The following is a 288,358-nucleotide window of genomic DNA, read 5'->3' on the forward strand; positions in this document are numbered from 1 at the left end:
GAGCCCACTCAGTGCCTGCTCAGTGCCTGAACGCACCTGTTCTCCTGTGCTGAAAGCAATTTGCAGGTGGATCTGCTGATGCAAGTGACAATCTCTGACCACGCTGGGCAGAAACATGGTATATGTCAGTTAAGACTATCTTGCTTGCTATCAGCTTGCAGTGCTCTAGCAGCATAAGAACCAGCTGATCTGAACCTGTCCTGGTGGTGTGAATACAAATTCTGCATTACAACACACTGACCAAGCCCTCCAGTCGGCCGAGCTGACCTGGAGCAGGTTCTGCTGCACACGAACGTCCCATTGGCGAGAGGGGAGCAGGTTCACGGCACTGGCAACCGAGCGCGATGCAGACGATGCTCTGGGAAACACTCGGGATGCACCAGGGATGCGGGGAGAACCCGCCGTGGAGTTCTACAGCTGACAAGGTCCATCAGAGCCCGGTGCTGAGATTTACATAACTTTAATGGATGTTTTCCCTCTTCACAACAAGACGTTCGGCAATGGGTGATTTCCCATTCACGTGCTTGAAAAATAGAAAACCCCGGACACTTTAATTTTTTTTCCTAAAGGTTGTTTTATTGTAAAACCATAAATACAACACTGACATGAAAATCCTCAAGCAACGGATGCTCTCTTACAGTTACAGTTTGTCTTCTGCCTTGGCATCAACTCTGAAAAGAATGTTGCAGAAACATGTCTCTAAGATATCTCCAAATAACTGAGCTCTGGCCTGGAGCGCTCAGCTCGTTTGGAAACTAAGTGGAACTATTCCTCCTCTCTTGTGGAATATTTCCATTCAGACAGCAACAGACTTTTAAAAACAGCAACATTTAAACACCTTGATTTTTTTTTTCTTTAATAATCCTTTTCATTTGACGTCAGTCTAAGTTTCAAACAGCACTGAATTTATTTAGCTGTAAAAAAATGAAACAAAACAAAACAAAATCCTAAAAAGAAAATCAGAAGAACTTGAGTTGGCCTCAAGCGTTCATATATCACAATGAAAATCAGCAACTCAACCCCGTGCAATATTGCTCTCTATTGAGTCATTCGATCCACACCAACAATACATGAGACTTCAAACAGGTTTTGTTTTGTTTATTAACACAGCAAGTGTGACATTAGATAACCTTTTAAATACAGTACATGGTACAGCGCGGGGCCAGCTGCCCGCACTTTTCCCCGTTATGAAGACAAAGCCAGCGGTGGCGGTTTATAAAAATATTGTGTTGCTACAAAAGTATAAATTAATGCTACCGGTATTAAGAAATATTAAACACATAAAACTTATAAGGATTAAGAAAAATATTCATTAATACCTGTAGAAAACTCTGGCCTAAAAAAGATATTTTTTGTATATTTTTTGTATATTTTTTTTTGTATTTTTTAAGATGACATGAGATTCTTGCACTCGCAGGTAGAGACACACGCAGGTGCATCTGTGGTATTGCCTAGAACATCTGCATCTACAGAAAGGAAGGAAATGCACACGAGTTACCAAGGGGAGGGAGGGGGAGAAGGGAGAGGAGAACGTTAATTGTTTGCTCGATGAAACAACAACAATCCAGCTCCCAACAGGAGGTTTTGAAAAACGAACATACGAACGAGGAACAGCTTCTCTTTTCAGACTGGCTGCAAACAAGGATTTCCTGACGGTTTGGTTTGTCGGCACGACACGTTCTAGCTACGGCGCGGACCGGAGTCCTCCCGGTCTGGACGCTGTGTGTTCCTCCTGGACTGACAGCCTTGGCTAGTCACCTGTCACCAATGTTTCAGTTCATCCGTTATCAGTTTTCCTTTTAAATAATTACAAAAAAATAAAATTAAAGTCCCAATGAGTTCAAAGGGACTGTGGAAAACAGCTTCTGAGACTGTTGCACCTTCCAGAATACGTCTCCTTCCTTGAGCGGAAAGGTCCTTCTCCACAGATAGCAAGGGGAAAAAAAAAAAATCCCTCCTCCTACCCCCCAGCCCACTGGAAAAAAAAAAAATCCTATCCACAGTCATTGCAGAGACCGCCACAAGAACCCCCCAAAGACTGAAAACAAGCGCTCAAGGCTGATGAGGCTGGGAGTGTCTTTTTAAGGAACTTTGGTTGTAAAAAGCAAGGGTTTGACATGCCTATTCTCATCAACTCACTGCCGAATACTCCTCTCGTTAAGGCTGTGCTGCTCACCCGGGTACCAGACACGCTGACCACTGCCAGGGACGCTCCGATGGTGGGAAGGGAGAGAATCCTTTCAGTCAGTGGTTGCTGTTGTGCATCCATGAGCCATTTGTGTGACTCACTTCAGAAGCTATTCTAAAAAATTCAAACTCAGCTGCCTACAGGTCATTAACCCTAAAGGGTCTACATTGTTGCCTAATGTGAGCAAAACTTTTCTGTCAAGTTATAAAACAAAGGACTCTAACAGGAGTAGTAAAAAAACCCAACTAACCAGCCAAACAGAAACCAAAATTAAACAGAAATCCCCCAAACATTCAATATATAAAATTAAATTTCAGGGCAATACACTCTCATTGGTTCACCATTTCTGGCCTAGCATAAGCACACTATCCCACAGGACTAACGAGGCATTCGACTCGGAGCTGTGCTTGGCTTTACCTCTCCGGATCTTCATTACTGTTCCTTTTGTTCAGTAATGTTTCCAGAGGGCCCAGGGAGGTGACAGCCCGCGGCGCAGGGACAGGCCCCCGCGCTGGGAAACGGGAGTTCTTATTGCTACGGGGCGACATCTTCAAAGTACCTGACACAGCACCCGGAGTCTCAGCCAGTGTTTCGGGGTATTCCCAACAGATCCAAGATCACGGTGTAGCACAGAAAATGCACAGCAGAAGCAGCAAAACGTTGAATACTCTCCCCGACCCCGATTCGTCCACCTTGGCAGTGTAAGGGCTGACAAGATGTTTGCTCCTCAACTGGTGTTTTCTCCTTTGCCCCTTCTGCCCGTCAGCCACCTCCCTCCTTTCTGAAACCTGGCTCATGTACGTCCTGGAGTGCTGGGAGGGGTTTGGTGCCGGTGGCGAGGAAAAGGCAGAGGAAGATGCTCTGTGAACCCTCCTGGACCCATCGGGCAGGACGGGACTCGACACGCAGGAATCATTTCTCAGCCACTTTTTTCTTGGCAAGGTCCAAAGCAGCCTGTGCCCTAAGGAGTGTGCTCCGTGTGGCTGTACGGCCCTGGGCTCAAAAACACTCCCGTAACAGACTCCTCCCAGATTAACGGATTTCTCCTCCCTGTAAAGGTTTCCCAGAATCTGCCTTTAGTGTCTTCTTGTTCATTTTCATCCCATTACTTCTACTTATTCCATAGGGAACAACTCGTCCCCTCCTGCGTGTGCTCCCTCTGAATGCTCACAGGAGCTCCTCTCCTCCTTCAGCCAGAGAGATGCAATTAGAGATCAGTCCTTCCTCAGCACAAAGCAGCGCTCCCAGCCTTTGAATAACTTTTTGGCTACCTTTTCATTGTCTTTTGATTTACCAGTAACTTGGTGCTGCCTAGAAATCCACACAGCGTTCTCCAAGCAGCACGAAGTCTCAGTCACCCTGCTCCTGCGCAACACGTCGCCCTGACGTGGCTACTGCGGGATCCGAAAGGTGGAAATGACCCCTCAGACCAGGTGAGGCGGAGGGGACTCATCCACCAGTGTGAACATACGTGGTAATTTCTTCTCACGCTAAACCTTCCACATTATTGCAAGCAGCTGGTGAAAACCCAACCAGCCAACCTGAGACATCTCAATGCTGTATTAACTCAGATACCGCAATTTAGAGCTCAAGCAACTTTCAGAAGTGTCTCCCCTCTACTTTCAGTGATTCCCGAGCTTTGAGAGTATCTGCCACAACTTCATTTGCAAAATTCATGGAAGGGTCACAACTCCCTGAGCTGCTTCTGGACGTATTCTCTGATCAGCGGGGAGAACACCCAGCAAGCACAGTTAAACCAGTGCAGGTGGTTCATGCTTAAACCAATTTATCTCTAAGTTAAACTGGTTTAACCAGCAATTGACAGACAAATTAGACAAAACCTGAGCCCGTGGTTGGCTTTAGCAGAAAGTTCTCCAGATTCAAACGCAACCAAATCAGTTTTCTTAGAACAGACAGAGAGCTTCGACAAAACGTTTACTTCCATCTGAAACCAACCCAGGTGCAAGATACCAAGCCCCTCTTGCAAGCCAGAGCACAACTACTATCAACTGCTACAGACCTGGCGAGAAGAGACAGAGACGGGAGACAAATCTGGGCTCTGTGTTCTCCACTGACCCTCTGGCTGCCATACTCACTCAAAAACAACCTTCTGTTTTGAAGAGCTCTGCCTTTGTATCACACTTTCTCAATTTTCTAGTAGCAAGGATCTTCAGACAGGACTGGAAGGGCCCTTCATTTCTACAGTTTGTCTTCTGTTGGTGCTTGCTCCCCACCTGAAGATCATAACCTCTCAAAGCAAACTGCGAAGTCAGTAAGAGAAGTCTGCAAGGTCGGCAGAAACAAAGGAATGCCTGGAGGACACATACACCATTTTTTATCCTAACACATTTCTCGAGCGCAAGTAAAGGCAACAAGGCAAATTCCCAACGTGACCTACCAGAGGATGATCCCAGTTCTGAGGAGCTCTCCTCCCAGCTTGAAGGGAGCAGAACCTCATGGCAGCTCTGGCCAAACTCGGAGACCCTCTTCCCGTCCGGTTGTCCACCACAGGCTGGGCAGCGAGCACCAGTGCTGCTCCACACCACCGACGCAATCACGGAACAGAATCACAGAAGAGCTTGGGTTGGACTAACCTGGCAAACTAAAAGCTTCCAAAATTCAGACCTTGGTAAAGTATCCATGCTGCCTAGAATGCAAACCCAAGTCTTGAAGAAGAAGGAAAAACAGGAGCAAAAGCATTTAGGGTAAATATGTGTGCTCCAGATGTGCTTCTCTCCTTTTAAAGCAGCATTAAGTTCATCACACAAAAGTCAGGCAGTGAGCAGACACAGCACGAATAGCCCCTCTGAGCAGAACACCCTGTAACCACGTCTAAGGCTCAGGAAAAGCTGCGGCTCCTTCCACAGACTTGCAAAGGGGGCTGGCCAAGCAGCTCCTCTTCTCACCGACTTTCCAGATTGCGCCATTTTAGTGCTTTGGGATTTACTTTGCTTTTTCAGCTGCTAAGCCGAGTTTTTTAGTCTTTGGGAGAATCTCATCTACCAGACAACGCTGCATGTTTGCTTACCATCCATCATTAGTGCAACTATAACCACAGTTGTCTTGCAGGGGGCAGGTACTTGGATGGGGGACAGGCCAGTCAGTCTATTTGGTTGTCCCAGCAAGAAAGCTCCAGATGTGATGCCAAAACCACACTGGAGACAGGGTCAGGGATTTGGGATGGCTGTGTCCTCCCTGTTCGCATGGCCTGGCTGTGTAGACAGGTCCAGCTCACTGCTGTGCACAGCCTGGCATCAAACGGCTGCACAAATGACCGCAGCTTTACTTCATTCTCAATTCCAGGGCTTTAAACCTGCGCTAACTCTGCTTTACCCTACCCTTAACGCCTTGCGGAGAGACAACACAACAAGCCCGAGTTAGCAAATCCCACAGAAGTTACCAGCCTGTCTCTTAGCAAAGGAGCGTTAGGGTTTGGAGCTTTCTTTTCAAAGGAATGCGAGGGTTCTACATGTCTGGCTGAGCATCAGAGAACCTCTGAGTGTCTGCCGGGGTCTCAGGTAAACCAAGCAAAAAGGGGTAATGTGCCATCAGGAGAAAAAACTACAAATCCTGTCCCCCGTTCTGCCCATCAGCTGAGCTGCACGGTACACGATCTGCAGCCTCAAAAGTTAATCTTGCTTTGGATTCATGGATGCCAAGTTTTCTCGCCGCAGGATACCTTGTGCTTTTCAGTGGGAACAGCAGCACAGCACAAACACTCTGTTATTGGCACACATCTCACTTGGGTTTTTTGTTTGTAGTTTGAGACTTAGTTATTTGTTACTGGTTTCTTTTGCACTAGAAGTGCAAACAGATGGGCCCAACTAGTAGCCAGACAAGCAGGATTTGTATGGGAGGAAACAAAGTCAGGAAGAAGAAAAGCTGGCCCTACAACCAACACCTCCATTTGCCAAAGCCACTGCCAGAGAAATAAGATTCCCAAATGCCTCTGCCTTGGCCACTCATTTTCCAGTGCCCCTGCAGCTGTCAGTGGGGTTGCAGACCGTGTCTACAGGCAAAACTGACATTTAGGAGACAACTGGTTTTGCCCTGATGCCAGTAATGGTGCCGAGAGGTCAACACAAATGCTAGACCAAGGCTAGTAGGTCGTCTCCAGGCTGAAAAGGGTGCACAGAGCCACCCTCAGTAACCTTGACCTAGGGAAGGTCTCCAGCACACAAACTGTTCCCCTGGCTGAGCCCATGGCGGTGAAGCTGTCAGGTAGAGCCTGCCAGGTTCAAGGCATCTGCACACAACGCCTGAGAGATCAGATTTGCCATTTCTCATGTCTTGGGACCTGCAACTTCTACTACAACCACAGATGAACAGGTGGGATCTTGGTTTAACACCTGTTCAACAGCAGCACTTCGACGAGGGCCCTGGTCTCACCACCGCACCGTCAGCAACCAGCAAACACCCAGCGCTGCCGCAGGGCTCCAGCCTGCTCAGAGCCCAGCGAGTCCATCCTCCCGAACCTCCGACGCTGCTGTGGCCCCTGGGACTGCAGCTCTGGAGCACACTACTGGAAGCAGGAGAGACTACTGCAAAAATAAGAATTTGCCTCCAGGACGCAAGTCCCAGTGATGAAAAATTAACAGTATGGCACCAGAAGCTGGGAATTGTCTGAGAGGCATCGAACCTGCCAGCCTGCACAGATCCCGTCCGGCAGCCCCTGAGCTGTGCCCACGGGCACCGGACACAGCAGAGCCCTGGCCGGGGGGCAGCAGAGTGACTGAGATGTTTCTGGGTTACAATGATCTCTAATTGCGTTTGGGGTGAGCCAGTAAGTGTGAACGCTCAAGGGCCCGTGGCCTTCCTAGCCAGAACGACTCGGCAACATAACAAGTAGTGTAATGCACTGTAGGTATTAAAAAGACATTCGTGCTACTAGAGGAACCATTCTAAATAAAATGGGAAGATATTCTTTGCACTCAATCAGGAGCACTTACATTCAGAGGGATTTTTGAGCCCATGCACGTCTTTAAGCTTCCTTCAAACCCCAGTTTGACAAAACTGATCTTTGTTCCCCTGAAAAATCATACACCTTGGTTTGTCCTTGGCCTTGGGAAGGTTATTTTGAGTGCGTGCACTGAGAAACTTTTTTGCAAAAAGTGTAGGTACGAGGGTTCTCAATGGCAGCTGGCAGAGCCCAGCAAGCTTGCTGGTGGCTCAGAGACACCTGTGCTGTCACCACTCGCTTGATTTGCCTGGTTTCTAGCTTTTCCATAAAAGCAAGTGCTGTGGTTCCCAAAAGGATATTATTTAACTGTAAATGCGCTACTCTAGAGCAAGTTTGAGAACCCCTGATGGGCAAAATTCACAGAGAAGCTGATCAACACTGGGAATTCAGAAAAGAAGTTATGCTGTAAAAAAATAAATCCAAGAAACGTAACATTTACAGACATTTTCTGCCATGAACCATTTCTCTTAGTTTTAAATAAAACTTAAAATCACTAGTTAACATGTTGAACTCAAAACTGGGAGTGGAGACAGCAGTGTAACTTCTGTTTTTTGGAAAAAAGTGTAAGAAAAAGTGAAAAATAAAATTTAAAAACCCCTTTAAAGTCTCCCTTCTTGATTTCTAAAGATAACGGTGTGTTGATAAAACACAGCTGCCCTGATAACATGCACCGTATGTCAAGAAGGCTGCAGACAAACGCCCTCAAGGTGTACAGCTCTTCAAAGGAGCAAAGGCCAGTGCAGAACTGGTCTGTTCAATGTAGTCTGATTATCCATGGGAAGATGGCCCAGGGGACAAGAGGAAAGGTGGGGTGGAGGAGAAACAAAAGAAACTTCAAGTCACTTTAGATCTCAGCTGCCTGAAGACTTTAGAACATCAGCCTCCCATTGGTCTGCCCACTTGAAAACATTAGAAAGTCTGTCAAGTCCACACACTATCTATGGAAAGGAGCACGTTCCTGGCAGAGGGCCGTCTCTCTCACGTGCTCAGCTTTCCTTTCAAACTTAATTTTATATATATTTATATTTTTATATATATATAAAAAAGCACTTGGTTTCCAGGGGCATTCATAATGAGGTCCACAGTGTTTAGAACTTAAATTCTTTTTCTTTGTTTGGAACAGTGTTTTAAAGTTTTGTTTTAATTAAAAGACAGTCTTAAAGCATGTTGGACTTCAAAAACATGAGTTTGTTCATGTCTTCTGGACTGAGTAGTCGTCTCCTTTTGATTAAGAGAGCCTGCTCACACATATTTACACATTCGCTTCTGGCACCAACAGCAGGCACTGCTAAGAGCCAAAAGGCTAGCTTGGCTAGTTTTGTATGCTTTTGGGTAACACACGACCAGTACTGAAACAGGTCAGGGGTGGCCTGGAAGAGAGGTTCTTGCAAATAATCATAGACTTCATTTTTCCCGAACCAATCTTCTTCCTGAGCTGCTGTGGCTTCCCCTGCCGCCCGAGGCTTCTTGGTTGAAGGTTCAAATTCTGTTTCTTCTGCCCAGGACTCTTTCACCTCATTGATCAGCTCACAGACCTTGCCGATGATCTCTTCGTGCTGGTACGGTGGGACGGGCCGCAGCTTCTGCTGAGGGTCTAAGATCATGGCTACCTTGTGGGCCGAATGAACTTTGAAGTTCTCCTTCAGCGCCTCCAAGAAGAGGTGGCAGAGTTTGCTGACCACGCCAGCATCGTTAGCTTTGGAAGTGAACAGTTTCTCCAGTTTGACGTAGGTGGGCAAGACCAGCTGCAAGGTGGGCCGGCTCTCGTTGCTCAACTCAATCACCGCCTGCTTGACCGGCGCCAAGATGGCCGCCAGGTTGCTGAGCAGGTGTTTGTTCAGGTTTTGGATGAGGTTCATCTTCTTGGCCCTGCTGTAGAACTCGCAGATCTGCTCGTAGCGCTCGTGGACGAGCAGGAGGGAGTCGGTGACCGAGTTCCAGCAGGGCGGAGGAGAGGTCTCTTCCAGGGAGCCAAAGGTCTCCTTCGAGAGGCCCGTGGATCCCGCCAGATCTTCACAGACATTCAGGAGCTCGATCACTTCGTGCATGTTGCGAGCCTGTAGTGTTCGCTTGTTCAGCACACTCTGCACTACCGAGTTCAAGGCACAGGCCGAACAACGCAAGCACATGCCTGCCTTGGAGAACGCAGAGGAGTTGACTTTGCAGTCTGTGACGTACACCGTCCTGATCTCTGACATCACAAACTCCGACAGCACGTTCTGTACCCAGTGGTGGATAAAATCACCATTATCGCGAATGTCTACGCCCTTAATTCCCAGGACGTAACTCTTGATGTGGTTGCCTTCCACCTGGTAAGCTGTCAAGATGTAGCAAGAATCGGGGCCGATGCTCTGCGAGTGGCAAGTGACACCAATGCCAAGGCAAGCGTTGCTGCCCAGGGCACAGGTGACTTTCACCTTCACTTGGTTGTACATCCGAGGCAAATGCTTCAGAGCCAGCGTGTTGAAATTGCCAAGGATTTCGGTGACAGAGAAGGCACCGTAGCGAGCTCCGCTATCGACCAGGGTCTGCGCTAGCTTGATGAATTCCTTCCCGCTCACCACGCTCAGAGCCCCGAGGTCAGTGCACATCACCCTCAGGAGCCTCTCGGCAATGTTCTGCCGCTCCTTCTCCGGGATCGCGCTGTTCCCTACCGAACCGCTCGTGGACGCTGCAGTGAAATACAAGGAGGGAGAGAAAGCACCATGTGAGCATCGCTCCTCTGCGACAGGAGAGAGGAGGAAGTCACAAAACAGTTCCCAGAGAGACCCAAAGAGGTGGAACATGCCCAGATGATGGAAGAGACATCTCCAACCCTGGATTTCTTCCCCCAAGGGTTTCTGGACAGAGGAACCTCCAGGAACAGGCCTTGCTCTTGCTTAGAGCAGCAAGGAGCTTATCTGCATGCCGTCTCTGGTGTGGGACTGAGACCGAGCACACACTAGCTACTCACAATCTGGTGCCTTCACCGATGGCACCTCTGTGATGTTCACTGAGGAACTGCCCAGACAAGTTATAATCATGAGTGTTGTTCGCTACCCATGTCTACAGGCTGGTGGTCACAACTTAGCCCAGCTGGAAAGCTGGACTTCTTTCTGGTTTTGTGATTTCAGCCTTTTCTTTGAGAGAGTTATTTTAAGAGGAGTTACTTCCTCCACCATCTCAAATAATGCTGAAGCCCAAGTTTCCATTTCTTCCCCTGAACTCCACCATTCCTACTTTTTGTGGCTGATTTTGGGCAGTGTGAATGTCATTTTTGGTCATACCAGAACGCAACAGCACCACATTTTTGTATCACCTTTCTTCCAAGGCTGCTCAGCTCACATGCTTTGCAACTGGTTTCCCACCGGGCTGTATTTTACCTTTTCCCATGGTGAAGCACAAGCCCACAGGATGAGCTGGGGATAAAGCCAGCACAGCGAGTGACAGGTTATGCCTACATCGCACCACAATGACTGGATTAATTTTTTGATCTCAGGCCAGGAGATCTGACCCTGGATCAGAAGTTAACTTCTTCCAGGCACTCTCAAATGCATCTTCCTTACAAATCTTTCCTACCCCCTCCCCAGGGCTCCCAGTACTTCTTGCCTATGAGCACTCCTGTAATGGGAATGGGTGATCTGCTGTGGAGGACGGTACATGAATTACAGATGAAATCAAGTGCAGTCAGGCGAGGAAAAGGTCCCTGTGCGAAGCCCATCACTGCTGCACCCTCTGTGACAGTCACTTGTTCAAAGGAGGGAGGTAAGCCCGGGACAGAAGAGCAAACACCACTACGTACTGTTGTTGGCGTTATTTCTTTGGAGCTGTGGTTTCCACTTTTCTTCAACGACGGCTAGAGGTGATCGGGGCTGGCTAGAGGCAATGTTGTTCTCGTTGTCAGCTGTGGGGAAAGAGACAGGGAGGTGTTAGAAGCATAAGATAATAATGCTTAAAGCACAAAGAAGGGGAAACAGCACCCACCGTTTACTTAGGGTTCCCTTAAATAAGGTGACACCAACCTGCTTCATTCTCTGTAGCTTTTAAGCAGTTTTCAGCGAGATGTGAGATGGCATAGTATGGTCAAAAACTTGCAAAACTGTCTGTGCACTTGCAGCCTATCACCTCCCAAACTGGGGCTGAACTGACAGTAGCTTTTTCTGTGCTTCAGTGACACCGATGCCATTAACACACCTTGAGAAATGTCTCCCAATCCACTGAAGCTGCACACCTGGAGGAACAGATGTTCCTTGTGCAGCCTGACTTGTGCGATTTGCTTGTTTTCAAAATGAAAGCAGGTGTAACAAGCATTTATCCTTCTTTTGCCTTACTGCCTCTTTCTGCACCACAGGTGGCTTCCTTTTACTGCTAAGTACTTTGTTTTTCAAGCTATGCTCAATGCCTCTGTATTTGAGGACTTCATTACAATCTTCATATATGGTTTCCTCCCACTGTAGAAAGGGCCAATCTCCTCTCGGGCTGCTCACTGCTGCCTCAGATTGGAAACAAAAAGAAAAAACCCCAAGTTTCTGGAATGTGTTCAAAGATTGTTCCTCCCTACGGCTCCAAATATACCAACTGCTCTGCAGGTGTCTGTGTTCATGCTCCCATTTCTGTATATGTAACTGAGCTAAACACTTCGGCTGCCAATCGGATGGGGTCTTTCACGGAAATGTAGTCAAGATTGGTAAATTCTGTATTGTATCCACGTTCTTTCCCCTCCGGTGCCCCAAGAACTTCTCCCAAACCTCCAGAGGAAATTTTCTAGTTCTTAGTATGCTTCATAATGAAACTGTGCTCTGAAACAGGGTGTGAAGCAACACTAAAGTGCACAATTAAGAGAGGTGGAAGAGGAAGGAGAAAGATGGAGAGACAGATGACCAAGCTGAACAGAAGGGTGGAATTAGAAACAAAGAAGACAAAACAGGTCCTTTACTCATCGCAGCTGGACTCATCTCACCTAATGTTGGATATCTCAATTAGACATGCCTCTCTTTAAAGTGGCCCCTTGGGGCTCCTTTTACACTCAGTGGTGCAAAACGGGCTCAAGTGTGCAATTCCTTCACCCAGGCAGAACTAAATGCCTCTTGTAGTGTAAGATCCATCATGCTCTGAACTCACCTGGAGTCAATGACTTCTTCTCCACTGATGCTAAAGGGATTCCAAGCTGACCAGCTCAGGTGGCATTATCTACAGCCTAGGCACACCAGTGAAAGGAATGCTGCCCCAGTGCTCCAGACAGCAGAGCATGAACTAGAGAAATGTCTTATTACAGCACACACAGGTTGGTGCGGTGCTGGGCAGAACAAACAGAAGGTAAAGCTGCTCTTCTCCATGTGCAGTAATGACCTGGGAGAGAAGGCAGACCCGCGAGGATCTAGAGACAATGGTGTGATCATATTCCAGTACCCTCTTCCATATGAGCAAGTCCTCTCGAATTTGAGCAGCTCAACTGCTGGGGCATTCACAAACCTGGCTGAGGATGCACAGATCGTACAGTTATTATTAGGTCAGGGCAGTGCACTGACCGCAGGCTGGACCAATACCTGAGAGCAATCCGGGCTATGACAGAACCAGGGCAGACACTGGGAGCATCTCAAGGATGTGTGTACTCAGCGAACTGAGTCCCTGGTCCTGCCTGGTACCCGGGGACCGCAGCCAGAGGTTGGTATGTGCAGGTGTGGAAGAGCCGTGAGGAGCAGGGGGTGCTCCAGTGGATGCCAGTGGTCAGATAAAACACGTCACTCTTCCCCCAGTGTTTGCTTAGACCAATTGCTCTTGAGCCAATATCATCATTGTTCTCAACTCCAAACATCTGTGGGTAGGCAAAGGAAAATGATCGACGTTGGCTACTATCTCTGTTCATGGTTCAGGCCTTCCTTGTTTTGGTGAGGGGTGGGTGGGGGGAGAAACTCTCTATATTTCATCACCCCAACTCTTTTATCTATTTCACAATAATAGGCGATTTATAATGTACAAATACCCACTGACATTCAATATGGCATTAATGAGATTTGTGCGTTTCAGCCTCATCTTACTTATCGAGCAGTCTGCGAACTACATGGATCATGGTTCTTTAATTTCTCTTCATGCCTCCAATCCTTTAATCCAGGTTCAGCCTAGTCGTCCTTTTATTTTTTAGCTCTAGATTGTAGGAAGGGCATTCTATGGTAGCACTCGACCTGAACAAAGTACTCTAAAGGGAGTCAAAGCTGTATATTGTACACTGTAATTACAGAACAAATTCCTTTGCCTGGTGTTCTGCTGTTCTATTTTTGCCTTTCAGCCTCCAATTTACATTCTAATTGCTTCTTCTCATTGTGTAGCTGCTTTATGGAGCTATAATCTCTCCTTATTACCTTCCAGTCTCCAGGCTCAGCCCTCTGAATGACTTAAGAGCCAGTACGTCTCCGCTTTTGCTCCTGCTTTTGCTCCTCCAGGCCAGCAGCATGTTCCCTGCATTCAGTCGCTGCGAGAGGAGCTCAGTGGATGTGTCACATTTAGTTGGAAGAGATCAGCCCTTTGCATCAGACACGATAAGCCAAACTGGACTCCTGAACACATTAACTGAGGGAGTATCTGGCTTCTTGTATCTCTGCATCCCCAGAGTGAGACATTCCTTGACTCAGGCATACGGACCGGTCTAAATGGCTCCTATACCAGTGTCCCCAGTATGTGGATTCTCGGCTGGCTACTGCAAGGTCTTCGCACCCCCAGACCTCAGAGATGTTGTGCCCATGTTGCTTCTTGGATATGGAAATCCCCAAGCTCTGACAGGCTAAAAGGCAACAAACTGCGACCAGAGTCACTGCAAGTCCCGTGTAAGCTCTGCTGCTGCTCTGCATAAGCACAATATCCAGAACTGGCCACCCCCCAAAGCTGCCTGCAGCTCTCACACCTCTTCATTTTGTTCTGCCGTCTGCCCACAGCAGTAAACACGGTGCCGCTTGCCCCCAGCAGCATCCATCTGGAGGAAAGGCTGCTGTTCCCTCCCGAGGAACAGGCACGAGCACAGGACTGGCAAAAGCACCAGGCACAGAGATGGCACAGCACGGGGTGGCTGCTTTCCCAGGGCAGCATCGGTGACACCACTTCAAGGAGACACGGACAAGCTCGCTGCCACTGGACCAGAGGGGGAAGCAGCCAAGCAAAGACGGTGACTTACAAACAGGCAGAGATGAGAAAATCCAGAGTTTAACAGGGATAATCCTGCATTGGATGCTGACATTACATGAGTCGGATCACCAATACCTGCTCCCTCCAGCCATTTCTGTGTCCAGAGTAGCCCAGGTGACCGAGCCCAGAGCTCATGGGTCATTTGTGGAGAACACAGAAGGAAGAAGCTGCAGACAGCACTAGCTTAACATTTTCAACAGCTCACACCTTGCCAGTGAATTGCTCTTCTTCCCTTTGACACCTTGGCCTTGGTCCCCCCTTCGCAGCTCCTCTACTCAGTGTCACCAAGAGCTATAACTCAAAATGCCGTTTTTCAGTACCAGAGACCAGAAGAAGGAAGAGGATGGTCAGGACGCAGTGTGGAAACAAGCAGAAATTGCCATCGACAGACACAAGAACAGACCCCACCACCACGGAGTGACAGCAGCCGCTGCCCCGAGCGGAGTCACACCCAGTCACACCACTCCACATCAACCGGCTCATGCTCTAACAGAAAATAACATCCACAAAACTCACGCCACGTGATAACAAATCACCCAAAGTGTCTATTCGTTACATTACAAAGATGATAAATAAAGTAGCTGCTGAACAACACACCAAGTCTGCACTAAGATTCACCAATGAGAACTGAACTGGGACCAAGGAATCGCATGGGTGAGGAACTCAAGGGACACTCATTAAAATTAGGGCTAAAACTAACACACAGAAGAAGGTAAGAACTTTGATTAGAGTTACTGCTGCAGAATGGACAATGTGCTTTTCCTCAAGCCTCTTGTCCTTCAGGGCTCACCTGTAAAGTGAGGGCAAATGCAAACACCGAACATAAACCTCAACAGAGCTGCTGTCTGTCAGAGAACACAGGTCTGTCAAAGGTGAATTAATTTGTATACCTGTGTTAATTCACTTGAATTTACATTCAAGAGGGGAAAAAAAAAAGAAAAAAATCTGCCAAAATTTTTTAAAAAATCCTATTTCTACTTTTTTGAATATTCTGAATGCTGTCTTTGAAACAGCCTTGGCTTTGAAACTTTAAAATCATCTCTTATGCATTGAAATAAAAACCAAAAAAGGTGGCTTAGAAACAAAGTAGTGCAACTACTCCTCAGAATTTTCTTTTGTAGATAGCTGAGAAAGAAATGAACGCAACTGATGAAACGGCAAATTCTTCTTCTGAGAACACATTTCAGTCCTTTGCAGAATTCTGGGAGACACAAGCACAGAAAAGGACTCCTTCAGGCAAAGGCTCTGCTGCCCTGTGAGCATTTTTGCTCTGTTTGCTTCCATGAGAACTACCCTTTGTGCAGGAAGAGGGATTTAATCTGCTGTAAGAGTCACCCATTAACGCTTACGCAATGAGCACTCCCTTGGAATCGATCCCATTTGGACTGAGGAAATGAGCAGTTTGATGTGCTCTGTGCTAGCAAGGCACTTTTCCTCTCTTCCTATGGAAAGGAGTAATATTTCTGATATACCGTGAGCCTTGCGTTGGTGCAGCCACTGCTATGTGCTCCAGCCTCTGAATATCTTTTTTTTCTGCAGGTAAAATTACTGGGGCTTTGGAAACCGTGAGCAAAGAAAGCTCCATTGACACACAACGGGGTCAAGATCAGGTATCAGCGCCGAATTTAATTCTCCGCTTTAAGCGAGTCAAAGTGCCCAGCTTACCTGCATGGGACTGCATGTGCTCCAGGAGATTGTTATAAAACTGGAACTGGATTCCACAAGCTCCACAGGTGTAAGGCTCTGTTTGGGAGAAATCAGTTCAGAAGAATTACACAGAGTATGGAGGGAATCAGCACACGTGCAGTTTGTACAGTAGCGGAGCAGCGCCTCTGAGCCTGGTCCTTGTCACCTCAGCGCCCGTGTGCACGTCACAGCGGCTCTGGAGAAGCTCGGGCTGTGATTTGGGAGGTGTCAGGGCAGTTCCCTGCGGCCTGGGCTGGGGTCCACGTGCTTCACTTTGCTGCCACGAGAAGGCTGGGAGGGCAGAGGGACAGCTCGAAGCACCTGCCAGCGCGTTTGGGGGGGAACTCGGTGAAGCTGCACAAAGATTTGAGCGACACACTGACCGCAGTTTCCCAGCTCGTGCCTGCTGCAGGCTGCTTTAAGCACACCCTTCTTTTTAAGCCTGAAAGCAAAGCATAGCGAATTAAGTTTACATCCAGACCTGTCAAATTCCAGTCTCTGCCGCCTTTCCTGAGTAAGACAAGGAGCATCGGGTTGTGAAAAATCCTGTTGCTCTGAAGTTGGGGCACGGAGAAGTGCCAGGAGTGAACTCAGCTCGGTTGTTGTGCAGCGAGACTGGGGAATGGCAATGGCACCGGGCTGGGCGGCTGCAAGTCGCAGGGGAAAGCAGAGGTGGGGGAAGGAGCAGGGGGCTGTGCCGGGGCCGAGAGCGGAGCTGTGGGGCCAGAGCCGTGTGGAGGAGCTGGAGCCAGGACAGAGCTGGGAGCAGAGCTCCCGCAGGAGCCAAAAGCCGCGTTCAGTTCTGTTCTAACGAGTGTGTTCAAAGTGTGTTTTTTCCACTGAATTAACCTAACAGCAAATGTTCGAAGCTGCTCATTTAAACAGCATTAGGTGGCAGATGTAATATCAAACGACAGTGGCTGAAATACGTTAACATCGCAGTTTGCCTCTGTGCCTCCAGATACACCAGCATGCTGCCGCCATTTATTCTGCAGCGTTTTGTTCCATAACAGGAGAATGCACGACGCAGGCATTTGGTATATAAACAACTTTGCATATAAATGCCTAGCACACACACAGAAAAAGGTCTATTGCTACAATATACCAGAAATCTGTATCTATATTTAAAGGAAAAAAAATACTCTGCATCAATGAAACTTAAGGAATCTATTGCACATATGCAAAAGCACCAGCATCCACGATGGAAGAACCAAAATACAGGAAAGCACAAGCCTGACTTTGCTATCATCTGTAAGATGTTTATGTCAGGTAACAAAACTCAGAATTCATCAGATGGCTATGGGAAGCTGTGAGGAAAAACATAAATAGACCCATAAATGATTCATATAAGCTATACGTATATGCTGTAAGGTTAAATGCCCTGCTGTGCCTTTCCCTCAGCACCTACAGCCTCTGAAACGACGGAGCCAGCTCAGTGCATTATTTAAATTGCTGTATTTTCTTGTGATGCTGCTCTCGTGTTTTGCTGTAGTGAGGAAGTTTGGAAATACTGCACTTAAGTAACTGTGCTTGTGAAAAAAAGGGAAGACTTTGGCAGCTGAGTGGCACACTTAGGAATTTTGGGATTGGGGGGAATGAACATAAACTGGCTGTTTCTGTTGAAATCATCAGTAGTGAAATAGTTGGCTGTGGTAAAATGCCACAAAAGGCACAAAGTAATCTAATCGTTTACACTCCTTTTATAATTATTAGCAAGAAGATGACCCCACACGGGTGCAAACCATCACTCTTAGATACATATTTCAATGTCGGATGACTTGTGTTACACATACACCTGTTTGCCTCTGCTGCTTATGGAACCTAGACAGTAGGTTGATGCCTTCTTCGAGCATCAAAATTAGCATTTGATTAATCTAATGAAAAAAGTCACCCTTCAAAGAGCCTGCTGAACATTGCCAACAGGTTCCTGGCGGGGTCAGAGAGCCCTGGTGCTGCAGCTCACAAAGCCACCAGTCCTGCTCTTCATCCTGTTGCTTTGCTGGAGCCCCTTCCCCTACCATGAGCTGGGAGAACAGAACATGCTGCTTCAGAAAGTCTGACATTTAGAGATGTCACACCACAGTTCCCCAGGACACTTTCAGGTCTCCACGTGCCATTTAAACATAAGCAGGTATATGCACTCCCCTCTGCCATCTCTGCCTGTAGTACCCTTGGCCAAAGCGGTGGTGAAGCAATCCATCCTTTGCTGCTGCAGTGCAAGGACTCCCCTCTGCTCCCAGACAAGCACACAAACTCCACAATTCCCCTAGAAGCAGGTTTCCAAGTAGCCACCAGAACAACTCTCGCTGAGCTCAGTTAAAGGCACCTCGCTGGGAAGCGAATCGCTCACGTACATCCAGCCCTCTCCACGCAGCGCATCGCTCATTCGTTTTTCTCTTGTGTTTCACCACATCCTCACGTTTCCTTCTCAGCTTATCTTGTTTCAATGAGCTGCTTTACCTTCCTCCTATTATATTCTCAGCATAAAACCGTGATGTCTTTCTTCCGGGTATTCCCCTGCCTGACTCCTCTTCACTCCTAACCAGTCTTTTCTGGGTTCTCCCCATCTCCATCCATCACGTAGTGACCATCAAGGTCTCCACGGTTCTTCAGCTCAAGCTCGTCCCTCTGCCACCACAACGTGCCGTGCACTCTGACTCTGAAAGGTCTCTCATTTGTGACACTTCTCAGAAAAATCATGGTGATTTTCATCCCATTTCCAAAAGCCTCTTCCTCTTTTCTACTACAGAAAGGTCCACTTCTGGAAACAAAACCACTGTCTAGTTTCAAAAACTAATTTCACATTCTGAAAATACTAAAACATTTTCTAAATACTTTTGAGACAGTCATAGAAATCTACAGTTTGCCACCAAAAAAAAGAGTTAAAACTAGGGATAAAATTTAATTTCATCCAACAATTCACAAGTCTTTCCCAGGGAGGAGGGAAGGGATGCCCAAGAGGATGTGCAGAATCCTTGTGGGATTAAATGAACGTGCTTTCCTTCCCAGGGCTTTCTCAACCCTCATACATCTGAGATTTCACCTTCTAAGCCCTTTATGCTCCACAGCGCAAAGAGACTCAGGCTGGCTGGAAGAAGGGTGGGATGCATCCGTGCTAGGAGAGGGATCTGGAAGGTGGAGAGAAGACAGAGGTAAAAAAAAAAAGCCACTGCTGGAAAAGAATTGTTCATCTGGGCTGGTACACACAGAGAGTAAATCCCGCTCCCTTTGACTTCTGCTTGCAATTTAAAGGAAGAAGCTGTCAAAACTGCTCTGGACAGCCCTGTGAGCCATCACTTGTGCCCCTTTCTCCTCCCTGGGAGCGCAGCCCCCTCCACGCCACGGCAGGACCTCTGCTTTTTCTTCTCCAGGAGCAATTCCAGCTCTCTCCCTTGCCTGGACTGTGCACAGCATCCCGAGGGGATCTGTCCTCCATGAAGCAGTTGCCCACAGGCGCTCCCATCACTGCTCCGATCAGCAAACCTCTCCTTTCCCTCTTGGCTTTGCTGGTGATGGCACAAGGAAAGCTGGGACTCTGAGAATACCCGTTCTCCCTAACAGCTCCAGTTGTTTCGGGTGACCAAGACAGGTCTTAAGTACCAGCAAAGCAGAAGAGCAGCTATTCCGTCAGCTCAGAGACTTCCAACCTGGAGCAGGACTGCCCAGCCAGCCCGTCTCACGCTGCTGGAAAACTGCTCCCTCATCTCCTCATACCCTTGATTCCTTCTCAGGAACCAATTCCTCTTGCTGCTCCATGTCTGAGAGGGCTGAGAGTTGTGGCAGGAGCAACACTACCTGATTGCAATGAGAAAAAACCAGACGTTTACCCCACGGGCTCAAACTGGCTCCTGGCTCTCACTGAGGCCTCTCAGCAATGAGGCTGTGAACTCCCCAGCTCTGTTCCCTTGGTGTGGGCTGGGGAGGAGGCTGCTCTGCTTTCTCCAAGCTTTCCCCGTGTACATTCCCCTGGGCAGACGCTGAACGTGCCAGCTGGTCTCTGGCTGGGTACTTGGCTTGCTCAGGCTGCAGGGTGGGACTTGAAGTCACATCATAATCACAGCTCCTGGCACTCAGACAGGTTCCAGTAAAAGTTGGGGAATGACCTGTTGGAGAGCAGTGTAGGGGAAAGGGACCTGGGGGTCCTGGGGACAGCAGGGTGACCATGAGCCAGCACTGGGCCCTTGTGGCCAGGAAGGGCAATGGGACCTGGGGGGGATTAGAAGGGGGGTGGTCAGTAGGTCAGAGAGGTTCTCCTGCCCCTCTGCTCTGCCCTGGTGAGACCGCATCTGGAATATTGTGTCCAGTTCTGGGCCCCTCAGTTCCAGAAGGACAGGGAACTGTTCCAGAAGGACAGGGAATCTTCATGGCTGCGCTGGACTCTCTCCAGCAGTTCCCTGTCCTTCTGGAGAGAGCCCAGCGCAGCCACGAAGATGCTGCAGGGAGTGGAGCATCTCCCGTGTGAGGAAAGGCTGAGGAGCTGGGGCTCTGGAGCTGGAGAAGAGGAGACTGAGGGGTGACTCATTAATGGGGATCAATATGGAAAGGGGGAGTGTCAGGAGGATGGAGCCAGGCTCTTCTCGGTGACAACCAGTGATAGGACAAGGGGCAATGGGTGCAAACTGGAACACAGGAGGTTCCATTTAAATATGAGAAGAAACTTCTTCCCGGTGAGGGTGCCAGAGCCTGGCCCAGGCTGCCCAGGGAGGTTGTGGAGTCTCCTTCTCTGCAGACATTCCAACCCGCCTGGACACCTTCCTGTGTAACCTCATCTGGGTGTTCCTGCTCCGGCGGGGGGATTGGACTGGATGAGCTTTCAAGGTCCCTTCCAACCCCTGACATTCTGGGATCCCGGGCTGGCGCAGGTTGTGGGCCACATCACCCCAACCCCGCCCGGTTCCCAGTGCCATGCTCACATAACCTTTCTTCACAGTGGTATCTCAAGGGAGCGGAGGATAAATTCACCAGTCTGCATGAGAAGCCTTCCCTTCCTCTCCTTGTTTCCACAGCTCACTCCTAGTAATCGCCGCTCAACCGAAATGCTGGGGGATTGGTAGGGAGGGCGTGAAAACCACCCAAAATTCAGTGTCCACAGTCAGGAAAGGTGGAAGGAGATGGGCAGAGAGCTCACCAGGGCTGGCTCCAGAGCGCTCCCCCTTCACAGGCTGAAATCCCGAGCTCTGGTTGCTTTTGCTTTGCTGGCCAGGCTGTGGCCCAGGCACAAGGTCCTGCAGTTTGCACGTAGGAGCCTGTGGCTTCGCTACTACTGACTGCCCCCAGCGCATCCTACCAAAATGTCATGTTAGCAAGTAATTCATCAAAATCCTGCAGTGCTCAACTCTATAAATTTGTAGTGCAGCATTCTCACGCATTGCTAAATAACTCAGAAGATGAAATGCCAGACCGTTACTCCCCTACCCACCTAGAATCATTTTGGTTGGAAGAGACCCTCAGGATCATCCAGTCCAACCATAACGCAACTCTAGCACTAACCTATGTCCCTAAGAGCCTCGTCTAAACACCTTTTAAACCCCTCCAGGGACGGTGACTCCAGCACTGCCCTGGGCAGCCTGTTCCAATGCCCCACAGCCCTTTCCGTGAAGAATTTTTTCCTAATATCCAATCTAAACCTCCCCTGGTGCAACTTGAGGCTGTTTCCTCTCGTCCTATCACTTGCTACTTGGGAGAAGAGACCAACCCCCTCCATGCTACAGCCTCCTTTCCCGGAAAGCAAGATATTCATGCAGCCAAGACCAGAGCTGTGAAGCTGGGGCAGCACAGATGCTGCATCTTCTGCAGGTCTTGGGATACAGCCTGAGTTCTCCCATGGGCTCATGTTCAGCCATGGCTATGACGCACAGAAGCTGGTGAGCCAGTGCAGCAGCATGGAAACGGCTCTGCCTGACCCCGACACAGGCTGCTGGGCCAGGAGCCTTGCAGAAGGCGGCTCTGGGCATCTCCTGTCCTCCATGTCCTGCCTCTTCTCACACACGGCTGACCTGCATGCACAAGACTTTGTTGCAGAAGGGCTGGAAACAGACTCTGAGACTTCACAAAAGATGAACTGGACCCCCAGCGAGTTCAGGCTGCCACGTGAGCCCCGCTGTCTCTTTGGGCCTGTGTTGTTGCTGTAGGTTTAGAAGGTTTCTGCAAGCTTGTAGCCTAAACTTGGCAGCGGAAATATTTGAAAATCTGGAAGGAGAAAGTCACTCTGAACATGTCCTGTCTGCCAGCAGAAGAGGGCTACTCTACAGCCAGCCGATCCCAGAGGAGTCTGGCTCTTGGTCTCGTGTCTTCCCACAACGTGGAAGGGTTCCGTAGTGGAGAGCACAATGAACCCGTGACAGGCGAGCAGCAAACACCCCTCCCAGGGCACTTCCAACAGCCTCTTGTGAGCTGTCTGAAACTCCCGTGTTGCAGCATCCCCAAGCAATGGCATTTCATTCTCCTATCAAGCACCAAAGAGCTTTCCTCCCCAAAAAGAAGAGACGTTTGTGGTGCGCTGGGTGTTCACTGCTGAGCACAAAGCACTCCTTTTCCTCAGAAGCCTTTCCAGAAAAACCCACCTCTTTGTGAGACAGGTCTGGCTCTGCCCTGAACACAACGTGTCAGCCTTACTGGCTGCCCAGGGACTCTCTGAAAACACCTTCACAGAAACCTAAAGCACCAGCAGCCGCTGAAGCCTCTTCAGTCTCTTGACCCACACAGAACTAACACTCACAGTTGGCTGCACAATTTAAAACATCTTTCCCCAGGGCTATTATTAGACACTTTTATTAGTGCTTTATATATACGCAGTGAACAAGGCTCCAGAGTAAGGCTGTATAAGCCAAGAGAGAGAAAAACCAGCATTTGTGCTTAGGTTAAATAAATCACTCTCATTCCATGCTAACTCTCATTGCCACATCTAAGCCAGAGAAAATAGCAGAGCCTGGTTTGAGGCCAGGAGTGAACACGAGTTGAGAGCTTTTAACAGAGAGTTTCAACAGAAAATGCCCTGGGCTGCCTGCGCACGAGCGAAACCCATCAGCCAGCCCAAGAACGGATGAGCCCCAGGCAGCTCTCGCCTCACCAGAAAGGACCCACATTTCAACACTTCTCTCCACATTTTGATGAAAAACAAATGCAGAACTGCAAGGGAAACTTCTCAGTGTTTTCACCCACTGTTTCCATTGGTTTTAGTTTTAATAAGAGCGTGACTGCATCTTCCCATTCCTTTGACACAAACCGATGAAACAATACATGTGGCTCAGCAGCAGCCTCCTAGAAAAACACCATCATGCATCAAATAAGTGGAAGATTCATGAAAACAGGACTTCATTCACTTCCAGCCATCTCAGACAATAAATGAGGCGCTACACAAAGAGGTGCTATGAAGCATGCTTTAAAAAGGGGACTCCTCAATGCAGCATGGTTGTTGAACTTGTTTGCACTAATTTGATTTTTCTTCCAGCGTGAAATCTCATGTTCTGAATAAAGCCCTCACTGCTTCCTCAGATTTGTAAATGGACAAAGACCAACCATCCTCTGTCACCGTGGCCACGTTCAGGGTGCAGCGCGCAGGGCCGCCCCACACTGAGGGACAGCAGCCTTGGGTTACGAGGTTGGTGCAGAAATGATCACCCCTAAAATGCAAACACGAGCCAAGCAGTAACCACACACGCTGCAGGATGGAGAAGCTGCGCAGGGCAGAACCTCGAGCGGAGACCACGCGTGTCTGCCCATCCCAAACCTACCACCCTGCCCCGGGCTCCTATTTCTCACCTATCTCTGCAAAGGAGTTTAGTGAGCTGAGCCATGAAGACAAATCTTCCTGTGCATAAATGTAACTTAAGCATAGGTTCATTTTCAGTCTCTCAGAACATATATTATTGGCATATTTCACAAAACTTAACTCTCCAAAGGCTGAGAGTGAGTCAAAATGGTCTAGCTGTCATGAACTGCACAGAAACAACTTAAAGGAATTCTGTTGTTTTTAAATCCAAAACCAGAGCCACAAAAATGAGGTATTTTGTTCTTTGACACAGGGACTCATAATAAAAAACCATTTATTCATGAAAAATGCTATGCGGGCAGGCCAGCACGGCTGCAGGGTGCAAGTCCCCGCCTTTGCGCACCACAGACATCCATCACACTTACTTTGTAAAAGTGGGAAAGGATTTGAAATCAGGGGACTTGCGGTTTCTGCAAAAAAGAAAGAGATTTAAATATTGAGAACGGCAGAGACCTCGCTGCACGCGACACAGCTCTGCCATCTGCTCTCTGATCCTTATCCTCGCTCTGCACTTCCAGATTTAACTGTGGCAGGACCGGGGTCTCCGTTTACCGCAAATTCCGACATGTCCAGCTGTGAATTTTCTCCCAATGCCTTGCCAAGTTTCTCATGGCTGGGAAACTGCATCTTCCCTTCCCATTTTGAAATGTCCAGAGATTTTAACGTACACCCTATGCTACAGTAATGGGCACAGTCAAGTGGTGAGGGCCAGCAGAAGAAAAGCTATTGGGGTAAGAAGCCTTTTACAAATGCCTTTTTGGGGGACCCCAGATGCAAATTTCCAGGTTCACCATGGAACTTCTTCAAACTGAAGCTGGGGAGGAAGAACAGGGTGTTTTAGCCTCACTGGATGATGCGCCAAAGGAGAGAGTTCCCAAGCAGCGCACGTTACTTCAGGCTGAGAATACACATTTTCTGTGGAGTACACCTTGCAGATTGCCTCTCTTTAACGTGTGACTGAAAGGAATGGAAACTCTGGATGCTCCATGAGCCCTTGGTCAACCAGGGGCCACGTGCATCCCCCGCGGTGCCCGGGAGCAGCAGCAGCGACTCGCAGCGCCTCACACCTTGTGCAGTTTCCTACCGTTTCCAGGTGAGCCCTGGAGTGACAAACCCCTGCAGAGGGGAAGAAACTATCACTGTTAAATATTCAGCCATCAGTTCAGTGCATTTATGGAACAGTCCCAAGTCCAAAGTTCTGAATTGATGCATCGGTGAATGAGGCTCTCGGGGCTGACAGACTTGGACTGGTTCGCTTGGAAGGAAAACTTCATTCATTAACCTCCTAAGTGAAGCACAGTGAAGCTTCGTGATAAATATTTCAACACGATGAGGACCTGTGCTCTTGAAGAGGGCATCAGCTGGCAGGGCCAGCCAGCAAGGAATGAAGATGAAGGCATGGATGCTGCTTGGCAAAGACACGAGCAGACAGTGCCGTGGTGAGCGTGTGGACGGGAGGCACCAGCTGCGTACAGAACGCTGCTGACCACTTCACACGCTTCTGTGACCCGGCATTGTGCTAAGAGCGCTGTTTGCAGATGATGAGGTCTGTATCTGGAGGATCTTCACTGAAACAGGTTCCTCATGTGGTCCTAGTGAGCAGCTGAACAGGGCAGGCTCCTCCAGGTACCATTCTTTCGCTCTTCGTGCTCACTGCCTCTGCTTTGGGAAGCGGTGTACTGATTCAGTGAACGCAAGGATGCTCACCAGACCATCCCACGGCTGCAAGCTTTAAAGGGCTCTTTCAGCACCCCAGGGGCAATAAGCTTGTGAGGGCCAAAACCCGACATTTTACTGTCCCCTCAGAAGTCACCTTGACCTGGAAGAGGCCGCAGCAGTGGCAGAAACCCCATAACGCACTGCGATGAATTCTCAACATACTCTCTGCTGCTTTCCAGCCAGCAGTGCTAAAGCAGCCTCGTCCTTATGCTTGACTTCTATACGCATGAAAACCATTGTCAGTTTGCAACAGGAGTCCAGGCCACTTGCTAAACGCTGCTACTACAGTATTTTAAATGAAGAAAGACTCTTGGGATTTTTCTGGTCTTATTATTATTGACCATTTTGTTATCCACGCACTGTAATGTCCCCGTCTTAGCACAGCCAGTTCCACTAAAGCAAACTAGTCGGAGAACAGTCATGGAAGTGTCATAGTTTGAATGATTAACAATAATTTGGCTCGCTTTAGGGATTTGCTGATCAGGCAAAACTGAAGCAGGAGTTCACCTTTTTCTGCCCATATTCTGGTCTATCAGTGACCCTTTTTGCCATGTCCTGTCCAGCCCCAGCCCAGCACAGCATCTGTGCTTGAAGACTCCAATCCACAGCTCGTATCACTGGCTGGTTGTTCCCAAGTTTGCTGACCGCTCATACTCCTGCCACAACGTCCTTCCCCGTGTCCCAGAGCTCCTGAGCAACCGGCAGGATTTCACCCACAGAGACATGCTGCTGAGTGGTTATTCTAACCCAGATACCTTTCTTCCTGGCTACAAGTTGCCTGTTCAACACAAGTCTGGAACAACTTCAACGAATGTGGCACCAGAAAGAAACCGTTCATTCCTGGCAACCTCAACTCCAAGCAAATGCCCAGTGGACACAGCAACTCTTATCTATGTGATGGAGCAAAATGACACTTTCTTAACTGAAGCCTCGTCCTATGTTACTCTTCTTCTAACGTTGACAACTGCACTCTGATGGTAATCCTTCATCTTTGCACACCTGCTTTGAAAAATGCAGCTCTATGCATAATTGTCTTGCCCCTTGGTCAGTACTGTGTTCTGCACAGCTTAGTTACGACAACGCGGGAGCTCGGAGAGTAACAACTCACCCCTCTTTCCCTCACTCCTCAGACTTGGTGATTAGCAGCTCGCACCTCCCAGCTCCGTGCAAAGGCAGCAGTAGCAGACTCGTACCGCGCACAAACCAACCGATAGATGAGAAGGAGATGTACCAAGAGATGAACCACACAAATGGGAATTGTATTTTGTGCTTCGGTCCAGCTGACATAACTTGTGAGCCAGCCGGGTGCGTCTCAGGAGGCAGGGGCGTAGGGGGCTAGCTGTGCTAACATCAGACTGCAATCAACAATCAAGAATTAACATGCCTCAAGCGTTAAAGCTGTATACACCACCAAAAATACTAGCCTAAAAGTCATGTCCTCCCAGAAGAAATCCTACCAGGTTTGGATGTACTATATCATCATCGGATGAGGGTGATGGCAGGAGAGGATGTACCGCCAACAAGAGAGAAGAGAAGACGCCAGTGTTTGTAACACACCTGGCTGACTCCTCCCGTACGTGCACCACGACCTGCATTTCCAGTGCAAAACAGCTTTTTTGGACTAGCTGGCAGTTCGAGGATCTGAACAACCTTACTCTGTAGCGAGATCATCCATCAACTCAAGTCTTGTGAACACACAGCGATGCTGACAACGGTCTCAGCGTAACGACGCAATTTGCTTCACCGCAGAAGTTTGGGAGGAGCCGCTGGTGGGTGTCCCAGTCTGGGCTCCATCAGGGAGCGCACGGGACGCGGCGCTGGAGGGACAAGAGGAGGGACTGAACCGTTCCTGCGACAGAAGGTGCGCAGGGGCCCCGAGCAGACATCACGTCTGCTCCCATCAGACCCACAGATTTACATCATCGGTTTAGCGCTGATCTGCACTCTGCCTTTTTGCTGCTTTCCATAAAGCTAAAGGTTAGTTCTGCGCAGCTGCTAAGCGAAAAAGACATGGTACCTATTTCTGTCTGAGAGACAACCAGGTTTAACACACGCTAAAAATATTGGGTTTACGTGGCAAGTGGCGAACGAGACATTTCTAATTATCGTTCTGCTTGAAATAGTTCCATGCTACAATTGGATGGGAATTAGGAACCACAATATATTGCAGGATGCTGCTTATGTACATTTTCACTTGCTAAATATAACCATCTTAAGTGTGCTGCATACATATGAAAATTAAGTATACTGCTGAAAAATGTTCTGCACTTAGAACTGATTCACTAAAAAGAAATATAGCATATAAGATCAGGAAATGACCGACTAACAAGTCTGTCATTTCTGAAAATCCCACCAAGTGTGTGTTTAAAATTTGGTCCTATGTCCTTTAAATTTTGAGAACTGACACTTCGCAGTCTTTTAAAAAAATTTTTACTTCTTAATTGAAAGGAGGAAATTAACTTTTGGTCTCAATTTCAGGTCAGCTTGGCGGCATGAACGGATCAAAAAAAAAAGATATTTCCCTTGCCCCCCTACCCACTCTGAAATAAACACTGCTGGAAAGAAAAGCTTCCCTGTGTAAATATGAATGAAAAGCACTGACATTTTAAAAACTGTACATGCTAAAATTTGTTCCACTGGAACTTATGACAGTAATAGTTACCTAATGCAGCAGATGAAATTGAGACACATTTATACAGCTTAAATCAACCTTGAAAGTTAAAAATATTTCCCAATTCCCTACAGAATTTTAAATGTTGTCTCTTTCACATTCAGAACATTTAGCAAGTTTAGACATCAATAAATACTGCCAATTTCAATTATTTTTTTTCTTTTGATGGCTGTATTTTAAGGTATTAAACTAAATAACTTTTTAATTGCCTTTTCGCTTTGATTTTTTTCCTTAACGTCTCACAATTTCCTGCACCCCCCTTGGCCTACAGGTGGTGTTAACAGCAAATTCGTCATTTTACTAAAGTCACCCAGAGCATCCAAACCACCAGATCGAGGCTGGTTTATGCTGGAAACACTCAATTAGAGATGGTCGATGCCAAGGGCTGCAGGTCACACACATGCATTTGCCCCTTTCTGGGACTTTTTCCTTCCCGTGCTCAGGCGGACAACCTCCAGCTTTTGCAAGGAGAGTATTTCACAAGCTCGCCTTCAAATATTTTTTTTTTAATTTAGTACAAAAAAACCCTGCACATGTCAAGACTCAGAAAAATGATGCCCACCAAGGAGGGTTTTCTTGAAAGCGGCTTTACAGAATTGTAGGTGATTACCAGCTTATGCATCGCAATGAGTCAATTCCATCTTTTGGGATCAAGTCAAGTAATTGTTTTCTGGACCTTGCTTATTATCCAGCACTGAATAACCACCAGCTTCGTGAGAGCTGGGAGCTCTGCGGTGGCTGCCTGCGCTCCAGAAGTGGTGCAAAGAAGCAACCTGCACATTTTAGCAGATACTATTTTTAAAGCACTGTGAAATTCCCAGATTTCATGAAAAAAACAAATTTAGGGGGTTATGGAGACTTCTTCCTATTAACACAGAGGACATTCTCCCAATGGTCAGGTGGACAGCAGCTAAACCGTCCTTCTCCATCCGCTCTGCGGCTCCGCCATGCCCTGCTGGGAAAAGGACCTTCTGCTGTTATAGTAGATGGACTCAGACGCAGCCACAGAGCAGCATTTGCCACAGAGAACAGGAACCGTTGTTGTTTTGTGGGCACTAAGACACCACATTACTCGGACAAAGATACCAGGTACCTGCATTCATTATGACAAGGGTTTGGGCTGGATGCAGGGAAGAGACATCGTGAATCCAACATCTTCCCTTCTAGTCGTCTCATTCCCACTCGGGACTCCCCACAGAGTTGCACCCAAGCCTATTTTAGGTGGCTTTCCTTGCTGACATTGCCATTCTGCTCATCCTCCTGCTCACTCCAGACACGAAGTGGGCTGTGCCACTGTGACATGGGGAAAGAGCATAATGTACCCGGCCGGGTGGCCTAAAAAAAACCCACTGCTCTGTTTGTTATCACTATAAGCGAACCTGTGACACAAAACTCACAACCACAAAAAGCAAGTGGTGCAAGGACTCAAGCGTTTAACAAGGGCAGGTCGCACAGCTCTGAGGCTGCTCAACTGGGACATGCATTTACCTCCCAAACCTGGGGACTGTTCTTTACAGCAGCAGGAGTTTGGCGATAAGCAGCAGATGGGAGTGGGGAGGATGTAAGTGTCCGTCCTTCTGTCATCCTCAACCACACAATCTCCATCTGCTTCGCTGCCTGTGTGAGATCTGCTGGCTGGAGCACAAGAGAGGACAAGCCAACAATGCCAGAATTACTCCCGAGAGTTCACACCACACATGTGAATACTGAGCCACGCAGAGTTTGTCCCACCTGCTGAAACACAGCCATGGAAGGAAGGAAAATGGGGAGGTAAGGACATGTCAGGTTTTCAAAAAGGAAGGTACTGAGAGCTCTGCTTGGACTCCCAAGTACGAAGATGCCTGCAGAGCTTTCCATGGCCTCTCTAATCACCAGTGCCACCCACACCATGACATGGTGATGCTCACTGCAGTTCCTATCAATGAGAACATTTAGACTGACTCCTGAGAACGCGAAGAAATAAAAGAGGAGAAATGGCTTGGTGCAAGAGCTGGAAAAGAGCACTGAATAGGACACATAGGAAGCAGAACAAAGATGGAGTCAAGGCGGGGAAACAGGCTGGGAAAGAAAAGAAGGTGCTGGATAGATAAGGGAAGGGGGAAAAGGGAAGAAGTTTATACATCCACATGCACCAGTCCGGCTTTGAGGAGTGTGTCAGCTGCCTAATGCAGAAAAGAACTGCTGCCAGCCAGAGCCCAGCTCCCCTCAAACCAGCCCTGAGCTGCCCACTCGAGTTCCTCAGGTTTCCTGGTGCAAACAGAAGTAGGAGTGAGCACCTTGCAGCCCCCTGCAGCCCGCCAGGCCCTAAGTGAGCCACTAAAATAAACTGCCCATACGTGTGGTGCAGACAGAAGCACTTCTCACAATGAAATAAGACCAGCAAATCCTATAAAACTCACTAGTCATTTTCTAAGAATTCCTGGCTTTGTTTTGATTTTTACTTTGAGCTTTTACTCATGTGCTTTAAATGTAGTAGTTCAGCTAGAAACAGATTCAGGAGGATGAGCGTGATGTGAGCTGGTAGGAGGAGATGGCACGGAGATCTGTGGGATGTATCACAGCAATAATGGGTATTTAGTAGCAGTTCAGACAGAACTAAAGTCTCGGACTATTCAGTACAGCCACTCTTTTGTGTGTGCGTGTGACTCTTGTCAGTGGTTCCTACCCCACACTCCATGATACAGGTTCATTTCCCCTCTTGCAAAACTTAACAAAAGGAATTTTGCAACCAGAAGGTTTTACAGCGCAGCTTTCTTGGGTTTAGGGATGAACTGTTTGATATGAAGGGAGACAATTCTGTCATCCCTGTGTAGGCTATAAAGAGTTTGACAGGAATAAAAAAGGAACAATCTAAGGTTGCTGCTTTCAAAGGTCCCCAGAGGAGTCAGGAACCCAAACGGTATACTGGCATTTAAAGATGTGCACTGAAAAGCTCTGGACAAACCACTCATACTGCCCACAGAAGTCAAGACATGAGGAGCAGACCGGCCAAGCGGCAAGTGGCCACTTTCAGAGCAGCAAGTCAGGCCAGTAACTCTCAGCAGGTAATTTTTTTTTGCGTCATGTCTACACGACTACATACATAGACATGTATCATGTCTACATGACACTGCTACACCATTTAGTGTCATGTCGAACGGGCTGGGCAGGCTGACTGAAGGCAGACGTGGGCAGCCCCCTGCTGCCACCCAAGAGGAACAGGACTAAAGAGTACAAGGGCCTGAAACACAGAGACGAGCTCACCTGATGGATTCTGCTTACATCGCTTTTCTTTAGGTTTTTCTGTCCCCGAATGAACAGCTGTAATTGTGGTGAATGCTTGGATTAGTACAAGATTGTTCCCCAAAACATAATACGCGGTATTTTAGTAACAAACAACTTTCTTCCCGTTTGCTATCACCCACTCTGCTACTGCACGTGGGTTTTCCAACACCACTTCATTCCTTTTCAACATGGTTCTAGAAAGCCCCATATTTGCTTCAGAGGCAGACATAAACCCCCACAACAGACACTGTGGAACCTGCTCCAGGGAGAAATCTCTTCCCTTACCTGTCCATTCCAGCTACCAGCGTTGCAAACACCATGTGTTTTGGTACTCTTGAACGGGGAATGGAGGGAGGCCAGCCTTTTCTGCTGGCACGTTATTTACCTCTGCATTAGGACACCAAAATTACATTTTATCTGGTCTGCCCTTTATGCTCCAATTAGCAAGCGCAAGAGAATGGCACTGTCCCACTTGAAGGCAGGAGGATACATACACAGGATAAGAATATTGTAAAGAAAACTCTATAAATGGTGTACCTAACCAAAATTTTCTAGGCCAGTGGTTATATTTAGTTACCACCACTTGGACTTAAAACTCAAAGCAAACTCCAGAAATGGGGTAAATTTGAATTCCTTCTAGCACATGCATTCTGGTCCCCCATCTGCACATCTGGTATGCGTGACCTCCATATAGCAAATTCACAAGCAGCTGGATTCTGCTTACAGCGACATGTAAATGCCACATTTACCATTGCATTGCTGTAATATCCAAACTGCTGTTCTACTCATAGTGCTCAAACTTCTCTTGCTTGTTACAAATGGCTTCACTTCCCAAGGACTTCACTGATGCACAAAGAACGAGTACTGCTTTATCTCCATCCGTATTCCCCTTTCTCTACATCTTTGCTCCTCATTGAAAAATCTGTGTTAAAGTATGTGGACCTTCGGAGCAGGATCCTCACATCACTATTTTCTACAGGCTCTGGAGATCCAGGAACCTGGGGAGCAGTGAGAAGAAGGTACTACCCCAGGAAGGCTACCTGCCTGCAAGCCTAAAGGAGTTACCCCAAATATACCAACAATCACCAATCACTGCAGAATCCTGTGCTGGAGGGGCATGTATGTGCTAAGCAACAGCAGGAGGGGGTGAACACACTTACCGCTGGAGTTCTGGGAGTTGCTGTTTGTTTCTTCAAAGTTGTTTTGCGCTTTGCCTTCCACTCTCCTGCTGAAAGCACTTTCTGCTGGGTGGAGAACAAAGCAGGGATGGTGACTGGTCAATACTGGACATGGAAACAGACAGACGGCAGGCAAGACAACGTGCTCCTGCGCCACAAACCCTGAATAAAGCAGAAAGGTCAAATACCTCATTTTGGAGGCAAATGGGCCAGACTCATTGGAGGGATAACAGGTAGATATTTTTCTTGAATGCCTTCTGGCTGAGATGGCCTGGATTGGCTCTTAGGGAGCCCATGAACACCAGTCCTGACTGAACCAGAAGGGCCACGGCTTCCTTCCCTGCAAAAAAACCCAACCCTTACCTTCCTCTTCCTTAAGGCAAAGAGCAGCCATTAAAGCCTCTGGCACAGGTGAGCAGGTCTGCAGCCTGAACTCGGGTCCTCACAATGTGTAGTGTCACCTACAGAAGCCCTGTGCCTGCTCTCCCCGTGGCCTGCATTCCCTTCCTAGCCGCCCTCCCTGCAACGTCCAGGTGAAGGACTGATGGGCTCAGCGCCTGCCCACGACGTCTGGAGAAGCTACAGCAGATCCTCCGACCCTCCGTGCTTCCCAACAGTGGCCTCGCTGCCTCAGCCCCGCCACGGCCCAGCAGCCGGCCCGGCTCCTGCTCCTGTGCTCGCGCTGCCGGCCGCTGCCCTCGGCAGATCACCTGCTTCGCACGCTGCAACAACAGCGCAGGGCAATTTACTTCCCAGTAACTGGACTGGGAGGGCTCCTCCAGGAGGCAGAGGTGGTTCCTGACCTGGCAGTAGCTGCAGTGTCCTGAAATGTCACTGTACAGCACAGCTGACGTGCCTCCCACCCTTCTCAAGCTGGTGACCCTTAGCACAAGCTCAACAGCACAAATAGAATCACAGAATCATTTTGGTCGGAAGAGACCCTTAAGATCATCCAGTCCAACCATGGCACTAATGCATGTCGTCTGTCCAACCCCTCCAGGGATGGTGACTCCCCCACTGCCCTGGGCAGCCTGTTCCAATGCCCCACAGCCCTTTGGGGAAGAAATTGTTCCCCAGATCCAACCTCAACCTCCCCTGGTGCAACTTGAGGCCGTTTCCTCTGGTCCTGGCGCTTGTTCCTGGGGAGCAGAGCCCGACCCCCCTGGCTCCAAGCTCCTTTCAGGCAGTTCAGAGATCAGGTCTCCCCTCAGCTCCTGTTCTCCAGCTGAACCCCCAGCTCCCTCAGCCGCTCCCATCACACTTGTGCTCCAGCCCCTCACCAGCTCCGTTCCCTTCTCTCAACTTGCTCCAGCACCTCAAGGGCTTTCTTGGCATGAGAGGCCCAAAACTGACCCCAGGATTCAAGTTTTGGCCTCCCCAGTGTCCAGCACAGTGGGATGATCACTGCCCTGGGCCTGCTGGCCACACTACGTGAGGTCTGATCTCACTTCAACTGGGTTTGCAATATCTGGGCAAATATATTTACCCTAGTGACTCAAAAGGAAACAAAACAAATGAAAGGTGAACTGGCCAAACTGATGTGTATGGTCTATGCTGCACAGACTCATTCACAGAGCCCACTGTCACCCAGTGGCTTCATCTGAACGTGGCTTCGCAAAACTCTGCTGGGCTCAGCAAATTGTACAGGGAGGGAGTGGGGACACAGAAGTCTTTCATTCAGGAGTGACAGGGGCTGTTGAAAATTGATATTAGATCATTATTTCCTTCGGCATTTCTGCAGACCACCGGAGCGGTCAGAACTGCTGTCACGACTCCTAAAGAGGCCCCAGGTCCTGCAGCCTCCCAGCCTCTCTGTGCTGAAATGTGGCTCAGACACACGCGCTCATGTCTGATGTCCTTAGAAAAGACCTGAACTGCATGAAGCTCCCAGCCCAAGAATTTTGGTCCAGCCAATCCTTAGCGGACCCTTCCAAGTGCTGAGCAGGCTTCTCAAATTCTCTACCTACTACATTCCTGACTCTTTCTAAAATGCAGGAGAACAGGAAAACTTGGTAATTAAATCAGTTAAAACAGAACCACATAAAACAGGCTTAAAAAGGAACTGGAGACGTTGTCTAGTCCATCCCCCTTGACAGATAAATAATAGGAATGAGAGGTCTTAAGTAACTAGAACATCAGAGAACACAGTGGGAAAAAGAGACCCAGGTTCAAATCCTGGTGTATGTCACAAGTGAGTTGGAGGTCTCCAAAAACATTGGATAAAATTTGCAGTAGTTTTGTCCCCATCCCCTATATTTTTTTCTGGTTTTTTTTTTTCCCAAGTCTGGCACTAAGAAAAAAGCTGGTTTAATGCAGCTCCTTGGACTTACTATGTCCTTCCCACACAGGACAGCTGACGCTAATTCTCTCTCTCGCTTTCTCTTTTTCTTTCTTTCTTTCTTTCTTTCTTTCTTTCTTTCTTTCTTTCTTTCTCTCTTTCTCTCTTTCTCTCTTTCTTTCTCTTCTTTCTTTCTTTCTTTCTTTCTTTCTCTCTTTCTCTCTTTCTCTCTTTCTCTCTTTCTCTCTTTCTTTCTCTTCTTTCTTTCTTTCTTTCTTCCTTCCTTCCTTTCTTTCTCTCTCTCCTCATACCTGAACCTTTTGCATGCAAAGCAAAATTACCTGTATAGAGAATGTAAGTGCCATGCTGCTGAGCGTCTGTGCAAAGACTGTCAGCGGAGCGGTGCTGCACCGTCTCTGGGATTACCCAGGCCCACGTGGAACACCTCCAAGTGCAACACTGGGAAGGCATCCATCCCTTCTGGAGACTGTCTTCCTGATGGGTGTTATGGTCAATGCTTTTGTACCAGAAATTCAAGCAGCCGCTCAGATTGCTTTTGTACAGGACACCATGGAAATGATGCCACCAGATAGACAGGGTAGGACCCCCTGACTAATATTAGTTTCTTGAAGATCAACCTACCAGGCTCAAGCATCATGTGAGTCTTTCCTCCATACAGGAAGAGAACAGCTCAACGTTTTTACCCAATGTACTGATATACTTTTTGATTAGAGAAGTGCGGGGGAAAAAAGTGCCTTGGCAGAAACCATCTCCCAGTTACTGTTCAGATGAATCTGGTCACTGACCTGGGAAGGCTCCCAGTTTTTCTGCCTTTGTAGGAGATACGAAACTGGAAGAAGTCGTTGCAAGTTTAAGTAACTAACAAAAAAGGTTTCTCAGCTTTAACTCCTAACTTGGTTGGACTGGATGGACCTCAAATTAGTAATAAAATCATATAAATGCTTAAGAGGTGCAATAACAATATGGAATCTCAGGATTCACATGCTGTAAGAAGACAGGTCACTCACGGAAACATCTGGTAGCTGTGGATGTGTGTGTCATTAACAAAAAGCATCCTTGCTCAGCATCCCGTGGCCTGGAGAGCCCCACAGCCACCTCTGCTACTCGGCACCTGCCCATGCCTGACATTTCAGGGGCATTTAAACACCAGCTGATTAACCAGCCCTTCTTCTGCACTGAGATGGAACATGCACCTAGCAAGCCCATAGATGTCAGAGACTGCTTCCTTGCTGTCTGGACATTTGAACATTATGTCTCACATCCTATTTATTAATAGTTATTTTTCAGTGCTCTTTGCCTTCCTTTTTTTTTTTTTTTAATTTTTTTATATATATATATATTTAAGGTTTGACATTGTTTGGAAGGAGGAAATAGGTACTATGGGAGGTTCAGCCTTGAGTCTTAACACCTCTGTAATGGTTCTGAACCATTAATTTTGCTGCTGGAGCCCAGCTTAGCTCTCGGTGGTTCCTGTGGAGAGTGAAGCACTGTGAAAACACCCGTACTCCATTTCACTTCCTCAGGCACAGGAAAATGTCATCTTGAGGGAAACAAACACTAAATGCCAAACAAAGCTGAAAATGAAACAAGCCCCCCATACCTGACAAGCCACTACGCCAGTCCTTGTCAGGAAGCCCTTCTCAGTTTGTGACACCAGGATTTGAAACAGGGTCTTTTGTACCTTGTGGTTAGCGTGATGCTTAAAAACCCACAACTTATCACTGGGAAGAGGTTACAAAGACCTACTGCTGATCTAAACTGTCATTTATAAAGTGCCAAAGGATCTACCCCTCAACTGCTTCTGGGAGTAGCTTTTCTGGGACAGTCATGGATGGAGCAGACTGAGTCCAGGAAGCGTCAAAAGCCAACCCAGGGCAGGACTGGACACTAAGCAGTTCAGAAAGTCGATGGTAGAAAGGCAATTGGTACCTGTGATGGCCTTGCTTCCTGGGGATCCAGAATTTGGAGCGCGGAACATCTGGGATTGGGATGCCGGTGGGACACCGGAGGGGGTGCGGTGCAGGAGGGTAGAACATCGGTTTATTGAAGCCGGTGTTTTTTTGCTGGACTGGCTCGCCTGTGTCTTCACTGCCACGAAGAGTGGAGATCGAGAGAACTCTGGATATGAACACTCAGAACTAGTGCCTGGACAGTCAGTCAGCTCCCAGACCGTGTGCCTTCTGGGAGGGTTGCTTTCTAACAGCCACGCTCACCAATCCCTCGCGTGGGGACCTGCAGCAACTGTGGATCCACCGATCCCATGTAACAAAATCGTTTTCCCCACTCACCCGAGGGGACAGATTCTCGAACCTGGTTAGTTCCCTTCCACACCTTTAACCAACCCTTTCCTCCTCCAGCAGGAATCACCCCATCCATCCATCCATCCATCCATCCATCCATCCAGACACTTTGATTGCCCCTGCATCTCTGTCCTCTATTTCTATGTATATAAGAGTTTGGATTTTGAAAGCAGGTTTCTAATGTGATACTCAGAGCTCTGAATAGGGAGAAGTTTACATCTTTGTTACTTGAGTCTTGCATAAATCTTAGAGATCTCCAGCTATACTCCTAGTCTCATTAACCAAATAAAAAGGGTGCTATTGGTAATGGAAGGGAATTAGGAGGCAGAGTTCTCATCCTGCAAGTCAGGAAAGGCCTTTTGGCCTCCGTCTCCAGACAAGTACTGGTGACATGAGGAGAAATTCTGATTATTACTGGGATATGCTCTTTGAATGTATCTACATTTTGGTCTTTGCAATGCACAGGGAGGTTCACCAGGAATTTTCAATGCCAAAAGTCATACGAAAAACCTTCAGGAGGACAGCCCTCTGTCTAGGCCCCATGGATTAAAAAACAACTACAAAAATGGAGAAACAACCTAACAACCCCCTTCATTCCTCAGTGGCTTCTTCCACGGAAATTTGGATATGATTCCTGAAGCCCAAGTCCCACCCCAACCATTTGCCATGAAGAATCAGTAAGAAACAAGGTTCGTATAACCCACAGCCCAAGCTCACTGCCAGTAATTTCTACAGGGTGATATATTAGGGTGTCGGATACTGGATGGATACCACTAGCACCTGTCCATCCTATACAGTGTAACTCAGAAATCCTCACCCCATTGAGCAGTTCTCCATCACAGGCTGTCACGGCAGCACCACAACCTGCCTCTGAAATGGGTGAGGAGAAATGTCACCCAAGGCTGAGACTGGACGCTCATTTCCAAAATTCCACGGGACACGATACACCTCGAACGCGAAGCGATCTCATCTTTCCCTGTCAGCAGCATTGGAGAGTGAGGACATGCACATTCCCAATGGCTTGAACTCAAAGGAAACAAGTTTTTTGCTTCTTTTGATCTGTGACACAGATCCAAGATGATGTTTCCTGCAAATATTACTGTATTTCTGCAGGAGATTCTGCGCTAGGTTTTCTCACAGTTTAGGTCAAGATACTTTTCCTCTGCTTGGTCTCTGGCCAGCTGAATAGGCAGGAGCCTTGCTTTTGCTTCCTATGCTTCCCTTCGGTCCCCATGGGTAGTCCTCCAGTCGCTGCCAAACTGCCAGCAAAAATGTAGTCAGATATGACAATTCTCTGCTTATGTCTTACATAGTTTCCCACAGGGCCCATTCCCACCAATTGCTGCTTTATTCCCCATCTATACCAAGAGAAGCAGCAATCAGCCAACTATTCAGTGTCAGAAACTATCATGAAACTATCATCATCATGAATCTTCTGCAGTCCAGATACTGCTCTCTGTCAAGAAAAAAGTCTCAATGCTATGAAGACCTCCAAAATTGCTTCTTTCCCCCCCACAACTTAAACAAACCGTAAGTCTCCAAATTCAGGTGCAGAGAGAAGGTTGCTCCCTGAGTTTAGGCAGAGACTTTGAGCCAGTGAGACAAGACAGACAAAAGAATATTAGTTCTGCCTAATAATTAATTGAAAAAAAGGTTTTAGTCTTTAGTTCATCAGATGACAAATTCTCCCTGAAGACTATGTAAAACAAGCAGAGAGGATCACGTAGCTCCTCTGTTCTGCTCTTGAAAAGTCATCTTCACCATGGAACTCATTGCCTCAGGCTGATGAAAAGGCCAAGTTCAAGATATTTTTCAAAAATGAAAATACTGAGTTGCTGAGTGGTTACAAAAATCTCCTGCCTCAAAATCTGCAGCTAAACAGCAAGCCTGGAGACAGCATTGTGGACAGATGATTCCATAACTGCTGCTATGAAGTTTCTAAAAAATTCTTGGAAAGCATCTGAGATATGCTCCAGTTGAGGCTGACGTACTGGAGAAGGCAGGAGAGGAGTAACGTGGAGGGTAAGTCCCACTGGATGATCTCCAGTCGCTCGGTGAACTGAGCGCACTGTGCTACAACGGCACAGAACGGCACACGGTGGAACATGGATGATACATGTGATACTTAACAGATGGGGGACTCCACCTCGGCAGCAGGAACAAGAGCTTGTTCCTGGCCGTGCTCGGTCACAATGGCTGTAGTGAAGCTCCAGGGGCAATGATGGAGTTAAAAAGACCGGAGGTGCTCTGTGGGTTTGCAACCAGGGCACTCTCAAAGGGGACTGGGAGGACAATGTTAACTCGAAGTTCCTTCACTGGACCCAGTGCTGGTGCGTGCCCTTCACGAAGGCGGTTAACAGACCTGAGAATCTTCAGATGAGAAGGCAAGAGGATAAATGAAGAGCAGCATATCTTACAAAAGAAACATCGAGTCACTCCTTTGGCTTAACCAGGAGGCTGGTCACTATGAAGTGACTTGACAGCAGGCTAGAGAAAGGTCTAGCAAGGACAGAAATTTGGGAACTTAGTCCTCCTTCATCTAGCAGAAGAAGTTATAAATAGGATCCACTGTCTCAAAGCTACAGCTAGATATTGTTAGTCTTAATGTAGTAAGGGTAATAATTCATCAAAATAATTACCTTAAGAGGCTGCTGTATTTTCTATCACTCCTAACAGCAAGATTAGGTGTCTCTCTGCAACATGTACATGAGCATCTAATCAAGGCAATCTTACAGCATGCGTTACTGCGGTCAGTCCAGTGATCACAGTGGTCCCTCCTGGTGTTCCTGCCTTTGGTAAGACCTTCACGCTCTGTCAATGGCAAGACAGTGGAGGAGAAAATCTGGCAGAGGTTTCAACATGTCTCCTCAACAGCTACATAAATCCACATACTACTACAATGCAGCACCACCACAGACATCAGATTACCAGTAACTTCACTTTTTCCAGGTAAAAATGCCGGCTAATAATTTGTGTATCACTTTTTTTTCAAGAAGATCTTGTCAGGATGGGTAACGAACATTCGGATGGTTCAGATGGAATTATATCATCACCTCTGGAAGAAAACCTATCTTTAATGAATATCATAGAGTGATTCCTTAACAATGACCTGAAATTCAATATGCTGAGAGGAAACCTCTGCTATTGGAAATAGGTCTCTCCACGGGAAAAACCCTGCGCTCAGATCTATCACATTCTTAATGTGCTTCTTTATACATATAAATATTGCCAGTGGAGCCTGTTGCTAATGCACTATAGGACTGGAGAGGGGGAAAAAGATCTGAACTCACAGATGTCACTCACTGAGATGGAGGAAGCAAAGACACACCATCCAACTGGAATCTGGGTCTGCTTTTTCCTTAGGTAGGCAGGACCTGTGTGGAAACCAGACTAAGATCCCCTTCCCTAAGAGAAAAAGCCACGATGGCAGCTGCCTTTAAGAAACACTGCATTTAACCACTTCAGAGAAACAAATTGTATCCAGTGTCCTTTGTGATTAGGAAGCAGAGGGGCTTGATGAACTTCCTCGAGCATCTCGGGTGTCAGGGTGGATGTAGGTCTGTCTGTCCTCCCAAGCAGGATCACGGGGCTGGCAGGGCAGGGCCCATCCCACAGCCCCCGAGAGAGGCAAGCAAGGCAGGACCAGAGATCACAGCCAGGTTCAGCCAAGAGTCCAGATCACCAGGAAGTTCACGGCAATGAGAGGTCCGTGGTCAAGCTAGAGAGTCAATCCAGAGCCCAGCAACAGGATCAGGTCTGGTGAGGATAACCAGGGTTAGACACAAACCAGCAATTCTCACGGAGGTCCAGAGTGATGAGACAGGGTCGACGGCAAGCTGGGAAGTCAGGCTGTGGGTTGGGTACAGACCAGTGGGATCCACGGCCAGGCATGGACATGTATACAAGTGAGCTGGAGAACAACATCCTACAGTGTAGCTCAGGTCGGGACTGAAGATCCAGAGCTGAGCTGGAAAAGGGAGCTGGAAGGTGCTTGTAGGCCGCACGTGAGGTTGGTCAGGGCCATTAGAACCTATTAGTGCACTCAGGGCTCTGACACCACTTTAGATTTTCATCTTGGAAGCAATGGACATGGATAGCTGTGCAGACTTTAGTGCTCTCACCACTTCCTTCCATGACCAGGGAGTCTGTTGCCTCATCTGCAGTTGCAGAAGAGGATGCAGTGAGTGCGCACTCTGGAGCTGGGACTTACCCAGCTAGAACTCACTCTCGGTGGCTTTATGAGCCAGACCATGTTCCAAACACACCAGGTCTTCTCTGCACTGTAAGCACATCACCTAAGAGCAATCTCAACAGCCCAGTCACCTGCAAATGGGTTAAACCAGTTCCATCTTACAGAGCAGACCGAGGAAGACAGAAAGAAACCTCAGAACCCTCCTCCTCTCCATCTCCATTCAGAGATGTTTCTAAAACTGGGACAATGAATGCACCCACAATCCACTTTTTTTGGAAACAGCCTCTGACACCCTTCTTAGAAAGAGTGAATAGGCTGACAGGAACAGCATAAGAATATGTATTTTAAAAGAGTAATGGCCCAGTTCTAAGCATATTAAAAAGTTCCTACTCCTCACTAAAGAAAGGAACTTTCGAAGGAGACATTTGGCATTAACAATTCCAGGGAACCCCACAGCAGACCTCTTTTCCACACAGCAGGTATCCAGCAGCACTGACCAAAAATTATCCTGCAAGGTCCTATTGACCCTGCAGGATAACAAGTCCTTGTTTTAGCCCATTTTCAATAATTTTTTATCCATTATCACAGAAAACCAGAAAGACAGGCTCCGGAAGGGAAGCTTGCACTCGAACAGAGAGACCCAGAAAGCTGAATTGGAAATGCTGAAGTGTTTTCCTTACCCACTCCCACAATGGCTAATTTTTCAGCATTTGCCTTATAACCACAAGAACAAGACCAGCATAAAGACACAGTGGCAGCTTTACTTGATTGTCGGGGCTGAGAAAAGCCAGTTGTGCTTTTCCAAAGTCATTTTACAGCTGCCTCACAGGACCTTGGTTAGTTGGAAGAGCAGAGTTAGAGCTGTAGAAAGGTGGGAGGATGTACTGGCCAGGCTGTCTTGGGAGCTAATCATGCCCTTTCCTGTATGTTCATCAGGTTTAGTGGTTTGTCACTCTAAATCATGAATCTTACTGATCGTGGGAACTAGGAGAGGGGAAAAGAAAAAAAAGGTTAAATTAAAAAAAAGGAAAAATAAAAGTTTATGGGGAGGGAGTTAAACCTTATGAAAATATTATCCTGATCTGAAGTGTCCTCATAGTTAAAGATATTTGCTGAAATGACTGGGAACGTATCTGCACATCGCAGTGACTGCTGGTCTAGTCCGCAGCAGGGGCAGATGCTTCTGCTTTCACAAAGATTAGTGCAGAAACCATGGCACAAGAATGGCTTCGATCCCAGTGTTCAAAAGAGCGCGCCTCCTCCTCCAAAACTGGCTTCTGCTAGTCAAAATTGGGCATCAGGAGCCTGCAGCTGCCCCCTGCACGGACAGAAGGGCAGCACCTGTGTGGACCTTTCGTACCTGCAGTCAGACCTGCAGGGCCCACTGCGGGAAATGCCTTCTTTTATGCTGGAGAGTCTGGACTGGAACCAGCAGGTGCAGCTGGCTGGGAGGATGGGGAGATATCCATAGTGATAAGTCCCCTTGGAATGGGACGTACTGGAGATTCGATGTGCAGTCCTTACAGCATGCTGCTCCTTCGCTGTCCGTACAGGGGTGGAGCAGACACCAAAGCCTTGGTGTCTGCGGCCTCATCTGTTATTATTAATCTATAATGTATTGGGAGATTGACCTACTGCTGATCACCACCAACATCTGAATTAAGAGGTGGAGTTTGGGGATGCAGGGGTGTTTAGGAATAACTGTTATGTGCGCGATCATAAGCGCTGGGTTATTCCCCTTGGGCAGGTGGGAGGTAAGACTAACTTTGTGGTGATGGTGGTAGAGGTATTTTATGCCCTGCACCTTCCACCATGATCCTGGTCCATTCCATGCTTCAGAGAACCTACATGGGAGTTGTCAAGAGCCACCAAGCCTTGACCCACCTTAAAAGTGACAGTCTGGTGGACTATGTTTCCAATTTATTTCTATATATGTCTGAAATCAAACCTGCTTTATGATAGGAACTAAGAAACCTAAGTGCAGCTGAACCTGGTGCTGAAGGAGCGTTCGCTCCCTCTGCTGGCTGCAAGTGAGCTGATAAAAGAACTCACTGAGCCAATGATAATGCGCTCAGCTTGTCCATCCTCATCAGTCAAAATGCTGGCAGCCGGACAGACATGGGCAAAGAGCAGCCACGCTGGCTCACAGCATTGAAACTGCAATAAAGCACAGGGCAATGCTGTGAAAGAAGCATTAAGTTCAGGTGTAAAGAACTTTTCTGCATACTTTGAAAGCATTCAAAACCGGCATGTAGTAAGAATTTCTCTCAACTATTTTACTAAAATTTTGCACTGAATTACACTTAATTGCTCATTAAAACCTGCCTCTTTGTCTGGGGAGTGCAGATCATAGTGTCTCTCCAGAGTGTGGATCGTAGTGTTGTGTAGTATGCTCAGAACTGCCTTTTCCCAAGCTCCCTGAAATAAATATTTTATTGTCTGTGATTTAGTAGCAAGCTGCCAAGGTAATTTAAGTGATTTTGAAAAGCAGCTTTAACTCACTGTCTCAAGTAATTTCTCAGAAGCTCGTAAGAAAGATGCTTCTTCCCTAGCATGGATGGTCCCTCATTATTTAGGGGAATCCAAAAATTTTGTGCATCACTTCAGTTAAACAACAAAATAAAGTATCAAACCCTCAAGGGACATATGTAGAATTTTGTGGGCCTTGGTAAAAGTTCAGTGGCATTACAGACCTAACAGGAAGTGTCCCTCTGAGAGGAGATTCCAGCTCAGCTTTACAGTGCCCTGGTCAGCACAAGATCTACGTCCTGCCAGCTGCGACCCTCATGTTTAACCACAGTAAATCACAGTCTGTAAGGGACCAAATCTCCAGCAGGATACTCACTGATGGGTGCATGCAGCGCCACGTGTTCTTGGTAGGGAGTGTAGTATTTGTACTGCTTGCCGCAGAATTCACAGGTGTAATTGCCAGTTTCTGTGAAGACAAAACAAAGGCAAAGATCAGAAGGGAGCAGCACCCTCTCACACGATCACTGGCTTCCTGACTTTTTGCACAGAAACTGGCCAGGTGACAAAAACTAGAGCCTGTTCCTCATGCACTTGGAACTTCCCTGCCCTGTAATTCACACATCCTTTTTCCCAACAAATGAAACGGTATCCAGAGGGACGGACCATGCATAAAAAGTCCAGTAGAACTGAACAAGCTACAGGAGATCATCCCGAAACTACAGCACTTAAGTGTACAAAACAAAGGAGAGAATCCATTTCTAAAGTCTATGTGACAGATGACACAGTTTTGTCTTCTGGTTACAGACAGTCTGTGATGTTGTGGACAAGAGGAAACAAGTTGTCAGGTTGAAGTCTTAATTACAGAACTTTTATATTGGGATTGTAGATTTCTCTTGCAGGAGGAGGGACTTTTCTGCAACAACTGTGGTAATTCCTGCTTTGGGGGTACTTGAAATAATGAAATAGCATAACCACATACAGACACCTCCTACTCTTGCCAGTGCTGGGAAGTACAGAACTGACAGCAATGTGCAAGCCAAAGGAAAATCCAGGGTTAATCAATTGTTTCCAAAATGCAGAATTCAGATAAATGTTTTGGCAAAGTCTGGTCCTCCCTTTGTTTCACTCTGTTTGATGAACCCACCACAAAGGTGGTGTGAACGCAATCGTCTGCCATCTGTCAATACACCTGAAGACCCTCCCTAATCACTACCGATTTGTTTTTCTCCTGACACTCCTTCCTCTTCTCTTTGCAGAGCTCCTGAGCAGAAATCATCACAAAGCTGCATTTCTTCAGGCGAGGGCTGTTGGTGTTTGGTGTTCATCTGAACCTAAACACATCTTTCAGCACCCGTAAGGTCCCAACACCTCTGTGTAACACAGTCCTTTCTGGTTTTCCTAGAGGCACCCCAGCTAATGCCAGATTTTAAACCCTCATGCTTTCTCTGTCACATTTTAAGCTGTATAATGTCTCATACTTGGACCAATCTTCTGGAACGGTTCCGGCTCCTCCTCCTTCACTTCATCTGCTGCTATGACAGCCTGGTCATAGGGGTCTGCAAGAGAACAGAACCAGCAAGAGGGATGACACCAGCCTCAGGTTTTCCTTCTACAGCTGCACGGGCACTGAATGCTCCTGCATCTGTAATGACATTTCCATCTGTAACAAGATTTCAAGACAGGAATTACAAACGAAATCACCCCTCTGTCTGACTTGTCCCTCTTCTTCCTCAGGTGCCCCAGGACGACCCCCACTTTCAGCCCAGTAACGTGTTTTGTAGGTATATAATATTTAAAAAAATACAGAGAAATACTGAACAAACACATTGCGAAGCCTGATCCACATTTTCTGATTTTTTTCCAGTGCATCTCCTGTCTAATGATGTCATACTGTCTGAAAGTGGGCACGGTAACGCAGTCTGCAAGCAAGTCAGCTCACAAAATACAGACCAGTGACCTTCTCCCATCTAACGGCACAGCTAGCAACAAATCAGAACCCAACCCTTTTTAGAAAATAATTTAATTTTTGCCTTGAACAATTCACTACATCACCAAGGACATGAAACACCTGCTTCTTTGATTTTCAGAAGCCTGAACAATTGTGTGTACAACAAAAGCCTGGTATCTACTAGGGCTGGGCATCAATCTACTTGCTGTAGACACTGAGGGAGGGAGGATGCTCCCTGTCCCGCTGCAATCAGTGACAAAACTTTACTCTTACAAGTGTAGAATCGGACCTGCTGTGCCTGAACTACTGAATGCTTGAAAAGATTTGTGAAATAAAGCACACGAAGGATCTCGGCTTACCTGCCCGGTTTTCTGGGGCCCCTTCCACACTAAAAACTAACACAGAATAGAAGAAGGAGGGGAAGAAACAAAACAGAAATTAAATCCTCTTAAATGGCCTTGTTTTCCTCCTGCATTTCACGCATGGCTTCATCTTATTTCAGCCCCACAGAACAGACCAGGATTTGTGCCCCAGTCCCTCCTCTTCCCAGCAGCATCCACACAGAACTATTTCAGCGTGCCCAGCCCTAACATACGCAGATTCTCAAGGCCTTTGTTCTGACACTGACACAGCCCCAGGTGAAGCTCAGCCACACAGCTGCCTTACATTTGTGCCTGCTAAAACACGACCAGCCCCTCGGAGGAACGGACACTGAGCGTTCATGCAAGACCCAAGTGGAAGCCACTTCCAAAGCCCTCTCGTAACCCTAGACAGAGCTCCCTGAACCACGGCTATGAGGACACGTTTCTGACAGAAGCAGACAGGTCCATCTCACAGTGACTTTCAGTCCCCGTAATTTAATTCTGGCTCCTCACGGGAGGCAGGGACTTGCCGCGGTGCGCTGCAGGAGCTGTTCTTAGAGCATGTTCAGATGTCCACACGTTTCAGCTGAAACCAGCAACTTTTCTAGACACCACATATTGTGAAAAACCACTTGCTATTTTGAGACAGTTCAGCTATTCAAAACCTTCTGCTTTCCAAGCAGCCTCTTTCTAAAACTCTGCCAGGGCTCCGTCCTTGGCCAAGTGAGGAGCAGTCCCAACAGATCTGGAGCACACACAGCGACAGCCTGGAGTATCTGTGATATCTGAGTCGAGCTTTAGATGCCCAGTAAGGAAGGGGCAAGCCAAAGACAGTGGCTTGTTGCTTCTATTTCCCCCAGTGTAGAAAAAAGAAACACTGTTTCTGGAAGAAGGTGTCTGCTTCTGCTCGAGTGTCACCAGCCTCGGCCACATCTACATTCACAGAGGAGCAATTGGCCTGTGAGGTCCACTGACAACTGCATCAGTTCACTGCCACAATGATTAACAAGAACAAAACATTTCTCAACTCTGAAATGTGGTTTCTCACCAAGGAGCACGTTGGGAACAAACCTGTGAAGTCAGAAACCAAAAGGCAAACGGCTCTTGCCCAGCGAGCAGCCAGACTGACAATTTACCTTCAGATGCTCGGTTCTAGCACACCCATCCTGACCATGAACCTTAATACAGAAGGACTGCAAGTACCACAGGTCCCCGCAGAAGGTATTATTTGGATGCACACAAAGACAATCGAGCACAGCAAATCTCTTCCTGCAGTGCCTGTGGACTGTGGCTCCGCTGCCAGAGCCCAGCGAGCCGTGCTGTGCTGTCCTGGACATCGCGGGCCGCAAGAACCACAGTTTGCCTTCCCCAACACCTTCTCATTCTAGCTTGGGTGTCTGAGTGTCAAAAACAGTACTCACCATCCACGGCATGTAGGTCTCTGTGTTCTTGGAAGCAGCTATAATATTTATATTTTTTCCCACAAATGTCACACGTGTACCTAAAATTGTCTGTAGGAAGAAGAAAACAGGTCACTTTAGAAACTTGGAGGTAAAAGGCAAGCACTGCAGACAACGCTGCTCAATCAGACACCCCACGCAGTTACGCCCACCCCACGTGCTCTGTCAAATCTCTATGGCACGCAGACAACCACTGTGTCACCACGTCCCCTGCGCGCTCCCTGCTCTGCGGCTTGGGGCATGCTCTGATCTGTTATTTCCTCTTCATGCCGCTCTGCTCTCTGGCACAGCCTCCACCAGACCCCAGAGCAATGAAGACACAGAGCAGCAGGCCCTGCTGAAACCTCCTTTGGAAGTACTGGGCAGGATGGGGACAAACCAGTAGAACCAACCCCAGGGTCAAGGATGAGCTGTTAGAACTTAATACGCTGACTACACCCCAGGCTGGATGTGCCTACACGCTGATATACACTGGGTTCTCCCTGCGGCTGCTCAGCGATCACTAACTGCATCCCAGATCCTGTATGGGCATGTTCTAACAAAACCAAAGAGAATCAACAATCCAAAGCACGCAGGACAGTGAGGTGTTCAATGAGCAGAGGACTGACAGGGCCTGGTTTCATACAGAATCATAGAACCATTTCAGTTGGAAGAGACCCTCAGGATCATCGAGTCCGACCATAACCTAACTCTAGCACTGACCCATGTCCCTAAACCTCATCTAAATGCCTTTTAAACCCCTCCAGGGATGGTGACTCCCCCACTGCCCTGGGCAGCCTGTTCCAATGCCCCACAGCCCTTTGGGGAAGAAATTGTTCCCCGGATCCAACCTCAACCTCCCCTGGCGCAACTTGAGGCCGTTTCCTCTGCTCCTGGTGCTTGTTCCTGGGGAGCAGAGCCCGACCCCCCCTGGCTCCAAGCTCCTTTCAGGCAGGTCAGAGATCAGAAGGTCTCCCCTCAGCTCCTGTTCTCCAGCTGAACCCCCAGCTCCCTCAGCCGCTCCCATCACACTTGTGCTCCAGCCCCCCACCAGCTCCGTTCCCTTCTCCCAACTCGCTCCAGCACCTCAAGGGCTTTCTTGGTGTGAGGGGCCCAAAACTGACCCCAGGATTCGAGGTTTGACCTCCCCAGTGCCCAGTAGAGGGAGACAGTCACTGCCCTGGGCCTGCTGGCCGCACCAGTGCTGGTACCAGCCAGGATGCTGGTGGCTTCTTGGCCACCTGGGCACACGCTGGCTCATGTTCAGCCGCTGTCACCAACACCCCCAGGGCCTTTTCTGACAGGCACTTTGCAGCCGCTCTTCCCTGAGCCTGGAGCGCTGCCTGGGGTTGTTGTGACCCAAGTGCAGGACCCGGCACTTGGCCTTGTTGAACCTCATACAATTGGCCTCAGCCCATCCATCCAGCCAGGCCAGATCCCTCCGTATGGCCTTCCCACCCTCCAGCAGATCAACACTCCCACCCAACTTGGTGTCATCTGCACACTCACTGAGCGTGCACTCGATCCCCTCGTCCAGATCATTGATAAAGAGATTAAACAGAACTGGCCCCAATACTGAGCCCTGGGGACACCACTCGTGACCGGTCGCCAACTGGATTTAGCTCCGTTCACCACAACTCTTTGGGCCTGGCCCTCCAGCCAGTTCTTTATCCATCACAGATACACCATCCAGGCCAGGAGCTGCAGCTTCTCCAGGAGATGCTGTGGGATACGGTGTCAAAGGCCTTACTGAAGTCTAAGGACACAACATCCATATGTTTGTACCCTCGATCCCCTCTCTTCATCCCAGCACCAGCCGACCCCGTTACCACAGCTGTGTGGGGGAGACAGATGGAAAAAAGCTCATGATGCTTATGAATTCATTTTGGTCTGACCAGGGACAGTGAATATCTGTGGTTCAGCTGTCACGTCAGGGTAGGAGGAAAATTTCACTTGTCAACTTGGTGGGGTCTTTCTACCCTCCGATGTCTGCCATCCGCCTCGGGGTACAGACTGACACCCAGAAGCAGCCACCCCACTGCAACCTGCAGCGTTGCACTTGTCAGCCGGCCACACAGAATCACAGAATCACAGAATGCCCTGAGCTGGAAGGGACCCACAATGATCATCGAGTCCAACTCCTGTCCCTGCACAGGACAACCCCACAGTTCACACCATGTCGCTGATGGGTTGTGTGCTACCAGCCCACTGCAAAATAAAATGCATCAGCTTGTGTAGCCACAAAGGATCTAGAAACTGATGTGTTTTACCCACCACAGGAGCACACAGGAGTGTACGCAGCAGCTACCGCGGCTCCATGGACAGGCAGCTGCTCAGAACCTCCCCGGGGGTAGCTCAGTGTTTGTATTCATGTATCCATATGATTAGCAAACTTAAAGCCTTATTTATATATAAAGACCTATATATATATATAAAAAAGTATATATATATCTTTAATAGATATATTTATATATAAAGACCTTCTCGCTCTCTATAACTGCCTGAAATGACATTGGAGGCAGGGGGGGTGTTGGTTTCTTCTCCTGAGTAACAAGTGCCAGGACCAGAGGAAACGGCCTCAAGTCGCGCCAGGGGAGGTTGAGGTTGGATCTGGGGAACAATTTCTTCCCCAAAGGGCTGTGGGGCATTGGAACAGGCTGCCCAGGGCAGTGCTGGAGTCACCATCCCTGGAGGGGCTGGACAGACGGAGATGAGGTTCTCAGGGACATGGGGCAGTGCCAGGGGTGGGTTATGGTTGGACTTGATGATCCTGAGGGTCTCTTGCAATCAAAACAATTCTACAGTTCTATGATTTTTACTTCTTCCACACCATGTTCAAACACAGTAGAGTATGCACATTAAGTAAGCTTTTATTTTACTTCCCAAGTATTTTGTTTTTAAAATAAATAAATCTTTTAAGCTAGTATACATTGGTACAGTCTAATTGCTCACTTGGGCTCACTGCTGCAGCCCACCAGCACACAGGGTTTCAACACTAAATGAAGAATCACTTTCCGACCTTTATTCTGCTTAGCAGAATGAAAGTAGAAGCGATGGTGATCCAGAAGAGAAAAAAGCCAAATATAAAAGGTGTTAAACAGCTGGGCACTGGAACTTGACCCCTGCTACCAAAATATATTTGTATCTTAATCAGAACCCAGCAACGCTAAGCTAGATCTAAATGATTTTTAAAAGTCTAGGCTGAACAAGCGAGACAGACCCTGGGCATCTATACCGAGATGAAAAGGGTTCGCTGCTTCAGACAGTGCACTGCTTAAGGAAGAGCAGGAGGAGAAGAAAAACACGTCTGTGAGAAAATTCAAGTGATAAAAGCACTGGTGGGTCACATTTAACTATGTTCATTATATAATGTTTAGAAGTCTACTTCTGCGGTTGTATAACAGCGCTGAGGGTCTCAATCTGCCCTGGACTTTTTGTGACAACAAAGACAATGTAATGATTGTCAGTGAATACCTGGATGTTTCTTGCAAATAAAATCCAGTCAATTATTAGCAGAGAAAATTCATAACGTGTCATCAGTTATCAGTCCCACATTGTTGGGCCTACAAGACAAGAAACCAACCTCCTTTTTGAAGTGTAACGAGCCATGTGGTAGATGAACCAAAGACTAATTCTTCAAAGGAATACCAAGCACCAAGCACTTTCAAGACCTCCATTTGGAGGAAGAAAACTATTATGGCCTTAGTTTGGAAGAAAAGTGCTCAATAAATAAAGTTGTTAGAGCAGAATAAAACTAAATGCTAGAGGCAGACGATTGCACAGACTCAAACAGGCAAGGCTCTCTGTCTGTAACTTAGGAAAGACTGGGGGGATTTTGCTGTCACCAGCAGAGACTTGAGTAGCACATGTTGGGTATGGCCACTGCCTTCCCTAGGCTGTGTGGGGAAAATGAAAACACGATAAAAAGTGTAACAGCACACCCCAAGAGAAGAGGGGTTTGCTTGTTTTGTTAGGGGATTGCTTTCCTTAAGGAAGAATGACCTCCAGATATTATAGCGAAACAAGTTGTTATGAGGAGTAAGAATTTGTCCCAGCTGGCACTGGTACTCATCTCTTCCTTGACTCTTTAAAGGAGGTAACACCCAGAAAACAGTGCCAGGTCTGAGAGACGAGGAGCTTTACAGAGAATTCAGAAAATATCAGGAGGTTGCTGATGTGTAGCGAAGCTTTACCCTTTCTGAACAACCGTCACTCTTCTAGGGCTGTACCCAAGTGCCAGACTTCTTCCTTCTCACCCTATAAAGCTTCTTTGCTGACAGCCGCCCAATATTTCCAGTGCTGCTCCCAGCAGCCACAGCTTTCTTAGCAAGAAACTCGCTCTCCAGCTGGGGCACTATACCCAGTGCATGTATAATAATAACACAGCTTTCACTGGGAAGGGCTACAGGGACCTCCCAGTGCCCGGGTGTACCCGGCAGTGCCCCCTGCTCCCCATCCCCAAACCTCTGCAGAGATGGTACCAGACGCAGCCAAACTAGTGCTGCTTCAGCAAATCTGCTGGGATTCCAGCTCTCTCCCATCACCAGGTAGGCATTAATGCAGTGCAGCTCCACAAAAAGCAAAAAGATACCAACACTGCACTATTAGGACTTCAGGAAAAATACAGGGAAAGCTGCTAATTAGCCTACTAACTAGCACAGGGGGTCGGTGCTGTCTCTTACCACTATTCAGGCAACAGTCCTGCAGAACACATCCTTGCTGCAAGCTGAGCAATCGCCATGTTACGCCGCTGTGAATCTAGAGTTTCAAAATGCTTAAGAGACATCTAGTTCAAAACCAAACTCCAGCAAATAGCATTCCTCGTTCATGCTCATGAGTCTTTCCAAGGGGAGCTGCGACTCCAGAAAGAGGTCTAAGGAGCAATGGCCTTAAAGTCAGACCACATTTAATCTTGTGAATCAAGACACAGCATCACATCTTACTAGAAAAAAAGGCAAGGAACAGCCTGGACACAAGGCAGTTCCTCAGGTATAAAGGATGGACATACTGAGATGGCAAACAGGCAGGTTTTTCAAGCACCCCAAGAAATAATTCCATGGGATCTGAAAGCATTTTTGACCACTCTGCTTGCAAGTGCACATCCAGTAAACGATGGGGAATGTGTCTGGGGCTGCTGCAGCTCCTGTCCTGCGGTCCCTGTTCAGCAACGACTCGTAGCTGCTGAAATACCCTGCCCAAGGGATGACCAGCCAGCACACCTTTCTTCCCAGAAATTAAATATTTTGAGATTTTTTTGTTGTTTTGCTTCAAATATTCGGCAGAGAAGAAAGCACATATTTCATTTTAGCAGGAAAGAGGGAGGGCGGAGAACACATGCCCAACAGCAGCAGGCAGAAGCAGCTTCTTTCCTCAGGCCACTTGGTCCAGGTTCTCAGTGGTTTTTGCTTTAGAAACCCAGGAAGGGAACTATAGCAATCAGAAATGTGTTGAAATGTCAGGACTTGTGTATCACAAGCTAAAAATACAGATCACTTAACCCACCCTTGGAAGTGCAGGAATCCGAGACCACAAAAACTGTGTACAAACCAGTTCCCACCGGGCTCAAAGAGCTCTGCGCAGCATCACAGAAACCCAAACTGGCAACGGTTACGTCCATCATGCAGATGACATCCCTGCAATGCTGACAGAAGGGTACAGAGTGATGGGGTCTCTACACAGTGGGCTGTGGGAGCTTCTTAAGGACTTCTCCAAGGTGAGGAACAGTCTTCCCCTGACCCAGAATGCACACTGACCTTTCAAATGGAAGAAGCCACAAAAGCCACTTGATAGAGGAGCTCTCGCAGCGACTCAGCACTTTGCAAATACTCTTGAATACTAAGCGATCCTATTCTTAGAGAGCATGGCAGAAATAGCTGTCCAGTAGGGACAGCATCCAAATGCGGAAGGGCAAAACTGCTAAATGTAAATAGATTCCAACAGCCTGATGAATTATTTCTAAAATCCAGCAGCGTTCCAGGTCCCACTCAAGAACAAAGCAGCAAAATTTAAAAAATAAGAGGGCAGTCTGGACAGCACTACTTGTCCTGCTCCATGGTCAGCGTGGCACCTTTATACCAGAAGGTTTGAGAATGGTAAAGGAAGAACCAAACTCCAGGAATTCCGCATTCCTGGCTCACCTTGGGAAACAACACTTCCCAATCAGTTCATAAAGCCCAGCAGCATCTCTGAAAGCAGAAGACAGTTGGATTTCTTAAAGGTTAAGTCCGCTGCAATACATTTATCTGTCATCTCTCTATTTCAGGCTGTGATGTTTCTCCCCCCAAACAGGCTTTCAGAGTGAGGCGTATGTGGCAAGGAAGCATCAGCATCTCCTTCCAGCCATGGCAGGTGGATTGCAGGACAGTCCACAAGATGTTCTGATGCTTTCACATTCCTTAACTGTTTCCTGGAAAGCTGCTGGTGGATGCTGGAGTTCTTACCAGTCCTGCTGGTGATAAACACAGAGTGCTGGAGCTGGTGAATGGCATCACCTTTCCTGGGATGTTGACCTCACTGAAAGGAACCATGAGCAGCTCCAACACTCCAGGAAAAGCCAAAGCAAACATGACTAAACCACCCAATACAAAGAAAGAGGAAAGGCTGGCATTTTCTGAGATAGGTGTCACTGGGAAACACCCTTCTGAGCCGTGTTCAGTGCACGGACTACCAGAGCAGCCTCCCCCAGAAAACCAAAGTGCAGCTCCTGCTTCCTTACAACAGAACAGAGGAAAAAAAAACCTGGGACCCTCACTTGCTTCTGTGGCTTCCACCCGGGGCAGCACAAAGACAGCTCTGGAGAGAGGCTTCTTCTCCCTTTCAGCAGCCAGAGGGGCACCTGGAGGGAAAGGAACACACGGATGGTTTCCTAAGCCAGCGGGATATTCCCCACGCAGGTTCACGGACAATTCCTTTGACCTGCCCCTTTGGCATCTTTAGGGGTTTCCTTCTCCATGCTGGACTGGCAGAGGTAGGATGGATGTTTGCAGACAGAGAGTTCACTGCCTGTACAACTCCAGCTACTCCGCGTTCAAACTGTGTTCTTGCAGAAATTACGAGCTTTACAACCACGTTTTACAGCCAAGTAGAGAGTTGCCAGTAAAATCAGTTTCAATCTACATCAGGTGTCTAATGGCAAAATTCCTTGAAAAGGGAGCAGGACTGAGCCCAAAGTCAGCAGCAACTCCTTAAGAGGATTAAAGTATCCAGAGTTACATTAGTAAGGATTAAAGAATAACAAAATCCAGAAATTTGGAAAGGACAGAAACCCTCACACACAAAGGCACAAGCCAGCTCCTAAGTGGGGGTTAGGAAGAAACTGTCCCTGTGGGCAAACTATTCCAGGATCACTCATTTCACGATCATTCGCTTCCTTCCCACAAACCTTTGGCCTCTATCAGGAACACTGGAGACATTTAGGCAGACGCTGCCTTTACCTAGCACGGTGCTTCCCGTGCTGGGCGAAGGAGGCTCCAAGCCAAGAAAAGGCAATCCCAAAGCCTCATACAGAGGGGCCCAATCCCTTGAAATGACCAAAAAATAGCGCAAGACGTTAGCTCACCTTCAAGCTGGCAAGATGCTAAATGACAAGCGAGAAGCACGGAGCCACGGGCTTGTGTCCCGTCTCCCCCTGAAGCATCTCAGAGCTTAGGCCCAGCTCCTAAGAAGAGCTGGATACATCCAGTAGCCACAGGCCTGACTCCTTATAGCATTTTTTAAGCTGCGTTCAAGCAGGTGACCAGTGAATTCTAGGAGTTCTGTGTCACTTTATCCAAACCATATCTCAGCTGAGTGGATCAGCAGGATGGAGACTGAAGCGCAGACCATCCAGGGTTGGAAGGAACCCCTGCAGGTCTGGAAACTTGAGGCCAGGCTGGCAGGAACTTCCATACCAGGGGAATATCCCGAATTAATTTCTGACAGACAGCTCACTTCTTCCTAATACTCTGATGGTCACGTACTGTAATTTGTTTTAAAACGTTTTGGGGAAAAGGTGTTTTGGGTACTACTCACTGGATGCTGGCACAGAAAATACTTCCCAGGTGTTCTCAGAATGTTACAAATCAATGAATTTCTTTCTCCCATAGTTAAAACTATGCTAAAGTTGAATCCAAACAGACAGCAAATATCAGCAATTTAAAGTGAAATTTTTTTTCTGTTTTACGAGAATCCCAAAAATCAGCATAATGAACCAGGACATTCACACTCCATGACCAAATTCAGACAGATCAGACAAAATAATTAAAGCCAGCAGGTCTAGTTTCCTATTTCTTCATTCTGGCGTCATTTCAAGGAAGTGTTGGATTCTTTTTTATTCAACTTGTAACTAAGTGTAAGATTAAAAAAAAGTTGAAAAGAGTGTGTTAAGCTGCTACTACCAGCAATTTGACAATGAAAATCCTCAACCTTACATAATTTTTAAAAAATGCTTTACTGGTATATACTTCACCTGTCAATGCAGGAAGATGCATGTTTTATATCAATAAGGATGCTGAATCTCCATCATAAGTAAAAAACTCAATTCAGCCCATGTGGACTCACACACAACACACAATTAAGGTTATTTCAACTTCCTTTTGGAATCAAAATGGTTTGGCTGGGAATACACACTACTTATCACAACCGTCTAGATTAAATGACGTAGCGCTGAGAGTTTCATAAAGGAAAAGCAAATCTCATCTTGACTTTTTCCTACTCATTCGTCCTTGACTAGAAATTTTGTCCCATTTCCAGATGGGAATTCACAGGACTATCACTGCCTGGTTTCCAAAATGGAAATAAAAAAGTGATAGTTACATGACTGAGTGGCACTGACAAAGAGATCCTGGATCCATAAACCTTTGTAAAGAACAAACTAAAATTAAAATAAATTAGGAAGGATGCAGAACCTTCCCCTCTACAATCAGCCAAGATAAGAACACTAACCATTTTGCTTAGGTTGAAAGGAAGAAATCTTAAGAAGGAAACCCCTGTATTGCTCTGCCTTCCCTGGTTATAAAGATCCTTAGAGGTGAAAAAGCCGAGAAGTGTGGTGAGGCCAGCTGGATTATTCAACTGCCGCATCTTTTTGATCGGTTTCTTGGCTTACAAATGATTGGAATATAGTTTTCAAGAAATAAAAAACCACAACCTAAAATTGTTTTGGTTTTTTATGTGCTATTCAGGTTTATTGTTGAAATGCCAACATGCAGCTCGGTAGACACAGGTTCAGGTTGAAAGAAGAATCTGGAGTAATTAATGCTGTTTGAACACCTTTTCTCTTGCTAAATTCCAACCATGTTGGAAGACGGAAAGTGTATCACATCTCAATGAACAGTGGAGGGATGTATTTCTATCTTCATTAAAGCTCTCCTGGCATCTTCAGGATAAACTGATGGATGACTAGAACAGTTTGAGATTACTACCATTCTTACCCTTTTTTATTTGAATAAATATATCTCTCCATCACTTTCGCTGCCTAGGAACTCTCCGAGAAATCTGTTGCAAAGTATTAACATCCGGCTTTTTATAAACACGGTCCACCTGGTCAGTATTTGCGAAAGGGGCAGAAATTTAACTTTTATGGGTATATTAGCAATTTTCTATATAAGATCATGGAATGGTTGTGGCCTTGAACCCTTCCAGGGATGAGGCATTCACAACTTCTGTGGGCAACCTGTTCCAGTGCCTCGTCACCCTCAAGGGAAGAATTTCTTGCCTATATCTAATCTAAATCTCCTCTCTTCCAGTTTAAAACCATCACCCCTTGTCCTATTGCAACAGGCTCTGCTTAAAAGTCTGTCCCCATCTTTCTTATCGGCCCCTTTTAAGTCTGGAGAGGTTGCACTAAGGTCCTCCCAGAGCTTCTGTTCTCCAGCTGAACACCCCAGCTCTCTCAGCCTGTCCTCCCAGCAGAGCTGTTCCAGCCTCGCATCATTCCTGGGGCTCCTCTGGCCCCTCTCCAGCAGGTCCATGTGTGTCCTGTGCTGGGGACCCAGAGCTGGACCAGCACTGCAGGGGGGTCTCACCAGAGCCGGGCAGAGGGGCAGGATCCCCCCAAACCTGCTGCCCACGGGGCTGGTGCCACAGCCCAGGACACGGGTGGTTTCTGGGCTGCAGGCACACATTGCTGGCTCATGTTGAACTTCTCAGCAACCAACACCCTCAAGCCCTTCTCCTCAGGGCTGCTCTCAACCCATTCTCTGCCCAAGCTGTATTTGTGCTTGGGGGTGCCCCGATCCATGTGCAGGACCTTGCACTCGGCCCTGCTGAGCTCCATGAAGTTCGCACGGGCCCACACCTCGAGCCTGTCGTGGTCTCTCTGGATGGATCCCTTCCCTCCAGCGTGTCGACCGCCCCACACAGCTTGGTGACACCGGCGAACTTGCTACGGGTGCACCCAGTTCCGCTGTACACGTTGCCAACAAAGATGTTAAACAGCACCGGTCCCAGTACCAACCCCCGAGGAAGGCCACTCATCACTGGTCTCCACTTGGACATCGACACATCGACCGCAACTCTCTGAGTGCGACCATCCAGCCAATTCCTCATCCATCCATCCATCCAACCTCTGTCCCTCCAATTTAGAAACAATGTGAAGATAACAGATTTATAGACACCTTGAAAGACTCCTTTTCTAAAACCTTACGTTAAAACTACAGACCGAGCAACCTCTCCAGAGCTGTGGGACCGTAGGACTTGCATGAACGTCAAATCCTCCAGCATGAGTGCCCGTGTGCCGTGGGCCTGAGCGCACCCTACGCGGTCACAGGGCAAGACACCCAACAGGACACCTGAACTGAGAACAGCCGAAAAGAACTCTCAGCGTAATCAGTATGTCAGAAGAGCAACTTCAAATTTACCCTGTTAAAACCAGGTCCAGGAATGGTTACCTGTTTCACCCAGCCTCAAAAAAGACATTGGTGCTGTGATGTGAAGGTACTGGGTCAAAACTAGAAAAAAAGAATAAAAGAAAGGTAAAGGGAAATGGATCTCCTGTGTTACAGAAAACCTGAGAAACTGCAGTGAGAAACTCTCTCCCATTCCAGTCCTGCAATGTGCTCAGAGAAGGAGAATGTAAGAGCAAGACAGGAGTATCCTGTGTTACCTGTGCCAAAAATGTCTTGTTCCATGGGAGAACAAATAACCCTGGCCCTGGAGTTGCAAAGAAATACACTTTTGTGAAAGGCAACAACTGAAGCACTGAAGGAAAAGATCTCAGGCCTTAAGGTCAACGTTTTGTAGCTCCCAGAACTAAGTTCCATATTATTTTCTCAATGTCCTCCTCCTGCACCGAAACTTATCATTCTTGGTCTCAGCCCAGTGGTCATTTAAATTTGAAGATGAACGTATTAATCTACTTGTTCGGCAAATGGGAATCTAAAGGGACTTTACCTACTTAAAATTAGAAAAATAAAATCCATTTTTATAGCTCTCCCCAAGAAGTGGGAGAATTATTAACTAAGAACATTGCAAAAATTAATCACAAAGTTGTAAATGACTAACCGCTCACTTTGACATGTGTACGTGGGTGTGCACACACACGCATGATTTGCGTTAGGCTTTTAATTGTGCAAGACATTAGTAAGTTTTACCAAGCACAACAGTAGAATTTCCCATTTTTTGCTCTGCTACTCCCCCCAAAATAAAAGGAAATCAAAAGCTAAAATTTACTTTAAGGAAACATTAAGGTTGCAAATTTGAATATCGAAAATTAATCAAGAAATGGAGATGGCTAAAGGTTCTTCCTTAACCTTAAATTAACACCAGCAAACCAACTCACACATCTTTCCATTAGAACACAAAAATCACCACATATGCCTAAGGTCTGGGCAATAAAATCTTAATTTTGAATAGATTCATTTCGCGGTTTCAATTCACAACCCTCAGACTGTTCTCGCACACGCAAGGCATCAGCGCTGTGCCTGCGCAGCGAACTGCAAGGCAGATTCCAGCCCACAGCTTCGCTTCTAACCTTTCACTGCATTTTCAACTAAAAGCCCTTTTAGGCTGAACTTTCTCATGCTTAGTCAGAACCCAAAGGGAAAGATGTTTTTAAAATATAAAGCCAATCATTTTTTTATTTATGGGGTTGTGAAATATTTACTGTGTATTCCATTTGGAAAAAAAATGCAATTTTATTTTTTTTTCGCCCTGTAACTAAATGATGTCACACAGTGGGGACACATACTCCTCGAGGATGCTGTCCTGTGCACTGGTGAGGGGTTTGAATGCATTTGGCCAAGAAACTGCAAAGAAAAATATTCAGTTTACAGCCTACAAGACCCAGATGAAAGTCAGTGTGTGTCCCCACACCAAACAGCGTATCTTAGTCCAGCATCCAGGCACAATCTAGCACACAATAAGCAAGTAACATACTACTGTGAATAGGGAAGGAGGAAACCCAGCTCACAGATGACAGCACAGTTAATATTTAATTTTCAAAAATGTGACCCATCATCAGTCTGATAAGAATTCCAGCTATGAGGAGTTGGGATACGATCACGAATTCAAACAGGTCTTGCATTGAGGCATAAACGCTTCACTACATTGAGGTACTTGATAAGAGGGACTGAAGATGTGGCAAAGAGAAATGACTCAGGCATCACATGGCACCCACAAAAAAACTGTGCAGAGTGCGGGAGCTTCAGCACGAGGGGGCTGAGCAGGCTGGGAACGGCCCCGGCTCTGCTGAACCACGACGTGCTGCTCTCTTTGCTATAGAATCATAGAATCATTTCAGTTGGAAGAGACCCTCAGGATCATCGAGTTCAACCATAACCCAACTCTAGCACTAACCCATGTCCCTGCGAGCCTCGTCTAGATGCCTTTTAAACCCCTCCAGGGATGGTGACTCCACCACTGCCCTGGGCAGCCTGTTCCAGTGCCTGCTATGGCAAAACCCAAGCTTTGTGTCAGGCTTTGAGCCAGGGATGGTGATGGCATTGAGCTCATAACAAAAAAAACTGAGAGATACTGTGTTCTCCTGACGGTTTCATCATGTACAGAGCTGGGACTGGAGTTTCTCCTCTGAGGGTCATGTCGATACCGCTTTTATTGTAAGTATATCTATCCTTAAAAGCAGTTACTTTTAGCTCTGTGACTCTGCAGCAGATACTCTGCATCCCTGCCTTCCGTGGTATTTGCTTCTGTGTGACACAGCACAAGGAACACATGTCAACGGGCTTTTCCTTCCCTAGATTGTACTGGTAGAACTGGAGCCTTGGAGTTCAAATGCTTCTCGGCATTTTATATTATAATTGCAGTTTGCAGTATGGTTTGGATCTGTACTATAGCAACCAGTCACTCAAGAGGAGAGGAGTCTGCTGTCCATCCATTTCTCAGTCTATTTTGAGGGACAGTTTTGCGCTGCAGAGGACACTAAAGCCTGGACTGTACCAGAAGAGCTCAGGAACTCTTCATTTCACCAGCTGCGCCCTCTCTTCCCTGGAAGACGTATCTGTGTTTTTGTCGCTGTAGGATACCAGTATCTTTGTAAACCTTGGATTACACAAACTCCGTACCCCAAACACAAGGCCACAACTCACTTCAATAGGCAAAGCCATGTTGTAATACATTAAAAAGTTGCTATAAACTGGGAAGGGTGGTCAAGTGCGGCTATAGAGGGAAATAAAAGACTTCGGTTTAATTGCAGCAAAGAGGAGCTGAGATTTGCTACTGGCAGAAAGTCCCAGCCCGGGCTGGCAGGGAAAGCACTGGGCAAGGCCTCGCGTCTGGGAGGCTGAGGAACAGTCTGCACAGTAAATTCCTGAAGAACACGCTGGAAAAACAACCTTGAGGATATTCTACCCCTGAAGCAATGAAACTTTGTGGAGCCCAAATCCGTTTTTAAAATTCTTGCAAGCTCACAGCTATCAGTGTGAGCTTGCAAACTTTTGTCAGTGACAATCACCAATTTCATCAATTTTTATCCTGGCTTTGTGCAAGGAGAAGGAGTCCTCTTGAGATGACTAGAAGGAAAAGTGCATTTAAATGCTAGTTCAGAGTCACGAACTCTAGTTTGAGGAGCAATCAGCAGCTCCTCCTAATGAACAGACACTCGCTGCCCCCCCAATCTGATGAATGCCAGTAACTGGCAGCCTCTGAGTTTGTCTCGTGCATGGTCCTTCCAACAATTCTCACAGCAGGGTCCCCAACACAGGCGGCTCCTCCAGTAAGACCCATTACTGATCCCAGCACACGCCACGTTCAGTTGATAACAGGGTTGTTCTCCCTCAGGAAAGCGCAGCTGAAACCCACCTCGTCTTGGGGAGACAAGAAGGGTGCTACAGTCTGCTGCTGTGCAGGGCACGGAGTTACCGCTCCGCAGCTCAGCTCTGCCGCTGCCACCGCCTGCTGCCCCGCGGGGCACTCCTGCTGGGGGCTCCAGCCGGGGGGGTATGATACTGTTCCAGGTGCCTCTCACCAGCCCCCACGTGGCTCCGGCCACAGCTTGGGCACAGCTCCTCTCTTATGCGCATTGCTGCTGTTCTCAGCATTGCTTTGGGCAAGCAAGGGCTGCTGCTGTCTGTTCCAGGAAACACAGTCACTTTTTTTACAGTTAGGGTGGTGAGAGCCTGGCCCAGGTTGGCCAGAGAGGTGGTGGATGAACCATCCCTGGAGACATCCCAGGCCAGGCTGGACGGGGCTCTGAGCAACCTGAGCTGGTGCAGATGTCCCTGCTCATGGCAGGGGGGGCACTCGGGGAGCTCTGACAGTCCTTTCCAATCCAAACTATTCTATTAGTCTCTCTCTCCTTCAAAGGGCAATACGGAGAGACTCCTTCCGCCTCCCAGGAGAGATTCAGGCATGACACTCTCTCTGTAGTGCCAGAACTTCCCACCTACCCCAGAAAAACCTCATACCACAATGGTCTGGGAAGAGCTGCTCATCGGTGTCTGTGGAGGTGGTAATAACATTGTCACACAACATGCAAAGACCACTTTTTGCCCCTTCTGCCATCTGGTAACTCAACGAGGCGGTCTGAAATACCCGGTAAATATTGTCACCTGTGAGATGATACTGAAATGATCAACTGAAATGATGCTATGATTCAAAAATTACCTGCAAGCAGGAAAAAAGGGTTCCAACAGAACCGAATAGCCAACGGACACAAAGAAAAAACAGGTTGTGTTACGTGGGATCAATCTCAGGACTTAGTGGCAACTGGCCTAGGAGCTTTCACCCCATGGGGCTGGCCACAGCAAGCACAAATTACCAGGAGAGTTGCTCCCGTTTCCACTAAGGCACGAGTGAAGGAGACTGTGAGGCGCTGCCAAGCAAAGGATGGTCTGGGCTTGCAGACAGGATTTGTGCGCTGGACTCTCAGGTATCTCCCAAATGGTGGAGTCCACTGAAGAGCTGTGCAGGAGGAACCTGCTGCCAGCATGGGCACAGGGAGCTGCTTCTGAGAAACAGCACAAAACCCAGTTTTGCCTCTTAAACAGGACTGCAGGTACACAAAAGCAGGAGAAGGAGATAGAAAGAATGGGATCTACCAAAAAACAACCACTAGTGGTCTTCCAACCTCCAGCAAATGTCATGGAATTGCCATAGTAACAAACTGCAACACCGCTCAGAATGAAAGCCAGTGGAGCATTTGAACTGGGCTGTTTAGTGGAACTGCTTTTTCGTGTTGTTTTCCTGCACCCCACAGAACAACTGGCTGGTGGGATGCAAACAGTCTAACGGAGCAACCTTCACACTCATGGGCACTGCCTGCTCTTAAACTACAACTTGCTCGTCATGATCCTCAAAAAAATTGTAATTAGGGAAAAAAAAAAGAGCAAACCACCTGTCGGCAGCTCCCCTGAACTCAGCCAACCTGGCTGACACACTGGAGATGAATTCAAGGCTCCCAAAATCCCTTCTTCCTGACTCTTCCCCCTTTTAACAGTATTTTATTCAAAGATTCCAGGAATGGTAAGACTCTTCCCCACAATACTAACCAGCATTACTCGTCAGGCTCAGGACCTCTCCCCTGAGGAGCTCACCAGGCATATGTGAAGTTAATACACCAGCTATACTTTAAGGAACCTTCAGCTTTCAGTAAATCTTCTCCTCCCATTTCTCTGCACATTTGCTGTTCTGCTTTCTTTCCCAGGGCACAGAAATGCAAGCAAACAGCATGAGGCTGTGCAGACAGGGACTGGGCTGCATGCCCAGCACCTCGCGCTCTCCTCCTTTGCCACTCGCCTGCTGGTGGCCACTGCCAAGTGACTTTCTCTCCATCCTGCAGAACAGCAAACTCCTCAGTAAAGTCACCCGAGGGCCATCCAGGAAAAGGCTCAGAAGTACTAGGGACTGGTAGAGCTATTTGGTGTATTTGCTAACATCTGGTATTTTGAAAACAGGTATTAAAAGGCCACTGGGAAGTTGTAATTAGGCACGTGCCACCCTGACAGTTGCCAGAGCAACGTTAATTCTGTCCTAGGCTCGTTGAAAAAGGTAGAGACACAATCAGAAAAAGCAATAGTGACATGCGAGTGCTTACGCACTCCCAGATGAATTAAGGCTTCATAGGCTACCATAAAACTCACAGTTTAACTTTGAGCTCTGCAAGCCAATTATGGTTATTTTGGAAATGTTCTCGTACACAAGTTCCTCTTTCCTACAGAAAATAATAATACCAAAATCCAACAGCCTGAATATTACAAACCATAACCTGTAGCAGAGAGACAGATCTGGAACCAGTGAAGGCTGCCACGCTCTGGAGACCACGGCTGTGCTGGTGGAAGTTCATCCTGCCCCTACACCTCCTGGGGATGAGCCCAGAAACAACCTGTCAGCCAGAAGACCACCCGGGGGTTTCTTCCTAACCCAGCGGCAGCTCTCAGGCCATGGGCAGGGCTGCTGACCCAGTGCTGGTGCCAGCCTAGCTCCGAAAACTAGTGTCCCCAAATGGTGACACATGCACTGAACCCAACCTGCTTCATGAGGTTGGAGCATGGAGGGGGTTGGTCTCTTCTCCCGAGTAGCAAGTGATAGGACCAGAGGAAACGGCCTCAAGTTGCGCCAGGGGAGGTTGAGGTTGAGGTTGGATCTGGTGAACAATTTCTTCCCCAAAGGGCTGTGGGGCATTGGAACAGGCTGCCCAGGGCAGTGGTGGAGTCACCATCCCTGGAGGGGTTGGACAGACGGAGATGAGGTTCTCAGGGACATGGGGTAGTACCAGGGGTGGGTTAACGGTTGGACTCAATGATCTTAAGGGCTTCTTCCAACCAAAATGATCCTACAACTCTATGGCCCAGCAGAGTGCAAAGACCTGGTCAGATCTGAGGTGATGCTTCCCAAAGCCATGTCCCTGGCACACTGTCCCCACCAGGTCTGGCCCTGTGGACCCCTGCCTGCCCGTGGTTTTATTTCGCTGTCAGGTTGCCAAGAATTTCCTGTGGTATGCGAGCCGCAGGAGGGAGATTGTTTTTACAAAGGTTGTAACTCTCCTAAACATGACTGGAATTTCCATGGAGAATGACAGCCCAGATCTAGCCCAAATACTTTCTTCCCAAAGACTTCCAAGTCTGGAGCAAACCATAGAGGTGTACGAGCATCTTGGAAAAGCCTGACAGACTCAGGGACCCACATGTCAAACTGGACACCCTTACCTAGGAAAAATATCAAATAGAAAGTTTCTTTCAAATGTCACTTCTCCCTCTTCCTCCCTGCCAGTCAAAGTTGGGAGCAGTTAGACAAGCCTCTTTATTAACACATTAGCACTGTGGGTTGCATTGTTTTCTTCTCTCTACATGTGGGAATTCTGGTCTTGGACTCTAAGCCAAGGCTAGAAAAGTAACTCCCAAAGCCATGCAACTATGTCCCCATGAGCATATCCTCTGCTCAATACCACACATCTGTGGCCCTTCAAGAATGGGTCCAAAAAAAAGGCAGTCCCAAAGACACAATCTATAGACTAAAAACCCCAAAGGATGAAAATAACCAACAAAGTGCAACAGTTTTTCCTCAACGGAGTCTTCAAAGTGCCTTCCCAGCTGGAAAGTCTAAACACCACTGTCTCCTCTTTAAAGCAAGCAGCAAACAAACAACTGGGCTCAGCTGCGTCCCAGCTTGCCCCATGGCTCCTTTCTTCCCAGGAAAAAAGGCCGGGCCAGCGCTTCCTGCAGTCAACCCTTCGGACCTGAAGGCAACACAGCTTCACCCACCACGTCAGCAACTCACCCTCCCGCCAGGCCAAGCCCAACTCGCTCTCAGACCCAAAAAGGTGAGATGAAAACTTTGCCTCCCAGGAACAAACACGACTCGTGGCTCTCAGGATAAGTCTTCGGAGCACAACGCAGGTAACTGTCACCAACGCTTGATTACTCCTGCGACCAAGCCAAGGTGCCCTTGGTGTGCTCTGCAGAGCTGGCACCTGAGGCGTCTCCCTGCTTGACACACAACGTTGCCTTCACCAAAATTCTTCTGGTGCCTGCTGTGGCTGTGAGCTACACCTGCCCCTAACAATTCACCATGGAGAAAACTTGAACAGCTTTTAAAAACCTGCAGTTCTAGTTATCTGAACTAACGCCAAAGACCCATGGCTGGTCAAGGGAGCTCCTCATCCACACCGGTTTGGGATGGACACAACCCTAGAGAGAGACACATGAGGGAAAACAAGATCTTGCTGTATCCCTTAGACACCGAGAAATTTTGGAAGAAAGCAGCAAACCACGTCTGCAGAGCCCATGAATCCAGAGGTTCCCAATGAGACCAAAATAGCAGAGGAAGATTTGAACAATACAGACGTCTGTAATAGAAAGGGTGTAAACAGCCAAATCGGGTCACAGAGGAATAGCAGTGGAGCAGCAGGCAAAACAAAAATAGCAGGAAAGGAAAGATAAATAAAAAATTCCTAAAATATATGAGGAACAAACAGACTGACAAGGAAACAAGAGAGCCATTGAGTGGAAAAAGGAGAAGAGCAATGCAGAGGCAACCAGCGTAGGCCAGGGATTTCATCCAGCCCCAGAGGGGAAGGCATGGGGAGGAAAGAAGACAGCTGAACTATTTCACTGCAGCGGCACGGAGGGGAAGAGGAAGGTGACTTTGTCAGGAAATTACAACCATCTGCACTTAGGAACAGCAGCACCGTTTGCGCAGTTCCACGGTCGCTCTGCGGGACAGGTGACCGGCACAGCCTGTTGTTCCATCGGTGTGGATGGCTGTGACGGATCTGTGTCCCCATCCCCAGCCCATCACTGTTTCCCTTCTCTGGTGCCATGGTCTTGCCTCCAGCTTTCAGGTAGATGAGACTATTTCGGGATAGCAATGAGTGTGGCAGGTAAAAAGGGGGTTCAGCAGTTCCTGCTTTGGGGAGGGGGCCAGTCTCATACAGCCCTGCATGAAGATGCCCCTGCCCCTCTCACTGCTCCCGACTCCATCTCCACCGCGGCAGCTCCTCCGAGCCCGATGCAGAGAGCAGCAGCCTGCCACTGTCCTCTCCCAGAGTCATCTTCTGCCTGTGACCTTCCATTCTCCCCCTCCCCAAGATCCGGCCACCACAGAAGAGCCACTTATACCAACAGAAATCCTTCTATGGCTCGAACAACACAGGGTTTGCCCACGCGGCTGAGGCATGAACCCTCATGGTTTTTTCCCCTCTTACTCTCTATACCTCACCCTGCCCCGTCTTTCTCAGCCAAAACAATTCCAATGACAGGTACGAAGAGGAAAAGCTAACTTACAGAAAGACACATCGCTTTGCACAAGGTGGTTCCCAAGCTCTGGCAAAAAGGATACTATGTCAAATACCAAATAACGAGTCCAGCATGCGCAGAGTCTAGCCAAGAACACAGTAGGGCCCAGGACTATAATTCAGAGCAAGGGGGCCAGGAGATGAGCCTGGAAAGGCTCAGGATGAGCAGAACACCGATGGGCAGCGGAGCAGCTACTGAAAATGAGACAAGAAAGGAGGTGACAGCAGCCTAGAAAGGAGTCTCCCTGCCTGGAGCTGGACACCACATGTCACTGGGTCAATGGAGGGAGAAAGGGCCCAGCTGCAGAGCCCGTCCCCTCCACTGAACACCAGGAGTGGGTACAGACTGTGTGATGGCTGGTTGCTACCAAGATGTTTTGGCTCAGGGCTCAGGATCTTCATCCCCCACCTGCAGCAAAGTCAGTTCTGCTTCTTTCTGCAGACAGAAAGCCCAGACTTCCCTATGCTGACCCCAACTCTCCACCTGTCACAATGTGGGCTGGAAAAAACAGCAGCTCAAAAAATGTGGCATGATTGCACTTTCTAATTATTATTTTTCTTTTATCTAACATTTTTATATCCACCCAGGGTAAGTTGGGTGATCCTGAGCTGCCGTCTGTAACCACCAAGGCTGGTAACTTACCTTTGCAACACAACCTTTGGCTCTAACCTAACATGATCATAGCAAAATCCGCGTTTGCAGAGACCTCAGGAGGTCTCTGGTCCGACCTACTCAAAGCAGGGTCTGCTCTGAGCTCAGACTCGGTTATTTGGCACTTTATCCAGGCTGGTCTTGTAAAACCTCCAAGGAAAGGCTGAGGAGCTGGGGCTCTGGAGCTTTGAGGAGACTGAGGGGTGACCACATTCATGTTGATCAATATGGAAAGGGTGAGTGCCACAAGGATGGAGCCAGGCTCTTCTCAGTGACAACCAATGATAGGACAAGGGGCAATGGGTGCAAACTGGAACACAGGAGGTTCCACTTAAATATGAGAAGAAACTTCTTCATGGTGAGGGTGCCAGAGCCTGGCCCAGGCTGCCCAGGGAGGTTGTGGAGTCTCCTTCTCTGCAGACATTCCAACCCGCCTGGACACCTTCCTGTGTAACCTCATCTGGGTGTTCCTGCTCCAGCGGGGGGATTGGGCTGGATGAGCTTTCGAGGTCCCTTCCAGTTCCTGACCTTCTGCGATGCAGAAGACACAACCTCTCTGGACAACCTGCACCACAGCACTGGCTCCATCTCCCCCATCACGCCCTCACAGGGGCCACCAGGTGCCCCTGATGCCACCACCCCGGCACACAGACCCGCTGCCTCAGCCCCTCCACAGCCCGGCTCTGGTTACCAACATCCCTCCTTGGCGCAGAAAAACACCCCCCACACCTCCAATTTCAGGTTTCAAGTCCAAAAATCCTACAAGACTTGATGACAGCAGCACCCAGCGTCCCCCTGCCAGGGCTGAGGCAGCGGATCGCCAGCTCAGCTCACGGCCGCCGCCGCCACCTCACAGCGCCCGGCTCCCCGGGGCAGCACGCCGAGCCCAGCGCGCTCCGCTCACCAGGGCGGACGCCGCCGCTCCCCCCGCTCCCCGCGCAGGCCGGGCCCGGCGGTTCCCCCCGCTCCCGCCGCAGCTCCGCGGCCGGGCCGCCCTCTGCCGGCCGCACCCCGCGCCGCAGCCGCGGCCCGCGGGGAAGGGCCCGGCCGGCCCCTCGGCCTCCTGTCCCCGCCCGCAGCCCCCGCTCCCCGCCCCGCCACAGCCCGCGGCGCTACGGCCGCAGCAGCGCAGGGGGCGCCGCGGGCAGCAGGTCTGGCCGTGCCCCCCGCGGGAGAGCGCCCGCAACGGGCCCTGCGCACCGCAACAGCCGCAGTGCTCACGCACGCCAAGCCCCGGTCCCCCGTTACGCACCCACATGAGTACTTACTGCCTTGTGAGGCTCCTTCACCTGAGGCAGCTTCAGTGTCTGCAAAGAGAAAGAGCTGCACTTAGATCTGGCGGCCGACTCTGCGCCCCGGCCGAGCTCGCTCTGCTCCAGCCGAGCTCCTCAGCACAGCCCCCGCCATCGGTCTGTGACGCCCAGACGGGAGCAGCTCCGGCAGCAGCGGCCTCCGAAACCGCACGGGCTCTCTGGCAGGGTGGCGGCTGCCGATGGAGCGGGCTGTGAAAGGCCGGCGGCCCTTACCAGAGGTGGGCTGTGGGGCCAAACCGGGCCGGCTCGCAGTCCTTTGGAAGAGGTAAAACATGAGGGTAAAAAAATATGAGGGTAAAAAACGGGGGTGGTGAGAGCCTGGCCCAGGTTGGCCAGAGAGGTGGTGGCTGAACCATCCCTGGAGACATCCCAGGCCAGGCTGGACGGGGCTCTGAGCAACCTGAGCTGGTGCAGATGTCCCTGCTCATGGCAGGGGGGCACTGGGGGAGCTGGGGAGGGCCCTTCAACCCAAACTGTTCTGTAATTCTGTGATAAGAGCCTCCAAACCTGAGGCTCTTGTTGCCCACACTGTCACAGAGGCCTGGATTTGAAATGGGATGGCTAGAAGCGACGCCCCTACCCCAGCCCTGCCCACAGGGAGCCGGCTCTGAGGAGCTGCACGGAGCCCCAGGAAGGTTTTGGAGCCGCCATCCCCCCGCTTCCCCTGCACCCCCTCCCCTCGCCTCGAGCGCCCCGTGCTGCGGCTCCAGGCGGAGGCCCTGGCTGAGGTGCGCACAGACTGGACTGACACATCCCAACAGTCCCACTGTCATCAATGCAGCTCGTGACGATGAGTTCCGTCATGTCTACTGGAGGTTTGTTGAAATTGCTCGTGCGCTTAATCCCTGTGCAAGTGCTGTCAACCCAGGAAAGCGAACAGTGTACAGTGCGCCCAGCTCAGCCCCCGTGGGAGACGGCACAGCCCGCTCCTCTGCCGGGCATCCCTCACAGACAGGGATGGCAAAGCCTCCAAGAGACGGGCACGAGAATCCTCCCAGGGCTGCTCTGCCCTCCTCTTACTGAAGGCACGTCTGAAAAGATGGAGAGAAAGCTCTCTCCGCTGTACCATGCAAGAAGCACCCAGCAAAGATCACATTCAAGCCCTAAATGAACGCAGCGGGCAAAGCTACAAGCTGGAAAACCCAACGTTACAAGTCAAGGATCATAAATGAATCGGATTTCCAAGCCAGTTTGAAGCGTTTAATATTCATCCTGAATTGCATATACTCTGTGTCACATTATCTAATAACATAACTACGTTTCAAAATATTCCGTATGTCTCTTGGAATCATGCTCGCGTTGCTCTGAAAACCACAGCTGCAGAATGTCACAGCATTTTTGAATTTAAAATTTGCAACCTCAAGTAATGAGGAGTGTTTGCATTTCATTTCCTTATTTCTTAAAAATAATAAAAACAAAAGATTGTGGGTTTGTGAATTTGTACATTTCTACTTGATTAACCTGCCTGATTAAATCACTTTTTTCCAGGCGATGATATTAATTTGGCACAACTTCATAAACTGAAGGGCCGGATCAGAAACCCTCAGTATCATATGCAAAACCTCGCCAGTCAAACCCTGCATTTTTCCACAGCTGCTATTTGTTTGAATTACCACCTATCACTCAAGGAAAAAGCTAGCTGTGGCACAATGGAGCGCTGCAAAATGCTGGCCTGGCGTTCCCAGACAACGGCATAAATAAACCAGAAAAGATATGTACTGTGCATGCACCAGGCCATTCCTGTCATTTAAATAGTTTTTAAAAGTACTTTAGTCAAATTTAACGATTACCAAGCAACACACTAAGGTTTGAGGAGTAGCCATTTCTGAACTGTGTTAAGAAATGCTACTCTTAGTCATAAGACAGACTAAAGTCTTCACGAATTAAAAAAAAAAGGCAAGTAAAAATCCCCTAACAGCCCACTCTAAATCACATTTGGGCTGAGACCAAGTAATTACAGCCTTAAAACATAAGACCAATTTCTGAGAAAGTTGCAAAAGTAAATCAGAGTAGGGAGGTCAGCAGGAAGGCTGGAAAACAAGCAAGTTAACTCCTGTGTCTCAAGTAATCTTCCGCATCTGTAAAAATCTGCTGCAGACTGAGAAATGTACCCAGTGAAAAACGGATGCTTGGGATGCAGCACAGAGGGCAAAGGACTCCCCAGAATCCTATGGTTTTTCAGTAGCAGATAATCTACAAATGAAACCCAACTATCTTCAGCTCGCAAACCCCATCTCTCCTCAGCAATGTTTTTTTCGCTATTAATTTTCAACTTCTCACCTCAAGATCATTTCAGTCACAGAACTGCTCCAACTCAGACTCAAAAAATGTGCACTTTGGAGAAACGCCATTTTCCATATTCGCAGTTTGAACGAGTCATCTTCCTTTTCATATTTGTGGAATCCAGCAGAACCCACTCTTGGAAAATATTAATTCGAAACTTTAGAAGCCTTGAGAAGTTTTTGAACAATTGGTTAAACCAGAAACTTTGTGTGAATAAAACAATCCTATTCCAGCTCATTCAGCATCTGTGATGGTAGATGGCACACCCCAGCGGGACGGTACCAAGAGCTGATCGCTCTGCAGCAACTCAATAATCTAAATAAATAATAACAAAAAACAACTCCAGCAAAATCATCATTCAGCCCAGAAAAGCTTATCTGGAAACAGAGAACTTCCACCAATTATGAGAACAGAGGCGATATATCCTGCGAGGGTTAAACTTGAGCCTTGCTATTTTCTTTCATTTGCTTTCGGAAGAATTCTCCTTTGGGTAAAAATCTCCCTTGCTTGGCCTCAGCCCAGAGGTTTTTAAATTTATTTTTTGAAAGACTAATAAAGTAATTCCAGCCATTTTTTTCTTTGAGTTACCTAAAAGTGAAATAATTTTTCAGCCTTTTTTTTCTTTTTTGAGTAATCTAAAAGCGAAATAATTTTCCTGACTCAAAACATGCAGATGTTTTGCTCCTTTTGTTGCTTAAATACAACCCAACTGTACAAAACAAAACTTTCTAGTTGACGAACTCCTGAAGGGCATCTAAACCTTTTAATGACTTGAAAAACCCCACACAGCTCAACAAAAAGCACTGTAAGCAACACAATTTCAAGGCCTGGGTTGCACGTAGGCGAAGCGGGAACGTTTGTCAGCGCCACGGCCGGGACTGAACCTTCTATCGCCAGCAGGAATGTGCAGCTTTTCTGCTCCGGCCGAACCCCGGCAGCTCCGCGGGAGGACGGAGCCGCGATCCCGCGGGGCCACACAACAGCTCACAAAGGAGCCTTTCAGCTCCACAACACCCCTTTTTTGTTGTTGTTGTTGCGTTTCTTTTTCATTTTATTTGTGCGTTTCGGGGAGGCGAAGGGGAAGGAACGCAACCTTTTCATTTCTTCCTTGATAAAATGCAGTGAGTAAATTTCTTAGCTACGTTTCTGTTCCTTTGCAGAACCTTTCGCGCGGGGTTTTGCGTGCCTGCATCTCAGCTTTCAGCGCAAAGCCGAACGGGAGCTTGTCCCTGCGAGCCAGCACGTCCTGAACGAGAGCTGCCCCAGCCCTTTGTGCTTCTGAACCGCCGGGAGATCAGTCGCTCCCTGAAGTTCTCCAGCCAACATTGAGCACCACAGGGAAGATTCAAGGAACTAAGAAAATGCCCCATTTTCCAATAAGAAACCAACTATTCCTGAAGGCAGACGAGAAAAAAAATCAGCCTAAAGAACACAGGTCACCTCCAACACAGCTTCTTTACCATGGAGATCTAGAGAAGAGGCACGTGCAGTTATAAAGAAAACCCAAACAACTAGGAAATTTCTCCCCAAAATGGTCCTTACAAAGAAAAACGTGATGGCACCAGGTGAGAGTCTTAATGTAGAGCTGAACAGCTCAAAGGATGAGAAGAAATTTAAGTTTTGCACAGGGCAACAGAAGGAACTGACAAGTAAGGACCGACCGAGCAGCAAGGGCAGCAGAGCTCCCAGCTCCACACTGCACACCGAGATGTACAAAACCCAGCTTAGAAACAACCCAGTTCCGAGCAAGGAAAACGTGGGACCTCCAAACCTCCCGTCCTGGGGACAGAAGTTGTGTCACCGCATGATGACACTGGGGCTGGCCAGACAGATGGTTGTTTCAGTTGTTCTGCCCCAAAGGTCCAAACCGGATGAACACAGTTACTATCTGCTCTCCCATGGGCTCAATTTTTTGCATCACCAGCTCTGTCCGTCTGCAGGACCAACCCGCAGTGGCCAAGGACCATTAGTGACCCAGGAACCAACAAGAAAGCAAAAACCAGAGGGCTGCTCAAGGGGAAGGGCTGCATCCTTCGGCAAAGCACAAAAAGCAGATATTCCTCCTTGAATGCCCAAAAAGACCTGGAAGAAAGCACCTAAAGAGAAGAAAAAGGGGCCTGAGTTTGCTTAAGCTACTCTGATGCTGAGTTTACCCAGGATCAGTCAAACTTTCAGGGTAAGGCAGACATTACGTGACTGATGGGTGACCCAGACCTCGGGGGAACCACGGCTGATGCTTGGAAAATGAATTGGGCAAAGGGGGAATGCCAGGTCCTGCCACCGTGATACGGCTCCCGCCTCGCCCAGCCAAAGAGAAATGACTAAAAGATTCGGGATCTGAGTTTCTGGCAGCTGGTAATTGCACGTAATAGGCCAAGGGAGCTCAATTTCCAGCTCTCTGAGGAGGAGCAGCCCGAGGGGAGCTGGGTTGCCAGCGCCATGTGGATTTATCCAAGACACGGACCGAAGATACACAGAGAGAACGTGCAATGTGCAGGATCACATCCTCGGTGTACGCGTCACCACCAAGTTACCTCATGTTTGGTACAATGATGCAATACCAGCCACTTCTTTATACGAAACCTTACGCGTGGCAATAAAAGCGTCTTTCGCAAAAATTTCTTTCAGTCTTACACTCTCATGCTATTTCCAGCAGGGTTATTGGTACAGTTCTGCGTACAATTCTCACTGCGTAATATCACATGGGGCTTTCCTCCAAATAATCCTTTTTTTTTCCTAACTATACATGACATGCACGTTCAATGGCAGACAGGTACATTTCCCGGCTGCTTCAACTGCCAGCTCAGGTTCTGTTTCTGGGAGAATCAAATTTACAGAGTTGCACTGAGTTTCAGGTTGATTTCTTGTTGAGGAGCGTACATGAATAAATATCTCATTTTGATTTTTATTGTCTTAAGGCAATTCAAATGCTCTTTAAATGTTACTACTACATGCGTCAGTTTACAGCAATATAAACCAACATTTTCTAAGTTTCACATAAAGAAATTGTGCTTCTCTATCACTGATGTGAAAATTACTAATAAATTTCCACATTTGAAATTTTGAAAATTTCCATCTCCCGTAGCTACACATTAAAAAGGTTTTGGAAGCAAAAGGTAAAGTCATGTCTCCCCTGATTTCATGACAAAACTATGGATTATCAATCGTACATGTATGTGTCAATGCATCCAGACCTTTTAATATATAGCATAGCACGATTTCATGATCAAAATGTAAAAAAATATATAAATACAAATCAATTGTATCACACAGCAGGACGTGACCTTACACTAATACAGCTCTAAAACTCCAGCTGAATTAAGGATTCCATAGTGCTTGGGGTAGAGAAGTAAAATAAAAGCAATCCTTGTCCCAAATCTAAATACTGCAATTATTATTGCAAAAATATTGCAATGCTGTGATGCAACAGTAAAGCATTCCGCATGTCAGCAAATAACTGCTGCTCACTATTGTATGGATTTTTTTTCTTAAACTGCAGAGTGAAGCTACTTTGTAGTTATATTTAAAGGACTTTTAAGAATTGTGTTGGTATTTAGAAGGAATACCAGCCTTGAAAAACAATTCTGCAGGTATCTAAGGGTAAGAAGTGGCTCTGTGATGTTAAACAGCACATGGCAAATATACAGCCGTGCAATTAAAGATTGTGCAAAACTCTGAGAAGTTAAGGATGCACGTTCACTTTTCAGCTGTGCATTTGCTGACTTCTGCGAGTTCACACATTTAAAATTTAATATTGCATTAGCCTCCATTATTCCCAGATTTTCAAACTTTTCACGAGGAGTTTTCTTTGTGCTCTTCAGCCATCCCAGTCAATCATTTTCTTGAAGACCACGAGCACCGACACCGCTGGTTACACCTGAGGAGCTAAAGCAGACGGTCCTGCACATCTGACACGCGGACTTCAGCGTTCAACTTGGGTCAAAGAAAATAAAGCCACTGAGAGGCTCGCGAGCTTGTTTCAAGTCCCTGTTGTTATTTCAGATACGTATTTCTCCAAACTAGACAAGCTACGCTAATTATACAAAACACCAAGGAAAGCTTTCCCATTTCTGCAATTAAGCGACACCAAATTGGCCAGACTTCCAGCAAATTCAAATAAAAGCCGCTCCTGACTAAGCGCTGGATACGTCAGACAAATGGGACATTCGGAAAGCGACCTCAGCTGACACCAGGGGCATGGGGTGAGTTCAAGTATCATTTTGATTTTAACATAAAAATCCAGCGGAGTAGCAATGCTGATATCTGACCTGACATCCTCCCATCCCCTTCTACCAGGGACGGACAAGGAGACCCAGCGGACACCTCGGGCCATGCCCAGCCCTGTGCTAGGGTTATCTGCCACGAGAAACTTTTGGATTTGCAGCTCTCCCAACATACAGCGATGCCCCCAGAGAGCCCGGGCAGTAAATATTGCACCAAACACAACAACAGCTGCTCCCGACCGCAGAAAATACCACTGGAGTAGAGAACCACCAAGCTGAGCCAGCCCCAAAGTCTGTCCTGCGAATGGGCCACCCGAAAAAACAATGAGTGATGAACAGAGAAGCAGTTGAGCAAACATCAGGGTCTTCCTGAAAATATCCCCTGAGCCTGAATGTTACCCCAGGGTCCCCAAAGATTTGAGGAGGAGTGAAATACCTCGATGCGCTCGCACGTGCGTCTGGAAACAGTTGTAATACTTGTATTTCTTCCCACATATTCCACACTCGTAAGACCCTGAAAAACAAGACAGAGAAGTATACATCACCGTATTAAATTGGGAAAAACAACCTCACCACATACTTATCCATAAACTGGGAACAAAAGAATGCCGTTTGCAGCAAAGTAATTTTTGGAAGGTTCATGGAGATAAATGCAGGAAATCACTATCCCAGACTCAATTCTTTTTTCAGCCTTATTTAAGATTCCTTGGCATATTACCCTGAACTTACATTTTCACTACATCTTTATAACTTTGCTAACATGAAAGGGCCACTCTCAAAATAGTCTGACTTATAATTTTATAATAATGACTAATATTTCCTATGGACAGAAATAACCTTGAATTACTTTTCAGTAAGTTCCTAGTATATGGGAAAAAAAGCTCTTCAACTGAAAAAAAGCAGGCCATGTGTTATCTTGAGGCAAGGAGTTTTCAGAATTTCTCAAGAAATGTACAATGTACAAATTTCTCAAGAAACCCACAGAGATTTGGTAAATATCCACCCAGAGGAAACCAAATAGATACAAATAGAACTTTTGACCTTTTTAAGGAAAAGCACATGACCACAGTAGTCTCTCTTCTCAATTTGTGTCTCTAATTCCAGAAAACACACATCCCTAAACAGTCATTTGAAATGAAACCAGAGAAATAGAGCTGGGAGAATCACTAGTAATGATGAAATTATGCAATGAATTTAGCCTCTTCTGTTTATTGGACAGGCAGACAGAAATTTCCTTTGATTTGTTATTTAAGTTGATTCAACCTTTTTTTGCCTCACTCCATCTTGGTGAATGGGCTATAAATTCACCTTTCAAGCTCTCACTTGCAATATGTGCTGCATTTCTTAGCTGTCCATCAGCAGGTAAGTAACTGTGATCCTGTGTGTGCTCTTCATCAGGATGAGAGCAGCACTTACTGAAAGAGGAGGTGAGAGAAAGAAAGGCTGAATATTATTTTGTATGAACGTAGCATTTCCACGGATGCTTCCTCATGCAACCTTGAAACAATCTCCTCCTGACCACGCAAACCAGGAAAACTCAGGGACAAGCCACAAACAAGAACAAAACATTCACACACACATCCAAATAAATATTCCCCAACACCGTTTTATGGCAATACTTACCCAGCACTACTCAAGAGTCAGCTCCTTACAGGAATAAAACCAACTGTGTTTTTTGAATGCGCAATACCCATGTTCTTTTTTCCCTTCCCATTCCCTATTGCTTACAGCTTGGGAAGAAAACAACCTTCCTTCCAGCCCCTAACAGCGCTGAATTCCCCGTCCATCGCTGTTAGCATCACTTGGGACTGGCTTTTGAGCTGGGGAGGCCGCTTGGTCATTGATGCTGAAAGAGGCAATTCGCTACAGTCTGATACACAAGAGTACACACCTGAAAAAATACTCAAAAATAATTATATATTCACTTGACTATGTCTATCTGCTCCATAGCCTTTTAATTATCGTAGCTAGTTGTATTTTATACATAGATACACATATGTGGGACAGCCATCACCCGTGGTCACTCCACGCAGGCTTTTTTAAGCGAAATCCCGGATACCAGCAGGTTGGCAGCATCATTTTCCATGCTCAAGGACTGATTATATTCATCGCCAACCTCCAAAACCCCTTCCTGAAAACTATTCAGCTGGAGCCCCGAGGCAGCAGCGCCAGCAGACGAGCGCACTGACCACCCTCAGGGTCCTACAACCACCGACCCCCTGCGACAGCCCAGGTTGGGCGGTACCAATAGGAAAACGCTCCTGATGCCCATCCGCACCCCAAACCAGCGCTGTGCCCACACGGAGCACTGGGAAAACTGGTAAAGACCCCCCTGCAGTGCTGGTCCAGCTCTGGGTCCTCAGCACAGGACACACACGGACCTGCTGGAGAGGGGCCAGAGGAGCCCCGGGAATGATCCGAGGCTGGACCAGCTCTGCTGGGAGGACAGGCTGAGAGAGCTGGGGGGTTCAGCTGGAGAGGACAAGCTCCGGGGAGACCTTGGTGCGGCCTTTCCGTACTTAAAAGGGGCCGATGAGGAAGATGGGGACAGACTTTTGAGCAGGACCTGTTGTGATAGGACAAGGGGTGATGGTTTTAAACTAAAGGAGGGAGATTCAGGCTGGACATGAGGAAGAAATTGTTGGCCCTGAGGGTGGTGAGAGCCTGGCCCAGGTTGGCCAGAGAGGTGGTGGCTGAACCATCCCTGGAGACATCCCAGGCCAGGCTGGACGGGGCTCTGAGCAACCTGAGCTGGTGCAGATGTCCCTGCTCATGGCAGGGGGGCACTGGGGGAGCTGGGGAGGTTCCAACCCAAACTGCTGATTGTATGAAAAGCTGGAGTCATCTTCCTCAAGGGGGGAACCTCTACCCACCCTGCACAGACTGCAGGTCACTGCTCCGGGTGGGCAGCGGGTTTGCGGGGGAGTGAGTTACAGATCTACAGTTCTGCGGGCAGCAAGACAACTCAACAACCACAACTCTGTACCCAGCACACCAAGATCTGCGGGGCAGAGGCACAGATCCTCATATTAGAGAAGGAAGGGATGACTTGTCACAATAAACATGTTATTAGAGTGAAGGAAAGATGAAGTGGGGAAAAAAAAAAAAGGCATCACTCACTATGTGTTAAGGCCTTACAAAGAACATGCCCTTGTTGCCTTGGACACTGCCACTGTGGTCGTGGTTTATCTTGGACTTCATCCGCATCAGGATGTGTCATGCAGGTTAAAGCTCTTTGTAGTAGGAAGGGAGATGGGGAAGGATTTTGGTTAGTCGGTACATTCCGTTTTGCCAGGCTTTTCCTAAGCCTCGCAGTTGGAATTTGGGCAACACACGCGTCGCATCCAGAGCTTTCCCTTGCTCCCTGATCCCTGGTTAGACTTTCACACCCTTCCATCACATACCGGACGTGTATCTCAATGCATGGTCAAAAATCCAGGTCCCTGAATATCGATTTCGTGTGTATCCAACGGGAGAGCCACGTTCCAATGCTTTTCCATCTAAATCGTGCAAAAAAAAGATTAGAACAGAGCCCTAGAAGTGGATGCATTTCCAAAGAATAATGATGGCTGAAGCCTATTAAAAATTTCCAAGACTCATCTCTCCCTGTGGCTTGGTAACAAGATGTCAGAGGTCACACAGAGTTTCTTAAGACTTCTGCAGCACTATTTTATTTGGTATAACTAGGGAGAACCCAAAGTTCTCATGAATTACATGCTGAGCAGCTCAGCAGCTGAGACATCAGCAACACAGCATGAATCAAATGCGCACGTAAGATTGAGAGTCTCAAAACAGAAGGATTCACTCTTCACTTTGTCTAGAAACATTTCTGATTTAATGCATTACTTGAAAAATCCTCTCCAGAATGTTTCTCGTAAAGCACGGCCCAGATTGAGAGCTTAAATAGTTTTGTATAAAACTTCTGATCAACCCACAGGTAACTCAGTCCTCCAAAACACAAATACGGACCCGATGCTATTCCTAACATCAGAAAATGATCCACGTCAGCCAAAGAGTCTCTGCCCCTTTCTCTTTGATTTACAATGCAAGTGTCATTTTCTTTTCCTCTACTTTTTAGGCAGCTTCATGGTGAACTTCTCTGCCTTTTTTCCTGACACCCCTGCCCTGAGGAATGTTAATGCGTTGGACCTCTTCAAATGACCCTGGCCCAAGGCCAGCACACAAAGCTAGCAAGAAAAAAAGAAGAAGAGGAAATATTGCATCTCTGAGTGGTGCAGGGCAAGAAATGCAGGACCTATGGTGGGGTGGGGATGGAGCAGAAGGTACCAGTCGGCTGCTGACGGCGCCCAGGGCCAGAGCCAACCGCTCCGCTGCCTGTCTTTGCTTGGGATGCCCAAAGGGGAACCCCACGGGGCTTGCAAGACTTCTGTGGAAATGCAAACGAAAGGAAAACAGTCCAAAAGGACAAACACCAGCACCGGCTCTTGGGCTGGGGGACTGCAGCCACTGCCACCGCCCATCCCGCTGTGCTGTATGTGCTGTCACCCAGCGCGGGGTCTGGGCTGCTCCAAACGGATGGGAACAGAGTCTGGAGCGGTGCAAACTGCAGGGAGAAACATGTGGACGTGTAACCAAACAGGAAGCAGCACACACAGGCCTAATTTGACGAAAACGCTACAAGCAAATAGCAGCAACTGAGCTGGGAATCCCTGTTATAAACCGCTCCAAGTAACAACTAAAAATATAAATATAGCAAGCTCCTGCAGGAGACACGTGACTCAGAAAAGAAACATAAATCGTCCAATGCGTATTTCAGCCAAGTCCCGAGGCTGAGCCCCGCGGGATCGCTGTCACTCGGAGCCACGTGTGCCCCGAAGCCACCACCACCGTGTCCCCCTTTAACTGACCGTCCCCAGCGCACCACGAACCGAGACAGCCTGCGGGTCCGCATTTCCACGCGAAGGAGAGGGATTCATTTGCTTCTGATTCAACACTTCATCCTGCACCATGAATCACTATAAAAAATAACCACTTTCGACAACTCCAATCTCAGGTTTTTTCTGATGAAAGCAAATAAAACCCTACCAAACCCTGGCCTTTCTGCACGGCTGAAGTGATTTAGATCGGGGCTAGCAGATCACATCGCGAGAAAGGCTTCGAGAAGAAAAAGGGAGAAAAACTCCTGGCAGCAGCAGCGAGCACAAAGCCTTTGCTCCGGAGGCACCAGCACCTTCAGCTCTTCACAATCTTGGGCTGTCCCAGAGCTGCAGCTGAAATCGCCGGTGAAGCGACAGGCACGGGACGTTTCTTGTGCCGCTCACACAGCCGTCTGCAGTGATGGCAACAGAGCCCGTCGGTGGAACCTGCGGGGGGACGGACGGGGACCAGAAGAATTGACTGGGAGCCAGTTCAAGAAACCACAAGGAACTGATATCTGGGCACCACGGCCGGTCCACACAGAGCACAGTATTTGGTGGCCAAATAGAAAAGTTATTCAGAGCCACCTCCCCAACAAGCAGGAGTTTTGTGGATGGCGGGATGAATGGGGGCACTTACAGGCCTCTCTTCACAAAGGCATCGGCCGCCAGCTGCCCATCACCTCAGGACCAAGTTGCTTTTAAAGAAACCCAGCACGAGGCTATAAAATAACAAATATGATGCACATTTCATTTGAAAAGGCCCTCCCAGATAGAAGTTCTCCAGCTTACTTTCTGTGGCTTTCAACTACCACTTGTTAACTCGTAAATAACTCTCTGTCCCTCTCCCAATGGTGTCTATACGTTGAACTGCGTCCCCCCACACCCCAGCCTGTCCCCAACGCTCTCCATTGGTACGACACGTTGCTGTACACCCAAGCCAGCCAACAGCAAAAGCCCGCTGCCCACTTTGTACAACGATACAGTCAACCAGAGTCAGAAACCACCATTTTCAGGGGACACCATCGGCAGAGCAGCTGCTGCCCAGCCAGAAGCCATGGGGACAATGGGGTCCTACGTGACGGTTCCCATCTGCAGGAACCCTCAAGGGCTGGTGGCCAACAGCTGAAGGAGAAGCTCCTATTGCCAGTGGTCATCTCTCCACCCATCCCACCCAGGGTGTCAGGGACACCTCTGCATTTTAAGGCCACCCATGCAGTGACCAACCTCTCAAAGAGCTGTGGGGACACAAAAGCTCTGAATATACACAGAACACAGAATCCTAGAATCATTTCAGTTGGAAGAGACCCTCAGGATCATCGAGTCCAACCATAAACCAACTCTAGCACTAAACCATGTCCCTAAGAGCCTCATCTAAACGCCTTTTAAACCCCTCCAGGGACGGTGACTCCACCATCATGTCCTCCAAACTGTAAGATCTTTAAGTTGGAGTTAGTTATGGCCTTCCTAGGCTTTCCCTAGATGTTTGGACCCTGCATAAATAGCAGTGACCTCCCACCCTGCCATCCTTAGTGGCTGTTCTACTGGGACAGGCAGGACAATGATGTTCCCAAGGAAGTCACCAGCTGACAACACCTTCCAGGGCTTCTCTCCAACAGCGCAGGCAATGATCAAGCAAAAACCAGGAGAAAATCTAACATCGAAACCTCTTTTCACTCCCAGCTGTAAGACAAACCAAACCCAACAGCAACGATGGGCAGCTCAAATTAACTTTCTCCTGAGTCCCTTGAAGGAAACGCGGTCCAAGTGGTCTTTTGTCTTTGTATCAGGAACTGGCTTTGGCTCTCAGAGTCACTGCTGGGACCTGCTCCATGTTGGAGTCAATGGATGAGTCCCTATAGCATGAGTGGTGCCACCCCAGGATCCCACAGAAAGCCCCTTCCCCAGTGTGGGAGGAGAGGACAGTCTGACGTTCACCGAAAAGAAAAAAAAAGAAAAAGCTTCTTCTCATCACTGCTTGAGGTGGGGTGGGGATACGAAGCACTGTTTTGGAAGTGGCGCACCACAGCCTGCCAAAAGTCAAAATTATTCCCACAATGTTACTAGTGATTGGAAAAACAAACAAACAGAAACCCATAAAACCTCATTTTGAGCTAACTCTAATCATTCATAGAAAGCAGCCACTTTCCTCAAAGCAACTTTCCTCAAAACATTGCAGCTTTTTCTCAGGCTTTCCTCCCGATTGCCTCCTTATCTACGCCCAACACACCTACCACCAGGCCTGGGTTCACCATGAATATTGCACACGACTGATGGGCAAGTATTTAACATATCAAAAGAAGATAATAAGCTTTTTCTTATAGTTACACCGTGGTCTTGGTGGAGCCTTTAGGGGTGAGCAGATACACATGCACAGCAAAAGTTAAAGAAGGTCAATAATCCTGAGCCAGGGCCCTGAGATTACCGACTCAGCCTGGTTGGGTTGCAGGGCCCTCTGCAGATCCCCCAGCACAGCGCTGCTCATGCAGGGTCACAGAGCAGATCACACAGGTCGGGCCAGGCGGGTTTGAATGTCTCCAGAGAAGGAGATTCCACAGCCGCTCTGGGCAGCCTGGTCCAGGCTCTGGCACCTCCCAGCAAAGAAGTTTCTCCTCCTGTTCAGATGGACCCTCCTGTGTTTCAGTCTGTGCCCGTTGCCCCTCACCCTGGCATTGGGCACCACTGAACAGAGTCTGGTCCGTCCTCTGACACCCACCCTGGAGATATTGATCAGCATAAATTATCATTATACGCATAAGATTGATGCACACGTTGGCTCTGGTCCCTCTGACAGAGCTTCCAGGAACTGCTCTCCAGAGCTTCATTCCTGTCCCCAACACCACGGATCAGGGAACCCACTGATGGGTGCGTGACCCCTCAGCTTACCGAGCGTCTGCTGGTTGCGGACCCCACCTATGACCACACAGATCTCCGCGGGAACATCTCCTGGCCCATCTTTTATGTTCTTCTTGGAATCTTTGGTGTCATCCTGCCAGATCACCTCTTCGATGTAGTCATCTGGTACCTCTGTTTTCACCTTCACCTCAGTCATCATTCCAGCCTCTTCACTGGGTGAGGACTGAGATGTCGCCGAATCGGAGCCCTCTGCTTTCGGGCTCCGTGGGCTCCTCTTCAAACACTCCCTGAATGGGGGGAAAAGAGAAGAAAACATGAATTCTCATTGCCAAGTGTTTTTTCATCACTAGTACGTAATTAAAGGTACTTTGGTTTAATGCAGTTTATTTAAAACAAGTATGGGTAGGTATGTGTGTCTGTCATATATGGTAATTAAAATTTAACCAGAAAAAAAGTAATAAAGCCATTTGCTGGTACTGAAAATAACTTTAATCACCACAAACAATAGCAGCAGTCATAAACTGAGCGAACCCCTCAGCAACAGCACAGAATTTCACCACAATTCCAGCAGTCCTGACATCAAATATTAAGTCAAGACTAGTCCATACATGCAGAGGAAAAACCATATGCTCCTGACATTTCAAATCTGGAGTTATCTCCACCCCTGTGCACTTCTCCATGCGTTCATAATGATATGTAGGGAGACTATTATGTTACGGACAGATACAATTATCAAAGACAACAGAGAAAACATAATGGATGAGGAAAGGCAGAGAGAAGAAAGGAGGGGTCCAGTGTATTTAGAAACAGATGAAGGAAATAGTATCTGTCTCATCTTGGAAAGAGAAAGCTAGAAATTCATGGGAGAAAAGAATCTCATAAATCAATATTCAAAATCCCTTAAGGAAAGGAAGGAAACGGGACACCCCAAAGCTGCAGAACAGCATCAACAAGTGCAATAGTGGCACAAGGAAGATGGGTTTTGAGCGCGACAGATAAGGACCAGGCAATAAGTCAGTGTGGCTCCTTTTCCAAATGCACCATCCCACCGACTCATTGTGAGCTCCCTGTTTTTAAGACTGGTTGCTAATAAATTCCAACATGCAAAGCAGAGATAAAATAATCGCTCGTTCAGTCTGCGCAGAAATCAGAACTAAATATATAACAATAGCTTAGATTACCTAGAAACAGAGACTTTACAGACTGTGACATATTTAGAGACATGTAAACACTGCAAACAGCCAAAGGTGCTTGAAAACATTTTAAGCAGAATAAATAGACAAAACTAATTGCAAAAAGGGCTGAAACCACGGTTGAGAGTTATTAGACCACGCAATAGCAAAAGAGAATGAAATCTCATTGGTTGGAACATCATAGAAAGAGCGAGTATGAATTAAGTGTTAGAAAACTAACACTTGCAATGGTTTCTGACGCTGGTTACGGAGCCGACAGACAAATCAAAATGCTGCAACCGCAGGAGAAAGTGCCCAGAAAGATCCCGGGTGATGGAGACGAGAGGAGCAGATGAACGAGGGGAACGATCTTCTGCAACAACTACTGCACAACCTCCTCCTCAGACATGGAGTTGCTGTTTCCAAATGGGTCAGTCACATCATATCGTCAGATATTATTCATGCCTTCATTCTCATTATGGAATTAAACGTGTAATTAACAGCGCCTAAACAGAGAGAATTAGCCTTGACCTGCCTCCCTACTCATTCTCATCCTCCTCACACGTACTCTCCATGTGCTCCCAAAATCATACAGGGCTTTTACAAATGAGAAAGATGAATTAAGACAGAGAAAAATGTGGTTGAAAGCTGGGCGGTCTGTATGGTAATATTATTGGATGGCCAGAAGTCCATCAATCTCAGCCGGCGGCTGAGCACCCGCACTGGGCCAAGGGAGAGGCGGCAGCCACGAGCAAAACCACAAAACATTCAGCAATCAGAAAAGGGTGGGATTAACTGCAAATCAATCGAATCGAGAAGGTGCGAAATGCAAAACACGGAAAGAAGCAGCAAAAGCCATGGGGTGGAGGGAAAAAACATCCCTCCTTCAGCGAGGACAGTGGAGGAAGATCAAAATCAATGCGGCGTGATTCCCACTGGTGGGCAGAAAGGTGAAAGCAGTCAGGGAAAGTCAGCTTTGCACCTCAAACGAAGGCAAAATGCCTCAGCTACAGATACTACAGCAACCTGTACTTGCCAATCCTGGACGAAACAACATGAAAATCAATGCAGGAGCCAAGTGATGTGGAATTAAAAGCTAATACAACTAGCGCTGAGGCTAAAGATACAGCTTTCTGAGGAGATTATAAATGGGGTAAGAATACAAGAGACCTTCTGATGGCACCCGGCTTTGCATCATGTCACATTCGGATATAAAACAAATCAGCAGTACGGGGCATGAAGCGAGCAACGGGCGATGCGCTGCAAAAAACGCTGCCCTCAATGGGCACTGCTCCTGAGAGAGGGAAGAGGCCAACGGTACCTGGGGCGCGTGAGGAAGAGTGTGAGCAGCAGGTTGAGGGAGGTTCATCCTCCCCCTCTGCTCTGCCCTGGTGAGGCCCCATCTGCAGTTCTGTGTCCAGTTCTGGGCTCCCCAGTTGAAGAAGGACAAGGAATTACTGGAGAGAGTCCAGAGGAGGGACACAAAGATGCTGAGGGGTCTGGAGCATCTTTCTGATGAGGAGACACTGAGAGAGCTGGGGCTGTTCAGCTGGAGAAGAGAAGCTGGGAGGGATCTGATCAATGTGATCAATATCTCCAGGGTGGGTGTCAGAGGATGGACCAGACCCTGTTCAGTGGTGCCCAACAACAGGGTGAGGGGCAACGGGCACAGACTGAAACACAGGAGGGTCCATCTGAACATGAGGAGAAACTTCTTTGCTGGGAGGTGCCAGAGCCTGGACCAGGCTGCCCAGAGCGGCTGTGGAGTCTCCTGCTCTGAGACATTCAAACCCGCCTGGACCGACCTGTGTGATCTGCTCTGTGACCCTGCGTGAGCAGGGGCTGGGCTGGGGGATCTACAGAGGTCTCTGCAACCCAACCGGGCTGGGAGTCTGGGATTTCCACAGGGCTCCTGGAATGGTTGCTGTGGGACAGATTCTTTTAATGCTCTGGAATTAAATTTAGAATCAGTGTTGCTAAAAATTCCAGGTAAACCACGGAGGGCTGGAGAGCAATGGCCTTTGAAAGGGCCACCAGCACCAATGGATCCATCACACCATGAGCCACTTGTGCCCGAGCTGAGCAGCCACAGCAAAGTCAGACACGTCCAGGAACGTGGGTGCACCCACAAACAGCACCCTGACACCCACGCGCTGCCCTCAAGGACTAACGCAATTTTCAGATACGCGTGCCTGAGATGGAACAAGCAGGTCATTTTCTCCCCGTACGAAGCTGTAGTGAAGCACACCAGTCCCGGTGTGCTGCAGACAGACCGGGCACCCTCGTTTTTCAAAGGTGATTAGAAAAGCTGGAGAAAGTTCAAAAAAGAGGCACTGAAATGGTTCGAGACTGGGAAAAGATACTTTATGACTTTACGAGACCAAATAACTTCAATCTGTTTCTCATGCCAAAAGGAAGACTGAGAGATGATTTGATTGCAGCATATTATCATCTTCATGGAGAGGAAATACTGTCTGGCCTTAATTTCGCAGAGAGGAGTAGAGTACGAGCTCATTGCTGGAAGCTGGAACCAGCTGAAATGAGGCAGAAAATATGAGCACAGATGGTGGTCCACTGGAACAGCCATCTCCAAAGGATGCGCTCAGGGAGAACAAACCTCTCCAAGTCTTCAGACCTAGAGCATCCGTATCTGGCTGGCCCCGCGTTCCTGGGCTCAGTACACATGTGCACTGGCCAGACCTGCTGTCCTGAAGCTTTAGGAATATATAAATTACTATAATAGACCAGACCAATGGACTCTCAAAACCTTTGCTTTTCATGCACACTGACTTTCTGGACCCATGTCTGCCAAGAAAGTAACTTCCCGGCTGGGCTGTCTGCTCTTAGGTTGGACCTAAACCTGCAGTTACTAACTGAAAGCAATACTGTTCCTTTGATATTGCCCCATATGTTCTAAGCCTGAGCAGATACTCAGTGCACAGAAGCCCTGACAGGAGCCTGCTGATCCTCCTGAAGACAGAATAAGCAAAACCATAAAAAACATAGCACTGCTGGATTTTTACAACAATCTTCCAACAATTTTACAAGAGAGACCTTCTCTGTCTTCGGACACTTTCTAAGAGAGATGAAGGCAGCAGCCAGATGTTCCCAGGTTACAGAATGGATACAGATGTGTGTGTGTTGGGGAGGTGAACCCACAGCACCCCAGTGCCCCAGCACAGAGCCCTGTGCAGACCCACGTACCGCGCAGACCCCGGCGAACGGAGCTCAGGGTGGGGAAAAGGAAATAAATTATAAGCATTAAGATACTTTTCAGACCATATATATTTCTAAGAATATATATATATATGTAGATGTGTTTCTGTATATGCACACACACACATATATGCATGTATACCAATAAGAAGGACTGACGCTCGCATCTCGGCAGCATCCCCTTGTTGCGCCCCGCTCCGACCCCCTTCTGCCACCGCAGCCCCAGGACACACATTCTCTGCTGACACCCTGAGGTGTCGGCGTTTTATTGCACAAGCCAGATCCTATTTCCCAGGACCAGGGGCCCCAGTGTCAGGATTATATGAGCCAAAATGTGGGAACCACCATCCCTGAACGCAGGCTTTGCTGCTGACCTGCACCGGGCTGAAACTGGTCCCACACCTCCTGAGAGCAGTTTTAGTGACCTTCTTCACAGCTTAGTCTTAGCTACCTTCTTCTGTTTTGCTTAAGAAGGAAAAGCTGTGTTTCTCATGTCACTCGTATTATTTCATATCTTGCAGATGTCAGGCTTCAGCCCAACTTCAACTGCTGAATCTCTCCAGCTCTGTGTCCAGGGGAACATTATGGCTTCGCAAAATACCTTAAAATAAGCGGAATCAAACAGCAACACAGCCCCAGCCCTGCTTTCCTCACCTCGGATGTGCTACACAGGGGATAGAGGAGCCAGGATTAGCGCATATGATGCAGGAGAGGAGCATGACCAGCTGCTGAAAACAGCAGGTGAAGGTGATGGACCTCTCCTACCTTCCATGCATCTGGAGAGTATCTTCTTTGTCTCTGTCTTTACAGCCTCCAAAGGACTGATGGACAGACTACACAGGAGAACGTGTCTGAAGACCACACAATAAGATCCTGGCAGGTGATGGGACTGACTCTTACCAGCCTCTTGCCAGCAGTGACAGAGAAAATGGTCCCCAATGGCACGGTGTAGCAGTGAGCATCACTGCCCAGTGACAGTTCCTGGACAATTCACTTGGTGGCTCCGCTGAAGGATACACAGCTTTGGAGGGAGGAGGCGGCAGCAGTGGTGGGAGAGACAGCTCTCCTGGCAAGAGCATAATCCATGGAGGCCGCTTTCTTCAGGAAATCCAGTTAGTGCTCCGGTGACTAGAGCAAAACTAGGATCAGTCCAGGCGTCTTGGATCTGAAGCTCATTTACCCAATTTGCTGAGGTGACGCTGTGCCGACCTGGGTATAATTGTTCCCAGGGTGCAGGAGGGAGCTGGGCTGAAGGAACAAACCTCATGGGACAGCAGAGTTTGAAGCCTCCTGGTCTGACAATGGGAACAGGACCAACACCACAATTCAAAACAGGAAAGAAAAGGAAATTCCCAACCCTGGAAAACTCCAGATGGGACGCAGAGCAGTACGTGCACAGCTGCAGCAGAACCGGGTTTCACTCAGAAGACAGCATTCACCAGAGACTCCAGCAAGCCAGGAGGGAACATGCATGCTGACCCAAAAGATCTGACCCAATGAAGCATCATTTCTTTACCACCCCTTTGGTCCTCAGATGCTGCATCCCTTGCAAGCCCAGAACACCACACTTGCCTGGTGCCATGCTGGATATTGCCTCCCCAGCTTCTGAGCAGCACAAAGAGCTTCCAGTTAGAGATGAGGATAAAGCAGTAGCAGATCCAGAACATATTTGTCTAGAAATTCCCCTTGAGAGCCACGGTGGCAGAGAACACACTGCCTGGTGCAGGGAAGAAATTTGGCCCCGTGTCCAGACCTGGTTCTGCTGTTTCTCCCCTGCCTGCAGCACCACCAGAGCTGATGTGCGACTGCCAGAAAGTGTCAAAACCAGGATGAGTACAAACAAGAGTGAATCTTCAGTTCTGCAGATCCCAAGGCTGGAAGCAAGTCTTACTGGTTTTGGGTGGGGACACGCAGAGAGAAGAGGATTAAGCAGCTTCTGGGTCATCAGCTAAGCCAAATCTCGGTACTTGGTCCTGGAAGCAGAAGCACTCCCCAGCACGAACCATGAGGTGGCCACGAGGCACAGAGCTCCCACTGCGCTAACACAGAGACCAGCCCCATCCTCTGACTCCTGCGGGGCAGGGCTGGGTGACGCACTGGTACCAGTGACGAGGGCAGAGCCTCCGCTGGGTGGAGGCAGCAGCGCACAAGGGAGAACCTACCACGGGTCAGACCCCACTCCTGGGTACCTGCGGCCATCCCTCTCGTGGTGGCTCTGAACGCAGTGCCCAGCCTCATGCCGTCACTCTTCTGGGTGAAAAGATGCAATTTTAGGGTGTTCAAGTGTGACCTTCCAGGGATCAACTGCAGTTTCCTCTGCAGGTCCAACCTGCATTTAACATCCACGGCGTGACGCTTCCTGGGAAGAGGACATTCTTCAAACAAAGCATTGTTTGTACAGGACAAAAACTTCTCAGAGAAATCAGACCAGAGATCAGCAGAGTGCACAGGCACATCTGGCTTAAACCTGACCGCCTTCCCAGGGTGCATCAAACTCCTCCATGTCTTCGAGCTTTCCTGGGGAATATCAAACTCCTGCACTGTTTAATGTCTTGTCTTTATTGAGTTGTGGAGTCCTTGCTGAGGAGACAGAAGCCTTGGGATCACACACAGCTCACACCATCGCTCAACGGCATCCGTGGTTGCTCCTACAGGTGAGGTTCTGTTTCACTTTCCAGAACAGACTCTACAGATTTTGAACATTAAAGAGGCAAACAAATATCGCACTTGCATGTATCACTCCTGTGACTAAGTAGGCCACGTAGCCAATTACTGTATTACCAGCTCTGCCATCTCACAATGCTCATTTCAACGTTGCTGCCGGCTTTGATCATCAGACTTTCATCTTCCGATGATGTTACGGCCACTTTCATGTCAAATACAAGCATGTGAAGGCAGAAGAGATTTAAGGAGGCCTTGATGAAGACTCATTGTGGGGAACTGGAAAGGTAGTGGTAAAAATGGGTTCCTGGACCCACTTAGATACAGCTTCCCTTGGTCCTACAGCCATGACAGCTCAGGACAGTACAGGACACACATGGACCTGCTGGAGAGGGGCCAGAGGAGCCCCGGGAATGACCCGAGGCTGGAACAGCTCTGCTGGGAGGACAGGCTGAGAGAGCTGGGGGGTTCAGCTGGAGAACAGAAGCTCCGGGGACACATTAGTGCAGCCCTTCCGGACTTAAAAGGGGCCCATAAGAAAGATGGAGACAGACTTCTGAGCAGGGCCTGTTGTGACAGGACAAGGGGCGATGGTTTTAAACTAAAGGAGGGAGATTCAGGCTGGACATGAGGAAGAAATCGTTGCCCCTGAGGGTGGTGAGAGCCTGGCCCAGGTTGGCCAGAGAGGTGGTGGCTGAACCATCCCTGGAGACATCCCAGGCCAGGCTGGACGGGGCTCTGAGCAACCTGAGCTGGTGCAGATGTCCCTGCTCGTGGCAGGGGGGCACTGGGGGAGCTGGGGAGGGCCCTTCAACCAAACTGTTCTGTGATTCTAGGACCCAAGGCTCAAGGGTATGATTCAAAGGCTCAAGGCTTTAGCACGGACAGATGATGCAGCACAATGTGGACAAACGACTACACCAGAAGTACAATTTTGGCTTTAAAGCTCAACAGACTGATGACAGCTCACCAGCACCACTGCGAGGAGCAACACAAGGGCAATGCAAGTTGCTCCTCCAGATGGAAGGACAGAAAGGAGACAACTGACTGTTCACACCGATCTTCTCTGCACGGTAACATTTGACCCACGGAGCTCACGGCTCCCCCTTCCCGCCGCTCTCCTGTGGAAGAAGGAAAGGAGGGGAAGGGGGTGCAAACCAAGGAGCTGCAATCTGGTGCCGTTTTCCTCTTTGGCGAGAGTTTCTTTCTGGCTGTGATAAGCGGAACCGGCGATGACTGAAAGCAAACGGGGCCCGTCAGCTGCTGCAGCCAGAAGAAACTCGCGTTTGCAGTTTGCTTTTTCTGATCTGGAGTAGCATTCTCATAAATAATGAAAGTGACTAAAAGCTACTTAAAAAACACACACTCCTCCCTTATGAAAGAATGAGAAAAAAACCCAATTATAAAAGGACATTTCTTCCAGCTAGGAATAATTTGTCATGTAATTCTCTGAAGACAGCAACAGAAACATGCATGCTCTGTGCTCCCTTTTGAGTGATCTGTGATTGCATATGTACTCAGATGGCTTCTAATGAGGCTATTTTTATAGCACACATCCTGCTGAGCTTCTGGGGAGGGGCAAAGTGAGATCAGTGGAGAATCAGTCTTCGACGTCGGCTCCTGTGTATTTTCTCCTCAAAAGGAGAGGAAAAGGAAACAAATGTGGCAGAGGACACACCGCTCTGAATGAACACCTACAAACGAAGCTCTTCTGCCCCACCAGCAAATGCAAAGCATCTTCAGATTTTTCCTGGACACCACTCGAGCTGGAGGAACCAGAGACACGTCACTAATGCCTCGACGATATCAATGATGGTGATACCCAAATTCACATGCTCTGTGCCCATTTACACTCCTGAAACACATTCTGGTTCAGCCCTTGGGGCGCTCTCCTGGTCTGCAGGACCAAAGAGGTTCAGAAGAGCACAGTGATGAGGACCGTGCAGCGGGCACCTGGTGGAACACGCTTTGCAGAGCCCACCAGGACAATATCATCAATATGATGTTACGACTCATCTTCTTGAAACCGATGCGCAGTTGGCTCCCTCCAGGCCAAATCAAAAGGCATCGGTTGTCAAGAAGAAAAGGAAACAAATGATTGGGGAGGCTGAAACTGGGCTCAATTTACAGATGTCTGCCAGGGTTTCAAAAGAACCAGAAGGTTCCTGCCATGATGGGAGCCAAGGGAAGTGGGATGGGCAGAACAGATGTAAATGAACTCGTGTTTTACACAGAGATGATGCAAGCAGAAGAAGAGAGATGTAAATTTCAAATCTGCTTGTCCGATAAATTATTTGTGGTGGCCTTCCTCCCCCTTCCCCAGAGGAGCAGGTCAGCAAGCAGAGGAGCAGCCTGGTGTCCTTCATCAGGGACATCTCCTTTGCAGACCTTACTCAGCCAAAAGATTTTGAAATTCAGGGCTAAAAGACAGAAAAGACAGGAGCTACTTTTTCCAGCGTTACAGCTGAGCACTCCTAGTCTCCGTGCCTCCTGCTTCAGCTTTCAGATGTCCCCTTGCAGACCTGAAAGCCAAAGAGACCAACCAGCTCATCCCCCCCAACCTCCAGGTCACAGCGCAGAGCTGTTCCTTCTCAAAACTACACCTGCAGCTTCAGCCAGTGCCTTTTTTTGAGAGGCTGTCTTGATTTTGATGTGTGAAGAGCTGGAGTAATTATCACATTTCAAGATTCCTCCTCTAAATCATTATTTTCCCAAAGAGGCACCACACTTGCCACGTGGATTGCTGCCTCCAGCCATTGAGCCACAATGCACTTGCTTTGCTGGAAAAGAGATTCTGCCACCAGGAATCACTCTCCATAGCAGGGAACAACCTCTTCTGCCGTCTCTTTAACGAAGCAAAGCGAACGCATTGTCCTAATGTCTACTGCATACAGGCTAAAATGTGCCTTCTAATTCTTGACTCTTTCTATGAGCATTTGGGAACCTGTCCACATTTCAAAGCATGGACACCTGGGCAGGACAAATATGCCCCCAGCACTCTTAATGACACACATGGTGGCAGCACGTGCTGGTGCATGCATCTAAAATTCCAATTTTCTCTTGCTCACAGGGTTGTACAGGGAGTTCATGGTCACTCATGTTCCACCAGGAGATTTCCGTTCTCTTCACAATTATCGTTTTCCAAGATGCCGTTGCATGTTCTCCAAGCATGGGTTTAACCTCTGAAAGCAAACGTTATAGGAAAAACCTGTTCACTCACACTCTGAAGTTATTTTAAGGAACGGGAACTCCTTCCTCCATCAGCAAGTAGGGGAGTGAAGACTTGATTGAACAGAAGAAAAGGAAAAGCTGATCAGAGCTTCAGAGCATCTTCCACATGAAATGTGCTGATGTGAACCTCATGCTTCAAGGACATCCAGGTCACTCCTACGTTCGAGTGTTACTTCAAATCTTGTTTTGTCCATGGTCCACAGGCTGGATCCTTGGTTGACTGGTTGTTTTTCTTCATAAGGCTGGTGGATCCATACAAGACCTTCTTGAACGCACTGATCACTCATAAACCGACCAAAATAAGCTGAAGCTAAGCAGGACAAACGTGCGACTCTCGAAGGCTGTGAGGCCCATGCTCCAAATCAAGTGATTAAATTTGGGGACATCATACTAATTAGGCAGGCAAAGAAAACATCTGAGGCAAGAAAAGCAGCTCAAAACTCTGCCATTGTCTGAGTCATGTTTAAGTTTTCTGCTTTCTCCTCCTAAAACAAATTTAAATCAGAGTATCAGGACACAACCTTCTGCAGACACAAATATAACAATAACTGCCATATAGGTCTTCCTGGAAGAAATTTCCTCAATAAATACCAATATTGTTACGGAGTTCATCAATTCAGAAGGACTTGAAGGCTTTTTAGAAGAGACGTGCCTCAAGTCGGATCAGTACCTGCCTTTAAGGGCAGCCAGGTCTTAAACCCAAAACCAACAGCTTTTAAAAAAGCCCCAAATAACTAATGCAATACTTGCTTGTATGGTGCGGTGTCAGTGCTAAAATCTGGGGAAAACAAACAAACAATGCAGCATAATTTTTCCAGTTATCTTGGTCTACTAAAACCCACAACCTTTCCTGACAACAAACACCGCTTCAGTAAGTGTAAGAGGAATTTAATCGTGCGTGCGTTACTCAAGGGATGCTCGGCAGCTCCAAATCCTTCAAAAAAGGCAAGCTACAGGACCAAATCAGGCTGCCTCTTCTCTAGAAATTAAACATTAAAATACAAACCAGAACAATAGTCAAGAGCTGCAAAGAATTCCTAAGGTATTAGCAAAACAAATTCCCTTCAGTCCTTATTAGGAATATCTTGAGGATGGTTTGAAGAGGAAAGTCTAACCAAATATAAAAAAAAAAAATTGGCTTATCCAACAAAAAAACAAATGCGCGCTGTTTGCCAAAAGCAAAAGAATTCAGTCAGATAAAAAATGCGACATATAAATGATGCAGGTTAAAAACTAAATTTACGATGATAATAGAATAGCTGCTAGCGTCTTTAAATTTTCAAGCGTGGAAATGTCAACAGAGAGAGAGAAATTCAGAGAAAACCAAAGAGAATAGATTAAGTGTTTATTTATATTGGTGAAAGAACTTTATGTTGCTTGATTAAGAAATGACTGAGGGGGTGACAACTGTCTGCAAATGTCCACAGGTCCCCCAAGACGGTCACTGACCTGCCAGCAGAACCAGGGCCTGGCACAAGATGAAGGATATAAAACGAGCAATGGGAAAAGATGGACGGAGGAGGAGACGGGACCTCGGGACTGGGAAACCCCCCCGGCTGGGGCGTGATACAAATGAGGTGGACAACGTCCTGCTGCTGGAGATACATGAGCTATGAGGCTCTGCAGCGTCACCAGAACAACCCCAAGCTGGCCAGGAGAGGACCTGACACAAAGAAAATTATTTCCTGGCAACTCGGCTTTGCTGAAGACATTACAGCTACCGCATCTTGGTACTTTAGGGCTCCAGAAAGGGACGTTTCTCCACCTCACACCATCAAAGGCCTCCAAGGCTCTGGCGTTTGGCAAATTTGCGTGGATTACACGGAAAACACACCGGTCCCATGGGAGCCAGGATGTATCTGGGCGCCGTCGTCTCTTCATACCTGTACATTTGACCTTTTTTTGGGTTTCAAGAAAACCTGCCTGGGTTTCCCACGTCTTCTGTGCTGGCTGCAGTACAGAACTGAACTATCTGCTTTGTTAAATTGGCCAGTGGGGACTTTTTGCAGGGGTTTTGGTTGGTTGGTTTGTTTGTTTCTGAAGATGGCTGGTGAGAGTCCTTCTGAGAGCACCATGGCTTATTAAATACCTCGCCTCATAATTAATAGTTTTCTCTGCTTCTGACACAGGATGAGTCTGAAGCTCTTCAAGTTCTGGGAATGAAAATCCCACAGGTGGCCTTTTAAAGAAGGGGGAAACAATTTAAATGGTTTTGCTTCTGGGAAACACTCAGCCCTTGGCGTGTCCCACCATGGGGTGTGGAGCCCTCTCCCAAGGTTAGGAGGATCTCAATGTCCAGCTTGGGCACGCACAGATGTTGTCCTCCTCGAATGCTGGGGAGCTGGTGAGGACTGGCCAGCTGGGAGACGAGCCTGCAGAAGAGCTGGGGCCATCCCAAGGCAGAGCAGCCCTTGGGTTACAGGAGCTGCTCGGGAGGACATGTCCACAAAGGACAGAGCAAGAACCATGCAGAGGAAAGGGAAAGACGCCACCAGTGAGGCTGGAGAAGGGTGAACTGAGAAGGAGGTAAGTGCAACCACTTCTCTGTACCTTCTCCTCCAGCTGGAAAATCCCACCTTTGAAGGCAGAGGTTGAAATGACCAGACTACCTAAGCACCATGGCTTGGTCTGGCATGTTGACACCTCGATGTCCCAGCCTGAAGCACCCGCTGGACAGCTGTACAGGGCTCTGCCTCCCTCCAGGCCAGCACCGCAGAGCCCTTAGACAAGAAAGACACCACAAGAAAGGCCTTGAGGTGCTGGACCGAGTTCAGAGAGGGGAACGGAGCTGCTGAGGGGCTGGAGCACAAGTGTGATGGGAGCGGCTGAGGGAGCTGGGGGTTCAGCTGAGAACAGGAGCTGAGGGGAGACCTTCTGATCTCTGACCTGCCTGAAAGGAGCTTGGAGCCAGGGGGGGTCGGGCTCTGCTCCCCAGGAACAAGCGCCAGGACCAGAGGAAACGGCCTCAAGTTGCACCAGGGGAGGTTGAGGTTGGATCTGGGGAACAATTTCTTCCCCAAAGGGCTGTGGGGCATTGGAACAGGCTGCCCAGGGCAGTGGTGGAGTCACCATCCCTGGAGGGGTTGGACAGACAGACATGAGGTTCTCAGGGACATGAGTTAGTGCTAGGATTTCGGTTATGGTTGGACTCGATGACAATCAGTGATAGGACAAGGGGCAATGGGTGCAAACTGGAACACAGGAGGTTCCACTTGAATATGAGAAGAAACTTCTTCATGGTGAGGGTGCCAGAGCCTGGCCCAGGCTGCCCAGGGAGGTTGTGGAGTCTCCTTCTCTGCAGACATTCCAACCCGCCTGGACACCTTCTGTGTAACCTCATCTGGGTGTTCCTGCTCCGGCGGGGGGATTGGACTGGATGAGCTTTTGAGGTCCCTTCCAACCCCTGACATTCTGGGATTCCGTGATCTTGAGGGTCTCTTCCAACCAAAATGATTCTATGATTCTACTCTGCTGGACCTCCACCTCCAGAGACCTCCCACACCTTCCACGACCTCTACCACAGTGCTCTTAGCCACTGCAATAAAGATGCAACCCACCCGTGTCCTCACAGCCAGCTCACAAACCCCGAAAGTCTGGGATTTTCCCTCCGTTTCGGGACCAGAACGTGCTTTTTCTGCTCAGCTACATCTGTGCTGCGAGCGGGTTCCCGGCTGGTGACAGCCCGGCTGCAGACGGGGCCTGAGCTTCCAGCTGGCGCCGTTCCCTCCGCAAACAGATGCAGCTCCTATATCAGGGTCTGATTTATTCAGCAGGAGTCTCGCACATTAAGCGCAGTTAAGTCTGAAAACAAATCTAATGACTTTAAAATAAATAGCCAACGGAGGACTTGAAGCTAAAATTCTTCCTTCCTCTGACACCCACCGTATAAACAATAATAATTATATAAAACCGTGTCTAACACATGACTACACAAGGCTCTGGTGACCAAGAAAAGCACACGCTGCTTGTCAGACATAATTGCACATTTGGTTTTTCAATTATTTCTTGTCAAGTTCCAGAGCCCACCATCTGAATGCTGACATTAATTACTGGTAAGTAGTTAGTTTTACGACAGCGTTACGGAGACTCCCAACGATCACCCCGGGGTCTGCAGCTCCCAGCGCTGTCCCCCGCGTCCCTCCCGGACTGTCACACACACTCACACCAGCGCCTCGCATCCGATCTGCTCCACCTCGTGCAGAAGGGCCTTCAGAAGAAGCTTCAAGAAACTTCCCAGCAGACAGCAGCAGCGTGAGGGTCCCCAGACAACGTCCCTCAGCCACAAGTGCCCGTGTCACCTCCTGATGTCACCTTCTGATGTCACCTTCCAGTTGTGCCCCCTCTGAGCCGCCTCGAGCGCCCGACTCAGGGCGATGCGCCAACAGCTGACTGCCCGTCACGCAGGAAAACGCCCTGCCTTTTATCGGCTTTTAATTCGCTGCCTTTTAATTTTCTTGACTGCCTCTTGTTGTCTCGCAAAAGGAAGAGAGAAGTCTCTGATCTACCTTTTCTGGCGTGTTCAAAAACACACGCAGCTTTGTCACGTTGTCACCTTCTCCAAGGCAAACAGCCATCCCTCTTCCAGCTCCCTTAAACGAAGGAGTTTTTTTCTATGCTCCTAATAATTGTCTTCACTTTTTAAAATTTCCCACTAATAAGCATACGGTGAGGTCCAGGAACCACACACGCGTTAATAAAGTAGGAGAACAGCGAGCGCTTTCTGCCACCACTAATTCTGAGCTGCAAACAGCTGCGCGCGCTGAACCGTGTTATTTCAAAGGCAGCAGCCAGGCCCCGTCAGAGCCGCAGGGGTGATAAGATCATAAAGAACATGTGCCTGCAGAGCTTTAAACATTTACTTGAAACAGAATAAAATCAATTCAATACAATAAATAAATAAAAATAGGATCGACCCAATACTACCGTCACCACATCAAGATCAAGCATGCTACAGCAAAAAAAAAGAAAAAAAAGTTGCAGAAAGGTAAAGTTGTCCTGGCAACCTGATTTAGCTTATATTTTTTACTGATATGAATTAATCGTTAAAAGCTTCCTTGATAGTTTGCAATTACTGAGAGTTTCAAGCAGCAACAACTTTGAAAAACATCTACCTTGTATCTCCAGCCATGAACGGCCCCACAGATATCATCAAAGCCAGTTTTCAACCTTCGGTCACTAACAGAGCTTTCTTGAAATATTAAATTTTTATTTCATTTTATTTTTTTCTTAAACAGACTTGGTCATTTCCCCTTTTCTCGCCGTCTTTTGTTCAGTCAGGTAGATGCTGAAGTGGATTTTGTTTCCGCTTTTAGAAAAGAAAAACCGATGGCCATCCTCACACTTCTTCTCTAGTACGTACAAAATAACAGGGATAACGGAAGTTCCGACACCCCGACGGGCGCTCGAGCGCCCGCCTTGGGGACACCACCGCTCAGGCCCAGGAGGACACTCAGGCGCTGGGCCCCAGGGCACCTCAGGAGGCCCAGAGGGGACACGCCAGGGGTCACCCCACATGGAGAACACGCTCACCCACCTCCTCCGCAAAACCCTCTGGTGAGAGCTACAAAATCAAATTAAAAGCCAGAATAAAGAGCTTAGGGGAAGGAAACGATGCCCGGCTCCCTTCCCCTCGCTCCTCGGCCTGCGCCCTTTCAATGTTTCATTCAGGCCAGTTCCCAGGGTCCCAGAACAAGCGCTGCTTGGCCGCACTGATGAGCCATCCCAAAAATGAGAAAGGATAAATTTTACTCTGTGTAAGACACAAAATGCTGGTGCTGCTGCCCACTGGCGAAATCTCCCCACCCACCCCTGCCGAGTCCAACCCAGCAGGCGCCCCAGGAGCGTTCAGTGCCGGGCAGCACCGCTGTACCGAAAAGCTGCCGGTAACGAGGGTATTTCATCCTGATCCGCGAGCGGAGCAGCCGGGGCGCCGGGCAGGGTCTGTGGCTGTTGCGGAGGGAGCACTCGGTGCATCTTCAGCAGCAGGAGCCAGGGGAGGACCCCGCAGTGCAGCATGCTGGAGATCAGAAAGCAGCAGAGTTTTAACGTGGAAGGATGCGCTTCACCCGACGGATAAAACTTCAGCAGCGCCTTCAGGTCTCCAGCGGGAACGGGTGGGTGCTCGGGCACACGGAGAGCGGAGAGACGGTATGGCTGGCAGCGCAAAGGGGAGGATGTGAAATGCTGCTCGAGCTGTGAAGGAGGCAGCGCTGGACGGGAGCGCTGGGGCTCACTGCTTCGCTGCACGACAAAAGCCTCGTGTCTCACCGGGGTCTGCTCCACACAGCGCTGGTGGCCCCGGGCAGGGGAGCGGCACCGAGCCCCGCAGCGGCGACCGGCAAACCTTGTCTGGGTGCAGCGGCGGTGGCCTCGCTCTGCACACACAGATCACGGCGACCGTGGCTTCTCCCCCACCATCACAGCTTCACCACTTGTGCCACTGTGGCATTTGGGGGCTGCCCACACCGCTGTGCCCCCTCACTGAGGAAGATGATGGAGATGATGCCAGGACAGGGTGCAGCCCTCCATACCACGCTGGATTTTTTCCTCAGCTCCCAGCTGCTGTGTGTCATCCCCTGTCCATGCTGATGCAACCCACAAACATGCCTGGGGTGCTCCAGTAGTCCCCTCCGTGAGCTGTGCATCGTTCTGCCACACTGAAGTGCTTCCCTGACTTTCCCACCATCTTCTCCAGCTCTCGTGGATGTTTCCGTGCTCCGCTGCAGCTACTCCCCTTCCTGGGCCATGCGCTCCCCTCCCTGGTGCATCTGACCATTGTCCCGACTTCCAGCCTGGTATCTCTCATCTCCTACATCTCCATCTGTTTTTACCACAAAACCTTTTACACCTGGGAGATGAGTTTTTCACTTTGCTCATGGATGGCTGAGAACCAGGAACCAGCTTTGAGCACACACAGGACCAGGTAAATCCAAGTGTCACCAAAGCCACGCTTTGGTCCTGGCTCCCAAGGAACAAGTGGCAGGATGAGAGGAGATGGCCTCAAGTTGTGCCAGGGAAGGCTCATATCAGATACTGGGAAAAACTTAATCCCAGTAAGGGTTGTCAGGCATTGGAACAGGCTGCCCAGGGCAGCAGTGGAGTCGCCATCCCTGGAGGGGTTTAAAAGGCATTTAGACGAGGTTTAGGGACATGGTTTAGTGCTGGAGTTGGGTTATGGTTGGACTTGATGATCCTGAGGGTCTCTTCCAACCAAAATGATTCTACGAGCACTGCTCTGCAGAGAAAGCCCAGCTAAAAGGAATTAGTGCCTGGCCAAGGAAGGAAAGCTGCCCCTTCTTCCACGCTTTCCCAGCTCTGGACTGACTTCACCAGCTACAGACATTGGACAATGGATGCTGCAGGATACTTTTCAGCAGGTCCCCACGATCACTGGAAGCACCCATGCAAGTATCACCCACATACCACAGACACGCAGCCACCCTGGGCAGGGGGGGAGCCCACCACACGCTCGATGCTTTTGGGTTTTCAGAGCTGCTTCGGTAACCCCAGCACTGGTGCAGCTCAACCACAGCAATGCCAGGGCTGGACACTCCCCATCGCCCACTTGAGCCAGGCTGCTGGCTGCTCTCTGGGCATGGAGAGGGATCAAGAAGCAGCATCTTTGTATCTTCCAGCATGCCCAGCAAGGGAAGATGCCCCACAGCATCAGCAGGAGATGAGAGGCCACAGGGTCTGCAGACCAAGCCCACCACCTCTGCTTTGTGACAGGCTTTCCTATCACTGCTCGTGCCCAGGCTGTGTCCCTCCTGCCGGGACACGCCGGCCAGGGGCTGCCACTCGCCCCGGGCACCGTGCCCATCACCACACACACCAGGGGTGGCAGCGGCCGCGACACCTGGAGCAGAGTCCCCTGGGTGGGACCTGGGACGTCCCGCACCCCATGGGAGCTGTGGAGACATCCCTTAGCAGGACCAGAGAGGGCTGGGGTGGTGGGACACTTCCCTCGCACCCAACCACCATGGCGTGGCCCAAGGTCTCATCCAAGAACCTCATCCCGTGATGGGTCTTCCCACCACGGCGCGGGCCCAGGGCTGCGGGGACTCAGCTGTACCACCTCGCGCTGCATGCAGACCACCTCTCCCCCAAAGCCCAAAATAATCCTTCTTGCATCCATTTTCCTAGCAAAATCCAAACATGGGTGTCTGGATGCTGCACCCAACAGCTCCCAACTCGTCCCTCTCGTGTGGTCGCCCTTCACTGCCCATCTCCCAAATGAAGAGCATCTGAGCAGAGTCACATCCGCCCCCCGCATCCCGCTCCAGCAAAGAAAACCATGCACCTACCTGCTGGACGAGCTCCTCCGCCCACTGCTGTTGCTCTCGTCAGCCTAAGGGGGCAAAAGACATCAAAAAAAAGGGGGTTTTAGGTTAAGAAAGGCAAGTCTGCCCTCCAAACTCTTCCTGAACCCAAAATCCCAGGGTTTTCCACTCTGAGTTCCACACGTGCCCCGTGCTCAGTGTTGGTGGGACACGTTGTGCACGGAAACCCACGCAGAGGTTTGCGGGAGGCGCGGGCGGGATTTCAGACACGGCCCCACCGCAGAGGCGACTTTCTGAGCCGATTCCCTCCGGGTGCTCTCGCGCCATTTTTCTTTGTTGCGCTTTACCAAATTTTAAAGTGATGATCCCTCCTATGCAAAAATAGGCAATTTTGCAGGAGGGAAATAAGGCAGAAGTAGCCAAATTCAACACTGCGCCCAAGGTGAGATGGATCAGAGGGGCAGGTCCATCACACCTCCCTTCGTTAGCAATGAATTGCCTAATCGAACCCCTCCGGGCCGTTAGAAGGGGCTGAGCAGGGAGTAACCAGCGTCTCCTCCTTTCCGCCTCCTTCCCCCGGCTCTCTGATCAGAGGCTTCCTTGGAAAGACAATATTATTCCAAACTCAGAAATTTTATTTCTGAATTTGTACAAATACAAGTTAAAAGATATTAGCTGCATTTCACATTTTGTGCAAATGGCAGAAACAGGCAATTCATGTGCAGCAGGATGGGGGCTAGCCAACGATTTCGATAAAATAAACCCTTTTTTAATTTAAATGCTAATGCACTGAATTAAAATTTAATAACTGAGGAAATTGAAAAGCCGAGCAGGAATATTGGAAATAAATCCAAGCAGAAACAGCTGAAATTAAAAATTCTAGAGAGTGGGAGGATAGCAGCTAAGCTGTCTTATATGATTACATTTTTTTTTTTTAGAACGAAGGGAGGAAGGAAAAAAAAAAAAAATCCTATCTTTGGCTGGCTGTAGGGCAGTAAATCGAGAGTGCTGTGATTTATTGCTCAATTTTCCTGAGGGAAAAAGGCTTTCTTTCATGCTGAAATATTTCATAAATTTCAAGCCAGCATAAATTCTTAATTTAAAAGTTATGGAGGTCACATTTAGTGCACTGGTGCAATTCTGAAATCTTAAAGGAATAGCAACCAAAAATTGCAATTTGATTTTTTTTTTTTTTTTTTTTTTTAAATTCTTCGTGTGAAATTTTGTCAAAGGGATTCTCCGAGTTACGCACAGCAGAAACACGTCCTGGCTTGTGAAGGTTTAAGAAATCCACTGGAAATGAAGAGATAAAAATCTAATTCAATTACGAAAAGGTATTTTTTAGTTATTATTATTATTGTTAGCCACTTGAGGAATTTCTGTTAAAAAATTTCCTCCCTCCTTTGCCTGGGAAAAGCCAGAAGGGAGGAGCTGACAATGTAATTGCTTCTGTTAGATCTCCAATCTTTTGTGAGCACTGATATGTTCATTTGTTATACAGCTGTTCAGCTACAGAAAGGATGTCAGAGCACCCATAATTCAAAGCAATCAATCAAAAATTAATGATTTGTCATGCTTACACAATGGAAAAAAAAAAAAAAAAAAGGCAAGCTTTATGGGTTCCTGCAACTGGTAGATTGCTCAAACCTTCAGGGCATTTTCTAGAGGATTAGATCTGCGTGTACAAAAAAAAAGAAAAAAAGAAAAAAAAAAAGAAAAACAAAGGAAAAAAGGCTGCTCAAAGAATTTTCTGCACAACCCAAACTTGCAGGTCACTCTGTGAGCCACATTCCCAACCGCAGGGACATCGCCCGGGCTCCTGAAATCGTAATTCCACATGAAAAACACCCGCTGAAGAGAAAAGGTCACCTGGACGAGTGGTCGTGAAAGCCACAAAATAGACAAGCCAAAACTAAAAGCACGACCTTCGTGTCATCTGCGGGACCACTCCAGCCGCAGCACCAAGTCCTACCTAAATATTACCAAAAATTACAATATTTCCATTTGGGAAGCACATAGCCAATCTCAACTCTGGAAATCTGTCTGAGATTGCAGAGTTATTCATCGTCCAAGAATTTCTTTAGATATAAGAAGCAAGAATTTCTTTAGATGTAACTTCATCTGGGGAATGCATCGTGCAGGGACCGTGCTGACGGCCCGATGCCGTGTTTGATTCCTGGTAAGGCACGGGCGGTAGCTGGCGCCTCGCTGTGATTCACCGCGGAGCTGACGCAGGTATTACTCTGTGAAGGATCACGCGTGTCAATCATTTTATGTCCCTTTTCATATTTGTGTTTGGAGTTGAGCAGATGAATTGCTGGAAATAAATGACGCGGTGATGGCACTTCCCAACCTTCACTGAGAGACTGCACGGCCCCTTCTGGGGCCAATACACCGTTTTATTATTTACTTCTTTTTTTTGCTTAGCTTCCACATTCTGTGTGTGTCTGCCCTGACCAATTTTCCCCTTCTATTTTTTTTAATTTTAATTTTTCTAATGCCAATTTACTTGCTTTTTTTACCTATTTTCGTAAGCAATTAATGGAGTCCCCTGTCTCAGGATGTAGAACAGCCCAGTGTGAAGGCCAAGATGTCCATGAGGAGCACAGAAAGGGAGGTACGACAGTGCAACCCCACCAGCATTAGGGTCTGTCTTCATTTTAAAAGAAAAAAAAAAGAAGAAAAAAAAAAAAAAAGGAATTGCAAGAAATAAAAGCGCTCAATCTAGATGGTCTCACACCAGAGGAGGCATCTCCTGGGCACCTCCCATGAGGGAAACACTCAGACCCCACCAATGGACATGGGCAGAGCTGGCGCGGTTGGTTGTGGCTGATACAAGCCCATGGCTGACTGCTTAGTCTGGATCCATAGACCTAAACATCAAGCCAAGTCTGAACAAACTCAGATCGAGCTGTCTTAAAGGCTCCTGGCTGCTTCAACAAGCCCATCCTCACCACAGGTGCCACCAGGAGACACCTTCACACACCGCTCTGCTTCCAAAACACACAATTTACTGGCAAATTTTCTGTGCCAGCAATTTGTCAGGGTTGCAAACTCTCCAGGAAGAGCTCTGTTCAGTTGAGCATTTCTGCAGCACCAGGCACAGCAAATCCTGGCCCATCCTAAGGCTGCAAGATGATTTAATCGTAAATCACCGGCACTTGCGCTACTTTGGACCATGGAGTGTCCAGCCGAGACGTGGGAAGATCATTTCCTCTGATGGTACATGGTAAGTGAAGGTGAAAAAGTGTAATAAAGAAGTGCTATGGTGTTCTCCTCAAACTTTGCAAAATAAACACAACTACAAACTTAAAAATAAAAAACAAATTATTGCAGGAAAGCATATATAAATTGACCAATGTGAGCTGTTTGATGTACCTCAGCTCTCCAGGTCCACCGTGGCGCGATGCTCAGAACCTCGTTACGCGGCTCCGACCCTCAGTAATTGTAAAGCAGATCTCCAAATAACCTCGATGCCAAAGACCCGCGGACTCGAACCGGTGGATGTGCATAGGGTGTCCGGCCGGGCGGCAGCACCCGCGGTTCCCCAAGAACCAGCACCAAACCCCGAGCAGCAGGTGCTGCCACCCCAAACACCGCCAGCCCCCCACCCCAAAGGTGACCGCCTCTCCTCCTCCCCACCTTCAGCACAGGGAAAACCAGGAGACGCATACACATGTTTTTTAAAAATCTGGCTGAAAGAAGCTTTTTTCCTTTTATTTTGCAGTAAGCCCATTTGGAATCAAACGTGAAGGGATGATGCCTTTTGCAGATCACGCTATTAATCCACTTAAAATAAAACATTGTGTTTAAATCCTAAAAAGTGATATTTAAAGACTACAAATATCCTAAGCAAGCCAAAGTGGTGAATTCTGGAAATAAACATTTAACCACCGGCAACCAGAATGTGCCAAAATGGGTCAGAGCAGCTTTCGACAAAGTGGCGTCTTTGGGAAGGGCAGAGAGAAATCTCCTGCACACCAGTTTACCCAGGTAATTTAATTCAGGGACTTCTTAATTGATAATTGAGAAAGCAGAGGAGCAGAGTTTGTGTCCTCCCACCAGTCAGCAACCAGGGCAGGACGGACACGGGGCCCCGAAACACAGGCAGGATAATTAGTCACACAATCTCTATTTACAATTCAAAATATGATTCCCTAAAGCTGCTTTTGTACGTATCAGGTATGTTTAAGGTAGTTTTGTTTAACTAGAGCTAATAAATATCTATTAAATTAAAATGCACAAAAGCAGAATGTGGTTTCTGGCCATATGCTCCTCGACTCAAGTTGTAAGCGAAAAGTAAATCATGTGACAAATAAGAAATGTATCAGTCAACATCTTCTAACAGGATAAAGCGTCAAAAATTAGGAGTCCAAGCAGATGTATAACTGACCTGAGAAATGCATGTTTATAGAAAGGGCTACACTATATTAGGAAAAAACCCACAATATTTTAACAGTTACTGCAAAACAACAAAATAACTAAAACCCATGAAAACGTTAAATGAGATTTTGAAGGATTTAAGCACGGGCTTTCCGCCTGATCACTTAAATGATGATTAAAATCGATCATTCAAATCACTTGGATTTGCATCCACGTAGGCCGCGCTCAGACCCACTCCCACAGGCGGGACACCCAGCGCGGGACAGGGGGCCAGGACCCCCCATCTGCCCCTGCCAAAGCCCTCCCCGAGGGGAAAAAGCCTTTAAATCCATTTATTTATTTGTAGACAACCATGATTTGCCTCCGAACTTTACCCCGGCTCCGCCGAGGGGAGATGCCCCTAAACCTGCCCGGGGTTTGCAGGGGGAGCAGAAGCCGCTCACTCCAGCTCCTCTCCCAGAGCAGAAGTCAGATTTAACTCTTCAGATGCTTTGTAAAAGGGCTAAATTATTTGTTTTACCTGAGGAAAACAAAAACCCCACAACCTACTTTTCCCAAAGACAGCTGAATAATTTGGGGTGAAACACCAAAACACGCACGTACAGTTTAGAAAGGAGCCGCCAGCACCCAGCGTGGAAAATTTCACCCCAAATCATTAATATTTGGCAACGGGAGAAGCAACTGAAAACAGGTCTCACAAAGGAATGTGCCATAAAAATAACTGCAGGCCTGCCTACCTGCGCTGTCTGTTATTATTAACTTCAGAGCAAGAGAAAATGCAGGAAGTGCATTTTTTTCCCTCTCCTTTTTTTCTTTTTTTTTAAACAAAGGCCAAGACATTGGCAGTTTCCTATTTAATTTTCATTAAATAGGAAAAAAAAAAAATCCCACATCGCACCAAAACATCTGCAGAGCAATAGGACCCATAAATACACCCGTGTCCCTTTTTCTTCTGGATCTTTGCTTCCTCCTGCCCACACAGCGGATGCCAAGGAAATCCAAACTCCCAACTCGTGTGGCACCACGGTCCCCTATATCACCCCCCGTTGTCCTTCTGACCCCTCAAAGCTCAGCGATGTCCCCCAAAGTTTATAAAGAGCCAAAGGGTGAGCTGAGCAGGACCCGTGTTGGGCGCATCCTGGAGTCTGGGCATCCCCTGCACGAAGGAAAATGATCCTTGGTGCTCCAGGCTGCTGCGGCTGGTCCCGTCCTCACCCTTTGCCTCTGCAGATCCCTCCAAAAGGGATGAATTTTCCACCAGGGAACAAGTTCATTCCTTGGGCCGGAGGAATGCACTGCCTATTTCCTCAGCTGCAGCTTCCCCTCAAGAAACAACAAAAATAAGAATAATAAAAAAGAAATCTGTAGGGAGGAAATATGAGCTCTACCCAAGGCATCTTCTGTGGTCCCAGGGCAGAGCTGAGCCCCAGGAGTAAGGGTCCTTCACCCCGCCATGCCCATGGTGGAGTCTGTAAAACCCCCCATCCCGTGGGGCAACACGGCCAAGATGCACGTTGGGGATGCTGGTAGCAACTTGAAAAAATAGTAGTGTCAAAATTATTCATGAGCATCCAGGGCAATTTCACCCTGTTACTCAGCCATGGGGAAAAAACAGCACGCGGATGGGCTGAGGTCCATGCTTCTTCAGGAAAACCCAACATGAAAAAGAAAAAAACCAAGATTTTGAACCCTTTGAGATGAGAACAGCGGGAGCGTTTTCTACTTGAGGTCATCAGAAGAAAAAGGCAGTGACTCCAGCCCTGGCCACAGACACTCGGCTCCTGCCAAGCCAGGGATGAGCTTTCCAGCAGCGAGAAGGATGATGGAGGCACTGACGATGGGAATAAACCACACCTGCTGGGGACACGCACAGGTGATGCCCAACACCTCCAGTGCTGGAGCAAGGGGACATCGGAGACAAGGTGGTACCAAAAGCCCATGGACCACCCATTGGTGTGAAGAGCAATGATCTCGTTTGGGTTCTAACGCCATGTACGGGAAAGTCTCCAGTGTGAGAGGAAGGTACTCATTGCTCCCAGGCATACGTATTATTTAAACTCAGCTTTAGAAAGACTTGTTTTAACGTTGAGATTTCCCAGGTTCATTCATGGGAAGGTGCCGAGCTGACTGTGACCAACAGGGACATGACCCGAGCTGGACAGACGGAGCATCCCGATGCTTGGTACTTGGGGACACAGGGAGCCCGTCACCCCCCAGGGCTGCTCTAAATCCTGAGTTTGGAGCGTGCTTGAGCAGATCCAAATTCACAAGGTTCACTGAGCAGCCAGCTCACCCACGTGAGCACCTCCACCACATTTACGCATGCAAATAAATGCCTGTTGGAGATGGCTGCCCAGCCACAAAAGAAATCAGACTGGTTTGGGAATACAGCACCGTCTAAGCTTGGCCAGGCCCCTGGCCATGTCCCCATCTTGCTGGTGGCCAAGGAGCACACACGTCAAGGAAGACCTTAAGCCAGCAAAGGCCACCACCGAGGGCAATGGTACTGCAGGATGGCCACGCTCAGCAAGGACACCCAGAACATTGCATCGCAACAGCAGAAGAGATGCTCTTGCTCCTTGCTCCCCGTCCGGCCGTCCCCATTGCAGCAGGGTCTCCTCCGGTCCCACCACAGAGGTGTGTGGTGACCCACCTCTCCCGTTGTCTGTCCCCACGGTACCCGGGATAATTAACAACCGACAAGATTTCTCACTGCTCATCTTCCTGCAACATACCAGTCGCCTCGAAGCCACTAGGTGCCTCCCAAATGCTAATTAGTAACTAACACTAACGACGAAACCAGCCAGGAGGTTGATCAGCCCAACGCAAAGGTCAGGGCTTCGCTGGAAAAGCCGAGGCAGGAGGGATCCTCTCCGCTCCTGGAGTTTCACTTCACCCGGGGGCCCTCTCTACACTGATTTCAATTCTCTTTGTATTGGCAGGAGAATTATTTTTCTTTTAACTTCTTTCCTTTTTTTTTCCCCCCATTTTTTTTTCCACAACATTGCTTCATCTTGCAAATGGCTGGACTGGGTTTGCTCAGACTTCTCCCCAAATCCTTATCTTGGGCAGAGAAAGTTGCAGCACAGAGGTGAACATTCTAAGTAGGCTAATAATAATAAGAAGAAAAAATCACAATTAAAATCTAGAAATTATTCTCATTCAGTTCCATTGTGTTTAGTTCTTGCCTACTGTTTATTATCTTCCCATTTTATAATCATAATTTAATAACTTGGGCGTGTTGCATGCATCTGCCCAATTTCCGAGCTGTCTCAGTAACTCATAATTACAAATTCTTCTAAAAAGTTTGAAACTAAAAAGGTCAAATGCGTGCTGGAAAAAGCACACACGGGGTTTTGCTACGAGGTGCAAACACCAACCCCGGCGAGGCAGTGAAAACTCCCATCACAAAACCAGCCCCAGCCTGGCCGGGTGCTGAACCACGGCAGCGCTTTTCCCCCTTGAAACAGAAAAAACCTGCCTGCGAAGGACCCAAGGTTCTCCTGTCACCAACCGTCCACCGCGGCTCCCGATGCTTCAGAAAGTCGCAGACGTGTTTAAGGGCTGTAAGCAGCTGCCTCTGAATCAAGGGAATTTTCATATGAGTAATTTTATGAACTTGCTAAAAGTACTGGCAGAATCTGTGCTTTGAATTTCAATTTTTCTCTTGTGGCAGCCCAAGGAAATTCGAGTAGCACTTGCCAGCACTTTCCCAAAGAAAGAGAACATAAAATAAATTTTAACTTAAAACTACAAATGTTCAAACAAGTACTTAAAAGCTTCAACCTGACGTACCTTTTCTTTTTCTCCAAAACAGTCATGAAATTAAAATTATGAATTAAATCAATGTAGCAAATTGGTCTGCATTTAAAGAGTTCCTCCTTGATTACAAACAACTGAAAAGTAATCAAAATATTTTTTCCAGCTCCTGTTGCTCAGTGCTCTTCTCACTCCATTCTTTATGAGAAAAATAATCATATTGAGGGTGAAGAGGACAAAAGGCATCACTGATTACTTCTGAACTCTCTTAAGAGCTGGAAAATAAGAGTGACCAGGCAAAACAACAGAATTATCTGCATCAAGCTGTTGTTTACAGATGGTATGAGTTTCCCAGCAGAAGAAACAGCTGGAAATATTTTTAAAGAATAAATGTATATGGAATGAAACCTTAGATAGGGAGGAGGGGATTATTATTTTTTACTTGGGGGGAAGAAGAGGGGAGAAGGAGCCACACGACAGCATTTCAGAAATCCACCCACATTTCCAGGTTTCCAGTTTCACAGGAAACTCTCAGGAAATCAATTTTTTAAAAATCCCATTACAGGCATTTTTCCAACTTGATAAAACAAACATATCTCATCACCTATGAGAGCACACAGGGAGGATAAAAAAAAAAAAAAGGACTTATTTATACATGGAATCCCACATGTTTTACTACAGAAGTGCCACCAGACACCTTTTGTCTGGGCGTTTGTGAGCAGACACATCTCCTGGCTGCGATGCTGGGGCTGCGATCGTGTCCCACTGCAGGTGTCACCTCATGGCAGGACCTACCTGGAGCCACCCGGAGCCACCACCCACCCGCAGAGGTCCAGCCTGTCTGCCCCAGTGTCCAACGTGACGCAGTGAGAAAGACCTGAATGCTGAGTTTAAGATGAACCACCTCGCTGGAGCACGTGCATGGGCTCAGCTGATGGGAGGCAACCTGAGAAATCATTCCACCTCCACTGTACATGGAAGAACTCAGCAGAAGTTGACCGGGAACAGTTTAATCTATCCCAAAATGAGCCTCTGTGCATCCTTCCCCTCTGCTCTGCCCTGGTGAGGCCCCATCTGGAGTTCTGTACCCAGTTCTGGGCTCCCCAGTTTAAGAAGGACAAGGAATTACTGGAGAGAGTCCAGAGGAGGGACACAAAGATGCTGAGGGGTCTGGAGCATCTTTCTGATGAGGAGACACTGAGAGAGCTGGGGCTGTTCAGCTGGAGAAGAGAAGCTCAGAGGGATCTGATCAATGGGATCAATATCTCAGGGTGGGTGTCAGAGGACGGACCAGACTCTGTTCAGTGGTGCCCAACGCCAGGGTGAGGGGCAACGGGCACAGACTGAAACACAGGAGGGTCCATCTGAACATGAGGAGAAACTTCTTTGCTGGGAGGTGCCAGAGCCTGGACCAGGCTGCCCAGAGCGGCTGTGGAGTCTCCTGCTCTGAGACATTCAAACCCGCCTGAACACACTCCTGTGCAGTCTACTCTAGGTGTAACTGCTTTAGAAGGTGGGTCAGACTGGGTGACCTCCAGAGGTCCCTTCCAACCCCAACCAGGCTGAGGTTCTGCGATTCTGTGACAGCAAGCGCAGGGGTCTGCAGTGGTTGGAAACGTGGCGGGGAACACAACCTCCCCAGCAGGTCTGACCTGGAGGTGGTGGTCGGAGCTCGGCATGGTTTGGCCAAAGTGAAGACCAGCCAGGAGACGCCCCAGGCTCTCAGACAGTAGGACATCCAAATCTGAGTGCACCTGCAGGAGCAACACTGCGACACAGACACTCGGAGCATTTCTGTCATCGCCATGGTAAAGCAGGACAAGTACCTGAGAGCAAGATGCCCCACCAGCCACAGGCCCACCTGTATCACCAGCTGTTGTAGATGTTCTAATCCTGCTCTCTGAGCGTCAAAAAAGATGCTGGGAAAGAGGGAGCCAAGCCTGGATCTAGAGCAAAAACCACCTCCAAAGTGGGGACCTCCCATCTGGCCACGAACCCTCCAAGTCCCATCACTGTTCCCAGCGTGAGGACAGTGACTCACATGGACCATCCTGCTGGTCCCTCCACGAAGCCCCAACCCAAGACGTGAGGAAAAATTAAGAACAAAAGCAAAACGGACTCATGTGAAGAACATCCTCGGAGGACCGTGCACGCTAGTGGGACAACCACCGGGCACGGAGTCCTGGGTCTCGGGGCCAGGAAGGAGCCCAGTGATGAGGCACTTCTTGGAAGAAGCTTTCATAAGACTAAAACTTTGCCCTTTAAATCTGCAAAGGCTGTGAAACATGTCCCACAGGAGCTGCTCCAGCTCATGGTTAGGTCATCTGTGTTTCAGTGGGAGTAACGCGATCTCTGGGCAGAATTGTACATTTTGGAGTTGGTTTTACCTCTTTTGTTTGGTAAATTTTGGAGACTGCTTTGGGCGTCTCCATAATTAACAATGCAGTATGGATGCAAGGTACTGACGATGTTCAGCTTAAATCTGAGGTACATTATGAAAAATTAAACATTTGACAAACACGCAATAATCCAAGGCAGAAAATTAGTGTCTAGAATTTTAAAAAATGCAGAATTCGATAAATATCACAGTGAGAGGGTGTTAGGACCATATGGAGGTTCAGCGTTGGCCAAGGGTCCCCTGCAAGGCTGGTACCCAAGACTACAAGACACCCCTTCCCCACAGGGAAGGCCGTCGGTTTGAAAAATAAAAAACATGATTTTTATAAACAAAATCCCTTTTAGCATTTAGAGATGGGCTAAGAGGCCGAAACTAAACAAACATTTACTGTTGAGAGGGTAACTACGGGATGTCGCCTCCTCTCCCAGTTCTGTATGACTGGCTTTTTTAATAGAATGAAATAGCGGTAATTTTACTTTGGAAAGAGAAAAAAAAAAAAAAGTCAAACCACATTGATCTAAAAGTAAGAAGGGGGGAAGGCACGCAAGACTGGATAATTTTTTTTGAACTTAAAAAAGAGCAGTAATTACAGGGGGAAAATTCATTCAGAAAGAGTTTAGCCTGCCTGGCTCCCTCAAAAATGGAAAAAAAAAAAAAAAGCAGGAAAAAAAGAGGAAAAAAAAAAAAAAGAGAAGGGTGAAAATGAAGGAGTTTGGGAAAAAGCAGGCTTAAAGTAGAAATCTTAGAAATTCTGCTTGCAAAATAACTCCCATCAGCCAACCACAAATCCTATAAATATCACCAGATTGACTCCCCGAGCAGATATAAATCAATAAATAAACAAACAATCCTCCAAGATTCAAAAAAGCCCCAAAAGGCCTGGCTGCTCTCGCAAGGGCGGGTGGGTTTGCCATCTTCCCAAGAATTATGGCAATTAGGACACTAAGGGAAGAGGAAAAACAGCTTTTTTCCTGGGTACAAGTAAACCCGCCAAGGCTGCAGGAGGGATCCTGCCGAGACATTGCAAAGATTGTCCCCGGGCAGACGGAACAGTGACCCCACAAACCTCACCAGGAGTCCCCAAGGCGGACCCGGCACTGGGAAGAGTGGGACATCACCCCATGCCATCGACCTTTGCTGCTGTCACTCCCAAATCGATATCTCAGCAATCGGCTGGGCTAAAGAAACCATTTTTTGAACAATTTGCACAGGACAAACATCACCCGGACCCGACCTGCGTGACCTGCAATTCCCTATAGTTCACGGAGCTGAAAAAAACGAGGGTGTGTTGCTGCAGGGAAATTATTTTCAGGCAGAAGTGTAGCTATAGCAAGATCGAACATCACATGGATTAGTGTAATTTTTACTGAACCATTCATACAATAGAATAGGGCTCTCATTTTCAAAAAGTGGAAGTGACACAGTCTGACATTTAAAATTTCCTGATTCATACAGGCTAAATATCTGCCCTATTTATTTCTTAAAGCAAGAACTATAAGATGTGTTCAAAATCTAAACAAAGCACTCGGAAGCCCCAGATTCTGTTCAACTATGCAGCCCAAAATGATACTCTTTATTTTCCGGTCAACAACAAAAATTAAAATCAATATATGTTTCTTTTAGGCTCAACCTGGAAAGGATTTCTTCACTTTGTCAGAGCTTCAAGGAAACCAAAAAATTATTTGCACGGCTCTGACACCAGAGAGATTTGTCAGAGCAGAGCGGGAGAACCACCGCTGGGATGCGAAAAAGGTACAAATGTTCTTACAGGACCCGTTTTGGGGTTGAATTTTGCAGGCAGCATCATTAGTCCTCTGCCAGTCTGCAAGGCAGCAGCTGCTGCAAAGTCTTGTGAAAGGAAAGCCAGGAGGTGTGATCGCCCGCCCAAAATTCAGGCACGACCTTGGGTCAAGTCTAAGAACTAGAGAGAAATCCCCAAGCCCAAGCGTTAAAGCCTGATCTCCAAATTAAGTCCGGGTTTCACTGTAAGACCGGCTGCTGCTGCCAGTGCTGGACGGCACTGGTTTTGTCCCTGAGTTGAGAAAGGAGCAACGAGCCCAGGGAATGCACCTGTGGTCCTTTGCATGGACAAAAAAAATGAAGCCAAGGGCTGTTTCTTCTTCCTGATGTGTCGTCAGAAATCCTCCGACCACCAGCCCGCTCCAGTCCTCTGTGAGCACCAACTGCAGAAGATGCTGGGCTGGGAAAAGCTCACATGTGCCAATTTCTTCCATTAAAAGAGAAAAAATGATGCTGAGCTACACTTGGTGCTGTCACAGCCTCACAATTATTCACCTTGGGTGCGTTGTTTTCCACTCAGATCATACGGAACCTCAGCAGCGGCCATGGATATTTTCTATATGAACTGTTTGTACCCGAGGAACATGGTACACCACAAACTTCAGGGCTGGATTAAAGCACATCATCGCCAATGAATTATTCTACTGGACACCTGGAAAGTTCTTCAGCCCAAGAACTGTTTTCTGCATATAACACTCCAAGTGTGGGATTAAAAGCATGGGAAGCTGCGACAATTCAGGGCATTCACGTAAAGCCCAGTGAATACTGGGGACTGTCCTTGAATCCCCAGACTCCATCCTGGGTGAGGGACCTTTACTTTGATGCACTTTACCCCCACGTTGTCCTAAATACAAAGGATGCTCCTGAGTCTAGGAGAAAGTTGGCTGGAGAGAGACGGGCACATGAGAGACACATTCACCAAGGGCAAGACAGGCTGCGGAGAACCTTTTGGAGACCTTCACCGTTACAAACACTCAAAAGCATCTTCACTCCAGCCTCTTCCTGCTGTGTCAAGCTGGCAACTTCATTGGGGAATCTCCAGTTCTTCAATAATGCCACACGTCCCCTCACCCGTTGAAACACATCCCTGAAAGGGTGAGCAGACACCCCACGTTGGAGCTCCGGACAAAGTTTGCGGGTCAGAGATCTCTGGGACAGCAGACACCGGGCAGTAAGACACGACATCATCTTCTCCATGAAGAGGAAATAAGCAGGTAACTCATGTCCAGGATCAGAATAACAATAAGGTCAAACTACTCCAATGTGTCAGGGCACAGGGTCAAGGGCCCAGTGGGTGTCCCATGGACAAGCTTTACCCAGCCAAGACAAGCTCAAAACCTGCCGGGATGGTGACTGAGCTGGGACTGAAGATAACCTAGGATGTTATACTGGACATAGTCTCTCCTCTCACATTAGCAAACCATGCAATAGATGTTATTCAAACCAGAGGAACACACATCCTTCTATCAAATTCCTTCACTTTTTTATTTAGCATTTATTTTAAAGAGAGAAGGCCAATATCCAGTTAATTACACTGTATTACTTTGCCAACCACAACCTCCAAAAACCCATGCCGAAGGGGCACCATCTCCCTACACACTAGAAAACTTTTAATTCCTACCTTGGTGATTTCAAACCAGACCACCTTACCAAAACCTGAAAATTCTTTATTAACTTATGGCTATTTACCAGTGTAAAGAAAACTGAACTACAAGCTGCCTTCTCCTTCTAACTGCTTCCTAACAGGAGCTCCAGGCCATGAAGTCACAGCTCCAAGAGATGCTCACTGCACTCCTGGCTGTCCAGGGGAATATCTGCTGATTTAATCCAAAACACCTCCTCCAGTGACTGGTGAACATGTGAACAAGTACCTTGCAGGTCTAATTAAAGCTCCTGAAGAAGTGATTGTCCGAATATTTTCTTGTCTAAGCTCCCTGCCCCCAAAAAACAACGTGCCTACATGTCATGGCCAATGTGAGCAGATAGGCAACGTGACCATGCTGGTGTGCACATGGCTCTGCTTAACGATCCCAGCTCCTTTAGTGTCAGGTTATCCCCAGCTTTTTTTCTTCAGAAAAATAAATTTTGGTTTATGTTCACCTGAATGATCCAGAAGAGATGATCAAGCTGATGCTCCTCAGTAGGTCTAGACCATCACTGCTGCTCGCACAGAGATGGGATCATATAGCTCTGAGATCACAGAATCACAGTGTTTGGGGTTGAAGGGACCTCTGGAGATCATCCAGTCCAACCCACCTGCTAAAGCAGTTACATCTAGAGCAGATGCCACAGGAATGTGTGCAGGCGGGTTTGAATGTCTCAGAGCAGGAGACTCCACAGCCGCTCTGGGCAGCCTGGTCCAGGCTCTGGCACCTCCCAGCAAAGAAGTTTCTCCTCACGTTCAGATGGAGCCTCCTGTGTTTCAGTCTGTGCCCGTTGCCCCTCACCCTGGCATTGGGCACCACTGAACAGGGTCTGGTCCATCCTCTGACACCCACCCTGAGATATTGATCACATTGATCAGATCCCTCTCAGCTTCTCTTCTCCAGCTCAACAGCCCCAGCTCTCTCAGTCATTCCATGATCCACAGTCATGGGTCAAACTCCTTGAACAGCATCTCTATGCCCTTACTGGAATTAGTGTGGACGAAGGAGAGTGAAAACGAACCCAGGTTTCTGTAAAGCCCAGCAGTGTCCACAGTGCACTGCGCCATGTCTGACAGTCTCCAGCCAACCTCAGAAACCAGGCCCCAGCCAAGCACTTGGGTCCCCTGGCAAGATCTCAGATGCCGAAGCAGCGTCCCAGCTCCAAGCTCGGAGGGTCTTCATAAAACTTCGTGCCTCGCCAACAGATTTTTGCGGAATTGTGTGCTCTGCAGAAAACCACTGAAGTTATTCTGCTCGTAACCGCGCTGGCACGGCTCCCCGGCGCGTCTGGCCCTGCGCGGGCAGCAAAGGAGCTTCACGTCGGCACAGATTCACCGCGGTAATTCTCCATCAATGTTATTTTGCAGCGCTCTATTTTCTGCTAATATATATGGTGAGGCGGCAGCTTGCAGACTCAGTGTATAGGTCTCTGGTGACTAATTGCTCAGGTAATAAAAAAAAAGAAAAACCTACCAGGCCACAGCTATGCAGCCACTATATTGCAATATGAGGTGGACATACTCTTGAGTCTCCTGGGATTCCCCAAAATTTGCAGTGGGGAGTGGGTTCAGAGAAAGGACATTCAGAAGGTAAAACCCCACGTTACCTGTAAGGCTCTTAAATGTGACCTCCAGGCTCCCCTGCAGTCACTAATGGGCAAACTCCGCACTTCGCACAAATTATCGCAAGTATCAAAAATATCTTTACAATGGAGCTTTTATTTCCACATATTTGAAGCTGCTTTCCCCTTTTGTTTCTTCTCTAAACCAGTTAAAATGAGCATTAAGGGATATAATTATGTTGTTAGCTTAATTGCCTACTTACAGCAGAATCTACAGGGGTTTAATGCAAGACTTGAAAAGGGGGGGGGAAAAGGGAAATTGGGATATTAATGGATACAATTTTAAAAATGAACCTCTTCTGGGGAGAAGAGAGTTTGGGGCACGGGACGGAGCGTGTGGGGGGAGGAGGAGGAATCGGCCCCCATCGCTTTCTGTCAGAAGGTTTTGTCAAAATGCACACTGTTGGCCCATTCTTTCTCCAGCAGTCTAATTTTGGAGAATTTGACCTAATTAATCAGTAACCACCAAAAAAAAAAAAAAAAAAAAAAAGAAGAAAAAAAAAAGTATCCCTCCTTCAGTTTGAAACTGTAATGCTATTATTGGCGTGACACACTTAAGCTGAGGACAGGGGCTGTTATCTGGTACGGGCCCGATGCTGCCAAGACCAGGCCGGCTGGGAAAACTCTCGCTCCCAAATCACCCAGTGGACAAACAACCATTTTCCACAGAGAGAGGATCACAAACAGCACAAGGGGAGAAAAAAAAATGCTACCTGGCCCTTATTCTAATAGCTGCCATCTAAAAAAATGTCAGTAGTGTCAATACGCAAAGGTAGAGGGATGCGCATCGCCCCACGCGCCAACCCATCCTCTCCCACACAAGCTCATGCATGTGCTGTCTTTTGTATTTATTTAGAAAGACCGAACTAAATCTTCAAAGCTTTCTGTGTTTACACTGCCTTGTTTAACTAATTTTATGCCAGAACCAAAAAAAACCGCAGGGCGAAGCCTGCTGATGAGCAGAGCAGAGCTGGAGAGCCAGCTGGGCGCTGCCGATGGTCCCACCACCTCCCGGTGTCACCCGCAGCACCACACGGCTCTGGATGGGGACAGACTGTTCAGGCACCACCAAAAATTGTCAGCCTTTTTTCATTCGTGGTCCTAAAGGCCTCTAATTTCTGCATTTCTCCTCTCACGGAGAGTTGCCGTGGCTGGTGTTATCTCCGGTGTCTCAGCAAACAAGATGCTGCTTCTCGAGCACTTTTGGGCTCCTCTAATTCAACTCTATAGATTCAGTTTCTCCAGCACCAGGTTTTGTCAGACTTGGAATTAAGCTCAGCGCTTCTCCGGGCAGCCTTCCCTTCCCCAGCTTGACTGCTTTATTGAAATTACAGCTCTAACCAGAGCTAAATCCCCCACTCTGAACCTCCACTTTGACTCAGAAACTCGGTTTCTGCAGGTTTTTGATGACCATCCCCCTGTCCAGCGCTCACCACCAATCTGGGCCATGCAGGGGACATGAAATTTAGGGGAAAACCCCACCGCTACCTTCACGAGGTTTCACTGCCCGTATGACCCAGCAAGGGAAAACACTCATGAAAATTCAATAAATACACGTGGGAAACACCGTTCTGCTCCTGCAGGGACAGAGCAAATCTTCATCCACAGCGTTTGCTCAGAAATACATGCCGAGCAAAACCGAGCGCCACCATCTTCTTGTTTTCCCAGAAACAAAATGGTGATTGCAAAAGAGACGCTTTCCACCCAAAACGAGAGCCGCTCCCTCGCCCATGCTGTCCTTCCTCAAAGCTGATTTAAACTAAATGTTGAAATATTTAAGAAAACTTTTTATTGTATTTATTATTCAAATATTCCATGTATTATTTCAAATACTATTATATCTGAGCTCTTTTAAGAAAACTATTTTATGTTTTAAAAATCAGCAGCTGTTCCCCGCCAGCCCTCTGCAGACCCCACAGCGAGACCATCGCTGTGATTTTGGAGACTGATGGCGTTTGATGCGGCTGCTCGGGGGAGCATCGCACTCCTGGATGAATTATTGGTGTACTCAGAAAAAACAAGAGAATTAATGTATTTCAGTGTCTCCTTGGGAACACAGAGGAAACGTGCATTGTTACAAAGTTCAATATTATCAGGAGGAATATGTACAGCGCAAATTACGGACTTCAGAGAAGAAGCCACCTTGGATCGTTTGATTAATATAGTAAGTACTTCCTATACCAACATAAGTGGATTTCAAACAACTTGAACTCAACATAATTAGATGGATTAATAAAGCAGCAGAATTAAGACATTAGGTTGAAAGGAAAAATGTGGAAGAATTTGGAAATTAGAAGATAAAGTGAGAGAAAATAAATAAGGGGATGCATCAACCGCAGGCTCATAAATCCTGGGGAGTCCAACAGTGAGTCCAACCGATCACAGCCACCAAGCAGTATCAAACAGCTTCATCAAAAAAATTGGTCTTTATAAGCTTTTACTGCAAACTTAACACCATGCACAGATTACATTAAAAGCACGTCAAAAAATAACACCATTGCAAAATCAAAAGTCAGAAAATGCCAAAATTTTGGTGGAATGCACCCTGTGCTGTGTGCCGCCAGCCTGCCCCATACTGTGACACAGCCCTGAGTTGCTGAAACCCACGATAGTTCTTCCACATAAACCTCAGCTCTTCCAGTGCTCAGTTTGATTTAATAAAAAAAAAAAAAAAAAAAAAGGTGAAAAAATCAAATTTCTAGAGGCCACACTGGCCTGGCCAGGGCCACTGCTGGATGACCAAGTCATTGATTCTGCAATGTTCACTCATAATAATTTTTTTTAAATTTAGAATTAAATTTTTTAGAATATTTTTCAGCAGCAATTATAGATTTATTTTCACTATTTTTCCCCTGTACCAGGGTTTGGGTAACAGCGGATGAAGATGCAGGAGGGATGCTCTGCACTGCCTGCCACCCCGGCTACTCCTTCAAGGCTCAGCTGAGCATTTGCAGCTCTAGGACATTTCAAGGTTAATAATTCAGCCAGATCATGGTGGTTTTTTCCACAGTGTCACAGGCCTGAAATACAAGAGGTTCTCCCAATTTTCCACTCCATGTCCAACAGTGGTTTTTGCCTCCTGTCCTGGAGCAAAGTGCTCGGTGACTGTGCCAGCCCCGAATTGGCTGCCCGAGCCCAGCGGGACGTTTAACCACGTTTAGGAAGGAAGGTCTCAAAACCCACAGAAATTCCTAAAGATCAACAAAAGACAAAAGACCCCCAGAGGGGCAGGGACCCAGAATCATCCTGGGTCCAGGACAACGCGCTTTCCCCGACACCCACAGCAATTTTTTGGGCTCGGCGTGGGCAAACCCGTCCTCCTCCGAGCCTCATTCATCAGCCAGGGCAGCAGCAGCTTTTGCTGCAGCTCTTCCAAACAAGTTCCCCCCTTAGGCAGACACCTGGCTTGGAAAATTTAGTCGCAAACGCTTAAGAAGTTTTGGCAGAGTTATAAAGAGTCGAACGCAGAGGCTGGTCGGAGTTGGGCAATCTTCACCAGTGGCGGCACTGCCAGCTCCGCCTGCAACGCAGCCACCCGAGGGAAGCGAAGGCCAAAATGAAAAATTAAAAAAAAAAAAAAGAAAAAAAAAGAAAAAAAAGAAAAACAAAAAAGCTGAATGAGTCATTGTTCATCGGAGGAGGGCAGGAATTGGGATTTTTTTCTTGTTTGTTTAGGAGGGAGGTGGCGCATCAGAGATACTGAAAGAAGAAAGGTTGATTTGTTTTGCTTTGGTTTACAGATATATCATGGGAAAAGTCTTGTTTCAAGATTAAGTAGAGCTATTAATGATGAGCAAAATGGCTGCCAGTCACGGCCTATATTCCGCAGGTAATGAAGAAAGTAGCATTTTTATTATACACAAAACAAGATGGGCCCTCCCACCACCAGCCGCCGGGCCGGGGCTCTGCAGCCCCCAGAGCCGGGACAGGCCCTCCCGCACGCTCGGCCTAGGCCCAGCCCAGCCAGGACCTCCTCCTAAGCTTGACTTTAGCCAGAGAAATAAAGGAAAGTCAAAACTGGGCTGCACATGTGAGCAGTTAATTCGAATCGCTTTTACTGTTTGCAGAACTAAGGGCAACGTGAGGATGAAACAACCAGTGGCACAAGACGGCGTGGATGAGGCAAACCAACTCCAAACGGGCCTTTTCAGGGCTTTTAGTATCATTTATTTTCCTTTTTTGACGAAGTGAAGAAGAAACTACACTAATGAATCATGAATACATCACACACCCGCTGACCTTGTGGAGCCACTAGCAACTCCTTCTCATTTATTTTTCAAACAGAACTAGGAAATGAATATAAAAGCGTTGCTAGCCCGTGCCCTTCTCAACGCAGCTGTCAGGAGAACAAAAAGAAAAGATGTTTGGGCAATAAGGAAATAGGGAAGAAGTTAAACAAGCATCCCCAGCGCAAACCCACGCCCCGGCAGGCGCCGGTCCCAGCGGCTCCGCTCCCGGGCAGCCGCCGCGCAGGTGCTTTGCAAATCCCATCCCACACACCAGCGCATTTGAATTTTGGGAAAGCCTTTAATACCTCAAGCTCATAAAGCCTTGCACTCAAAAAAAAAAAAAAAAAATTAAAACACTTAGGGCTTTATATGAGGGGGTTTTTTTGTAGTTCCTATTAAAGTTTTAGCAAATATACTAAAATAAGTGACCGGAAGCTTCATCCCCATGGTACACCCATCTATTGAGCCACCCATAATTTTGATTTATTGGCTGGCACCAGAAACAAAACTGCAAGGCTATTTAGGGGAGAAAGGATGCTCTGCCCAATGGGGAGCGGAGCGATCTCAGTCCCAGTCCCTGTCCCAGCCCAGGCCAGTTTTGGAGCCCCCACACATGCTGACAGCTTTTTACTACAGCTCTTGCTGGCAGCAAGAGAATGTCTATGTCAAGAATTGTGTCCTTCCCATAACGAGAGAAGAATTAAACATTAACGGTGAATTTCTTGACCTACACAAGGAGAATTTCCCATGGCCAACGATGCTGTAAAAAAAGGCAGTGGAGATGGCACACAGAGATAGGTAATATTTTAAATTTCCTGTTGCATTGGCACCAATTACCTAAATTTTAAGGTCAGCTTACAACAGTTTTTGAAATATTTTGAATCAATTTTTTTTCTTTTTCCTTTTTTTTTTAAAAAAAAAAAAGAAAACAAAGAAATGTTTTTGTGGCGCAACATCATGAGTTTGGTTTTGGTTTTGTTTTTCAGTTTTAAAGGAGAACTAATCTATCTTCCGAAGGCAGTAATAGTTAAGCACACGCTAATAAAAGTGCAAATCAAGACCTGGCCAAGCGACATAATTACTTTCCAGACGGGTGAACGTGCCGGCAATGGAGTAGCCCATCTGCTGAGAAAACGAGTGGAACAATTGCTCCAAATTTTTTTTTTTAAGCAAAGGTGCAGCAGCAAACCCACAAAATAGGTTTTGCTTCCAGCAGTCAGCACCTCAGAGTCATTTTTATAATCCTTGTTTTTCTTAGATTATCCCAGTGTGGTTTTTCTCCCATTTCCTTGTTGAGCACTATTTAACCGGCACAAAGTATGCAATCATTAAACCATGCGACACAGAGCCAACTGGTCAGCCAGAAATGGCCAACAGCAGCAGCCAGTCATTTCTGAAATAACCGGTTTGTTGGGAAATCGATAAAAATAAAATTGCCTTTGGTGACTGTAATTTGAAAGCGGCGCTGGGCGCTCCGTGGGTTTGGGTTCAGCCCTGCAACGTGCTGGGTTCTGGCACAGAGGGATGCTAAGCTGCACCGGGTCCCCACCACATGTGTTTGCAGGCAATTATAAGCATCTCTGTAATGATAAACTTTTTTTTTTTTAAATAAATAAAAAAGTCTATTTGGAAGCCCAGCCCCTTTCTCTTGCAAGACGCAGACTTGCAATGAGTAAAGTCTGTATTTAAACTACATATTGCAAGTGAAGGCATACATGCATTTCCCTCTGTCCATTTGCTGATGCACCAGGGACCAAGGTGGCATCACCGGTGCTGCCACCCGAGGCTCCGCTCTGGAAAATGAGTAACATTTCTCCAATTCCTTTCATCTTCAGACTCTGAATCACTGGGGTCTGCTATAGCGATTTTAGAATCATAGAACAAAATCATAGAATCAATTTGGTTGGAAGAGACCCTCAGGATCATTGAGTCCAACCATAACCTAACTCTGGCACTAACCCATGTCCCTGAATCTCAACTAAACGCCTTTTAAACCCCTCCAGGATGGTGACTCCAGCACTGCCCTGGGCAGCCTGTTCCAATGCCCCACAGCCCTTTGGGGAAGAAATTGTTCCCCAGATCCAACCTCAACCTCCCCTGGCGCAACTTGAGGCCGTTTCCTCTGGTCCTGGCGCTTGTTCCTGGGGAGCAGAGCCCGACCCCCCCTGGCTCCCAGCTCCTTTCAGGCAGTTCAGAGATCAGAAGGTCTCCCCTCAGCTCCTGTTCTCCAGGCTGAACCCCCCAGGTCCCTTAACTGCTCCTCATCACACTTGTGTCCTGCTTTTGTTCCTTGATTTTGGAAGGAAGCCAGATAAAACCCAAATGCGCTGGTCCTGCCCAAGTGATGCTCACTGTGCCGGGATGCAAGACGGGCGCCAGGACGTGGTCCCCAGCTCAGGTTTGGCTCCGTGCTCACTCCAGACATTGACTGAGTCAAGTTATGAGCAGTCCCAGGCAATCATTAACCAGGGAGGCCAACAAGTACCGAGTCCACACACCCGCCTTGCTGGAGAAAGTCATGTGAAATAACAGCCTAAGGAACCAGCACTGCTCGCCATTCCGGAGAGGCTCAGATTTAGTGATAAAATGCCTGTTCTCATGGAAAAACCCCATTCAGCTTGTGCGAAACACAAATCTATTGCCTTCTCCTGACTTTAAAAGATGTTCTGGGAGCAAGAAGTGAGCGTTGATGTGACCGAGGTGTCCCGGTCTCAGTGGCTGCTGACGCATCTTGCCCATGGGAAACAGCGCGTTTCCCCACCACGGTTCCCCTTACCCATCCAGACCCTAAGGACGACAAGCTACTTTATTTGGGTTTCATTTAATCAACCTGCCCTTTCCTCCAAGGCTGGAAGTCCCGCAAGTCAGAAAACCCACATCTTTTAATGAAAAAAAAAAAATCTTTTAAAAGCCTGAGCGAGCACCAGGTTTTGGGAGCAGCTGGAGCCCTTCTTTCAACAGCATTTGCCCATTTAGCTGATCTCAATTTTACAAACGCAGCAGTGACCAAGCCCAGGGGTGAAGCGCAGAGCCTGTGCAAATCCTGCCCAAATTACTCTCCATGTGAACACAGGGGGAGCAGGGAAGGTCCAGCCCCCCCTGCTGCCGTGGGGACTCCCCATCTCATCATTTCTAGAGGCACAGGTACATTAATCCTCTCATTTTCAAGTTCCCTAAGTGCACTGCACAAGTTTTTCCTGTTTTCCTTCAAATTAATGGTCACCACTGAGCACGGAGGGAAGAGAGCGCTGGGCGCTTGCAAAAAGCACGGGACGTGGTGCAGCACGGTGGAGCATCTCCTGGGCGTTCGTGACGGGAAATGCAGCAGAAACCGCCCTTTGGGGGCACTGGATGCGAAATTACAACACCTGCACCAGCACCTCCTTCTCCTCTCCATGTGGACACACCAAAGCAACCGGTGGCACCCACCGCTGCCATGTCTCAAGTCCCCACGCCAACGTGGGCAGCTGTGGGAGCCCCGATGTCCCGTCACCCACGGAGAAGTGTCTGTGCTCCCCACAAATTGGTGTCTGCGGTGCCCCAGGGCTGCCCTGCGCAGGAGGTCAGTGCTGTGCCCTGGTAGTGCTGCTGCAGGGAGGAGGAGGAGGAGGAGAAGAGAGGAAGGAGAAAGAGAAAAGGAGAAGGGGAAGGGGAAGGGGAAAGAAGGAAGAAGCAAGAAGAGGGAGGAAGGAAGGAGGAAGGAAGGAGAAAGGAAGGAGGAGGGAGGAGGAGGAGGGAGGAGGAGGAGGGAGGAGGAAGGAGGAAGGAGGAAGGAGGAGGAGGAAGGAGGAGGAGGAAGGAGGAGGAGGAAGGAGGAGGAGGAAGGAGGAGGAGGAAGGAGGAGGAGGAAGGAGGAGGAGGAAGGAGGAGGAGGAAGGAGGAGGAAGGAGGAGGAAGGAGGAGGAAGGAGGAGGAAGGAGGAGGAAGGAGGAAGAGGAGGAAGGAGGAGGAAGGAGGAGGAAGGAGGAGGAGGAAGGAGGAGGAGGAAGGAGGAGGAGGAAGGAGGAGGAGGAAGGAGGAGGAGGAAGGAGGAGGAGGAAGGAGGAGGAGGAAGGAGGAGGAGGAAGGAGGAGGAGGAAGGAGGAGGAAGGAGGAGGAGGAGGGAGGAGGAGGAAGGAGGAGGAAGGAGGAGGAAGGAGGAGGAAGGAGGAGGAGGAAGGAGGAGGAGGAGGAGGAAGGAGGAGGAAGGAGGAGGAAGGAGGAGGAAGGAGGAGGAAGGAGGAGGAGGAAGGAGGAGGAAGGAGGAGGAAGGAGGAGGAGGAGGAAGGAGGAGGAGGAAGGAGGAGGAGGAAGGAGGAGGAGGAAGGAGGAGGAGGAAGGAGGAGGAGGAAGGAGGAGGAGGAAGGAGGAGGAAGGAGGAGGAAGGAGGAGGAAGGAGGAGGAAGGAGGAGGAAGGAGGAGGAAGGAGGAGGAAGGAGGAGGAAGGAGGAGGAAGGAGGAGGAAGGAGGAGGAAGGAAGAGGAGGAGGAGGAAGGAGGAGGAGGAAGGAGGAGGAGGAAGGAGGAGGAGGAAGGAGGAGGAGGAAGGAGGAGGAGGAAGGAGGAGGAGGAAGGAGGAGGAGGAAGGAGGAGGAGGAAGGAGGAGGAGGAGGAGGAGGAGGAGGAGGAGGAGGAAGGAGGAGGAAGGAGGAGGAAGGAGGAGGAAGGAGGAGGAAGGAGGAGGAAGGAGGAGGAGGAAGGAGGAGGAAGGAGGAGGAAGGAGGAGGAAGGAGGAGGAGGAGGAAGGAGGAGGAGGAAGGAGGAGGAGGAAGGAGGAGGAGGAAGGAGGAGGAGGAAGGAGGAGGAGGAAGGAGGAGGAGGAAGGAGGAGGAGGAAGGAGGAGGAGGAGGAGGGAGGAGGAGAAGGGAGGAGGAAGGAGGAGGAGGAAGGAGGAGGAGGAAGGAGGAGGAGGAAGGAGGAGGAGGAAGGAGGAGGAGGAAGGAGGAGGAGGAAGGAGGAGGAGGAAGGAGGAAGGAGGAGGAGGAGGAAGGAGGAGGAAGGAGGAAAAAGAAAAGGAGGAGGAGGCAGTCTGGTCCAGCCCAGCGAGCTGTGCTCAGCCACGTGCACAAGCCTCCTCCTGTTCAAGCAGCGTCACGTTAAAGTGAGAATTACAGCAGCACAGACCCCACTTGCTCCTGCCTCAGGAGTCGCCACCCAGCATGTTCAAGGTCTTCACTAGAAAAGAAACTTCTCCAGGTACCAGTCATTTCCATGCAAAATGCAAAAACGAAGGGAGGAATTCCTGCCCAGCCATTGGCACCACCATCCTCATCCTCCTCCGAACACATCCCAACCGCCCGGAGCTGCGCAGGGAGCGAGTCTGGGACATCAGAGCCGGACGGAGACGAACCCTGTGCCCCAGCTCGTTTAGACCTGGCATAGGGCAAAACGCTAAGGTATCTGATTTTTAGCACTTTTTTGTATCTCTCTGTATGCCTACATGGAAACTAGTTTCAAAATGCGTTAGAAAATACAACTACTATGAAATCACCGATTTTGTTGCTTTGCTTTCAGCGAGAGAAAGCCCAAAATGGAGGCTTTGCAATTTCTCAAATACAGAATTTCAGTTCTCAAGAGACCGTTAATTAAAATGAAAAAAAAAAAAAACAACCAACAAAAAAACCCCACCACAACCAAACAAACAAAAATCCAGCAGAGTTATTTTGTAACAAAACTATTGAATGTCTAAACTAAGTCAAAAGTTAAACACGCCACTGCCAAACTTCTGCAAGGCCCAATCGCTATATTAAGAAAAGAGATCATAAAACAAACAAAACTCCAAACAACCTACAGGCCATGATAGCCAACATCCCACAGCAATACTTCTTTAGCTATGTGTAAATTTCTAATTATAACCACAACAACAAAAAAATCCCTCCAAATCCAATCAGAATCTTTCCCTCCTTGTCCCCAGAGATCAAATTTATCCAATCACAGTTTTAATAATTATTTCCATATGTTAATTATTTCCTGTAAAAGACTAACTCACTTCTCTTTTGTGTTACAGTAAAACCCATGCGAAGGGCTTGAATCCAGCCTCGGCTGAGCACCGAATTACGGAACTTTTCCATGTTTCAGGCCCAAAATAGATGCTTGCAAAGCAAAATGTGAACCGGAGCAAAATTCCCCCCAGCCAGGTCTGTCCTCATCGGCCATGGCACGTATGGGCCGATGTCTGAACATTCCGTTGGGGCGAGGAGGAACATGACATTTTTTATTGATGCCCACCAAGGAGAGCACACGGGAACCGTCCCAGGGAAAGAGCCTTTAATTAAAGTCCAGTCACTCATCTGCGTCGATGAAGATGAAGACCTGGGTGACTGAGACAGTTTCTGGGGATCCTTCTCATCCTCCAGCTCTTCCTTGTCCGTCAGCCCACGCAACCTGCTCTCCACTATCACAAACCCAACGCTCCCTCGAGCCGGTGCCAATCCCGACACGTGTCCTACAGCAGCATGACCAAGCCAGTACCCAGGATGAGCATCTACCCAGCAGGGAGATTTTATTCCTTTTTTTTGCCATTTATCTCATTCCTGAAAGGCCAAAATGGTTCCAAACCCTCCTGACGACCCAGAGAGGACTGGAATGGAGGATTTCTGCTCAGCTGGCTCAGGTCCCATAAACTTAAACTGATCCATAGACTGTTTGCTTTGTCAATACAAAAGTACAGCATAAAGCCTTCAGGCACCAGTTAAATCTTGACATTACTGTATTTATAGTTATGAATAATAAGAGCCTTTCCACAGCACTAGACCAGCAAGGCATAATTCAACAGAAATTCAATTTTTAAAGTATGATGAATTGTGATACACTGAGATTTTTATGCTCCTATGACTATTAAGAAGGCCATGATATTCATTTTAGTAAAGTAAAAATTGAATATGGCGAAGTATTGTGCACGGCTTGGGGAAGAGCACCACTACTGGCATCTGCACAGATCACCATCGTGACAGGGTAGGAGATGGGCAAGTTCCGATGGTTCCTGGGCTGTGTCATCGCTGACATCAGCTGCGAGTTTGGAAAATCACGGAGCATCGGCATCTTCCCGAGCTCCTCCCGCAAGAGGCCACCAGCCCTCTGCTGCCTCACAGCACACCACGCTCATTTGGCAACTCCCCTTTGCTTGAATTCTTTCACATTTCTTTCTCTGATTCATCAAAAAAATACTCAAAGACTGGTCATAAAGCCTTCTTCAGCCCTTCTCCCATCATCTAGCCTATCTCTCTGGCAATGTCACAGAATCCCAGAATGTCAGGGGTTGGAAGGGACCTCGAAAGCTCATCCAGTCCAATCCCCCCGCCGGAGCAGGAACACCCAGATGAGGTTACACAGAAGGTGTCCAGGCGGGTTGGAATGTCTGCAGAGAAGGAGACTCCACAACCTCCCTGGGCAGCCTGGGCCAGGCTCTGGCACCCTCACCATGAAGAAGTTTCTTCTCATATTTAAGTGGAACCTCCCGTGTTCCAGTTTGCACCCATTGCCCCTTGTCCTATCATTGGTTGTCACCCAGAAGAGCCTGGCTCCATCCTCCTGACACTCCCCCTTTCCATATTGATCCCCATGAATGAGTCACCCCTCAGTCTCCTCTTCTCCAGCTCCAGAGCCCCAGCTCCTCAGCCTTTCCTCACACGGGAGATGCTCCACTCCCTTCAGCATCTTTGTGGCTGCGCTGGACTCTCTCCAGCAGTTCCCTGTCCTGCTGGAACTGAGGGGCCCAGAACTGGACACAATATTCCAGATGCGGCCTCACCAGGGCAGAGCAGAGGGGCAGGAGAACCTCTCTGACCTACTGACCACCCCCTTCTAATCCCCCCTACACTGCTCTCCAAGAGGTCCAAAATGTCCCACAGAGCATGACAAGAACTCCTACACAGACTCACACTGCGTTCCATGGACCTGCTGTCCAATCTGCTGGTCCTTTCGAGAATCACGCAAAAGTTTTGCACCATTAGGACTTCGCGTTAGTTCATTCAGGGTGCCTACGGTACCTCTTCTTAAACCAGGCATTGCTTTTGCCTCCGCAGACCCAAACTCCCCTCTTTTGTTCTGTCTCTCTGGCCCACAAGTCAATTATCTCCTCTAAAGCATCACCGGAATTCACCTCTTGAGACGTCCCCTCGGCACAATCCAGCCGTGGGGATGAATCGTGGCAGCAGCGGCGATGCCCTGACTGGCAGTGCCATCCTCGGCTGAAAGGCAGAAAGAGGCGAAGAAATTCTGCAGTGAGCAATTACAGACCAGCTCGTGCATGAGGATGCTTCTGCTTAATTTGATCAGCCGGTGGCTGGCTTTTACCCCAAACTACACAGGGGTTTCTCTCGCTAATAAAAACCTTTTACTTGAGCTGTATTAACTACAGAAGCTTTCAGTATCCAAATGAAGATGTCTCAAAATTCTGACACTCTTACTATCATTTTTTTTTAGCAGCAGGCTCTGTACCTACAGCACTATATGTCATTTTAAAGGGACTGATTCACCACCAGGCTTCATTTTACCCAAAAAGGCAACAAAGCGTTTCAGCCCAATGCATGAAAAACAAATGCTTGTTGACAGACCTTCACACAAACTGCCTTGTGCTTTGGCTTGGCACCTATTGCCAAGCTCCCCGGGGCTGATTCCTGGCACTGTATCGTGTGTTTGCAACACGGGTAGGGTCAGCTGCTCACCGGGGACCCACGAGGACACACACACACCACAGGACCTGGACCTCCGCTCCAGCACGTGAACTCTCACATCTCAGTTGCAAAGACCCAGCAGACCCAAGCTCTCCATCCCTTCCCCAGCTGTGTATTTGCCAAGAGCAGTCACGTAGATAGAACCTGCCCAAAACACCAATGGAGAAACCCCTGAAACAGGTTAAATGCCTGATGCCAGAAGAGGCAGACAGTGTAGATATGGTCCCTCCAGTCTCCAGCTTCTCACCAGCCAAGGGGTCCCACCACCCACAGCCTCCTGCCCCAGACCTCAGGGAAGAACTAAACAAGTCTCATCACCTCCAGCACTCCCATACCCCCAAACCCACGCAGACACACTCTAAAACTCTTCCTCTAAATCTCGTCTCCAGGCTTTTCAGCTTGTTGAATCTTGCGCTTCAGTTCAACGGCCTCTTAATGATGCCCCACAGCACACGCAGCTCTCGTCTAACAAAACCTTTAGTAGGCACCATGCCGGTCCATCAGCAGGACAGCTCAGCCCAAAAGTCTGGTGGTCTGCAGACTCCCGTGGGGGATGTGTGACTCTGCCTGTATGGGCCAGATGTCACCCACCAACACCAACCACATTCTTCCCCAAGACAGCACCACAAGGTCTACCTAGGGAAGTAACTGACTCCTAAAGACCAGTGCTAAAGGAGGAGAAGTCATTGGGGAGGTAGATTTAATGACTTTCATGGCCATTTAACGAAGAGGTAATGCCAGCATGGCTGGAGAGAGGTAACTCATTCGCCGCCAGCAAAACCTCATCACTGAACACCGTGGTCATACCCGGGGGAGGCACAGAGCAGACCCCAAATGCACCATTCCCTCCATGGCAGCAGCATTTTGGGTCAGCTATAAACAGAGGTCTTTAAAACCTGCATCTAGCCAGGAGCTATGGAGACACCTAAAACTTTCCACACCACTTTCAACCCAATCCAAATCATGGAATCACAGACTCCCAGCCTGGTTGGGTTGCAGGGCCTCTGCAGATCCCCCAGCCCAGCCCTGCTCACGCAGGGTCACAGAGCAGATCACACAGGTCGGGCCAGGCGGGTTTGAATGTCTCAGAGCAGGAGACTCCACAGCCGCTCTGGGCAGCCTGGTCCAGGCTCCGGCACCTCCCAGCAAAGAAGTTTCTCCTCATGTTCAGATGGACTCTCCTGTGTTTCAGTCTGTGCCCGTTGCCCCTCACCCTGGCATTGGGCACCACTGAACAGAGTCTGGTCCATCCTCTGACACCCACCCTGAGATGTTGATCACATTGATCAGATCCCTCTCAGCTTCTCTTCTCCAGGCTGAACAGCTCCAGCTCTCTCCATCTCTCTTCATAAGGAAGGTGCTCTAGGCCCCTAATCATCTTCATAGTCTGTTACTGGACCCTCTCCAGTAATTCCTTGTCCTTCTTAAACTGGGGAGCCCAGAACTGGACACACAACTCCAGATGGGGCCTCACCAGGGCAGAGTAGACGGGGAGGATGAACCTCCCTCGCCCTGCCGGTCGCACTCCAGGTACCATTTGCCTTCTTGGCCACAAAGGCACATTGTTGACTCATGGTCAACCTGTTGTCAGCCAGGACTCTCAAGTCCTTCTCTGCAGAGCTGCTTTCCAGCAGGTCCGCCCCTCACCTCTGCTGGTGAAATCAGGAGCGGTAGGTGACCGCTCTGATTGTCCCTGCTGCCAAGAGCCCTGGGGACAGCCATGCCACCCCCATGCCCATGCATTTGATGGACACGAAACCGCTGGGGCGAATCCATTTGTGAAAACATGGCCATACCCAGGAGCAGGTGGACTGTCCCCCTGGACTATTCCCAGGTCCACGTCTTCCTCCTCAGACTCCTTTCAGACTCCTAAACAAGGACCGGGTTGTTGATGGACGTCCCTACCATGTCACACCACACCAAACGTCAACAGGTCAGGTCACAAGGAAGCAATAACATGGACTTTTAACATAAACAGAGCTTCCAAACAGCTCACAGTTCAGTCTGTTTCTATAAGGACCATGTTACATTGTCCTCTGTAAAAAAAAGAGGGAAAAAAAATACAATTATGAAGAAATTTTAGTTACTGTGTGATGCTGCCAAAGACAGAGACTCCCGAATCCATGGCAAATACAATGAACACACCTCAGACAACAAAACACAGGGAAAGGATTCAAAATATTTTTTCTGCAGGTGTGAACACCTTGTGCCAAGCTGGCTGAAAATGTTTTAGCAAGACAATCAGCCTGTATGTCTTCATACGGGAAAGAAGAAAGAAAACCAGCCTTGTCAAGCAGATTTGGCATTAATTCCTGATAAGATTTATGGCTTTGGTTGAGAAAGATAACTATTTTAGCATAAGAGACTTAGATTTTTGCAAGGCTTATTATTGCACAAGATGTTGATTTGGGAAAAAAAAAAAAAAATCAGCCCTAGAACAGAAATCAAAGTAAACACACAGTAAGTGGATTAAAAAATAACTATTTGATAAATTTTGAAAACTAACTGTAATAGGAAAATCCTCATTTCTTCCAAGAGAAAGCAAGCCCTGAAAGGATTCAATATCTATCAATGATTTACAAGCAGCTAGAAAATCATTCCCAGTCCTGTTTGCAGAGAATATAAAATTAAAAATTAGCGGCACATAATTAAAGAGGACAGGTCACTAATACAATGCCATCTGGATCGATGGGCGTGCTGGACTCATTTAAACAAGACGCATTTTTATGCAGCCAAACACAAGATTGTACAACTAGGAAAAAAAAAAAATGGAGCAGATGGACGGTGTCCTGGAAGAATGGATGGAAACCGCTTAGCTGTGGTGGTGGAGACCAAAGGGAGTCCTGCTGCCCATGTGAGGCCATGGAGGAGGTGGTCAGGGGTGGCGAGAAGAGGACGATGGGGCTGTGCAATGTAATGATGCCACCAGCAACATCATTAATTTGTGCTGTTCCCATTTCTCATACAACAGTCACAAACAAGATGGGAAAGAGGCAAATCGCAGAATCCCCGAATCCCCGCCGGGTTGGGTTGCAGGGTCTCTGCAGATCCCCCAGCCCAGCCCCTGCTCACGCAGGGTCACAGAGCAGATCACACAGGTCGGGCCAGGCGGGTTTGAATGTCTCAGAGCAGGAGACTCCACAATATCTCTGGGCAGCCTGGTCCAGGCTCTGGCACCTCCCAGCAAAGAAGTTTCTCCTCATGTTCAGATGGACCCTCCTGTGTTTCAGTCTGTGCCCGTTGCCCCTCACCCTGGCGTTGGGCACCACTGAACAGGGTCTGGTCCATCCTCTGACACCCACCCTGAGATATTGATCACATTGATCAGATCCTTCTCAGCTTCTCTTCTCCAGCTGAACAGCCCCAGCTCTCTCAGTGTCTCTTCATGACAAAGGTGCTCCAGACCCCTCAGCATCTTCGTAGCCCAAATCCACCACCCAGCTTCTCATATCCTACAGCAGGTAGCTGAAATCTGCCCATCCCTCCTCATTGACTATCGACATGGACATCTAAAACTGAGGCAGACTAACACTATTTCCAGAGCCTTGAGGTCAGGGTTACAGACCTTTTTCTGAAGATACACTTCAGACCAAACAAAACCCATGAGTTTGACTCAGCAGTTGCTGCTCTGGACAGCGTGGGAGGTTGTGGCTGGATGACCACGAGCCTTTCCAGCCTTGAAAGCTACAGGTCCATGAAAGGTGGACAGAGCATCATCTACAATCACCCTAGTGCCATTCGGATGCTAAAGCCAACCCCTTTTTCCTAAATCTTTCCTGGACTGGATGACTGCAGTCCAAGAACCTGTTTATTTTTGCTAAATTAGTCAGATGGGTTTCTGTCAAAAACAAAGCTAATTCTCCAGCAAATTTGATCACATCTAACAAAAATCTGCATAGCTTAGACTCCGGGATCCTGACTTACAGTTGCAGAACCCAAGGAAGGAAAGAAGGAATGAGGTAGCAATTATTTTCTTCCCACGTTATGTCTTATAAACCCCTTTTCCTCCTTGGCTTCCAATTTATTTTTTATTACTGCCCTAGATGGCAGCTCCAGAAATGAAACACTTAACCTCTGCAAGTTGCTTCACTTAATGAATACGCAGCAGTTTGCTATTCATTACATCCAAAAGGAAAAGCCAAATCTGTTTCTGCTGCATTAGCCAGCACGGCTGTTAAACGCCGCACGGAGAGTAGCCATGGCGACCTTCTCGGAAAGGAAAACTGGACTTTTCCAAAGGCTATTGTCAGCGCTCAGAAAAAAACAAAATAGAAGCAACTTTTAAAAAATTATTATTATTTATTGCTGCTTTGGAAGAAAATTCAACACCAGTGAAAGATGGCAGACCGACAGCAATAAAAAAGGAGCTTATCTACAGACTGAGCATAATATACTCAAGGTTTTGAGAGTTGGGGTACCTCAACTCTGACCTGGAAATAATCACCTTTATAACGACATGGCAATTGATCTCCTTGCCTACCAAAATCCCCAGCACCTCTGCTACATCTACTGGCTGATGCGCAGCTGGTTGCTTATCTACAGCCCATAGAAAATTGGTCAAGTCTACCAGTACAAAGCCACCTTGAAGCTACGAAACGGTAATTTTTTCTCCCTCTAAAGAGCAGGCAAATTTTCTAACACTGAAGGTAGGCAAATGAAAATAGATTCTATGGAAAGATGGCTCCAGAGGCTCAACCAAACTTCACTCAATCGCTCTACCCTGTCAAAGCTACAAGAAACACCAACCAAAATGGCTAAAACATCCTGATGTCTCCCAAACACTAGTTAATATTGACAATTCTGATTTGAGCTGATGAAGTAATTTCTCTCCAGTTCTTGTCCTGGGAAATCTAAGACAGATTATACAACTTGCCCAGAGCTACAGAAAAAAGATTTTGTGAGAACCAGACACTTATCTCTTGAATTTCAGTCCTGCCTTTTATTCACAAAATCATTCCTTCGTTTTGAAGAGGTTATCTAAGTGCCTGGGGTCATCCCCAGCCTCTGCTGGGTAGTCAAAACATCAAAAAGCCAATAAACACAACTTGGCCAGTAAAAGGAAAAAAATTAAGAGCACTCCAAACTGCTTATTGCTACTGCAATTGTTATTAAATGGAAACAGGGTCATTTGATTGCTTTCCAAAGTTAAGAAGGGCGATCCAGGATGGAGGGATCCAGGTGGTGAATGCCATGATGGAGAACATTATCCAAAGTGTGTTCCCCCAGACTGACACACAAGGAACTACGATATATAACCACGTACTGCTCTTTGGGGTCTGCTGATAGTTGGTTTTTTGTTCCAAAAGAACCCCAAACATTTCCTTAAGTGTTCCTATGTGGCAGGTAACACTGTGATCAGCTGCTGAGCAGAAACACAAAACCATCAACTGAAAGTTGCCACAGCTTCCAGCTTCCACCAAATGTGACATTTGGGTTTGGCAAAAATACATGAATGCCCGAGGCCCAAAAGTCTGTTCTGGCCTCTCCTTGTTAACCATCAAATAGCCCAGTCCTCACTCTATCCCCCCAACCCACCCACCCAGCACCCTCCAGCTCTCCACCAAGCTCCAGTCTTCAAACAGCCAGAGCCAAGGCTCCAAGTCATCCCCTGACACAATAACTTCCCAGCCCATCAAGTAGATTTGCTCTTCAGGCTATCGGAGGTATCTTCAATTCCTGTCCAGCCATACAAGGCAACTGTAGGGCTTTTATGGCCAGTGGTGACAGTACCGCTACAGGAACGCCAGCCAATGACACTTGCAGAGGTGGCTGGGCATCCAAGCACGTTGGCCACACATCAAACAGCATTGGCCAACACGCGTGGTTTGGCCTGCAGACTGCCAAATCAGCTACTTCTGGTCTTAAGGCTCTAGTCTACGTCCTTGCAAAGCCAATGCAACTACTGTCTTCCTCCAGCGATGTGTAGGAAAACGTAAAATCTGAACAAAACATAAATCTCAGCCCACTTGTGTTTGGTGGATACAAGATTTATTTTTCTCTGATCATCTTCCATAGCTTTGAGCTAACTGGCAAACACTGCTAAGGACTATAAACAGTTCCCACTGGCTGTTACTACCCACAGCTTTGAGGGCCTCCAACTCTGGGAGTCACTTGTTAACGTCAGTCAGAATGAGCACTAACTCATTTCTTAATGAACTGTAGAACAAACCAACCAAAATAAGCTGACAGGAAGGGCAACTACACATGCCGCAGAGACCTTCAACATCTTCCTCATGTTCTTCTTTTCAGAGCCACTTACTCCATGTTTTACGTATTTAACTTCCACCACTACACAGCTCCTCTTTTTAAAGCTTCTGAATACCAGATGAGAAAATTCTACTTCAAATGGCACATTAGCCACGTAGCTGAGGAAATATCCATCCCAGTTAGTTTTAAGACAAACAGCGGAAGACTGCCAGGAACTCTACAATGAGGTTACCTACAAAAACCAACCTAGACTCTATTTTCAAAATGACACATTTTGGTTCAAAGGTCTTTTGCCTTGATTGGCTCTCTGACATTCAAACCTATGACCCTGCAGCCATCGTCAGGAGTCTGTTGGACAACGGTGGTCCTCGCTCCCCTGCCAGTGACCCCAGTCCTGCTCAGACACCCCTCGGGAGGGTGCGCAATGAGCTGCAGAGCCAATGGAAAGAGCCCTCACCCAGGCCAAGTTCTTGAACGTGGAGGCTGACTATGCTAGAGCACCTGTGGACGAGCACTGGGTAGCAAAAGCTTTTTATCATCTGCAGAAATACATTTGGAAGCACTAAATAATGGAATTTTATCCTTTTTTCTTTCATTTATGGAACAGACAATACAAGTGTGAAGTGGGAGCACCTTCACCCTTCCCAGTAGTTAAAGTGTCCTCTCACATGGACATGCACTTTCCATGACACCCTCTCTCCTTTATAGAGAAGGAAAGTCCCCAAGCAAAGCTCAGTGCTGTCTGAAGGAGGCACCAATGCTTTTGCAGAGCCCCAGTCTGCACCACTGAGCACCCTTGGAAAATGCATCATGAGCCAGTGATGTGCCCTTGTGGCCAAGAGTCCAATGGCACCTGGGGTGCATGAGAAAAGTGTGAGCAGCAGGTTGAGGGAGGTTCATCCTCCCCCTCTGCTCTGCCCTGGTGAGGCCCCATCTGCAGTTGTGTGTCCAGTTCTGGGCTCCCCAGTTGAAGAAGGACAAGGAATTACTGGAGAGAGTCCAGAGGAGGGACACAAAGATGCTGAGGGGTCTGGAGCATCTTTCTAATGAGGAGAGATTGAGAGAGCTGGGGCTGTTCAGCCTGGAGAAGCTGGGAGGGATCTGATCAATGTGATCAATATCTCAGGGTGGGTGTCAGAGGATGGACCAGACCCTGTTCAGTGGTGCCCAACGCCAGGGTGAGGGGCAACGGGCACAGACTGAAACACAGGAGGCTCCATCTGAACATGAGGAGAAACTTCTTTGCTGGGAGGTGCCAGAGCCTGGACCAGGCTGCCCAGAGATATTGTGGAGTCTCCTCTGGCTCTGGCTCCTGTATCCTTTGTGCAGAATCAAGCCCTCAAAAAAAGCATCTGAAAATCAGCTGTCCCACTCTTGAGTAAGAGTGTCTACATGAGGAAGACTGAGCAGGCTCAGACCATGGCTCCATATAAGCCACTCGTCCATCCCCAGCAGTGGCTGGGTTAGGAAAACATCTAAAATCAGGAAAAGTCTAAGTGGGACTTCTCCAGAATAATCTCCCATCCTCCCGTGAGATGCAGCTCAGGGTCTTCACAGTCAAGAGCTGTTGCCTTTGTGCTTGGTCAGTGTTGGCAGAAATTCCTTTCATGAATTTATCCAGCTGCTGCTTTTTTGCTATTTTGTAAATACAAAACCTAACGCCAGACTCTCAAAAAGAGACAGGAAGGAAGAAATCTCGAAGCATTCCCATAAAAACCATTTAAAACGTCTTGCTTGGTGAAGCGTCAACACACCACACGCATAAAAGAAACAGAGAATGAGTGACTGAAAGGCGACTTGGAGAGGGCAGAGCCATCGAAACCCATTTCTTGGTGCACAACTTGACAAATTCCACTCGACACATCAGTCCATCACCACTGGGGGGGGGCATTATTAGAAGCATTAATAATTTTTCAGCAGTAGCACAGCGAGGCTCGTTTTGTGGGCGCGGGGTGAGAAGCCGGTACCAGCGTGCTGTGCAGACCAGGGCAGCTAATTCAGACTCGGCACAAGAAATTGGCTCCAGCCACATTTTTGCTGTTTTCCCCCCAAGCCACACACCGCGCTGCCCGATCGCTGCGTGGCCGGGGGGGGGATTTCTCAGTTTTGGGTTTAGGATTTTTTTGCAGTGTAAGAGGGGCACAGATTTTTTAACAGAAAACAAAAACTTTGTGGCGCACTTGGCTGTTATTCAGTAGTTCTGAGGTGTCAGAAGGTGGGCTAAGTGAGATTTCTGAACCAGATGTTCAGATTCAACAGACTATTATAAATTGGAAGTCCCCAACCTGTATGCATGCAGTTGCATACCTGCAACTAAGGCTCAAAAAAAAAAAATTGGGATTTCTTAATTTGTTTTTAAATATTTAAATGGACTATACAAACTTAAGGACATTAAACCTTCCGCTCTCTTTTTTTTTTTAAGGTCCAATGTGATAGCACTTCACAAAGCAAAATGTTTTGCCAAACTGCTCACAGTCGAGATTTCCTGAGAGAACAGCTGAAAAGGCTGATGGGAGACCAAGTTTTAACCCACTATCCAGTATTAGGACACTTCCGAAATAGTGCCAAATAATTAAACATTTATTATTTTAAAGCTGCTGGCAGTACAGTTTGCAAAATCTATTTCCAAATCTATTTTTACTAGAAATATTTTCACAATTTAATCAAATTAAAATGAAAACTGGGCATAAGTTTAAATATTGCTTTCGCAGTGTGGCCTTCACAATTTTACTGTGCTGTATGCTGTAGTTGTGGAGGAGAACCAGAAAATGAAAAGCAAAAGTGATCTCAGTCTGCTTTCATCTCTAGAAGAGACGCAAAAGGGAGTTTTATAGGATGGATGTGTTAGATTCATAGAATCATTTCAGTTGGAAGAGACTCTCAGGATCATCGAGTCCAACCACAACCCAACTCCAGCACTAACCCATGTCCCTAAACCTCATCTAAACGCCTTTTAAACCCCTCCAGGGATGGTGACTCCACCACTGCCCTGGGCAGCCTGTGGCTTCATTTGGTTTTAGGAACCTTTGTATCTGCCAGCAACATAAGGAATGAATTATCCAGTCCGCTTTAGCATTGCCTTTTTCCTGGATAAATTTGGATCAAAGGGGAATAAAAAAAAAAAAAAGGTTTCAAAGGATCAGTGATAGAATCGCAGAATCATAGAACCATAGAATCATTTTGGCTGGAAAAGACCCTCAAGATCATTGAGTCCAACCGTTCCCCCACCCCTGGCACTGCCCCGTGTCCCTGAGAACCTCATCTCCGTCTGTCCAACCCCTCCAGGGATGGTGACTCCAGCACTGCCCTGGGCAGCCTGTTCCAATGCCCCACAGCCCTTTGGGGAAGAAATTGTTCCTAAATCCAACCTCAACCTCCCCTGGCGCAACTCGAGGCCGTTTCCTCTCATCCTAAAGGATGCCCAACCGCGCCAGCCCCGCGCTCAGCACTACCTGCCACTTCCCACAGCCGGCGGGAGGGACCCCAAGCACCGGGGAAGGGACCAAAACCAGGGAGCACAGAGGGACCCCGGGCTCTGTGGGGAGGGTCAGCCTGGGGGGTCGTGGTTGGGGCTGGTGGACCCCAGCGGTAGGACCATCACTGCAGGGGTCACCAGCGACACCAGCCAGCTCCTCCAGCGCCATGTGGTTGAGCGTTTCACAATACGGGTGAGTTTTATGAAACTTTTTCTCTCCATAAACTAAACTCAGTTGTTTTCTATTACAAAACGTGTTTCCGTACCTAAAGGGAAGCCTGTGCTACACAGACAGTGGAAAAAGATGGGAAGGCAAAGCACGCGTGACTTCTCATCTCTCCATCACCCACAAACCTGGCCAGGGAAGTTTTCGTATCCGAGAGCACACACGGGTACCACAGAGGACATACTATATATAAATACAATTTATTACCCAGCTTCATGGATGTTTCCCACCTAATGCCCAAAAGAAAAATCCTTCTGGCAAGACGCATCCCAACACATACTCATCGGCCGACGATCCTGCTAGTACATGATGTTACCATCAGATAAATGCGTTTTCCAAACCTAGAACTCTTTCCAGCAGCTTCTGAGCAAAAACTGATCTACAGTAATGTGCAAGGAATACAGATTTATTGCTCCATGTAGACCTCAAAGTCCTCTTATCTCAAGCAAGAGAGAGGTGAAGGACCCAGCACCACCACACAGGGAAATCGCAGTCACTGTGCCCAATGCAGCGGATGACAAATAAACAATTATTCACGGAGCAGGAGGGGAATCATTTATTTCGCAGTTGCTTTGTACCTAAAGAGAAGCCTTGGCACCGAATCTTAACTATGCCTTGAATGCTCCTACGAGATTGTGAAGGTGCTTTGGGGCATCATACGGTGTTACTATAAATCTATTAAGAAAATAAGTGGGGAGCTGCTCCTGCCAAGCTACAGCAGCATCTCGTGCAGTGCACTACAGACTGCTAAATTCAAGGAAAATCTTGAATTTTCATCAGAGACAACCAAAAGGTCAGCCTTTCTTATGGGATTTCAGCCATTTGAGTGCCCTTTTGAGCTACAATCTTGAAATTAGGAATAATTCATTCATTACAGACTGCTGATTACAGGGGGGAAAAAAACCCAGAAATTTGACATTTCTTTACAGTTCACCAAAAGGTCAGTCTACTGATTTACAAAATTTATATTAATTTTAACTCTGAGGCTGTCACATTGGGCATGAGGCATCCAATTTGGAGAAATTAAGGTCGCTTGAGGTCTCTAGTTGCATTTGTCATTTTGAATGCAAAAAGTTCTCAAAGGCAATGCTGAGGGAACCAACAGCCAAAGTCACCCAAATTGGGAACAGCTATTTTCATAGACTAAAATGTACTTTCATGTAAGAGAACCCAGGCTTCAAGTCTCTTCTTGCCACATGTTGCCCGACATCAACTACCACTGCTCCATGAAAAGGAGACAAACTAAAGTTTGGGGTTGAACCATCTCCCACGGCAGACCCAATGGTCCTCAAGTCATGCTGCCACTTGCCTGAGCCCACGATGGCCCTGGGCATTAACGTGACCAACTCTGCTTGTCACCACCAGCCAGCTCAACTTAAAAATGCCAAGAGATGACAATGACAATGAGGATGAGGAGGCAGCCTGGAAGTCATCTTCCTAAGCAGCCGGAGCAGAGGAAGGCAGGCTTCAGAGGTGACTCAAAAGCCACTGCGAGGAGGGTGGGAGGTGTCTGCAACCAACACGTAAAATATCGCAAAGCCACAGAGTACGACACAGCCCCCAAAGGCACCGCTGGAGCTCAGACTGCCATGGTGACCACCCCAACGCAAAGCTCCATCACCTCGTGCTGCCACACGGGAGCAAGAAGAAAAGTTTGAGGGATCTGGCCCAAAAAATACCCAACCCAGTGACGAGCTTGCTGAGATTTATGAGTCTTGTTACGTGCAAATAAGTTATTTCTGGAGATTTACAGGATTATAAAGCCCATCTTGTGCATAGAATCATAGAATCATTTTGCTTGGAAGAGATCCTCAAGATCACTGAGTCCAACCTTACCTAAGTCTAGCACTTACCCATGTCCCTGAGAATCTCATCTAAACACCTTTTCAACCCCTCCAGGGATGGTGACTCCACCACTGCCCTGGGCAGCCTGTTCCAATGCCCGACAGCCCTTTCTGGGAAGAATTTTTTCTTAATATCCAGCCTAAACCTCCCCTGGCACAATTTGAGGCCGTTTCCTCTTGTCTTGTCACTTGCTGCTTGGGTGAAGAGACCAACCCCCTCCTTGGGATCCCTACAAAAAGCCTGAAGCTCCTCCAGGCCCTCCCAAGGAACCTCTGCTTGGGCAGCTCTTCACCCAACGCTACGGAAAAGCATCCTCACGTTTATGAAGAGCAGCAACAAAGACGGAGCAATCCTGACACCCTTTTTCTGCCACAGTCACGAGGTCCAGACCATCTCCCACACCAGGAGCCATCCTGGCCAGGGGACGGCTCTGAATTTAGCCATAAAGCCACAGGCAAGGCCAAACCCTCAGCTGGTCTAAACCAGACCCATTCACACCAGCCAGAGCTGCTCCCTCGATTCTTTTTATTAAAATGGATACACTGCTATATTTTTTACTATTATTTTTTATAAAGACACACTCATACAAACTGGAATGGAGGCCTGTTGGGGCTCGCCAGGCAGGGCCTGTCCGGCTGGCACAGCCCGTCCCTGCACAGGACCTGCTGCGCTCCCTGCTCTGCTGCTTCTTATACATTAAAACTGAAATTATTTTCTTCTTCAAGCAGGAAAAATTAAGGAAACCATCTTGACATTGTGGTAATTTTATGCTCCAGCTATAACCTTCTGCCCAGCAAACCTTTGTCCAGTCTACCTGTGTTTACGCTGTAAATAGATTTAAATTTTCTGACTTCGTAAATACAGAAAGTCGGATTTTACCACCTTCTCCTTAGAAAAACAGGTGTTTAGTTCTGTATTAAAAATTGGCCTTGGTACAACTAGATTTTAAAATGAATTGCTACTTTTTAAACTATCTGAAAATACTAGTTCCTCTTTGTATTTCATTTCTTCAGGGGAAAAAATAGAAATCCGATGCACAATCAGACATTTGCCTTTTTTCTCCTTTTTAATTTAGTAACTTGTGAATTCATGCATTGACCCAGCCGAACAAAGGGCAAAGCCTGTTAAATTCCAGAGCCCAGGAGATATTTGGTTACTCATTCAAGGCCTTCCGCAGAGTTTAAAAAAAAAATAAAAATGAGACTTAGTGATGAGGAGCGGCAGATTTGGAAATTATACTTTTAAATTAACATCCGAAAAGGGGGAAGAGGTAAACCGGGAAGAGATTAGCTGCTTGCTGTGCCGTGATGGGAAGATGGAGAGTGGGTTGGAACTCATTAGCCCAATTACATAATAGATTGTTTTGGCCAAATTCGAAGGCTGTAAAAGCAGTGAGAGACATGAACATTAGGTAACAGCAAAGATGGAAGAGGTGAGGGACAGGAGGAAAAGAAAAGGCTTTTTCTGAATTTATTCATGAAGCTTCTTTGAAAGGTTTCCCTTTGGCTGGGAAGCACCAAGAAGAGGCAGGAATTTGGCAAAAAAATGAAATACGGCCGGCGGTGCCTGTCGCTGGGGGACAGAGGTGACCATGGTGGGTCGGGAGGGAGGGCTGGCACACCGAGCCAGGGAAAAATAAATTAACTCGAAATTTCCCTGCCTTCCCTTCCTCCTGTCCCTGAAAATCACATTTCATTGAATTCAAAAGCATTCTGAAATTTTACTAGTTTAGGAAAGACTGAATAAGCATGTAATTAAATTAATTACAGAATCACTGCTCTGCATCCTACTGCAGGAATAGCAGTGAATCAACCAAATGGATTCAAAATCACTTCCTAAATGCTTTCCAGCCAAATAAAACTTCAAGAAGAGTTTCAAATCACTCACGGCACAGTCCAGAAAAATCCAACCTCTCAACCAGCTTCCTTCACCCGTACATGGACATGCTCCTAAAGGGCACGACCCAACGTGGAGCATTTCCCTTCCTAAATAAACAGCAGCTGCTCGCCTCCTCTCCCTGCCTGCATCCTCTGCCTGCATCCCTGCCTGCATCCCTGCCCCATTCACCGCCGTTCAGCCGCTATCCAAGCTGGTTCCTAGGGACAGTCACAACATATTTCTAATTAATTGTCCATCTGTGGAAGGAGGAGATAGGAAAAATCCCTCTGTGAGCTCATGGCTAAAGGGTGCGTTGCAAAGCGCATGTACAAACTGAGCATGGGTGCCTGGTTCCCAGAGGGAAAGGTATCACCAGCCCTGGGGATGCTGCCAGCATCCCCTCACCTGTACCAGCATCAACAGGACCAGAGCTGAGACTCAGATGTCTCAAATGAGGGTTGTGCGTGGTCCGACGTGGTGAGCTGCACTGGAACGGCTGGAGCGAGGTGTCCTGACTTGGTCAATGGGACAGAACATCAATCCCCTCAGCTGGGGGATGTCATAGAATCATAGAATTGTTTTGGTTGGAAGAGACCCTCAGGATCATTGAGTCCAACCATAACCTAACTCTAGCACTAACCCACGTCCCTAAGAACCTCATCTAAACACCTTTTAAACCCCTCCAGGGATGGTGACTCCACCACTGCCCTGGGCAGCCTGTTCCAATGCCCGACAGCCCTTTGGGGAAGAATTTTTTCCTAGCATCCAATCTGAACCTCCCCTGGTGCAACTTGAGGCCATTTCCTCTTGTCCTATCACTTGCTACTTGGGAGAAGAGACCAAGCACCCCCTGGCTCCAAGCTCCTTTCGGGCAGTTCAGAGATCAGAAGGTCTCCCCTCAGCTCCTGTTCTCCAGCTGAACCCCCAGCTCCCTCAGCCGCTCCCATCACACTTGTGCTCCAGCCCCCCACCAGCTTCATCGTCTCCTCTGCACTTTCTCTAGTGCCTCAATGTCCTTCTTATGATGAGAGGCCCAAAACTGAACACAAGATTCATGGTGGGGCCTCACCAGTGCCGCGTACAGTGGCACAATCACTATTCCTGATACAACCCAGGATGCTGGTGGCCTTTTTGGCCACCTGGGCACACTCTGGCTCATATTTGGCCAGCTGTCAATGTCTAAGATCAGAGGAGCCTCTTGCTCCACTGCAGGAGAGCAGAAGAGTACAAGCAGAGACAGATTAGCTACAAACAGCACAAGCTGCATCCCAGCCCTGGCAAACACAAGACCACAAGCAGCAACGCGACCACAGGAACAGGCACAGGCATCCGCTCTTCCAAGAAAAAAGGAATAGCCTCACACTGCCTCACTGGCGCAGCTGGCGTCAAGGCTGCCTTTCTGTTAATGCTTAATGCGAAGGTAGTTTCACATACCACCACGTCCGCCGAGCACGTTTGGACGGCTGCCGGCAGCTCTGGATGCGGGGGCACCGTCATGGTACAAACAAGCCCCTTTTGCAGCGGGGATGCAGAGGGGATCAATTGCTGCCTCCTCCCGCAGCCCCATGCCCAGCAGAAGGGCCCAGGGAAGAGGACCAGGGGGTTTCTGGGGGAAGCAGGTTGATGACCTGGCGTGAGCTCTCTCTGGACACTCACTCCTGTGTCACGCGGGAGGATCCAGCAGCTCCTGCTCCCACTGTGCTGCGGTGACACCGACCCTGCCAGCTTGGTCCCACAAGGCTGCAACGCGACACGTACAATTTGTCCCCCTCAGCAGCACTGTCCAAAGGTCCTCGAGGCACACACCGGCACAGGGGTGACTGTCACACACCTGGGGCTGAACCCACGCAGGGCCACAGCAGCACACATGGCTGCTCTGGGGAAACACAGTGTGACCACTCAGACCAGAAATCAAACATACCTGCTAACCCGGGTGACTTTGCTCAAATTAAGGGAAGGAGGCTCTTCCACCAGCATTGCTGCTTCCAGGAAAATGTCCATCCACGGCCTCGGTGGCTGCAGCTAGCAATGAAGGCGGCAGCCAAAGCCAGCTTTCACCCTCGGTCCTATGTGAGATGCTGCCTCAAAACCTACACGAGAGGTGCCAAAGGTGGGGAAAGTCAAACAGGCATTGCCTACAGGGCTGCATCCCCATCAAATCCTCATGCAGCAGGACACCAACACCACCTCTTGCCTGCTTGAAGAGAAACACTTCATAAAAAATCCAAATAAGAACTCCAAGACTCACACTGTTTTCAATAAACTGATGGTCTATTTGCCCACAGTAAATCTCACCGACTCCCCAACAGGCATAGACACCACCTGATGTGATTGACCATGATCTACATCTTCAAACAGAGCAAAACCAGCAAGTTACTGGAGAGCAACCAGCTTTGAGCTGCAACTAGAACTTGTTGATCCAAGCAAGGATGAGCAGAAACAAATATATATCAGAATATACATACCAGTGGGGGGTTTCTCACCTGGGACTGCAGGAGACTTGTCCCCCAGAAAAACTCATTAGCCAATGAAGAAGTTGCCAGCATGTGCAGCCACGTGTGCCGCCTGATCAACAAGATCTCGTCATGACCGGCCCAGAAGCCACCAAGAGCTCAGTAACAGGACAGGCTTCAACACACCGTGCAGATCTTCCCTTAGCCCAGCCACAGCTGCAGTGAGCGGCAGCACCTCCAGCAGCACCCAGGACACGTACACACTTGCTCCTCTCCCAGCTGGCGGTGACACGGGACATCCAGCACATGCTGAGCATCTCCCCTGCCAGCACCACTGCAGAGACTGTGCTCATGGTACAGACTTTAAGCCCCTGAAGGCATTTCTAATTACCACATTAAAAGGTGTGAAATGCTTCCTTCCCAAGCAGGCACCACCACCTTCATTAAAAGGTGTGAAATGCTTCCTTCCCATGCAGGCCAGGCCATCTCCAGGGTCTGAAAGCCAAAGCTCTCCTTGGCATAACTAAACCAGCCTCCCAACTGCCCCAGGAACTGACGTCCTGAGTCTCTTTGGGGCTTATGCTCCCCTTTGGCTCACTCCTCCTCTGCCCCCTCACCCTCAGATATAATTAATGACATTTTCTCATGGAAATACCAGCAAAGATCTTCAGGACACAATCAAGAAGGTTTCAGAGTGACCTGGATAAACCAAGCGGAGGGAACTTGCTGAGACCAGAGGGCACCGAACAAACCTCGGGGAAAGCAAAGATGAATGGCTGTCCTGACCACGCTGCAACGGGGGGACGGGAGGTGCAAACCCTACCCAGGGACCTTCTCACGGCTCTGCAGGTGGAGATGCCGGGGACTGAAGACCACAAGTGGGAACAGTGGGCAGAAACCACTAAAAATCAAGTAAACTGCTTGAACGAGAGTAAAATTACAAAAAAAAAAAAAAAAGGCAATAGATCCGTGCTTTGAGTTAGGAAAGGGTTGAACCTGATCTCAGTTGGCCATTATGATGTGTAGGGAAAACATCAGCTCAATGCTCGTCAGTGGTCAAAGAGGAAAAGAGAAGGTAAGGAATTGTTCAAAAAAGCAAAATAAACAGAAGACACAATTGCACCATCTACACATCCCTACCACACCTGGATTTTGAACACAGTCCACAGGTTTGGCCATCCTGTCCAAAAAAACCAGACTGCTTCTGGGGAAGGCAGAGAGCAAGATCAACATCATCAAAACTAAAATGAACTAAAACCTTCCAGCTGAGAGGAGGCAACGGGGGAAAAAGAGTTGGCACCCGTCTGCTCTGGTGAGACCCCCCTGCAGTGCTGGTCCGGCTCTGGGTCCTCAGCACAGGACACACATGGACCTGCTGGAGAGGGGCCAGAGGAGCCACGGGAATGATCCGAGGCTGGAACAGCTCTGCTGGGAGGACAGGCTGAGAGAGTTGGGGGGTTCAGCTGGAGAGGACAAGCTCCGGGGAGACCTTAGTGTGGCCTTTCCAGACTTAAAAGAAGTCGATAAGAAAGATGGGGACAGACTTTTGAGCAGGGCCTGTTGTGATAGGACAAGGGGTGATGGTTTTAAACTAAAGGAGGGAGATTCAGGCTGGACATGAGGAAGAAATTGTTGGCCCTGAGGCTGGTGAGAGCCTGGCCCAGGTTGGCCAGAGAGGTGGTGGCTGAACCATCCCTGGAGACATCCCAGGCCAGGCTGGACGGGGCTCTGAGCAACCTGAGCTGGTGCAGATGTCCCTGCTCATGGCAGGGGGGCACTGGGGGAGCTGGGGAGGGCCCTTCAACCAAACTGTTCTGTGATTCTAAATGGGTGAGAGATGCTTAACGGCACCGTCCAGCACTGCAGGTGTGAGCACGGGGTGGCACAGGGAGGAACACGGTTTGTTTCTCTCTCACGCTCCACCTTGGACACCACCAAGAAGGCAAAGACCCGAGCTGGCACACACGGCAGTACCCACAGCAGCCTCCTGCCGAGGCGGGGATGAGCAGAGCCCGCGGCAGCATGTGGACCACAGTGCCGGCACAGACCCCAAAGTGCAGCCATACCTCCCCCAGGCACCACATAGACGTTTCACTTTGGGGAGAAATACAGTATTTTGTACCACTCAGTCCCATTACAGCTCACTGGGGAACGTCCTTTGAGTTACAGGGAAAGGAAGCAGGGGATGAATTATGTGTTGTTCGACCTCGGGAACGGAAATCCATCGAGTTCCACCACTTCATCGCTCCAGCACTGCCGGCCACCTTGCCAAGATTTCTGCCAAGCCCGGTGCAGAGGCAGGGGAGGACATGGCGATGGCATTTCGCACACAAGTTTTAAGTATTTGTTACTTGGGAAATAGGGTAGAGAAGTACAAACTATGTTTTCTTATATATTCAAGCAGATAATTTGATTTTTTTAAAAGACAAAATTTTACAGAGTGGAGCTTTAAACCAATAATACCTATTTTCACATTTTACAGTTTGGCTCAGAAGAATCCCAGAAACAGTGAAATCTTAATGTAAATTTAAGCAGAGCAATGTGTCTTGATAAACCATCAGATGCAATACTTAAGGTACTGTACATGTAGCCATGTGTAGCTCTGGCCACCAGCATTTTATGGGAAAAAAAGCCCTAAAATCTAAAAGTATAGTGTGCCTTATTTCGAAAAGGGCAAAAGGCCCTTTACCTCTATCCCCAGTGCTTGGGGATCAACAGTCCCAGCCTTACAGCACAGTCAGAATTACGGGGAAAGTGTAAGGCAGGTACTGGCACTGCAAGCCAGGCTGAATAAAACACCGTAATAAATTCTCACCGTAACAGAAAAACCCAGCTAGTTCATTCACGTCCATCCCTGCAGCATCACCGGCAAACACAGCAAAGTTTGCTCAGAGATGAGTTGGGTCCCTGGTGAAATTAGGTGCTGCTCTCCATTGACACTCTCCTGATATAGAGGTTTTGCATAAAGAAGAACAGCAGCTCAAGAAAACTGCAGGATGTACCCAATTCGGGGATTCTACCTTTTTTCCTGAGGTATGGTGCTGACCAAAGGCCGCTCTGGTGCACCAGCCTCCTTCAAAGTTGGGAACAGAAGGTTGATTTCATCTCGTTTCTTGTTACCAACTTTTTATATACTCTGGTGAGCTACAGCTTGTGAAATCATTGAAAATTTTTGAAGAAATAGAAAGAGATAAACAGACCACAGGACATGAGGGTTGTCTTTGGCCCACAGACTCCGAATTAGCAGGTGACAGGGCTGCAATATTTCTGGAGAGGGCTGGAAAGGGCCATGGGAGCGAGCCTAAGAGTTTCCACGCGTCTTCTGAGAGTTTTCCAGGACTGCCCTGGGGCTGCAAAGGAGCTCAGGGCAAGACCTGGCACATCCATGACTGCAGGGACCAGGAAGATACGGAGGCACTAATATTTTTATATAGCACATGCTAAAACTTCTCAATTTAACTTCATCTTAAAAGTAAGATCCACCAGCTTCTTGGAAAACAAGGACCCCAATGGGCGCTGCATGGTCACAGCTGACCATCCAAATACAGTTAATGTGGTAAAAATCCAGTGGAGGCCACGCAGCAGCTGGAAGGGTGACAATGTGGCTTGAGATGGTTTTGTCCCAGGGCTCTGTGGCATGACGGGAACTCACACGTGTTCTGGTCCAAGCCGGGTGGAGGTGGGTACGGCAAGATGACACCATGACCAAGAGGACGTGGTGCTGCTCCAGGGCTCGGAAACCCAGGTCTTGCTCCTGCCCGTGGCTCTGGCACACGCTGGGAACCGGTTATTCTTCCACCATTTGTAACCAGACTAGACACTCCATGACTCTACGGTGCTCAGCTCCACGAGACCTGAGCTCAGCCAACACACTGAGGAGCTGATCCAACAGAAGTCAAAGTGCCGTCGTCATGCAGTCAGGCCAGAAAATGGTGCTTGACACTTGATGTTGTGACCACAGAGGGACGATGACTCCAGATTTGGTGCCGCGCCTGAACCACGCCATGCCTTAAAGCAGCTGGCAGGAATGTATGTCGAAAGAGGATCTCCTGCCCCTCTACTCTGCCCTGGTGAGACCACATCTGGAATATTGTGTCCAGTTCTGGGCCCCTCAGTTCCAGCAGGACAGGGAACTGCTGGAGAGAGTCCAGCGCAGCCACGAAGATGCTGAAGGGAGTGGAGCATCTCCCGTGTGAGGAAAGGCTGAGGAGCTGGGGCTCTGGAGCTGGAGAAGAGGAGACTGAGGGGTGACTCATTCATGGGGATCAATATGGAAAGGGGGAGTGTCAGGAGGATGGAGCCAGGCTCTTCTTGGTGACAACCAGTGATAGGACACGGGGCAATGGGTGTAAACTGGAACACAGGAGGTTCCACTGAAAGATGAGAAGAAACTTCTTCATGGTGAGGGTGCCAGAGCCTGGCCCAGGCTGCCCAGGGAGGTTGTGGAGTCTCCTTCTCTGCAGACATTCCAACCCGCCTGGACACCTTCCTGTGTAACCTCATCTGGGTGTTCCTGCTCCGGCGGTGGGATTGGACTGGATGGTCTTTCAAGGTCCCTTCCAGTCCCTGACATTCTGTGATTCTGTGTATACCGAGCCAAGCCCTCTGCTCTGCATCGTGGCCACGGCCGTGGTGGCCGGGACGGTTTGTGGGCAGGGCAGCGTCCCCAGAGGCCAGCAGGCACTGGCAGCAGCACACCTGGGGACACGGTGAGGCCAAGGACAGCAGAGCCTGCCTGACAAGTGGGGAATTAAGACACAAGTTGTTGGCTTTAGCTGAACAACACTGCGGTGACATCCCGGCCGCGGTCACAGCAACACCACAAGCTGCGTTCCAGCAGGTTCAACCACGTCCACGTGAGCTGTTGACCACACTGCAGGGAAAGCTGCTCAAAGAAACTTCTCCCTTCGCATTCACACCATTGCTGAACTTCAATCCTCTGTTTTTAATGCCACGATCCTCAGCCCCTTACACTGCAGCGGAGGTGAGTCCTTGAGTGTCTGAAGTGGTCTAACGGTACAGAGCGTGGTGCCTTCCTCCACCCACCCATCCTCCTCCTCTCCCTGTGCCTCACTGCACCCTCCATATGCCAATGTACTCACCAACCTGGCAGAAAGCTCTGCATTTCCCTCCCCTCCATAGCTTTGTTTTTTTCTTTAATGTGCTTTTCCTGGGTTAAGGAGATAAATCAGCTCACAGAAGGCTCTGGCAAACACTAGTCCATGAAATAAGCAGCAGAAGAGCATGGACAGAAGGCACAGGACCAGCACCTCCGTCTTTTGGCAGCGGTGTGCTCTTGGCCAGGCTCCCTGCCCCATCTCGCAGGCTCCGCTCGCCACCCACTCCTCCCTCTCACGAGATGACTAGCGGTGTCATTAACATCCAACAAACGAGGGCTAAGGGAGCTCACACCTCCCTGAGTTACCCGCTAACGCTGCTGCCAAACTTAAGGAGACTATAACATGCTGGTCTGTCTTCAGATTGCACTTGGAAAATACTCCTCATAAAAAGCGCAAAGCTATTTTTAAAGGAAATCCTGGATGCTTGTGAAGGCGAACGCAGCAGGCAGCCACAAAGGTACGTCCAGCCAACGAATCGATGGGTTGGATCTGGTTGTCTGACACCACATTACACCCCTCGAGCGGCAGCAGCCAAGCAGGGAACGAGGCTGGAGCATTGGCCAAAGCTGCGGTCCTGCCACTGGGTGCCAAAAGACACAAGAGTGTAGCCAGGAGCATGGCAGGAGGATCTCCAGAGGACACATCGGCTGCTCACTGCGGGTCAGAAATGGCTCACACAACACCGAACAGGGCTCATGGCTGTTACGACGCTCTGCACGTCACATCAAGCAATGCGCAAGATTGTGGGTGTCATTATTAGTGTTCTGCTTGCTTTTGTAAGAGTTAATGCAAACAGCTCAACTAGTGAAAGCTCACTGCAATGGCAATTTTACTGAAAATTACATTATCCAGCCTTTAAAGGCTCCCAACAATCCTTTCATGGAAGAACTCGTGAAGCAAAAGGATTAATCTCTAGAAATGGAAAGAACAGATTTCTTATTTTTAGGAATAACATTTCGCTACAAATCCAGTAACTGGGATGGATCAAAACTGGCAAGACCTCAAGGTAAATGTCTTTGAAAGACAGGACTGTTGGAAAATCTCTCGCCAACAGCACAGAGGAGAAGAGACAGAACAGTTCATGGAGGGAACCTTAGGTGATGGCTCGGTCTCATCCACTGTGACTAGTCCTACAGGCAGAAGATCTACACAACAACCTCTCCTCTGCCAGGACCTGAGCTCCAGGGATGGGTTTGGGTCTCCCAGAGCAAGGTCTTCTGAGAGCAAGGAGTCCCAACGCGGCCTCCTGCATCCCAAAGGGATGTTGCTGGAACCACTCACACCTGTGCCATGATCACAAAGGTACCATCATTAAGAGACTCGTTTGAGTCATCTCCTTCCTTCCCCCTTTGTTTGTATGTGGACTGATGGGAAGGACATTACCCACTGAAGCACATGGGGAGAAAACAGAGGTACTGGCACTGACAAGATTTCATTTTTACATTCTTTTTGAACACCAAGCAAATTGTTGAATTCCATCAATAAGGCTGATCCTCAAAAATATTGATTTTATCACCATGTTTTAGAAACATTGTGCATCCATCCTTGGTTTTCTCCCACCTCCTCCATGAACGTTCTCCCTTCTCCCACCCATGCCCACCCTGACATCCCAGCATGGTGAGATTTTCCTAACAGAGCATCCCTGTTCTTCAGCCCTTGGGAAAACACACAGACTGTAATCTTCTGCTTCTTTTTTGCTTCAGATCACTGGCACAACTTCCAACGCTGAAACACCACTCCGACTCTATAGCGAATCTCAGCCCACCTTGAATTGTCCCATGCAACGACTGCAGATATTTAAAACAAAGATCCTGCAAGTTCATGGAAATCCACTCCCCATCTGAACACGCTGGTGGGATCTTACCCCAAAGAGGGAGGAGCGTAGCTTTGGCATTGACCTGGGCCTTAATAAAAACAACCTCAGAGCTGAGTCTTCGTGGTTTGAGAAAGGTGCTTACGGCAAATCCGCCATGGAAATAGATATTTCTCCTGCACTGACCCTGCAAACGTGCCCTGCCCAAGCTGAACCCCGAGCCAGCAGCCCAGCCGGTGCACGACACAACACACGCTGTGCTGCCATGTGGACAGGCTTGGGCTGCTCTGGGACACGGGGTCTTCACGTCTCGACGAACCACACAGACTTCCTTGGGCACCTCTTACTGTCCATCTGTGGACAGGAATAAAACCTCCCAGCCTCGCTGCACCACAGTAAAAACAGCCTCAAAGTTCTCTGCTGCTCCTATACCAGGAGAAGCATCTTGGTTACCGGATGAGATCCTTCCCTGTCCAGCTGACAGTGGACAGAAGGTGCCCCGTCACAGCCCATTTGTACTCAATAATCCCACAGCAAATACCAAGGATGAACTTTCCAGGAGGCTACAGAAACAGGGAAAGAAGCTCTCAGCCAGTTTAGGCAAACAGATTTAATCTCATTTTCAAGCTTCCTCCCTCAATTATCTTCCATGAAAAGGAACAAAGGCAGGTCATAACATCTGAAACTTTCTCTAGGGTTTGTTCACATTTTTCCTTTTCCAGCTAATGAACCAGAAGAGTCAATATGAAAGAGTCCTGCTCTGCTGCACACCTAAGCCAAGCTACACAACAAGCCCTGCCAGTTCTTCCCCAACTTCTGCATCTTTATAACCAAGTCACATCTTCTGGTTTGCTCTTGTTCCAACCTAAGTCCCTATGTCCAGGGAAAACCGTCACCTCCTGGTCACTCCTGCTCTCCGAGGAAGTCATCTGATGATGGGCACCATCAGTTTGATAGCTGCAGCACTCAGCCTTGGGGTGGGGACAACGAGCTAACCCTGGGATCACTGCAAGGCAAACAAGGAATGAGACCAGCTCTGCCAAAACTTCAAGTTTTCACTCCTCACAGGACATATTTCTGAGTTTCCTACAAGACAACCAAGGTCCAACAAGCTACATCAGACACAGGGACTTGAGGTCAGGTACTTGCACATCCTCTCACATCTGAACACGAACCACCAGGTTTTCTCATTCTCCATAAGTTCGCACCACACAAACACACTCAGAGAAGCTGGAACACGAGCAGGGCCTCTGCTGCAGGCACACTCACAAGCAATATGTTCACTTTCCTCCCCAAAGCAGGCAGTGATTTGAAAACAGCAGCGGTGCCAGCTCCAGCACAAGCGAGCCTTGGTGCGGTAACCACAGCTCATTAGCAAACCGTTCCCTCCATCAGGATCTCTCGTTTTCAGCTCTTCTTTGCCTGGGCTGGTGGCTCCAGGACTCCACAGCCCTCCTGTCCTCTTCCAGTACAACACACAACTTCCTTTGCCACCAATTGCATCTGCTGATTTACAAAAGCTTTTCCTCAAGAGTTACACTACTTTTGCACTAATATCTCCCACATACTGGTTTTTTACTTAATTTAGCTTTTCTCCCTTTGAATCAAATTACCATTTCCCTCTGATTATAATTGGGTCGAATAAAATACAAAGTTGAAGGATATCAGATTTGAGGAAAAGAAGAGAGCAGAGCACGACAACAGATGTGGCACGCTCTGGCCTTGCTTTATTTCCCATTCAGCCCAGGAGACACCCTGCTCTCATTAGCAGGTGAAAATAAAGGGGTTTAATATGAAAACAGTGTGGGCAGAAAACATCCATTCTGGGCCTGCTGGAACATGCCAATATCAATGCTAAGCTCTCTCTCTATATGAGGAGCTCTTTCACTCCAAAGACTATAACTTCTTATCTAGGCTAATAATGTTCAATACAATACCTCTCAAATCCCATTTGAAAACTTAAATATTCAATATTTAGGACCTTGATCCACTCCATTAGGTACATAACAGTTTAAAGAATACCACCCTGCTGCCATCACAAAATGTACTAACTGCTTATCTGCTGGTTACACCTGAGCCCCAAGGTGTGAATCCGCTGCCGCGTTCCCACTCCACTAGCTCATTTATGCCGAAAAAGGATCTTCCTACTTCACAACCTACAAAGAGAGGAAGGGTTGTGCAAGGGAAGAGCGACCAGGAGGCCCAAGGGCCTCTTTGGGAGGAGGACACGTAGCATGAGCTGTGCGGCGAGTGGCACCAGCGCCGTACGCAGCTGGACACCTCGTTCGAGCAGATGGAGCTGGCAAGCCCCAGCTAAACACACGCCGGCAAGGCTGCAAGCCTGAAACGCTCTGTGTAAATGTTGTAATGTTTTAAGGGACGAGCCATAATCCACGAACAATAGATCTGGTCACATTCCCGACAAGGCGAATTCCGCCCTCCAGTCAAGATGTGACACCAGGCGGCCAGCGCTCGCTGACATGGAAACGCGGCCTGTTGGCGAAGCGCTGCCCGTGCAACCACAGCTCCCCAGGAGCACAACCCCAGAGCCGCGCGCTGCAGCCGCTCGAAACGTTGCTAATTTCCTCCCAAAGCTGTTGAAAGTCAGACTATGGTGGCGGCCGGGTGAAAAGCAAGAATTCAAAGCCTGGACTCCAGAAATGTCTCTGAGCAGCCAGCGATGGGGCCTGGGCCCAAGAGGAGGTGTCCATTGCTGGGACAGCTTCCCTGCCACAGGCTGGGACAACTTATCTGGCGTAGTAACACATGGAATCCAGCCTCATAAACACAACAAACAGAACAAAACAAGACTTTCTGGCATTGCTAATCCTACTCTCCAAACCAGGGTAAACAGGCGAAGAGGAGCCCAGAGACCCAGCTGCCCCTGCATCAGCCACCAGAAGAATCACCAACTTTCCCAGCATGTTAAAGTCAATCCATTTTTCTAAATGAAACATTAACCACAGTGTGATATCAAGATAGAAGGCGGCTCTTAATTACATGTACAAAGGAGTCCGTAACACTCCAGCTCTACTGCAAGGGCAGCTTGCTGAGAAAAGCAACTCTGATCAAAGCTTCCAGGCCCCTTCTGTAGACCATAAAAAAGAAAATCTAGTGAGCTTACCGTGTCACTGCATACATTGTCCCCAGGTTTTTATGCACAAGACTTAAGAACCTGTAGCCAGAATGCATTTCGCTTGTGGCATTACCTATTTTCTTTTCTGATTTACGTGCCTGGTGAACTTAGAGAGGGAAGATTTGGGAGGTGAAGCACAGAACAAATATGCATATGTAGAAATGGCCATTTTTACAAGGAATGTCCACTCCACGTGACAAGCTTTGTGTTTCTGCACAAAATATTTATATACACACAACATACACAAATAGATGCGTATTTATATATATGGGTACACACATATGTATATGTACCTGACAGTCACAAAGGTCAGAAGACAAAGCTGATCCTTCAGCATTGCCTGTGCTGTGCAATCACCTCCACAGTCGGCAGGTGAGAGCAGCGACGAGGCGTTTTTGTTGTGCAACGGGAAGACTTCAAGCTTCTTGGCAAGCTGCACATACCTCTTACTTTAAAAACAATATCCGCACAAAATGAATGTCCCCAGGTGTTTTGCAACTCCCTTTGCTGATCATGGAGTTCCTGGGATGACACAAACTGGGTCCTGGATGCACCTCCCAGAGGCAAAAACCCCCTACCAGAGGCATTAAATAGCTCATTTACAAATACACTATTCCCGTATTTCCTGCCTCCAATTGCTACCATCATCTCCAGTGGACAAGTTTCCTCTGCTAGCTTCTGCCTGCTCTGAATATATCTAAAGAACCCTTTGAAGTCAAAATATTCTTAGCAATTAGATCTTCTCTATTTCTTTTTGCCTTCCTAATTATCCTTTTAACTGCTTTCTGCTTATTTTAATAGATCTTCCTATCCTCCTCCTTACCAGACTGTTTATACTTTTTAAAAGCCTACTGCTTACTGCTTCTAATACTGTTTACGTCTTCACTTAGCCACCTCAGCTCTGTTGCTGCTTTTTGCCTGATTTCAGAGTTAACCAGGGGAAATTTCCTCTCTGATCTCTACAGCAGTTTGTAAATACCTCCCATTTTTTCTACAATACGTTTCCCTTGTATGTGGGAGAGGGAACGAAGCCTCATCTAGACCATGAAGCACTCCGAGAGAAACTAATATTCTTATATATTGCTTTAGGCACACTTCTCTCCACTGCTTTGCCTATCGCTTTTGCATTAGGAATATTAAGCAGATTATTAATGACTGCGTCCCATGTGTTCCCTAACTACCTTATTCATTATCATTTCTTGCCTGAAAAAGTAAACAAATAGCCTTTTGTGCTCAATGTTACAGGAGATTACCTATGAATTTCATTCGTTATATCTCTACTAGGAGGAAAAAAAGTTGCAAGTACTTTGGTTTCATGCAAGAGCTTATACCGGGGGGTGTGTGTGGTCCAATGTTGTCGGAGGAGGTTTTGGAGCATCCCTTAGGGTTGGGAAGTCAGAGAAATTTAAGGTCGATATGGCAGGAGCGACAGACTATATTAAAGGCAGGCTCGCTCAATATTTTCTCTCTTCCTTATAATCCTTCCCCAACCATCTGCTACTGGACACTGCGAAACAGGAGACCGAAAGAAAGAGACAGAAAGCAAGATCTTTTGTTTAAGCCACAGAATAGCCATTCTTTATAACATAACAGCAATTCTCCCCTGTCTGAGCTCTGCCAGAAAATTCTGAAACACATATTCCACAGATGCAGAGAATGAGCAACGGCATCAAGATATGCAGCATCCAGTTTCCCTTGGTGGTTTGTTCTAATAGCTAATCTCCCATGCTGTTCAAAATTTCCACCTCCTACTCTTAAAAATATTTTTGCATCTTCATTTTGTCATCTGAATGTTTGGATCCAGCTTCCAGGTATTGTTTCTTGCTATGCAGTTTGCTAAAATGAAGGGCTCTGGTACCTGCTTTTTTTTTTTTCCTCTCTTTTTGTTAAACCCATACAAAACTAGCTCCATGAAGATAAAAATCAACAAGCGAGATTTTTTTTCCAGACTCTTCTTGTCAGGGGGAGTTTCCCAAATATGGTGCACATCCCCAGATGTTTGGAACAAATACCAATGAGTATTTCCTTTGACTCCTCAAATCGCTTCACTCTACTTACACAGTCTGTGCCTTTTCCACCTTTTCAACATCTCTTAAAAAAATGAGAGAACTGAAACCAGGGATATGGTATTAAAGAATAAGTGAAAGAGAAGACAGAATAGCTGTTTCCACACACCTCTCTTGTTTTGCACACCCGTGGTTTGCACTACCCCGGTCCCACCGATTCGGTCCTTGCTGATGCCGCAGTTGTCCCTTTCCCACCCCAAAGTCTGGTTTGGCATCGCTGCTTCTTCTCTGGTCTCCCCATCCCTAAAACACTCCAGCTCTCACCTCGGATGCGCAAATCCTACGGTTCACCATATAAAAGTTCATCTGATGGAGACGGGACCCATGGGGCCATCAGCACCGACACTTCTGACCACCTGAGACCCCATTCACCCCCTGTTTCACACCAGCTTGATGCTACCAGGGAGTGTTTTCGTGCGTGACACCAAAACATTTTGCCGGCTTGGTAAATGTCACATCCTCCATCACTCCTTCTAAAGAACAAATTAAATTTTATATTCCTCTCACCTCCTCCCCATACTTCGTGCACTCCTTCACTTTGTCAGTCCTCATCCCCAGGCTGATGTCAGGCTAAGCTGGTACAACAGCATTCGCCCATTTTTCTGGAATATTCTCACGATATCCAAGTTGCACAGGAGGAGAAAAAAAGAGGAAAACCCCCGGGGGTCCCCAGCGAGCAGCACCCACCCGAGCGGCTGGAATGCACTCCCACCCTCAGCTCTGCTCAGCACCCGCGCTGACCCGGGAGCAATTCTGCACAGGGGCTGAACATCATACCTCCTCCTTACAAACAGGGAACAGCAATATTTATTAAACATGTCTAGTTTTTCTGCTTTATTATGCATTTTACCTCTCCTCAGTCGTGATAAGTCTACACAAACCATTATTAGAATTTCTTTTGTTCCTAATACAAATACTTTCTTACTGCTCCTTGCACTGACAGCCACAGATTTTTTTCCCTTGTGTTTTTAACTTCCTTTATCAATTTTCTGCACTTGATAACTTCTAACTCAAGGATAACTGTCATCTCTTCCTTTTATTATTCTCCCTTTTTTTTCTTCTTTTTTTTTTTTTTTTTTTTTTCCCTCTTTTTAATTCTCACCAGCACAGCGCTGCCAAGCTCACACATGAGCTCAGCCTGTTCGTGCAGGAGGGCGGCCAGCGGGAGAGCACAGGGCCCTGTTTTAGAGCAATTTTTAGAGTTTTAGAGCAATTTTAAACCCAGACCAGGCTTCTCATTTCATGGCAGTGCCCATCCCCTTGCTAAAAAGCACCCGTGAATGCCACAGAGGCCAACAAATCCTGAAAAAGTAAACTTCAGGACCCACATGGTGCCTTTTTGTGAAATCCCATGAGGACCCATCTGCAGGTCCAGGCAGGTTAAGAGGGTTGCAAGGTGTGATTTGAAGGAGGGTTTATGTCAAAGGCAATGGAGACCCTACAAGAAAGCCAGACGCCATCAAAACCAAAATGAAAACAGATGCCAGCGTATAAAGGCCTATTTAAACTAAAGCCTGAGAAAATCGAACAAGGGAAGGAACATCCAGTTTATGTGAAGCATTTTCTATTGAGGTCACACATGTACTGTATCACTGAAAAACTTTATACAAATTCAGGTAGGAAACAAAAGACTCAAGGCATTACAGTGCATATCTAAATTACGTAGGAATGACAGAGTTGTGTTGACAGCGGCAAAGTGCAGCCCAATAAATTAAACACGATTATGATGCCAACAGGTAGGTAGCAGAGAACCTTTCTGGACTGGAAGCTCATCCGAGAAAGGCAGCGCAGAGCTACAGCACTGGGGAGTGGAGAAGGATGCTCAAAATGTCAAGGAACACCAGAGAGTCTGCAGGTTTCTGCCAAGGCAGAAAATACAATTTCAATAACAGGAGAATTCAGTTAATCCTACAGAGACTCGCAAATGTGAAAGCAGGTCTCATGCAGAAATTATGCTCTAGATCCTACCTAGGATTTCATCCCACATCACCAGTGCACGTCAGGGAACGCAGCTGCCATAGAATCACAGAACAGTTTGTGTTGAAGGGCCCTCCCCAGCTCCCCCAGGGCCCCCCCTGCCACGAGCAGGGACATCTGCACCAGCTCAGGTTGCTCAGAGCCCCGTCCAGCCTGGCCTGGGATGTCTCCAGGGATGGTTCAGCCACCACCTCTCTGGCCAACCTGGGCCAGGCTCTCACCACCCTCAGGGCCAACAATTTCTTCCTCATGTCCAGCCTGAATCTCCCCTCCTTTAGTTTAAAACCATCACCCTTTGTCCTATCGCAACAGGTCCTGCCCAAAAGTCTGTCCCCATTAAAGTCTGCCTGTGAGTCCTGCTCTGCTCTTCATGGACCATGAGCCTTTGTACAACCAGGAGGAAACCAAGCACTGCCAGGGCTGGAGGAAAAATATTTCTTCCTAGAAAAGGCTGTGGGGCATTGGAACAGGCTGCCCAGGGCAGTGCTGGAGCCACCATCCCTGGAGGGGCTGGACAGATGGAGATGAGGTTCTCAGGGACATGGGGCAGTGCCAGGGTTGGGTTATGGTTGGACTCGATTATCTTAAGGGTCTCCTCCAACCAAAATGATTCTGTGATTCTATGAGGAACAGGCTCTCTGGAGCCCCCCAACCCAGCTCAGCCCTGCTGCCCCTGCACCCTCTGCTGCCAGGCCCAGAGACGGGACTCGAAGAGATTATCACCAAAACCAGCCGTGCTGCAGAGCCCACCAGGCAGCCAAAGCCAAAAGCCTTCAGAACACAAAAACCATACCAAAAAAGTCCATTAGGCTAACACTTAACTAAAGAAAACGATACTTAAATAGGCTAACGAGCTAAAAGGTTTGCAGGTGAGGTGGACAACTTGGAGAAGGTGGTCACCACCTACCAAACGGGGCTTGTTAAACAAATAGACATAGTCTAACAGCTGAGTGAAAAATGCCATTTGATACCCCCAGAAAGAAATAAAAATTACGAGAAAGTAAACTGAAGGAAGCTACACTTAAAGACCTAAAAGGACAATCTAGAAAAAGATTCTGAGAAACACGCTGCTGAAGGAGTAAAACCTAATTTATTAAAAAAAAAGAAGAGAACGAATCAAACACACAAGTACAAGAAGTCTGCCAGATTCTGGTATAAATCAAGCACTGAAGAAAGATAAAACCACATGATAACAATTCAACTTCTTTGCACCAGGGCTCACTTGTGACAGGGCTCCTGGACTCTTCCTTCCTCAGGAATGAGCTGAGCATCTGCTCCAACTGCAGCCTCACCAGGGAAAGATGCAGACCTGCCCAGCAAATTAACAGCCAAAAAAAAATCTACAGGGACAAATAGTATGCGCCCAAAAGTCTGAAAGGCATTAAGCTATTAAAATCACCTGGCTGCCACAAAACCACCGGTATCAACTTCTGTACCTAAAAACCAGCAAGTAATGAACGGGATCCCACCGTTTCAGAAGAGCCACAGATGAGATCAAACAAACTGCGAACTGCAGAGCTTCAATTTTGTAGCAGAAAAATTAGTATAAACCATAATTTAAGGAAAAAAAAATAAAAATCAGTGTTCATACAGATAAAAAGGAAACACCAGGAATCGATACGGCTTCTGTAGAGTCGGAACTCACCAAGCAATGACGACGATTGGCAAGAGTCAATGTGCAAGCAGCAAAGCGTGAGTCAACGGTGAAGCACACCTGGATTTCCAAAAAGCCTTAGACAAGCTTCCCCCACAAAGTTTCTTACAGCAAATACACTCACGATACTTTCATATATACAGGGTAAAGTAAGAAGTCGTCTCATTGATTAACAACTGATTAAAAGATGGAAAATAAAGGGCAGAAAGGGCTTGTTATCACAGTGGGGTCCTGCAGCCATCTGCTCCGTGCGTCAGGTAAGATTTGGGTAAAGGAAAACACTGGGGGAAAAACACCAACATACACAAAACAAAGGTATTTAAATTAGACATGAGCATTCACAAAAGCAATCGAGGAGACACTGAGGGCACTTCTCCAGCAGCGCAAATACGGCGTTCCATGGTCGCCAGCAAGGCAACACCTCATTACAAGTAAAGGAACAGAAAATGTGCTGATGCATAAAGCTGCGTCCGCAGCACTGTGCGTAGTTCTGGTGTGCTCACCGTGAAAGCGATTGCAGAAATAAAACGGGAAGAAAGGAAGCAAAGGAGGGTGACAAGGGCGTCCAGCAAGAGGAACTCCCATGTCTGCGCAGGGTGTCCCCGAGGACGTCTGGTCGCTGCTTCCCACAGCACCAAGATAAACCCCAAAAATAAACCCCATAAGCAAGGGAAAGCAAATATTTTCCGCACTTCTATTTGCCTAAATAAATTGCTGCAATTATCCAAATCATTGCCTCGGCGGTCTGTAACCCCAGAAAACTGAAAATCCACATAATGAGGGGCTGCAGCACGTCCTGGGACAAGCTACGAGGATGCTCAAAGGGTGGGCACAGCACTATGAAGCAGGCCTGACAAAGAAACTGCTCAATGCTACACCTGCCAGAGTGGAAGATCAAGCTATTATTAGTAAATCACCTGTCCTGTACCTGGAGTTACACGGGGAATAGGTACAGCCTTGCTGACAAGGCTGCAGGCTCACAAAAAAAACCCCAGAAAAGAGTTTGCAATCCTGTTTTCTTCTTCGAATTTCTGTAGTCAGTCGCCACTCAACATCTGGTGATGGAGGAATGGGAACCAAAGCTGCCGACAGCTTCAGCATCTCATATAAAAAGGCATCACCCGAAAGGGAGAGGACACAAAACCGTCGAAGGAACATCCGAGAAACCAAGAACCTCAACCTGGGACAGGGCAGGAGCTGGTGCGGAGGGACAGATTTGGAGAAAAATTCCCTCTGGCTTGAAACAGAGACAGCGTAACACGGCAACGCAGAAAGTCAAAGGAAAATACCGGAGGATGGATTCATAGAGGTGTCCAAGAGGGGAAAAATGGTTGCGATCCAACATCTCACCTTCCCCACGCAGAATTATTAATAGTTCTCACACAGAACGTAGTAACAGAGCCAGCGGCTTCACTGGGGGATGCTCTTCAAGTCAGCTTGGGGTCACATTGGAGACCCCTAAACTATCTCCAAAAAGAACAAAACAGGCCCAAATTCTTCGCGTTTACAGCTCATTGTGATGTCTACCCAGAAAATGTAACAAAAATAACTGGGCAAAAAGTTTAAAAGTTATGATGTCCCCAAAAAAAAAAAACCCACCAAAACAGTTTCTGCAGCTTGCTTTTGAAATATTTCCTACTGCTTTTTTGGGTTTGTGGGATCATTAAAATAGCTGAGCTGGGAATGTCATTTACTTGGTTGGTTTTGCTAAGAAAGAGTACCTTCTGGGATGGAACACTGGGGATGTTTGTGTGCATAAAATGGATTTTTGTGAATAAAATGTTTTTGTGAATAAAATGGATTCAACTATTGATATGCAAAATAGACCAAGTGATTATTTATGTAACAAACTATTATAACATGATCAAACTTTAAATATTAAAAAAAAATGAACTTTGGCAGAGAAGAAACTAAGATGTTCTATTCCTGGTGCCAGAGTATTTCTAAATGAAGGCATGTATTAATGGAATATATTCTTTGTATTTGTTGTGTAAGGGCTCTCTTGCCATAGAGAGTGTTAAGGTACAGGGACTGTTTTGGAAACAACATTGGCCTAACACTTGAAAATTACACAAATCCAGAGAAGACCGATAATTTTTTTTGCTATTTTTGGGTGGGAGGAAGGAAGAGGCTTGAAAAATGTAAATATTCTCAAGCCATTTTTCCTCCAGAATGATATTTTGCTCATTATAATAGTCTCTTAACAGAACGAAATCCTTCTGTCCTGCAGAGCCAAAGGGACGGGCTGAAGTACAGGAATTAGGTACCATTTTACTGACTTCACTACTTACGGGGAAAGTGAACCACAAGCCTAAACCCCTGCAGGACTGGGCGCTAAGGGAATTCTTAAGCAGAACAAAAATTAAAGCACTGAAGATTAAAAACAAACAAACAAACAAAAAACCAAAACCACACATCCTATGAGGAAAAGTCAAGACACAAATGGAAAATTCCTTCCTGGCTCCACGGATGCTAATTGTGTACCTTACGCTGGGAGCTGAATATCATAAATGTCTACATATATATTTAATTAGGTTAATTTGTAAAACGTAGACATATGTCTGCTTAAAGTAGACAAGAACATTTCATTTTATACATTTTAAATATCACATAATGAACTACAATCACAAGCACTGTTTTACGCTGGGGTAGGGACGCCAAGGAGTGAAAGGAGAAAAGCACAAATATGTACAAGTCAGACAAACAAACGTCCACAACGTGTGACTGCTATCTCCTCCACGCCATCAGAAACCAAAAGCAAATGGAGAATTCCCAGTGAATCTATTTTTTAGCAACTAAATCAAGTAAGACTAAGGCGTAAAAAAAATATAAAATTTAAATACATGCAGGGTTTCAGGAAAAGGGCCTCTTATTTTTCTTGATTTTTGGGGTGTTTTTGCTCATTTATGAATGGTGCCACTGGTTCCACCGAGGATGCTCCAGGAGACTCCTGCTGCATCCCTCCACCACCAATTCCCAGGAGCAGGAATTGCATCGCCGCCCTCACACCGCATGCGATACGGCTCGGACCCTGTAAACACGCTCCGGATTATTTTGCCTCCACCTAATGCAATTTATTTGGATAGATGTGCATGTCTTCCTTCTTGCCCGGTGTCCTCTCTGGCTGGCGGCAGAGGCCGCCTCTCTGGCAGCGTCCTAACAAACCCCATTAAGGAGAAACGCTAATTCCAACTGCTGTTATCACCAACCAGCCTAATTTATAGGCCTCTAAAATAAAGACAGATAAGAAGGTAAAAATATCCCTCCCTCAGAGTTAATATGTAGTATGCCTTGATGGTATTAACCATAACCTGATAACTGAAGCCACATGCCCCAAAGCAGCCTAAACATGACAGTCAAAATACACCCAGGGACACTCTTCCTGGTGTTCAATTATTAATTCCTTCGCTGGCAAAGTTCATCTCCAGCCCTGCCAGCCCACACCAGTCCCACCCAGTGCCAAGCACCCATCCCAGCAGCCCCAGGGCCACCAAGTGCCATGTCCCGACCTGTCCCCTGGCGCCACTGCCACCACGGTCACCCCGAGGATGCACCTGAGCGTCGAGAACCCGATGCGGGCCCTCGGCAACAGCATCACCCGACTGCAAAGATAAATCCCGCTAATTCCCAAGGGGATTTGCAATCCCCCTCTGCTACCAGCCCGATCCGAAGCCTGCTGTGCCTCCCTACACAGGTTTCAAAAACGCACACAGAAATTCAAAAAGGTGTTTTGTTTCCAGGAAATAATTAACCTGTGTCCTTCCAGCCCTCCATTCCCACCCTTAAAATTACAGATATCACAAATTCCGGTAAAAACTCAGGATTTGCAGCCCACAGACTAAAGCGGATCAGACCTCAAGTGACAGATTTACACCCAGAAAGCAGTAGCTGTTGTTGGCTTTCAACCTCAGGACCCACCAGGGCTGTCTGCACCCTGTTCAGCAGGATCCTCTCAGTTCAGCTTCCAAACTACACCCAACAGTCTGCAGCCTTAATATACAAAAAAAAAAAAAAAAAAAGTCACACAAATCTGCTGAAATAGGCTTTCATTCTTTCTCCCCTTGTGTAGCCAAGTAATTAAAATAGTAATTAAAAAACCCTCACCAAAATATGGACAACTTGATTTCAAGCGTGCACCCCAAAGCCTCCGCAGCGCCCTGAGTCTTGGCCAAGGACCACGACGGTTCAACCCACGTCGCTTCGGGTTTTCCTGCAGATTCCCCTCCCGGCTCTCCCACACCGGCAGAGCTGTTGGCTGCGGTTGCAGAGTTTTGAAAACTGAGGTTTAATACTTCTAAAAATAGGTCTAAAGCAATTAAATACTTGTACTAAAATTGTTCTCAACATACTGGAAGCAGAACCTAAATGACGGGCCTTCAACGCAAGCACACCCAACTTCTGAAAACTCACTTCTGCTGCTATTTTCGGGCAGGAAAGGATACCTGCACCCACGCGGAGTAAAAAATTAACTTTCAAAAGATTCCTTGCTGCCTGAGTGTATCTAGTAAAATGAAATCATAACAAGTATTAAAACCTGAAGACCTTGGAGACATGGCGGTGCCATTGGGGCATGAGCACCAGGACATGACCGCGTTTGGCCCATTGCAGCTCAGTTCACTGTCGATGGAGAGATCTGACAAACACGGCTGTTCTCACTTCTATCAGTTGCCGAGCTACTGAACCTCTGTACAGAGGACACCGATGGCTCCCTGAGCTCCTGCGTTACCCGACCCCAGCGCTGCTGAGCCCCTCGCCGGTTCAGAACCACCAGCCCACGCAGCATCCCAGACCCACCAGAGATCTGCACATCTCCATCGCGGAGCCTCTCGGACATGTCCAGACACATAAACACGTACACACTGATCCCTCCTGTGCACAGTGACTCCTCAACAGCTGCGGCAGCCGCAGCCTCTGCTACACGCGCCAATGTTCATATTTCCCTGTGTCAGCCCATTATTAGCACAGGTAAAATCTCCAGTCACCACTTCTCCACTTCCAGGCCTATTTTTCACATTATACCAGCCAGATATAGATGTGAAACAAACTGAAGTACTATAAATTACAAGCAAGGCCTTGCCTATATAATTAACTCCTCGCAGCCTTACACCAGGTAAACCGTTCCAAGCGCACCCTGAAGTTGCCTCGGCAATACAGGTGAGAGAAATGCAGACAGGAGACTCCCAAGAAGAGGCACTCTAGCAGAGGAGTTGGTACGGTGACACCGGTCCCACCACCAAACACCATCACTCATGGCCACCCCAGGCCCTTCACACGGGGACAGCCACGGGGGTGTGCGCAGCGCCCCATCCGCCAGCCCTGCCAGGCTGACCCAGAGCTCTGCAATTTCACCCCAAACGGGCCACGTGGCCTCCAGCTTCTCCAGAGGCAGCACGACTCCATCAACCCCAAGTCTCATCCCCTGACACTCTGCCCTGACCTTGTCCAAGAGTCACTGGGGACTGGATCCACACCCGTGGGGGCACAAGCCCGGGAGTTCAGCTGGTTCGGCCTCCTCGGTGGGGGCACAATGTGCCCTGTGCCCCCACACGCAGCCGCCTCACGCAGCACCCCAGCCGGAGCAGAAGCTGCCAGCGTGCTGGCACCAGCGCTCGCGGCCCGGTCGGCGAACCTGAGCTAACTGCCACTCAGCTGCCAAAAAACCTAAAAAATGTAGAGCACAAGAATTCTCCTACATGGGGACAGAGGTGGTTTAAGTAGGGGTACAGAGTCTGAACTGCTAACATCACTTCTGCAGTAACTCACACTCTCAGTGCTCTATCCTTCCCCAAATATGGCTCTCCAAACAAGAAACTTCTTCGCAGTTGCACTTTCAAACAGTATGGAGGAGGATTTTCTCTGCTTAACCTCTTTTTTCTGCCAGGTCTCGCACTGCTCACCTGGGGAGCAACACAGACTCAAATAAGTAAAACCCAAGTAACTCAGAAAAGCCATCGCGCAGCTTGCCCGGAACCTCCACCTGCATTTACACACTGAGTACTGTCGGTGGATGAAACTCGCGTTACAAGACATCACCATCACCCATCATTTTGGTACCTGACCAGCACACGCACACTTCGGAGGCCAGCAAAGCAATTTCTCCATGGGAAGAGCCCAGACTGCTGACCCCGGCCCGAAGGGACGACCAACGCTCACGCTCAACTCCACACACCACTGCAGTCCCACCAACAGCAAGGAGAACGCTCAACGGGGGACAACGAGCAGGATCCGGGACTACAGAAGTCAGATTCGAGATCTAAATATCCAACATCAACCAAGGGAAAGCAACCCTACCTTTATAAACACCCTATCCAAGGAGGGGGACATGGCAGCTTTGATGTCTCCAGCACACATGTGTCTCGGGAAGCAACCTGCTCCACAGAAAGGGCATCTCCTCCATCCCTTCCCTTCTTCTGAAGAAGACACAAGTGTGTAGCAACGACCCGTCCCAGGACTTGCCAGAACGTGCAGCAGCTACAGGTGCATCTCAGCTTCCCCAGGAGCCGGCGGGGACCGGAGGCACCAGGCGCTGCTCCAGCCTGAGCCGACCGCGCCGCCGCGGCCACCGGCTTTGTGGAGAGCCAGCTGCCGCCGAAGTCACCCAGCAGCTCAATCCCCTGCTTGTTATTTATGATCGTCAAATTTTTGATTATGTCCCCAAATGAAAAGCCTTCTCTATTTATATTTTGTATATTATATATTATGTATATTAACTTATTTCCACTCCCTTTCTGCTACAACTTCACCCCACTCTCACCAGAGCTAACCGGGGTAACCACGTCCTGTGCCTCTCCCACGCAGGGCACGTGCCCAAGCCCTTCACCGCACACCACGTGCCACCTCCCTCCCTGCTCCCTCTTCCCACTCCTGGTGCCGTGGCTTAAAAATTCAGCTCTCGCACAACAGCCGCTGTGACAAGTTACACCACAGCCATGCACCACTGATGAAAGACACATCGTAAATGGTTATTTTTCACATACTATCCATGGTAAACAGCATCATTCATTTCTATTCCCTTGCTCCAGACAAATCAATGATTGTTAATGCAAAGTCAACACGTCCAGATGTAGTTTGCATACTAGTTAACCACTAAATTGGCGTCACATAGTACAAAATAATCAAGAGACATTCAAGGAACCAAACAAAAGCAAAAAGGAGGCAGATGACTAGCAATTAATCCATAAAAGACGGCTAAAAATTAGAAACTTCTTCCCCAGAAAACACAGTATGGCCAAACTGAATCCGTAAACGTGAAATTCTAAATATACGTAGTGCTAGATGCTCATAAATTTAGAAATTAGAGGAAACAAATATCTCCCAACCGAAAAACAACCGCAGCCTCCAGTTGCACTCGCAGTCCCCTTCTGCTCCCCGCTTGGCCCGTTACGTGCAAACAAATCCTGCCAACGGCACCTCTGACCAGAGTCCTCTCCATGGGCAGCTCCCAGGACCGCGGGACTCCCCCTGCCCGCCTCACAGCCCCCGGCACGACGAGCACGCCAATAATTGCTCCTGTGGATCTGAGCGTGAACTGGGCAACACCAGCAGGTCACGGCGGGATCCAGCGAACCCTTCGGCGGGTGCAACACGCTTCACGAACGCACAGAGTCCCACCAAACCCCCCGGCTTGGGCGGCCACGCGCTCCCCTACACGAATAAACCCGCACCGTGGAGTTCCCAAAATGAGAGGGACGCCCGGGGGCAGCGTCCAAAGAATGGGGCACAAATCCTGAATCCGCATCAGCGCCAGCCTTACAGCAGGTTTCAACCCAAAAGAAAAAAAAAATTAATCTCATTTTTAGAACGCCAGTTTCACGACCGCACTTGCATCATTGCAAACTCGATTGTGCATCACGGGGGCCACGCGACTGCGCCCGTGAACTGAACTACTCACAGCGTTGCATCACGGCAGTGGTATATATTTAAATTATTCTGGAGTTAAGCAAATAGTGTCGTAAGGTTTTATATGGCACTTGCGTAAACATTATCTACTACTTTAATAACATTATGTCTATTTTCATCCTCAATGAGGATGAGGTACTCGAAATTTTTCTTTTTCAAAAAATGCATCTCAGTCCTATCACAAGGAATCTATTGGTATCGCTCCGTCAGGCTCCCTCCCTCCCCCTCCCCCTTCCAGGCTGCCAAAGAGCAATTTTTAAAACGATAAATATTGATCAACTTTCCCATAAATAAATAAATAAATAAATAAATAAATAAATAAATGTATACCCCTGAAAACAGACTGCGATGAAAAAAATTACAAAAAAATACATTTTCAAGCAGGAGGAGGTTTCCCCTCGAAGGACACGGGCGCGCAGGAAGGTTAGATTCAGAAAACCCATTATAACCTCGAGCGTGGCTTTTCCTCGCCGGCGGAACGGATAATGGAAGCCGTTGTTTAAAAGAAACTGATATACACAGAGTTAAAGATTGTAAAGGTTGCGGTACGCACACCTACGGCATGACAGCATCCCCACAACTCGCAGCCGAGCACCACGGCATCGCATTCTCATCTCTGCAGAGACGTGCAACATGCAAACCCATTTCTGGTATCGACAGAAAATTCACTTATTCCCACAACAGCTGAGAACAGGTTAAACCAGATAGAAACGTGGGCCTTTCAAGTTTCAATTCCTGTTTTTTTAGGAAAGCACGATAAACTTTAAAGATATCACTGTGAGCCGAAATTGAATATATGGCATTATTTGTAATTAAAATGCGGCACCCGTCAGAGTGTCCCCCCCACCCACGGCCACGGTGTCGCTCCCCAGGTCTCAGGGTGAGGGCGTGGGGTGGGGAGAGAAAAAGCAGCATCACAAGATCTCTGTTTGGAAAAAAATGTATGAAACCATAAAAAAAAAAAAAAAAATTACAGCTGAACGGTTTCTTTGGGTATAATCACAGAGTAAGTGAAAGTTACGGGGTGCAGCTCAAGGATGGGGATTCTTGGAGTATAAGAATATGGAAAAGCCACCACGTTAAAGCTTCCCGGATAAAACCACGAATAAAATATTCTCCAGGACTGTTTAATCCAATTTAGAGCATTGTGTGTAATTTTTTACCCATATGTGCCACCCTGCTCTAACTGCACCACTGCTGCTCCGTCACCGTGGTACTTGCTTCATTATTCACTAAAAAAAGAGATTCAGGAAGAGGGTGGGTCCTTTGGGGGGGCGGGAGGGGGGGGAAATAAACGCAAAAATAAAAATATGAAGTTGACATTTCAGAGTTATTTGCTTCTCCACCCAGGAGTTATCCTGCTTTGCAAATTTTTTCCATCACCCCCTCCCTCTTCGATCAACCCAAAATGTGAAACAAATTCAAGGAGGGGGAGAAAGTGAAGAACAGCCCCCAAATCCTGAATTCACCAACCACTCCTGCCTAATTTCCAGCAAATATCAAGTTACGTTGAAATAAAAATGAAAACAGAAAAAAAAAAAAAAAACACAAACAAACAAACAAAAAACCCCACAACTTTTCAGGGGTTTGAGATTCAGATTTAAAAATTCATTCCGGATTGAATTTTTTTTTTTTTTTTAAGCGCCTGGATTTCGGCATTTGCCTATGGGTGCCTGGCAGCTCCAGAAACTCACTTCTGAGTTCAAAATTTAAAAATGCCTTTTTCAAAAAGGAAAAAAAAAAGAAAAAAAAAAAACCACCCACAACTGCTGCAGCTGTGGAGCCAGCCATCTTGCTATTTTGTCCCCATTTTAGAGAGGAGACTGTGTCAAGGTTGGTAAAACTCAATGTTGACCTAATCTTCCCCTTCCTCTCCCTCCCCCAGTTTTGGGTGGAAAGGCCATGTCTCTCTCCTATATTGCTTTTTTTTTTTCTTGAAACAATGCATGTTTCAGTGCTCTTTTGTTATTTATTTTTAAAAAGATCAATACCAAGACCCCAGGATTCAAGGGCAACCCTAAAATAATAAACCAGTGTGTGCACAGTCCCGAACTCACAGGCACCCCGTAACAGCAAAATAATAGGAACACAGCAGCATTTAAGAAAAGAAACACGAACCTGAAAAAATTATGAAAAAAAGATTTTAAATTCAACTCCAGGAAGGCTTTATAGTAAGAGTCAAGGAGAAAAAGGATTTTGAAATTGTGAAAATATCATGGCTGAGCCCTTTAAAGGCACTTAAGTTTTATTGGTTTAAAAAGAAAATCAAAATCACTGAATCTGCAATTATTTTTTCACAATATTGTTAATTATGCATATTTATAATATCATGGCGGACCTTATAATAAACCTGTGTAAATACTAGATTTCTATGATCCACAGTATCTGGAGTTGTTACAGTGTGTGTGTTTAAAAAAAAGAAGAAAAAAAAACCTAAAAACCCTTCTATGGAAATTTTTTCTTTACAAAAGAAGTAGGAAATCAAATGCTGGAAACTGTATTTTAATTATGCCAGAAGAAACCACCAGAAAAGCCAAGAAATTCAGAATTAAAACTGACATTTGACTCTTAATTTTGCTTGTCCTCGTGTTTTCCTGGACTGTGTTTAGAACCTCATTGTTTAAGAGCAGTTTTGCATGAAATCCAAAATCAAAAAAAAAAAAAAAAAAATTTGGGTGTGTCCACAGCAAATTTTCTATGCTCTAATTTTCCTGCAAAAATCCTCATTTGAAACAAATAACTTTAAGCACTGCAGCAAAAAAAAAAAAAAAAAATCTATTTGGCACAGCGTGCTGCACAAGTTCAAAATTACAATGAAGTACAATTCATAATTGCTCCGAAACAGCAATTCTCCCACTTTCCCAAACTAATCATTTCACTGCAGCTCATCCTGGGGTGCCCCTCTCAAACTTGAATTACTTTCATTTCCAAGTACTCTGCTGCTCCCAGGCTCCGTTTTCCTCCAGAAAAAGGGATGGTGGGGGGAAAACCTGAATTCATTCAAATTCCAGCTTAATTTTCATTTACATATGAGCTGGGCTTTGCCTCCAAAGGCACAAAAATGAAATTTGCGGGGCGAGCCGGGAGCACCCGGGGACTGCGGCGGGGGGACCCCGACCCCGAGCCGCCCCCCCGGCCCCAACTTTCTCGAAAAATAAAAAATAGCAGAATATTTCCTCTTTTTTTTTTTTTTTTTCAATTTTAATTTCTTTTTTTTTTTTATTTACGAAATAGTCTCCTCTAGGTGGCGTCGTTTTAATGGAAAAAAAAAAAAAAAAAGCTACCGTTCAAGAGGAAAATTAGAGAAGAAGAGGAGGAAAAAAAAAAGGGGGGGGGGAAGAAAAAGCCCCGAGAAGGGGAGTGGGGGAGCGGCGAGAGGGAACCGGCGGGCCCGGAGCGCGGCGCCGGGCGGGCCGGGCCGGGGGCGGGCGGGCCGGGGTGCGGGCTCCGGGCCGGGCCGCGGCCGGCGGCTCGTCCCCGCCGACATGGCTGCTGGGCGCCGCTTTGTTTTCCGCCCCGGTGCGAGGGGGGCGGCGGGGCCGGTGCGGGCCGCGGCCGCTCCGGGGAGCCGCGTCTCGGCGGCGCCCCCCGCGCACTGCGCCAAAGCGCCGCCGGCCGGGGCTCCGCGACGGGGCGGCTGCGGCTGCCGCCCTCCCTCCTTCCTTTCCCTTCCCTTCCCTTCCTCCCCGCTCCCTCCGCCTCCCCCCCGGGGGACACGCCGCGCCGGCCGCCGCGTTACCTGCGCTCCCGTCGCCGCCGCCGGAGCGGAGCCGTCCGGCTGGTTCATGAGGCTGGGGCGGGAGGCAGGCGAGCCCCGCGCCGCCGGGGCCTGCGATCCGCCGCGCACAATGCCGGCGCCGCCGCCGTTGCCTCCTTTCCGCCCTCCCAGGAGCGGCGAGTGGGGGCGATGCCCCCGCTGCGCGGGTGGGCGGCTCGCCGGGCTGCTGCAGCCCCCCTTCCCCCCGGGGGCATGGGCCGGGGCGGCCGCCGCGGGCACGGGCGCTGCCGCTAGCGGCGCGGCGCGCAGGGCTGGGCGGGCGCCTCCCGCTGCCGAGCCCGCGCCGCCATCACGAGCCGCTCTGGGGGCAGCTCCAGCCGCAGCGCGCTCGCAGCCAGCGGCGGCGGGAGAAAGGGGCTGAGTCTGGCCCAGCGCGGGAGCCGCGCCGCGCCGCCGGCCGGCCCCGCGCTGCCCTCCGCCCCCGCGCGGCCCCGGCCCGGCCCGGCCCCGCGCCGGCCACCGCCGCGCCGCGGCCGCCCAGCCCGGCCGCCGCCGCCCGGCGGGCGCGGGGCCGCTCCGCGCCGTGGGGCCGCCGCCGCGGCGCCCCCCGTGGGGTGGCCCCGCGCGGGAGACGTCGGAGGGGGGTGCGGACCCCGGCCCGCGCCCCGCGGCGGCCTCGGCCCGCAGCCGGCCCGCGAGCAGCCCGGGCAGGGCTGCGGGGTCGGGGCCGCGGCTCGCCAGCGCGTCCCCGGCCCGGCGGCGGGGCGGCCTTCGCGCCGGGGGAAAGCCCGGCGGGCTGGGGCCGGGGTGAGAGCACGGGGGCCGGCGCGGCACCGCCGGGGGCCCCCCCGGCTGCTCGGCAAGGGCCGGTCGCGCCTCATGACCGTCGAGCGGCACCAGCGGGCACGGGGCCTGCGGAGGGCCCTGGGGCGAAGCGGGACCCGAGGGGAAATAGGGAGCGAGGGGACGGACGGCGCCGGCCGGAGGCTCTGGGCACATCGGCGCTGCCCGCGCTCCCCTGCCCCCGCAGCACGCCCGTCGATCGAAGCGCCGTCTGTGCGCTCAGTTGGTCCCCCCCGGTGTTCGAGAGCTGCTTCACCATGATACAAAACGGGGGAAAAGTCTGTCCCCGTCCTTCTGTGAAACTCATCCCGACACCCTCTGCCTCCGCAAAGAGCTTTTCCTCAGCACGTGCTCAGGATGCTCGGTGAACAAACTTTGCTGTTTTCTACCAAAAATTTTAAAAATGCCGTGCATTTCTTCTTCTTGAAAACATACAGCACTAGCTATAAACATAATTACATCTCGTGCGTACCTGGTGTTTTCCTCCCTTGTGAAGCACTGCCAAAAATAGTTATTAATAGCATTAATAAAATAATTCAAACTCATTGGTTCCCCTGGCCCGGCCCATGAAACCCTCTTTCCCAAGAGCTCCACAAAGCTGGAAATTTGTGGGGAGTCAAACGCTGATTTTGTTCTTGTTGCCCAGACTAAAGATAGCTTCATAGATATTGCAAAACACAAATTTTATTTTTCTTAATATCTTTCATGCAGATTTCATTCCAAAACTCTGTACAGCCAGATAATGTAATTACAGAGCTAAATAAAAACAAAGGGGCAGGGGAACTGGTGGAGACGTTGGGCAGGGGAAGATGTTTTCCGAATGAGCTTAGAAGGGATGTGGGAAGTCAAGAGGCAAAAACCCACGGGAATCCCCCGTGGGCCAGAATAAAGCAAAACAGGGTGTTTAGCAAATTGTTTGAGGGAGGTTGGGTAAAAAATGCTGTTCTCCTGTGGAGCTCGGGGGATAGGAAGGCACAAAGAGATCCCTTCGATAGCCTTTGGGAAACCTGCTCACTCGCCGAAGTCAAAGCCTGCAGAGAAAAGGTCTCTGCCCCTCTGTGTAGCGGGATGTCCAAGGGCCCATTTGGAGCAGTCACCGTGTGCTTTTACGTGGCTTCAGCTGTGGAGAATCCGTCACGACTCCTGGTGACTCGGCCAACCATTCCTCACCTCCGCTGCTGAAAGACAAAACCATGACTCACGTCTAGCTGAACCCTGCTTGGCTCCCGTTCCGCGCGTCTGTAACCTGGAAGAGCCTCCTGCCACCCCGTGTCCCTGAGCCGTGTAGGTTAATCATCCCTTTGCCTTCTTTTGGGGTCTTTCTTCCCCCTGGAAGGGCAGCGTTTGAGCTCTCCAATCTTCCTCAGCCCAAACTTTCTTCCATTTCTTCTGATGATGGACACAGAAGAGATGCAGGAATCAAGCAGCAGCCAGGGAACTGCCAGAGGCACCGACAGCTCTTCTTTTCCACGTGTATTTTTAAGGTGGCCCCGCAGTCTGCTTTGGCTGTCCAACTAACGTTACCATTGCGCTGGGCGGTGGGGTTGGGGCTCCACAGGACAGAGTTGCCAGTTCGTGGGCAGGTCTCAGAGTCCGAAGCCTTTCTCCCAAGATTTGGCTGCCGGTTGGTTTTGGCTTTGTGAAACCAGCCCTTCTTTCTGCTGCTGAGCGTGGATTTCACGCGTTTTGCACACGACAAACAGCTTCAAGTGGTGATCCCTTCTGCCTGAAGAACTGCCCTTTCCCCTCTGTCAGTGGGAGGTCTAATGCAGAATTTCTACAAGTTGAGACATTTTGAATTCGGAAATTTCTATTGATTAGGTTTAAGGAGTTCCAAGGAGGTTTTAATGCTGGCAGGAGGAGACACCCATTGTGTCACTCAGGCTGACGTCCCTCGTGATGGGCTGGTCTTTTCTCCTGTGTGTTACGGACAGAAGTTTCAGCCGTGCCAGCCTTCCACTCCAGTAGCATTTGGTGGGCTCTTCTGCCCTGACTGGCTACCAAGTTTTTGCTTTATCTCTCAAAACTTCCTCATGACCAGCGACTAGAGCCTGAAAACCCACATCCCTACTTTCTCAATGCCCTCAGACCTTCATTGGGTGACAACTACTGATGGGCCCATTCCAGCCGGGAGGTCTCCTCACCACATTTCAAGACTGACTTTCCAATAAAGATCAATCTCTTTCCTCTTTTTATTCCAGTTCCCAGTGTCTGCAGGCAGAGAACACACCAGGACTCACCCCCCTGCAGGATTCCCTGCCTGGAAGCCTTGAATTCCTCCCAGGACCTCGGCATCTGCATGGCACCGGTGACTCGGTGTCTTTTCTCTGCTTTCCTGTCTGTAAAATGGGGCAGCATTAATGACTCCCCATTCCCAAGGAAGCTCTGTGGTCATTGCAGACTGGGAATGCCATCCTGGTGGGAACCACATGCTGGAGGAGCTGGGGTCCCAGCTGCGATAAACCAGTTTGATAATATGATTGAAGACTGTCATAACACACATACATACAAGGGCTGTTTCTGCAAGTTTGATAATCTTTCGGTGTGCTGTATTTGCATGTATTGGCCCTAATGTGTTTTTAAGCCAGCTGGCACAAGAAGCTTCTATTCTGTACGAGTGTTGCAGCCCACACAGCATCTATCATGAGCGATGGAGCACCCGGGGAGTTTGGGTGCTGCAGCGTAGACTTGTGCTTGAGCTATTTGCGTTCAGGACTTTGGTAATAGGAGAAGGCTGTTGGGTGAACAAGAGTCAGGGGGAGATGCCACTTAGCTCACGGAAAGGGTGTTGCAGTGCACAACTAAATTCATTTTGCAGAAGCACAGCTGAGGATAAAGCCGTGACACACTGGAGGTGAAGCCTGGCAAGGCGATGAGGATTCTGCATGAGGCACTTGTGCTCTGTTTCCAGCAAGGAGTCTCTTTGGGGGGTATGTGCTCAGTAGTCTGGAGGAGAAAATTATTGGTAGCGGTCTGCTCAAGAAGTAAATCTAGAGCTCGTGACCCTCTTCATCCCACCACAGCACTGGCTTATCTGCTCCAAAGGTTATCCTGACACAGGGGATCCCTCTGTTTTGGTGCCCACTCCAAAGTTTGAACTCCGCGTCTGCACCACTGAAGTCGAGCCCCACACCAAGGCAAAATGCTGAACGCTGCTTATATGCTGCCATAAATAAGGCAGAGTCGGCAAACCACAATCAGGAAATGGCAAAAGGACTATTTATAATCACCGCTATCTGCAAAGATATGTGTGAGACCAGCAAAAAAAAAAAAAAAAAATCCCCATTTCACTCTTCCTGACCCCAGCGCTGTCTATTTGCTCCACTTTGAGGCATTAAAGCTCATCAGAAATGTTTGCCAGCGGTTACATAAAAGGAAATGTTGGGCTGTATTTGTCCTTGTCAGCACCAAACTGCTCCTTCCCTCTCTAGCCGTGATCCTTTTCGTCCCCTCCTTTGCCGGGACTGTCTGTGCTCTGAGCACTGGCTGTCAGTGCCCACGGGTTCCTCTGAAGGGTCTGCGATGATCTGATCTCCAACCCAGACTGGTGCTCTCTGCAGTGAGCTGATACCAATAATATACCAAATAACCAGCTCTGTGGAACAGGAGCCCCAAAACCATAAGGTTTTAGGTCCAATACTTTTCCCTGCAGGATGATTAACGTTTGCAACAAAGCCTCTTCAGAAATCACAGCAGCTGAGTCGTTAGGATTGGCTCTGTTTGGGTGATAACAATAAACCTCCATCCTGGGGAAATTCCGGTGAAAGCCAGAGCCTCAGAGTGCGGAGCCGATAGCGTGATTTGGGACATACACGGTGCTTTGCTCCCCCTGTTCTGAGAGGTTTTGTGAAGAGGCCGAAGCTGTGCACATCTCAGAACGCCGCTGAATTTCAGGAGCAAACACAAGGGTGTGAGAGCATTTATAGGCATGCGAGTGCATATTTTACCTATGTATAAAAAAGAAACCTTCGGTTTTAAAAGCGTTAAAATTGTATAAAACACAACACTCTCCAGAGCACACTGCAAAGCAATAAAACCCCAAGCTGTGGGGCACCTCTTTAATGATGGTACAACACATTTCTGCTGGTGGGGAGAGGTTTATTGCTATGACAAAGAGCAAGAGCCACCTCCCAGCATGGGAATCCTCCCTGCCTTTACCTGGAGGTGCAGGCAGCAGGTCCCCGCTTGTGGGTCCACCAGATGGGTGCTTGGCCACCACCCTTTATGGGAGGAGGATGCTCGGAGCCCATCTGCTCTCCTGGGGGCTGCACCGGAGCCAAGGTCTGGGTGCGAGGGCTGTGAGCAGAGCTTGAGCAGCTCTGCCTCGTCCGGGAAACACGGGCTGGGCTGGAGGAGAAGGTCCCGTTGCGTGGACGAAGCCCCCGAGTGCAGCCAGCCTGGCCGAGAGCCCCAGGAGATGTTCAGCGTGGGCACGTGGATGCGGCCGCAGAGGCGGCGGCGCCGCGCGTTGGGGCGCGCGTTGTGCCAGGGGTTGTGTTTGGCAGGAAAAGGTGCCCAAGAAAATTCAGACACCGAAGCAAAGAATCTTAATAAATGGGATTTAAATAATAGATTTAGCTGAAAATCCCCAGAGGACAGATTTTTTATCCACACATCAGGTGCTGTAAGCTTAGAAAAAGATAAGAAAATGTTCCTCAGACAGAAAAGGTTGAGTTTCTGCTTTAATTGAAAAATTGTATGCAGTGTTGATATTCCTAAAGACATGTTATGTTAAGAAAGAGTTTATACTGAGAGATGTATTATCACTATTTTGGGGTAAATTAGATTAGAGTGATTTGCAGTTATCCCCATGTTAAGTAGTATAAACGGAAGAAATTGAAAGTTAAAGTTGTACTTAAAAGAAGTGCAGGCAGTTCACTGAGGAATTCCTAACTCCGCTCTGCCATAACACACAACCATCGTCTGAGTATTAGAGCGGAATTGTAGCTTTCTGGGCCCATAATCAGATTCATCTGTCTCTTCTTTACAGTGTCATGGCAGAGCAGAATTAGGAATATTTGCATGCCTTAAACTGAGTCTTTCTGCTTTAATTCTCTAATTATGGAAATCACTATTTAGGGATCCGTAGTTACGGCTATGTTGAATTTTGCACTCCAGGCAGGCACAAAATCTCTTTGTTAAAGAGTATTCCCTGCAAAACCCCAGCACCTACTTTTTGAATATCGAATACATGTCCTGGCTGTGTATTTGCAAACTCATTAATTAACTTATCAGTTAAAACTAATTAAAAATCGGTCCTTTAACATATCTAATGCATTGTGTCAGACCTGTCTCTTTTTTCTCCTGAAGATCCTATTAACAGAATAATGCAGACCCTGCAACCTTCCTGTGTAATTAATACTCACGGAGTCCTTATACATAAATTTCACTTGGAGAATTTATTTTACAACGAATGGTCTCTTACGAGATTATACTTCATCGCTGAAAGTGTATTAAGCTGGTTTGCGAGGTTTTCCTTCAGATTCCCATACGGATTTGCCTTCCAGCCCTGGTCCCCAGCGCAGGGTCACCAGTGGAAGCCCAGCCCGCGTTTGCTCTTGTTGCTCTGCCCGAGTGAAGCTTCACGGAGCAGCGAGTTCTGGAGCTTCGTGGCTGCTCTGGAGCGACACGGAGCAGCCAGACACATGGAAGAGTCGGGCCATAAGCATTAGTTTGAATAATGAGAACAAGCTGTCTTTTGAAGTCATTATAACACCTTTGGTACATTGCGTGTTGGCCACGGGATGGGAGGTTGAAAAAGTGAAATATTTCCTCACTATTTTTCACCATCGCAGGTAGAATATGCTAAATATGTGACTGAACTGGTGTAATTATTTTCATTAGCACTCATCTGAGGTGCTTCAAACCGTCCACTCACGGCTTCACCTTGCTGAGTAATGTGTCCATCGCAGGTACACGCCAGTAAAACCCTTTGTGCCGCCACCGCAGACAGCATCGCCCTAAAAACAGCCCATAAAATTCCACGGGCTGATTCGAGACAAAGAGCCTGACCAAAACATAACATATTGTCATTTATAATCCTGCCACAGCTGCTGACCCACCGCGGGTGGGTCTGGGCTGTGCCCAATCTGGTTGTGCAAGTGGCAGAAAATTGCGGATGCTCACTGAATGGCATTCAGTAAAACTTGGGATTCCTTTAATGGTAATAATGTCTAATATTACTCAGCTCTCACTGAAGTTTGGTACCCTAAATTAATCTCCAAGGATTAACAAAGAAAAGAAAAAAAAAAGGTAAAATCAGCTATGTCAGAAAAGGACACGTTTAACAATGCGTTTTAAAAACAAAGCGGCGGCGTGTAGCCCTTCTTGATCGAACTGTGCTGGGTTCTCCAATGACATCGGCTTCGATAAAGAGAATCCCATTCACTCCCTGAGCACCTGTGCTTCAGCAGTTTGCAGCAATTATGATTTTCGCCCCTCCCCATGACGCGGGGCCGGTGGCCCCGTCTTGGTGGCTCCTCGGCCGTGCGGGACCCTCCAGTTCAATCGTGGAGCCGGGAGCCCCTCGGCGCTCATCCTCCCATTAGCAAACTGCAAATACAACATTAAATAATAGCAAATGCATCCCAACAAATAAACAAATAAATATTTCCAGTGCTTTATTAATAGAATTTTGACAGCTTCATTAGGTTGGTGGAATTTCAAGATACTTAATGAAATAATGCTTCATCCCTTGGCTTGCGATATAAATTCTAATGAAATGCGCAATTCCAATTCATCACCAACAAACTGAGATGCTCTGCTCAGAAGGCACTATCATACTGCCAAGGTTTTTATTTCCCTGACATTATGATCTTAACAATTTTATTTTAACAGTTAGAACGGTAGCGCCTAATAAGTTAAACAGCAGAATAAAAGATCCCTCTAGAAGGAAAAAAAGTATATGTTTGGGTGGAAGAGACTTCAGCACAGATTATGGGTTGGTTTATATTCTAAATATGACATATTAATATCTACTCATTTAATACTATAATTTTTTTAAAGTTCCTTTCACTGAAAGATGATCTTTATTTCTCTGAAAATTGCCTAGTGGAATCCCCACTTGTGCAAATGATAAGTGACTGCCGCATACCAAGAGCTAAATGCTCCAGAGCTCAATGGAGCTGCCCTTAAATGAACAAAGTAAATGGAAAAAAATTAAGTAGAATTAATATTATTAAAGATAATAATATAAATTATTAGTAGTATTCTATTAAGGTCAGATTAATCCCGCTACAATTCAATTGGAATAATACATGCAATTTATGCAATCACAAATGTTTTAACATTTAAATTACCTTTTTGGCATTCTGGAAACCTGTATTTTACATTCCGGAGGAATGTAAAATACACTTCCCGGTGCCAAGAGCAGACCCCCCCGGCTCCGCTCCCCGCCCGGGGGTCCCGGGCACCCCAAGGCCAGGCTGGGGGGGCAGCGGCAGCAGCACGGAGCGGCGCTCGACCCCCTCTAGGGGCTAAAGCACCAATCAAGGGCTGGAATCCAGCTGCAGCCTCTGTCCTAAGATGTTCCCTTGCTCCTAAGCTGGTCCCTTGACCCTAAGCTGGTCCCTTAATCCTAAACTAGCCCCTTGCTTTTGGATGCTGAGATTTGCAGCCCTTGGCTCCAGCCCTGGGGTGCCCAAGGGACGGGGGGTCTCCTGCCCCTACAGCGCTGCCAGTGATTAGTTCAGAAATTAGAAGAGGGATTTATAAACCTGTATGCCTGGCTTAGTCCGCAGAGGATGACATGCGAACGTAGCGTGTTTGCCGGGATCACACTGTCCCGTGGTTGGGAAGCTCTGAGCTCAGCATCTCTGCCCCTTTGTTGGTACCGGGGACCCCAGAGGGAGCTGGTCTCTGCTCCCAAGGAACAAGCAACAGGACGAGAGGAAATGGCCTCAGATTGCACCAGGGAAGGCTTAGGTTGCATCTCGGGAACAATTTCTTCATTAAAGGGTTGTCGGGCATTGGAACAGGCTGCCCAGGGCAGTGCTGGAGTCACCATCCCTGGAGGGGTTGGGCAGACGCAGACATGAGGTTCTTAGGAATGTGGTTTACTGGTGGACTTGACAGTGTTAGGTTTATGGTTGGACTCGATGACCTTATAAGTCTTTTCCAACCTAAATGATTCTGTGTTTCTATGAAAAAGGCACGACTCCAAAGCACAAGTATCAGATTGGTTTTCTCCAGTGGGGATCAGTGTGTCTTGGTATTTGCTAAAAAGTCAGGCCCGTAGTTGATCACAGAACCCCAGACTGGTTGGGTTGCAGGGACCTCTGTAGATCCCCCAGCCCAGCCCTGCTCACGCAGGGTCACAGAGCAGATCACACAGGTCGGGCCAGGCGGGTTTGAATGTCTCAGAGCAGGAGACTCCACAGCCGCTCTGGGCAGCCTGGTCCAGGCTCCGGCACCTCCCAGCAAAGAAGTTTCTCCTCCTGTTCAGATGGACCCTCCTGTGTTTCAGCCTGTGCCCGTTGCCCCTCACCCTGGCGTTGGGCACCACTGAACAGAGTCTGGTTCATCCCCTGATACTCACCCTGGAGATATTTATAAACATTGATCAATCAATCAATCAATCAATAAATATGTCTTGGGAGAGGCACCAAAATCTCAAGGTCCCCAAAGTTGCTGGTTTGAAAACATCCCTCCAAGCAGAGCGGTCCACAGGAGACGGTCCCCACAGCTCCAAGGTGTGTGGCGTTGCTACCTGCTCCACCTGCAGCAACCGGAACTGAAACCTGCTCTGAAATGCTTTGGATTCATTTGGTTCATCCAGAGAACAACTGAACAACTGGGCAAACATCAACAGCTTCAAATTTTACTAAATACAACAGGTTTCTGAAGCAATTGTCTTTCTTCCTTCTCCACTGACTGGAGGCTCTTTGAGACAGGGACCATCTTCTTTGATGTTTGTGCAAGGGCTGGCAAGGAAGCCCTTGCTCCCAAGGGGGATCTCCTGACCTTGTAGAAATGCAAATAATGAGACAATAATAAATTTTTACTCAGAATGAGTTTTGTGGCTTTCTGTGGGTGCAGGATCCATCTTCACTCATTTTGCAGCTGGACAGCTGCACAGTCACCGTAGTTGGATGGTGACACAGTTGTGGGCTTACAGATTGAATCCAGTTCCATTTGTTTTCCAAGTTCCTTGTGTGCTGAGGGGCTGTTGTCTCATGCTGGGTCTGTGGAAGAACAATACCAAAACGACCTGTAAGGGCCCTATGCCCCATCACCATCCCACCCTCTGCCCACAGCACTGGGCTGTTGGAGCTGGTGCAGCTCAGGGATGAGGCCAGTGCCCAAGTGCCCATGACTGCGGTAGCGTGGGGATCAGGACAGCGTGGAGAACCTGGTTACAAGCTCAGGTAGACACTTGGGCATGGACACAGTGGTGGTGGTGACGCAGCTGTGGCTTCACCAGGAGCAGGACCCATCCTACGTGTGGACAACCCTTCCGTTCCGTCCATGTGAGCTGCGGTGGAGACCTACGCCAACCTTGTTCTCTACTTCCTTGCTTCTTGCGAGGGTAAATATATCAGAGATTGCAAGGGTTTCGGCTACTTTAATAAGGGTGGTTATACAAATAGTCTTGGGTTTAGATTAAAAATAATCATAATTTTGTTTGCTTTTTACAAAATGTTCTGCAACAGCAGGCCGGAAGCCAGCAGCTGCCCCTAGATAAAATCTATAACATAGTCAGAGAGGGCAATTTGCCATGATTTTTGAAGATATGGGGTTTAAATACTGTAAGTACAATGACAGCACACAAGCTGAGGAAAAATGGAAATCTGCGACATGGTTCAGAGCCGTGACCGAAGGGTGGGAAATGCCCTGTGTCCGAGGGTCCAGGCAACATGCGATGTACCATTTGCAACACTGCCAGAAAGCCCTCGGGGTCTTGTGTAGAATCTCTAAATTTAAGTTTCCTCCGGTGCCCCGAGGAGCTTATGAGCTGCTTGACCAAGATAATGACACTCTGACATTTTTGGATCTTCTCTGTGTCACTGTTATTAATTTTTAAATGTAACTTTATCACTTTTATAATATTTTTTCAAGTAGCTGGTATATACCACAATTAGAGTTCTTTTTCTTGTTGATAATAACAGCTCCTATTATCTATAACTCATCAGCTACATTTTTCTTTAATGCATTTGGCTTCCCTTGTCAATTTTCTACCACTCAGAAATGTTAAATTATCTTGATTACTATTTTTCCCTCTTTTCCCATTCTTTATATGCTGTTTCCTTTTCTAATTGCTGCTTTCATTTTCACATCTCAAGATCTCAAAATCAAATACCATTCTTTTAAAATTATAGCAGAAATACAACTTTTTAGCCAGGTTGTGAACTCTTTGTGGGAACTTTCCATTTTTCACTCATTTACTTACGTGTTTGTTTTAATTCCCAGTGAGTTTCACTCATCTCTTTATTCAGCTTCACAGATCCAGGGAGAAGCACCAGGTATATATTACTGCTTGGGACTGTCTTTTATTATCCCATAATTAATGTAATCAGGTCATGATCACCGGTCTCTAGGCAACCACCGATTTCTAGTTCAGTGATCAATTCATCTTTATCCATCATAATAAGATCTAAAATAGAATTACCTCACGTTAGGTGCCATCCCGTTTCTGTTAGAAAATTATCATATATAATTTTTAGAGATGCCACTGATGTTTTATTACTGCCTGCAGGAGGTCTCCAACATTTACCTCCCGCAATTATGTCCCGCCGAAAAGGGCAATTTTTCTTTTGATGCCCCACAGGGAGGTGCACCCGACATGGTGAATGGTGGCACGTACCACCGCGCACCCGGGCTCTTCCCACAACCTGAGTTAACACGTTGCACCATGCGAACGTTACTGCTTATCAAAATAGCAACAATTGCCACTTCCTTTCATTTACGGCCAGATAAGATAGCACAACTATTTACTCTCTTTGTATTCCTTCCTGTCTTGCTTCAATATGCTCGCGACAGCCGAATTTCTTCTTGTGAAGATCCTCCCGCCCTCCATAAGACCCTCCAACTTACCTCATCCCCTTCGCTGTGCAACGCGAGGCAAGCACAAGCCATCATAGAATCACAGAATCACAGAATCATTTTGGTTAGAAGAGACCCTCGAGATCATCAAGTCCAACCACAGCCTAACTCTAGCACTAAACTATGGGCATGACTGGAAGAGCTTCAGAATTGTGTCTCCACCAGAATAATGGAGGGAATCCCATCCAGCCCACCTGTAATGTGTTGATTTATAAAGATGTTTTGAAATATTTTTGATCGGTTAGGGTAATTCAAAATTTTGAGAAGTGTAATGAAAACCGGTGATTTAAAAAATCAATCTTATTGAATATAACTGACTTTAAAATAAACATTGTCATTGTATTTTCTTCCATTATTATTTCTCTTGGTTGGTTTTAGACTGAAAAGAGACTGCGGTTGGTCTTTGGAGCTGAGATAGCGTCTTCTGTCTACGTAGACACTGGGAAAGAAGTCCTGTTCTTGTTTGGCATATTTAAATGGTAAAAAAAAAATGTAGTAGTAATACTCAGTTTCACAGGGAGTCCATTGTTACCAGCAGAACCAGGGTTGGAATAGAGCTGGTGTCTCCTGCAGTCTTGAAGGCCAGGGTAAATCTGCTGAAGCTCCTGTCCTGATGTGGACAGGACGCAGGTGATCCCAGCAGGTGAGGAGCAGCTGAGCCCATCTGCGCTCTCCAGCTTCCAGTGGGGCGTTCTCCTAAGGCTGGTGGAAGCCAACATGCAGAGCATCTCTCCTGGATGTCCAAAGAGCTGACATGAACACGTCACCCACTTCCACTCAAGACAAATACTGCAACGTGCCTTGGCGGCCCCGTGGCAGGGGCTCTGTGTCGTTCCCTGCTCCATTGCTGGTAAACATCATGGTGTGTCCCCTCCAAGGGCAGGGTAAGAGGTGGGTCTCTGCCCTTACTCATCGCTCCGTCTCAGTGTCCCACTGGCAAATGAAAATGCTAAAAATCAGCCTCTTGTGTGGGATTCTGCAAGGAAATATTTTCAAGACTCTGTCAGACTGCCTGAATGGAGGGCTAGAGAGATAGCTAGATGAAAAATAATTAGAATAATTATTTTAAAATCAATAGCTGCCTGAAACAGCAATCAATTGACCTGGAGACATTTCAAAATGAGATCTGTACTGACTGGGCAACTGAGGTCCAAATGATGACTTAAAATTTGCCCTGGATAACCTTAAATTGCCCTTCATCCTGGGTCCACCACAGTCAGCTTCCAATCCTCAATCGTCAACTGTCCTGGTTTCAGAGGTGGCCAACTCTGGGAAGAAAAAGTCTTCCTCTTGGTCAGGGCTGTCCCAGGTCTCTCATTGCAATGGAGGGATTGGAGACACCCCCACAAAGAAATCAAGAGACCTATGGAGACAAGCACATCTTGCAGGGTGAGGACTTGACTCCTCATTCAACAGAAGAAATCTTGGAAGGAAATTTTAGGGCATTTGGATTTATAGACTCTAAACAGGGTCAAGCCGGACCACGTCTACTGCAAAATAGGCTCCTGGAGGTAGATCACCTCTCACAGAGCCCTGAAAAATTGGCTGTTTTATTTTTGGACTCTAGCATGTTTCTAGGAAGGGCGGAATAAACCTGAGGGCTGTCTTCTCAGATTAAAAAGAAAAAAAAAAGATTTCACGAGTGTGATCTTCTGTGCGCTGATTACATGAAAACTGTAAAAACAGACTTTAAAATGTTCAGCAAACCCTTTTCTAGAGTCTCTGCCTCATACATTACTGGGCTTCAAAAAGCAGTAAAAAATGGAAGCAGCCCAATGGTTGACCTACGCCAGAGGCCGTGTTGGCAAATTCTTAGCCTGCTTTCTGCAGTCACTCAGGTTTTTTCACCTGGGTGAAGGGGAAGGTCATCTCCAGGTTCAGACACAACTCTCAACGCATCTACGTTGTGTGTGACCAGCCCTTGGCTGCAGGTCCCATCTCGGGTAACACGCTCCCATCTGCGCCCTCCGTACCCTCCCATGTTTCCCGGGCAGGTGAAGCGCTCTGTGTTCTTCCTTTGTGCCAAGTTTGTAAAGTGCTTTAGGATCCAGTGACAGGTGTTGAATATTTAAAGCAGGGAAGGTGGAAAAATGAGCAGGTAGCTGCCAGCTGCTCTGCCTGCAGCTGGTTGCTCTCCCCTTGAGGAGCCAGGACGGTCCTCTCTCCTATTTCACATTAAGCTGGGCTTTTTTTTTTTTTTAATTTGACTTCTCTGCAAAGAAAACATGGGAATGGACGGAAAGAAATGTTGCAAAGAGCATATTTCTTCCCCTTAATCCAGCAACCTGAATAAAATTAATAGATTTAACCCTTTCTTTTTTTGTATTGATAGTCTCTGGCTAGACCCTTATTGTTTCCTCAGGGCTTAAATTATGGTGCAATAATTCACACTGAGTTTCATGGACGGCACTCGGCTTTGAGCCTTGTGCCTGACAACGCTCCAGGCATGAATTATTGTACTATAATTCACACCTTGTCATATCTTATTGCCGGAACATCCCCTAAATGACAAAGCTGGATTAATTAAGTAGAAATTCAGTCAAAACTTGGGGAATGCAGTTGATGGCAGGAAGGACTATGTACTTAAGATGTTCATCTGTGTCATTTCAGTCTAGAAAGGAAGAGCTCCAAACAATTAACATAGGGGAAGAGGTTTATACCTCCATATTTCAGTGCTTATGGATGTAACTATTTTATGTGGAATTTCTCCAAGTGAAAAGAGATTACTTTTCCAAACTAGATGCCTGTTTGTTGTCCAGATATATTGACCAGCTGGTCCACAAAGGGCTTTTCAGCTGTCTAGGTTCTCATGCGGACCAGTCTGCTTCGTGTAGACATCAGCAGCCATTTGCATGTAAAAGATGCTCACAAGGTGGTCAAAAGTCAATAAACCGCTTCACAGACACAAGCACACACAGTTCCTTGTGCACTCTCTTCTGCACACACTCCTCCTCCTCCATCACACCAGCCGTAAGTCACTTCTGCCAGGAGATCTTTGGTGTATCTCCTTGGGCTCCTGCACAAGACAAGCCCGACAAGGTGGTGGATGAACCATCCCTGCAGACATCCCAGGCCAGGCTGGACGGGGCTCTGAGCAACCTGAGCTGGTGCAGATGTCCCTGCTCATGGCAGGGGGGGCACTGGGGGAGCTGGGAGGGTCCCTTCAACACAAACTACTCTGTGATTCTGTGGTTCTGTGATAAGCCACCAGCACCAGGTACCATGGCAGGAGGGCGGCCTCAGGACCAGACCTTGCCAAAAGTAAAGGTGCAGCTTTGCCATCAAAGGGTGTGCTGAGGGTGTCACTGCTGGGGCTTGGGCGGCTGGTGTCACACACACACACACCCCCCTCAGAGGGCACAAGTACAGCTCCTGCCTCCTTGGTGAGGCGTGCGCTTTCAGACTGTCCTTGGGAAGGCACAAGCCTGGGTCGGGAGCAGATGGCTTTTTTTTGCAGCCTGAGCAAAGAAAGGCACCCCTTAAGTTACAAAATCATATCTGGGGAGAAATGGTTGTTTTGACAAGTAGTGGCAGGTGGCTGCAAAATGAGCAGGGATGGGAGACGTCTTGAGGAGGTGAATCTCAGCAATTCTCAGCCTGGGCGGTGCGCGGTGAGCCAGCCCGTGGCAGACGGCGCAGGCATCTTTCTGCGCAGAGTGTGCTAAACACAGCCACTTGCAGAAGCAACATCTTGCTGGTGTTTGGGGTAGTCGAGAGGAATCACTGCCAAACATCTAGGTGCTTAAAACAACACCAGGCATCTGCTGCGAGTCAGATAATTCACACCCTTCATGCCCACTGCAACTTAAAACATTTCAGTCGAAATATTGCTTTCTGCTGAGCCAACTCATGCAGGAAACAGCTTGTGCTCAGATGGTTTGTGTGGTCCCCTCCACCGCTGCTCCTCTGGCTCTACCAGTCCTCCTTGAAAGGTATGAGCTCGCTTTCAGATGGTTGAAGTGCCAAAATTGTGGCCATTTGCCAGCTACTTATTCCTGCCCATCAACCATCCCTGCTAGACACAGGGGCAGTGGGCGCACTCCCAAATCCACTGCAGCCAAAACAAGCTAACGCAGTTCTTTCGACCTCAGAGTGGCAGTGGAAGGGACAAACAGGGAGTGACGAGTGGCTGGAGGTGACAAGACCTTCACTTGGAGGAGCTCAGTTTCTTCCGCAGAAGCAGGGACATACTGCTCAAGAGGTCTCCTGACAACAACCAGTGCTTGAAATCCAGCACCTGGCCTTCGGTGTGGACTTTGCAGTGCTATGGTAGATGCCCACACCACAGGGCTCAGGCTCTGGGGCTGTGACTGGCAGGGACATAATCGCTGAGCAGTGGGACGCCTCATGCAATGGGAATGTCAAAGAGCAGGAGATACTATGGACTTCATATCTTCATCAGGACTGCAGACAGGCACTCTGGTGAGACAGGCTCCAGACTGTGCTGAGACCCAACTCTCACATAGTTTCATCTTAAAACCTGAGGATTAGTGGCAGTGCCCACCTGCTGGCCTCAAGCTCGAGAGGTAAAGTTCTGTACATTGCACAGGTCAAAATCCACTGGCTTCCCCCAGTTCTCATTTGCCAGGACATTTATGCTGCCTTGAGTTAAAAGAGCAGCTGGAGAAAGTGCAGGACCACCCATTCCATCTGGCATCCTGGCCCAGTGCAGTAGTAGGGGCTATTTGAAAAAGCTTGTCACAAATAGACAATACTACAAAATCAACAGCCGTTTGGCCAACTCCACCCAAGGAGGCCACCTTTGACTTGCACGTGGTCATCAGTGCAGATGTAAGTGAAACGCCTTGCACTGTGGGGCATGGCTCACGTCAGGAGGCCTCGTGTCAGCCTGGTGGTGACACCCTGGACCACAATGAACCTCCAGGCTGGCTCTCCATCAACTGTTAATGCAGCAGAAGGCAACAAGCTCAGACAGAAGCACATCCCAGAGAAGTCAGAAATCCCCCCAGCTGGCACACAGGCTGTATCCAGCTGGCAGAAGCAAGAGCACAGAGCCCCGAAGAGGTGAAGACAGCTGGGAAACCCAGACACCACCTCATCCTGGCAGGTCTGGTAGCATTTGTGTAGCACATGGATTCAGCTCAATGCTTTCCTGGTGAATGGGAGCACCTCTAAAGTGTCAGCTTCAGAAATGTAAGAAGTGTTTACTAACAACTGGGAATAAACATGTCTTACCATTAGTTATCCATTAATTAGTAAAATAATAACCAGTTAAACCAGCTTTTTATTTAGTGGTTGAGTCTTCCCTGTCATCCTGGATTATCATCATAATGATTACTTTGCATGCTCTCGTGTAGCACCACCGGTCACAGTGTCATCCAGAAGGGAGGACAGTACAGCCTGCAACTATCCTGCTGCTTCTTTCACCCCAGCCCCACCAAGCAGGCTGGCAAAACACCATAAGTGCCATGAAACCAAGTGGCAGCGTATATGTCAAGTCCAGAAATCTTCTAGGACAGCGACTGCCATAGACCTTCACACCACCTCGCACCGAGGGTGAGCCCAGCTGGGAGATGCGGCAGAGACAGGCAGCGACGAGCTTCGAGCAGGTGAAACAACCCCAAACAACCCCAGCCAAACAACCCAGGCTGTGGCATGCAGCCGACTAATTTTTCTGACCACAAGGAGCACTTTAGCCTCTTAAAATCCCCTTCGGGATATTCTATGGGCCTGTCAGTGCAAGAAAACAGGCTCTTTCCTCCAAGATTGTTGATGTAGCTTATTACTGAATACTCATCTGTTTGCAGATGTTCTATATTTTCCTGACATGAAGTTTCTTAACATCCCTTTTAAATTGTCTTTATGCTCACAATGTTGATGCATAATCTCTTTTTTCCTTGGGAAGTTACTGTAAGTGCCTCGTGCAATGATGAGATGAAAGCTTCCTTTGTGTTCCTGCCAATCCAGTTTGTATGCCTCTGTTTGTCACCTGCAGATAAAAGCTCGGGGATGTTGTTTAGAGCTAGTCTATGAAGTAAAGACTCAACTGGAGGCAAGGACAGGAGGAAAATATTAGCAAATCAACCACCTAATTCCTGACAATCCCAGCAGCAGCCATTGTGAAGCTTTATCCAAAAAAAGAATCCCTACCTAAAGCCTCTTAGGGTGGCTTACATGAGTGCATTACGCTTCAAAGAGGGTACACACAAGCCCAGTTCCTGTAGCTCAGCTGATGAGTGGTAACTCATTAAGCTGCAGTAATTGGGCAGGTCTGTGTTTACTTGTATGTCAGCTGGAGCATCACATTTTGTGAACCATATTTTTTTCCAAACAAAGCACATACCAAAAAGTTTTGGACTGTGTCAAGCTGATGAAACCCAGTCATACAGACCATTGTGTGGCTTCAGAATGATGTCTTTCAATGCTGAAGGTCTGCCTATAGATCCTTTAATTAAATATGAGACCAAGTTTCCTTTGTTTGTTTTTAGACAATTAGAAACTGGCTTAAGCTAAAGCAAAATAATAGCTTTTTGTGACAGACACGAAGATGAGCTAGACAGACACTACCGTGTAGACACACCGATGTTAGTTTCTGTCCCAAGTCACCCATGTCATGACTGGGGACAGCTGAAGCTTTGTCTCTTGGTGGTTCCTCTGAATCCGTCTCCACCTCCACATACCACTGCACACTTTCCGTCATCATCTGCCTGCGCCTGCTTGCCAGGAAACCCCATCACTGCTCACCCGTAAACCAGGACAGTCCCCCAGTACCTTCTGGAACAGCCTCTCCTGTGGCCACTGATAGGGTGGCCAATAAACCGCCAGTGAAGAAGATGTGGCACAACTTGTGGTTTAATTTCGTTTGACAGGGTACCAATTTGTATGCTCTAAGTCCACTCTATGAGGTAAGTAAAATACTTGAATTTGCTTACAGCAATTTGGGATTTATCAAGAAGAAAATTGTGTTGACTCGCAGTGTGTCCAGACTTTCCATAATGGCGTGTGCATGTGGGGAATATCAGGTACTAGAGAGATATTTAGCTTAGTAGAGAAGTGCATGAAAAGAACCATCACCAACAGCTGAAGTCAGTTAAATTTGCATTGGAAACCAGGCACAAATTTTTGCAACGAGGGCAATTAATCATTGGGATGAACTGTTTAAGGAAGAGATTGAGCTCTTTCTTTATTGGTCCTTTTTGCTCAGGACTGGCTCATTTCTGGAGATGTTAGTCCAACAACTCACTGGTCTCTGCCCAATGGTCACAGGGTGAAGCTGGGATGTGTAGGATCTAAGACAGAAACTCTCGCAGCACGAGATGTGAGGGGTTTTGCAGAGCTTTATACGAGGTTTATATATGAGGCTTTTATATGAGGTTGTCCTCATTACAGTAGGAAACTTTTTGAAGTCTTCTTTCATTTCCCACTCAGATTTGATTGCATGAGGAAAATACCAACAGCATTCTGGAGGCAGTGAGAGGAGAATTGTATTATTTAATAACCACCAAAAAACAAAACAGAAAACGTGGAGGGGGAGAGTCTTTGTCTTAAACCACCAAGGGAAGTGCTCCCCAGGACTTTAGCAGAGATTTTTAATGCAGAATAAAACTATTCTTCAGAGAAGCACAACCCTGAAGAAAGCTTGAAGTTGGCTTGACAGTTTCTACTGCGGTAAGACATAAGGAGAAGACCTGTGCTTCGTGGGATACCTGAAATATTGGACTGCTGCTGCAGTCAAAACGCATGGGAAAAGCACACAAAGGGCAAGGAAATGAGAAAGACCCCCCGCAACGATCTCCCAGCTCCTCCCTGTCCTGGTCTTGTGCTCAAGCCAGATGATGTACAACGAGATTTTTGCTGGTGTGTCTTCAAAGGTTTATACACCGCTGAAGGCTTTTCTGAATCTGTCCCTCCTTTCTTCTCTCTGGCATTTGAGAAGGGACTGGGATTATTGTATTTTTATCTGTTTTGCTGGGAGAATGCTTACACATATCCAGGTAGAACAGCCAATCCTTTAAAATATATGGAATATACAAAGATAAGTAGGTATGTACACTGACAACGTGACTGTAGAAACCAAGGAACTGGAAGGTAAGTGCTGCATCTGGGCCTTTAAAAGTTTGTTTATTTGCTCATCGGTTCATTCTTTTCTTCTTTTCTTTTCCTGATTTGTCATATTGGTGTCCAACAAACAACATCAGAATGCTCAGGCCAGTGTTTCTCTTTCTTCCTCCTCTACATCTCTGCCCTTTGCTGTCCTCCTTTTGTTGGTACCCTCAGCTCTGGCAGGGTAGGCAGAATGCAGACTTGCATGATTTTAAAGCTGTTTGCATTGCATGAAAAATGTGGTTTTCTTTTCTTTTTTCCAAGGTAGGAAAATAGTATGGTTTTCCTCTTCTCTCCTGATGCAAATGTGGCCAAATTGATTTCCCTCCAACTTTCCATAAAACAGATTCAATCCAAGAGGAGAATTTTGGGAAAAGGTACAAGTTTTCTGAAGACAGAGTGTTCTCATGGAGGTTGAAATAGTTACTTTAGCTAGAACATTTGTGACACATGGCCTGTGAAAGGCAGGGATAAAAATTAGGGTTGGGAGTATCTCCGAATGGGATCACAGAAGAAAGAGGATGGTAGTCAATTTAGAGAATTAGTGAAATACAAGTGAAATCATAAGTTAGATGCAAACACAGGCTGAAGGTTTCTCCAGGTGGTAGAATGAACAATTCTCAGTTTGGCTGATGCTTTTTCTGGGTCTTCTAATGAGGATCTAACACTTTTATTTTCTTAGAGCTGCTTTATGCAGCAAGGTCAATAAAGCACCATTGCAAATCAATTTAAACAAAGGTGCAGGAGCAGATAACTCTGAACTCCCAAATACTTAAAATAGCCGCCACCTCTGTGGCAAAGAACAGAGACTGAGTTATTTAGCTCATCTTTGTCAACTAATGAAACAGCCTCCATATGGAAATGTGCTTTTTGCATATGTTTTTGCTGAGAACTCGTTGAGATTAATATAGGCCATCTCTCATTCCAGGTTTCTTTTGAATTATCCTGAAGATTTGTTTATTTACAACTCTCTGAGCATTTGATTATAGTCACTCAATTGATATCACTGCAAACTAGAAGGAGTCAGACTCTGCCTTGACCGACCTGTGAAAAGGAGCGAGTTTTGCAGTGGGTTGGGGCACCAAGAAGGGACCGCAGGGGTGAAACACCCAAGCTGTGAGGAAGCCCTACCTGGGCAAGCAGGAGATATCAGAGTTCCCAAGTGCAGCAGAACATCTCTAGAGGTGGCAGAAAGGTGCTCGATTGCTGTTCATTTAGCCTCAAAGTTGATGTGGCAGGAGAAGCTGCAGGATCGGTCATGGGGTGGTAGTGGCTGGTCACCATCCTCCCATCTCCATCCCACTGGGAACACAGAGTTGCCCAGGACTCGAGTGACTCTACCAGGAGCTGGCAGCAGCTCAGGACGATGCTTGAGGCCTCCCTGCAGCTCGGTTGGGCATTGCCAGAGACCAAGTGCGAGATGCTGTGGACACGTGCAGGCGGGAGGCTGCCCTGGGGCTGGGAGAGGGCGCAGGGCGGACTCTCCATGGTGCCATTGCATGGGCAGGTCCGCAAGTTTTTTTGCAGATTTCCCCTGTTACATGGGACTTCCCAATGTGTGTTGGGATTTTCCAGTGGGGTGGGGTTCGCTTCTGCTGCTAAATTGTTCCCCCAAGGCAGAAGGTACATGTGAAACCCTGGAGATTTAAAGCTGTCTAATGTTCAGCTTCTCTCTTGGGGGGAACGGCGTGGTCAAGACCACCCTGGCTGAAAGCAGAAGAGCTGTACCAGTGCACAGAGTGCTGTCTGGAGAGCTGGTGTCTCCCTCCAGACCAGCCACAAAGCCTTTGTGCCTTGAACCTAGGCAAGCTGAGGTTGTTGCCACACCGGTTTTGGGATCCCTTCTTGAGTCTGAGGTCAAGTTCCTGCTGCAATTCAGCCACTGCTGGAAACCAGACCCACTGTCACTGGTGGAGCCTGGTGGCAGCCAGGGCTGCTCTTGGCCTCCTTGGAGCGGCCAGCACATTCGTGGGTGGGCAAACAGCCACGTTTCCACCATGGATTCCCATGAAGATGGGCACATAAGCCCTCCAGACACATCCCGTGTTGGCCAGGACGTTCTGCTTGGCTTAGTGTGACAGATGGCCATGACACCAAGCAAAGGTTGCAATGTGCAGCTTGCCCAGCTCCAAGTGCCCAGGTCTGGTCAGCTGGGGTTCTTCACAGACCCCTTCTGGTGCCCTGAGTCCCATCCACAGCTCGGCATGCCCTAGCCTGTCTGTGCACTGAAATCACAGCAGAATGACCAGTTTCTGCTCTTTCTCTTGCCAGTCTTGTCTCATCAGTGTGGAGTACGGTTCGTTGAGCTCATGGAGGTGTGCCTTGTCCCCTTCCTCTCTTTGCCACATAAATAGGCTGCTGAGTACAGCACGTGATGGAGAAGAGTGGAGACATTCACCAGGTGAGAAGGGATGTTGCCTGAAGTGGCCCCATCTCTGCGAAGGCTCTGGGATGCAAAGAGGATGTAAAGCTCCAGTCCATGGCACGGTATCGAGGTGGCTCTGGCTCAGTGGTGCTGCTGGTGGAGTGACACACTGGAGCACAGGAGCTGTCTTTTCATCTTGGCGGGGACAAAAACAGGTTTCCCTGCAGACCTCGAGGGTATCCTCGTGGTCACGAAACCATAAGGCATGAACCTTGGTAATGGGTCTTCCACACGCTGAGCCCGCTCTGAAGGGATGAACTTGCAATTTTCTTCGCATTTTACTGTGCTGGGCACTTCCCACCCTGTATGAAGGGGCACAAGCCAAAACATTTTTCTGTGCTGCAAGCAGGGAAATAAAGACAGAAGCACGAGATGTGAAAGATTTTGATTGGAATGTTCTGCCAGTCTAAATAAAACTGTTTTTCAAGCTTCGTGCCCTATCATCTGGATTTGGGGCTGGCAATAACAGAAGCTAATGCCAACCAGCCTGTGCTCTGCAGATCTACCCAGGTGGGCCTTCTGCATCTTCTGTTTGTGTTTCATCAAGGGAGGCTCAGTGCACCGTATCAGTCCTCTGCCCATCAGATAAGAGTGTAAAGTACTCAGCTAATGCAAATGTATAGTAAATCAATAACATGCCACTACTAATACACTTTAATTAAAGCACAACAGACTGCAGCTCCTCTGCAACTGCAAGGAAGGAGAATTGGGTGACGTGGCATCAGGAAAAGGCGGCTCAAAGATTTGAGGATAAAAGAAAACCTGTCCTAGAAGTAGACTGGGGAGTGGGAGAGATGTGAGCAAGAAACAGTGGAGTTCAAAGGGAAAAGGCGGGGGCTGGAAAACAACAGCATGATGGGTGCTGCCATTGCACGTGTGCAGAATAGAAATATCCCATGGGCCGGTGGGTGGGAGGAGGACATTGGGGAAAGCAGTGCCCATGGAAGAAAGATTAAATGAGTGGTGACTCACAGCTGCTGGAGTTGAGACCCTGATGACTTACTAAAATCTCTCTTCATGTAGGGAATTTCAATAAAACAAATACAAATGATGAGTGAGGCACTCGCAAGACAAAACCAAAGGGAAGTCAGGAGCTATTGGACAACGTGCACCAAAGCTCACCACCCACGCAGGGCTCTGCATCCTCCTGGAGTGGGGACTGGACTGTGCCCTGGTCCAACAGTCGTATGGGCAGCATCACCTGACGCAGCATCACCCGACGTGCTGGCCCAGATCTTCTGCAGGCCAGAAGGTCCCTGGTGGGATGGTGACTCCTTTCAGTTCCCACCGACTCTGCCCTCGCACGCCTGCCACCGAGCCTGCTGCCGCTGGGAACTGCCACGGGTTTTAGAGAAAAGGAGGTTTTCGTATGGCCACATGGCCCCAGAAGCGAGTGCCTCGGGGTGAGCTGCTCGCATTTGGGCTTTAATTCAGCCCTCCTGGTGACTCCGTAGCATATAATATTTTGCTCAGATATGTTAATTGAAATTTAATTTAAACTTGTTGGCTGGGAGGTCCCAGAGAGCTTAAGGGCTGGAGAAATGACCGTCAAGCAATGAGAGTGTTGCACTGCAAGGCAACAATCTGGGCTCATTAGGGCTTGGCTCTGGTCTTAAAATAGTTATCAAGTCTCTGAAAGCAAGCACGGCAAAAATATTTGTGTATTGTGCTTCATTTGGAAGAGAAACAAGCATGAATGGACAGCAGTGTGATTTGAAAGACCTTAGAGAGTTAGACAGAGGGTTTGTCTTGCTTTTTTCTCAGTGCTTTGGAGGGAATGATGTGAAAGCAACGTGCTACCTGGCTGAGAAACCAGAAATCAGAGTTGTGGAAAGGTCTAAAAGCATGCAGAGAGCTGATGGGAGGGTAAAGATGAGTTTGCAGGAAAGGCTGAAACAATTTGAGAATGCACCCCGAAGAACCAAAGACAGCAGTGACCATCCATCTAAGGAATCAGCCCTGTCAGAGATATCCCACCAGTTGGGAATTTTTGCGAACTTACACTGATCTAGGCTGGCAATGTTGGAACCATCAGACCTGGAGCCTATGAGAAGCTTTCTCTGGTTCTCCATGGGCTGTCGATCCAGACTCAGAGGTGATGTCTCTCACCATCCAGCCCTACCAGCACCTTCCCTTGTGTGGGACTCACTTCTCAGCATGTGTCAGACCTTTGGAAATCCCCAGGAGGCAACTGCTGGCTGAATGCACAGGGAATGTTCCCAGTTATTGATACGCTATTTGTTTGAATGAAGTACCCTTGCCCCTGGCTGTTTGCATAAATGAGGCACGGTATTACACCCACTGCATGAAATTTGTAGTAAATAACTAAAGTAGTTATGGAACAGGATTACCCTGAAATTCGTTTCCATCCTATCATTGTGATGTGGTTGTCTATGGGCATTAGCTCCACAATATAATAAGCAAAGCCTCTGAAATACCTTCGTGAGAATTAGGGTTCTATAAATTAACTGATTACTGATAAAGCTTAATTATAAATTAGGTCTTATTATCAGAAGCTTCTGAACTACACTGAATGAATTAAAGCTGGAGGAGCAGAAATATTTCAGTTAACCATGTGAACTCTGATAAACGTCTAAAGAGAGACAGTGCTCTGCACTGTGTCCAGTCCAAACCCAGGGAATTAGTGTGAATTTTTACAGAAATGGGCAAGACTATGCCCTGAGACACCCCTTCCTGCACCCATGAGTGCAAACTCTTCTTCGCTCCTTTCTCTACTGTTTGCCCAGGGAACCAGGTGATCCCTTCCCCAGGGGTGAGAAACGGCTGAAGGAAAGAAGCCAGAGAGTCGTGGTCAATGGGGCAGAGTCCAGTTGGAGGCCTGTATCTAGTGGAGTGCCTCAAGGGTCAGTTCTGGGACCAGTACTATTCAATATATTCATCAACGACTTGGATGAGGGAATTGAGTGTACTATCAGCAAGTTTGCTGGTGACACCAAGCTGGGAGGAGTGGCTGACACGCCAGAGGCTGTGCTGCCATCCAGAGACCTGGGCAGGCTGGAGAGTTGGGCAGGGGAAAATTTAATGAAATACAACCAGGCAAGTGCAGAGTCTTGTATCTGGGCAGGAAAAACCCCAGGTTCCAGTACAGGTTGGGGAACGACATATTAGAGAGCAGTGTAGGGGAAAGGGACCTGGGGGCCCTGGGGACAGCAGGGTGACCATGAGCCAGCACTGGGCCCTTGTGGCCAGGAAGGGCAATGGGACCTGGGGGGGATTAGAAGGGGGGTGGTCAGTAGGTCAGAGAGGTTCTCCTGCCCCTCTGCTCTGCCCTGGTGAGACCTCATCTGGAATATTGTGTCCAGTTCTGGGCCCCTCAGTTCCAGAAGGACAGGGAACTGCTGGAGAGAGTCCAGCGCAGCCACAAAGATGCTGAAGGGAGTGGAGCATCTCCCGTGTGAGGAAAGGCTGAGGAGCTGGGGCTCTGGAGCTGGAGGAGACTGAGGGGTGACCCATTAATGGTGATCAATATGGAAAGGGGGAGTGTCAGGAGGATGCAGCCAGGCTCTTCTGGGTGACAACCAGTGATAGGACAAGGGGCAATGGATGCGAACTGGAACACAGGAGGTTCCATTTAAATATGAGAAGAAACTTCTTCATGGTGAGGGTGCCAGAGCCTGGCCCAGGCTGCCCAGGGAGGTTGTGGAGTCTCCTTCTCTGCAGACATTCCAACCCGCCTGGACACCTTCTGTGTAACCTCATCTGGGTGTTCCTGCTCCGGCGGGGGGATTGGACTGGATGAGCCTTCGAGGTCCCTTCCAGTCCCTGACATTCTGGGATTCTGTGAGATAATTTCTCATCCAATCCAGTAACTCCCAACTGGCCCGTTGCTGAGACCAAATATGCTCCAGGGAGTAGTGTGGGGCTGTAGGAGGCAGAGGCTTGGGGGGCTCAGAAATAGCTTTCCTCCCACTTTCCTTGGAAAAAATCCTAATTCTCACGAGCCACTTGCTAACCCTTGTCCTGCAAATCCTCGCCATGACCTGCACACATGAACACAGGGGCTGTAGAACTGGACATGAAAAGAAATTTTGTTCAGTGGTTTTGTCTCAGCCTGACACTTTTCTTACTCGCTGGAAAAACAACATTTCTCTGCCTGCTTCGGCTGACCTCTGTCAATAAACTGCTTCATTTTTCAAAAAGTGCTCTATCTTGAAGACACTTCACAATACTCTAAGCTTTTCTTGTAAACCAAGTAAAGCTGGCTACTCTAAAGATGTTGGAAGTCACGTTCTGTCATAATCTGCTTTACAGCATTTTCCATGTGCCTATATAGGTGCGTACGAGAAAAGGAGAGAGAATTGGGATGGCAACATTGAACAAATGAGCAGCATCAGCACCAGGTGCCTGGGCTCAGGGTGCAAAGGGGCCATTGCTGCAGGACATTTTTTTTTCAAACTCCGACTCACACTTGGGTTTTGAAGTCAGAGCTGTGTCTCTTTTGATTCTCCTTTGCTGGTGAACATGTTCTGCTATTGTGCTGTATTAAAGTAGGAAATCCTTTACTTTGTGGGAGATTTCTCCCTTTTGATGGGGACTGGAAAGTTTAGGAATGGGGAATATAAAATGGAAGGATCTTAAGCATGTTTCCCTTCATACAAGGGCTATACTATGTTCATGGCAGTCCTGCTTACAGATGTTTTCCTCCCCTTCTGGAAATCAGTTTGTTTTCTCACCTGTGCCACCCAAACCCCAGTTCTCTCGGGACCTGGATCGTTCTAGGTTACAGCCTCCATTTACCTACGGCCAGTTCATCTGTTCTTGTGACACCATGGACTCATAGTGGAAAGAACTCCACGATTTATAAAGAGAAACCCTTTTTAGTGCTCAGACCCTGGTTTTTGGCTCATTCCTGGAAAAAAGGCTTCCTGGTCCCTGACAGCTTTGACTCCATGTTCTTGAACTTGAGTGAGATCTCATAGTTCATTTCAACAACCTACAGCCCAATAGCTGGACCTGACACCATCCAATTCCTTTTTTGTATCACTTTCTCTCCTGTTCTTCATTAGTTAGTCATGATTTTTAAAAAACTCTCCACTATCCTTGGTGCTGGCACTGATGTAGCAGAAGGATGAAGGCAGCTCATGTCCCATGCCATCCCACCTCCAAGCACCCAGAGTTTGTGTGTTTTCTCTTGCAGATGGAGACTGGAGCTCACTGTAGCACACGCAGGGAGATTCTTCTGAAGAAACCAATGCTGCAGTGCTCTCCTGAACTGCATCTATGTCAGCAAATCCTTCCATTCAGCTACTTCCAACCCTAATTATTAGTGGAGCAATTCAGGACAGTAGTTCAGAAGTTAGCTTCTCTCAGATGTTTGATTCAAAAGATGTGGGTATTCTCATCAATGGATGGAAAAAGCTGCTGAAAGGCAGGGATTTGTGGACTTCAAGCCAAAAAGGACAATTGCAACTGCTGGTCAGACCTTCTGCATAACAGAGGCCAAAGACTTTTGCCAATAATGTATAGCTCAAACCCATAACTTCTCTTTAACACCTCTGAGAAGATGGCAAGATTTGATTTAAGGGCTTCAAGTGATGACAAATCCATTTTGTCCCCAGGCATGCTATTTCCACAATTAGTTACCTCACTATTAAAAAATTGCACTTTATTTCTGGCCTGAACATGTCTACCTTCAGTTTCTAACTGTTGGCTGTCAGTCTGGCTTTTCCTACTCTGTCCAAGAATCATCCACCATTTGAGATCCTCCCCCTGTGGAAAAACTTGAAATCTATGAGTTATATGTTTTGGACTGATAAAAAAGGTTGGAGTGGTTATTTTTAATTACAATATTATTGTCCAGCTCTTGAATAATTTTCATTCTTTCCCACATATCCAACATGTCAACAATTTTTTGATAGAGGAGCACCTTGAAGGGATCCAGTTTCCAGTTTTGGGCTCACCAATATCAGACCAGTGACTCTGTTGCAAGGCCTGTAGCTCTGGGAACAGTCCACTTTTGTCAGTCTGAAATGGTGATTTCCTAAAGGACAGGAAATTCTGACTGTGAGCAAAGGTAGAAAATGCCAAAGCAGTCATGCACCTGAGCAATGATCCCAATGGGAAACCTACCAAATGTGATGGTGTCCTTCTAGGAAGAAGGCAATGACTGTGAACCAGACTCTTCTCAATCTAATCTGTGGTCACCTGGGAAGCGTTGATGTCCAGAAAAGGGAATCATCTGCCTGTGGGAAGGGTGGTATGTGTGGTGGCTCATACCCTTCACTGTGGAAATTAGAGGACTTTGTGTGTCCTGGTATGCCACTGTACTCGGCACTGGTGAGGCCTCACCTTGAATCCTGTGTTCAGTTTTGGGCCCCTCATCATCAGAAGGACATTGAGGCACTAGAGAGAGTGCAGAGGAGGCGATGAAGCTGGTGGGGGGCTGGAGCACAAGTGTGATGGGAGCGGCTGAGGGAGCTGGGGGTTCAGCTGGAGAACAGGAGCTGAGGGGAGACCTTCTGATCTCTGACCTGCCTGAAAGGAGCTTGGAGCCAGGGGGGTCGGGCTCTGCTCCCCAGGAACAAGCGCCAGGACCAGAGGAAACGGCCTCAAGTTGCGCCAGGGGAGGTTGAGGTTGGATCTGGGGAACAATTTCTTCCCCAAAGGGCTGTGGGGCATTGGAACAGGCTGCCCAGGGCAGTGCTGGAGTCACCATCCTTGGAGGGGTTTAAAAGGTGTTTAGATGAGGTTCTTAGGGACGTGGGTTAGTGCTAGAGTTAGGTTATGGTTGGACTCAATGATCCTGAGGGTCTCTTCCAAATGAAATGATTCTACGGTTCCCCTGTGCAGCTGTAAAGAGCAGGGGCATTGCTTGATCCCCATGATCACCACTCTACTTCTCACTCACCATCTCCTCATAGCGCTATTTTAACTTCAGGAGTGGCTTTTCCCTGGGGGTCCTTGGCCACTCTTGGTGCTGCAGCAGAACTCCATCCAGCAGTGCAGGAAAACATGCAATTACCTTGGAAAGTGCAGGATTCTCAAGCAGGTGATTGCCGGATACCAGCTGGGGAGCAGCATCCAATGCCTGTGGGCACGCTAAGGAAATAACAACCACCTGCTCCTCCAGTACGGAAAAATAATTGTTTGGCTTTTTAAGGAGAAGTTCCATGTAAAACTATTTTCATTCCTCCTCAGCAAAGCACGCAGATGGCATAGGGTTGTTTTCATGATGACAAGGATTTGCTGCCTCTATTTGCCAGTGCAACCAAACATTTAATTATAAAAGCTCCTGAAATTAAGTAGATGCAAAAATTAAGATGAATATGCTCATTTTTGCCAATACTGTGAAACGCTTTTACTCTGAAAGACTCATTTCATTACAATATACTGTAACGGAACGTTAACACTCACATAATGACCTTTAAACCTGCTTAGAATGCAGAAATAGGTCATTGCTGTTCACTCTCTTAAGAAAAGTTATAAACCCCTAAAAATTGAGTTTACAATGGAAACACTTTAATTATAGGAGCACATCATGTGACACCGTAGTTCTATGGCTCAGTATACAGTCTCTTCTAGATTACAGGCTACTTACAGGATATGCATCTCCCCGAAGGTCACTGAGATGTGTTGCTTTCCTTATTTTTCTCTGCTCTGGAACATTTGAAGAAACAAAAATTCTCACGTAAGAGGATTTAGGTTGCTGCTACCATGTAGAGTTAAATCAGTCCAGTTAAATCAATCGAACCAGTGCAAAGGCATTTTCAGTGTGGTTACAGTGGCCTACTTCAAATGAGCTTAAGATGCTTCCTCATTATCTTAGGCAAGCTGAGAGAGGCCTGGCTGATACGGAAAAGAGAGTACACCCTGCACCTTTCCTCGGGTTGAACTGGATCACATTGGCATGACCATCTTACACTAAATGGGCACAAGTCCAAGCACGACCAAGCCCCAAAGGGGACATTCATCTGACGTCCCATGGACAGGAGGATAGAGCAGCCAAGGGCATCTCCTGTGCTGAAGCCCAGGTCTGTGGTGGGAGGAAATGAGCTCCCTGGATTTGAGTGTTCTGGCTCCCCAAATCTCACAGGGAGACCTGGGGGTAAGGGCCTGACCTCCAAGGTCTGTGCACCTCCATTAGCTGCCCCCTCCACAAAGACACCAAGCACTTAGACATAATACGGGTCAATTAATTCTCAGACCAGCTGTTTAGGGCTAAGGAAAACTGCCTGGAACAGCTCAGCTGCAATTGCCTCATCTTTCTGGAGGGAAAAGTTACAAGGAAACACAATGGGAAGCATCAAACAGCTGTTGTTTGATCCAGATGTTAATTTGAGCTAGGGTCTCCTTGTCCTCTAGAACTGTGATGCTGTGGCTTGGCAGGGAGAAATGAGAGACTGTGCTGACGATGATTGCATCGTATAGGGGAACAGGTGTGGGAGGCGTGAAACAAGCTGGGGTCAGCATGTTTGCAAGACTTGCTGGGACACATCTGGCCTGTTGGTCAGGATGCACCAGGGTGCCTGGCCACATCTGTAGCTCATACACTCAATGGCCTGGAGATGTGCTGCTTTCACCTTCATTGCACTGTGACGTGTGACGCACTTGCAGACCCGATCTCCCCCCGGCCTGGCCGAACAAGTCAGTGAGTGCACCCTGAAATAGAGACCTGGGTTTGCAACAGCAAGGGGTGACACTGGTGGGCAAGATCTCTGCGACATCCCTCAAATGTTACAGCCTGTCCGCACATCCATCATCTAATGGCAACAGCAACAGAAGTAGTGTTCATTGTGTCATGTCCCCCCTTCCTGCCCTGGTACCTACGGCCATGTTGAGCAGCTCTAGACCACTGACCAAGTAGATTTGGGCTTTCTTTGCTTAACATTTATGTTCGACGTATGCAGAGGTCACCAGGCCCCAGCTGAGAGAAGTGGTGATGGAACTGCAGTGCTTGTCTGTGTCAATGTGAAGGATGGATGTCTGCAAGGCCAGCATGGAGCATCTGCATTTCTTCAGTCCTCCCTGAATCTGGAAAGCTGGAGCAGGTTGTGGCAGTTCAGACAGCCCACACCAGGAAAGCTGCCTGGTGTTTTTCCCTTTGCAGCTCTCCAGAGCTGAGCTGCAGGAGCTGCAGGAGGAAAATGTCACCAGCTGACTGGAAAACCCATCAGAGGCCATGGCACAGCGAACCCCGGACCTTGCTTTGAAGCTCCCTTGTTAAATAATGAATTTCCTGGCAGCAGGGTCTCAAGATGAAGGCTGAGCATGAGGGTGCCAAAGAAGTGACCCTGTGTGACAAAGCAGCTGGAAAATGCCAGAAGAATTTGATCAGTCAATCTTAACTCGCCACTGAAAAATTTAACCTTTCCAATGGGATGGTGAGGATGCCAAGCCTCCTTATTTTACCTAGATCTTAAAAAAAAATCCTCACATGCTCCTTGAGGAAGGAAAACTCATGTGAAGAAGCAGCATTTCAGAGGAGCTTGTGGTGCACATTGCAGGGGAGGTGCAGAGAGATGACCCTGACTCAGAGGGCATAAGATGGGAGAGCTCACCTAATATCAAAGAGCTAAATAATTTAAAGATGTCTTATGCTCCCTTGCTTTGCCATAGGCAGCAGCCCGTGGAGTTGTGAGGCAGCTGGAGGGTGCCAGGAAAGGCTGAAAAGTGCAGTCAAGAGAGTGAAGACCCAAGAGCCATCCATGGTGCTAGTGTGAGTATTTTCTTAGAGGTATCAAAGACTGAGTACGAAGCTGGACAGAACAGCTGTCTGACATTTCCTCACCTCTTTCTTCTCTTTTTAGACATGTTTTGGCTTTTGTGTTACCCTAAATCAGCAAAATACTGGTATTGGAGTCCATAGAGCACAGAGAAAGCAGAAATCTGTTGAGTGATATCAGGCTACTGATACCTTGCCATTCCAACCTCCTGTTTCCAAGCCTTATGGTTTGACACGGCTGAAAATCTTTTGGATTTATATTTTCTGGGCTCTGACTCTTCTCCCAGGTGGGTTTCCTCTAAGAATATTACAAAAATAGTGCAGCTGGCATCAAGTGTCAGGAGAAAATAGTGACTCTGCCCATCAAACAAGTCCTGACAACCTTGCCTGCAGCTGAAAGTGTAGAAATAGGCTGAAAGAGGCAGAAAGTCGAATGCTCGGTGAAGATCTGGGGTCTGCACGCTGTAGAAAATTTGTGTCAGATACAGCTGAACTCCCAGAAAGTCTCTACAAACTGTTATAAAAACACACGGTTGATGTTTCTCAGTTATTTGGCAGAACGGGCGGGTGGGGTACAGGAGTCACAGCCTTGCTAACATCTGGATGGAGGGAGGCATGAGGAGTTTCTTCAGGGTTGTCAGGATTGTACCTTGTTGCTAACGGAAGCAAGGAAAGCCTGGGAAAATGCAAACAGATATTCCCTTGCAGGCTGTTCACGCTGGGTTTCTGCCTCCCGAGCTGCTCCAGGAGGTCACTCGTTACAAATGCTCCTGCAGGTTCTGGCCCAGCCTGGGACTGGGGACCAGTAAACGGTGCTGGGGCACACTGGGGCTTCCTCCTCCCAGCAGCTCCTGGTTGCCAGCAGCCACGGTCCCACTTTGCAAAGGGTCAATCTCCATTTTCTCCTTCAGACTGTAACTGTTGTCAGTCCTGAGGATGCCTGGTGCTAAGGTGGTAAGATAAATACCAGCACTGGTTGCAGGATAAATAAATCACAGTCTATGGGCCCTCCTGTTGTCTGGTGGGCACAACAGGAATCTAGTTAGAGTCGCATCGTGGCAGCTTTATACATAGTGTGCATGTAGAGCTGCTTTTCCTTCAGTATAGTCCATTTCAGTAAAAGTAGAAGCTAAGGCTTTGCCAGATGGTGCTGTCATCACCCTATAAAGATCTCACAGCCTCTTTAAAAGTAAGATTTCTAGCACTGGAATGGGATCTCGAAATCTCAAACTGGCTGCCATGGAAGATCCCTGAAGACTTGTTCTGAGCCAGGCTCAAGGGAAGCTCCTGGGTTGGCAGAGGGATCCTCTCCCCTTTCTGACCGAGGACCCAACAGCAACCACGGGATTGTCAAAGACCCACGAGAAGTGGAAAGAGGTTCCAATGAAGGACAGAGCAAAAAGAAAAGGGAAAGTGAGGCGTTGCTACAACCTCCCGACCCAAGAAGAGCTTGGAGCCAGCAGGGTCTGCTTGGCACCTGGGGCTGCAATTTTGCCAGTCTGGATTCGTTCTCCTCCCCTGTAGTGATAGTCCTTTCTCCTGTTCAGCCATCCCCGTGGGTCTTTCACGTCAGCCTTGCTGCATAACGCACATTTATTTTGTAATTCGAGTGCGTGGTCAATACAGACAATTCCCTGCTGTGTTATTCTGCAGCAATTGGGATCTATAAAACATGGAATATTCACCATTTCTTCCCACAGCCTTACTCACGGCAGAAGGAAGAAGGACTGTGTTGTTCTTGAATCCAACAGTGTACATTGTACACACCATAAATCTATTGTGTTTACGCCCATATTTGTAGTAAAATAATGCTGTATCTTTGCATCTGGGCTGCCAGGCATTAGCGTTCCTTTAGTGCTGTCATTGTAGGAGAAACACAACACCAAAAATATACTATTATCACTACAAAGTGACAGGACTGTAGCTATATCTGTACTAATGTGCTGCACTGTATGATAATTACAAATGCTTTTCATACATACACTTTTTTTTTTTTTTTTTGAGAGAGAGAGAAGTCTGAAGAGACACTAAGCCAGCAGCATTGCACAAAAACTGTATTCTCCAGGAGCTGCTCAGCTGAAAACCAGCAAGTGATTTGGTAGTTTCATCCCCACCACCATCACCTTCATGTGAGCCTGTCTGACATCCTCTCTGTCGCGCGCTCAGTCATGTCAGCCTTGTTTTATAAATCAAGAATTAAAAATGGCATACAGGAAGACTCCAGCTGGCTGTTTTCCTTTCCAGATGCCTACACTGAATATGCATTTGAACAGCAAAACAGCACTCGGACAGCATGAGTGGACACTGAATCCCTCCGTGCAGACGTATGTTTAGGCAAGCAAATGTATTTTTTCTGTGCCTTCATATGTCAGGGTAATATTAAGCAAAATCTATTTGATCTGAACATTTTAACATAGGCATATCTCTCACTTTATACTTCAACATCCTAAAATAGCAGGTTGAGGGGATTTCTTGTACTCTGATGCTGATTTTTAATACCTGTTGCAAGTGATGCATTGATATTCAAGCAGGGCTACCAGGCTAATGTGAGTTATTTCTAAGCAAGTGAACCTGGCACAGGTCCTAAGCAAAATAACAGTACCACCACCGATTGAACAATTAGAAAATTAATAAATATTGGTCCATGTGGTTTTGTAGCAATTAGATCCTGTAAACAAGTCTAGTTTCCTTTCTTGCTGGCACTGGGAGTTGATTTGAGCAGCATTTTGCCCGGATGCAGCAGAGGTCTGCAGTGCACCTGACAGGGCATCTAATTGAGTGATTGGGATCACTCGGACCCATTCACATGGATTAATGTGAAGCCATGTGCAAGCTCCTCCATTTCAAGGCAAAACGGACCTCCTGGAAAACAGCAGCTCCAAAAATGGAGTGATGATTGCTGCGGGCAAGTGAGGAAACGTAAGCTGCTAGTGCATGAAGAGTTAACGTAGCCTGGGGTATGTTAACACAGGGATGAGTAAGAGTAAGGAAAGATTTCTTCCCTCCACATGCAAGTGCTCACATCAAGCCCAGATTTTGGGATGCTAAATCTGATGTTCTCACGCGTAAAAGGGTACAGGAACCATAGAAGGTTCAGAAAAGAGCCATAGAAAATAATTTGAGGACTGGAGAAAATGCCCTACAGTGAATGATTTTAAAAAGCATGATCTGTTTAGATTGTAGAAAGGAAGAGTGAGAGGTGACTTGATTAGTGTGTAAGTACATTCATGGGGAGAAAATACCAGGTACCAAAGGCCTCTTTAATTTACTGGAGAAAAGCATAATAAGAACTAATGGCTGGGAGCTGAAGCTGGAGAAATTCAGATTAAATAAGCCGCAAGGTTTTAACAATGGAGGTGATTAAACACTGGCACAAAGTACTGAGGGAAGGTGAGTGTTCTTTGCCTCCTGATAGCTTCAGCTCAGGCCCAGGCTTGTCTTTTGGAAGGCATGCTATACCCAAACATCAAGGATTTGCCTTTTTGCAGGATGAAAGCCCTTTCTCATAGTGAGGGATGGATCTCAACAAGGCAGTGGGACCTCCTGGCTGAAAACTGCTGTGGAAAATTGCTTTCCCACCTGGATGTCCCAAGGGTACAGGGACCTCTTTAATGAAAGATTGTTTTAATGTCATGTTTGGGTGGACAGGGTTTGCAGAGGTGGCTGAAGAGCTGGCAGCCCAGGGTCACGGTTGGAGTGACGCCGCTGAGCCTCTCCCTGAACCCTGCAAGCAGGCGGACACGTCCCTTCCCAAAACCAGGTCCCAGGTATGTACACCAGCACCAGTCCAGCGACACAGGCGTGGACTGAACCATGCTTATTTACACAGCTCCAATCCTATTTATGTTTGTCTTTAGTGACCCCTTTTAATTTCACACTGGTTAATGTTAAAATCATCTTCCATTAAAAAAATATAAGACAACTTCTATTGCCCAAGTTGTATGCAGTGTATTATTTTTGTTGTTGTGCTGTGAGATTTTCAGCATATTTCCAATTTCTTTAGCAACAAGCAGCCATGTTATCATGACTCCCTTTGCAGTACACATGCGCTGGCATTTATTCTGCATGTGGTTGCCTGGCCAGCTTGAGAATCCTCTGCTCTCCCTCCACCTATTTATAAACATTTCAGTCACCTAGTCATGGAGCCAAAGCAATACCAGGTGACTTATGCGATGGTTTATTCACCATAAATAATAAGTAGTGGAAGAAAAATACCACTGTGAATAGTTCAAAAGCCATCATGGACAGAAATATGTTCCTGTGTTAAGTACATTTGTAATAACAAAGCACATTTATACAAACCGAACTGTTCAGAGTTTAATGCTGGATTTCTTTCTCTCTCAGAAACCATGGAATAAATGGCTGACATGTGTCACTCCAACTGCTTTACAGAACCACCACAAGCCTTGCCCGTTTCCACAGAAAGCCAGTGAAGCATCGCAGTGTTTAACCACTAGACCGAGCTGTTGCGATGGGCTGCGGGTGGCAGCAGAAAGGTCAGGGCAGCGCCGTGTTTTGAGAGATGGTTTTGACCAAGACATTTTGAGAGGCAACCGCCCACTTGCTCAATCTTTGACCATTTCTGTTCCTGACGGCATGCTCGGGCATGCATTTTCATAGAATTATAGAGTCGTTTAGGTTGGAAAAGACCCTCAAGATCATCAAGTCCAACCATAACCCACCCCTGGCACTGCCCCATGTCCTGAGAACCTCATCTCCGTCTGTCCAACCCCTCCAGGGATGGTGACTCCAGCACTGCCCTGGGCAGCCTGTTCCAATGCCCCACAGCCCTCTGGGGAAGAAATTGTTCCCCAGATCCAACCTCAACCTCCCCTGGCGCAACTTGAGGCCGTTTCCTCTGGTCCTGGCGCTTGTTCCTGGGGAGCAGAGCCCGACCCCCCCTGGCTCCAAGCTCCTTTCAGGCAGGTCAGAGATCAGAAGGTCTCCCCTCAGCTCCTGTTCTCCAGCTGAACCCCCAGCTCCCTCAGCCACCTTATTTCGTGTGTATATATCTTCACTTGTAAAAATTTTCCCTTAAAATCTCAGTGGTTTATCGCTTAAGGGCATCATTTCCTACTTCTCCACCTCCCCAGGAATCCAATTCCTCCACCACCTCCACTGCATCTGATTCTCCTGTGGTTCTAATATAGGAGTAAGTCATCTATATAGAGACTAGTTTCTGGTACTTGATCTCCAGACTTAATTTCTTCTACGCCTTGGTGATTTGGTACCAGTAAGCCAATAGTTCATTTCCTAATATTAAAAATATAAAAATAGAGGTACAAGAAAGGAGTGTTTTCCCTAGTGAAACTAGTTAGGGTTCTGTTCTTCACAAAACTGTTAGAAATAGCACAGAGTTTTCTACAGTGGTTTGGCTCAATTTCTAAATTATCTTTTGCTGGAAAAAAATATTGGCAGGACATCAAAATTCTCAATCTTATCAAGTGCTTTTGAGAAAGCTGCAGCTAGTCATTTTTGGGAATTAACTCTGATTTTTCACATTCATTCTTAATAACTTTGAACAAACCTAGCCCAAGCAGAACACATGTATAATTTTTGTTTTTTCCAGTAAGATTTAGATTTCTGTTCCCTTATCACTATCTGAGAGATGTTTGTGGAAATCCAGCAGATGAGGGACACCTGCCCAATGGACACCACCAAATATGGGCTGTGAGATGTAACGTCCTGATGAGGGATGCAGCGGGGAGGATCCTGTTGTTGGATGTTTGGACAGGGGCTCTGGGAGGACTATAGGGTGAGACACAAAGGTGCAGACCTCATAAGGTGTCTAGCTGGGCTTCTGCTGCTGAGCAGAGTCAATGAAGGTGGCCTGTGTGAGTGCTATTGCCCAAGGATGCATGGGAGAGAAGTTTAATTTGCTGATAAGGGTATTGTGTAGCAAGATCTCAACTGTATAACTTCCCATATGTTCTCAGAACCAAGTACACAGCAGATGAAGTCTCAAGGCACATATGAAAAAAATGCGTATGAGATCAGGATCTGGGCCTGCTGGAAACTGAATACATTTTTTGACTTGGTGGAACGTGCCCATGAGAGGTGGGTTCACATGTGGCCAAAACAGACCTTGGCTGGAGACAGCATTTAAGAACGTAGTTAAAAAAACCTAACCCAACCAACCAACCAAAAACGCAACGCTGAACTGATGCCATATATTTGCAAGTATCTATTTGAATGCCGAAGTTTTGAAAACTAAGGTAGGTGAACTGAAGTCTCAATTCTAAAGGAAGGAATTGACTAAACAGACTTCCTAGATGCCTGGCAGAGAGATAGTAATCAACGGGACATTCATACCAAGGCGTAATTCATTTAGTAACAATAGAGTAATTGGCATCAGTGGAGAAAAGATGTTAGGGAGATCTTAAAGGTCAGTAAGGAAAATAATTTCACTGCATCAATAAGTCGCATGCAATTCCTGTGGACTGAAATTTCATGTGTATGTGGGAAGAAATGACACAGTGACCACACGTTGTCCTCTACAGGTAGGCGACAACTCCGTGGTGGTGCACGGGGTCGTCAAGCACTGAGTAATATTAATTGGTCTCTCAGGGTGGAAAACATGAAAATAAAAGTAGACTTCAGTTACCCCTGTGGTGATTAGTGACTGTTACAAAGGGGTGAGGTGCTGAGACTACATTTTCAGGCAGCATAAGTGACTTTTTCTTCGGAGAATAGGAAAGAGGAGAAGCAACCTTTGGTTTAGTGTGGAGGAGTCCAGGAGACCTGGTTCAAGGTCTAACCATCAAAAAGTGGCTCCACAAGAGTGGCCGTAATAGACTGAAGTTCAATACTCCGTAGGAGAAGGGAGGGGAAAAGCAGAAATCACTCTGATGAAGTTTAAAGGGAAACTGAAAAAAGAAACAAAATGAGGAGACTACTTAAAAGGGAAACGAAAGGAATCGAGAAAAGGGCAAAATGACAGAAATTGGTGGGGATACTTTTGAAAGACATTGTATTAGAAGTTCGGAAACATTATTAGAAAACTTTAAATGGACAAAAATAATTCTGGCCATGGATATACAGCAGCATAAAAGAAGTAACTAGAACTAAAAGGATTTTTTTCAAATGAGGAAAATAAACTCTGTTAAGTTAATGTAAAACCATATTAACATGAGCCAAAAATGTGTTTGAGAAAGAACTTGCCAAAGGCATAAAAACTAACAATAACATTTTTTTCAAGCATTAGAAGGTGACCATATGCTGTAGGGCTAGTACAGCTCATGGAAGATCAGAATTCAGTGGGAGAATTGCGGAAGAAAGGGCACAGCAGGAAAGTTAAACAAACAGAGGAATTTAGTAATGTTCCCACATGGGAAATTTTCATTACAAGGGATGAGTATAAAGAACTGTTTTATATTTTAGGCTTGAAATTAAAAATTGAATAATAAAAATTCATCAAGACCAGATGGTATTTTCCAAAGACCTGTGAAGGAATAAAAAAATGAAATTCCAGTCTACTAACTGTACTGGGTAATCTCTCACTTCAATCTACCTAGACACCAGAAAATAGAAGGCGGATAATTTCTTGCCAATTTATTAAAAATAAAAAGAGTTGAAGGGGAAACATAGAATACTGGGAGATGGGAAGCCTATTTTTAACAAGGAAAGCTGGAAGACACTATAATAAAGAGCAAAATAAGTGGGCACATAAGGCAGTGACAAACAGGGCAGTCCTGGATCCTGGAGAGGTGGGAACAGATGCAGCCCTTAGTACCTGAGTTTCCAAAAAGCTTTCAATAAGGTTTGCCCCAAAGCAGTTATGAGATAAAATGAAAGGTCCTTATATGGTATAATGGCCACTTAAATGACCTGAAAAAAAAAAGCAGGAATAAAAACCTTCATGTCTCAAGAGACTAGTGCTGGAATCAGGGGTATCTGCCTGCAACAGTAAGTGCCAGGGAACCTTCCTGGGCAGTGGAATTCACTGATTGCAGCTTTATACTATTAAATTTTTAGCCTGGCATCTGGCTTGGTTTTTCCTGCCACCTCACCCTGTCCTGAACAACTCACAGGCACTACAGGGCACTCGGTGCAGCCCGGGCTAATTTCCAAGGGGCAGTGTGGGTATGACCGGCCTTTCCTGGAGGGCAGGGAAGTGTTAGTACAAGGTGCGGACGTGTCATGCCAAGTGTGATGTAAAGGTGCATAAAGATGTAATACGAAGATGTAGAAAAATTTAATCTTTATACAGAGTTCTTGGGAACATCAGCACAATCCTTGTAGTGCTCATAAAGGAAATGTTGGGAAACAAAGAGAACATTTGGAGCAAGCAGAAAACAACTTGTATAAATCCATGGAGTGACCCCATTTTGGATATTATATACATTCCTATTAAAACTACCCCAAAAAACTTTTGACAAACTAGAAGATCTTCAGAGATGGGCAAGAAGGATTACCAGATATTTAGAGTAACTCTTGTAGCAGGAAATTTTAGAGGGGTACCACACCTCAGCTTGGAAGAAGGACGGTTGCACGGGTAAGAGAAGGACTGTGGTGGACAAAGTATTACAGAATTGTGAGTGACATAGAAACAGTGGGTAGAGAACAGTTATTCCCTGTTTTCCCAAACACAAACCTCTGCATTCAACATTTCAAATTATCAGGCAAGAAGTTTTAGACCAGCAAACGAAACATCCCCTGTGAATGCATAATTGCACAAAATATGAAGTCTGAGCATGTCAGGGAGTCCAAAGGTACAAATAGGTTCAGAAAGCAGGGAAACTGATCTATGGATGAGAAGGATGTTGTCTGAAACATGGTGATGCAGAACAATGTTCAGCAAAAAATCCTTGAGCCCCACTCTGCCAGCAGCAGGGAGAGTCCCCAGGGAAATGTCACTTCATCTTTGTCCTGGTTCTTCTGGGCATCCTGTGGTGACCATTGGCGGGGAATGGGAATGATAGATCTGACCCAGGATGTGCCTTCTTCCATTCTTAATACATTAAGGCGTGATGGTTTTAAACTAAAGGAGGGAGATTCAGGCTGGACACGAGGAAGAAATTGTTGGCTCTGAGGGTGGCAAGAGCCTGGCCCAGGTTGGCCAGAGGTGGTGGCTGAACCATCCCTGGAGACATCCCAGGCCAGGCTGGACGGGGCTCTGAGCAACCTGAGCTGGTGCAGATGTCCCTGCTCATGGCAGGGGGGCACTGGGGGAGCTGGGGAGGGCCCTTTGAACCCAAACCATTCTAGGATTCTATGATTCTATGATTCTATCTTGATACGAGTTCAGCGACTTCCACAGGGTGAGGATTCTCAGTTGGGTGTTTTAATAGAAGCACTAACTACAGTAGTGGACTGCAGTGAATTAGAATTTCTGACAACAATGGGGAAAAGCTGATCTTTATTCTGTTTAGGGAACTAAAAATACAATCAGTCTTTTAAAAAACTGGGACACGTATTTGTCAACAGTTTTTTAGAATTAAAAAATGTGCTTTTTAAAATGCCCGCTGGTGTCGCATCTGATTCAACAGTGACATGAGCGTATTTCTTGCTGTGGAGGCTTTCCTTTCGCAGTAGCTCCATGTTCTAATGAGCTTATAATGAATCACTGAACAAGCATCATTGACATGTGCTTTGAGGATAGGACCAGCCCTTGGCAGTGTCTGCACAGTCCCTTGGCTTTCCTCTTTGTTCCTCACACTGTTGCATTGAAAGCTCCTTCTACCAGGTGGTTTGATCCTGGTCAGGTCTGGTCAGGAAAAGAGTATGTCTTGCATAACCATATCGTATCTTAAGAACTCGTCACAATGAAATTAAAAAAAAAAAAAATCATGATGTAGTAGGACACCAGAGCCCCACCAAACTAACTCAAACCCACTTGAAATAATAAATAAAGGGTAAGATTCTTGCACGGCAACTTAGTCGTCTGTGGCTCTTGGAGGCATCTAAGTCTCACTCGGTGAGATCTGAGCTTGGTTATGACCAGGCTTGGACCAGGAGGCTGGAGAGGCCATAGCCTGATGAGTTGGGGTGAAGGAAGAAGTAGAGAGGGGAGATGACCAGCACTCCCAGTACGGGGAGATGAGCAGAGAGACGCTGCTGCATCCAGGGACTTGATGCCTAAGTCCGAGTTGGACTGCCTTATCAACATCCCTGTGGGGGTTCACCACCCTCTACCTAAAAATACTCACTTCTGAGCTGCACATATATAATTTTTCTTGGCCTCAGAACAGGGAAATCATCAGTCAGTGACCAGCCTCTAAAAGGCATGAGCCGCCAGGAGGAATATGAAACATGCCTGATTGAGAGCTGCTCGCAGCAGCTTGCAGGGAAAAGCCTTCTTCGGGTTCTTCAGGGAACTAGAGTCTTGAATTCTGGCAGAAAAAGGGAAAAAGAAGAGGGCTGGGAATCTCCCTTCCCTCATTGGGTCAGTGGCCTTCCCCATAGAAGGTGACTCCATCCTCATCTCTCCCTCCGGTCTCTGATGGAGTTGGGCCAGCTGCCTCTGGACCCGGGAAAATCTCTGTGCCTCGAAGCGAAGGGAGCAGCGCTGGTGCCGAGAGCTCTGCCCCTCTGCTCGGGAGCACCAGTGCTAAATTAAACCGGATTGCACTTTTCCCACTTTAGTAATTTAGATTAAAGTAACATTTTGTTTGAGAGCAGCGGCAATTATACCCTGGGGTTTGGGATTAATGTGATTAATACTTTCTCGATCTCCGAATGTCCCCCCCTGCCCGCACTTCTGCTGCAATCAGAGTCTTGTCTTTCAGTGATGCTGCAGTGGATACTGCTTCCCGAAAAAGGGGCTTTGTACATAAGTCCTTATTAGGGAGCGTTGCATGTGTTTAGGAAGGAGCATCTCGATAAAAAAATCGAAAAAGAGAACTGTATCGCAATGCATTAGTGTCTGTATCACATGAAAAGCCTGTCACTTCACCACCCAGGGTACTAATGAAGATCCCAATTATACAGCAATAAAATATACATACACAGTACAGAGGGGCTTATACATTTTTAATTTTTTTTCCAAAGCCAAATGCAGAAAGAAAATCCTAATTAGTGGGTTTGTCACTTTTAAATAAAAAGGTAAGCGGTTGCAGGAAACACCCAGAAGTTGCATTTGATCCCCCAGCAGACCCATGTGCGGGCAGCCTGCACACCCAGCCCCAGCACTGACCCCCTCCAGCCCTGCCTGGAGCATCCTGGGGGGAGGAAACCGCGTTTTTCGGCAGTGACCCCAGCAATTCCCACACCCTCCACAGCACATCACTACCTAGCCAAGCTGTCCCCGCTGCTGTCTCCCTCTCCTCACTCTAAGGAAGCCCTTCTTCAATCAGCTTTGTGTTGCTAATGAAGATTTTCCCTTTCGCAGGAAGATCAGAGCAGGGAAAACCCAGCAGGTTGTCTCTGGGGGTTTCCGTGCCCACCCTGCGAGGTGGCAGCAGGATGGCATTGGAGCCACCGGCTGCACCGTCCAGCTTGTGTTTGCTTGTCCCCTGTGGCTGTCAAAGCTGGAGGGGTGGCTGAGATTGTCCAGCCCGGCTCTGGCCTCGACAGGGAAGACCCATCATCAGCTGCATGACAACGAGAAAAACATATGATGGAGCTTTAGCAGTAAAACCAGCAGCTTCCAGCAAAAATCCCCTCACTGGACCAGAGCCCTGGAGGCAGTGGGGACTGGTGAATAGCGCCCCTATTAAAAAATGCCTAGCAAAGAGCATTTTGGGGCAAAAGAAGTGAAAATCTGCCTTTTCTCCCCATCCATTTGGAGAAGACCTCTGTTATGTGACCGTTCACTGCTATTTTCCATGCTGCTCCTGACTGGCGTGCCCTGGGAAGGCAGCGAGCCTGCGTGGAGGGGCCCCACACACCTTCCATGTCCTCAGCCCCTGTGTGCCCTCCAGTCCCACCTCCTGATGGGGACACAGGGATGCAGGTGACAGACGCCCGTCCTCACCTCCGCACCGTTCACCGCACCCGGAGACAAGGTTTGCAACCACCCCCGCTCTGCAGACAGCAGGGACTGTACGGGTGGATTTTCAGACAGTTTAGCTGTACTTTCATGAACTTGTTAAAAATAAGAATTTTCATTCCTGTGGCCTGTAATACGTATAAATCTGGCTATTGTCTACGGGAAAAATAAAACACATACCTGGCCAGACTGCCATCCCTCCCAACATCAACTGTTGCTCCAAACCAGAAAGGTATTAGAGCTGTTCAACAAAACAACTTTAAGAGCTTAAACATTAGTCTAGCAATATATTTCCCGTAACTGCATCCAAATAAATGATTGACTTGTTTGAGAATCAGTTTCCAAAAAAAATATATATATAAAAGCATCATTCTGAGACAGGAACTCAACTTGGAAAGTTTCAGACAAAACGCTCAAGATCTGGCAAGGTTTTAAGCAACTCAGAACAATGTTTTAAAATGGACCTGTCAGGCAACCTGAAGCATAAAGCAGCTCTGCCAACTCCTCTTGTAATAAAAATAAATGATAATTTGTTGCTTTATGGATTGTTATATGTAGATGAGTAAATATATTATACAATGTCCTATGTCCTAAACTCCATCTTCATTTTAATTTTAAAGTCACTGTGATATGTTGCATAAATATAAGGGTAAAAAAATAATTACTGGGGATAGCATAATTCTGAAAAGTTTTCAAGCATGCGAAAAGCACAGGAATTGTTATTTTGACATTAATCAATGAGTGGGCTCTGAGCATATCAGAGAGTGACAGACATGGGATCATTATCACCAGACATGGCAGGAAGATGACATGGCCCCTCACTGCAGGAAAAACATTTTGAGATGCTGAAACGTGTCCAAAGGGCAACGGAGCTGGTGAGGGGCTGGAGCACAAGTGTGATGGGAGCGGCTGAGGGAGCTGGGGGTTCAGCTGGAGAACAGGAGCTGAGGGGAGACCTTCTGATCTCTGACCTGCCTGAAAGGAGCTTGGAGCCAGGGGGGGTCGGGCTCTGCTCCCCAGGAACAAGCGCCAGGAGCAGAGGAAACGGCCTCAAGTTGCGCCAGGGGAGGTTGAGGTTGGATCTGGGGAACAATTTCTTCCCCAAAGGGCTGTGGGGCATTGGAACAGGCTGCCCAGGGCAGTGCTGGAGTCACCATCCCTGGAGGGGTTGGACAGATGGAGATGAGGTTCTCAGGGACACGGGGTAGTAGTGGACTTGACAGAGTTAGGTTTATGGTTGGACTCAATGATCTTAAAGGTCTTTTCCAATTACAACAATTTTGTGATCCTATGAACTTTCACCTACCATGGTACTATAGGAGAGAGGAAATAATTTTTCCAGCTACGGAGAAATCGTAAATGTTTAAGATGCATATGGTAACAACAGTAATTGAAATTTGTTTATGAAACAAATTACAAGATGTTGAAGAAAAATAGTCAGGGTAAAATTAATCCTCACATAGCCCAGCTAAGACTAACAGGCCACTTAGCTTTGGCTCAGAGGGTGCAGGGGTGCGCCCAGCGTTCGTACCCAGTCTTTAACTGAGGAGCACACCCCCTGTTTGTCAACTGTTACACCGAGTTTTTCTGCTCCTACATGCTCCGTTGAGTCTCTTTGCAGAAAGGTAGATAGGGTCGCCTCTCAATTTATCCTCCTGTAGTGATACAGGTACTTTAATGCTGCCTGAGCTCTAAGAAGAATGACATGACTAAGATAAAGTAGACGAGGGCCTCTGTTTTAATTTTTTCTCTCTTTAAGTCGCAGAGTTCATCTTGAAATCCCAGTATATACCTGGCTGCCTTCCTAATTACTGTTATCTTAGCTACTATGCCAGTTTTAAATTGCAAGTTGAACTGGAATAAAAAGCAAAGAAAGTTTAATTAATTGGTTAATTAATTATTTCTCCCTCTTTTAATAAGAAGATAATATTAACAGAGGCAAAACAGGGGCAAAGATAGACACTGCGGCCGGTTTACCACTGCAGTACTGATCCTCATTGCTTGAGGCTTTTCTCCAGGTTTCGTCTCCTTGATCCTCCCACTACATGAAGGACCTCTTAACCGAGCAACGAGAGCTGCTCCTGAATTGGGTAAAGGGTTTCCGAGGGCCAGCACTAACAAAAATCTGGGACAAAACAGTCTCAGGGTAAAAAATACATGGTTTTTTTCTGATTGTTTCTCAAATGCCTGCAAGCAACCAGGACTCTTGTTGAAAATGTTGAAGTAAAGAAACCAGCAATGCCCAAGGAGAGACCTACGCTACAGGTGGTACCCTGGGTACAGCATCCTCCAGCTGGTGTGACAACCGCTGCCAAAGGCAGTGCTGAAATCGGCCCAGTGTTGGGTACGAGGGTGCCCAGAAATTTGATTACTCACTCTTTTGCAGAAGTTAATGCTCCAGCAGCAATATTTTGAGGGAGCTGGAGAGGTGTTAGTAAGAAATTCCACCAGCAGGACACTGCCATAACCTCAGGGCCATGAAACCAAGCAGTGATCAATGAACTCTGGATAGATTCTGCCCAGCTTATAAAAACCAACACCCTAGATATATCTAGAGAGGAGGTTGTGTAACTGCATTGCAGCCAGCTGACCTATCTAGGGAGATATTTAGAAGTCAAAATATTTGCAACACTGATATGCAGATACTAAACATTACAGATTTGGGAATAGACCTGGCTAATTTTTTTTCCATCCAGGTGACTTTTCAGTGTGGAGGCAACTTCTGCAGCAATGTGATTTTTCACATGGAGACATACAGTAAATAATGTGGTGCTATTAATAAATACTGCATTTGGTTTGCTAAACAAATGCATCAGGATCACATAAGCAGATTCACAAAACTCGGCTGCCGTATCCAAGTAGTCTCAAAACAAATTTGTGGAAGACTGCTCAGGAAGAGGATGAGGAAAGGCTTTGGAGATTTTTGTAGAGGTCCTACCATGAAGATAACAAGGAGAGGGCAGGGGCTGGGCTGAGGACATGCTGAGTAGGCTGGTAAGCATGTACAAAGCACTTTTTACAAGAAAGAACAGAAAAGCAGTGTTAGTGCAAGCAGAAAAATTATTCTACATTGAACAAATGAGATGAACGGGCTGAGAACATCCGAGGTGAGGATTTGGGACAAGGTTTGTGGGTGAGCCTGCAGCCAGGTTGGAGTGGACTAGATATAGGAAATAGTTCAGGGAGACACATGGATCATGGCTTAGGGTGGGAAAGGGTAGAGAAACCGTAGAGAAGCCATGGAGAATTTCTAGCAGAACCCCCGAAACCTTGGCGTTTACTGAATTAACCAACATCAGTTCAAATTTAGATGGAGGGCTGAGCAGTTTCCAGTTAAAGCATGATGAGACTGTGGTGTGAATGTTTTGGGATTGTGAGGGTTCTGAAGGCACGGGGCAGGGACCCCAAGGTCCCTTCAGACCCTGCTGTGTCCCCCATTCCCCCAGGCCATGCTCGGAGCTCACTCTTTGCAGGACGAACCTTTTTCCAATACACAGCTGACAAGCTTTTCCCTGACTGACACCATCTGCTCCCATCCTGCTGCTCCTCTGTCCCCAAACTCACTCTTCTCCTACTTGATTATCTTTCCCCATTGTCTTTAGGGAAAATAACCCCACCTTTTATCAACTTTATTCGTGGTGACACAAGTTTGTGTTGTCTTTTTTTTTTTTTCAGGTGGCTGGTTGCCCCTCTGGCTCTGGGGGAGCCTGAACCAAGTTCTGCGGGTGGTGACCAGTGTGTCTGGTCACATCCCACCTGTAATTCCTGACTTCTCCTGAATCCATTCCAGCCTCACATTCACCTTTTCCATGGTCACATCACATACTGGTTCTTGTGCTATTCGTTAACAAAGATATTAATTAGATTTGAATTCAGAACAGTTTCCCTTGCAGCTTCCCTCCAGCCAGCCCTTGCAGTTTTGCCCTAACTTGTCTACTCAGTACCTTTTCAGACTTGTCCTGGCTGTCCCTTACTGTACTTTAGTTAATCTTTTCCTATATGATGCAGAATCAAAAGCTTTCCTCCAGTGCGAGTGGTTAGAGGTACTCCATTTCTTTACTGAGATGACCACTTCTTCACTCAAAGTTGTCAGGTTAGTCTTGCACCATCTAGCTCAATAAACCCACGTTGAGCTCTAACCTCTTTTCATTTTCCCCACGTCTCTAGTTCTTCTCTGTTGAAATTGGCTCTAACAGCTCAGATACTGAAGGGATCAAACCCGCTGGCTGATAGATGCCAGTTCACTCTTTGCCTTGGGAACACCCCCACCTACTCTTTGTTCCTCCAGTGCCATCCTCAACTTAGTAGATCTGTTTGAAATAATCATTACTGGACTTGAAATTTGATGTTCTGGTTATTTTTAGATGTCTGAGGTTGAGATTATTGGACCCTCTGGCTCCAGTGCATTGAGTTGTTCAAAAGTTGCTCCTCCGCGGATGTGACCAGCTCCATTTTCACACCCTCATCCACAGCTGTTGCATCTGCATTCAATGTTTTCTTCATTAGTGAAGATTGACACAAAATATACATGCAGCTTTGAGGCTACATCCAGAAGATCTTTAATCTTCCCTGTTACTGATCAGCAAACCCCTGTCTGTCTTCTCTTTTTATTCATAACATGAATGAGTCCTTTATGATTTGTTTCAATTCGTTTTTAACTCAGCTTGACTTTTATTAATTCTCACTTTTTTTCCTACACTTTCTGAGATTCAAGATGTAGGTTGATTTGCTGCTCAGTTCTTTCTTCCTGTCCTTGCAGCCTCTCTGTTTGGTTCTAACAGACTTTTGGATGAAGTTATTCATTATGATAAACCTGGAACACAATCCTCCAGTTTTTTTCCACTTGCTTTGGAAGCCCATGCCAGATACTTCCGCATATTTGAATTCAACGCATTCCCACTGCTTCCTCACTTATGTCCCTGAGCTGCTCAGGACAGCCGTCTTAGTTCATTCGGCTTATTATGTCATTTCCCTTCAGTGCTTTCAAAGAAGAACCTGATTTAAGGGACAGAGAAAGGACCATCGCTTGGAAGGACCACAGAGGTGCACCTAACTTTTCTCGGAAGCATATTTAATGCCATTTCAAGCGGTTCACTGTTTTTCTGCAAATAGCCAAGGCTGAGAATAGGACCTAAACTTCAAGATGCTCATGATGAGGAGTGTTACTAACCTTGGTTTGCTGGGAGTATGGTCTAGGACGGAGGTGGACATCAGTGGAGTATTTTAGCACTGACAACAAAGTAGAAAAGCTCCTCTATTTCTCATCTTGCTTAAAAATCACAGCAAAATGTCACAGCCAAACCCCATCTCGGAAGAGTTGGCTTTCCCATGTGCCACCCTTGCATCTCCACGGCCAGTACCCATCGGTGCCACCACATTATTTGCCCCAGAGCCAGCCTGAACTCTTCCACCTCAATTAACTCAGCTATGTACAGCAGCAACTCAGGAATATGAAACACCGTTGCCTTTTATCTGAAAATACATTTGTCTCAGGAATTTACCTGTGCTTTTTCTCAGGTTCTCTGGTGAGAAATTAATGTGTCTGTCAACAAGTGCCCTTCCATTAAACCTGCACTTGTTTATTTTAAAAGAAAAGTAAGCTGCCACACTGAGCACAAAAACATGCAGCGTTTTATGTGGGAATCTGAAAGAATATTATATTAAAATGCATATTTCTTTGCTTCTCTTCTGAATCTCATGAGACTCTCTTCCAGGGAATTTTGGCTGGCAACTGCTTTCCTCCGCATTAATGTGAATCAAGCCTTTTCAACTATGAAAGTGTCTTTATGTAATACGCAACCCTTTAGTGAAGTTTGCCTTAAAATAAACAATAGAACAGTTCTTTGGCCCAGCACCTCCCGTGTTCCTGTGGTAAAAGCTGCAATCGCACACCCTGGTGCACCAAGGCAGGGCTAGAGAAACGCGGCCGAGGGCAGTGGGGATGCTGGGCTGGTGGAGATCCCAGCCCTGGGAGCATCTCTGTGCAGGGGGGACGTTCCTGTGGAGGGCACAGAGGAGGATCCCACCCACTCCAGTGCCTCTGTGCATTCCCGCTTTGGGGTAAACTGGCCACGGGACACATCCCGGACACTCAGCAAAATCCTTCTGGCTGGGGAAGTGTCATTAAACGTGAAAGGTGTCACCTGGTGCCACTCAGGTGGCCTCACATGGGGGTCTCCAGAAGCTCCAGTTTCAGCCCCACTGTAGATGAGGCCAGACTGGGGACATCCTGCTCTGGAGAGGTGAATTTTGCCCACAAGATGACCCTGCACATGGTTCCGCTGGGGGTCTGCAGGTGAAAGACCTGGGGCTCCTCAAGGGCTCTTGCACATGGGAGAATAGCTGAAAAGAGTGTCTGGGCCTTGGTTTTCTGCATTTTTATTTTATTTTTCTCTGCAGAGCAAAACAACAGCTTTATACTGACACATACTCTGCCCTGTCTCCCTATCCAGGTCACCATCTCCAAAACCTTCTCCTGTACAAACCAAGTTGCAGAAGGGGATGGTGGGAGCTTGGATGCGCAGCGGGTCTCCTCGGAGCATGAAATGTGGGCGCTGGCTTGTCAGAAAATAGCTTTTGTACGGCTATGTGTGTTCAGCCCGTGAGGCTGCTGTAATTAAAAGTCCTCGTTGGGATTCTGGCTGACCCGTAGCTTTATACACACACGGATGTCAAATGTCAAACTGTCTCCCCAGCTTCAGCAGAACTGGCCTGATGAGACAGCCGCTAGTGAAAGTCGGGCAGTCTATTGGGACATCTGGCATTCAGCGTAATTGTTTATGAGACAAAACTTGCCAGAAGCAGCAGCAGGCCAAATTGGAAAGAACTAATGGCTAAATATTGGGGAATTATCTGGCTGAAGCAGTATGGCCCAACCTAGTTAATTAGGAGCTTGCAGTGAATATAGAATCGCTGTTAATTTTAACCCACCGTACTTTTCCTGGGGCGAAATAGTGAGAATATCAGTATTATGTGATTTGGTAAACGGTGGAAGGGAATGTTTAATAATGGTGGATTTTCTTCTTTATCTTAAGTGCTTCACCCTTCATCTAGTAGATATACACCCGCTCCAGCGAGGCTGCTATAGGCTGATGACAGCAAACACACAGGGATTTGGCCCTGAGAGCCTTTTCGGTGCTTTCTGCAGAAACTTTTCCGTGGTGTCAGTATTCGGATGCCTGCCCATCGCAGACGGAACAGCCCTATCGGGTGCTGCAGGCTCCCAGCCCCAGCAGCGCGGCCACCACGGGGTTCCCCTCCGCCAAACAGGAGCAGGGGGTTGATGCCGTGGGGGTGCGAGGCGGGAGGAGAGCGATGCACACCCCAGGTGCTGCTGCGAGGGTTGTCTGGGTGGGCAGGACAGGCAGGGGACGTCTCCGTGGTGGCCTGGGGCAAGGGGGATGCACTGGAAACAAGGGGAGAGGGAAAGGCCAGGAGAACTGGAGGGGCTGGGACCCAGAGGTGGAGGGAGTTTGGGGCAGGAGGGAGGGGTAACGAAGTGGGGTGGGGCTCTGCAGTGGGGCTGGAGGCATCGTTTGTGGGGCTGAGGGTACAAAGTGCTGTGTCAGAGGGGGCTGATGGTACTGGACACTCCTTGACACTGGAGCAATCAAGCTCAAGTGCAGGTACGTGGACGACAGGATGTTGCCTCCACCTTGCGCAAGGAGAATGGTGGTTTTGTGCGGTGTCACACCTGAGCTAAGCCTCTTCATTGGTCCCAAGGGAGTTCACGCCATATGCTGTTCCTCTGCTTGCAAAGCAGCCACTAAAATGGTGTCAGAAGGATTTGTGTTGGGTGCTGAGACTGAGTCCTCAGCACAGCTGGATGCTCCTCCAGCGCAGTGCTGCCCGAGGACGCTCTCCTCTGACCAACGTAACAGCTTTGGATTTTGCCTTCCTCAGTTTACACCTTAATGAAACAGCTGTGAAGGCCATGCTAGATGGTGAAGAACTCCACTGCATTCCAAATCCAGAGTTTCCTTCAAATAAGACTGCTGCAATGCAGAGGAACTCAAGGGACACAACAACAAACACTAAAAAGCATCTTATTCATGTCAGGGTTCAGACAGATGAGAGTTGTGATGCTGCAGATACCAACCTATGAGCAGATGAACGTGGTTCACTCCGCTAATCAGACAAAGACTAGTCTGATGAGCAATGGAGATCCCACGAAGGCCCGGCAATCCCTTCTGAGGCATCTTTGACTTTAGTATGATCTGTTCAGCCTCACCATCACATGGTGGGGCTGTGTGGCACCTTCATGACAATTCAAGTCAGGTTGCTTTGAGTGAAATCTTCCAACTCATTAAGGGTGATGGCGTTCTCACCCTCAGATGTTGTGTTATACATTAACGCACAAATGCTACCAGTTCCCAAAGAGCAGAGGTGATTGTGGTAGATGACTGTAGTAAGGCTAAAACCATCTCTGGCTATTTTAAGTAAGAAACCACCACAGCCTGGAAGTTCATTTTCTCAACAAGCCAGAGGAAATGAGTCTGGATTTTGGACCATTGCTTCTGGATACTTTCCATGGAAATATTCAAGCTTTCAGCAGGGTCTGGGGCATAGCTTGGCAAGAGAAACCTGGACTTATAATTCTCTTTATAGATCAGCACTGATTTGGGCAATCAGGCTTACATCTTGGCTAATGCTCCCATTTCATAGTTTCATATCTTGAATTTCAATGTTCTCAAACTGCACCCAGTGTTCCTGAACTGTAGCTTTGATCTGCTCTGGAAATGCTCGGGTGACAGTGACTTCAATATTAGAAAGTGATGTGCATCAGTGCAGGATCACAGGAGGGTGACACTGATAGCTCGCTTTCTTAACTCAGGCATGTGACTCTCCAAATGTTCATGAAAATTCCCTCAGTCACTCAGCAAATTCATCCTCCATTGAACTTATGATCGAGATATTGTCCAAGTATAGCATGATGCACGAAATTATGGAAAGCAGCGCTGCTATGAAGGGTTGAAAATTTCACCTTAATGGAAAGTTCGAATAAGAGCTTGGAAGCGATGCAGAGGCCTGAGACAGGAGGAACATCACGTGCAGGACCAGACCTGCTGCCCCATCATGCAGCATCTTCCACGTGCTGACACATGCCCTCCAGCAAAGGCATCGTATACCTTCCTCTGGTGTGTCTGGTCCTGGCCAGTCCCAAAAACAAGCACTTATTTTGAACCACCTGAGTAATTCTTACCATTCGTCTCAGAAAATACAAAATAATGATGTCTATTACTGTTCCAGAAAACAAGCCTTACCTCTGAGCAACTTTCAGCCTGATCCCTCAGCCAACCCCTGCTCTTCTTTCCTCACATGCTCCACTTCTTTGAGGACCTTCTTCCCATAATCCAGGGGAGCTGACCTGAAATTTTCAGGAAGGAAGACTTTTTCTGCAACAGGTTCCAAGTAACCTTTCTTACTTAATTTAAACTTAAATTTATCTCATATTTCAAAATCTGAATGCGCTTGGCCGTAGGATGTTTATATGGACAATAGAAAATAAAGTGTTGTAATGAACTGTATTTTCCATATTATTTGTGGCAAAGTATTTTTACTGGGAATTTCAAAACATGTCTGGTAGGACATCACTTGGCTCCTGTGTCTGCTGAAGTGAAATAAAATACTGTGTTTTTACTAACAGCTGTGAAAATTCTTAGCAGGCGTTAATAAGTAGGAGAAAAATCTTTTCTCTCTTTTTTTCTCCCCGAGGAAATAAATTATAACGGCAGAATTTAAAAGAATTTAGGAACTGAAAATGCAGAAAGATACTGGGTGAGATTTATGAAAACACCTAGACAAGAAACAAAACTTTGCTCTCCTTGAAATGCATTCCTTGCTGGTGCAGCGGTACAGCTGCATACATTTTATACCATTTGTGCCAAATATTTAAAAACCTGTTATACTGTTTGGAAAGCTCACGCAGGGGGATACCATTTTAGCTTTTCGTCAAGCTCCAATGCGTATCTTTGTTAGTATACATTTTAAAACAAGGGAGCGTTCCTCATTCACTCAGCATCAGTGATAGGTGCACAATTTGTAGCCCTGCAGAGCACTCGCAGGGCTGTCACCGTTGGGTTACTGGGTGACTGGGGTCAGGGTGAGATGTTCTGGCAGCATTTTCTGCTCCAGACTGTCCTGCCTTGCAAACAGCAAGGACAGGAGCTGTGAAGAGGAGCAACAGCTGCGTGCAAGGCTGGATGAAGGGTTTAGAGCTGAAACACAAACGCTTTCACGAAAAACTTCTCTGTTTGCACCCTTAAAAGCCAGAGGTGCCAGCATGCTGCAAGATGACTGACCAGTCAGGTCAGGACTGACCAGCCTGCTTTTAGCAATGGGAGACACAAGTTCCTTTAGGAATTCAGGTTGAAGAAGTCAATACACCCAGTCAATGTGCCTCAGTGGTAGCTCAATGCTCCACGTGTGCGTGTTTACTCCTACTGATGCATCCTCACCCTGCTGTTACGTGGACCAGGAACACCGACACCGGTGAATCACCGTCGATCACCAACTTCGAGAGAAAAGCTGCTGAGGGAAACTGCCCGTGATCTGCAGGAGGCACAGGGTCAGAGCCCCCGAGAAGCTGCTCCCTGCCTGTCCACCCCGGTCCACAGGACCCTCGTGCTGTTTTCTCAGTGCAGACAAGGTGAATCTTGCTAAGACAGGGTTTGCATGCGTCTGGTGAGGGCAGGCCAAGGGGACAGCTTGCCTGGATACTGGAAAACCCCGCAAAAATTAATTAAATACCTAACATACACAGAAAACGAGATGATGCCATAAAATGAAAGCCAAGGGTACTGGGGTAGGTGGAGCTGTAGGATCTGAACATGCCCAGTGTGTTGTATGAAGATCACCAGGGGCTTTGAAGTCCTAATGTAAAAACCATTGGGCATCTCATCATAAGAAGGACATTAAAGTACTAGAGAGAGTGCAGAGGAGGCGATGAAGCTGGTGAGGGGCTGGAGCACAAGTGTGATGGGAGCGGCTGAGGGAGCTGGGGGTTCAGCTGGAGAACAGGAGCTGAGGGGAGACCTTCTGATCTCTGACCTGCCTGAAAGGAGCTTGGAGCCAGGGGGGGTCGGGCTCTGCTCCCCAGGAACAAGCGCCAGGACCAGAGGAAACGGCCTCAAGTTGCGCCAGGGGAGGTTGAGGTTGGATCTGGGGAACAATTTCTTCCCCAAAGGGCTGTGGGGCATTGGAACAGGCTGCCCAGGGCAGTGGGGGAGTCACCATCCCTGGAGGGGTTGGACAGACGGAGATGAGGTTCTCAGGACATGGGGCAGTGCTAGAGTCAGGTTAGGTTGTGGTTGGACTCAATGATCCTGAGGGTCTCTTCCAACTGAAATGATTCTATGATTCTATGATAACCAGGTATTTCTGTCTAGAAAGGTGTGTCCAGGTTGAGCAGAAGCTGGGGTGGCAGGAGCCCTGGCTGTTAATCCCATACCGCGTTTTGCAGTCCAGGTGGCCGTTCCAGAGCCCTCCTCACCCGCTGAATCTGCTCCCTCCAAAAAATGTTACCTTTTCCAACAAGCCCCCAGCTATAAACCCTGCTCTGCAGAGCAGATATGGGCCTTGCTGGAGATCCCGGTGACCCTTGGTGCTTGGGGATGCTCATGGGGTCTTGCTCTGTGTCCAAAGCACAGGGTAATGGTGGAGGTAAAGCAGGAGGCAGAGGTTCAAAAGGGACCGTCAGCCTGTGTATCCTCCAAACACAGCCCAGGCACTGAGTGCTGCACATGCAGATTTCATAATTATTGGTTTTTCAGAGGATTTTTAAATGGCCTTCGGGTCTATGAAGATGAGCTGCAGGTAATACCCCACAGCAGGTACGTGTGTCGCCGGTGTGCGCCGTGCAGGTGGGGATGGGTGTCCCTGCATCGCTGCTGTGAACGTGATCCCTGCACATTTCCCACAGCATCGGTGTCGGGAGCCTGGCGTGGTTCAAATAACTGTGATTACAGCCTTACATTTTCAGTGATTCAATTAACAGCCTGATTAGTAAGATACTATTCCATTTTATAATTAGATTAATGAGAACATTCATTCAGAAGTTGTTATCTCACTTAATAATGACCTCACTGATTATTCTATCTCCTTTAACTGACTGACTGATTTTGATTAAAATAAATATAGCTCACAGCACCTGGAAATTCATTCTTCTGTTTAGAAGGAATCTGATAGAAAGAGATTCCCTTTAAAGAATTTCTTGAGAGTGATTAAATATTTTGGTCCTCCTGAGGCTGAATTTTCATGTCTTTAAAGATGACGTTTTTGAAATATTTGATGATAAAATATTTATTAAGCCATGTATTTATATTTTCAATACATCTGTTTCTACTTTGGCTGTTTGAACATAATTTCAGCAGAAATATGTATTTGCATGCTGAGCTGATTTTAAAAAACACCCACAAGTTCTTATACACGCACACACGTTTGCACACACACGTACACAACATACCATCGAACCTCACTATTCATTTAATCCTGTACCTTACATAATGATTTCCGATTAGGAACAAACATTGCCATCACTCATTTAGCCAATTGAGTTTATCAGATCCCTGCTGCTTATGATGTTATTTTGTACATTAATCTATTTTCTAAAAGCGGCAAGAATTAGGAAGCGCAACTGCTAAACACTTTAATATGAAAAAGGCAAACAGGCAGGCAAATAGAGTTAGCAGGTTTGTGGGAAAGGCAAAACATGTCTGATTACCGTGGCACAACGATTAGTGGCAATCACAAAATCTGTGCTAGTTTGGGCAACTTCAGTCGTGTCGGCAGCAGAGCGGAGGTGAACGTGAGCACTGACGGCACCTGGTTTGGGAGGCACCGCCGGTCCTTCACAAGACAGAAGCTGCATTTTATCAAAAAATGTCTCATTTTTTCAGAGTGTCTGATCTGGGGACAAGCAGCCCTGAAGGAATATCACTGAGGCGATCTGCTCCTCTTGCTCCCATGGGAAGGGAGCGGCAATAACCAGGTTTTGCTGTGACCCGAGGGGACTCGGTGTCCCCCGTTCCCAGCCCCGGTGACGGGATGCTCAGGGCCGTGGCGGGTGGCGCTCTGCTTGTTCCATGCTTCACCCCTAAATGCCAAGGCCTCACTGTGCCTCAGCACCTGCCCTTTTCTGTTTCAACTCACACGTACAATATTGCAGAGTGAACCACGGGGCTTCTGCGCTCTCCCTCTGAAATAAATAATCTTCTGAGAACTGCACGGTTTTGCTCTGGTTAAGATGAAATCACATCGGAGCGCGGCAGTGCGGACGGGGAGGGTGGAAACACAGGCCTTTCCTGGAGCAGGGCACATGCTTGCAAAGATGCAGGAATAACTAACAGCCAAATTCAAGTTGGGTTAGTATTTAATGAGTTGATGCAGCCAGTTTTCTCCAAAAGCGGATGCCAAGTCACCACCAGCCTGATGCTGACATGACAGAAGCATCAAAAGTCACCGCCGATAGCGGAAGGAGAAGCCACCACTGGTGCGGTGCAGCAGCAACAGGGCTGGGCTGGCACAGCCAGCGAAACAAGGAAATGCTGCAACTGCCCATTATCTCAGGTAGCGAATAACCTGACAAACAGAACCAACGCCCTGTCCTGCCAGGAGCAGGTCACCTCCTGTCACGGGGGTTTCCAGCCAGTACAGTCCATGTTTGCACATCCAGGCTGGAAACAGTGATGCTGCCGCCTCTCCCAGCACCCTGAGATGTCCGTCGTCCTCCCTCCCACCCTTCTCCTCTTTACAGATTAAACACTGAATCAAACCCTTTTGCCTCAAACTGCATCATCAAATGTCCAGAGCACTAAATACCATTCTGCCTGACATCGCACATACTTCACATTCCTGGCTTCTCATGTCTTGAATTTCCCTTTGTATCTGAAGTCTCCAAAAGCTTTGGTACCCATATAAGACAGACACGTGCTTTAACTAGAACTGATTTTTTTTTCTAATTCACTCTTAAAGATTTCTGACCCATCCGATCCATCTGCGTCCCTGAATCCCACCTGGGCTGCCAAAATGCCCCCCCGTAGCTCGGAGGCAGAAGGGAAAAGGTGCTGCCAGCACTGCAGAGTGGCGTTGGGATTTGGAGCTGCCAGAGTCACCTCCCTACTAGTTCCACCAAGCCCAAAAAACCAGAGAAACAGAGCAGCCACCAAAGACGAAAGCCTTACCCACTCCTTGTCCCACTCTGTGCCCTTCAGTTCTGCTTCAAAAGTCATTTCGCTCCCTGGCTTTTTTTCTTATAGAAACAAAAATGTCTACTTAAAGATTAAAGAAAACATTACCTGTGAGTAAGGAGAGGAATCTGATGTGCATGGCTCTAAGGTGCTATCTGGACAAAGGTACTATAATGAGGACCTAATTAAATGAAAGCCACTTAAGGAAATCAGGGTGGACAGGAATTTTCTGCCAGGTGTCTATCTCTAGCACCTCTTGGCGTGAATGGGGCAAACGGGCAGAGCTTGAGGAAAATGTGGCACTCCAGAAACACGAAAACTTGTGATCATCCATAAATAGAGATTCTGAGAAACCCGCAGAGCAGAGGGATATTGGAGAGGACTCTTCTCCTGATAGGAGGCAAACACCTTGCAACAACCAAGCAGTCCTAAATCTGAAGCCACACAAACCACATCAAACCTGGCCTGGGCTTGTACTGCTGTTCCCAGACTTTGCTGTTTCTTTGTATGATACTCCGTGGCTGGACTCCACATCTGCTCCTTCCCTGGGGAACATCACCTCTCTGACCTGGGGAGAGCAGGAGATTCATCTAACAAAATGAGGTCACATCCTCCAGTACCAGAGAAGACTTGTCTGGTCCAGCCCAGGCTTCTGTGATACTGAACCATATGTGAAGATGGCTCCACCAAAGCTCATCTGCAGCTTGGGGACATTATCCTATCAATTTCCTCACCTTTAGAATAATAGAATAATTTTGGTTGGAAGACACCTGTAAGATGATCAAGTCCAACCATTAACCCACCCCTGGCACTAACCCATGTCCCTTAGAACCTCATCTCCATGTCTATTCAACCCCTTCAGGGATGGTGACGCCACCACTGCCCTGGGCAGCCTGTTCCAATGCCCAACAACCATTTCCAGGAAGAAATATTTCCTGATGTCCAATCTGAACCTCCCCTGGCGCAACTTGAGGCCATTTCCTCGCCTTTAATTTTCAGAAGCTGCCCAGGGGACCAGCCATTGCCACCGGGGAAGCCGTGGGCAGAGGGGCACTGGGCACTCTCAGGTCCCATAGCGCATGATCCAAGGGGACGAGGAGACGTGTTGGTGAAGCTGCATCCTGACAGCATCCTTCAGCCGTTTGGTACTCACCATTTGCACACACGCAGCCCTGTGGGACGTGTGTGCCTGCCACCGAGGTGCACAGACAGCTCGAGCATGTGTGACTGAGACAGACCTGAGCACATTTTCCTTATTATTTAAAGAGATTTTAACATTCAGCTCCTTACACTGTATGTGAAGCCTGTCCACTATTTTTCATTTTATTTTTGGTGTATTTCTTCGAGCAGAAATCATTATAGATTTTTTTTTTCCCCCTAGCATTTCAGGCTTGAGGTCCTGAAATGGATCGGACTGAAATAGCTTCAGCCACGTTTGACTCAGATTAGAAATACAGCCTTCAAGTCCTTCACCCCGGGTGTGTAGTTGCAGGTTCTCAGGTCTGTAGGTTTGTTGGGAAAATAAAGCAAAACTAAAAAGTGACAGCAGCAGGCCGTGTCTCATTCTGAGCTATGCTACTGAAGGCTTCGGTATTTTTTAAAGACAGTGGTTTCTCAGAAAATCTGTTATTAGGGAGGTACTGTGGTCCTTGATCTTATAATTTGGGGAACCCATAGGGGAGCAACCTGTTCATGTTGTCAAATGCCATTGTACTTATGTACTTACTGACTCTGGAATTCACATGTGTGTTTCCTGCACCCTCTTCACAATGACTTTGCAGAATATTGTCCAATCTGATATTCACAGAGGTATGAAATTTTATACATTTTCAAAGCCAGAAGTTGTATTAGCCACTTTAACCCACACAAAGAACTCTTTAGTTACAGAGATACAAGGGGGGGCTTTTTTTTTTTTTCTTTTACCAAAATGTAATGTTTCCTCTTGTTTGATCTCAAAGTTTAGTGCACATTTCAGTTTATTTCTCCACATTTACAGCATTGATTTCTCTTCATGACAACTCAGCTTCCATTCTCCAGGCTGTTACACCCATTAAGCTATTTCCAAATGCCCCAGAGGCTTTTGTGGACTAAACAGGACTTGACTTTTTAATATAAAATCAAAACGGAGGCATCAGAAGAAGCAAAACCGAAGCACTACCAAAAAAATTCCACAAACAGATTTATTTCCCTTTGTCGGTCTCCTTTGAACAGCCAAGGACCTGTTATGTGAATGTGATCCTACAATAGATATCCTCGGTTTCCTTTGTGGTTTTTAGGACTATGACTATAAAATACTCCGGAGCTCAGAAACAGGAAGATTTTTGTTTTGTTTTGTTTTGTTTTGTTTTGTTGTTGTTTTTGTTTGGGGTTTATTTTTATTTTTTTTTTCCCTGACTGGATAACAGCAATTCTGAACATTTTGAATTGAAGTGATGCAGTGACTTGGCAGAGCCTGTCAGCTCCCCAAGAAGAACATGAGTATTTGTAAAGGAGCACAAGAGCTTCTAAAGGAGGTTGCAGAATGTTAATTGCTTATGGATACTGTAAAATGAGAACTAAAATACCAAAGGTTGCTAGGTCCCCATCAGTCATTTTTTTTCCAGAATTCAGGCTGCAGCTCAGACTTGTTATAAAGGTAAAAGGCTTTTTCTTACGTACCTGCAGATGCAGGATGAGACTTGTCCCTGTCTTTCCCTCCCAAACTCAGGTCAGAAAACACTCTCTCCATCTGCAGGATCTGCACAAGATTGACATTCTCTTACACGCACTTCTGACGTGCAACCTTTAGAGGCTTAACCAGAGCAAGAAATCAGAATGAACACATTAAAACCTGTAAAATAAGAAACATAGGCTAAAACAACTGGCTATACAAGGTAAATCTTGGTGTCGCCCTCTGTCTGCCCCCCCACACACTCCAGACAGCATGTGAGACACCAAATTCTTCCCCGTTTAAACCGTTATAACCCCTGAAACCCAGAGGTGCAGCCAGTGGCAGGATTCATCCCTGCCTGTTGAGCTTTAGCTGCCGAAAATTTGGAGACTGATGGGTGAATATTTGCTTTCAGCGTATGTGGTGATTACAGTAACCACGACACAATAATGTCTGCAGCTGAGCTCGGTGCCTCCCGAGCAGGCGCTATTTAATATATCTGTCACTGCAGTAGGAACCATCTCAAAGTCCCTGCTGTGATCGGACCCTCCATTTGATGGCACCGTGCTGTGCAGACATAGAATCACAGAATCACAGGATGGTTTGTGTTGAAGGGCCCTTCCCAGCTCCCCCAGTGCCCCCCCTGCCATGAGCAGGGACATCTGCACCAGCTCAGGTTGCTCAGAGCCCCGTCCAGCCTGGCCTGGGATGTCTCCAGGGATGGGGCATAAACAGCCTTGTGAGAGCAGAGGACATACCCAGCTCTGCAAAGAGCAAACTGAGGCAGCAAGAGCAAGTTAGCCAGTGTGCTGAACTAGTGAACTCAGCTGGTTAGTTCAATGTCCAGCATGTTGTGCTTCCGCTGTGTTCCTCTGCCCGTTCCTGATTTAGCTCCTCCAGCGCTAGGCTGGTGCTTTGCATGGTCTGGCATGAGCTTCTCCAGAACACAGAGCTGTGCGTTGTTCTTGGTGTCCTCACTGAGGGACAACATGTCAGTATTTACAGCTGGTCTTGCTTTATGAAAACCAGCTGAGTGTTAGACGAGGTCTGAGTGTGCCACAGAGCTGAGTGGACTTTGAGGAGCTATAAGGCACTCATGATACAAAGAGATAAGGCCCAGTGAGATAAAGACGTAAATCATATTACACCGATTTATCACTGATAGGAAAGGCTTTAGCCTCTGTGCCCTTCAGAACAGAAAGAGGACTCTGGATTTTTCTTCCTGTATTTCAGTGTTTATGTTAGGAGGAGAGACAGAGGTCAACTCAATGTAAATACAAGATGAAAAACTTGCAGCTCAGCATCAGCATCTGTCTTTAAGAACAAGGAGAAATGGTCAGGTTTCTGAAACAGCGAGACCTGAATAATGAATGTGAGTAAAGAGTGGGTCATTAAAAATGCTTTAAATTCTGCATTTGAAATACTTCAGTGTCCTTGTTCTGTGAAGGACGTTGTTTGGCCTATTTGCACACTGCAAGAAATGCAATTCTTTCTGGAAATGTGCAGTGTTCTTCAAAAAGTCTCTGTGCTTCTGCTGAATTGCGGCTCAATTTCTCCTGGAGTGACAAGGGTGCATTTTCACAGTGGGGCAACAGCTCTGCTCTTGATCCAGGCGCCATCCTCAGCCTTCAGCCTCGGTCCCGTTGCTGCTGAAGGGATCTTTGATAGCTGATCTCCCAGGCTTTCCTGCTGGCGGAGACCCTGCAGAGCCAAATACTTAAGCCATACACGCACATGTGTCTAGCTATGTTTATGACCACGTGCAGAGACGGGATCACAAAACTCATGTTAGAGTGTTGTGACAAACAACTGAATGCTTAACATTTACAGTCAGAAGGTCACTGGCGTCCTCATGGACCTGCCTGGGCCATCCCCTGCCCTTGGACCAGATGAGCTCAGCCTATGTGAAACTCAAGAGAAATTTGTCTTTCTGTAAGACTAACAAAGATACATCCTGAACAGTCTTCAACACAAGCAGCTTCTGTGGTTAGTTATCCTTAGGAAGGCTTTCCCAGCAGATAATTTGAATCACCCCTGGAGCAAATCCAGCCCCCATTTCTCGTCCTGCCTGCCCCACAGACTGGACAAGACCTCTCTGAAGATGCTCTCAGCACTGCTGCTTCTGTCTCTATCCTTCCTTCTCTACTATAGTTTAAATAACCCACAGCTTGCTAGGCTTCTAGTTACCTTCATCCCTCTCCTCTGTGCCAACTGTCCCACGTTTTTGTTGAAGGGCAGAGCCCAAGTCTGGATCCCAGCTCTGACTGAGGCCTCCCCAGTACTGAGAACAATGTCAGGGCTGTGGTCCATATGTAGCAGTTGAAACGTTCCTGTATGTAGCTTGGTCTTTTTGGTAGCAGGAAAATATCACTGCTCGTGTATTCCCCCATCTCTTCCTAAACCCTGCTCTCCAGTCAGCTGTTCTACCCGGGACTACTGGTGCCAAACACTACTATTAATACACTTTTTTATTTTCTCTCCAGACAGTTTCTCAAGTCTATAAAGAAATTTTGAAAGTTAACTGTGTCTTTTGACATGTGAACAGACCCTTTGGACTTGGTGTCTTCTGTGGCTTTAAAATGTACATTCTTACTTCACCATCCAGTTCTCGGGCAGACGTCTGGGGAGCCCCTCTCCGCACATCGCTCTTTGTCCATCGCTCACTATTCCCTCGGCACTCAGCTGTGCGCCCACTTGTCGTGGATTCACTCAGACCTTGTTTTTTCTTACTTGCTCACTAGAATGGGGTCACTTGAAAGTCATGTCCCTAAAGTACAGGTCTGCAATACCTTTTTGTCCGCACGACTCCTTTTGCAGTTTTATAATGAAATTAAATAAACAGCAGACAATTTGCTCTTGTTGAATACAAATACATTTCTTCTTCTCTTACAAGTCCTTGAAATATCCAAGACTAAGGACTTTGCTTTTAACACCGATTTAAATTGTGATCTCTGTCTGACTGCATTTGACTTTTTTAGTGAATGCCAAAGAGGCATTAAATGTTTTGGTCACCTTCGTGCCACCTATTGATATCTCTCACTCTACTCAAATAGTGGATCAAACATTTTCTTGATCTTTCTTGTGACTAATGTACAAAGAAAATGTCTTTCTGTTGCATATCACGGTCTCATCTGTCCTTCACCAGCCTACCCATCTTCTCTAATGGAGTTATTCCTAATAGCCCAGCCTTCAGAGCAGCTATCTAACAGCTGCTATCAAAAGCAAACTGAAATTTTGCCACTGAGTGTTTCTGGGCTTTTTTCTATGCTCTCATTTCTCTCTGTGGCATGGCTGTTATCTCAGGAAAACATTAAAAATTCCTGACTTAGTAGAAGATTTAGAATCCAAGCCCTCACTTTCTGTCAAAGCCATTAATAAATGGTGTCTCCAATCAGAAATAAACATCAACATCAACAGTGTAACTCTCCATGAAGCAACATTTCAGACTTCGGTCCACCAGGTCTGATACCAGTTGAAATGAGGCACATTTGTAAGAGGTTAGCCAGGTGAAGAGGATATCTGCACTCATAATGACACTAGGGAAGTTCTACCGGCCTCTAAATGTGATTTAATGTGCCCAGAAACATAAACGCTTATTGCAATCAGATTTACTCCCCTAGGAGCCACTAATGATCTGTATAATATTTGGAGTAGTTTCTAATTCTTTTTCATTCTTCTATTCCCATGGCCTCAGTGATACTCTGGGGCAGTGAGCTGCACAGCAGAATTTGTCTCTCATTGTCACCATGAGAGCCCTAATTTTCAGATTATTTTGAGAGCTGGCAAATAGAACTGCTCTGCAAGCTTATGTTGTGATATTCATCCCTAAGCACTGTTTGGATGTCCCCCAGCCACCTCACTATACTACATGGCAAACACTGGAACAGGCTTCCTAGAAAGTGGTCGATGCCCCAAGCCTGTCTGTGTTTGAGAGGCATTTGGAAAAAGCCCTTAATAACACACTTTAACTTGGTCAGCCCTGAACTGATCAGGCAGTTGGACGAGATGATCATTGTAGGTCCCTTCCAACTGAAATATTCTATTATTCTATTCTATTCTGTTCTATGACAGTAGCTCAGCTGCAGAGCTGCAATCACCTTTCTGATATGGCACAAGACAAACATCCCAGCAGTGACCCATAGTCAGGTTCATGGGAAAGCCGGAATTCATCATCCGTTTACAATTACACGTCTCCTTTAGGATTTCCAAAACTCTTGCCTCAGAAGTTAGGGAGTTGCCTCAGGATACGCAAGCCCTGCTTTGCATGATGTTTGATTAGCGCCGTGTAGCCTGGAGCTTTGTCAATAAGAATAAGCATGTGAGAAAACAGCAGAGAAGGCAGCCCAATAATCAATCTTGTCCTAATGGTACCTCCTAAACACGGGTCTGAGGAATGTCAGCATCCCTGGGTAGGGATGCAGCCAGCACCTACAGTCCAAATTCAGATCCCAAACTCCTCCCTCGTGTCCAGCGGCACCTTTCCCTACAAATAATTGCTGCTCGAGAGTGTGAGTGCGGGTGTAAGAGCAGAGGTGATGAAGCTGAGGGTCACGGCGCTGCTGAGGCAGGACTTGCCACCTCTCCGACACCACTCCTTGCACTCTTTCTCCTTTTGACACTTTCCTGGAACAAAATGCTGGTAACAGAATTGAAATCAGATCCTTTGTAGGAGTAGGGCCAGCCCTTTAATGCTGAAACTGCTAAATACAAGGAGGTTTTTGAGTAAATCACTTTCGCTCAAATCAGCCATAAATACTTCAGGTTTTAGAAAGTCTCACCCCCTGAGGGCAGCATTAGCCAACACAGTTGTGAGCAAAGGACTTGACATCCATTCACTTTCTGCTGCTGAACAATCAAGTACCAGAATATTTTATACATTTAAATGGTATTCACCTAGCAAATGGCAAATGTACCACAGCTACTATTATATCCTACTGCTAATGAGGAGGCAGTGCTGGTTCCCGATTTCTGGAGGGCTAAATCCTGCCGGTTTTATGCAGTTTTCTGGGAAGAAATTTGCTGGGATGGAAACTGGGGGCTGTAAGACTGACCGTTATGGTTGGGCATTGAATGGCACCTCACTAGGCAGAACTCACCCCATAGGAAACTGCCATTTTTTTCTTAGCATAAGTGCTTGTGGTTGTGCCGAGGCTGCTATTTAATTAAATCACTGGTTATATTGTCCAAATTAACTTCTAGGATCAAAATGTAAATATTGAAAATTACCATAATTCTGCTTCCCGGAGCAGTCCATGGCTTACAGAGGACCCAACCTTTAGACGGTAAGTGTAAGAGGATCTCAGCTGAAGTCAGTGGAGATGTGCTGATTTATACCAAGGGACCTTAGCAGCTCATTAATGTTGCAAACCAAGCATTTGGACATTGGGAAATGCCTTTAGGAAATGTAACCAGGTTTCTGGTGCACCTTAATTGCCTATGTTCATTATGTTGATTGGTGAACAGAGATGCCACTAGAGTAAAGGCTGAGGCTTACACAGTTTAAGAAACGAGCTCTTCTGAAGTCTGTTTTATATGGAAAATTGATCAGGATAATTATACCACTGTTATAATTTTACCAGTACAACTCCCACTCAGATCCCTTCCTACAGACGCTTTTTACAGTTTAGTGTCTTTGTTTTGCTTTGCTTTGAACGCAATGCAAGATAAAACAGAAAACTGTGCTGCGTACAAGTGCTTATGTGAGGGGTTGTACTTGTAGGAGTATAATTACCCTGATAGAGTTAAGTTACTGAATTTTCCTTTGCAAGTAGACTAAATCTGTGTGCCCACATCCATATGCATCTTCGGATTCCTTTGAAACCTGCAGCAGCAGTGCTGAGATTTCTTCTGACTTCATGGTGATCCGAACAGGCATTCCTAGGACTGAGCACCCTCTGGCAACTCTTCTAGCCACTATTGTTTGTTACTAGTGGGCTGGTTTGGAGCACACCTCAAACTCTTAAGTACCAGCTCATGCTTTTCTAATGGACGTGACTTGCTGAGGAAGTGCCTCAGCTACATGTGGAGGTCAGCAGCCTTTTGAAGAACAGATTAGAACATGTTTGTCTGAGGAAAAGTGGGATCTGCACTGAAACTTCATCTAAGAACACATGCCGGGTAGAGGTAATGTCCACATAAGCAGCAGGTCTGGAGCTCTTCTGCAGATGAGAGCACTGGCAGGCAGCTTAACGTGATTATAAAGGGCCACATCCTGCCACTATTGACCCCAAAGCTGCCTCAATACAGAAGAAACTGATGGAAATAAAAGTGTGTCACATGATCTCCACCCACATCTGCACCGTGGGACTGTGCAAGAAAAGAACCAAGAAGCTGAAAATCTCAGGAGGTCAGCCTGTGATTTAAAAGCTTTCTGAGAGTCATAAAGTTCTGTTCCAAGGACTAAAATCAAATTTGGCTCATATTATACCAGAATCCTATCATCTAACACTAGTGTGCTTTTTCATAAAAACCTCAAATTTTAAGAATTCATCTAGTCTGTGTAAAATAGAGGATGTCATGGTTTCACTCCTCCGTGGGCTGTAGGTCTCCAGAGGACAAGAGTCCCAGATAACTGTGAAGTATCACAGCGACTGAGGCTGAAAGGAGCTTTGGAGATGACCTGGTCCTGCTGGAGCAGGTCACCCAGGACCGAGTCCTGCTGAGCTTTGAGTGTCTCCAAGAATGGACACTCCACCTGCTGCCTGGGCAACCTGCTCCAGTGTTGGACAACCCTCCCCATGAGAAAGGAGGAGCGTGCCCACCCGGCTATCCTCGATCCCTGGCAAAACTCAAAGCCATTGAGCTATACCAGAAGCATCTCAAGCTTTTTTCTTTTTGACCAGTGAGTATCTTGTCCAGTGCAGGAGACCAAAAGAACCTGTCCGCATTGGCCTGTCCACATGAGGGCAGAATACAGGAAATATTTGTTTAGCTCTCTCTGCCCATTCTTGGGTCTCCCTCTGGTCATCTCTTAGCAGAGTTGGGAAAGCTCCAAACACGTGTCTGGTTCAGACACAGGGGGTTAAACCTGAGTTTTGCCCAGAAGCAGACCCCGGCCAGGGTCATAAGCACAGAGGTAGTGCCAGGACTTGGGATGGGTCAGCCCGTGAAGCACAGAAGGTCTGAGTCTCTCCAAGAGAAGATGAGTGCTAAGGAGAGCATTAGTGAGCATCAGCAGAGACTTTGTGTTGCATTTAAACAGCCGAAGGGATATTTAGGCACCAATAGCCATTTGTGGATGTAACTGATGACCCTCACTGAAATAGTCATAACAAACCTGAAATGGGAGATTGTCTCCACTGCTGAAGCTATGCACAAACAGCAATAAATACTTCAAATGAAATTGTAATATGGAAGTCATATTTTTACAGATCTTTTCTCTCCCAGGCTGAAATGGAAAATCTGGTATTATATGGTATTATAATCTCTTGACTTCTTGCAATGATATTACAAAATTGTCCTACCTGGCAGGCAAGCTGAGGCTCTTCAGCCATGTGGCCAACAGATCAGGGCAACCTCCTCACTGCCATTTGTAAATTCTTTGGTGCTTCCCCTTAAAGCCTCACTTTTCTTTTAATGTAATGTTTGGATGAGCCTCCTGATTTTTAAAACATTTTGGAAGAAAAGAACATGGAGTCATTCTCATATGTGCTGCTGTCAGAGTCAGGGCTAATAAATTCATAAAGACCTTACCTCTAGCCTTGATCCATAGTAGCAATTTTTCAAACCCAGTCTGAAGCACAGTCTGTTTGGGAGAGCTGCAGCCCAAGTGAATTGAAGTAGCAAAGTTATCAAAAAGTGAAAACCGAGTCTCATAATGGGAAGTGTCAGCACATTTAGGCATTGCTGCCTGCAGTTATTGTTGGTTTCTGCCTTAAACCTGTTCACTTGGATTACATTTATTGCTAGGCCACTCTCTGTTCTTTGTTTAGTGAATTTTCTTTAGCTGTCTGCCAAGAGGGAAACACTTATCTGCACTGTATGATTTTTTTTTCAGTGAAATATATTTCTAAAACAGTTCGCTGCAACTTACTGTCTGATACACCAAGCATTTAAAGAGTAGATCGAATTATTTTTAAGGCAATTGCCTTGTTGCATGGAATCCAATTTTCCACCACACCTTTAATATTTCTTTCTTTCTAGTTTGTTCTGAAGTCTGAAGTCTCCTGAGCTAGGACTCACAACCTCCAGCTGCCTCCACCGCTTCCCCCCACCTCGTACACAGATTTAACATTCACTTGTCCACATGCATTGTCCCTCACTTCACATCACAGACTCATTAAATCTCCTCAGCGAGCTTCTGACTTTTTTCTTTTTTTTTTTTTTTCTTTTTCTTTCTTTTCCTGGAGTCATGAGGTAGACAATGCTGTAACTTTTTAAGTTTATTGGATGGATGGTTGGGCCAAGTCCACCAAGTCTATCTCAGTTCCTCAAATATTTCAGTGGGACTTTATGGGCTTGAGCAGGTGTCTGGAGCCCCAGTGCGTTTGCAGCCCTGGACTTTCACTCTTCGGGTTGGGTACACACCATCCACGCGTCCCAAATGGGACAAGGGGAACTGTGACAGTATTTGGCTCAGCCAAGAAAACTGTTCCTCTTGCTCTGAGCAACTGTGAGTTACATACATTAAGCAACCGAAATCCCAGCACGTATTGCCCTGGCGTACTCAGGGTAACCTCTAAAGGATCTTAATTCAGCCTCTGAGGGTGTCAGGAAACTGTACGGGAATAGAAACTGCAACACAGCTCACAATAAGGCAGAAGTCTGATTTTCCTCGCAGAATGATCACAGGCTGGAAAAGAAGCCCTGCCATCATTTCACTGAAGAAATCTGATCAGGCAATATATGTGAAGACATCCTGAACTGCTCGCAGATGTTGCAAGAGGAAAAAAAGAGACCAAAACTGTGGAATAAATCATTTGCCCAATTCTGCTGGCAACATGACACCAGATTACTTGGAAGTCCTGGGATGTTTCCAGACAGGAGAAACTAGTTCACTTTATTTGAGATTCCAGCCTCAGTGGGAACTGACAGCACTTCACAGGAGAAGCAAAGCATTCAGCCATCCTTCCAGCCCCAACTGCTGCGGATGGGTTTGCGACTCGCTTTTTTATTTTTTATTTATTTTTGTGTCTCTACAGGACATTGGCAAATTCGCCTGTGCACTAAAGGGGCACTCTGAGAAGATGAGCTTTTATCTTGTTTGCAGAGATCAGGGTGGTGGATCTGCCCACATGACTTGGTGACAGGAAGGTTTTTGTAACAGCTGATAGGGACAAACCGCGGGTGCCCCGTGGGCTGATCGGACTTTCTGCCAGCAGCGTTTGGACAGGACCTTGTCCTAAGATGGTGAACATTTGAAGTAATGGGATGTGGCTGCAGGATGTTTGTTGATAATTGTCTGTTTGATGGCTTTCCTAATGTCCATATTTTAGTTAAAAAATAGGTTTATCCTAATTGAATTTCAAGGCAAGTAATGTTTCCCAGGCTGTGTCTAGTAGTGTGAGCCATGCAGTCTCAGCTCACCGTTCGTTACAAGCTTGGTCCAGATCAAGTCTGAGTGTTGATCACATTCCTGTTGGATTAACCAGCCCACGTGATGCTGTGCTAGTGCTGACTTTCTGCTGACTGCGGGACGGGTGATAACAGATCAGGCAGAAAGCCTGCTAGGGTAAAATTCCCCTGTAAACAGTCTCCAAGAAAATTGAACTAGCAAAGTGTTTAGTGCCAACTCAGTGCTTTGCATGAGCTGTTACTACACATTTGGATATAGAGGCAGGTGATTTACCACGTGTTGGACACTGTTGTAACGAACTAACCTTCTCCTGCCATGCAGAAGACACTTATTATGCTCATTTTACAAATGGAGGATGGGTCTTAGAGCAGCCTGATAGCTTGATCTCAGCATATTAGCTCGGTTGTGCCAGGAGGCAGGATAAGAAAGAACAGGACGAAGAGAGCTAAAGAGAGCAAGTATACAGGACAACAGGATCACAGATTCACTGAGGTTGGAAGGATCTCTGCAGCCCAGCTAGTCCAACTCCCTTGCCTAAAGGAAGGCCAAGAAGGGCTAATCCTGAGGTCTGTTGGGGTCAAAGGACAGGAAGACTTCATATGGGGCAGAGATGCTCCAAAAGGCCCTTCTGGTGCTTCTCCTCTATTCCAAAGCCTCTCTCACCTCCTCTTGCTTTCCAGAGCTCATGGAGGTCAGAGGCACCACAGGAACTTGCAATTCCCATTTATTTCAGTGTTTCACAAGGCATTAGGTACTCCTGCAATTATGATTAAGGTGATCATCTCGACAAGGGATCATTTAGATAGAAATAGCAAAACGTGGGCTGAGTGTTCCCCATAGCAGCAGGCCCAGGAGGAATCTTATGAACCATGGGCTGAGCGTCAGTCACAAACAGACCAACAAGATGACAGCAAGGAAAAGGTAAAGTTTGATAATTCACAACAGAAATGGATTAGACCAAGGTCCATCCAAAATAAGTACCTTGAAGATCACGGCTCATCAAGTGTAATGCATATGTACACTTCTTTAAGTTATTGTCAATGTCAGAGGTAGAAACACTGTATTTGAGCAAGTTCTTTATCTTCATTTGGTGTTGATCACTGACATTAATCACTGTACAATTTCTGTGTATTTTAAAGGAACATCAGGTGAATATGCTCCCAAAACCAATAATTTCCTTGTTGCTCCTTCACATTGCACTCGGTCAGAGGGCAGTTGGGTGAGAGGAAGGGAAAGTTGAAACCAGGATGGATCCAGCTCTTTGGATGTGATAAGTTTGGGAGTGGCAGCTTCAGTCTTTCCTCACAGCAGGACAGAGACTGAAGTACAAAACTGGCTTGAATTAAAAGGTGAGGTACAGAACTGTTCATGGGTCAAGGCAGGAATTTCCCTTTTCTGACTTGCTAAACCTTGGAGACAGACACTGTCATTCCAGCTGTGTTACTTTATGGCAGATGTCCTCACCATCCTGCATGCAGCAGGAGGACATCCTCAGATTCACCAAAAGATGAAATACTTCTCACTAATTGCGTCTTTTTCTTGGCACCACGTCTATGGTTCTGCTTGCAGGCTGGGCTGAACCAGCAGGAGCTCCCCCTCACAGCTGGCCAAAATTTCCAGCTCGTTTGATGTTTCAACATTTTGTTCGTATTCTGAATTGGAACAAAACCAAATGCTCGGATTTCTTCTGTGAACGGGTAACGTCACGTATTTTTTGTTTATGACACCAGCAGGACAACTCTGAGACACAACCAAACAGGTCTTGTCCTCACCTCCGTCACATCAGGATGGCTGTACCAGAGGACACTTGTTACTTGTTCAAGGTGAGTGAAGCTCCCAAATACCATCTCTGAAGTAACACCTTATCCTTGCCCCAGCATGGCTCAGCCCCTGTTATCAGTGGGTTTACTTGCATGTTGAATTGACTCTGCCAATGAAAGATAAAATTTTTTAAGGTTTTGGTTAAATTGGTGCAACTTTTACAGACTCTTGAATGGGTTTCCCCTTTCGTCATGATAATTCGAGCATCTGCTATTCATGCCACAGTGACAGAGCAAGGTTAAAACTGATTATGGTATTCACACAAGCATGTAAACCTCTTCATTTTGACCTGGTGGAGCCTCTGACTGCACATACTGTATGATCCTAGACACTGGGAACTATGGATGGAACTCCAGAGGGCGCCTGATTGTGCCTATAGAAGGACAGTTTTAATCCCTTTCTAGTCAGAGCTAGACTCAGTTCTATAGACCAGGGCTGGAGAATCTGCAGGTTAGGTGAAAGTTTGTGGATTTGTTCATCTGCAGAGTAGACATCTCGGTCAGCACAGTTCAGCGTGGCACCTGAATGCGCTTTCTCTAGAGCTGTTGCGGAAAAACCACCGCTAGCAGAGGGTGCAGCATCCTGGCTATGCAATGGGGAGAAAGGAGTCAGAAATCAAACATCTGGTGTATCTTATATCAGTATTGTCTGATATCTTTTGTGCACCCTCACTCTCACACCAATTAGACAAAAGTCTGTCTCATCCAATTGGCTTTTCAAGCTGGGAAAAGCCATTGTATTATGCTGTCTTTTATGTCAAATCCAAGTTCTGGTCTGCTGCCAAAATCTGAGCAGAGAATTGTGCAGGAGATCATTTAAACGATATTTCAGGAGAGCGGCACTCAATCGCATTGTCTCTTATCTGTGGGAGGCTGATGATGTAAATCTACAAAACTTTGATTCTGTAGCTGATTTCACTAGTCATGTTTGGAATCACACATTGAGAATCTAGACTGTAATACTACTGTATTCATTTAAGTATTTTAATGAAGTTAGTAGTTTCATTCTTTCCCCAAGAGCAAATCCCTCCAAACATTCACCCCCCCAATTTTTTGTTTTTCTTCCCTGAGTTTATCAGATCACTCCAGTATGGAGAAGCCTTGTCTTGAACATTTTGTGTTATGACCTTCGCTATAAAAAGCTTGAAAAAGATTCATTTACCTAGCAAAAAAGCCCCACAGAACCAGAACAAGTCCACCACACAACAAAATAAAAGCCATCAGGTTTGCCTGGCACAATTTTTTTCATTTTTTTTTGGCAGACTTGCTGTTTATTCTTTATTGATATTAGATGCTGCATCCTGGTATCCTCCTCTGTCTCCAGCAATCAATGCTGCAGACAATAACCCCAGGCAGGGCGGTACGGCGGTGATAGCACACTAGAGAGTATTTCTACCATTGCATGAGGCTGTGGGATAGACTTAGGACACAGCTTTGTATTCTCTGCAAGAAATGCCTCAGCAATCTGGACATCTCAAAAAGAAGAGGTGCTAATTGCATCCACACTGCCTGGAGACAACCACACACGTGCCTATTTTCCAGCAGACTGCCCAGCAGCGGTACTTTAAAAAAAATGTATTACTTTGGTAGTTATTTATTGTCAAGAGGATATTTAAAAATGGGAATGGCTATATGCAATAAATATTTGTTATGTGCTTGGAAAGAAGGAGGTTGATGTATTTTTCCCCCATAAAGTCAATGAAGTATTTACAAGATCATCAGTAACCAGAGATAAAACATTATGCTATATCTGCTGTGCAAGAAAATTTTAAGATAAACAGCCTTGGGTGGCTTGTACCAAAAGCCTTGAGAAAGCTGACTGAGATCTGTGGCTTACAGACATTCATTTTTGACTCATCTGGGAGTTCAAGGGAAAAATCTAGAAAACAGTCATGGTAATTGTATGCCAAGAGGTCAAGAAGGATACCTGAGGAAACTGCAAACCAACACCAGTCCTGGCAAAATAATGGAAAAGGCAGAATCAGGTCCAGCTGCTACTGAAAGTAGAGCTAGCAAATGGCAAATGCCAATCAACAGGGTTCTATGGAAAAATAGACCATTTCAAACAAACCTGATATCCTCCTTTTCTTGCATTACAGATGTGATTGCAGCTGGCATAATGGATGGAGCACTGTGTGCCAGTGTCTACATTGCAACCCAGGGGAGCAATGAAGGTGATGTAGTCCAGGCTAAGCTAATTTGAATTAAGCAGATGAAGAGTAGGCAGTGAAGCTCAGCTTGGAAGACTTAGGAGTATTTCGCTAAGTTTCCAAGCAGACTTCGCAGCTTAGTTTCTGTTTTGGTTATGCTGCTCTCCCATCAGGCGAGATCACAGCTCAAATCATAGACACTGCTTGCAGTGCTGCGTGGCATTTGGAAAAAGCACTGCACCCAGGGATATCAGTGTGTGTTAAAAGGATCACTAACACCAAGCAGTCTTGGAAGGTAACAGTGATGTAGTGGCCATGATAGCCTGGAAATGGCGGAAGGACAAGGTTCATGGTAAGTAGTTACAGGTAGTGACAGCCGAAGGTCCAAACATTTACAGTCTAACAGCTTTGATAGCTCAAATTTTTGTTTCAACTTTGGGTTTTTGTGTTTAATGTTATCGGTTCCTTTAATGAAATATGAGATGCAGTGAGGAACAACATCTAAGATAAATGTGTCCAGTAGGATTTGTGGTCTTGGTTTATAAAAGATGGTGAAGTGACTTAACTGTGCTGTTTGTGGGGAGGTGCCCTATGTAGCAAGAGCAAGGGGTTCCTAACCTGGAAGACAAAGGTGCAGCTTGAAGCAGTGGCTGGAAGATGAAACCAGGCTTAACTGAAATGAGAAATAAAGCTCAAGTTTCTAACTGTGAGGCACATAAACTACTGGAGCTAGCCACAGGAGAAAGTGGTGGTTCTGTCATCTTCTCATGTCTACAAGCCAGGACTGTCCCCTTGGAAAATCACCTTTGGCCAATGACAAGCTACTGGTGTTGATGTGCATGTCCTTGGTCCCAATTTCCTGAAGCACAGTGCAAGTCAGGACACGTCCTCCCACTCCTAAGAGCTGGGTCCTGCAGATGCCACCTCAGCTGGCGCGTTCTGACCAAGTGTGCACTGCCCTGCTCCCCCACACCTCTGTATTACAACAAAAGATGTTCTACAACTCTTCTAGATATTCTAGTCAAATTCAAAACCATCCCAATATCATATTGTAAAGACAGCATAACATTTTTTTCCTACAAATTGCTCCAAAGCAGCCATAAGAAATGATTGACTGTCCAATTTCTCTAGACTACAGAAACCAAATTATCTTAACCTGTCCTCAGAGGTCACCCTTTCCAATATTTTGTCATTTTTACTGTTTTTTTCTGGATTCCCTCCAAGATGCTGATGCTCCTCCTCCAACATCTCACAATTACTAATCCTGACTCCTGAAGTGCTCACTCCTCTCCCAGCCTCATGCACAGCGGTGGATTTCAGAAGTATACTTTGAATGCCACCACATGAAAGAAATGTTGATGAGAGTAAAACTCCACTCTTATCCTGGTGAAATCTATTGGAAATGCCAGGTGTGTAAGAGGAATTGAATAAGGTCTTTCCAACCAGAAGTGCACTCATTTTTTTGATGATAGCTTTTTATATGGTTGAAGGAAAAGTATAGCTTCCCCTGGCTGGAAGATCAATGGTGATTGCAAGCAGAAATTGAGGATCTGTCCAGGGAAGTCTGGATGCCTTGTAGGCTTGAGTTTACTCCCTGTGAGGACAACTGGGGGATTTTGGCTGGGAATGGGTCAGTAGGTGGAAATACGGTGGGTGGGCGTGCACTCACACGTGTGCTTGTGCAAATAGGTGTGTTGGGAATATATTTTACTATTCTATGTCTGACAGACCCAGTGGTGGTGTCTGGAAGGGTGTGTGTTGGGCATGTACGTGCGTCCACACACTTCCCTCACCTCCTACACGCGGTGGAGAAGTTGCTGGGTGTGGGCATAGAATCACAGAATGTCCTGAGTTGGAAGGGACCCACGAGGATCATTGAGTCCAACTCCCGTCTCTGCATGTGTCAACTCCACAGTTCACACCATGTGTCTGAGGGTGTTGACCGGTCTCTTCTCGAACACTGTCAGACCTGGAGAAGACCCGTGGGAGAGCTGGGCAGGGTCTGTGCTGGAGGAACCGCTTCGGATGATGCAGCGGGGGAAATGTGGTGCCATGAACAGCCCTGCCAAACCCTTCTGTCAGTAAGAAAAAGCAAATCCTTCCGCCCCTCCGCTGGACCAGAGCTGTGGAACCAGCCCGAGACACACCAGTAAGGCAGCGGAAGAAGCCTTGAGCTCCCTTGAAATACCAAACTCTTGTGTGATCGCAGCATCTGAAGCACAGGCCCTTACCCAGGTAATCCAACGGGGACACCAGTGGGGATTTGTCTGGGGACCTTTTGGCCTCACATTAACATTGTCAGCATTTTTGCCGGCTGAAAATATCTTCCCCGGCAGGGCAATGCTGAGTGTGCGTTGTTTGTCAGCCCTGCAGCTGAGGATCCTCTGAGCTTTCTGGTACATTTTGTGTAAGGGATGGAAGAGATCGTTGCTGTTCACAGTGCCTGACAAGACCCGCGGGTTTCTAATGCTCAGTGTTTTCATTAACAGTGCCAGGAATTACCCTCCGGCTGCACATGGTCTGGAGTCAAAGCGCTTGACACAACCCACCCATCCTCTGCTCCTGGTGAAACTGGTGAGCACCCACAGCTTCAGTTACCTGCACCATTATTTTACAAACTGGGTTTATAGGGTTTCGACAAACCTCCTGTGCTGAACACCAATTCCTGCCACCTCCCACTGAAGATGGCATCTCACAACTCTCTTCTTGCTCTGTGACTTGATGTGCTGCCATCCGAACAGTGCCACCTGGACGCGGGACAACTGGAGACCCTGCAGCCACACACAGCCCACAGCAGCAGCGGCATCAGCGCCTGGCAGGTTGGTACCTGCTCCTCACCTTCGTGGTTACACCAAATGAGAAAATGCTTCTGGTCATTGTGGCTTTTCAGTGTGATTTTATGGCCTTCAAGAAACTCTTGAATGAATTTGGAGGCATTTGTATCAGACGGGATGAAGACAAAATTTCTGAAGGGCTTAAGCCAAAATCTTTATCAAAATAAATTTAACGGACAGATTAAATCTTAAGGAATTCGGTGATTTTCTGGGTCTGGTACTCTGTATTCCTTCTTGCTTGCAGTATTGCAAATAAGAACAATTCAGCTTCTTGAATATGGGGAAACATGCCAACAAATGGCATAAGAATATCAGAGTACATTAAAATCAAAATCAGTAAACATCAGAATGAGTTAAAATCCAAGTGAGTTATTGCTAATGGCTTTCAACCTTCACTTTAGTTTTTCTTTAAAAATAACTGTAAATCCAGAAGCTTTACAGGAAACTAAGTGAAATGAAACTAATCCCCTGAGATTGGCTTCACATTTCAGCTCTATCAATCTCTTTTCTCTTTTTGTGTGAAATAAAGCAAAAGGAGTAAGAAACAGTGGATATACTATGTGTGATTTTTATCCCCATGAACACAGAAATATTAAGAGTAGATGCAACTTGATAGAGTTTTGTTTAATATCAAAACATCCAGTAAACAGACTGAGATATTTCAAAATTTGGGGGATTCCAATTTTTGTTTCGTTTTAGCAGTAAAATACTTTGAGCTTTAATATGATTTTTCCTTTGAATGACTCATGAATTGTTATGTATAATTCTTATGGCCTTATCACCCAGACTTTCAACCATGCTGTGTGAAAGCCGCTGTGAGTTTTTGACCCAAAACAGGACTTACCAACAGAATTGGGTCATCTCATGACTTTTTCACAGCTCAAAATCATGACAATGTTGTGACAGCTGGTGATCCTTGTTGATCTGCCAGTCAGAAAGACCAGAACGCATTGCTAATGAGATTTAGACTCTTAGATAGTGGCCTTAATGGGTAATAATGAGCAAATATCTACATCCTGAATGCATAAGCATCTCTCAAATGCAGGTGGAAAGGTGTTCGCAAAAGTAGATACTTTTGAAATGCTACTCTTGATGCCTACTAGGTATGGGATTATTCCTGGTTGTACCATGGTGCTGCTACAGAGTACAGAGTTTTTTAGCCATGACAAAATATGGAACTAAACCAGACCAAAAGTAACTAAGAGCAAATTGGGCTAAACCATTCCAAGGCATATAGGTTTTGGAAATGACTGTACTGAACTAGACACAGATCTGACCCTGTCATTTGTCCTCCTGTTAGTACCTGCTGTGCGCACCCTTAAAATACAGTGGATGTAGAAAAACAAGATCATGCTATTTCTTGTGAAAGAATTAGGACTGAGGTTTTATTTCAGTTTCAAGTGGAAGGATTTTGTCTTTTTATTGCACTCTGTCTAAAACCAAAATATATTTTCTGTGTCCTTTGTATATCCTAAAACAACAAAGTTCTCCAAATGCAAAATCACCAAAACATTTCACCCCAAAAAAGTGGTTCTGGCTTGATTGATGAGATTTTCTTCCCTTTAGTAACAATTCCCATACAACTAAATTTCTAACTGAACTGCATGAGAATGAAAAGTCAGAAATGCTCAGATTTTTCCATACATTTTCACCCATTCTTCTTGTGACAGGCATCTACCACTAGCCTGGAGCATCCTGAAACTGGATATTTGGCTTAGTAAAGACAAGATACAATTGTCACCCTAAATTTCAAGAGAGAGCTCTAGATCCTGGTTGCCTTGTTCCTCCACTTCCCGCTTCACGCAAGGAAGTGCTGTTTCTGTAGAAACAGTAGCTGAAGTTTATTTTTAAAGTAATTATAGGACACAAATCCTCAAAACTGCCTAGAAAAATATGCCTGCTCACAGCCAGTCCAATTTCTCCAAGGGTTTTAGACTTCAGAATAAATCTAAGAATCACCATCAAAAGCAGCTCAGATATTTTTAAGATCTTGGCTTATCAAAACTGCACTTTTCTTTGAATTCTCCAGCTCTAGGTTTATATTTGGCTTGTCATGTTGGGTAACATCAGTTGCGGCAGTTTATTATTGGATGTAACACAATCTGACTGATGCAATGTGATGTGATAGGTTGCAGTCTGATGTTTCATCTCAGTTATTAAAAATGGTTTGTAAGGCTGCGGCAAAGAAAAGCTCGATTTGAAAACAAGGAATGATGTCTGGAATTAGTCTGTTCTGGTTTTATTTCTAAAAGCTGTAGCATAATACAGATTCAAGTCAGGTTTTTCCTTCCTTTAAACACTGCAAGCCCAACAGCCCCAACATGAAGTTTCAGCCCACTCAGTGGCTGAGGACACTAAATTACAGGATCACAGAATCACAGAATGTCAGGGGTTGGAAGGGACCTCAAAAGATCATCCAGTGCAATCCCCCCGCCGGAGCAGGAACACCCAGATGAGGTTACACAGGAAGGCGTCCAGGCGGGTTTGAATGTCTCCAGAGAAGGAGAATCCAAAACCTCCCTGGGCAGCCTGGGCCAGTGTTCCGTCACCCTCACTGAGAAGAAGTTTCTTCTCAAATTTAAGTGGAACCTCTTGTGTTCCAGCTTGAACCCATTACCCCTTGTCTTACTGTTGGTTGTCACAGAGAAGAGCCTGGCTCCATCCTCCTGACACCCACCCTTTATATATTTATAAACATTGATGAGGTCACCCCTCAGTCTCCTCTTCTCCAAGCTCAAGAGCCCCAGCTCCTCAGCCTTTCCTCACACGGGAGATGCTCCACTCCCTGCAGCATCTTCGTGGCTGCGCTGGACTCTCTCCAGCAGTTCCCTGTCCTGCTGGAACTGAGGGGCCCAGAACTGGACACAATATTCCAGATGCGGTCTCACCAGGGCAGAGCAGAGGGGCAGGAGAACCTCTCTGACCTACTGACCACCCCCCTTCTAATCCCCCCCAGGTCCCATTGGCCTTCCTGGCCACAAGGGCCCAGTGCTGGCTCATGGTCACCCTGCTGTCCCCAGGACTCCCAGGTCCCTTTCCCCTACACTGCTCTCTAACAGGTCGTTCCCCAACCTATACTGGAACCTGGGGTTGTTCCTGCCCAGATGCAAGACTCTACATTTTCCCTTGTTATATTTCATTAAATTTTTCCCCACCCAACTCTCTAGCCTGTCCAGATCTCGCTGGATGGCAGCACAGCCCTCTGGCGTGTCAGCCACTCCTCCCAGATTGGTGTCACCAGCAAACTTGCTGATAGTACACTCAATTCCCTCATCCAAGTCGTTGATGAATATATTGAATAGTACTGGTCCCAGAACTGACCCTTGAGGCACTCCACTAGATACAGGCCTCCAACCGGACTCTGCCCCATTGACCACGACTCTCTGGCTTCTTTCCTTCAGCCAGTTCACGGTCCACCTCACTGCCCGATCATCCAGACCACGGTTCCTCACTTTAGCTGTGAGGATGCTGTGGGAGACGGTGTCAAATGCTTTATTGAAGTCAAGGTAGACCACATCCACTGCTCTGCCATCGTCAATCCACCTTGTTACGTCTTCATAAAAGGCTATGAGGTTGGTCAAGCACGACTTCCCCTTGGTGAAGCCATGTTGACTGTCCCTGATGACCCTCTTATCCTTGATATGTCTTCAGATGGCACCAAGGATAAGGTGTTCCATCACTTTCCCAGGGATGGAGGTGAGGCTGACAAATTGGGGTAATAACGTGTCCAAAATTCAGAATGTTTCTAGCTACTTTCTGAACATGGCTGTTTAGTTTTACCTTTTGGTCCCAGTAGTGGATATTTCACAAAATAATCTTTCACTGCATAATTCCAGTCCTCCACCTCCCCTGATCCAGGAACGTGGGTGGGGACTGTGTAACACGCAGAAGGTCCACAAGAGCTTCTCCTCCATTCGTCAGCCCTGCTGTGGACTCAGGGGGTCAATGAGTGAGGGCCCAGGTGAGTCATTTTCTCCACTCACCCTCCACTCAGTGCAGGGTCCTCGCAGCAGCGCTGGTCCCTTCCCTGGGGACGTTCTCAGTCGCCAACTCATCACACATGCACAGAGCTCCTGGTCAAGAGGGCGTCCTTGGTGGGCAGAGATTTTGCCACCTGCCACTTGCCACTTTTGGAAAGCAAAAGCCACAGAAAAAAAATGGCAAAAAAGAGGAAGAGGGAAGTTTTTATGTAAAAATTATTCCTTTATTCAACTGCACCTCCCCACCCTTTCAAATGTGATTTCCAGCTTTGAGCTAATGTCTCTGTGGAAGCAGGGGTTCACCATAGCGTTCAGAAAGCTGTACCTTTGCATAGGTTTCCTAGGACCCAGTCACAGGATTACTACATAATTAAGAGTGGTGCTTTCCTGCTTGGACAAAGCAACTCCAGGTTTTCTTTCTTGTGCAGGTCGTGTCCTGCACCTCTGGCTTTGTCTAAACATATTCTTAGAGGAGCACTGTAGGTGTGCTTTTTTTTTTTCTATGTTTTTGATTGCCTGTGTTGGTTTAACTGGGAATTGGTTACCACTGGTTGGGACACACAGTAATTTGGGTTCTCCTTGAGCTGTGAAATACATACATATAGATATACATACCTATATGTACGTAGCCAAATCCAGTTCTTGCTGGTACTGTACTACCACTGACCTTAACAGAGTCCAAGTTTTAAAAGTGAGGTAAACTTCTCTGCCTCAGACTTATAAAAAGTCAAATCAGAGGAGTGGAATGGTCTAAACAGGAAAGGGGAGGTTTGGGAGGTGGAAAACTTATTCAAGGAGGATGGGAAATTGCAGCACGGGTAACTGGGCACAGGTCAGTGTCGTAACATGGCAGTTGGTGCTCAGGATTGTTTACAAATGTTTACTTGCTCAACAGCAAATGTCTTGTTTGCCTGGTGAGTATCATGATCTTGTGTGTGATTTCTCTGGTTTTGGTCAACTTTCCTGATTTGTAAGCGAGGGAATATTTCAAAGTATTGTTCATGCACAACTGCTACAATGAAATTACAGAATCACTTTGAAAGTATGTCCAAATCGACCGAAAAATTTTCTATAAATGCATTTTGACTGATTTTTTTTGGAACAAGTGAAAGAAAAAACTCCAAATACATCCTGAGACCATTGTCCAGATTGTATGCATGTCATCCCTGCAGCTGCATTCAGTTCTGCCCAGAGCTGGGCTTTCAAATGCACCTGATGTAGAAGTACAAGCCCCAGCTTTTCCAAAGGATTTAGAAAGCTCATTCTCTTCAATTTCTGTGGAATTCAGATGTTTAGACATCTTTGAGGATCACCCTTAGGCAGCTCTGAATAGCAGAACTGCATCTCAAAGCAGGTATTACAGAAAGAGAAGGTCTCTCTTGTGAAGAGAGACTTCAAAGACCTGGAGTATTAAGTTTTGAATGAGACAAAAAAAGTGGGGTCTAGGTATGGTAATGGCAAATAATGAATCCACTAGCTGAAAGAAGTAATTTTTTGATTCGTCATTTTCATATTTGGAACACCGAAGAACATTCTGTGAAGTCGGATGACATGAAATTTTAAAATACTGAAAGAAAATGCAATAAACAATGACTCCGGGGGACTCAATGTCACAATTTAGCCTTGAGGCCGGAATTTTAACAGAGTCTACAGTGGAAGAAGTAGAAAAAAATTTTTTTTTTTTTCTTTTTCCCTTTTTTCCCCAAGGAAGAAGAAAAGCTCCAAGAGATTATCCAAAATGAGGAAGTGAGGAAAAAATAGTTCTTTTTTTTACCTGGAAAATATCTAAAATTTCCTTTTGAACTGTAGTGACCATTGCCAGCTCAGGAGCAGAAACACCAACAGAACATCTAGATTGCTACTGACATTTCTAAGTGCAAACAGAGACATCGGTGCAGGAACACATCACCCATGCGCACCCCAAAGGGCATGAGGGGGATGCCAGCAAAGCCCCGTGGGGCTGACCTGACCTTCCACAGGTGTTTCCAGGAGCTTTATGTGTATTTTGTGCCCAAAAGTGACTCTGTCCTTGCTGCAATATTTCACGTATCAGCCGCAGCTGGCAATGCTGGAAGCCAATGCAGTCAGAGAGCAAGAGGGAGTTCTCTGTCAGGATGTTCCAACCAAAGAGACACATTTGTTATCCACTGTAATTTAAAAGAAAGTAAAGAAAAGAGCAAAAATCTTCTTTCCTGGCTGTGAACAGATACATAGTTCCCCCTTCAAGGCAGGATGTGAGAGATGACCAACATTTGGGAAGAAGCAGAAACAAAGAGCATGAGTTGGCGTATTCAGCAGCTTTCCAAAGGGAGTTGTTTTATCTTGGATCTGTGTAGCTGCCATTTTAGTTTTGCCCTACCCAGGTGCCCAACTCAACACACCGCACCACTCGGCCCAGAATTTCATTTTTACCCCGGGACCGCCCACACACCTCAGGGACAGCCTTGCAAACTGGTCTGTCCCCGTTTGCTCTTCAGACATTCAGGTGGCAGCACCTCGTCTCCCCACAGCCATCATCCTTCAGTGATGAGGTGATGAGCCCTCGGTTGCCCCTCAGCGACCTGACATGCTCAGCTGTGCCACCAGCTTAGGGCTCTTCCAAGAGCTGTCCCCAGGCCCTGCATCCCAACCTAGCCTGACTTTAAAGGCATGAGTGAATTTTCCAGCCATACCTGAGCCTCTGCAGTGGGTGGATGTTCAGGAACTACTCCTGGACTTGGCTACTTGAGCTTCTTAATGCTCTAACTAGAGCATGCGGCTACAACAGGGTTTTTGTAAAGAGTGAACACCAAGGGCATCCAACAGCTGCCGGAAATATCCCTGCTGATGTTGGTAGACTCCAGATTCATCTTCCTTAACAGGTAGTATCTGAGATGCCAAGTCCATAGCGACATAAAAGCTGACTGGAGAAGGTTCAGCTGCCACCTCCAGACAAGGTGGGCTCCCCTTGGAGGGTGCCCAAGTCTCTCTGCTGACTATGAGGGCAGCCAGCATAGATGTTTGAAGCAAGAGGAGATGTATCCTACTATGACACCACGGATGCCTTGCCAGGGGCCTGAGTACTGTGTGCTGTGTATGACTGAACACATTTCTGTAAATAACAGCAAAAGAAACAATCCTGTAGCTCAGGGCCAAGCTTCAGCAGGTGCATCCAACTCCTTTGAGAAACCCAGTGCAGCAAAGTGAGAGGTATTTTCAGAGGCAGTTCTGTGACAGCAAAATGGGGTTTTGTATGGCATGTCCCAATAGGCTGGACATTGCAAATAATCGGGCTTTACATTGCAATCAGGAAATTGTGTCATGTAGACATATCCTAAAAACGTGTAAAAGAAATGCTAGAGTCCCAAATTCAGCTGCTACTGTATGTTAGTACGTTTGCTACACACATTTTTCACAAGTAATAATGAGTGACAAAAATAACTGACCTACTTATGACTCCGCAAATACCTGTACCTCACATTTGGAGGCAGTGAAATCAGCATGGAGACACTTAGAACAAGTCTATTCTTGAATACCCTTTTTTAACTCTCTTTAAATTATTCCAATTTGGACACTTTTTAATGTAATATTTTGTACACCTTGCAACTCCCCGGAGCTGTTTCTGTAGTTCCAGGCATGTCTGCACCGAGTACAAAACCCTGATGATCATTAATATTAAAAGGTTTGGGCTCCCCCAGTAGAGGAGAGTCCATCCTCACCATCATACCTTCCTTGATGGAGCCTGTGGACCTATGCCATGACTTAAACTAAACCTACCCATTTTGTTACGGGTAGATTTTCCCCCTCTCGGCTTCTTCCAAAGACAGGAAAGTGGCCTCTGAATCCCCTGCTGCACCATTTTGAGGATTTTCAGGGTCTGAGCTGTTGCTGACCTTCTCCATCATGTTGGTTTTCACTCTGCAGATGGTGGGAGGTAGTGCAAGACCTGCATGAAACTAAAGATCAGGTGATGTCCTCTTACATGGCTACTATTCCAACAGGTCAGGAACCACTTCCAGTTTGTTCAGTGCAGGACCTATCAGGTAGAGCAAGGACCAAAGCTGTGAGCCCCACCAAGCTGTACAACATCAAGAGAAGTCCTCATTAGTTGCCCCACCTCCTCTGCCCTCCAGCACAGGATCCTTTGAAGCTTCATAGAAGATTAGTTTGGGTTGGAAGGGACCCTCAAGGGTCATCTAGTCCAACCCCCCTGCCATGAGCAGGGACATCTTCAACACATTTCTCTTGGTATCTTTACTATTTTCCATCAGAAAAGCAAATGTAGATTTTTATTGGTTTTTGTTATTTTTAGGACAGCTTCTCTTCCTCCTTTGTTTTTGTGTGGATACAGTAACAAAGAGCATCTATTGCCAAAGGTTTTTTAGGCCTTTTAATAGAATTATCCCAAGCCTGCAGATTGCTACAGACAGAGCTGAAATGCTTTAACTTTGTTATTGTTTTCTCACGCAGATGAGTCCCTGCTCCCACATTAATTATCATTGCCAGGTCCTTCCAGGCTCCATCCTACTTAAAATTCCTACATGGCTGCAAAGCAACTGTAATAAAATGCATCTGGACAAGTGGTAGATATAAAACTGATCTCCCTCAAAAAACCCTGAAGTTCGCTGTTCCCAAACCTGTCGCGTAGCACCAGCCAGTCAGTCTGCCCATCACTATAGAAATGATTCCCTACAGGTCTGAATTTCTGTGGATTGGCAAAAAAATTCCCGGTCTCGCATCTCAGTCCATCCCCTATGGCATGATTTCATCCACTTTGAAATAATTATTCCTTCATGACAGATCTGACCAAAGCAAAGTCCTTGTGGGTGTTTCTATAATCCATGTATAGAGACTGACTCATTGCATTTTTCCATCGCTGTCTCTGGGGATTGATTATTCCTAGGGGAGGTTTCGGGGACATAACAACAGAGTTCACCAGACCTGAATACATTAATCAAAATCTTAGTAGAGTGGACAAACCCACCCCTGTGATATGATAAAACACTGATATCACTAAAATAATAATAGGTGTATCAGTGCTTCCAATATTATCCAAGGATGGCTGGAAGAGCAAAAAATACCAGCAATACTATTACTGAAAGAAAATGCTTGAGGAGGGGTGTTCTTCTCCTGTTTTGATCAAATTAAACGTTGTACAGACAGGTCATGTGCAGCAATTTGGTTTGGTTCTTCTGAAAAATTAGACAAGTTATCCATCTCTGATTTCCTAATCCTTCGTCTAAAACCTGCTGAAATTTGGCTTTTCAATCTTATGACAAAAGCAAGAACGCCCCCCAGGAATTGCCCTCAAAATTTTTTGTTGTCTGACAATCTCTGTTTGAAACAAGAGGGTGTTGATGCTTGGGCCATAATCAGATTTTAAAGGAATATTGAATATGTCTAGCACTGAAGGCAGACCCTTCAAAACTCATGTAGTATGTTTCAAAAATTTAAGAGCAAGATTTTTTAATGCAATTGTGGACAGCTCTGCTCTTGAGTCCTTATTTCCACAAGAGCTCAGCACTTGCAACTCCAGATGAAATAAATGTCAGGTCCTATGTTCAAAGGACGTTATTGATGTGTGAACTGAATTTAAAATCATTGTTTAAATGCTGAAATGCAGACATCTTTTTAGGCGCTGCATTTTGAAATCACTGCCTGGCAGTTTCCAAATTAAAGTTATATTGGAGACTTTGCTGTTAATATTCCTTCTGATATTATCTTAGCTTTGGCATTTGAGACTGGAAATGTGCTTCTCAGCCATTCTGGTTGGATGTGCTGCCTATCCAGTCAACCTCCTCCAGAAAATACTTCACCCCAGCACCTCACAGAGGCTCATTTTGGGTGCTGATGGAAATGCACATTCACATGGAGATTCTGGGAAACGCTAAGGAGTGAGTAAACATGAGCTAACTAGTTAGAATACTTTAAAAAATATATATTTATCCATTTTTTTAATAGAACCTTCAGGAATAGATAAAAGGATTTTGCAGAAGTGAGAGCCACCTACTTAGAATTAATTAACAAATTCATTCAATGCCACAGGACACAGGACACAGAGCTCAGTCTTTTGTACTTCGGGTGAACAAAGCTTGAGTATTTTGCATTACAAGGGGCCTTTTAGGATGGTAACCTTGCAGAAAGTATAAGAAAAAAATCTTCATCATCTAAAAACATTCAAGCCTCATTCTTCCTCAGCATCCTACATCTCCCAGGTAGACCTGGCCTGGGGTGGGAAGGAGCCGGTGCACAGGGCGGGTTGGGAGCAGCTCCTGGACTGTTCTTCGGTGGGAGCCAGGAGCACTCACAGCAGTGATGGATCTTGGTTTGCAGATCCCACCCCTCTCTTTCTGGCTCGTCGATTCCACTTTCATACACAAAATTGCTCAAGCAAACACTAACATAAAAAATCCAAGATGTCACCACCATCAAGCATTTCCAGCCCAATGCTCTCTTCATAGCTCAAAGCCAGAAGACTTGCGAACATCTAATACAAGTAAGAAAAATGAATAATATATGAAAGAAAACACAACAACCAGGAAACAGTCAGAAGTCTGAGATGCTAATTGCTGCACATTCCACATAACAAGGTGACAGACAAGGAAAGGCTGGGCTGCTCGGATGGATGTGGCAAAGGAGCACGTGTCAGCAGCAGTGTGTTTCCATCCCTGCACCGGCACACACGGGGCACGCACGGTGACAGTGACACTGTCCCGTGCTGGAGGGGGTGAAGTACATGAAGAGGTAAACTCACATGAGTATGTATAGTTTGATAAAATCGGGGGGGCAGGTGCCACAACAGGAAAATGCATGAAGAAAACTTGCTTTTAGTCAAACCAGCACAATTCCCCACAGCAGTTTTGAGACATGAGACTTGTTCTCCACACAGAATCACAGACTGGTTGGGGTTGAAGGGACCTCTGGAGACCATCCAGTCCAACCCACCTGCTAAAGTAGGGTCACCAGAGCAGACACGAACAAATTCTCCTTGGCCCATCTCACTGCAGCCCTCTTTTTTCTCAGCTTTGCTGCCCTCAAGACTGGGAGAAAAGCAATTGCCCAAATAATTTTCTCGCACACGCTGCAGAGTGAGGTTCCCCCTTCGTCCCAAACTGAGAACAAACCAGACCTGACCCAACAACTCGTTTGCTCCCTGCGTAGCCAGCTCACAGCTCCCACCCCACCAGCCACCCCGCAGCCTTGGGGACAGCTTTGCTGTGAGATCTTGGGGGATGACGGCAGGAAAAACCTGGTGTTTGGTGGACTCTTGATGCTCCAGACCAGACACCTGACAGAGAGTGGAATTTGCAGAGCAATTTCTGGGGATTTGGCGCCTTTTTGCTTAAAATCCGTCTCCCTTCCCATCTGCTCCTGAGGCACAGACACCCCCAGCTCCTTCCCCACCATCACCCAGCAGCAGAGCTGGGGCCACAGCCTTCCCCTCCCATGCAACTCCTTCCACAGCTCTCCATACCCTCAGCAGCATATTTGCTAGCTGACAGCTTTTATTTTATATTTCATTTGCCATTTGTCAGCCCTGTAACACTGATTCACGTTCCTTTTTGATGTTTTCATGTTATCTACAAACGCTTCGAAGTTACAGCTCGCATCAGCACAGGCACCTCCCTCTAGTGGTCCCAAGGCAATCTGAGGTTTTCAAAAAGTGACGCTTTTTTCCAGGTGTTGTGGGTCCCTCTCTCTTCCACAGGTGCCGGTGTGCAGGGATGATGGGTGGGCAGCACCACCTGTGAAAATGCCCGCAACTCCATCCTTTGGGTACAAATCCAACCCATCCATCTGCCAAGCCCTTTGCAGAGAGACTGTCACACTATCTGCCTCAAATATTGTTTCTTTCCCCAGAAAACATGGGAATAGGCAGATGATGTCCCATGACAAAGATGTCAGTCCCTGTTTCGTGGTCCTGAGACCACAAGGCTCAGCAAACATGGAATAACAACCTAATTCTGTTTTGTACTCTGTGGTTGTAGAAATCACTAGGCCATAAAGTGTCATTTAAAATGTGTTAAGCTGGGGAAACTGAAATTAAGAGTCTATTAAAATTACACAGTCATGGTCGTTGTACCTGAACTTTATCTTCCCCTGGTACTGCTGCTAATAAATGTCATATTTAGAGACACAAGAGCAGCAGAGGCTGATTCCTGCCCAACCGTGCGCTGCCCTTCTGCACTGACATACTGTGTGTTCTCCTGGAGACTGTGTCCAACACAAGACAATATGGGCGAGTGATTTAAGCACAGGCATGTTTAGTTTAAGCACTCTACTGGAAAAGCACTTTACATTTCAGAGTCTAAAATGACAATTTATAATCAGCGAATGAATTTTCTTTGTAGATAAGCTTATCTGTCACCATCTATCGCATTGCAAAGCTGCGATAGGGAGACAGATTATTCAAATGAATTTGAACATACTTTTCAGTAGTTTTCTGGTATGAAAACAGGATAGCAATTGTAGATCTTCTTGTAGATCTCCTTAAATGTATCTTCTTACATAGCTAGCATCAACATAAAATCCGTCCAAGAATCTCTGTAAAGAGAATTCTGAGAGCTGAAAATTCTGGTAGCAAGAGCACAGCAGGAAGCATAATCTTATAGGCTATAGATTGAAGGATAAATGGTCCTATTAGCAGAAGGAGCCGGGTATTCCTGGGTGGAACAGTGACCACTTTCTTCATCAATTAGTCATGGAAACAATAGGAGGTGGATGCTATTTTAGATGTGGTTTTGGCAAGGTATGGAGACTCTGTACAGGAGCTGGTTATAGAAAATAACCTTGGATTGCAAGATTGGGGTTGATTCAGTTTGAATTAAAGGGAAGGAAAAAGAAAAAAACAACTAAGCCTGTAAGTGGGGCTTTGGTTTCAAAAAGGGCAAGTTAGGAGAAACTAGGGGGGAAGTCAACTGGACACAGATGCTCAGGGAGTTAAGCGTGGAGGAGGTGTGGGATTTCTTTAAGTCAAAGGTCCAAAACCATGGAATTTGCAACTCAATGGAGCAGGCAGGAAGGGGTAGGGAAGACTCCCAGGTGACTCCACAAATAACAACCACAGGAAGGATGTGAACAGTGAGCGGTGAGGTCTGAGGATGGGAGCAAAGGTGGCTCCATGGGAGGGATGAGGAGAGCCGACAGTGGAGGAGGACCACGTCATGTCATGCTGTTATGGGATATGAAGGGAAAAGGTGGTGTTGAGTTTATGGATGACAGACGGATGAGGAAAGACAGTAAGGCTGTACCAAGGCTTAAAATAATGAGGTGTAACAGCTCCACGATAATAGATAACTTCTGATTAGAAAAGGCTGACAAATGAGAGTTTTAAACTGGACATTCCTGTCTCTGAATCAGAGCAGTAATTACACTGAATTTCTGTGCTGAACAAGGCAGTGTGGAATGATGATGTTTGACCCCCACAGTACATGGAAGTTTGAAACGTATTTCAAAAAAAGTTGATAGATATGCAGGTAGAAAACAGGAGGAAAAGGGACACCTATTTACCCAAGGCAGCTCAAGACAGACTAACCCAGTACCCTCTTTCAATTAGAGACCAGATACTCTAGACAAAGGAAATGCAGATCTCATCTGCATGGACCTCGGTAAAGTATTTGATACAGAGACTCCTGGGAAATTATTATTTAAGCTGGAAAAGACGAGGATTAGTGCAAGAATTGTAAGGAACTACAGACTTAGCTAGAAAAAATGCACAGGCGTTGTGCTGAAAAGGGAGCTGGGGGCTTGGGGAGGGGAGCGGTGAGGTGTCAGAAATCAACCTGGGACCAGATCAAACTGATCTTCTACTCGGTGACCTTGGCAGAGGAAGCAGGAGTGAGGTTATGAAATGACTACTGACACAGAACGGGAAGGTGAGGGTGGTTCCATGGAGGATCTGAAGAATCTGATGACTTTGAGGACTGGAGTTGTAGAAATGTAATGAAATTCCCAAGTAAGGACTTAAGTCATGCATTTGTGGACTTAGTACCAGAATTTTGCTACATTATAGGGCTTCCAGCTGGAAGCACGAGAAGTAGAGAAATACTCAAATACAATCATTGTGTTGCCAGTATTGTGAGGTAACTGAAAGCTCTGAAAGGTATGAGGCAATAACAGATAAAGTGTTTCCACAGGAGGCTTCGCATGTTGATATTGCTGTACGAGCTGTTGATCAGACCTCATCTGAAACACAGCGTAAAGCTGCAGTTCAAAAAGGTGAGCAGAAATTGGAGCAAGTGCAACAAAGGGGCATGAAGTGTCCATTCTCCAGCAGATGAAAAGCTTGGCTTGTGAAGCCAGGCTGGAAGAAGAGCAATTGATCTTTATAAATTAAAGAGCAGAATAAACTTTAGGGAAGGGAAGGAAGGGATTTCTAAAGAGCAATGATAGCACAAGAACAGAACTGTATAGACAACCGAGAACAGATTTGGCTGGGAGTTCGAAGTTGTTCCTGAACAGCAGGAGTCAAGTCATGTAAGTGTCAGCAGGAGCCATGGTAATAGGACACATCATTGTTTATAAAAAAGTCTATTAAAGGGATAAAGGTGATGGATAGAGAGAGCGCAGGTGGGACAAAGCAAGCTGTACTTTCTTATTCTAAAAAGCGGTAGGAAAAGTATACACATGTACTCCAAAAAGGCAAATCAAAGCTTTGTCGTAACTCAAATGTCTGACTTCTACACAAGAGATAACCCATTTTAAACAGATGGTTTTTGATGAATATCAAAAAATCATTTTCCCTCTCCTTGAGGGGGCCACAATCCAAATGGTTCTGTACATTGGGACTTAGAGAATAGCTGTGGCTGACTCCAAATGAAAGATTGTTTTATTCGCTCTTGCAGTCTTTTATCCGATCTTCTGCTTCTGTCGTTATATTAACATTATTACCATATCATAAAAGATGCAAAATGGCCTGTACAGGGTGCAGTGTGATGCCTGGCCCCTGGAGCCCCGCACTTTGTCTCAGGTCTGCTGGGCAGCTTTGGGCCACGCATGACCAGCCACAGCAACTTTTTTGCCTGTACCATGTCCACCTCACCCAGCATCACCTGCTGTCATCTGCCCAGGTGGGCACCAGAACACCCACAACGACAGTCCAGAAAGGATTTTCTCTTGCACTGTTGCTGAGAGCTGAGAAGGAATGAGTCTGAACCCAAGATTGCTGCTCTTGCTGGATTCATCCCATGGCAACCCCTCACCATGCAGCACATCACCACCGGACTGAGACCAATAAGAAGATCTACAAAATTGGCCAGGGTTACCAAATCAAGGATGGAAAGCTGATCAAAAACAATGCATCAACTGATTATGACCTGTCTGACAAGAGCATTAACCCAGCACGGGGAACTTCACCCCAAATTGGGATGACCACACAGAAGTCCAGGTTCTTGGTGGCAGCTTCCCTAAAGGACATCTCAAATATGAAGGAAGGTTTGTCTGTCCTCCACAGGGATGTAAGTTCAGTGCCAGCACCAGACCTTCTCCTGCAGGTCACCTCCTTTTCCCCTTGATTTCTCTAAACCATTCACTGGGTTTGGTGCAGTTCACCACAGGGATGTTCGCGTGGTTCTACCACATGAACATATATCCCATGGATGAACACACACTAGATCAGCCGCTGTTCTTCCTTTCCCAAGAAAATCAGCTGGCCTTTGTATAAGGAACTTGCTATTTCTGTACCCAGATCTATGTCTCTCAGGAGAATCAGCCATTACCTGCTATCACATATCCTGCAAATGCTCCTTGCTCTAATTAAGCAATAATTAATAGCTCCAAAGTACTAGGTGGATTCCCAAGTTCTCTGCATTATCCAATAACTATCAAGTCTGTTTTCTGCTTTTTGATTTCAATTTTAAAAAGCTAATATTTCCTTTTAGTGTCCTTGTGTCTACGGTCGTAGTATTCATCAGACGCTATTATTATAGCAGTCTCACTTGTTCCGCACTTTATACAATACTTAAATAAAAGCTTTCCTTCATTTGTTTTCTTGGCTTTTTCCCCTGTTATGAACTCCATGCCTAGGTTTGGGTATAAAAACTATTTTTTAGAGGCATTGCAACCACAGGTGACATCCCCACCTGAAGCCCACTGTGAACACCCTGCTCCATCATACTCTGTTCTTTGCTCACTCCACTGGGTCCTCTGCTGAGGTCTTGTGGCAAGGTTAGAATTAAGGTGGTTTCTGTGCTACATGGAAAATATTATTTTTGATCTACACTTTGTGTTTTCTTAATGATTCCTGAAAATATAAGGCTTCCTACTGAGGGAATTTAGGTCATTGTTTCTGAGCGCCTGAGGTGTATGGGTTGTATTTGGTTGCAATCCTAACACACTGTTTTTGGCAGGGACAATGTGTGAAGCTTTTAAATAAGCTTTCTTTCCTTGGCCATTTTTTTTCCATCTGTTTTGGACAAGGCAGGAGGAAGGGGCAGTCCAACCACCAGACAACACCTTTAAGGCTGCCCTGACTAGTCTTCCACAAGAGTGAAAAAAAGAAGATATCCTGTCTTGGGGCATGAGAAACATTTCCCATTGGTCTCCCTGCCCCTCTTCTCCATCCAGCCCAGGATCTCCAGTACCATAAACACTGATGGAGCAACACTCACTGCAACTACTATTCCATTGCCCCAAACAAACCTTCATGAATGAGGTTCCCAAGGTCACCCTTGCAGAGCTAAGGGCAGCCCCAGATCTGCTGAGAGAAACACCCATTGGGACTAACCCAGTGGCACCAGCCATGGCTCAGCCAGACACCCTTGGGCAGAAGCTAGAGTTCCCTGGAGAGATACAGGCTCCAGGCTGGTTTTTGTTGGCCCCTCCAAATGGTCATTATGAACCTCAAACCACCGAGCGATAACGCAGCTGCAGTTCAGCAAAGTCTCCGGGTGATGTTTCCCTCCTTGGAGAGCAGGGTCTGAAGCTGATGTTGCCTTCACACTCTGCAGGACTTGGCGTGGATATTTCCAACCGATGACTTGGCTCCTCGGGTTGCTGGAGCACTTGGGTTTCACTGTAGCCCCATTATTCTTTGTGTCTTGAGTGCACCTACCTCCAGGCGATTCAAGGTGAGTCTATTTCTGGAGACTTTTGCCCAAATGGATCAGAAAATCTCTGTTCATGTGGGTTGGTGGGATCCTGTAATGGGTCAATACACTCCCTATATTTCTGCTGAGCTGGTATGCACTAATATGTTATTTTAGAAAATAGTAGTTATTAGCTTTTACCAAGGAAAACTTGCATTTATGGGACTCTATTTTTACCACTTCATGTTACCACTGTTTCTACCACTAATTTATTGACTGGGATAGGAAAAAAGTTGTTCTCTGAATTGTAACTGTTATGATGCCAAAGTTGAGCTCATTGTGGCTCTGGCTGTCTCTTAATATGGAGTTAGTGTGTCACATTTTAACTGGGTATTGTCTATAAAACAGCACAGGCAGCTGAGCTGAGTAAACAGTGAAGGTGACTGGCTGATCAATGGTTTTCAATGGAAACAAAAGGGCTCATTTTGCTCCTGGTTTTCATTTGGGAAATTGAGAGAGTCCAGTATATTTGCTAAAAACACCCCAGCAATGGCAGAGGCTTTCAAGGAAATGACAACGAATTCCAAAAGTTCCCCAAAATTTTGGTTCAAAAGATTATTCTGACTTAAAAATTCCTTATTTACTATTTTCTACTCTGTCATTTGAAAACATTTCATTCACCGATTTCAGGAAGCAGCCTGTGTGCTGCAGGTCTCTCACTCTCCCCAGCTCAGTCCCTGCACCTGAGCTCTCCCCAGACTGGGATTCCTCCAAGCAAACTGGTCGCTGCTGTCAGATACCAGGCAGAGAGAGGGTCTTTTTGAGAAGTGCACAACAGAAACCTGGAAACAAATCTTAACTGAAGCTGAAACTGCTCATTTGCAAAGAAGTTGTTGATGTTATTCATTATGGGGTAGGGTTTCAGTCACCTAAATTCTGCTTTCTCAAAGTTTGGTCTCCGGTCGTCTATACAGGCTCCTTCTATGGGAAAGACGGATGTACCGGCAGAGAGCTGTTAGTCCATCCTGATGCAGAGTTCAACGGTCTTGAGTGACCAGCAGAAGGAGCTGCTCTCTCAGGGCTGATGGTAAAGGTCTCTGAGCAACCAAATACAGATGGTGCTAATCCTGCCCTTAACATCACCACTACCTTGTGCTTGTATGGCTTGCTGTCCACAGGAAAGGACTTGGGCACCATGTGGACAGAGCCCATGCTCGCTGGACCCGAATCTGCATGTGCAAGAGGTGAACCATAGCCCATCACACACTCTGACCTGGTCTTGCACGTCTGTATTAGGTTCAAGGTTCAGATTGGCTGTTAGGAACAATTTCTTCATGGGAAGGGTTGTAAAGCACTGGAACAGGCTGCCCAGGGAAGTGGCGGAGTCACCATCCCTGAAGGTGATTGAAAGATGTATAGCTGAGGCTCTTAGGGACATGGTTTAGTGCTAGATTCAGGTTATGGTTGAACTCAATGATCTTAAGGTTCTCTTCCAACTAAAATCATTCTATGATTACCCTCTGTAGGATAACCTTGGCTTGGGCTGTGTATGCCCAAGCTGCGGACTCCAGCAGTCCACAACCACACAACTGCACTGCTGATGCCACGGGACAGATGGACACGGTTGGGCTGGGCACAGCATCTTCAGCCCTCACACACTGCACAGGGGGAACTCCAGCGTGGCCAAAAGCCAACATGGGAGCTCAACGTTTTGAGGTGAATTTGAGCTGGGGGCTGCAGTCAACATGCAGAGTATGTCCGCAGGGAAGCCTGGCGAGTCAACCTGCCTCCTCTTCCCGAGATTTCCTGTGGAGATCAGCACAGAACTGATGTATAGGGTGGGAAAGATGTTCTTATGGGAAAGACTGAGAGAGCTGGGGCTGTTCAGCTGGAGAAGAGAAGCTGAGAGGGATCTGATCAATGCTGATCAATATCTCAGGGTGGGTGTCAGAGGATGGACCAGACCCTGTTCAGTGGTGCCCAACACCAGGGTGAGGGGCAACGGGCACAGGCTGAAACACAGGAGAGTCCATCTGAACATGAGGAGAAACTTCTTTGCTGGGAGGTGCCAGAGCCTGGACCAGGCTGCCCAGAGCGGCTGTGGAGTCTCCTGCTCTGAGACATTCAAACCCGCCTGGACCGACCTGTGTGATCTGCTCTGTGACCCTGCGTGAGCAGGGCTGGGCTGGGGGACCTACAGAGGTCTCTTCAACCCCAACCAGGCTGGGATTCGGTGACTGTTTTGCTTTGATGTCACCCCAGGACTTGTGAGCTCTTTGCACAGGGTGAGAGGGGACCTTGTTGGGAGAAAGAGTCATGCACATCACCACTTTCCTACTCTACTGTTCTCGAGGCTTTGCACCATATTCCCAAATGGAGTGACGCTGCTTCACATGTAGCACGAGCTACTGCTGGCTGCTGTGCCAGGTGCAGCCTGGTGCCTCCTTCTGCTGGCTCACAGCACCCGTATGGTGCACTTAGAGCCTAAACGGAGAACAACCACCAACGGCAGTGCTCAGCACAGCACTGTGTTGGGCCTTTTGTCTTCAGGTTGCTCTGCTGTAGAGCATTAGATCAAATTCTCATGGACAATTAGAACCGGGAGAATATTAACAAAGGAGAAAATTATGCATTGAACATTTTGCTTGCAAAATTCACTGAATAAATTATTCAGATTTAATGTGGAAGAATAATGGAGGAAATAATTGAATAATGAAATATCATAAAATTAATGGACTATTCTATTAATTTTACATCTTGGTCTAATACAATAGAATTGGGAACAAGAAAAAAAAAAAGAAAAAATAATTTGGGCGCGTTTTGATGAATACAGAGAAAATAGTCTGTTTATGAACCTGCACGCAGCACTGTCAGCACTCAGGAATTTATCATGAACCCTGTCGTACACTTTGCCTGCGCTGAGCACTGAGAATCCACATGTAAATCTCAAACTTCCACCTCTGTGATGATGCTAAAAAAGTAGAAATGATCACCTGAATTTGGCCTGAACTGCCCCCATCTCTACACATTGCCTAGCGATTTTTAAGGCAATCTTGTGACCTTTCAATGTCCACTTGCCGTGAGATTTGGGGTCACACCAGCAAACCCTCAGAAAGGTGCGGAAGTGCCAGAGCAGCTGCTGCCTGCCCATGGATGGCAGGGGGACAGAAGATGCCCACAGGCTTTGCTGGGTGTTGGTGAAGCCAGTGGACAATTTGGATTATTTCCAACATTTTAACATTGGGTGAGATGAGCCCCACCTCAGGAAGAGTCAATGTCTTAGCAAGACGCTTTGGGGTAGATGCAGCAAATCAAGGGTGGGTGTCTGATCACTGAACTGCTCACCCCTTCAACGGGTCCTGGGCATCCACATTCTTTATTTTGCCCAGTGAGGTGGTGCAGATTCCTTGTTTCACATAATTTACCCCAGAGCACACAGGGTGGACCTGTCTCTGCACGCAGCGGGAGGGCAGTCTTGCTGCAGACCCACGTAGCAAGGCTTACGTTCCTTGTCATTAGTTACCATAACTGATGAACCCACAGAGGGTCAGTATGTTCTTTAGCAATTAACTGAGCTCCAGAGACTGTAATTTGTCTTGTTCATGTTACAGCACCAAATGAATTTTGCTGTGTTTAATAATCAGTCTAAAAGCAGATCACAGAGCCGGGAGGGAGAGAGAGATCTTATCAATCATTTGTTTTCCAAGTCGTTCAAGGAATTTCCTACTGTGTTTAATTTCTTGCTGCTAAGTCCTACATGAGCCTCGGGAAGGCGGGTACTGCTATTATTATTCATTTTTTAATCATCAGAGGAAACTATTTAGCTGCTCCAGAAAATTAACAAGCTCCTAAATTCAGGAGGAGCCAACAATTGGGAAAATGCAATTTTCACGGACGCTGTCATATTAGTCTAAATGGTATAATTTAGGGCAGCTTCATTTAGGGATTTTTGAAGGAAATGTAGCTAAAGCCCTTGGATCCCTGCTGTAGAGAATCACTTTTGGGCTACAGGACTGGGCTATTATCCTACTTTGCAAATGAGGCAGAGAGAGAGAAATTGGCTTGCCCAGACTGCCCGAGGGGTACCCCAGCCTCCCTAATCCCAGGCTGAACACAAGGCAATGAGTAGCAGGGTGAGAACACAACATTTGCTGGTAGGGTCCTGCATCTCTGTCCTGCCTCTGCTGGATAAGGAGGGGTATTTGAAATAGCCACGGAGAAACATCTCACAAAAAGCAAAGCGGATTAGAATTTGTTTTGATTCAGGAGAAGAAAAAAAAAAAAGAAAAAAAATAAAGGAAAATTATCATTTGCCTTGAAAGCCAACTCAGCTTGAAGGAATTGTCAAAAATCAGTGTAGACAAATCATCCATATTCTGTAGGAAGAGTCTGCCTTTACCTCATTCTGCCTGAACTCATCCACTGGCACCGCTCCGAGGTCAGCCTCCTGGGCTCGGAGGAAAATATCTTCAGACAGGTCCTCTGGAGGAAAAGCACCTCCCTTGGCCTGCCTGCCTTGGCCATGCTTTTTAAAGTCTTCTCTTTCCAGTAACTAGGCAATGCCCACTGGCAGCACCGCATCTTGAAACTGATATGGCAAAGAAAACCAAAAAAACCCCAAAACATCTTGATGATGCTCATTGGTACTTGCCCTGCAAACACCCTGGAGGACACTGTCCTGTGTGATGTTCACAGCCCATGTGGAGAGTTATACCATTCTGCAAGCATCAGTATCAGCAGAAAATAGAAAGGGTCATGAGTGACTCAAATCTTTGCACCTGAGGACATGTCCCCTGAGCCAGGTGGCTTCAGAGCTGGGAGTATGCCAGTATCAATAAAACTCTGAGCCGATCCTGGCGCATCGTGCACTGGTTGAGTGACTGGGGCTTCAGAAGGTGACACCTGCTCTCGGCCATGTGCCCTGTGCCCGAACACTTTATCTGAGGGAACGTCCGGGATCTCAGCCCTGCGCACTCCGTCGCTGTCACCGCCGTCACCGCAGGGGAGGTGGTGGGGTGGAGGTGGACTGGCACCCAGCTCTGCCCTGCAGCGATTGCCATGGGTGTCTCAGCCACCCTCTCCCTTTGGAGAAGCCTTCCCACGTGAGCTGGGCTCTTCTCAGTGGGAGCTTCTCCCTCAGGAGATGATCTTGGTTTCTGCTGTGACATCCTGCTGATGTGACATGTTTTCATATTTACATGTAAATATTCAGTGACACCCAATGGGAGACATTTCTCACCTGGTTTTCTTCCCAGACATTGTGTGCAAAACCTGAAACAAATAATCAGAAAGGAAGTTTCCATAACAATGCTGAAATCTCAGACCTATTTGAAAATTATTAAAATAACCTGAGTTTTTTTAAAGCATTGGGCAACTTTTAAAACAACTGTTCCCTGGCTCTCTTCTTGCCATTCCCATGGCAAAGATGTCACCAGCTCAGTCAGTGCAGATGGCCCATGGGGAGAGCTCTTGGGGGTCAGGTTTGGGTCCCTTTTTCAGAGGTGCACCGATCCTGGGGTGAAGGAGCGAGCCCCGGGTCTGCACTAGAGGGCACTCTTGCCATGCAAACCTTCTGTCATGCTTTCCAGAAAAATTGCGGCTGTTTGCAAGGCTGCAGTGGGACCAGAGCACACAGAGCACAGCTGCTCCATGAGGAGAGAGGGGCTGCCATGGAGAAAGCCCCATACTTCCTTCCTTCCTGCCTGCCTTCCTGCCTTCCTGCCTTCCTGCCTTCTGGCCTTCCTCCCTGCCTTCCTCCTTTCCTTCCTCCCGCCCTCCCTGACAAATTCTCCTTCTAGAGTCTGCAGGGAGATGCATGAAGTGCAGGCCTCATTGTCCTTTAAGGGTCTTTTCAGCCTGGAGAAGAGAAGCTGAGAGGGATCTTACCAATGTTTATAAATATCTCCAGGGTGGGTGTCAGAGGATGGACCAGACCCTGTTCAGTGGTGCCCAACAACTGGGCAACGGGCACAGACTGAAACACAGGAGGGTCCATCTGAACATGAGGAGAAACTTCTTTGCTGGGAGGTGCCGGAGCCTGGACCAGGCTGCCCAGAGCGGCTGTGGAGTCTCCTGCTCTGAGACATTCAAACCCGCCTGGCCCGACCTGTGTGATCTGCTCTGTGACCCTGCGTGAGCAGGGGCTGGGCTGGGGGATCTGCAGAGGTATCTCCAATCCAACCAGGCTGGGATTCTGTGAGAGCCCTGTCTTCATGAGGGGTTTCAAACAAGGGTAGGAGCTTACTATTTCTTGGGCTGATTCAGGCTCCCAGATAGGTCAGAGGAGTGTGAAGTGGCCAAGCAGGGGGGTTCAAACTGCTATGTTAGACCTGTGCAGAAATGAGTGGACACATAGGTAAACATGATCTGCTCAAGAAGAGTTAATGTGGCTGCCCTAAGTGGAAATGCTGTTTTATCAGCCTTCTGGAGACCTTGGGAAGGGCCAACAAGCTCATGGACCAAAGGTGATCCAATTCATAAACTGTACTTAAATGCCTAAAGGCTTCTTACAATATCCTTATCAAAAGTTTTAAGGAAATCGAGAGAACAGAGGACATGGCATGGGCAGGTAGTTGATAGTAGGTGAAAAGGAGGCAGAGGTGAGTGGTCACCTCTCGTGGTGGGGAGGTCTCCAGCAGACCCTGAGGCCTCTGGGCTGCTCAGCACATTCATGGCCTGGAGAAGGCAGTGAGCAGCAAAGTGCCGGCATTTGACAGTGATAAAAAGTTACTCCAGGTAGTAAGGAGAAGAGCAAAATGTGAGTAGCTTTAGGAGGACATTACCAGACTGTGTGAACAGGCAATGAAATAGGAGAGGAAATCTGTTGTAGGTAAAAGTGGTCCAACTGGTGACAAACCCAAGGGGCCACCACCAGCAGTTGGGAATAAGGCAACCTCATGAGAGTATGAAAGTCTCTCTTCCACTGGAGTAGAAGTTCATGTACCATCTTCAGCAGGGCCCAACACCACAGCAACCCTCTGTGTCAGGACCCACCATGTCACCCCCACAACACGCAGTTCTTGGCACACACACGGTGCCTGATCTTGCATCTGCTGCGCAAATCCAGTCCCACAGGGATCAAATATCAGGGTTTAGTTCAGATGGTGTGAACTATGTATGGCACATACACTCCCCGTATCACATCTCCTGCATGGCTCTGCTGAGCGTCAGACAACAACTTTCCTGTCTGCAGCCAGTTTATTTATTGAGGCGACCGATCCATCTGAGCTGCCTCTTGGAGTCTGGTGCTGCTGCCTGAAAATTCTGTTTTAATCACCTCTGCCCTGCCCTTTCTTTAGGGATAGAATAATAAATCCTTGTGCTGCCTTAATAAAGAAGAAAAAAGGATCACATTTTAGTTTCCCAAGAAGCTGGAAACTGTTGACTGAATCGCTTCATTATTAACACTTCTTGCATTACCTGAGAAAACTCGAGCTTCCCCAGATGAGCTGTGCTTGCACTGGGGAGAGGGCCGGTTCCTGCTGGCATAAGCAATGGGGATTTGTGTGTATAATACAACAGGGTGACAGGTCAGTTTGGTAGATCAATACATGCAAATTTCTATACCTAAAGTCAAAACAAGCCCTGGCTGGTGTGTGAAGTAAAAGGTAAATATTAAGTCCATGGGCCCAAGTGTTTCTCACTGCAAGAATTTTTAGGGCTATGCTTGATCCATTATTCCCCCACCTCTCAGCCTGAGTCTGACAGAGTCCAGCTCTCAGCAAACCTTCTCTCCGGACTTCTGCAAAAGCTCCTTTCATTGAACCCATCTGCAGACCTCATTTCCCATGGCTGATTTCTACCCTTGGCTGTTTGCAAACACTTGTCTCCTGAGCAGCTCTGCCCGCTCGTGCTGCACAGACACGCATTGTGCAGTGCTGGCACAAACCGACTGATAAGAGATTTAATATGAAAGCTTGCTTAGAGAAAAGAGAAAAAAGATTTTCTTGGCTGATAGTCCCAAGAACAGAAGCCCATAGCTGTGCACAGATGCTGTTTCTCTCTGATATGACAATTATTCTCTGATCATTATTTTTCCTTGCTGAAAGCTTAACCTCCTTGCTGAGAGGTCAGCATCTTCTGTCCATCCCTCAAGTCCTGTTTCCTACTTGCTAGCAGCTGCTTTCACGAACTGGTGATTTCTGGGTTTCTTGTCCTTTCAGGCCATTGCAGAAGAGATTCAAGGACCTTCTTCCAGCCAGCCAGATGCCTGGTTCTGGTCTCTCTGTGATGGGATGCACATACATGGGCTGAAGTTGAACACCTGGAGTATGAGCAGGTCTCTTGCCCAAATCATTGGCCATTTCCTGGGACATTTTGGAACCTATTTTAAGGAGGTAGAAGTTGGGATTGGAAAGACTGGAGATTAGTTGGGGATTGGAGACAAGGAGACACAGAAACAACACCAGCGCCACCTTTTCTCCCCAGCCATCTTGCAGGCTGCTCACCTATGTTGGCTTCAGCCTGTGCTTGTGACCTTCATGTACAAAGGGGATGTGTGAAGGAGAGGGGTTAGTCTTGTCATGCCCAAAAGGATAGAGGCACCTTTCAGCAGACTGATGGTACAATAGAGCCAACCCAAAATTTAGTCCCAAGCCTTCATCGTTAAGAAGTGCCAGGGGCTGGTGTGTCTACCATCCAGCCTTGCCTGGCACCAATAGAGCCTTGGGCAGCTTTGACCTGATGGGAAGGGAGAAATATTCGGGATTTTAGCACTTTAGCAGAGTAGCCAAGAGTTGGTCTGTCTCCATCAACCAGTTCTCAGGCCCAGAGCAAGGTACGGAGGTGAAGGACTGGCCATTACAGAGGACATGTAAGACAACCCCAAGGGAAGCAGCAAGACTTCTCAGCTCAGATGGTGACAGGTCAGGACATGACCTAGGGACCCAGATTCCCTCAGTCTGGCCAACCCCTCACTGCTCGTAGCTGGCTGCCTCTGTCCCTTGCAGCCAAGGTTTCTTTCACAAGGAGCAGCAAGACATAGTTCCTTCACAAGAAAGACCAGTTTTCCATTCAGTCAGCTGGGTAGGAGGAAGGCAGTCCTTGGAGAGAAGAAAGGCCCAGGACTCAGCCAAGGGGGGGTGACAGGTCTTGCTGATGGTTCAGCTGCTGCCTCAGTCAACGTGGGGAGCTCTGATGTCTCTGAATGGGACCGGACAAGTGCAAAATGCTATTTCCTTCACAAAGAGGATCAGCACAGAGGGGGAGCTCCAACCCACTTGATGTAACGAGCAAAGCACACATATAGCTGGTGCCATCCAGGCGCCAGATGCTGCAGCTCAGAGGACTGGAAGAGCAAAGCATGTTCTGTTGGCTTTTCTAGACCCATCAGAGGGCAAACTGGATTCAGAGTGTCTTTCTTCCTTTAAAGTCTTATTTCATAAAACGGTGGCAAAATAAGAAAAATAATCTGGAATAAAAGAAAAGATAGGGCCACATGAAACTCACATGGAGTGTTTTAATTACAAGTGAGTGAGTCTAACAGAACAACGTTCACAGAATCACAGAATCCCAGAATGTCAGGGGTTGGAAGGGACCTCGAAAGCTCATCCAGTGCAATCCCCCCGCCGGAGCAGGAACACCCAGATGAGGTTACACAGGAAGGTGTCCAGGCGGGTTGGAATGTCTGCAGAGAAGGAGACTCCACAACCTCCCTGGGCAGCCTGGGCCAGGCTCTGGCACCCTCACCGGGAAGAAGTTTCTTCTCATATTTAAGTGGAACCTCCTGTGTTCCAGTTTGCACCCATTGCCCCTTGTCATATCACTGGTTGTCACCCAGAAGAGCCTGGCTCCATCCTCCTGACACTCCCCCTTTCCATATTGATCCCCATTAATGAGGTCACCCCTCAGTCTCCTCTTCTCCAGCTCCAGAGCCCCAGCTCCTCAGCCTTTCCTCACACGGGAGATGCTCCACTCCCTTCAGCATCTTCATGGCTGCGCTGGACTCTCTCCAGCAGTTCCCTGTTCTGCTGGAACTGAGGGGCCCACAACTGGACACAATATTCCAGATGCGGTCTCACCAGGGTAGAGCAGAGGGGCAGGAGAACCTCTCTGACCTACTGACCACCCCCCTTCTAATCCCCCCAGGTCCCATTGCCCTTCCTGGCCACAAGGGCCCAGTGCTGGCTCATGGTCACCCTGCTGTCCCCAGGACCCCCAGGTCCCTTTCCCCTACACTGCTCTCTAATAGGTCATTCCCCAATCTATACTGGAACCTGGGGTTGTTCCTGCCCAGATGTAAGACTCTACGTTTTCCCTTGTTATATTTCATTAAATTTTCCCCTGCCCAACTCTCCAGCCTGCCCAGGTCTCTGGATGGCAGCACAGCCTCTGGCATGTCAGCCACTCCTCCCAGATTGGTGTCACATTGCTCAAGATGCAGTTAGAAGTACGTGTCCTGCTCTGCCTCGTTACAGCTCAGGGACAAACTGCTTTGACCAAGATGCACCGAGCCTGCAGATCTGTCCCAAACCATATTCCTCTGAGTACTTCAACCACTGTGCTGGGATGAGGCTGTGGCACTGGACACACATAGACTCTCGCACTGTAACATTTGAGAGTTCAGTATTAATACCCCACTCCTGGATTCTGCAGTCATGCCACCACTTTTCCTTAGTCACACCATGATACAATGCTGCAGAAGGAAGCAAATATGTCCCAAAATACAGCTAACACATAAAGCCACCCTAGCAAGCAACCCAACCTAAAAGCATCTTTGAGGAAGCCGGTATGGGAACCTGGTGATAGGTTCCCTAAAGCTCCAGCACCTGCCGCTGCACATCTAAGTGCACCCTACCAGCCCTTCCAAAGCACAGGAGCAAAATGGAAAGCCTGACATGCCAAGTCCATGTGCTGTCTGTAAGGCCTGTGATACTCTCTCCACCCTCCTCCGATGCTACAGAGAGGTCTTTTTTCATTCAGTCATCTGGGAGATCATCTGGAAGGGCTCATCCCCACGTGTAGGTCATGGCCGACCTAAGCTCATCTTGCAGAAGCCAACATATTGAATCTCAGCTGTCAGCATGGCCAACATTGCAGAGGTCTGCCTAAATAGAGATATTAAGATCCCTGCAATCCTGTCACCTTGCCCTTCAAATGACTGTACATTTGAAGTACTTTAAGTACATTCTAATTGATTTAGACACCATCTGTTTCTTTGCTTATATGAAGAGTTATTGATTTCAGGTTAGTCCCTGAGTGTTTATTTTGTAGATAGCTTGTTGTGAGCTTGGTCATTCATTCTAAAATTACCCCGTCTGTTTGCTGAGAGCTGCACCCTCAAAAAGAGAGATCGCATCTCCCCAGGCTGTACCTGCTGTAAAGGAAAACCCTTGCTCTCAGCTTGCGCTGGGTAACCCTGCTCAGATCAGAAGAACTGCAAGGGCACGTCCCAGAGAACAATGTCTGCTCTTTGCCTTTTCACATGAAAAATCACACCGTCCCTTGCCCATAATTTAAGCCTGATGACTGTGAGCAAGACACATTTAATTTGCTGTCATGCTTTGCTTATTAAATCCCCTGAATTACTTTATTTACTAACATACTTCTTCCAAATTACTTTATTACTTAACTAAATTTATTTATTTGTTTACAATGGATGGCAAAAGAGAAAGACAGCTGCAGCAGTTCCTTGCTGACAGTCACCCAAACCACAATGTGATAGTGGCAATGAAAAAGGACTGGATTTTGGGTGCTGCCAGCGTGTTGCATAAGCTCTGGATAAAGCAGCTAACGTGCCTCTCAGAAGGACATTTCCTCAAACTCAAGGGCAGATTTTCAGATTCCTTAATTGTCCCCAGATGTTGCTTGTCCAAATGAATACAAGCCAGACCCCCTCAAGCACGGATTTAATGGTGTGAACAGCACAGCTATGGAAAATCTGTGGTGATTTTTGCAGTATGTTATCTTCTAATTGACAAGATTAACAATGGATTGTGTTGGAAACTACTGAACTCTGAGCAACCAACTAAACAAATGGAGAAAAAAACCAAACCAAAACAAAACAAAAAAACCCCTCTCCTTTAGCTTCTTCCTTCCTACCAGTCATTCAGGTGTGCTAATTATTTTTTTTGTTTAGGTTTTTTTTTTTCAATAGTTTCATTAGGATGGCACAAGCCAAGAAGAGAAAACATACTGGTGGTTCTTTGCAATGCCCTGAAAAATAATGAACAACAGCCTTTCCAAGAAATCCAGTGGGAGTTTTGCTCAGTATAAGACTAGAAATAAGACTGTATGCTGTTACAGCATATGATGGGAAACAGATTTCAGGGACAGCTTTCTGAGGGCACCCAAAGACAGTCCTCCATCTAACCCTGGTCATTCTGGATGAACAACAGCTTGCTTAGTCCTCCAAAGGTGCCTGCTGTTAGCTTGAGAGTAGTTAAGAAAGATGGTATCTCCAGCAATTGCAATAAGCCAGAGTGGAAATATTTGTTCAGGAATCAATGGTTCTACATCTGCTTGGTGTCCAATAAGTACCCAAGGGTCAATAATAGGGCCCAGTGAAATATACTCTCAGCCACAGTAGTTATGGACCTTGTCTTTTCTATTCAGCCCTCTCAGACCCAACATTAAGTCAGGCTCAGCCTGCTCAGCTCATACATCTTTTCTGCTGCAGATAAGGAGTTGTCTCCTACCATCCTGATCAGCATTGGCATTTCTCAGGCAGGAATCAACATGCAACAGTGAACGAATCCTCACCAGGGCACAACAAAGAATGGTGTTTTGTCTGGTGGTGTCATGATGAAGTTTTGGTTAAACCAACTCCTGTTGTCACATCCCATCTCTTTTGTCCCTAAAGTGTGTGCTACTGCTGCCCACCGTGAGCTAAATCTGAGCCTGTGCGATTAAGACAACAACATCACCATTCCAATGACGTTTTTATAGCCCAGAGTCTTAAATCTCCTCTTGAAATGGCATTAATTCTGCAAACTTACCATGTGGTTCTGTCACAGCTACAGCAGTTACAATCTGGAGTGAGTCTCCTGGAAATTAAATGGTATGAGAGACCCTTATCGTCGGGCAGCTGGACATTTATGGCATCACTCCTAACATATATCTAGTGTAAATCTCACAGCACGTTAAATATGTAGCTCTGTATTAGACCGTCTGTGCTGGTTTCCTCCCTTACACTGGATATAGTAGAGCAGCAATGTGAAGGTCGTCGGTGCAAGTGGGAGACTTTGCCACAGCCTTCAGCTTCACCGCTGTGGGTTTTACACAGGGAAATTTCCAGTCACCAGGCCACGAATTTTCTTCATTATCCAGGGACTACTGAGCTCTTCACCCCCTTCTTTGCTCTCATTTCTTATTAGCTTCTATTTGCAGGAACGCAGGCAGTTTGCCAGATCCAGCCAGAGGAGGTTCTAGCATGCAGCATACCTTCCTACTGTTTAGTTATTTGCATTTATTGCATTTCTAGTATTTGCATTTTTTTTTCCTACAGAGCTGTGAAGAGTATTTGAACTGTCAGTGGTGCTATGCTTCCCCAAACCTGAGCCTTGACAATCTGAGTTTTTGGAGAAGAGTTAAATGAGGAGCAAGTACCGATGCTGCTAGGGACCAGCATGGAAGTTTCACCATGCTCTAGTCTGTATGATTTACACTGTCAGGTCTGATTTGTGACACAGCAAAATGACAGTAGCAATATTTGCTTTTTTGCTCACTGAAATACTGTGGTTTACAGTACAGCTTATACCTCTGCTTCTGCTGAAGTAGTTACTTATATCAGAACAGAAGTGTAAATTCCTGTTTTTACGCACTTCCACCATTAAACTATCCTATGAATTATGGTATGAGAACCTGTGATATACTGCATCCCTTATCCTGAGGACAGGAAATTACTTTTATTTCTTCTGTTATGATTAACATATAGATCAGCATTGAGACTTAATAAACTGAAGTCATTTTTCTTCTGCAGTTAACAGGGTGCTGGGGCCCTTGACATGGCTTAGAAATGGTTAAGCTCCTGTAGCTTAGCAACTCATCTGTAATTAAGGGCATCTGTCTATAAAACATCCTCCTCTATCAGGGCTGTTGTGCTGACAGGTACTAATGGGTGCCATTAGCTGTGGTTTTGTTCCCAGATGATGATAAAGCTCTTTGGAGACAGTGACTCTGCCAACCCCTCCTGGGACCAGGGGCCAGCAGGTCCTTTGGCTCCGCGGAGCGGTGGCCCTGGGCTCCGGGCAGGGCCTGGGCTGGAGCACAGAACCCCACACTTCTGGGGGACTAGAAGCGGCCGATACAAATACTAAGAAATATCCATTTCTTTATGTTTCGCAATTGTTCTTGAAAATTCTTGGAAAGGCCATTTGACTTCCTTAGGCCTGCACAGCACTAACAACTACACTTCGTTCTCCAAACAAGTTGGATTTTGCCCTTTGCTAATTTGAAGGGGGTCAAGGGTAAAGTTTTTACCAACTTTGTATTCCAAGGGGGCCTCCAGGGAGAAGTTACAGCAGCCTAAAGAGGGACAGCCGCATTCCAGAAATAACTCTTGTTCTCTCAACACAGGGAATAAAATGGTCATCCTTTCTTCCAAACATCAGATTTTTTTTTTTTTTTCGGGGCTTGAAGCAACTCTTTCTGGCTTCCAAGAAAACTTTAGAAGGTTACTTTAAAGGAAGCCAACAACTTTAAGATAACGGGCTTCTCACAAGCAGCAGCAGGCAAGGAAAGCCTGGGAGAGTCAATCCAAACTTCAAGGTTCATTTTAAGACCAGAAGGAACCCCATGCCATGCAATGCTGTATTCGCTTTTTCAGCTTTCACTTACTTAGCGTCATCTTCCCACTGTTAAAACGCTAAAAAAACTTCTTTCACATACGGCTACAAGAGCAATAGCAAAATATGTTTTTCTTTCTCCATGCATCAGATCAAATGTACTGCTGAAATTTGCCAGGTTTCTTATAACTGGTATTATGCAGCTTATTAGCTTTTGGTAGAATCATTACCAGGGTCTATTCATGCCATATACAGAGTCCATCACATTGTCAAGCCTTTTTTCATATGATGGTCTCTCATCCACAGTATCACAAGATTTTAATTGAAACCTGGGCTCCAGTGGGCTACTATTGTTGTCTTGCTAGAAATCCAACGTGACGTAACAATTTATTTTGCTATAGATAAATGGACCTGTAAATAATGTCACCAAAGCTCACCGCTGCTTCAGGATGGATGTTTCTAGCAACGGAAAACAAACATCTCAGCTTTGCTTTGTTGCTTTATTGCAAGAGACGCTGCCCATTGCTGCGCTTGGCCTTTGCATAGCAGTGGGAGCTCACTGTCCTGTGACTCCCTTTATATGTCTTTTGTTCAGAGAATATTTCTGAAGATTGCTAAGATTATCCATGATTCATGCCAATAAGCCCTAATTTGTTGTGCACAAACATTTCCACTTTGTAGCAATTTCCCTGATCTCTGGGTAAAAGAAAAGAACACGGTGGAAGCTTTTCTTTTCCTTGAAGAGCAGAAGCATTTTAACTGTCAAGTTTTGCTTTTCATACTCCCTATCTCATAGGTAAAACTGGGACAACTCAGCTGCATTGTCAAGCAGTCTGGATCAGAAAAAACAGGCATGCAGACAGGAATCAACTGATGGGAGAAATAATCTAAAAGATTGGGGTTTTGGTGCTTGGAATCTGCAATAAGCTTTGGGGATCTCCCCTGGACTGGTATCGCCAAAGTGGTCAGACAATATTGTTGCAGCTAGACAGATAAAGTTTATCTGAGAGTAGCCAATATGGTTAAGTGCAATGCATGCTGCTCCACAAGCAAATAGCAGCCAGCATGATGGGAATGACCAGGGCAAAAGTCAATCATGAGAGCTGGAAAAGCCAGCTTTATTAGATAAACATCTCAGCAAGACAGGGATCACTGGGATGATAGAGACAGTAGCAAATATACATTTTATCCCCAAATTGTTCAGTTGCATTGTTTCCATACCCCACCCTGCTGAATCCCTCAACCCTCCCAATTGTCACCATCTCCCACCAAATTCTCTTTACCTTAATTTAACTGTGCCCTGGCAACTGGTGGCTGCAGCTCTCGATGCCCCACACTGGGCTCACATGTAACGCGTTGGTGCTGGTTTTGAACTGAAGAAGTGTCTCGTGTAAATGCTGGGGGAGAGCTCTGTATCTTCTTGATAATCAAGTGTTTCTTAGAGCAGAGGCCAAATCATAGCACCTGGCTATGAACGCAGCTTAGATCCAGACAACAGACTGTGAAAAACAAATCAAGAGATGTTTTTTCATTGGTTTCTCATCTTAATTCCCATTGAACAGGAAAATCCAGCCCTAATGCCTTGATCAACACTCATTTCATAATGACCCGGGACAAACCTTTCATCAGGTCTTGGCCAAGGCACTGTATGGCGGGCAAGATGTTTCAGGTCCTGCAGACTCCACCAGCAGAAAGTTTCTTTATTATCAAGCCCGCTGGTAGCAGTGGCGTGAACCTAGCAAACAGATCACCATTTAGCAATTATTCCTCCCATTTTTCCTCACTTTCCACAGTAGCACTCCCATCAGGGCCCCTCAGAAGTCCCTCCCCAGAGCTGCAGGAGGCCGTTGTGCTTTGGTTGCCCTGGTCTGCGTGGCAGGGTGGGTGTTCACGTGTCCTTCTCTGCAGATCCCAGCTGCACTGCCTCGATACAGCTCACAGAATCACAGAATCACAGAATGTCAGGGATTGGAAGGGACGTCAAAAGCTCATCCAGTCCAATCCCCCCGCCGGAGCAGGAACACCCAGATGAGGTTACACAGGAAGATGTCCAGGCGGGTTGGAATGTCTGCAGAGAAGAAGACTCCGCAGCCTCCCTGGGCAGCCTGGGCCAGTGTTCCGTCACCCTCACTGAGAAGAAGTTTCTTCTCAAATTTAAGTGGAACCTCTTGTGTTCCAGCTTGAACCCATTACCCCTTGTCTTACTGTTGGTTGTCACAGAGAAGAGCCTGGCTCCATCCTCGTGACACCCACCCTTTATGTATTTATAAACATTAATGAGCTCACCCCTCAGTCTCCTCTTCTCCAAGCTAAAGAGACCCAGTTCCCAGCTTGGACCTTTTATCGCAGCTTTCCAACATGGGCAAAGCCTGGGATGGACTAACGTCATCTACCTAACTGGGCCAGAGTCCACTGCATCCGTGAAGGAGGCAGATCCACCTTGAGGCTGTGGGAGGTGGCTATTTGCAGGAGTGTTAGTGGTAAAAATGGAACAACTGCCAGTTTGGCACCCCTAAGGCACTTCATTTGAGGATGTAGGTATAGTTCTACCTGGACTATTGGTCACAAGGCAAGGTGGAAATCTCCTGCCTGTCCTGGGACAGGCCCCAGCAGCCACTGGTTACTCATGAAGAGCACTCAGAGGCTTCAGGACTTGACTCTCCCAGTCCCATTTCCCCTGCAAAGGCAGGGCTGTCCTGATAATTCTGAGTCTTGACACACAGACAACAAAGAGAAAGACTTTTCCCCCTGCTTTGACATCCCCCAGCAGCTCTGCAGGTAGAACAGGCCACCGGCATTTCCACGTGGAGAGAAAAACTCCTCTTCAGATCACAAATATTGCAGAAAATTGGGAAAACCTGGCGATCCTCTTCTGGAATACAAACGATGCGGTTGTGCTCTACAGTCCACAGTGGCAATAGAAATGTAGTGGCAGCTACGATGGTACAGAGATCTGTGGGATGCGAGGGTCAGAGAGTGTCACACAAAGAGTGGCAGAGGTCACACAAACCTGAACTCAGGGCACAGCACCAGCTCTTCCAGTCCCCAGAAGCGTCAGAGGCGAAGCACAGGGGTGGCACTGGCAGCTCCGGGGACGTGAGCTGACCTGCTCGTAAAGTCAGCAGCGACAGCTCCTTTCCAGGACAGCTCTCGGCATTGCAAAGTTCTACCCCAAGGGGAAAATATGTGTCTCAGGAAACAGCGACTTTGAGAAACGCAGTTGTAGCAGGGTTTAACTTGGGAAAGCGATGAGACAGCCCTTCCAGCACCAGCAACATTCACGCCACTCCATTGCTTTCCATTACTAGAAGCATTTATTTCTCATCAAAGTGCTTCCAGCAGCAGCATGCATTTAAACCATATTATTTTTCAAATCAGTGCCTGAAAACAGCCTGTACCAAATTGTTTCCCCTATTCCCTTCTGCCAACCAGTGTCTCTCATGGCTCAGCCACGTGTTCCCAGGCTACGAGCCCAGCTGCTCTTGTAAACCATGCTCCAAACACGTGTTCTTGCATGGGATGTTCATTATTATTTTCAGAATTATTTTGTTGGTATATGTCCTCACTTCATGCCCCCGAAGGGCTGCTTCCAGCAGGATTTGTACAAAGTTGCTTGATTGGCTTCAAGATTCTTTGTGAGTTTCCCCAATGCCAAGCTCAGGCCCTGAACCCATGCCAGGTAATTCATTATTTCTCCTTAAATGCTATAGACAGACTCGTGCTCTTAGCCTGTCAGATAAAGGCCTGAGAATTGCTTTTCAGCCCACCTAATGAGGGTTTGTGTTTTTCTATGCTTGGGAGGATAGATGGTCTTAATTTCCAATTTCTTTCAAAGAGAGCAATTTTCTTCCACAAAAAAGACCAGGAATAATAGATACAATGTGGCTTATTCTGAGTCACCCTTTAACCATTTGTACTGGTGTTTTCTCTTTGTGTAGCTTCCAACTAAGACCCTGAAATTCAAGAGTCCACTTTAACAGTTGCTGTATGTTTTCCCCTGCCATGAGACATTTCTGTGCCTGAAGGTTTCACGCACAACCAGCATCCTCTCCCAGACTTTCTGCAGCCTGGCAGGGTCTCCATAAATGTTGCCCTGAAATACTCAAGATAGGGCATTTCTACCCCAGCTCTGCAGGATTTGTCTACTTGACGTGAAGAAGCCAAGGCACGGTGCACAAGGGACTCTGCAGGGAGAGAGTTTGCTTTCTTCTGTCCCTGGAAATCATCCGAGTGACAACACTAAGGTTGGGGCTCCATATGAAGTCTCCCAATCAGCCCAGCACTGCCCATATTTACCACTTCTACACCAACATTCATGGCAATGGCAGGGATTCTTCTTGTCCAACATCTGGTCAAATGAGCCACCGAGGCTCTTAATGTTTAACAGGTGTGTTAATGAGGGAGGAAACAGAATGAGCGCTGGGAGTGTTTCTTATGACATCCCTTTTGAACTGTCTTCGGTGAAGAATGAAACTACAGGAAAGATTACCCTGAAAATTCAGACACCGAAGAAGAGCTTAGAAACATGACAATGCACACATCAACCACAGTGCCCAGCACACACCATGGACTCCTAAGAAAGAATCAACATGTTTGAAGACCCAAGAGCTAAAAAACAAACACACAGCTGGTTTCCAAATGAAAGCAGTGGGATATAAGAAGTTATTTTTCAGAAGCTTAGCTTCCTTCATTGATAAATTAGTGCAACAACTATGAAGAGGCAAAATATCATTGCTTCTTGTTTGTAAACTTCCCAAACTTGGCTGGGGAAAGGGGAGCCATGTATCACTCTGGATGCCTTTGCAGGGATGAGCTGAAGGCGAGTAAAATCCAGATTTGGGCTGACCTGGTGTGTTGCTAGTTTGGGACTCTGATGTTTGTTTTAGTGCCATTTGGAAAGGGAATCGAAAATCCTTGGAGCAGCACAATGTAGCAGAGCAGGTTTCATTTCATTCTAGAATTAACAGAGAAAATTATTATATGAAATGTTTATAAAGGAAAAATGAGGTAAAATTCAGAGGCTCCATAGCTCAGGGGGTAGAGCACTGGTCTAGTAAACCAGGGGTCGTGAGTTCAAATCTCACTGGAGCCTGGGGGTTCTGTACCCCCTGCAAAGATCCTTGGATTTGTCTTTCTGGTTTTCCCAAAATGTTGCTACTGTCATTTTTTGGAGCATCCACTCCATCCTAGGTGAAATACAAACATACAGCACATATACCAAATAACAGGTCACAAGAAGCAGAGAAAAATAGCATGATCAGAGTTAAACCCTTGAAAAAATGCCTCAAAATATTTTTAAAGTATAGCAATCAGAGATAGGAAATGACTAATAATGGCATTTAAAGCCTTCTAAACCCCGCGGACGTTGTGAAGATCATTGATTAGCAAATCTGAAATGGCTGCTGGATATTTATGGTGAGATCTGGTTCTTCTCTTCATACTTTAGCAGAACAACCAAATTATGTCTCCAGAGCTCGGTGATTACAGAGTTGGCTGAAAAAAAAAAATCATAAATACGGTTTGTGAAG

The 288,358-nt window shown here is 47.2% G+C and overlaps 1 protein-coding gene and 1 non-coding gene across 11 annotated transcripts; one reads left to right on the top strand and one right to left on the bottom strand.

Moving 5' to 3' along the window:
* Positions 1-569: 569 nt before the first annotated feature.
* ZNF618 (zinc finger protein 618) lies at positions 570-174,148 on the bottom strand. Of its 10 annotated transcripts, none has more exons than XM_065648301.1 (15): positions 174,008-174,148; positions 102,055-102,098; positions 83,502-83,758; positions 76,175-76,252; positions 69,188-69,226; positions 54,353-54,436; positions 47,584-47,673; positions 45,331-45,408; positions 44,229-44,318; positions 36,821-37,009; positions 32,575-32,658; positions 31,394-31,450; positions 15,969-16,046; positions 10,930-11,031; positions 570-9,819 (listed from the first exon to the last, which is right to left on the bottom strand). In XM_065648301.1, exons 1-15 carry the CDS (start codon positions 174,053-174,055, stop codon positions 8,306-8,308), a joined length of 2,832 nt encoding a protein of 943 aa, XP_065504373.1. In that variant the 5' UTR covers positions 174,056-174,148; the 3' UTR covers positions 570-8,305. The 10 variants fall into 10 exon arrangements, with proteins under 10 accessions (XP_065504373.1, XP_065504372.1, XP_065504376.1 ...); XM_065648300.1 differs by lacking the exon at positions 54,353-54,436 and adding an exon at positions 79,143-79,238; XM_065648304.1 differs by lacking the exon at positions 54,353-54,436.
* Positions 174,149-287,849: 113,701 nt separating this feature from the next.
* On the top strand, positions 287,850-287,922 carry TRNAT-AGU (transfer RNA threonine (anticodon AGU)). The gene has a single exon. It is a non-coding gene; the product is annotated as a tRNA-Thr (tRNA).
* Positions 287,923-288,358: the final 436 nt, after the last annotated feature.

Source organism: Caloenas nicobarica, chromosome 19, assembly GCF_036013445.1.
Source record: "Caloenas nicobarica isolate bCalNic1 chromosome 19, bCalNic1.hap1, whole genome shotgun sequence".
Taxonomy (NCBI): domain Eukaryota; kingdom Metazoa; phylum Chordata; class Aves; order Columbiformes; family Columbidae; genus Caloenas; species Caloenas nicobarica.

Coding starts and splice junctions, on each gene's coding strand:
- ZNF618 (XM_065648300.1), bottom strand. CDS start 174,055: ATGAACCAGCCGGACGGCTCCGCTCCGGCGGCGGCGACGGGAGCGCAG. Junction 47,674..69,187: donor TGAAGGAGCCTCACAAGGCA/GTAAGTACTCAT, acceptor TTCTTCCTACAG/ACAATTTTAGGTACACGTGT. Junction 16,047..31,393: donor ATGTAAGCAGAATCCATCAG/GTGAGCTCGTCT, acceptor TCTCCCAAACAG/AGCCTTACACCTGTGGAGCT.